Genomic DNA, 247,731 nt, shown 5'->3' with positions numbered 1-247,731 from the left:
CCAAGCCGCACTGCTTCTGGACACATGCTTTGCTTAACCAGGAAGCCATCCGCACCAATGTGTCGGAGGAAACACCATACAGCTGGCGACCGAAGTCAGCTTGCGACCGAAGTCAGCTTGCAGGCACATGGCCAGTCACAAGGAGTAGCTGGAGCGCGATGGGACAAGGAAATCCTGACCGGCCCAACCCTACTCTAACCTGGTCGACACTGGGCCAATTGTGCACCGCCTCATGGGTCTCCCGGTCGCAGCTGGCTGTGACACAGCCTGGGATTGAACCGAGGGGTGTGGTGCCGCCTCAAGCACCGCCTTAGACCTCTGCGCCACTCAGGAGACCCCACACATAACTTTATTTCTGTTCTCATCCTGACCTCGTTGTCTCTGCATCAGGACAGTCTATTATACCACTGCTGTTCTCTTCCCTGATCTCGTTGTCTCTGCATGATGACAGTCTCTTATGCCACTGCTGCTTTTGTCCTGATCTCGTTGTCTCTGCATCAGGACAGTCTCTTATGCCACTGCTGTTCTCTACGTGATCATGTTGTCTTTGCATCAGAACAGTCTATTATACCACTGCTGTTCTCTTCCCTGATCTTGTTATCTCTGCATCAGGACAGTCTCTTATACCACTGCTGTTCTCTTCCTGATCTTGTTGTCTCTGCATCAGGACAGTCTATTATACCACTGCTGTTCTCTTCCTGATCTTGTTGTCTCTGCATCATGACAGTCTCTTATGCCACTGCTGTTTTCGTTCTGATCTCGTTGTCAGTCTTCTTCCTTACCGACCCACGGTACTCTACACAAGGCATACTGGGCAGATGGACAAATCCTCTCTGGGGTGGGGCATAGATAGATGGGGTGTGACTGCACGGTGCACACTTGACGAACATGTGTTGTGCAAGCAGATGGACTGGACTGAGTCCAGATGTTTTAGACTCTCTATTAACGTTGTTCAGGATTCGTAATCACCAAGAACGTGAGACACCACTGTCGTAACATATTAATGGAGAGAGCTACTTATTCCCTCACAAGCCAATGTGAGGGACCTCCCGCTGTTCCCTTCTTGATCTTGTTGTCTCTGCATCAGGACAGTCTCTTATGCCACTGCTGTTCCCTTCCTGATCTTGTTGTCTCTGCATCATGACAGTCTCTTATGCCGCTGCTGTTCTCTTCTTGATCTCGTTGTCTCTGCATCAGGACAGTCTCTTATGCCACTGCTGTTCCCTTCTTGATCTCGTTGTCTCTGCATCAGGACAGTCTCTTATGCCACTGCTGTTCCCTTCCTGATCTCGTTGTCTCTGCATCAGGACAGTCTCTTATGCCACTGCTGTTCTCTTCCTAATCTCGTTGTCTCTCCATACGAACAGTCTCTTATGCCACTGCTGTTCTCCTCCTGATCTTGTTGTCTCTGCATCAGGACAGTATCTTGATATATGGCCAATATACCGCGGCTAAGGGCTGTGTCCAGTCACTCTGCGTTGCGTTGTGCATATGAACAGCCTTTAGCCGTGGTATATTGCCCATATACCACACCCCCTTGGGCCTTATTGCTTAATTAACCTCTTTTTTTAAATTAGGGACTCATACTGAGACCAATGTCCTTTTTACAGATGAATTATTTCTGAATTACAAAAATTACAGAAATATACATATCAGAATACAAATGCTAAATGCAAGCAGAAAGTAAACATGGTCATAAAAACCAAACACATTCATCAACAATAAGGTCTCAATCAGCTTTCTGAATTACACTAGAGGCACCAAAACATCAAACATTACGATTTTGAATAAAATAAAACAATATAACAGCCTTTTCGTCTGCGATACTTTATGCTAGAAACAAACTGTTAAATACCTGGGAAAGACCTGACTCCAATGCATATGGGGATATCATTGTTTCATTTCTTTGACAGTCAGAGGCTGAGCTCCAACCTTCTATACCCGAGGAGACAAAAAAATAGAGCTGGGATTTAATCTAATTCTGTCTTGATCAATTGATTAAGCTATTCACTTTCTGCAAAATAGAATTTGTTTAAACCCAAACAGCTTTTAGGGAAACCTCGTTGGGTTTAGCCATGGAAGAAGAGTTGCCATCAGTTAAAGCTGCATCGGTAGGCCAAATATAGTGCATTCGGAAAGTATTCAGACCCCTTGACTTTTTACACATTTTGTTACATTACAGCCTTATTCTAAAATAGATTTTTTTTTAAACATCCTCATCAATCTTCACACAATACCCCATAATGACAAAGCAAAAACCGCAAATGTATAAAATAAAAACGTTTTCAGACCCTTTACTCAGTACTTTCTTACAGCACCTCTAGCAGCGATGAAAGCCTTGAGTCTTCTTGGGTATGATACTACAAGCTTGGCACACCTGTATTTGGGGAGTTTCTCCCATTCTTCTCTACAGATCCTCTCAAGCTCTGTCAGGTTTGATGGGGAGTGTCACTGCACAGGAAATTGTGATTTAATACATTTTAGAACAAGGCTGTAACGTTAAAAAAATGGGAAGGGATCTGAACACTTTCCGAATGCACTGTATGTCTGGGGTGGAAAGGTAGGCCTAACTTTTGATAGTAAGCACCATGCTAATGACTTCTCAGATGTAATTATTTGCAAACAGGGACATTTTCAATGCAAACAAGACACACTGATTTGTCATTGGAGAAATATGATATGATGAACACATTGGTCTATCTGTCCATTCTAAGCCAGTCATTTCTGCATTTAGGTGGTATTAAAAAAACATTGCACGAAATGTTGATAAAAGGCAACAAGAAAAAAATTGTACAGGCAAATACAATGGTAGATTCATTCAATGATTTCACTATAAAGGATATCTTTCCACCTTTACTTTGGTTCACTGTGGTCTGAGAATCCACAACCTTCTGGCCATGTTGAAGAGAGGGCCATCCATTTTCATTTCAGAAATCCAGTATCCAAATCCATGTAACCCTTATTGTAAATAACATTCACTCCCTAAGGGTTAGTCATGATGTTAGTTACAGTGGGAGTTTTTTGTAAACAAGCTAAATAAATGAAAACATGTATCAACCTAAGTGACATCAAAGAGGGACAAATAACTTTCTGGTATAGAATGCAGGGATGAGTACTAAACCTGTCTCCCGTAAAAGAGCAGTGTGCTACGATATACTGCATCTAACAGCTTTAATGAGGTGGCAGCTGCGTTCATATAGATGATGTCGCCATAGTCTAGGACCGATAGGAACATCGACTGAATAATCTGCGTTCTACTACTTAGCGAGAGGAATGAACTGTTTCTATAGAAGAAGCACATTTTTATTCTCAGCTTCTTAACTAACCCATCAATATGCTTTTGAAAAGACGTCTTTTTATCTATCCAGATACCCAGATATTTGTAAGCAGGGACACGATCAATATGGACACCATCCAAAGTACCATATGCTTAAATCATTAGAGTTATTTTTATGTGCTCTAGAGAACAACATATACTTAGTTTTACCTGCATTCAATAATAAATTCAGGTCAATAAAGTTTTTCTGTAAAAAAATGAATGGAGACTGTAATTCAGATGGTCAACGGTGTAGCCTGGTCAACGGTGGGGCAATAGCATACACAACAGTATCATCGGCATACAAGTGCAGGCTACTATTTTTTAAAGACAAGTCAATATTGTTAATGTAAACAGTAATCAATACAGGACCCCGAATCGACCCCAGTGGGACACCTTTCGTTATGTCCAGAAAACCTGATTAAACATCATCAGTAGATACACATTGAGTTCTATCTGTCAAGTCATTTTAAACCAGTTAAATGCAGCCTAGTCTAGGCCAATTGAGGAAAGCCTCTGAATTAGCAGTGATCAACAGTATCAAAGCCTTTCACAGATCAATGAAGAGGGCAGCACAATGTTGCCTTTAATCCATACAGTTAACCACTTCATTTATAACTAGGGACGCAGCAGAGATAGTGCTGAGACTTGGTCTAAAACCCGATTGAAGTACATTTAGAATATGTTTCATAGTTAAGAAAGATCTTAGCTGAGAATAAATCAAGGATTCTAATATTAGCTAGACATTTTTTTTTTAAATAGGGCAAAAGTTCTTTAGCTCCCAAGGGTCACCTCCATTGTATAGAGGGAGTACATGAGCCGCCTTTCAAACCTTGGGGATAGTTGTTTAATATTTTTAATATTTTTATTTCACCTTTATTTATCCAGGTAGGCTAGTTGAGAACAAGTTCTCATTTACAACTGCGACCTGGCCAAGATAAAGCAAAGCAGTTCGACACATACAACAACACAGAGTTAAACATGGAATAAACAAACACACAGTCAATAATACAGTAGAAAAGTATATATACAGTGTGTGCAAATGAGGTAGGATAAGGAAGGTAAGGCAATAAATAGGCCATGGTGGCGAAGTAATTACAATATAGCAATTAAACACTGAAATGGTATATGTGCAGAAGATGAATGTGCAAGTAGAGATACAGGGGTGCAAAGGAGAAAGATAAATAAATAAATACAGTATGGGGATGAGGTAGTTGGATGCAGTGATCTGTGAGCTGCTCTGAGGGCTGGTGCTTAAAGCTAGTGAGGGAGATATGAGTCTCCAGCTTCAGTGATATTTGCAGTTCGTTCCAGTCATTGGCAGCAGAGAACGGGAAGGAAAGGCGGCCAAAGGAAGAATTGGCTTTGGGGGTGTCATGACGTTGGCCTGGGGGTAGTTTTATGACAGTCATAAATACCTCTTCCCCCCCTTTCCCTTTCTCTACCCTACTGATGTTACATTTGCAAACACCTTGGTTAACATAGAGATTCTGGGAACATCAGAAGATGGGGGGAAATGCACTATATTCTGGTAAACCGACCAATTGAACATATGTGGTGGTACTTAATGAATATGATGTCAGTTCGGTTGTCATCTGAGACATTCTTATCAATGATAAGATGACATAAACTCTACAGTGGAAAGTCTACACATCAGAGTTATCGGATTCACATGGAATTGTTGTTTGATTTAAATGTTTGAATATGAATTTATTCATGATAAGATGAAATGTAATTTTAGCTTCTAAAATGTGAGATTTGGGTTTTCATAAGGTTAGGGCGATACTCAATCAGTGGCCCGCCCCTGTGAAGGGACATGGGCTATAAAACTTTTCAAACACACCCTCCTCTCCCTTCCTATATAAAGCCTTGATGACAATGTAACCTCCTGTTCCGAGGATGTGAGGACGACGGTCCGATATCAGAATGGTTCAGATAATAACTACAGAACGAAGCCAACATCAGCGTGAGCTTTGGTTGCGAATGGTATGAACTTTGAACTCTTATTCACTACAGAAGTTATACCTCCTAGCCGTTGAGTTAGCAACAGCAGCTGCAAACGCAGGTTAGGAAGGAACAGACAGAGTATCCCGTCTACAACACAACGACATTACTACAACGTTTCCAATTTATCAGCAGAGACATTCTTCAAAGGACAAAGGACTCGGTTGGGCAATACGGCCTTCCATCTACCACCAACCTACCGAAGCGCAGCTCAGAGTAAATATTTATTGCATTTTCCTTTTCCAAATGGGCGGTAATTTAGAATGCATAAGATACTGTATTTACGATAGCACAGCTTTGCCCTTTTTTCCTCAGTCTTCCCGCTCTTTTACTCAAACCCAGACCCTTTTCTTTTGTGTAACCAGCTGTCATATATGTTCCGCCCACTAGGGACGTTTTCCTTTATGACGTAATTTGTAATCAAGTTATGATTAATTATGTGTATATGTAATTCTGTGTGATTAGTTAGGTATTTAGTAAATAAATAATTAAACACAATTTTGTATTGCTGATTCAACTTGTTAGCCAGTGTTCGTGCAGATGACCAAGAATTTACAACTTTCAGATGAGACTGAATTAAGTTGACGATTAATATTGACTGCTATTGATGTAAAAAATTACTAGGTCTTTAAGAGTTCATTCGGAAGATAACAGCTCTATAAATATTATTTTGTGGTGCCCCGACTCTCTAGTTAATTACATTTACATGATTAGCTCAATCAGGTAATATTAATTACGGATAAATGATTTTATAGAATAGCATGTCATATCACTTAATCCGGCATAGCCAAAGACACGACAGGGGTATATATACCTGCTGGAGCTCGTGCTATGGGTGGGTGCTGCTATGGTGACCAGTGAGCTGAGAAAAGCCGGAGCTTTACCTAGCAGAGACTTGTAGATGACCTGGAGCCAGTGTGTTTGGCAGTGAGTGTGGAGCGAGGGCCAGCCAGCGAGAGCGTACAGGTCGGAGTGGTGGGTAATATATGGGGCTTTGGTGACAAAACGGATGGCAATGTGATAGACTGCATCCAATTTGTTGAGTAGAGTGTTGGGGGCTATTTTGTAAATGACATCGCCAAAGTTGAGGATCGGTAGGATGGTCAGTTTTACGAGGGAATGTTTAGCAGCATGAGTGAAGGATGCTTTGTTGTGAAATAGGAAGCCGATTCTAGATTTAATTTTGGATTAGAGATGCTTAATGTGAGTCTGGAAGGAGAGTTTACAGTCTAACCAGACACCTAGGTATTTGTAGTTGTCCACATATTCTAAGTCAGAACCGTCTAGAGTAGTGATGCTGGACGGGCGGGCAGGTGCAGGCAGCGATTGGTTGAATAGCATGCATTTAGTTTTACTTGCATTTAAAAGCGGTTGGAGGCCACGGAAGGAGAGTTGTATGGCATTGAAGCTCATCTGGAGGTTAGTTAACACAGTGTCCAAAGAAGGGCCAGAGGTATACAGAATGGTGTCCTCTGTGTAGAGATGGATCAGAGAATCACCAGCAGCAAGAGCAACATCACTTGCATTTAAAAGCAGTTGGAGGCCACGGAAGGAGAGTTGTATGGAATTGAAGCTCATCTGGAGGTTAGTTAACACAGTGTCCAAAGAAGGGCCAGAGGTATACAGAATGTGTCCTCTGCGTAGAGGTGGATCAGAGAATCACCAGCAGCAAGAGCAACATCATTGATGTATACAGAGAAGAGAGTCGGCCCAAGAATTGAACCCTGTTGCACCCCCATAGAGACTGCCAGAGGTCCGGAAAACAGGCCCTCCAATTTGACACACTGCACTCTATTAGAGAAGTAGTTGGTGAACCAGGTGAGGCAATCATTTGAGAAACCAAGGCTGTTGAGTCTGCCGATAAGAATGTGGTGATTGACAGAGTCGAAAACCTTGGCCAGGTCGATGAATACGGCTGCACAGTAATGTCTCTTTTCGATAGCGGTTATGATATCGTTTCGGTAATCTGTTTGTTAACTTGGCTTTCGAAGATCTTAGAAAGGCAGGGTAGGATGGATATAGGTCTATAGCAGTTTGGGTCTAGAGTGTCTCCCCCTTTGAAGAGGGGGATTACCGTGGCAGCTTTCCAATCTTTGTGTCACGCCCTGGCCATAGAGAGGCTTTTTATTCTCTATTTTGGTTAGGCCAGGGTGTGACTAGGGTGGGCATTCTATGTTCTTTTTTGTATTTCTTTGTTTTTGGCCAGGTATGGTTCTCAATCAGGGACAGCTGTCTGTCGTTGTCTCTGATTGAGAACCATACTTAGGTAGCCTTTTCCCAGCTGTGTTTTGTGGGTAATTATTTTTCTGTGTGTGTTTGTGTGCAATTTGGTTGCGTCACGGTCTTTGCTGTTTACCTGTTTGTTTTTTGGTTGTTTCGATTTCACTTTCATTAAAAGATGTGGAACTACATGCACGTTGCGCCTTGGTCGATTTATGACAGGGAGTTTGAGGATAGCGAGCGTGACACTTTGGGAATCTCAGACGATACGACAGAGAGGTTGAACAGGCTAGTAATAGGGGTTGCAACAATTTCAGCAGATCATTTTAGAAGGAGAGGGTCCAGATTGTCTAGCACGGCTGATTTGTAGGGGTCCATATTTTGCAGCTCTTTCAGAACATCAGTTATATAGATTTGGGTGAAGGAGAAATGGGGGAGTTGCTGTGGGAGGTGCAGGGCTGTTGATTGGGTAAGGGGTAGCCAGGTGGAAAGCATGGCCAGCCGTAGAAAAATGTTTATTGAAATTCTCAATTATAGTGGATTTATCGGTGGTGACAGTGTTTTCTAGCCTCAGTGCAGTGGGCAGCTGGGAGGAGGTGCTCTTATTCTCCATGAACTTTACAGTGTCCCAGAACGTTTTTGAATTTGTGCAACAGGATGGAAAATTCTGCTTGAAAAAGCTAGCCTTAGCTTTCCTAACTGCCTGTGTATATTGGTTCCTAACTACCCTGAAAAGTTGCATATCACGGGGGCTATTCGATACTAATGCAGAACGCCACAGGATGTTTTTGTGCTGGTCAAGGGGAGTCAGGTCTGGAAAGAACCAAGGGCTATATTTGTTCCTGGTTCTACATTTTTTGAATGGGGCATGCTTATTGAAGATGGTGAGGAAGGTACTTAGAAAGAATAACCAGGCATCCTCTACTGATGGGATGAGGTCAATATCCTTTCAGGATACTGGGGCCAGGTTGATTAGAAAGGCCTGCTCGCTGAAGTGTTTTAGGGAGCGTTTGACAGTGATGGGGGGTGGTCGTTTGACCGCAGACCCTTTACGGATGCTGGTAATGAGGCAGTGATCGCTGAGATCTTGGTTGAAAACTGCAGAGGTATATTTGGAGGGCAAGTTGGTTCGGATGATATCTATGAGGGTGCCCGTGTTTACGGATTTGGGTTTGTACCTGGTGGGTTTGTTGATCATTTGTGTGAGATTGAGGGCATCTAGCTTAGATTGTAGGATGGCAAGGGTGTTAAGAATGTCTCAGTTTAAGTCACCTAGCAGCACGAGCTCTGAAGATAGATGGGGGGGCAATCAATTCACATATGGTGTCCAGGGCACAGCTGGGGGCAGAGGGTGGTCTATAACAAGCGGCAATGGTGAGAGACATGTTTCTGGAAAGGTGGATTTTTAAAAGTAGAAGCTCGAATTGTTTGGGTACAGACCTAGATAGTAAGACAGAACTCTGAAGGCTATCTCTGCTGTAGATTGCAACACCGCCCCCTTTGGCCGTTCTTACTTGTCGGAAGATGTTATAGTTAGGGGTGGAAATTCCAGGGTTTTTGGTGGTCTTCCTAAGCCAGGATTCAGACATGGCTAGGACATCCGGGTTGGCAGATTGTGCTAAAGCAGTGAATAAAACAAACTTAGGGAGGAGGCTTCTAATGTTAACATGCATGAAACCAAGGCTTTTACGATTACAGAAGTCGATATAATAGTACCAGACATAACCGAGATACCCTTAGACTGTTAAGATGTGAAACAATGAGATAAACCAGCAGAAGTCTGGATCAGGATAAAAGCTCTGAAGGGCTAAGAATCTAAAAACCTTAATCTGGACATATTATTCATCCCCCCAAATCAATTAATCCTCTTCTTGATATAATTATAATCCATGTTGGAAATAAATTAAATATGACATAGTTTGCTCAAGTGAGCAGCGGCTTATACGAGTTCACCCCATGCCAAACGCACGCACACACACACACACACACACACACTTTAGTAGATATTGGATGAGCACTAAACCTTAACACTGTTAAGCACAATTTTTATTATCATACAATCAAAACCGATGTTGACACTTTGTATACCCTTTGTAAATCTGCACTAGCTTAGCAATCATTGTAGATTAATCATTGTTTCATTATGATTTTACAGAAGATTATACTGTACTTGAATGGAAATGAATAAAAAATGGATTAAACAATTCATTTTGCACTCGATTAATGTGCACAGTAAGGGGATGGGAAGTGTGGGTGCGTGTGTGTGTGTGTGTGTGTGTGTGTGTGTGTGTGTGTGTGTGTGTGTGTGTGTGTGTGTGTGTGTGTGCGCGCTTGCATACATGCATGCATATGTGTGTTATGTGCAACCCAGTGTGCTTTAAGTGAGGTTGGTACAACTATAGCATCTGCTTCACCTTAAGATCCTGCTCTTATCATGTCCAGATTCTTAGTGGCCAAGTTTCCTGGAGATAAAGATTGCTGGAAGTGTAGTCTCGGGGACTACAAGATTGGCACACCTGTATTTGGGGAGTAGCTCTGTCAGGTTGGATGGGGAGTGTTGCAGCACAGCTATTATCAGGTATCTCCAGAGTTGTTCGATCAAGGACATTCAGAGACTTGTCCCAAAGCCACTCCTGCATTGTCTTGGCTGTGTGCTTAGGGTCGTTGTCCAATTGGAAGGTGAACCTTCGCCCCAAGTCTGAGGTCCTGAGCACTCTGGAGCAGGTTTTCATCAAGGATCTCTCTGTACTTTGCTCCGTTCATCTTTGCCTTGATCCTGACTAGTCTCCCAGTCCCTGCCACTGAAAAACATCCCCAAAGCATGATGCTGCCACTACCATGCCTCACCATAGGGATGGTGCCAGGTTTCCTCCAGACGTGATGCTTGGCATTCAGACCAAAGAGTTCAATCTTGGTTTCATCAGACCAGAAAATGTTGTTTCTCATTGTCTGAGAGTCTTTAGGTGCCTCTGGCATTCTCCAAGCAGACTGGCATGTGCCTTTTACCGAGGGGTGGCTTCTGTTTGGCCACTGTACCATAAAGGCTTGATTGGTGGAGTGCTGCAGAGATGGCTGTCCTTCTGGAAGGTTTGTCCATCTCCACAGAGGAACCCTGGAGCTCTGTCAGAGTGAACATTGGGTTCTTGGTCACCTCCCTGACCAAGGCCCTTCTCCCCTGATTGCTCAGTTTGGCCCAAGCGGCCAGGTCTAGTGGTTGCAAACTTCTTCCATTTAAGAATGATGGAGACCACTGTGTTCTTGGGGACCTTCAATGCTGCAGAAATGCTTTGGTACCCTTCCCCAGATCTGTGCCTCAACACAATCCCGTCTCGGAGCTCTACGGACAATTCCTTCAACCTCATGTCTTGGTTTTTGCTCTGACGTGCACTGTCAACTATGGGACCTTATAGAGAGGTGTGTGCCTTTCTCATAGCAAAGGTTCTGAATAATGAATACTCCCTCCCCCCATGTTGACTCCCATGTTTCCCACAGTTGTGTCATGTTGGCTGGATGTCCTTTGGGTGGTGGACCATTCTTGATACACACTGGAAACTGTTGAGTGTGAACAACCCAGCATTATTGTAGTTCTTGACACAAACTGGTGTGCCTGGCACCTACTACCATACCCCGTTCAAAGGCACTTACATTTTGTTCCTTGCCCATTCACCCTCTGAATGGCACACATACACAATCCATGTCTCAATTGTCTCAAGGCTTAAAAAGACTGTCATAAGAGACTGTCCTGATGCAGAGACAACAAGATCAGGAAGAGAACAGCAGTGGCATAAGATACTGTTTTTATGCAGAGACAACAAGATTGATAAGAGAACAGCAGTGGCATGAGAGACTGTTCTTATGCAGAGACAATGAGATCAGGAAGAGAACAGCATTGGCATAAGAGACTGTCCTGATGCAGACACAACGAGATCAGGAAGGGAACAGCAGTGGCATAAGAGACTGTTCGTATGCAGAGACAACGAGATCAGGAAGAGAACAGCAGTGGCATAAGAGACTGTCCTGATGCAGATACAACGAGATCAGGAAGGGAACAGCAGTGGCATAATAGATTGTCCTGGTGCAGAGACAACAAGATCAGGAAGGGATCAGCAGTGTCATAAGATAATGTCCTGTTGTAAAGACTATAAGATCAGGAAGAGAACAGCAGTGGCATAAAACACTGTCCTGTTGCAAGACAACGAAATCAGGAAGAGAACAGCAGGCATACAATACTGTCCTGCTGCAGAGACAACAAGATCAGGAAAGGAATAGCAGTGGCATAAGATACTGTCCTGATGCAGAGACAATGAGATCAAGAAGGGAACGGCAGGAGGTCCCTCACATTGGCTGATGAGGGAATAAGTAGCTCTCTCCATTAATATGTTACGACAGTGGTGTCTCACGTTCTTGGTGATTACGAATCCTGAAGAACGTTAATAGAGAGTCTAAAACATCTGGACTCAGTCCAGTCCATCTGCTTGCACAACACATGTTCGTCAAGTGTGCACCGTGCAGTCACACCCCATCTATCTATGCCCCACCCCAGAGAGGATTTGTCCATCTGCCCAGTATGCCTTGTGTAGAGTACCATGGGTCGGTAAGGAAGAAGACTGTTTGTGATCAAGAGTTTAACTCTGAGGAATCTCCGCTCCTATCTGATGACCTCATGTGAGAACATCCGCATACCATTTTCAAACTATGATGCTGACCTGAACCGTATTGTGCTGGCTTGGATATTTTCTTTTTACATTGTCCTTTCCAGCACAGTACGAGCAACTAGTGCTCAAATGTGTAACCAGATGCAGGGCACAGCACTGCTCAGTGTAGTAATAGTTACTCTGAACAATTGTTTTTTTTTCTTCCAATCTGGCCTTTTTTGGTGAAATGACATCATTTGTGTTATGGAAGGTCTCAGTTTTCAGATGGGCATCATTCATTTTATAGTATTACCTAGAATAGAGAAATTGAAGGATTTCCTTTTAAAATGTGCAGCCATCTTTAAACTTCACCTTGGCCTACCAATGAAAAATGGGTCTCAAGAACATTATACATTGATCTTACTGTTACATATCACACATAATATGATTTTTACATACTATCATATATTATATTATACGTATGATTTTACGCTGTAGGCGTTGCCCAACTTTATTAAAGTGGCAATTTGCAGTTTAATAAACAATAACAAAGTGGACACTGTCACTTTTTTGGTAAAACGCTGAGGGATAAGGGCTAGATAAATGTAGCAATTCTCATATTCATGACCAGAGCTATGGGTGCAATGACTGGCCATGCAGGATATAAAAATGATAGTTTGACCATGTTTTGAGGCTATATATTGTTTGTTTATGTTTACATTGCTTACAAACATTGGAGTCAAACAAGCTTATATTTTGGGTTCTGATGATTTACAACAGCTGAATTAAGAGCTTGAGACAATCAATGGGTAAAAATCATTAAGCCACGAATAAAATAAATCACATCAACCATAAAATCACTTGAGATTTAAAGTTTTTTTTTTCTTCCCATGTTTAGTGAGCATTTGGTTGGGGCATGGATGGGGCATTAACATGACACCTGTCAACACTTCAGAGTGCTCTCACAGAGTTTCTCAACTAAATGCATACGAAACCATCTTTGGTGCTCGGATTCCCTAGTGGCTGGATCCTATTCAGATGTAGGGCACGTGGCCCATCTATTAGTCAAACAACCACCATGTTCCAGGGTTAGACAGAGAAAATTAGAGCAAAAAGAGATTTTTTGATGTGCTCTTTAAGAGATTAATAATCTTGGAGGTGGAGAATCGCCCTGAAATATTCTCTGGAAAATAATGAGCAGAGAAACATTTACTATGATTATTATTAATTTAAAAAAATATTTAACCTTTATTTTAATCCCAGATAATCCCATTTGATTACACCATGAAACCTAGCCTTGTAATCTGGCCCTTAAAGTAATGTTTTTTCCTCCCTCCACTCAATTCACTGCAAGCACTCGTTTAAGAATAAAAGGGGTGTTTTTTCTGCCTATTTTAAGGGAATTATTTCCATCAAATTAGAGAGGATGTTGTGTTTATCTCATTTCCCTCAATTTACCCACACATTAACTCATTAAATATCCTGCTATATGGGTTTAGAAACGGGTGAAACAAATTGAATACCACGCCTGGTAGCCTACTAATGCTGGCGCTGGTGTATGAGTCTGGGTAAACGGGCCTGTATAGAGTCCTAGTTATTGTCAATGCTGTAAGCCTAATAATTGTTACTGCATGCCCTCTCGTCTAATGCATTGACTCGTTGAGGAGATTAATGATGGTAATGGTGATGATTTATTCAATTTATATTTTATTTTAAGGGATGAGGGATAATTCATGTTACTTACCTCTTATAATTGACATTGAAAACACTTATCTGATGTTAACTGTGGATTATCCTGAATAATCTTTTACTATTTTATATCATTTTAAATTCGGATAGTTCAATGTAGGGATGGTCCACTTATTATGTCCAATAACTGAGCCTATCATGTTAGAATCCCACGATTTCCCATAAACTATTAGCTATTTACGACCATATCGCTCTAAACCCGTGTGAAAAACACACCACATGCTCTTTGATGGATATGTGTCCTAAAAGCATATTTCACATGGCTTTGTATTCAAGTGATAGATTAAACTAATTTAATGCATTTGGTTAAGAAGATTTCTCTAATTTATTTTTAAATCAGAGACCGACTCCATACCACCTCCTTAAATGAAAAGTCACAGGGCAGAGGGGGATGATCTAACTTTATTAAACGAGCACCATTTGCCAGAGTAACCTGTTGTCGTTATTCCCTTAACATGCACTTTTCTCTCTATGAGTATTCTGACCTTGAATTCAAGCAGGGCCAGTGCCAGCAATGTATGCGTTTGGGGTGGAGATAAAATAAATGGAGGTGTGTCTACAGATATGAAATATTCTAACCTTGACTTAATCCCCTAATATGTCCACCACCTTTACATAACAGGAAACTATGAATAAGGTCGAGCGAACCGGCCGGTTCCAAATGGAAAAAGCATCTACTGTATTTTCTCCTATAGAAATAACAGCATTCTCCATGCGATGTTATTTATAAATTGATAAGAGCTATTGATAAGAGTTAGGTAACTGAGTAATCCGTTTGGATAAGGGGATTGTAAATATAGGTTATTGTTTTATATATATTTTACCTGATGATGGCTGGAGATGAATGTGAACGAGTCATATGGCAGGAGAACGACCCTAAGTAATAACCACATATATTTAACTGCCAATTTAGTGTTCATTCCTTTCCCTACATTCATTGCATTCCATTAAGACTATATACTTGGACTTAGCTACCTTTATTTATTTACTTTGTAAATGCTGTCACATCCATGTGGTTGCTCAAACCGTTACATTGAATGTGACTAGCACGAGCCATCACACAGTTCCACGATCAGTATGGGCAATTAGGGTATATTTGTATTATATCATACTATTATATACTATTCTCCATATTATAATTATATTGTAGTCTACACTACTTCCAACCTTACCATTGATGACCAGAATGTGACAACATTCAGAATGAATCAAACCACTTTTTTTCCGATTGTGAGTAAAGGCTCTATTAGGATAGGATTCACGATTGTTCCCTAAACATAAATAATGACTAAAATCTTTATTTATTTATTTTTATTTAACTAGGCCAGTCAGGTAAGAACAAATTATTATTTACAATGGACGGCCTACCCCGGCCAAACCCTGAACGACGCTGGGCCAATTGTCCGCCGCCCTACGGAACTCCCAATCACAGCCGAATGTGATGCATCATGGATTCGAACCAGTGATTACAGTGACACTTCTTGCTCTGAGATGCAGATGCCTTTGACCGCTCCGCCATACGTGAGTGTTCTTTTTTAAATCTACCCATGGGTTCTGAAACAGAGAAGAATATGAACATGTTTTCATGGCTATCTTTGTATATTCTGAGTGCATTCTATATAGTCTACATTCAAGTATTGTGCGGATCAATTTCAAATGAAAGGTACACCATTTTAAAAGGGTTGCTTGAGAGAAATTAATAGTAAAACGAATTGAACAAAAACTCCCTGATCAAATTGGTAGGCGACCCAGTGGGTGTTTTCTGTGGTTTGATTGCATGTATTCAGTGTATACAAAGGAACCACACTAAACCTCATTGTTCGCCTCCATAAGGTAAATCTGAATACAAACTACTGAGAAGTGTGTAGGAATGGCGTTTGTATGGCGTCAATTTCCTTCTTCGTTATTGCCCCTAGGAGTAGAGCAGATGCATATGTAGAGAATCCCGCACATGCGCAGAAGCGTCGGGATCTTAAGAGGTCATGAATAAAGGTCCATGAAAAGTGGCATCCGCTGCCACTCCGTTTTTTTTTTACAAAGTACCTGCAGGCAGCCACATACCCCCTCCGCTCAATCCCTTGGGATTACCATCATTTGGTTTTAATGTCCAGATTTACTTTTACACAAGGAGCTCCATTTTCTCCCGAGACCTCGTTATTAACTTGATCTAGCCTACAAAATAAAGCTGATTCTGCGTCTACGTCAAACCAATTACGGGTTTATCCTAATATCTGTACAGACAGGAAATTTGGTGAAGGGCCGGATTACGAACTCTAATTACACCGGGAGATTTTCTCCACGTTAGTTTGCTGTGGTCTTGTGAAAGTGCATTTAGAGGGACATGTGTCATCCACGTCATCATGATGAATATGAAATACTATTAAAGATTGGCGCCTCGTTTGCTGCTGGCAATAGGACAACCACACACACACATTTCTGACAATGTATGGGCTAGGTCAATAAAGACCCTGAGAGCAAAATGTTTTAGGCTATACTGCAAGGGACAAATACAGTTGCGGACCAATAGACACCCTTGTACTTTTCGTAAATAATTCCCTACTTCTAAAATAAATTTAAATAAAGAAAAACGTTGGTCTTCAGACCTTGTGTTGAATTTTCAACCCTGTAATTCAAAGGCCAATTACCCAAATGACAAATATGCTTTGTTAATCCAGATAACATGTTGTCAGGGAGATTTTGACCTTTCTTGAATATGAAATGAATGCCTTTCCTTTTTATTCATCAGGAGTGTCTAATAGACTAGAGTGGAAAGAGTCGAAATCAGTTGTAAATATTGAATCAGATGTGGTAAACTGTCGTTTGTAAAAGTAATTTGAATGCAAGATGTGATGTGCATGCATATGATGGACTTTCTTTGTTCATATTTTTCAGTTAGCCATGGGCCTAGCCTAAAAAAAACTTTGTAGTGCAAAGAACATTAGAAAACAATATTTATATCTTGGGAAACATAAAAAGTATCGTGATTATGCATTGACAACTGACATCGCCAGGCCACGTTTCAAGGCTATTTAAATGGCTATTTAAATGTTCTCTATTCTGCAGGTTGCATCATTAGTTTGCTATAGCCTATTATATAATATTATTTGCCAAAATGAATTTAACATGCAATTTATTAAATCCAAGAGCGATTATAATAAACCAACGATTTAAACTTATTTTCAAATGTTAATCTTTTTGCGTTTTAAACCTATTTCCAGTTTGGCTATAGGCTGTCACGCTAAATAGGCTAGTCCCAAATCAACAAGCTATTCTCTCATTTTCACTACATGGGCAAACAAAGATTTTCGTTGGGATATAATATGTTTTGTCATTTACAAATAATACAACAATGACATTGAAGCATCACTGAGCAATGGCCAGAGCCCAACAACATCAGATTGAGATACAATTAATAAACGTTTGATTGCTAAAAAACTCTTTCAGTTTTGGTTGATAATTGCAAAATGTCACATGGCATGTATTCCTTCAAAATATTATTTTGAAAGTTGTAAAGCATTCATTATTGTTTGGCCTGCAGCCCTGGCTATATAAGTGACATTTGCCATCAGAGAAAAACACTTAGGACCAATTCGGATAGAGGGGACAGAGGAGAAAATCCTTATCGGATTTGATGGGAAATTGGTGGCAATTAATCCTTTGGGATTGAAAAAGGGAAACGCCTCCTTTCGGTTTGACGGGTGCCTTTTGCTCTGATTGGTCACTAGAGGTTATCCCTGGATATGACACAGGGATAAATTGTCCTGCCGTTTGTCATCTCCCGCCTCATCACCCCGAGCTACAGGAGAAAGAGAAAGTAGCGCTTTACAATGACAACCATGACAGGAAGAGATGATGGCTCGGATGAAAAGCCCAAAGTCAAGATGCTGGCTCCATCATTTGGGATCGATAAGTCACGACTTCATGGATCTGGGTTTAGGTCTAAAGGCTTTGCCATCACGGACCTACTGGGTCTTGAAACGGATCTCCAGCCTCGCCCATCCGGACCTCATGGAGTAGGAGGTAACGGGGATATTCAGAGCACTGGGATGGGATTCCCTTTCGCTGGAGGATCCTTGCCGCTTGGTCTAGGGTTTCTGTGCAGTTTGGCGGCTCAGCAACCTGCGGGAGCCCCCTGCTTCCTACCGAGTCACATACCCCTCCTTCAGTCCAGGACCGAGAGTCATTTCATGCAGAACTTGGAGCAACAAAGAGACCCCTACTCTGGTACAGCTCACTTCAAATAGTTGACTTTAAAGTTAGTGCTTTAGGGAAGCGGTCCACTTTGCATTTATTCTCAGGGGGTCCTGAAACAGACACTTCTTCATCTAGCTCAATTTATTTCAAATTTGATTGCGTTCAAGGTTGATTTAGCGCGAGACTAATATGGGAGCTGTTATTTTGGATAACATTCCAACGTGTAACTTTTGATACATATAATTATATTCAATTAGTCTATATAGCATGTATAAGCTCTCAATGTATAAAAAATGTTCAGCACAATTTTCATTTAACGTTTATCCGTTTGATTTTGGATAGATTATTTTGTGTCTAATATATGTTTTCCTTTTTCTTTTCAGATGATGAATGTCTCTCTGGTGATCGAAACGATTCGAAAAACTCAGGGAACTCACAGAAGAGAAAGAAAAGGAGGCACAGGTTGGTACATAATGGTGACAGTTTTATTGCTCCAGAGCAAAAAAATAGAGACATTGAGTAGACTAGTACAATGAATGCCTTTGGGAAGCCTGCTTTATCAATGCTTCCAACTTGTTTTAAAAATAATTTACAGAACCGTGTTCACATCGCATCAACTGGAGGAGCTCGAAAAGGCATTCCATGAAGCACATTACCCAGACGTATATGCCAGGGAAATGTTAGCAATGAAGACAGAGTTGCCTGAGGACAGAATACAGGTAGGCCGATATAAACATGTAGGCCTACAATGGCCATATTGATGGTTTAATACCGGAAAGTTATCCAAAGATCTAACATTTTGTGCCTATTTTTTTCCAGGTATGGTTCCAGAATCGTCGGGCCAAGTGGAGAAAACGTGAGAAGTGCTGGGGACGCAGCAGTGTGATGGCAGAGTATGGGCTCTACGGTGCCATGGTCCGCCACTCCATCCCTCTGCCAGAATCAATCATCAACTCCGCCAAGAGCGGGATGATGGGCTCCTGTGCTCCCTGGCTTCTAGGTGAGCCAGCAGGTTGTTTGCTTTATTCATCATATAAGACTCAAATATGTATTTAATCCATTGAATACATAGCTGAGATGTGTTTTGTATCTGTACAATGTTTGATATAGGCCTAGATGTAGCCTACAACATAACATAGACATAATAACGTGGAAGTAGGCCTAAATGTGACATTTTCGTTTACCAATAGGGCTAACCTCTACTTATATGGATTTATTTTGCTATAGACTATGTGTACGCCGAGACTAATTGCTTGTTTTTTTTTCTTCATTTTTATCACTTTACGCAGGAATGCACAAGAAGTCCATGGAGATAGTAAAGAAATCCCCAGGTACGCCAGAGTCTTCCCACTCGGAAATTTTCTCGGAGGAAACTAAAGGGAAAGACAGCGACATGTCCTGGCCCAGCCGCGCTAGTGCTGTAGACGACAACGAGGACATGGCAATAGACCTATCCAGCACCTCCAAGCAGGACAGCAACAAGAGCACTTTCAAATCATTGTCGCCGCAGAGGGAACTCGTTCCCAACAGTGATTCAGACGATGAGAGCTAAATTGACGTCAATCCCCGTTGCAGACAGTGAGCTCGGACATTTGCGTGGAAATGACGCTCACCTCGAAGACAATTCCCACTGGGCACAGACGTCAAGGCAACGTCTATTCCACCTTGGTTCAACGTAATTTCACTGAATGACGTGGAAACAACGTTGATTCAACCAGCGTGCGCCTTGTGTGTTATTTTCCAAAGATGTGCAACGGTTCCATCAATTTAGGAGTGTACAGTGTACTTGTCTTATTTCTTAATACTTGTATTTGAACATATGTTTTATAACCTTGTTTGGTTTTAAATAAGATACTATTTAATGTTTTATTCCTTTCTATACTTTTGTTACATTTTTTGTGGTATTGAAATAACATTTCAAGAAAGAAGAGAAAGGACCACCAGAAATACACATACACAAACACATTTCTCTGAAAACAATTACTGAAAATTACCAACCTTACATCTTATTTCATATTTTTGAATGTTGATGGTTAGGGTGTAAGCCCCACCGCCTGCATTTTGTATAAAACATCAACTAAAATACACATATCATCGTTATCAATGGGCGAAATTAAGCACTTTAGTTGTGTTGATACTGAATGTCATGCTGCATTCAGAGGTCAACTCCACTGTAATGACAGCGAAAACAAGAACAGCAATATCATGAAAACAGTCAAATAAATACATTTTTTTTTAAATTCTGTCTTTCTTTGAGTTGTTCGTATACTTTCATTCACTTGATGTACCATTTAATTGGGTTAAAAAAAGACGCCGATGCAATAAGGTACTAACTATAGCGTACACTGATATAACTAACTTCTATGAAATAAATACTTTCCAAAAGGTAGACTTTGCGTATGCACTTAAAATGTTTTCTAGCACACATATTTGACACCTGCTATCGTTGCTATGTTGGTACACTTACCACTAACACACAGTTCCACATTGTTGCTTTTTTCCCATTTATTATTTATAGTAAAAAATAAATATTGAATGTTGGGAAATTCTGACAGAAGAGGACAACCAACAGAATCATTGTATCGATGAGGCTGTATAGTGGAGCGGGTCGATCACTTCAAGTTCCTCGGAGTCCACATCACTAAGGAATTAACATGGTCCACACAAACACACACACACAGACAGCGCATCTTTCCCCTCAGGAGATGAGATTTCCTGTTTACCTAAAAACATATTTTTTAGAAGAAAACAGAGATGGAGATAGGCCTACACAGTTGGTTCTCTCACCGCCTTATTCGCCCCAAAAATGTTAGACTACATTAAATATTTAACAGAAATCAAAATGACTCTAAAAAAACAACTAATTAGTTCACGACATGGGTATCAAAACACAATGTTTTGTCAATGTTGAAAATGTAGGCTATTTATCTTTTTTTGGGAATACAAGAAAAGTATTAAAAACATTCCAAAAACAAAATAGCACCCTGACCAATTTTGAAGATTGAAAGGCACATGATATTTCCTGTACATTAAACGTGTAACCTCAAACAACCTCTAACAAGCAAACAAGACGGCGGTTGTTCAGTTGAAGCGCCGTAACAGCCCTGGATGCCTCATTGTATATGTATGCGCATAAGAGTAGCAGAAGACGATGATGATTGAAAGAGTTATGATGGTAATGGGAGCATCCGTGCAGTGGCTCTATTTAACGCACCCTGTCCCAGGTTGAGCAGGTCACGGTCATTCCCAATAAGCACGGACCGACGCCTGGTCCTGTCCAGACATCTTTTGGGGGGTGGGGTCCGGGCGATGAAATCTGAATCATAGGCGTTTATGTTTGGTTCAAATTGGGTCGGGTCTGGATGGGCCATGATTTCAACATCCACAGCAACACAACCTCACATTTAATTCGTGCAAATATGTACAAAAAGTATTTCAGCAGATATGGGATATGGTCAGTTTTGTGTTTTTTTGAGTGTGGCTAATTCATGTGAATATATATATATTTTATAGTACAGTATAATCTACTGTACTATACCCTCCTTTACTCTCATGCACTCTACTCTACTGAACAAAACTGTACTGTACTGAATTAAATTATACTGTATTGTAATCAAATCAAAATCCAATCAAAGTTTATCTGTCTTGTATACAGTTTAGCAGATGTTATAGCGGGTGCAGAGAAATGTTTATGTTACTAGCTCCTAACAATGCAGGAAAATGTTCAGCAAGTACACAAATAATACATATATTTTTCTTAGTAATTTTTATTGTAACAACAAATATTGGAATGTCGGAACAATTCCAATTAACCCAAATAGCACTGTAACAGTAATAGAAATGCAATCTATAGTATACATACAGTGTGGCAAAAAAGTATTTAGTCAGCCACCAATTGTGCAAGTTCTCCCACTTAAAAAGATGAGAGAGCCTGTAATTTTCATCATAGGTACACTTCAACTATGACAGACAAAATTATTTTTAAAAATCCAGAAAATCACATTGTATCATTTTAAATTAATTTATTTGCAAATTATGGTGGAAAATAAGTATTTGGTCAATAACAAAAGTTTATCTCAATACTTTGTTATATACCCTTTGTTGGCAATGGCAGAGGTCAAACGTTTTCTGTAAGTCTTCACAAGTTTTTCACACACTGTTGCTGGTATTTTGGCCCATTCCTCCATGCATATCTCCTCTAGAACAGTGATGTTTTGGGGCTGTTGCTGGGCAACACAGACTTTCAACTCTCTCCAAAGATTTTCTGTGGGGTTGAGATCTGGAGACTGGCTAGGCCACTTCAGGACCTTGAAATGCTTCTTACGAAGCCACTCCTTCGTTGCCCGGGCGGTGTGTTTGGGATCATTGTCATGCTGAAAGACCCAGCCACGTTTCATCTTCAATGCTCTTGCTGATGGTAGGCTTTGTTACTTTGGTCCCAGCTCTCTGCATGTCATTCACTAGGTCCCCCTGTGTGGTTCTGGGATTTTTGCGCACCGTTCTTGTGATCATTTTGACCCCACGGGGTGAGATCTTGCGTGGAGCCCCAGATCGAGGGAGATTATCAGTGGTCTTGTATGTCTTCCATTTCCTAATAATTGCTCCCACAGTTGATTTCTTCAAACCAAGCTGCTTACCTATTACAGATTCAGTCTTCCCAGCCTGGTGCAGGTCTACAATTTTGTTTCTGGTGTCCTTTGACAGCTCTTTGGTCTTGGCCATAGTGGAGTTTGGAGTGTGAATGTTTGAGGTTGTGGACAGGTGTCTTTTATACTGATAACAAGTTCAAACAGGTGTCATTAATACAGGTAACGAGTGGAGGACAGAGGAGCCTCTTAAAGAAGAAAGAAGGTCTTTGAGAGAGAGCCAGAAATCTTGCTTGTTTGTAGGTGACCAAATACTTATTTTCCACCATAATTTGCAAATTAAATTCATTAAAAATCCTACAATGTGATTTTCTGGAATTTTTTTTCTCATTTTGTCATTTTGTCTGTCATAGTTGAAGTGTACCTATGATGAAAATTAGAGGCCTCTCTCATCTTTTTAAGTGGGAGAACTTGCACAATTGGTGGCTGACTAAATACTTTTTTGCCCCACTGTATATACACCGGAATTGACACAAGATATACTAAGTATGATATGTATATATATATATATATATATATTAGAGTGAGCTACGTCAAGAATCCAGTATATAAAGAAATATGCAGTGCGTATAAACAGTGTAACTAAAAGGCAATGTACAGTAGTAGAAAAAATAGAATGAGCGAGAATACATTATTTAAACACACAGTACAAAACCCAATGGGAAAATGGATAGAATTGCAGGAATTTAGCTTCCAGACCAGAGTCCGGAATATAAATATACTGTATACAGTCAGGTCCATAAGTTTTTGAACAGTGACACAATTTGCATCATTTTGGCTCTGTACGCCACCACAATGAATTGGAAAGGAAACAATAAAGACGTGCTTTAAGTGTAGACTTGCATCTTTAATTCAAGGGTTTAGTCAATATTATGTAATTTGACAAACTAACATAATCATCAATTAAATTGCTAGTTTTAATAATTTGTTGCAAATTCTTTGCGGTCAATGACTGCCTGAAGTCTGAAACTGATAGACATCACAAGATGCTGGGTTTCTTCCCTGGTGATGCTCTGCCAGGCCTTTACTGCAGCTGTCTTCAGTTCCTGCTTGTTCTTGGACCGTTTTGCTTTCAGTTTTGCCTTCAGCAAGTAAAATCCATGCTCAATTGGATTCAGGTCAGGTGATTGACTTGGTCATTGCAGAACATTTCACTTCTTTGCTTAATAAAAGAAGTATTGGGTTGCTTTCGCAGTATGCTTCGGGTCATTGTCCAGCTGCACTGTGAAGCACCGTCCAATGGGTTTTGAAGCATTTGGCTGAATCTGAGCAGATAAATAGTATTAAACACTTCAGAATTAAAAAAAAACATCTGATCTTCCTGCTTTTGAGGCTTGCCAATGGTTTAGATCTTGTGGTAAACCCTCTGTATTTGCCCTAGTGAAGTCTTCTCTTGATAGTTGACTTTGACACAGATACGCCTACCTCCTGGAGGGTGTTCTTGATCTGGCCAATGTGCAGTTGTAAACCGTAGTCCGTCTTTTTTATGGCGGTTTTGGAGCAGTGGCTTCTTCCTTGATGAGCTGCCTTTCAGGTTATGTCGATATAGGACTCGTTTTACTGTGGATATAAATACTTTTGTACCTGTTTCGTCCAGCATCTTCACAAGGTCCTTTGCTGTTGTTCTGGGATTGACTTGCACTTTTCGCACCAAAGTTCATTCATCTCTAGGAGACAGAACGCATCTCCTTCCTGAGCGGTATGACAGCTGCGTGGTCCCATGGTGTTTATACTTGCGTACTATTGTTTGTGCAGATGAACGTGGTACCTTCAAGTGTTTGGAAATTGCTCCCAAGGATGAACCAGACTTGTAGAGGTCTACAATTTTCGTTCTGAGGTCTTGGCTGATTTCTTTTGATTTTCACATGATGTCAAGCAAAGAGGCACTGAGTTTGAAACAATTGTTGGAAAAAGTACTTGTGTCAGGCACAAAGTAGATGTCCTAACTGAATTGCCAAAACTATAGTTTGTTAACAATAAATGTTTTGGAGTGGTTGAAAAACAAGTTTTAATGACTCCAATCTAAGTGTATGTAAACTTCCAACTTCAACTGTACATTTTCCACACTATGAGGTTGGAATAATTCTGTGAAATTGTGAAAATGCCCCTTTAGTTGAAGAGCTATTTGAAAAGACCACCTGAAATGTCAGCCTGTTTTGGTGGGATGGAGCTTTGACATCACCATTTGGTATATTAGTTAATAGACCAATAAGAAAGAGAGTTCCAAACCACTCTGCCAATAAAAGCTAGTTTTCAGTCCCCCCCCCAGACCACTCCCAGACAGTCGTAGTGAAATTCCTGCTTGAGAAATTGCTCTTTGCTAAAAAGCTACTTCTGTTCCTTTTTGATCATTTTAATTGAAAACAATCACAGTAAGGTGCTTAATTCTTTGCCAGAAATGATTTGATATTGAGATAAAACATATGCATTGGATCTTTCAAGTGACCAGTGTTCAATGACTCTATGTACATAGGGCTGCACTCTAAGGTGCATGGTAGAGTATCGGATTGTAGCCGGCTAGTGACAGTGCCTAAGTTTCAGGGCAAGGTACTGGGCGGAGGCCAGCTAGTGAATTAAACTCTCCTGTACTGTACTCTACTTGACTACACTGAATGACATTATATGACACTCTACACTCTATTGTACCATACTCTACTGCAGTGGTTTTCAAAGTGGGGTCTGCATTAATCTGTTGTTGCACCTTAAATTAAATGCATTTTGGACAAGGGATCCGTGGAAGGTGAGTGTGCAGTACAATACAGTATATGCTTTGGACACTTACAAGAAAGCCCGCTACTGTCAGGATTTGGCCAGGGTTGTTCCGGTTGTTGGTCACTAGATGCCCCCATTGTGCTTTTTGTCTTTATGTTTTTCCCTTGATCCCCATTATTATTTGCACCTGTGCCTCGTTTCCCTCATTGTATTTAAACCCTTTGTTTCCCTCAGTTCTGTGCTCTGTGTTTGTATGTTAGCACCCAGCCCTAGTGTTCTGTGTGCTCTTGTCGATTCCGGGTGACGCTCTTGTGGAATTCTGTTTTTTGTTTTTGTTTATTTTTTGTGAGTTTCTTTTGAGGACTTTTTGCGCTTTTCCTACCACCTTTTGGATTTGCCATTTTTTGTATTGGAGTTTTTTACTTTATTAAATACATCGTCTTAAGTACTGCTGTGTCTGCCTCATCTTCTGGGTTCTGCTGACTATTCGTGGCTCAGTTGGTTAAGTGACTGTTTCTCACTCCGGAGACCCAGGTTCGAAACCGGGTCCTGACAGAAACACAGAGCCAAAAATGAACCCAGAGGCAGCCAGTTCCCAGTACCTTTTTGCCACGCTGTCCCACCACCAGGAGACTGTCCAACGCCACAAAGCCGCCCTGGTTCAGCAAGAGGCCTTAATGGCTAGACATTCTCATCTTCTGTCGGAGATGCTGACTTCCATTAAGCAAATATCTGATCGACTTACCCCGGCAACAGTTCCCGTCCCAGTACCTCAGATTCACGTACCCATGGCAGTTAACCCCCTGGCTGAACCTCGTCTTCCACCTCCCCAACGGTTCTCAGGTGATCCAAGTGCTTGTAAAGGGTTTCTCACTCAATGTTCTCTCTCCTTTGAGCTGCAACCCTCGTCGTTTCCCACCGACCGGTCTAAGATCGCATATATCATCACCCTGCTGTCGGAAAAAGCCCTGGCCTGGGCTACTGCTGTGTGGGATGCCCATAGTTCCTGCTGTGCCAGCTACTCTGCCTTTGCTGAGGAATTCAAACGAGTGTTTCAAGGCCCAAGCAGTGGTTCTGACTCAGCCAAACAGCTCCTGACTCTCCATCAAGGTTGGCGCAGCGTGACGGACTATGCCATCCAGTTCCGCACGGTGGCAGCAGCGAGTGGCTGGAACAACGAGGCGCTCACGGTGTGCTTTCTGAAAGGCCTTTCCGACACTATCCAAGATGAACTGGCCACTCGGGAACCACCGGACAATCTCGAGTCCCTGATCAAGTTGGCCTCACGCATTGACCAGCGTCTGAGAGAGAGAGAACTCAACCGTAGACCTCTAGCCCCTATCAGTCCCAGCTCCGAGTCCCCACCTTTATCATCGCTGGCTCCACCGGAACCCATGCAGATTGGACGCATCTCCCAGGCTGAGAGAGACCGCCGGATGAGGGAGCGACGCTGTCTATATTGCGGCAAACCGGGCCATTTCCGTTCCACGTGTCCCGGGCTCCAGGGAAACGCTCTGTCCCGTACAGACCGGGGGGAACTGTAACGGGAAACATAACCTCCTCCCATGCGTCCAACTCCCGTCTGCTCATTCCAGTCACCCTCTCCTGGGACAACCACAAGCTTCACCTTCAAGCCTTGGTAGACTCTGGAGCCGCAGGTAACTTCATGGATGGTGTCTGGGCGAAGGAGAATGGCGTTCCCTCTGAACCTCTAAGTGAACCCATGAGGGTCACTACATTGGATGGAAGCCCTTTGGGATCTGGACTTGTCACTCATGTCACTACCTCCTTGCGGCTTTCAGTTTCACAACACCAGGAATTGATTAACTTTCATTTGATCTCCTGTTCCGAGTTCCCTCTCGTCCTTGGATACCCCTGGCTTCACAGCCATAACCCTCACATCGACTGGTCTGTGGGCACTATCAAGCAGTGGGGTCCTACGTGCCAAGCTACTTGTATTTTCCAGAATTCCCCGAGTTCTACTCCCGAGTCTTTAGAATCCATCGACCTGACCCGAGTTCCCGAGTGTTACCATGACCTCAAACTGGTGTTTAGCAAACAGAGGGCCACCATGCTACCACCCCATAGACCTTACGATTGCCCCATCGACCTGTTTCTGGGCACTTGCCCCCCCAGGGGTCGGATCTTTTCCCTATCTCCACCCGAACGAGCTGCTATGGATACCTACATCAAGGACGCTCTGGAAGCAGGCCTCATGCGTCCATCCACCTCCCGGGCGGGGGTTTTTTTCTTTGTGGCCAAGAAAGACGGTGGATTACGTCCTTGCATCGACTACCGGGGACTCAATGCCATAACCGTCCGTAACCGTTACCCGCTACCCCTTATGGCCACAGCCTTCGAGCTGCTCCAGGAAGCAGTTGTTTTCACTAAGCTTGACCTGCGGAACGCATACCATCTTGTGCGGATCAGACCTGGTGACGAGTGGAAGACCGCTTTCAACACGCCTACTGGTCACTATGAATACTTGGTGATGCCCTTCGGCCTGACCAACGCCCCAGCGGTGTTCCAAGCGCTCATAAACGATGTGCTTAGGGATATGCTTAACATATTTGTGTTCGTTTACTTGGATGACATCCTCATCTTTTCGAGCTCTCTTCAAGAACACACTAAGCATGTCAGACAAGTACTCAAACGCCTCCTGGACAGCCATCTGTACGTTAAGCCGGAAAAATGTGAATTCCATTCATCCCGAGTACAATTCCTGGGATTTGTAGTGGAACCCGGTCGAGTCCAAATGTACCCCAGGAAGGTAGGGGCGGGAGCAGACTGGCCCACCCCCAAATCCGTTAAGGAAGTTCAGCGTTTCCTGGGCTTCACAAACTTCTACCGCAAGTTCATCAAGAACTTCAGCTTGGTGGCAGCCCCTCTCTCAGCTTTAACCAAGGGTGGCAATGCAAGGTTTTTGTGGGGAAGAGAAGCTGAGACGGCCTTCCAAGGACTCAAGCAGCGCGTTCTCTCTGCTCCCATCCTGATACTACCGACTACGGATGAACCATTTGTGGTGGAGGTAGACGCATCAGAGGTTGGTGTTGGAGCTGTCCTGTCTCAGAGGGTGAAGACAAGAAGCTTCATCCGTGCGCTTTCTTCTCACACCGGCTTACCCCGACTGAGAGGAACTACGATGTGGGGGATCGTGAACTCCTAGCGGTTAAGATGGCATTGAAGGAATGGAGACACTGGCTCGAGGGGGCTTCTCACCCGTTTCAAGTGCTTACGGACCACAAAAATCTGGAGTATATCCAGCAGGCGAAGCGGTTGAACTCTAGACAAGCTAGATGGTCTCTTTTCTTCAATCGATTCCAGTTTATCCTCACCTATCGGCCCGGGTCGAAGAATCTCAAACCGGATGCCCTGTCCCGAGTCTACGCTCCTGCCATTCGAGATGACACGGACATGCCTGTCCTTCCTGCTGCTAAGATTGTGGCTCCGATCTCGTGGCAAGTTGAGGATACCGTGAGACGTGCTCAAGCTAGCGAACCGGACCCGAAAGGAGGTCCTGCCAATCGGTTGTTTGTCCCCAAGGCAGTGAGGACTCAGGTCCTTCTGTGGGGGCACTCCTCTCGCCTAACCTGTCATCCGGGCGTAGGTCGCACCTTGGAGTTCATCCAGCGTAAGTTCTGGTGGCCTACCATAAGAGAAGACGTTGCCACTTTCGTCAATGCCTGCCACGTGTGCTGCCAGGGCAAATCTTCTCACCTCCGCCCTCAAGGACTCCTTCACCCTTTACCTGTTCCCCACAGACCCTGGTCCCATATCTCATTGGACTTTATTACTGGACTTCCTCCATCCCATGGCAATACTACTATCCTAGTCATAATCGACAGGTTTTCAAAGGCGGCCAGGTTCGTCCCTCTGACTAAGTTACCTTCTGCCAAGGAGACGGCTGAGTTGGTAATTAATCATGTGTTCCGAGTCTTCGGCATTCCTCAAGATGTGGTTTCTGACAGAGGTCCCCAGTTCGCCTCAAGGTTTTGGAAGGCCTTCTGCCAACTCATGGGGGCTTCTGCCAGTCTATCTTCAGGGTACCATCCGGAGTCCAACGGCCAAACAGAGAGGATGAATCAAGAGCTGGAAGCCACCCTCCGATGTATGACTCGTGACAACCCGTCCACATGGTCATCCTTTATTGTTTGGGCCGAATACGCGCACAACACCTTGCGCTCCTCCTCCACTGGTATGTCCCCGCACGAGTGTCAGTTTGGCTATGCTCCTCCACTGTTCCCGGACCAGGAGGCAGAAGTCAGAGTGCCTTCAGCCTTGAAGTTCGTCAGACGCTGTCGGCTTATGTGGAGGAAGACCCGTCTTAATCTTATGCGTTCCTCACAGAGGTACCAACAACAAGCCAACAGACGTCGCCGTCCCGGGCCTACCCTGCGCCCCGGCCAGAGAGTCTGGCTCTCCACAAGAGACTTACCACTACGGGTGGAGTCTCGCAAGCTGTCCCAAAAATACATCGGTTCCTTTAAGGTTGCCAGGAGAGTTAACCCAGTTTCTTATCGCCTACACTTACCCAGATCCCTTAAGATTAATCCCACATTTCACATTTCCTTGTTAAAACCTGTTGTTTTTTCCCCTTGTCCCGGAAGACAGACCTCCCCCTCCGCCTCGTGTCATTGGAGGCCAGCCGGCTTATACCGTCCATCGGATACTGGACTCCCGCCGGGTGCAGCGGTCCTGGCAGTATCTGGTGGACTGGGAAGGCTACGGTCCTGAGGAGCGCTCCTGGGTTCCTGCCAAAGACATACTGGACCCTGACCTCATTCGTCAGTTCAGGGCCCTCCACCCTGAGAGAACTGGTAGGAATGTCAGGAGCCGTTCCTAGGGGGGGGATTCTGTCAGGATTTGGCCAGGGTTGTTCCGATTGTTGGTCACTAGATGCCCCCATTGTGCTTTTTGTCCTTATGTTTTTCCCTTGATCCCCATTATTATTTGCACCTGTGCCTCGTTTCCCTCATTGTATTTAAACCCTTTGTTTCCCTCAGTTCTGTGCTCTGTGTTTGTATGTTAGCACCCAGCCCTAGTGTTCTGTGTGCTCTTGTCGATTCCGGGTGACGCTCTTGTGGAATTCTGTTTTTTGTTTTTGTTTATTTTTTGTGAGTTTCTTTTGAGGACTTTTTGTGCTTTTCCTACCACCTTTTGGATTTGCCATTTTTTGTATTGGAGTTTTTTACTTTATTAAATACACCGTCTTAAGTACTGCTGTGTCTGCCTCATCTTCTGGGTTCTGCTGACTATTTGTGGCTCAGTTGGTTAAGTGACTGTTTCTCACTCCGGAGACCCAGGTTCGAAACCGGGTCCTGACAGCTACAACCTCCGACGAGCCATCAAAAATGGAAAATGTCAATATAGGACAAAGACAGAATCATAATACATCGGCTTCGACACTCATCAGATGTGAAAGGGTTTGCAGACTATTACGGAATAGAAAGGGAAACCTAGCCGTGAGTTGCCCAGTGACGCAAACCTCCCAGCCAAGCCGAATGTCTTCTATGCTCGTTTCGAGGCAAACAACACTGAGCCAGGCATGAGAGCCCCTGCTGTTCCGGGCGAATGTGTGATCTCGCTCTCTGTGGCCGATGTAAGACTTCTAAATACAATAACACTCGCAAGGCGACTGGGCTAGACGGAATCCCAGGGCACATTCTCAGTTCATATGCAGACCAGCTGACAAATGTCTTCATGGACATTTTCAACATTTCCTTGTCCCAGTCTTTAATCCCAACATGTTTCAAGCAGACCACCATTGTCCCTGTTCATAAGAACTCAAATGTAACCTATTGTCCCGTAGCACTCACATCTGGAACCATGAAATGCTTTGAAAGGCTGACCATGGCACATATCAACACCATCATCCCAGACACCCTGGACCCACTCCAATTCGCATACTGCCCCAACAGATCCACAGACAACGCTATCTCTATTGCACTGCACACTGCTCTCTCCCACCTGGACAAGAGGACTACCTATGTGAAATTGCAGTTCATTGACTACAGCTCAGCATTCAACACCATAGTCCCCTCCCTTTGTAACTAGATCCTGGACTTTCTGACGGGCCTCCCCCAGGTGGTGAGGGTAGGTAACAACACATCTGCTACACTGACCTTCAACACGGGGGTCCCTCAGGGGTATGTGGTTGGTCCCCTACTGTACTCCCTGTTCACCCACTGTGTGGTCACGCACGACTCCAAAACCATCATCATGTTTGCTGACGACACGACAATGGTAGACCTGATCACCGACGACGATGAAAGGAAGGAAGGAGGTCAGAGAGCTGGCAGTGTGGTGCCAGATCAACAACCTCTCCCTCAGCGTCAGCAAGACAAAGGAGCTGATCGTGGGCTACAGGAAATCGAGGGGCGAGCACGCCCCCATCCACATTGACTGGGCTGTAGTGGAGTGGGTTGAGAGCTTCAATTTCCTCGGTGTCCACATCACCAAGGACTTAACATGGTCCTCACACCAGCATAGTTGTGAAGAAGCCGAGACAGCACTTCTTCCCCCTTAAGAGTTTGAAGGACGGCCCAGTACATCACTGAGGCGTGAGTTCCCCGTCATCCAGGAACTCTATACCAGGAGGTGTCTGAGGAAGGCCCGGAAAATTGTCAATGACCCCAGCCACTCAAGCCATAGACTGTACACTCTGCTACCACGCAGCAAGCAATACTGGAGTGCCAAGTCTGGAACTAAAAGGCACCTGGACAACTTAGAAATGCCTCTTGAGCTTAGTTCAACTGGTTTACCCCATCAGAACCCAAACTACAAGCTTGTTTTACGGCAATGTTTCTATACAAACATTATATAGCCTCAAACCATGGTTAAAATTCTAATTTTGATATCATGGATGGTCAGTCCTTGCATCCATAGCTCTGTTTATGAATTTGAGAGTGGCTACATTTCTACAGCCCCATCCCTCAGCTTTCTAGTGAAACAGTGGCAGGGAAAATGCTTTGTTATGTTTTAACTGCTGATTTCTGCTTTAAAACTGCAAACATTTCTCTTTGATGCCAAAAGGGGGGATTTTAAAAAGTTTTTTCCCAGGGCCCGAGACTTGGTTAGTCCAGCCATGCACTGCAGAAGTCATTGTAAAACTTATTGTATTCAATTTAATCTCACTTTAAAGTAGAATTTGTTTTCTGATACACTATATATACAAACGTATGTGGACATACCTTCAAATTAGTGGATTCGACTATTTCAGCCAGTTGCTGACAGGTGTCATAGACAAACATTGTCAGTAGAATGGCCTTACTGAAGAGTTAATTAACTTTGAACTTGGCACCATCAAAGGATGCAAACTTTCCAACAATTCAGTTTGTGAAATTTCTGCCCTGCTAGAGCTGCTCTGAAGCAACAACGGCTCGGACCACTGAGTACGGAAGCGTGTAGCGTGTAGAAATCGTCTGTCCTCGGTTTCAACACTCACAAGACCATCAGTCCGACGGACAAATCTGAGTTTGGCGGATGCCAGGAGAACGCTACCTAACATTCTAGACGATTCTGTGCTTCCAATATGAAAATGCTCCCATGAACAAAGCGAGGTCCATACAGAAATGGTTTGCTGAGATTGGTGTGGAAGAACTTGACTGTTCTGCACAGAGCCCTGACCTCAACCCCATCTAACACCTTTAGGATGAATTGGAACTCCGACTGCGAGCCAGGCATAATCGCCCTACATCAGTGCCCGACTTCACTAATGCTCTTTGGCTGAATGGATGTAAGTCCCCACAGCAATGTTCCGACATCTAGTGGAAAGCTTTCCCATAAGAGTGTAGGCTGTTGTAGCAGCAAAGGGGGAGTGGAGGCTTTTATAGCAGCAAAGGGGGGACCAACTCCATATTAATGCCATGATTTTGTAATGAGATGTTCGACAAGCAGATGTCCACATACTTTTGGTCATGTAATGTATTATGAGGGGGTCCCTGATGAATGTGCTATCACAAAATGGGTCCCCGATGCCAAAAAAGTTTGTGAACCACTGCTCTACTGTGCTCTACTGTACTGAACTGTGCCGAACTGTGCTGTGCTGTTCAAACTTGTGAAACCAAATTTAGACGTCTATGATTTGTTCAGATTTGGTCTGGTCCAGACTGACCACATTTTCACTTGTTTGGGGGAAGAGCTCATTACAATAATACCTAGCATGCTTTGCAAGTGTTTGTTTTTACATTTTCATTTTGGTCATTCAGCATACGCTCTTATCCAGAGCGACTTGCAGTCACTGTATTAAACTAAAGTAGATAAACAACAACATATCACAGTCATAGCAAGAAAAAAATATTTCTGTAATCATTATTGAGAATGTTATTCTAGTTGAAGTGGTCTGTTGGTTTATTCTATGACAGGGGTATGTAACTAAATTCATCCACCTAATGATGTTGTTTGTTGGAGTAAATGGTTGGTGGGGGGCTTGATAATAACTATAATAATTTTTCCAAAAAGAGATTGTGTTTGAAATGAACAATGATTTCATACCTTGATTACGCTGAGCTACAAATCGCATAGGTCTCTTCATTTGATTTGTGTGAATACTTGGGAACAGGCTTCCTAAATTAAATTGACTGGTGATTTTACAGTCTTGTCTGACCAAAAATTAAAATGCCCCAAAAATCCATTCTTATAATGTTTTTAATTACTTGACGACCCCCGTGGACCCCCTGTTGCTGACCCCTGTTCTATAGGTTGGACTACTTTGAACATAATCTCTGCCAGTTTTAAAGCTTTCGACAAGCTAACATAAGTGCATGTGACAGATGGGAGCTATAATAATTATTCTATGTTGGAATCTTCAGGTGGCTCCTCTTTCCCATATTAAATTGATTTAATAATTATTATTGTGATATAATGCTTACTCAAAAAGAGGTATTTTCAACGTCTGTAAATTATGTCTTTTCAACTTTCATTTAGAACCAAAAATGAACCTGATGTGCATTGCACCATCCCCCAAAAATCCCAGTACATTTGGGCAGAAATTAATAGGACTACAGCACAGAGAAGGCTATAACAAAGCTTTGTAAAAGACCACAGACCACAGAAACAATGTGTAGGACGGCTACCAATGGGTAGGTGGCTGTTCACCAGCAAAGTCAACAGCAAAAAAAATGACAAGAATAAAAAAGAGAAATGTTCTCCCTGAAGGAATTTGCCAGAATGATCAAGGTCTTGAACAGTTTTCTTGTTGAGCTGGGTGAGATGGAAAAAGAGCACATGGTACTGGTGGCCTTTGTTGAAACCATAGTGTAAGACTGACTGAACACATGTTGTAGTCCTTGGATCTTGGAGGGACTGCTCAGTGCATCTGCTCTATCTATTCTAGACCACAGACTCATCAGATGTTGGCCTATCTTTCTGATGTGCCTCATACTCAAAATGTAAGTGGTTGTTTTAATGTAAGGATAGCACATTGCGGAGATGTCTAACAAACACAACTGGCCTAATGGATCTCAAGTAATCCCCTCCATATTTTCCACATTTGTTGTGTTATGGTCTGAAAAGTGACCACATTTTATTTGTATATATATTTTTTTTTACCTATCTACACAACTTACTCCACAGTTATAAAGTGAAAAAAACATGAGTGTTGTGTGAATAAGTAGGCCTATGTAAACCCCCGAGTGAGTATTTGATGAAAGCACCATTAGCAGCAATTAAGTATTTTCAAACAAATCTCTACCACCTTTGCCCACGAGATTCGGGAAATATTCACCCATTATTCTTGATAAATGACTCAAATTTTGTGAAATTGATGGACAATGATCTTCAAGTCTTGACCCAGTTTTAAGTCAGAACTGAGACCACTCAGGAAGATTCAACAACTTGTAACACTCCAGTGTAGCCTAGCCTTCTATTTTGGGTTATTGTTATGCTAAAAGGTGACAATTATATCCCAGCATTAGGCTGAGGCAAAATGATTGGGCGATGCGTTGTGGTAGGTTGGCCCCGGATTAAAAGCTTTATATTGAGAACAAATAAATATTTCAGTATTACTAAAATGTTGAATTGTAACAAAAAATGTTAGCTACTCAGTGGTAGTAGACAGTGGTCAACCATGGTTATTGGACCTAGGCCTTCAGTGGGAGAAAAATAACACTGTACCAAACTCAAATATCAAGAAAAAGAACATAAACATACTGTAGCTAATGTGCCCAACTGAATCAAACGGGCCTGAGGCATGCTTCAGGGTGCCACTCACACATAGACAGCACCAGCACGGATAATGCTACCAGCAACAACAAACACACTGCTTACACAACTTATCACCATCACACCATCACAAAAAAACAAAGAAGAAATGGCTGCTGAGGTGTTCATTTCACAACCTGATCATATTCAAGGTCAAGAGCAGAACTTTCAAGGTCAAAGGCAAAAAGTTGCTCATGGAGATATGCCAGAAGCAAGAGCACAAAAAGAACATCAAGCAGAGCTGTGACCAGCTCGTGAAAGAAGAATACCTGCTAGACTCCATGACTTTATCTTGACTTAGGGTCTTAGTTAAAGAAGGGGGAAATGTAGGACTGACTACATAGTTCATAGTTTAGTTATAGGACCACAATTACCAATGTTCATATTAACAGAAGTAACTGTTAACATCCGAACTGAGACGAATAAGCTAGCTAAGGGATAGCTTAGCTGACAGCTATGAGCACTAACCATGTAACTTTCTAATACTTATTAAACCTTGTTATGATACTACAAGTTGTAATCATTAGCCTGAGAAATACTCCTACATCTGCCTTTTCAATATGTTTTGCCAGTAGTGTATATTCGACTGGCAGGAAATGAATGGCGGGGGATGGCTTATCGCTAACCCATTTTATTTTGTTATGCCTTTCCCTAATCCTAACCTTAATCACTGAAACTTTACCTGACAACTTAAACCTAACCCTCATTCTTAAACCTAACCTTAATAAATGTTGACCCTATGCCGAAATGTAATGTTCCTGCTGCCAGTTGACTATACACTTCCATACTATTTTTTATTTATTTTTTTACTAGGCAAGTCAGTTAAGAACAAATTCTTATTTTCAATGACGGCCTAGGAACAGTGGGTTAACTGCCTGTTCAGGGGCAGAACGACAGATTTTGTACCTTGTCAGCTCAGGGATTTGAACTTGCAACCTTTCGGTTACTAGCCCAATGCTCTAACCACTAGGCTACAATGCCGCCCCTCTTAACAATAAGAGATTTTTCTACAGGCGAATCCTAGCTTTTACTGGTTTTCATTCAATCCATCTCTCCCTCTGTTTCAGTTAAGGAACAAAATATTTGGAGCCGTGGAGAGGACTACCAGACTTTCATTCTGATTAGTGGGGTCAGTTCATGCACGAGCTACTCATTAGAATATGTTATTTGCAAGACCGAAAGTTTTGAAGTGACTGAAATGATCATAACATGTTTTCTGGGAGTGCAGTCATAAATGAGGACTGGTGTGGATCTCTGGTCAATGTGGAGAATCCTGATGATGGAGAAGGACTTATGAATACAGATTTATTAGAAATATTGTCTTTCATACCAAAGAAAAGTCAAACATTTTGAACAGTGAATTGCTATTACGTTATGATTGCTCATGTTTTTGCTCCTCTAACCTCACAGGGGGAGCTGAGTCCAGTTCGTATGGAGGAGAGAAGGTGAATGAGCCTCAGCACAATGAAAAGGGATCAACATCTCAGCTCGCCCCTACAGAGAGCCTGGAAAAACCAGACACACTGCAGCTCTCCCCAGGCCCAACCTCAGACACCAAAGACAAGGATAGTGATACCGTAGAGCAGAGCAAAAAGTGCAGAAGCAAGACGACAGTCAACACAAAAAAAACGGCACTCATGCCAACTTTGTGGAATGCATTTTTTTGGCCCAGGCTGATCTCAGGAATCTTCAGTGAATAGTACACCTATTTAAGACCAAATCATTTGTCTGTGGTTACTGTGGTACAGGTTTTGTCTAAAGCGCCATCGCGCCAGATACGATATCAATCACACAAGAGAGACTGTGTGCCAATGTAATACACAGTTGAAGTCAGAAGTTTACATACACCTTAGCCAAATACATTTAAACTCAGTTTTCACAATTCCTGACGCTTAATCCAAGTAAACATTCCCTGTCTTAGGTCAGTTAGGATCACCACTTTATTTTAAGAATGTGAAATGTCAGAATAATAGTAGAGAGAATTATTTATTTCAGCTTTTATTTCTTTCATCACATTCTCAGTGTGTCAGAAGTTTACATACACTCAATTATTATTTGGTAGCATTGCCTTTAAATTGTTTAACTTGGGTCAAACATTTCAGGTAGCCTTTCACAAGCCTCCCACAATAAATTGGGGGGATTTTGGCCCATTCCTCCTGACAGAGCTGGTGTAACCGAGTCAGGTTTGTAGGCCTCCTTGCTCGCACACACTTTTTCAGTTCTGCCCACACATTTTCTATAGGATTGAGGTCAGGGCTTTGTGATGGCCACTCCAATAACATGACTTTGTTTTCCTTAAGCCATTTTGCCACAACTTTGGAAGTATTCTTGGGGTCACTGTCCATTTGGAAGACCCATTTTCGACCAAGCTTTAACTTCCTGACTGAAGTCTTGAGATGTTGCTTCAATATATCCACATATTTTATTTCCTCATGATGCCATCTATTTTGTGAAGTGCACCAGGCCCTCCTGCCGCAAAGCACACCCACAACATGAAGCTGCCAACCCCGTGCTTCACGGGGTAATGATGGTCATTATGGCCAAACAGTTCTATTTTTGTTTCATCAGACACGAGGAAGTTTCTCCAAAAAGTACGATCTTTGTCCCCATGTGCAGTTGCAAACCGTAGTCTGGCTTTTTTATGGTGGTTTGGGAGCGGTGGCTTCTTCCTTGCTGAGTGACCTTTCAGGTTATGTTGATGTGGGACTCGTTTTACTGTGGATATAGATAAATTTGTACCTGTTTCCTCCAGCATCTTCACGAGGTCCTTTTCTGTTGTTCTGGGGTTGATTTGCACTTTTCGCACCAAAGTATGTTCATCTCTAGGAGACAGAACACGTCTCCTTCCTGAGCGGTATAACGGCTGCATGGTCCCATGCTGTTTGAGTACTATTGTTTGTACAGATTAACGTGGTACCTTCAGGTGTTTGGAAATTGCTGCCAAGGATGAACCAGACTTGTGGAGGTCTACAATTTTTTTCCTGAGGTCTTGGCTGATTTCTTTTGATTTCCCCATGACATCAAGCAATGATGCACTGAGTTTGAAGGTAGGTCTTGAAATACATCCACAGGTACACCTCCAATTGACTCAAATTATATCAATTAGCCGATCAGAAGCTTCTAAAGCCATGACATCATTTTCTGGAATTTTTCCAAGCTGTTTAAAGGCACAGTCAACTTAGTGTATGTAAACTTCTGATCCACTGGAATTGTGATACAGTGAATTATAAGTGAAATAATCTGTCTGTAAAAAAATGACTTGTGTCATGCACAAAGTAGATGTCCTAACTGACTTGCCAAAACTATAGTTTGTTAGCAAGAAATTTGTGGAGTGGTTGAAAAACTAGTTTTAATGACTCCAACCTAAGTGTATGTAAACTTCTGACTTCAACTGTATGTGTAAAACGTTATGCCAAAGTCCATTCCCTCAAATAACACCAGCACACTCACCGCAGCATAAAAACTTTGATTTTGGTTATGCTGCCCATCTGAACCGACATCTAGATACACACAAGGAGGAGACCGCATTCGGCTATGAGACTTGTGGGAAGAGATTCTGTATGTGGATAGCATTTCCACCAACCTTCTGAACTCAAGTTACACATGATTGTAAAACATGCAGAGGGTCCCAGAAAGACACTGACCTGCGCAGTGGAAAGATATTCTATCATGCCTTTAGCCTCAAGCGACACATGTTTTCTCACACAGGGGAAAAGCCACACCCTTGGGATGTTTGTGGTAAGCAATTCAGTCTCTGTTGGAATCTCAAGGAGCACCATAATGTCCACCCAGCTGAGAACCCATACAAATGTGCCACCTGTGGGAAGGATTTTGGTTCACGGATGTCAATCTCCAGGCACAGCAGTATTCACACAGGTGAAATTCCCTTGTGGAAATAGATTACGTCTCTGCCAGTTATGAAGACTCATCATGAGACACACAAAACAGAAGATGAGGACTGCTCACACTGATGAAGAAGCTTGAAGAAAACCCACAGGCAGGTCCACAGTTTGAGTAGAATTGTTTTAGCTTTCAGGTGAAGATATGTACAGTATGCCTCCTATGGTTACTGAATGTTAAATTAGTAAATACTTTACATTACTAAAACATTACTACTACATTACTAAAAATAAAATAAAGTGAATTGTTTATTAAATTCAACCTATTAATATTTTATAGGACCTAAGTGCATGTCAATAAACATTTTAATTAATTATTATTACTGTCACGACTTCCGCCGAAGTCGGCTCCTCTCCTTGTTCGCACGGCGTACGGCTGTCGACGTCACCGGTTTTCGAGCCATCGCGGCTCCATTTTTCATTTGATCCATTTTGTTTTTGTCTTGTTTTGCACACTTGGTTTGCATTTCCCAATCGCACTTCATGTGTTTATTCCTCTGTTCCCCCTCATGTCTGTGTGTGATATTGTTTGTGTTACGTGTCATTTTTTGACGCGCCAGACTGGTGTTTGTAGATTCCGTATCTTGTCACGAGGTATGTTTATTTGTTTGAACATAATTATTGTGACTGTTTGCGCGTTTTGCTCCTTTGCCAATCGGCTGGAGGTTTTGACACAGTGGCGTCCGTCTGTTGGTTTCTCCTGTCTCAATAAAGTGTGCGCCTGTTCAACAACCCTCTGCTCTCCTGCAGCTGACTCCGCTACCAGTACGCACACCATTGGCAATTACACATATTTAAATATTTCAAACAGTCTTTTTATTTCAATATCCTACTTTTAGATACCTTTTTCTGTGAGAAAACAGCAATACAATTAGTCAAACAGGTATCTTGTTGACATTGCTTTGCTTAGCCTATATGCATCATCGTGATGGTTTGAGTGGGTATTGGAAATGCAAAACACCATCACAGTTGCCCTATTTGGTTAATGGTTCTTAAGATTCATATTAATATCTAGTTGTGTATTTCATGTCTAGTTTAAGCCTTAAAACCCTGCTTAATCACATATAATTCCCACTTAATGGTTCACAAACCATATAATTGCTCTACTGCCTTATCCTTCTTTTCCACATTATAGTCTAATGGCCCACTGCCTTTAATCTGATATTGTTTTGAGATTACAATGTTTTTGAATAGCAAATAGGGTAGTAGATTTCCAATTGAAATTGTATTTTGGTTTGGGCTCAATAATGGTTTATTTATCCTGTAATATTAATCCCATGATTAACAGTATCAACAACAACAGCTTTAATATGATAAATAACACACATTTCCAAACAATAGTTATAAACAAATACTACTCAGATTGATTATAACATGATAAGGTGGGTGTCAAAAAATCCTGCATGTGAGTAATGGAGAGAGTTCATCAAACAATGTAGTTGTTCTGTTTCTGTCTGCAATCCAACAAGCAGAATACTTACGTTTACATGTTAGTTATTTAGCAGACACTCTTATCCAGAGCGACTTACAGATACTGCATTCACCTTAAGATAGCCAGGTGAGATAGCCACATATCTCAGTCATAGTAAGTACATTTTTCCTCAATAAAGTAGCTATCAGCAAAATCAGTAAAGTCAAGTCGGAAAAGGTCAAGTGTGAGTTCATGAAAGGCAAGGGTGTTAGTATATATCTTTTTTAAATGTCATTATGTTATGTTTATCTCCACAGCCTCAACAATATAGAATACCTCTGAATTTTAGCAAACGTACAAAAACAATACAGCTAGGCTACACAGGCTGACTAACTCAGAATAATATTATTCAGTACAATTACAACCATTGTATTAGTATTAGACCATTGATCATGTTCAGTGAACCAATCAGTGGTCACATTATGTGAGTGATTGCTTTTCCAAAGGATTGAACAAACAGATTAGCAGTAGGGAGAAAAACAAAGCACAAAGAGATTAGAGACACCTCATTGTTAAGAATGAGGGGTATTAAATCTATTAAAATGTCATCAATCAGAATTTATCCCACAAGTCACGTTCATACCTTTACATCCCCTCGCCCAAACTAAACTACAATTATATGATGGTACTATGTTAGAACATTATAGAAAACAGGGCAAATAATCTGGCCTTTTGTTGGAATTGTCTGCTAATGGAAAACAGTGTTTGTTTATAGAACAGAATTTAATAATAATATCTGTTGTTTTGTCAAGCAGGAACCGCCTGTCAAATGTTTGTTTTACTCCGTTCACAAGCATTCATCTTTTATGGTGTGTTTTTATATCACATACATCCTTTATAAAGAGATTATGGGCCTAAAGCGTATTTAGTAGATAGACCTATGCAGTGTGTTGATGAAAAGTTTGTTTCTGTCTAAATTGGAAAAGTTTTTTTTTTAAACAAATGAACTATTCACTTTGGTTTAATTAGAATTCATACTATTAATGCAAGATCTGGAAATGATTGTCCATAGCATAATATATTAGTGCATTTTAGACAATATGACTATTGTCAAACCCAATACAGTTTCATATTTCAACTGGGGATTTGAGTAAAAAGTCTAATATTATCACACACTGAAGAGAGAAGTGTTGTTGAACAATGTGTTGGAGTTTGTTTGCAGGTTACATTGAAACTATTGCATTTGTTTTCCCCTAATCCAGATGATGGGATTGAGATTTCATTCAGGATGAAATAAAAATATAATTTCACCCTTCTGTATGGTCCTCTAGGAGGCAGCATCATTCTTGAAATTGAGAATACATGTAATATATAATAACAGAGTAGCGGCCAATATGAAAATGTTTTAAGAGTTTAAATTGAAAAGTAGTTATTTTTTAATTATAGAGGACTACAAGAGATGGTGATGAAAAATTCAAAGGAAAATGTACTATCACACATATGCAGAAATTCAATAGGCTAATCATGATTTGTTTCACACATATTGTTTTTCATATGATGAGTTTTGAGTCTTGTACCACAATCTAATAGGACATATCAATACATGAAATAGAAACATTTAAAAACACATACACGGACCAAAGAATAAGTAAAACCTGTCTTGGCAGCAGAGAGAATGTTTAGCAGTTTTAAAGCACATCTCCTGCAATTCTATAGGTCCCTTATCATTTCTATATACTTTCTATTTGGTTTTAGTGGTTTAAGTTTACACACTGAAAGCGTTTTTCCATCCCAATTTGAACTATTCTTTTTTTTTTTTTTTTTTTTTTTTTTTACTTTTTGGGGTTGCAATGCACAAAAAATGTCCCGACTCCCGACCCACAGTTTGGAAAACAGTGGGCTAGGCTACACTTTAGTGATAGTGAGTGCTGAAACTAACTGTCCTCTGTCATGAACACTGACCTTTAGATAATAAATTTTCATCAACGACTTGTTCCCACCCTTTCTGTACCACTCAAGGAAGCTTGAAAGAAAAGGATCCTGCTCTGGTCAAGTTCTGCGTGCAGCAGGGGAGCAGAAAATGGCTGCACATAACAACGGGAGTTTGATACATATAATAAATAGAGCCTGTGTATTCTTCAAAAACGGCAGCTACCGAAAGAGAATTTTATTGACCTCTCTGAAACCTGTTCAGTGTCAGAGGCGAACAGTCTCCAGTATCGGCGATAGGAACACGAACTTGACACCGCACTTGAGCTCAAATCTCGCTGGATGGTCATACAACGAGTTATACGAATTGTCTGTGAAAGATCCGGAAACCTTTTGGGGATCAATTGCTAAAGAGAGGCTTACATGGAATAAGCCATTCGATCAAGTGAGGGACTGCGAAATTACTAGTGGGAAAATCAATTGGTTTCTTGGGGGACAGTTGAACGTTTCTGGTAAGAATTGCCATCCCCTTTTATTATTATTATTGGCAAAACTAAATATTTACTACCCCATTGCATTACAGCCTTTCTATATAGACTGGAAGTGCGTGCTCAAGCCTTATTTTCTTCTAGGATTAAGTTATTGTATTGATTTTGTTTGTGTGGATCTTGTTAAGGTTTGCTAACTATGTTTAATGTACATTATGCTTACTGGACAGCCCCCCAAATACTGGACAGTAAGTTACATTAGTTCATCCATTTAATTGGCAGTGAATTGTTTGGATGTGCATGTTGCCAAGCATCCTGACAGAGTCGCCCTGGTCTGGGAGAGGGATGAACCTGGGACGGAGGTAAAGGTCACCTATAGGTAAGTTCATGCCTATGCAAGGACCTTCGATAGGGTGGGGGACTATTATAAAGTAATGCTTATCTTGGAAAGCTAGAGATATGATATAGATTAGAGTCATCTGAATGAATTAATCCACATCATTATGCAGAGGAGCTGGAATTTATACTGATCTGTGCAACAGAGTAGGAGGTATCAAACCAAAAATACTTCACATTCCACACTGATGTTTAACCAGAGATGATTGCCTTCAGATGTAGGATCTTCATTTCAGCCAGTTTGCTACAGCATGAAAATAATCCTGCGGCAACAGGAATTGTGAATTATTAACCTCAAATAAACTACAAGTTTAAAATGTCCTGCATAGGACGTTTTCCTGCAACAGGGTAATCAAATTAAGATCCTACATCTGTATCCTGTAAAAAGATAATCTTGTCCTCTGTCAAGTATCCATGTTAGGTTCTGTTTTTTTTAAAGTTTATGCTATAAAGGGTAGGAGGAAACATGGCAGAGATTCAGCAGTAATATCTAAATATTTACAATATTCCAAATAGTTCTCTAGATATGCACAGTGAGATGTTCAGCTGTGCCAAAGAAGAACTGGATAAGAACCATGTTCTGGATCTGCATGGATATATTTTTAACTTTAATATTGTATAGTACATAAATAGCATGACATTAAACCTTTATTGATACAGGGAATACCAATTTATACCAGGGTCTCTTTTTCAATGATATCCTGTGTTACAACAATCAGCAAATCATGAAGGCTTCAATACTCCCATTACAATTTGCATTATGAATGAGACACCATATGTACTTTATTGTTGATGAGATTAAATAATAAGGAAGTGCTGTTGAAATTGCAAAATTATTGTTGGCTGGGTGTCACAGTTATTGTGTAAGGTGGTAGTGAGAGATTTCAAAATGAGGCCTTTCTGCAATAACGACTAAAGCTGCTTCCTGGATCAGAATGTAAACAGGAAGCTGTGGGGTGTCCAACTGAACGTTCACTAGACATGCAACTGAAAGTGTACTGGAAGGTCATTTCAGTGCTCCCAAAAATTATTAATCATAGTTATCCATTGTTCAGTGCCTCAAAGGAGCCTCAAAGTCACTAATATACATCTTCCTATATGGCTTGCAAGAAGTAGGGTTTTAAAGTAGTTCTCAAAGACTCTCATTTTACAACAAAATACTTATTTGGATTGTTACCATAGGAGAACCCTTTTAAGTTCCACGTAGAACCCCTTTGGTCCCTAGGTAGAACCCTTTTGGCTTCCATGTAGAACCCTCTGTGGAAAGGCTTCTAAATAGAACCCCAAAAAGTTCTACCTGGAACCAAATAAGTTCTACCCGGAACCAAAAATGGTTCTTCAAATGCTTCTCCTATGGAGACAGCCGAAGAACCCTTTTAGGTTCTTGATAGCACCTTTTTTTCCTAAGAGTGTACACTTCAGATAGTGTTTGATGGAATCAATACAGAATACATAACTTACATACCCAACAATAGTTGAGGTAACTATTGCTCCAAGTAATAACTTCTGTCTGAACTTTATACAACTTTTCTACAGGGAGCTACTTGAGACTACCTGCCGCCTAGCCAACACCCTGAAGAGGCATGGGGTCAACAAAGGTGACCGGGTGGCCATTTATATGCCAGTGTCGCCCATCGCTGTGGCTGCCATGCTTGCGTGTGCTCGTATCGGTGCTGTGCACACGGTGGTGTTTGCTGGGTTCAGCTCAGAGGCCCTGGCTGGGAGGATTCAGGATGGTGAGTGATACTGGGCCTGGACTCATGTTCGACTGAGATTAACTCTTTAGAAATGTTAGTTGCTGCAGGGGGTGCTGAGATGTTGGCCAGGGTAGGGGTAGCCAGGTGGAAAGCATGGCTAGCCGTGGAAATATGCTTATTGAAATGATCGATTATCGTAGATTTATTGGTGGTGACAGTGTTTCCTATCCTCAGTGCAGTGGGCAGCTGGGAGGAGGTGCTCTTATTCTCCATGGACTTTACATTGTCCCAAAACTTTTGGAAATTAGTGCTGCCGGAAGAAAATGTCTGCTTGAAAAAGCTAGCCTTAGCTTTCCTAATCTCATGGTCCAGTTGGTAACCCAAGAATGTATTTCAAGGACGTTTGTGTTTTGTATACAGATGCTCCCTTTAAAGCCCAAACTTGACATTTGAATGGTTGACTGAACACAAGGGAAGGGCTCAAGGGCATTTCAATTGTGCATGCATGTAGCTATTCAAGTTCAAATAAAAAACGAGAGATTTTCGAGGTTGTTATCTGTAATCATACAAAGCTGACATAATACTTAAGCTTTGCGCCTTTAAATAAAGCGTAATCATAGAGTTTACAGGAATTTCAGCTTTTCTATTCAAAGGCACAGGATAAATGTCTGATAGTTAAACAGGATACAGCTCCAATGGCCATGACCCCTAAAATGTCTGCCAAGTTCTCAGCACTCCCAAGTGAGTCATTATGCATAGAGCAATGTCAGATTTTTTTAATTGAACATGCTCTTGGCCATTGTGTCTGGGATACACCGGTCATCAAGTTTCCTCCCCTTTTTCCCAACTTAACTCCAGTGAGAAACTAACCTGTTTTACTCAAATGCTACTAACATCATGAGACTAGGCAAGGGCTGTTTAATTTCAAGCTGCATTTTGCGGTCAGACAGAAACCAGGCCAATTTAGAAAGATCAAACACAGGGCCAGCAGTTTAGGACACACACTGAAGGATGAGACAGAAAGCGAGGAGCAACATGTCATCTCAAACCTTTATAACATGTGCAGTACAGTACTGAGTGTACAAAACATTAGGAACTGAAGACTCATCTCTTCAGTGGGTCATATGATTGAGTGTAGTCTGGCCCAGGAGTGGGAAGGTGAACGGAAAGGCTCTGGAGCAACGAACCACCCTTGCTGTCTCTGCCTGGCCGGTTCCCCTCTTTCCACTGGGATTCTCTGCCTCTAACCCTATTACAGGGGCTGAGTCACTGGCTTGCTGGGGCTCTCTCATGCCGTCCCTGAGGGGGTGCGTCACCTGAGTGGGTTGATTCACTGATGTGGTCATCCTGTCTGGGTTGGCGCCCCCCCCCCCTTGGGTTGTGCCGTGGCGGAGATCTTTGCGGGCTATACTCAGCTTTGTCTCAGGATGGTAAGTTGGTGGTTGAAGATATCCCTCCAGTGGTGTGGGGGCTGTGCTTTGGCATAGTGGGTGGGGTTATATCCTTCCTGTTTGGCCCTGTCCGGGGGTGTCCTCGGGTGGGGCCACAGTGTCTCCTGACCCCTCCTGTCTCAGCCTTCAGTATTTATGCTGCAGTAGTTTATGTGTCGGGGGGCTGGGGTCAGTTTGTTATATCTGGAGTACTTCTCCTGTCCAATTCGGTGTCCTGTGTGAATCTAAGTGTGCGTTCTCTAATTCTCTCCTTCTCTCTCTCGGAGGACCTGAGCCCTAGGACCATGCCCCAGGACTACCTGACATGATGACTCCTTGCTGTCCCCAGTCCACCTGGCCGTGCTGCTGCTCCAGTTTCAACTGAACCGCGGCCCTAGGACCATGCCCCAGGACTACTTGACATGATGACTCCTTGCTGTCCCCAGTCCACCTGGCCGTGCTGCTGCTCCAGTTTCAACTGTTCTGCCTTATTATTATTCGACCATGCTGGTCATTTATGAACATTTGAACATCTTGGCCATGTTCTGTTATAATCTCTACCCGGCACAGCCAGAAGAGGACTGGCCACCCCACATAGCCTGGTTCCTCTCTAGGTTTCTTCCTAGGTTTTGGCTTTTCTAGGGAGTTTTTCCTAGCCACCGTGCTTCTACACCTGCATTGCTTGCTGTTTGGGGTTTTAGGCTGGGTTTCTGTACAGCACTTTGAGATATCAGCTGATGTACGAAGGGCTATATAAATAAATTTGATTTGATTTGATTTGATTAGGAACACCAGCTCTTTCCATGACATAAACTGACCAGGTGAATCCATTATTGATGTCACTTGTTAAATCCACTTCTTGAAGGGGAGGAGACATGTTAAATAAGGACTTTTAAGCCTTGAGACATGCATCATGTATGTGTGCCATTCAGAGGGTGAATGGGCAAGGCAAAATATTTACAGTGCCTTGCGAAAGTATTCGGCCCCCTTGAACTTTGCGACCTTTTGCCACATTTCAGGCTTCAAACATAAAGATATAAAACTGTATTTTTTTTGTGAAGAATCAACAACAAGGGGGACACAATCATGAAGTGGAACGACATTTATTGGATATTTCTAACTTTTTTAACAAATCAAAAACTGAAAAATTGGGCGTGCAAAATTATTCAGCCCCTTTACTTTCAGTGCAGCAAACTCTCTCCAGAAGTTCAGTGAGGATCTATGAATGATCCAATGTTGACCTAAATGACTAATGATGATAAATACAATCCACCTGTGTGTAATCAAGTCTCCGTATAAATGCACCTGCACTGTGATAGTCACAGAGGTCCGTTAAAAGCGCAGAGAGCATCATGAAGAACAAGGAACACACCAGGCAGGTCCGAGATACTGTTGTGAAGAAGTTTAAAGCCGGATTTGGATACAAAAAGATTTCCCAAGCTTTAAACATCCCAAGGAGCACTGTGCAAGCGATAATATTGAAATGGAAGGAGTATCAGACCACTGCAAATCTACCAAAACCTGGCCGTCCCTCTAAACTTTCAGCTCATACAAGGAGAAGACTGATCAGAGATGCAGCCAAGAGGCCCATGATCACTCTGGATGAACTGCAGAGATCTACAGCTGAGGTGGGAGACTCTGTCCATAGGACAACAATCAGTCGTATATTGCACAAATCTGGCCTTTATGGAAGAGTGGCAAGAATAAAGCCATTTCTTAAAGATATCCATAAAAAGTGTTGTTTAAAGTTTGCCACAAGCCACCTGGGAGACACACCAAACATGTGGAAAAAGGTGCTCTGGTCAGATGAAACCAAAATTGAACTTTTTGGCAACAATGCAAAACGTTATGTTTGGCGTAAAAGCAACACAGCTCATCACCCTGACCACACCATCCCCACTGTCAAACATGGTGGTGGCAGCATCATGGTTTGGGCCTGCTTTTCTTCAGCAGGGACAGGGAAGATGGTTAAAATTGATGGGAAGATGGATGGAGCCAAATACAGGACCATTCTGGAAGAAAACCTGATGGAGTCTGCAAAAGACCTGAGACTGGGACGGAGATTTGTCTTCCAACAAGACAATGATCCAAAACATAAAGCAAAATCTACAATGGAATGGTTCAAAAATAAACATATCCAGGTGTTAGAATGGCCAAGTCAAAGTCCAGACCTGAATCCAATCGAGAATCTGTGGAAAGAACTGAAAACTGCTGTTCACAAATGCTCTCCATCCAACCTCACTGAGCTTGAGCTGTTTTGCAAGGAGGAATGGGAAAAAATGTCAGTCTCTCGATGTGCAAAACTGATAGAGACATACCCCAAGCGACTTACAGCTGTAATCGCAGCAAAAGGTGGCGCTACAAAGTATTAACTTAAGGGGGCTGAATAATTTTGCACGCCCAATTTTTCAGTTTTTGATTTGTTAAAAAAGTTTGAAATATCCAATAAATGTTGTTCCACTTCATGATTGTGTGCCACTTGTTGTTGATTCTTCACAAAAAATACAGTTTTATATCTTTATGTTTGAAGCCTGAAATGTGGCAAAAGGTCGCAAAGTTCAAGGGGGCCGAATACTTTCGCAAGGCACTGTAAGTGCCTTTGAATGGGGTATGGTGGTAGGTGCTATACGCACCGGTTTGAGTGTGTCAAGAACTGCAGCTCTGCTGTGTTTTTTACCCTCAACAGTTTCCTGTCTATATCAAGAATGGTCCATCACCCAAAGGACATCCAGCCAACTTGACACAGCTGTGGGAAGCATTGGAGTCAACGTGGGCCAGCATCCCTGAAGAACGCTTGTAGAGTCCATGTCCTGACGAATTGAGGCTGTTCTGAGGGAAAAACGGGGTGGAACTCAATATTTGGAAGGTGTTCCGAATGTCTTGTACACTCAGTGTATACCTCAAAGAGAACCAACATATAGCAATTAGGCCTATTGACATCTTGCAATTGTTAGAAGCTGCTTGCATTTTCTCAAAGTACTTCATATTCTCAATCAGACTGTGTAGTGATGTGTCCGCATGATCTCAGATCTCTCAGACTGTGATCCCCATCTCCCTGCAGCCCAGTGTAAAGCTGTGATCACGTGTAACCAAGGTGTGAGGGGAGGCCGGTTCATAGACCTGAAACCTACAGTAGATGCTGCAGTGAAGAACTGCCCCACTGTCCAGCATGTGTTTGTGGCCCAGAGGACCACTAACCCAACTCCCATGGGCAAACTAGACATCCCATTGGAGGAGGTAATACTTGTTCTTCATACTTCTTATTGTGCCATGGAGGAGGTAATACTGAGTCTGAGTAGCGGGACAAGCCAGTGGCAGTCCTGTAACGGGATCAGATTGCATTTACAGCCGAGCTCTGCTCACAGATGAAGTGGTGAACTGAAAGAACCGTTTTGCGATGTTATCTGTCATGTTAATATCTGTTATGAAAGATCTCTTTATTTGTCTGTCATTTCATCTGCCATTGTCACTGACAAGATTAAACACCTTGAGGTGTTTTGTTTTTAAGAACAACCTGTGTACAGTACCGTTGAACAAAGCACATAGACAGACCTACTATCATGAGAGTAGCATGATGACATAACACACATTTAACTTGAAGCAAATCAAGTGTAATCCCACTGCATTTAGTAATTCCACTGCAAGAAACATTCATATCGCCAAACCATACCTCCAGTCCCCCACTCTTTTCCTCTCTGTCTCAGGCGATGGCCAGTGAGTCGGCACAGTGTGCTCCAGAGCCTATGGGCAGTGAGGAGATGCTTTTTATGCTCCACACGTCAGGCAGTACAGGCAAGCCCAAGGGCATTGTCCACACACAGGCTGGCTATCTGCTCTATGCTGCACTGACTCATCAGGTATGTCTTCAGTTAACCTCTCTACGGAATACTTCTTAGTTTAGATAAGCAAATGCAGGTATGGTGCCTTCCTTAAAATGGTGATGTGGCAGAAAATATGCATATGTTTAGCTGATAAATAGAACCAACTATAAAAGGAGGAGGAAGGCCCAATTACTGTGTTGTCTGAGAATGTTTTGATGAGGGCTACAGAAAGGGGCTACAGACAGGGCAGTTTGAACAATATAAATATTCTGCCACATGGTTTGGCATAGCTTAGATCAGAACAATGAATTCAGTGTTCCCCTTTCGTGAGAGAAGCCCCATTCCATATTCTGGGTCAAAATTAGCCCCCTTTGACTGACAAATAAAAACATCTGTTTTCTCCCTGCTTTTCGATGCTGGTGAGCATGTTGTGCTAGGTGGGATTGATAGACACAAAGCTTACATGCTGTTAGTGATAATAATAGAATGAAAACACAGCTATGAATCTGCACGAGATGTGCTGCTAATTTCTAAGTAGCTTACCAGCTCAGACCCAAACAGACGTTTGGCAATTGCTCACACTGTCTCTTTTTGGCATGTTGGCTGTTTAGATTCAAATAACAGACAAAGCTGCTTTTTATCTGTAGCCCCCTGAAACAGACTGGGCCTCTTGGGACCATGCCAAAGAGAGACCTGTTGCTGTTGCCAGGCTGTTAAGCAGTTCTGCTCAGACAAATATCAATGTGGCAGCCATGTTGTGTGGGAAAGCCTGTATACGTTAGCCAGAATTAGTCAGAATTTCGCAATCTTGTAATTTTGATGATTTCATTGTCTGGAAAAGTACAGCATTGCTCAATGGACCTGGTCTCTAACCTTACGTGTTCTTGTTCTTGCAGTATGTCTTTGACTACCATCCAGGCGATGTGTTTGGCTGTGTGGCAGACATTGGCTGGGTGACTGGTCATAGCTATGTGGTGTATGGTCCTCTGTGTAATGGTGCCACCACGGTCCTCTTTGAGAGCACTCCCGTGTACCCAGACCCCGGTGAGCTATAACAGTACAAGTACAAGGGCTGCACCCTGACAATATCTGATTGACATAATCGTCCACTATTAATCATTAAGATGTGTCTACAACTGTTACATTGAGACAGAGGATACTTTGGCAGGAGACTTTGACATACAGCATCAAAGTTTGTCCTTTCTTTTCTGTTGCTTTTTACTCACTTGTCCTCTTTACAAGAGGTCATAGAGTTTTACAGGTCGTATCCACAGAGAGATAGCCAGGTGACTTGTTACCAGCTGGGTGGGTGTCACAGCTTTTGGCAGTATTGGAATACTTATTCACTGGGCTAGGGGCAATAAGGGACAAAATTCATTATTGTTTTTGATTCTATTTTTATAGACAAGTTAGAAGTTCTATATTATTTATGCATGTGTTAAGACATTCTGTTGCTATGTGTGCTAGAACTAATGTATAACTATTACCGCAATAAGCAATATTTTTCTTTCTATAACCCGCGGATAACTTGTATATGTAGTGTTTGGGACAACAAGAAAACCTTAGAAATGTGAATAAAGTGGATCACTGTAGTTGTAACTGGCTTCGCTGGCATTTCTCCAGTGTTGCGTGACTCATTAACTGTCTTGATGACAATTTTGTTCTTTGTTTATTACCATGGCTTGTCGACTGAAGGAGTGCTTCAAAGTGTTATAAGTTCATTGTTAAGGTTTGCTGTCAACATTGTAGTGATATGACATTGGCCAATGCCCTCTATAGCCTTGGCATAATAGGACATTTCCTGTTATTGTTTCTGTGTCACTATTTAGTGGATTATGGAAACAGGAAGGATATATTTTGCTAATATTTGCGTGCGTGTGTATTCCTTTACCATAATGACCATGTGTCTTTGTCCCCTCAGGGCGATACTGGGAAACAGTGCAGCGTCTGGGCATTAACCAGTTCTACGGTGCTCCCACTGCCATCAGGCTGCTGCTAAAATATGAGGAGAGCTGGGTCAAAAAGTACGACAGGTCCTCCCTCAAGACCCTCGGCTCTGGTGAGACACTAGATCAGTGCCCCCTGCATAATAATTTGCCAATGAGCACACAGTTGATCCTACTAGATGAATGAAATAACTGATCAACTGCTCTTGCATTGTTGCAACTCAATTACAAATTCAAAGTCAGTGGCTTTGCGCATTATGGAAACTTGACTTGGTTCCAGTGATTCCGGTCAGTGTTACAATGACCTTAATAAGCAATTCATCTCAGAGTTCTTGGCTATAGCTATCATCACATTCATAGGCCAACATGATCATAAGTCATATCAGCTCAAAGCATTTCATATCTTTATTATTATTGTCTTATTACTGAAATACTCTACCAGTAAAAAGGTAGCCCATTATCTAAATAATACAGAATGTTTATGCCTGGAGTACATTTCACAATATCTTAAACTAGCTCTGAGTGTGCCCAGAGCTGGGTGTACTGTATTGAATGTACCTGTCTTCTTGCAGTGGGGGAGCCTATCAATCACGAGGCATGGGAGTGGTTCTACAACGTGGTGGGAGATGGAAGATGCCCCCTAGTGGATACATGGTGGCAGACAGGTAACATCAGGGCTGCTGAATGTCTTGGCCAAGGTTGTCTGATGTGGTAAATGCTTCAACTTTAATTGCCTTAGAGATTTTATAATGCACAATTAAGCTAACATTTTTTATTGCACTACCATGTAGGACATCATAATACGCTACATTACATGACATGGAACAAAGGGTTTATCAAAGGCATATAAAAATCAGGTCAAGTTACATTTGTAAGAAGGAGACAATCATGACTTGAAAAGCAAGCTTATTTTGTGCATCAAATGAATGCCAACGCCTGTGCTCTGATGTTGCCTGCTGGTGGAGGAGAAAGCTCTGCCTCTAAGGCGCATCTTGATTTGTTATGGTGGTTTCTGTGCTGATCTAGACAATAAGTCTGTCTGATACTCTGTTTACTGGTGGCTTAACCCTAATTTGCGATTAGCACAAGGTACATCTGCACTGAAAATGAATTAAAATAATCCCCCCCTCACCCCCAACACACTTACCCCCTTCTCCGCGACTCTCCCAACCGCCAGCGGGTGGAGGCTCTCCAGTGAGGACTGGCAGGAGTGAAGTGGGGAGGGTCATGACCTAATTCCTCAAAAATCACTTTCTGGGGTTTCTCCATGGGCGTATGTGCTAAGTCTTTTAAGGGGGGCTGGAGAGTGGGGTTCTTCCAAAGGCTTAATATCAAAATGAAGTGTAATTTTCTAGTACAGTACTGCAATTCCTTTTTTATTAAGGTGATTATCACTTATTACTAATTTACCATAGCCACAGGGCTTCAACCCTCACCCTCTTCCCCATCAGCAAAACATAGACAATCTGTAGTACAGCCAGACTTAGGTCAAATTCAGTACATATCAAGTACTCTCCAATATGTCAGCTGCACATCCCTTTAACCCCCCTTATTGCACTTCTCCATGCATCTCCTCTCTCTCTCTGTGTCCCCAGAGACGGGAGGTGTGTGTATTGCTCCAAGGCCAGCTGAAAAGGGTGCTGAAATTGTTCCGGCCATGGCCATGAGGCCCTTCTTTGGCATTCAGCCTGTTCTCATGGAGGAGAAGGTGACCTGTCTGTGCTGAATTCAAATCAATTCAACTGTCTTTCTTTTTCTGAATGAAATGGTCAATTTGTATTATTTTTTAAACAGATTTTACTTAAGAGAAAAATATCAAATGTATTTGTTCTATATTCATCATTAAGACACAACCTTAAATGTTTTACCTTCCATTTTTGTGAATCAAGTCCTTGTGAAATGTAGTCAGTGGTATTACCACATTCTCCTCTGACGGCATTCTGGGACTTTGGACTCTCATTCTTCAGAAGCCATAAAAAGTATAACAATTCAAGCTGAACCATGTCCAACTGCTCCAAGGAAATTCCACTCTTCCCCTCCTCAACTGTGTGACCTCGTTCGTCGTTCAAAAGTTGAAAACAGGTTAACAATCAATCACAAGGCCACCAGGCGGAATTCCAGGGTACATTCTCAAAGCATGCACATACCAGCTGGCTAGTGTCTTCACAGACATTTTCAATCGCTCCTTGTCCCAGTCTGTAATCCCAACATGTTTCAAGCTGACCACCCTCGTCCCGGTTCCCAAGAGCTCCAAGGTAACCTGCCTAAATTACTACCACCCTGTAGCACTCAGATGTGTAATTATGAAGTGCTTTGAAGGCTGGTCATGACACACATCAACACCATCATCCCAGACCCACTCCAATTTGCATACCGCCCCATCAGATCCATAGATGACACAATCTCAATTGCACTTCAACACTGCCCTCTCCCACCTGGACAAGAGGGGAAATAACAATGGGAGAATGCTGTTCATAGACTACAGCTCAGAGTTCAATACCATAGTTCCCTCCAAGCTCATCACCAAGCTAGGGACCCTGGGACTGAACCCCTCCCTCTGCTACTGGATCCTATACTTCCTGGTGGCTCGGCCCCAGGTGATGAAGGTAGGCATCAACACCATCGCCACGCTGACCGTAAAGACGGGGGCCCCTCAGGGGTGTGTGCTTAGTTCCATCTTGTACTCCCTGTTCACCCATGACTGCATGGCCACGCATGACTCCAACACCATTATCAAGTTTGCTGATGACATGACGGTGGAGTCCTGATCACCAAAGGCGATGAGTCAGCCTACAGGGAGGAGGTCAGAGACTTAGCAGTGTGGTGCGAGGACGACAACCTCTCCCTCAATGTCAGTAAGACCAAGGAGCTGACCGTGGACTACAGTGCAAAGAGGGGAGAGCACGCCCCCATCCATTTTGACGGAGCTGTTGTGGAGCAGGTCGAGAGCTTCAAGTTCATTGGTGTACACTTCACATGGTCCACACACACACACACAGTTGTGAAAAGGGCATGGCAAAGCCTCTTCCCCCTCAAGAGGCTGAAAATATTTGGCATGGGTCCTCGAATCCTCCAAAAGTTCTACAGCTGCACCATCGAGAGCATTTTGACTGTCTGCATCACTGCTTGGTATGGCAAATGCACCGCACTTGAGTGCCACAGAGGGTGGTATGGACATCCCAGTACATCACCAGGACCAAGCTCCATGACATCGAGGACCCCTATAACAGGTGGTGTCAGAGGAAACCCTGAAAAATTGCCAAAGACTCCAGCCACCCAAGTCATAGACTATTCATTCTGGTACCGCTTCTACCCCCAAGCCATAAGACTGCTATAGCCAGACTTCTAAATAGTAAATTAAATGGTACCAGCACTATCTGCCCTGACTCTACGCACACCCACTAGACTATATACAGTATACACACCATATATACACTCACTCACACACACACACACACTATCTTGACACTCCCACACATTCACTACATACGCACACAACACAAACACACGTACACATTACACACACACTCACACACTTTTACACTCATCATTTGCTGCTGCTGCTCTGTTATGTATTTTACTCTTATTATTATTATTATTATTATTATCTATTGTGATGCCTAGTCACTTTACCCTGCCTTCATGTACATATTTACCTCATACCTTTTCACATTGACCTGGTATTGGTACTCCCTGTATATAGCTCCACATTGATCTGGTATTGGTACTCCCTGTATATAGCTCCACATTGATCTATCCCTGTATATAGCTCCACATTGATACTCCCTGTATATAGCTCCACATTGATCTGGTATTGGTACTCCCTGTATATAGCTCTTCATTGACCTGGTATTGTTACTTCCTGTATATAGCTCTACATTGATGTAACGGTTTTCTTGCGGTGAAGGAGAGGCGGACCAAAATGCAGCGTGGTTTCTATTCATGGTTCTTTAATGAAGAAAACTATACATGAATAGACTAACAAAACAATAAACATGAGAAAACCTAAACAGCCCTATCTGGTGCAAACACAGAGACAGGAACAATCACCCACAAACACACAGTGAAACCCAGGCTACCTAAGTATGATTCTCAATCAGAGACAACTAATGACACCTGCCTCTGATTGAGAACCATACTAGGCCGAAACATAGAAATACCCAAATCATAGAAAAACAAACATAGACTGCCCACCCCAACTTACGCCCTGACCATACTAAATAATGACAAAACAAAGGAAATAAAGGTCAGAACATGACAATTGACCTGGTATTGGTACTCCCTATATATAGCTCTACATTGATCTGGTATTGGTACTCCCTGTATATAGCTCTACATTGATCTGGTATTGGTACTCCCTGTATGTAGCTCCACATTGATCTGGTATTGTTACTCCCTGTATATAGCTCCACATTGATCTGTTATTGGTACTCCCTGTATATAGCTCCACATTGACCTGGTATTGGTACTCCCTGTATATAGCTCCACATTGATCTGGTATTGATACTCCCTATATATAGCGCCACATTGATCTATCCCTGTATATAGCTCCACATTGATCTGGTATTGGTACTCCCTGTATGTAGCTCCACATTGATCTGGTATTGTTACTCCCTGTATATAGCTCCACATTGATCTGTTATTGGTACTCCCTGTATATAGCTCTACATTGACCTGGTATTGGTACTCCCTGTATATAGCTCTACATTGATCTGATTGACCTGGTATTGGTACTCCCTGTATATAGCTCCACATTGACCTGGTATTGGTACTCCCTGTATAGAGCTCCATTCTAGTGCATTTTATTACTATTTAATTTATATCATTATTTTAAAACTCTGCCTTGTTGGGAAGGGCTCGTTAGCTAGCATTTCACGGTAAACACCAGTTGTGTTCGGCACATGTGACAAATAAAATAAGATTTGGATTTGAACTGGTATTTTAAAGCACTAAGTACTGTACGTTAGACGCTAATTGTGGGACAGTGGTAGATGGGTCACACCCGCCTTACCACCTTTCACATTGCAATTAAAACTAGCCAGCATATGCTTCCCTTTCCTTGATTAACATATTTACAGGGCTTTGTTGGAGTGGTAACGTGACCTTGAAACTTAATTTCCCCTCTCCGTGTCTTTTACTAGTAATTTCAGTAAACAGTAAAACTACACGCAGTACTGTATAGCCTTCATGCACTGAATTTCTATGTATTGTTGTGAGCTATGTGTTTTACTGTAGAGGTTGATCTTTATGAACAGACACATTCTTATTGTTATTATTGTTGTTGTGACATGCTTGCTGCATGATTTTTTTTAACGCACTTGTAATGTTTGTTTACATTCTATACTGATTTGTTTTATTAATTCAAATGTTTTATTGTGTGAGAACCTAATAAGTTATTCAAATGTTTGATTCATTTTCCTTTTATCACCAACAGGGTAAGCCTATATCAGGAAATGATGTCAGTGGAGCCCTTTGTATTGGCCAACCATGGCCTGGAATGGCCCGGACCATCTTTGGGGACCACAAGAGATTTGTGGATGCATACTTCAAACCATATCCTGGTTAGTTGGCCTAATTACATTTCCCTGTGGGCTCCTCTCTTTTTTTAATGTATTTTATATCACCTTTATATATCCAGGTAGGCCAGTTGAGAACAAGTTCTCATTTACAACTGCAACCTGGCCAAGATAAAGCAAAGCAGAAATGTAGAAGAGTAGGGAGGTAGGCAATAAATTGGCCCTATAGAAGAAAATAATTACAATTTAGCATTAATACTGGAGTGATAGATGTGCAGATGATGATGTGCAAGTAGAGATACTGGGGCGCAAAAGAGCAAGAGTGTAAGTAATAATATGGGGATGAGGTAGTTGGGTGTGCTATTTACAGATTGGCTGTGTACAGGTACAGTGATCAGTAAGCTACTCAGACAGCTGATGCTTAAAGTTAGAGAGGGAGATATAAGACGCCAGCTTCAGAGATGTTTGCCATTCGTTCCAGTCATTGGCAGCAGAGAACTGGAAGGAAAGACGGCCAAAGTAAGTGTTGGCTTTGGGGATGACCAGCGCAATATACCTGCTGGAGCGTGTGCTATGGGTGGGTGTTGCTATGGTGACCAGTGAGCTGAGATAAGGCGGGGATTTACCTAGCAAAGACTTATAGATGACCTGGAGCCAGTGGGTTTGGCGACGGATATGTAGTGAGGGCCAGCCAACGAGAGCATACAGGTTGCAGTGGTGGGTATTATATGGGGCTTTGGTGATAAAATGGATGACACTGTGATAGACTACATCCAGTTTGCTGAGTAGAGTGTTGGGGGCTATTTTGTAAATGAAACCACCGAAGTCAAGGATTGGTAGGATAGTCAGTTTTACGAGGGTATGTTGGCGGCATGAGTGAAGGAGGCTTTGTTCAGAAATAGGAAGCCAATTCTAGATTTAATTTGGGAATGGGGATGCTTAATGTGAGTCTGGAAGGAGAGTTTACAGTCTAACCAGACACCTAGGTATTTGTAGTTGTCCACATGTTCTAGGTCAGAACCGTCCAGAGTAGTGATGCTAATCGGGCGGGAGGGTGCAGGCAGCAATCGGTTGAGTGTGCACTTAGTTTTACTAGCATTTAAAAGCAGTTGGAGGCCACGGAAGGAGTGTTGTATGGCGTTGAAGCTCGTTTGGAGGTTTGTTAGCACAGTGTCCAAAGAAGGGCCAGATGTATACAGAATGGTGTTGTCTGCGTAGAGGTGGATCAGAGAATCACCAGCAGCAAGAGCGACATCATTGATATATATAGAGAAAAGAGTCGGCCCGATTCAGTCATTTGAGAAGCCAAAGCTATTGAGTCTGCCGATAAGAATGCGGTGATTCACAGAGTCGAAAGCCTTGGCCAGGTCAATGAAGACGGCTACACAGTACTGCCTTTTATCGATGGAGGATAGGATATCGATTAGAACCTTGAGCGTGGCTGAGGTGCACCCATGACCAGCTCGGAAACCAGATTGCATAGTGGAGAAGGTACGGTGGGATACGAAATGGTCGGTGATCTGTTTATTAACTTGGCTTTCGAAGATTTTAGAAAGGCAGGGCAGGATGGATATAAGTCTATAACACTTTGGGTCTAGAGCGTCTCCCCCTTTGAAGAGGGGGACGCCCGAGGTAGCTTTCCAATCTTTGGGGATCTCAGACGATACTAAAGAGAGGTGGATTAGGCTAGTAATAGGGGTTGCAACAATTTCGGTGGATAATTTTAGAAGGAAAGGGTCCAGATTGTCTAGTCCAGCTGATTTGTAGGGATACAGATTTTGCAGTTCTTTCAGAACATCAGCTGTTGGATTTGGGTGAAGGAGAAGCGGGGGTTGGGGGTTAGGCAAGTTGCTGCAGGGGGTGCTGAGATGTTGGCCAGGGTAGGGGTAGCCAGGTGGAAAGCATGGCCAGCCATGGAAAAATGCTTATTGAAATGATCGATTATCAAAGATTTATCGGTGGTGACAGTGTTTCCTATCCTCAGTTCAGTGGACAGCTGGGAGGAGGTGCTCTTATTCTCCATGGACTTTAGTGTCCTAAAACTTTGGGAAATTAGAGCTACAGGAAGCAAATTTCTGCTTGAAAAAGCTAGCCTTAGCTTTCATAACTGACTGAGTATTGGTTCATGACTTCCCTGGAAAGTTGCATATCGCGGAGGCTACTCGATGCTAATGTAGAACGCCACAGGATGTTTTTGTGCTGGTCAAGGGCAGGCAAGTCTTGGGTGAATCAAGGGCTATATCTGTTCTTAGTTCTACATTTTTTGAATGGGGCATGCTTATTTAAGATGGAGAGGAAAGCACTTTTGAAGAGCAACCAGGCATCCTCTACTGACGGGATGAGGTCAATATCCTTCCAGGATACCCGGGCCAGGTCAATTAGAAAGGCCTGCTCGCTGAAGTATTTTAGGGAGCGTTTGACAGTGATGAGGGGTGGTCGTTTGACCGCGGACCCAGTACACACACAGGCAATGAGGCAGTGATCGCTGAGATCCTGGTTGAAGCCAGCAGAGGTGTATTTAGAGGGCAGGTTGGTCAGGATGATATCGAAGAGGGTGCCCATGGTTACTGATTTAGGGTTGTACCTGGTAGGTTCCTTGATGATTTGTGTGAGGTTGAGGGCATCTAGCTTAGATTATAGGACGGCCAGGGTGTTAAGCATGTCCCAGTTTAGGTCACCTAACAGTTCGAACTCTGAAGATAGACGGAGGGCGATCAATTCACATATGGTGTCCAAGGCACAACTGGGGGCCGAGGGGGGGTCTATAACAAGCAGCAACGGTGAGAGACTTGTTGTTTCTGGAAAGGTGGATTTTTAAAAGTAGATGCTCGAATCGTTTGGGCACAGACCTGGATGGTATGACAGAACTCTGGATGCTATCTCTGTAGTAGATTGCAACTCCGCCCCCCTTGGCAGTTCTATCTTCTCAGAAAAAGTTATAGTTAGGGATGGAAATTTCAGGATTTTTGGTGACCTTCCTAAGCCAGGATTCAGACACGGCTAGGACATCCGGGTTTGCGGATTGTGCTAAAGCAGTGAATAAAACAAACTTAGGGAGTGTCACTGTTTATTACCCAAGTGTGAGCTTTGGAGTTGATTCTATTCCAGGTCATTACTTCACTGGGGATGGAGCATATCGGTCTAAAGAAGGCTACTATCAGATAACTGGGCGTATGGATGACGTAATCAACATTAGTGGCCACCGATTGGGTACTGCTGAAATTGAGGATGCCCTGGTAAGAACTAACACACCTAGACTATTTGTTACATGAATGGCAGCTGTATGTTCAGTTGACTCACTAATAAAATCAATATCATGATTATGTGAAAGAGTCACTGTACTGAAGTTGTCAATGGGGATTTCTTATACATTTCTTGAATGGTTGTCTTCTGTCTTTTAGGATGAACACCCAGCAGTTCCTGAGACTGCGGTGATTGGTGTTTCCCATGATATCAAAGGGGAGGGTAAGAATAAAAATATAGATATACAGTGCAAAACCTCTATCATCCCACATTAACACATTAATACACATTATGACGATCAAGTGCATTGAAGCTTATTTACAACTTGCAATTCATAGTTATTGGCACATTCTATCGACGCTTTGATGCATGTTTTCCTTCCCTTGTACAACAGTTCCCTTTGCCTTTGTGGTTTTGAAAGAAGACCCTTCCCTGAACCACACAGCAGTTGTTAAAGAGCTGAGAGACCTGGTGGCCACGAAGATAGCAAAGTATGCTGTCCCTGACCACTTTCTGGTGAGGATATTCATGCTGTTTGTGGTTACTAAACTGTGCATTTATGATAGTATGTAAAACTGCTGTTGTTGAAGATCCTAGTATATGCCCTGAACCAGACAGCAGTTGTTAAAGATCTGAGAGGCCTGGGGCCACTAAGATAACAAACAAAGTATGCTGTCCCTGACCACTTTCTGGTGAGGACATTCATGCTGTTTGTGGTTACTAAACTGTGCATTTATGATAGTATGTAAAACTGCTGTTGTTGAAGATCCTAGTATATGCCCTGAACCAGACAGCAGTCGTTAAAGATCTGAGAGGCCTGGGGCCACTAAGATAACAAACAAAGTATGCTGTCCCTGACCACTTTCTGGGGAGGACATTCACGCTGTTTGTGGTTACTAAACTGTGCATTCCTGTTATTCAAGGCAGTATGTAAAATTGCTGTTGTTGAAGATCCTATTATATGGAAATGGCATTTGTTTTAAACTAATAATAGATGGTTTCTTTCATCTATCTGTCGTTTGTCCTCTTTCAGGTAGTGAAGAGACTTCCCAAGACACGCTCTGGGAAGATCATGAGGAGAATCCTGCGGAAGGTGGCTATGGAGCAGACAGGAGACCTGGGCGATGTGTCCACTCTGGATGACCCATCTGTTGTCACAGAGATCATCAAGGCCCATGCCCAGTACAAGAGCCTGACATCTCAGAATAAATAATGAATTAGGCTTTATCACTGCTAAGACGTTGTGCTGGCAACTTGGCACTGGTCACTTGAGTAACAGCTCACTTCACTCACTCCATTCTGAATTTTATACTGTGCTGAAGCTGAGTTAGTTTTATGACCACAGTCCTTCAGTTGTTCACTATGTATGGCTCATTTATATAAGACACACGACACTCAAGATACACAGTACACCCCTTTATTTCCCTTTAAGAATCATTATCATAAAGCTAATCTCTCATGAGAGATTAAGATTATCAAACGCACAGTATTTTTTTACTTTGTTTTTTAAAGAGCCACGCCAATTGGCACGGGCGTTTTTCTGTTGCTCATTAGAAAAACAAGATTTCAGTCTGGGATGTACGTTTCCTGACCGTTGTTCAACCCATGTTAGTAGGCCAATGGACGTTTTAAAATCAAAACACAACCTTCATTTATTTACATGTTGTGATGCACCGATGTTCCAAACTCTGTTTTAGAAGAGACTGACTTTATGAACAAAATGATCAGATTTACACTTTGTAGTCAATTTTGACACTAGAATATCTGTTTCTTACTCATATAGATGTCACATATGCAGTTTTCAAATGGATTCTTGCTTTTTAAAGGCAGTTCTCTTTAAAGCTGCAATATGTAAGTCTAAGAAGTGGTATTTTTTTCTTTGTGCGCTATTTCTATGCTTCCCCTTCTTAAGTTTCGTTTTTGGGTCTTTTAATTTTCAGTTTTGTTCACCAGCTTCAAACAGCTGAAAATACAATATATTTTTATGGAAAATATATTTCACAGGGGTTTAGATGGTAAAATTACTTTACCTGCTTGTTTTGTCACATCAACTGAAATTAGGCGAACAATTAGACTTTTAGCAACCAGGAAATGGCGATTTCTGCATAGTACATATTTTAAATAAGAAAAGGCGCTGTAATAAATTATGAATAATTCATCCAGAATAATGGTGTTTTATACATGTTATCTTTATAAAGGTCCTATTTTAACAAATGTTATGAAATAAAAATAAATTGCTCAAGGACGTATTCACTTGATTGAAACACTTACTTAAGAATGAACTTTTTTCCCCCAGATTCATTCTTTATAATATCAATGCCATATTTAAATTATAACAGAATGAATTGACTTTACGTTGTAAATTCTTACAAAAAATAAAGCAAGTAACAAACATGAGCACTGTTTTTTTGCATATATACGGAATAACATATCGAATAACTATTTTGCCGTTCTTATTAGTGATTATATTAATTGGCATAAACGATCATTTTTGTTCAGCAATTCCATGACATTAAATGTTTTACAGTTACACATATGCAGTGGAGGAAACGACTTCTCCGCAACAATAACAAAAAACAACTCCAGTCCTTGCTGGTATAAATAAATATCTGCATCTGCATGCCAACCATTTGATCTCAATCAGTTTCATGAAAATATACACTTATATATTCTTATTTAGTTATATACAGTGTTACGCGAATATTTGAGCAGATAATGTAAACAAACTCTAGCATACTGGTGCTTTGTTTCAATCAATGCACACATTTTGCCGAGTGGTGCGCGCTGTTGAGTTGTGGCCCCAGAGAAAATGTGACCATTTGCACAATCATCATAAAACAGCCTTTCTTAAAGTAAAGTATGGGTCGCGACGTGTCAGTGTGAATGTATAATTGTGTCATTAATTACAGGAATTGATTTGGCCAAGTGCATCTGCGCTCTCTGTTCAGTGCGCTTTCTGCTGAAGCAGCGGTCTCTGCTCAGTTTGGCAGCTGCGCGAGAGTGAGAGGGAGGTGACCGTGTGCTTCGCGGTTTACCGGATCTTTTTCTCTGCAATTTTCTTGAAGATTGCTCCGCGACACACACGATGCAGCGCTGTCGTTCAGGCGGCAGATTATGCGCTGTCAACCACTGATTTATCATTCCCACACCGCCGTCATCAAATGGACTATGATGTCAAATGGACATCAAATGGATAATAAAAATATTTAGAATAAATAAATAAATAAAAAATTAAATGGACTCAAATGGATGGTAGCCACAAGTTCTGACTGAGCTCAATTGTCATGAAACGCGTACACAGCTACGAGTTTCTCTCTCTTTCATACACACTTATAACGAGGAGCGTCCACAGTGTGTTTTGTGTGTGGAAGTGCTTGGTAATGAGTCTCGTATTACGAACAAATTAATAAAACGACACGTCCTGACCAAACATCCACAGCATGATGGTAAACCCAGGGAGTTCTTTCAGAACAGTTAAGAATGCTTCAGGAAACAGTGCCTCGACAGTGGAAAAGTATGTCCGCTAGCAAGGCATTGTTATTCTATAGCAGAACTAAGGGAGTACTAACTAACTCTCATAGTAGTAAATTTGAGTTTCTCTTTCAAACAATCCCCTGGCTTTGTACACAGCTGACAGCTAACATTCGCCAAAGCAAGCTAGCTACTAATAGTGCAACCGCAAGTAAAAGTACAGATGAAGATGAAAAATGATCAGGCCTACTAGTGTACATCTTATTGTAGAAATGATTGTTGAAAACTAGTCTAGGTTGGAACTGTTGCTGTTAAAATACAATAATAATAACTGTAATAAACTGTGGCAAACACACACACACACACACAGTTCTGGGTTGCTCATCTACAACAGGAAGCGGTCTTCTGCCTGACTGAGAAAGCAGTAGACGTTCTGGTCCAGTTTGGCACCACATACCTATGTGAGTCAGGGTTCTCAACTCTGACATACTTAAAAACAAGTACATAAATAGTTTCAAGGCTGCGCATGACGTCTGTGTTGCACTGTCAAAAACAGAGCCCAGAATAGGCATGTTGCTGTTAAAATACAATACATTTTTTAAATTCTGAACTGGAATAAACTGATTGATCACATCACACAGATATAGACCAGAAAAGGACTGTGTGTGTGATGTGATCAATCAGTTTATTCCAGTTCAGAATCAAAAATATGTATTGTATTTTAACAGCAACACTTCCAAACTAGACTTTCTTTCAACAATCATTTCTACAGTAGGCGTAATCACTTTTCATCTATACTGTTACTTAGGGTTGCTCTATTAAAGAGACTCTGTGTGTGTTCTGTTATTCATCTGTGTGATGTGATCAATCTGTTTATTCCAGTTCAGAATTAAAATTATTTGTATTTAAACAGCAACAGTTCCAACCGAGACAGATTTTTAATTGGGGAAAATAAACATTAATAGATATTTATATGGATATTTAATTCCATTGTTATTTGTTTTTGTTTACAGTCGTGGCCAAAAGTTTTGAGAATGACACAAATATTAATTTCCACAATGTTTGCTACTTCAGTGTCTTTAGATATTTTTGTCAGATGTTACTATGGAATACTGAAGTATAATTACAAGGATTTCATAAGTGTCAAAGGCTTTTATTGACAATTACATGAAGTTGATGCAAAGAGTCAATATTTGCAGTGTTGACCCTTCTTTTTCAAGACCTCTGCAATCCGCCCTGGCATGCTGTCAATTAACTTCTGGGCCACATCCTGACTGATGGCAGCCCATTCTTGAATAATCAATGCTTGGAGTTTGTCGGAATTTGTGTTTGTAGGTTTTTGCTTGTCCACCCGCCTCTTGAGGATTGACCATAAATTCTCAATTGGATTAAGGCTGGTGAGTTTCCTGGCCATGGACACAAAATTTCGATGTTTTGTTCCCCGAACCACTTAGTGAACACTTTTGCCAAATGACAAGGTGCTCCATCATGCTGGAAAAGGCATTGTTCATCACCAAACTGTTCCTGGATGGTTGGGAGAAGTTGCTCTTGGAGGATGTGTTGGTACCATTCTTTATTCATGGCTGTATTCTTAGGCAAAATTGTGAGTGAGCCCACTCCCTTGGCTGTGAAGCAACCCCACACATGAATGGTCTCAGGATGCTTTACTGTTGGCATGACACAGGACTGATGGTAGCGCTCACCTTGTCTTCTCCGGACAAGCTTTTTTTCCGGATGCTACAAACAATCAGAAGGGGGATTCATCAGAGAAAATGACTTTACCCCAGTCCTCAGCAGTCCAATTCAAGCTCTGCTTGAAGTTCTTGATGATCTGATAAATGGTTGATTTAGGTGCAATCTTACTGGCAGCAATATCCTTGCCTGTGAAGCCCTTTTGTGCAAAGCAATGATGACGGCACGTGTTCCTTGCAGGTAACCATGGTTGACAGAGGAAGAACAATGATTCCAAGCACCACCCTCCTTTTGAAGCTTCCAGTCTGTTATTCAAACTCAATCAGCATGACAGAGTGATCTCCAGCCTTGTCATTGTCAACACTCACACCTGTGTTAATGAGAGAATCACTGACATGATGTCAGCTGGTCCGTTTGTGGCAGGGCTGAAATGCAGTGGAATTTTTTGGGGGGGGATTCAGTTCATTTGCATGGCAAAGAGGGACTGTAATTAATTGCAATTCATCTAATCACTCTTCAAAACATTCTGTCAAAATTAATATTTGTGTCATTCTCAAAACTTTTGGACATAACTGTATATTGCATTTGTTTTAGGCATAAGGGCAATGAAATGTACAAATATTTATGTATAGTTGCATATTTTCCTAAGCTTGGCCCCCAGGAAAAACACAGAATTTCTCATTTGGGTCCAGGCTGAAAAAGTTTAAGAACCCCTGTCATAAAATATAAGGTGCTGTTTTTTGTCTCTTACAGTAATGTTATACTATGCAATTATATACGGTTGGTTATATGTACAATACTATCCTAATGTGATCTTGAAGACATTGATTCAGCTTTGATCTAACTTTATTTAACAACCATCATTCGCCAGAGTAGCCTGTTCTTTAAATCTTCTACAATCTGCATTTCTTGCTGTTTTAGGCTGGGTTTCTGTTTAGGCACTTTGTGACATCTGCTGATGTAAAAAGTGCTTTATGAATACCTTTGATTGATTGACGCTCTATGAGTAGAGTAGACTGCGTAAATAGAGAATTCCTAAGTAGAGAATTTCGCAAATGCGCATAGGCGGAGAGGAAAGGCGAAGCGAGAGGAATAACTGGCAGAGATACTTTTGAGGAGATGGGACACTGAATGGTACTGAAGCCATTGTGTGTGTTGCCAATGCCACGTCAATGGACCGCGCGGTTCATTCTGGGCTATTCTGGCACAAGGAGAGCTCTCCTTCGTGGAGTAAATGGGAGTCAATTGGGAGCTAGCTCAAAAACGCAACATTAGCATGTATTTTGTCAACAAGAACTGCAACATTACAAATAATTTCCTAGATATAAAACAATTAACTGGTTCTCTGTAATATGTTATAGCTTTTGAATCGTGACATTACGTACTTTCGAAGAAAATAGGCAGGTTTCTCGACTCATTCACTGACTTTGTGGGGATTGCATGACGATTGTTTAAGCAACCGTGTGACGCAGCATGATAACGTGAACGTGATTAGTCAAGAGTGCTGGATGAGGCGTTATACGTTCCTCAAGTCCTTATCCAATGGGATTCCTATCTTCTCCTTTTTCTAATATCTCTTATTTGTGTACCTGGGATTCCTATCTTCTCCTTTCTCTAATATCTCTGATTTGAGTACCCGGCCCCGAAATCTTCTTCTCCAGCAGGTGGCGTTGCTTGCGCTCATCAAGCGATTGGTTTATGTATGGAGGTCAAATGAGTGTCGAATTTGGTTTACAAAAAAATGTAATGGCTTATTTTCTAAGTGTGGCTTATTTGATCAAATATAAGATTCGTAATGCTTAGGTTGTTGTGAGAGTACAGATATAAGTACGACACGTGACATCACGGTAAACTTAGAGAAAATAAACTTTATATCAGAGTTGTGCCTGTTGTTCCACACCCTTTCATTGGCTAGAATGGTCCCACCTGTTATTACCTCTGCCCGACTGCATTCCATTTTTTAAGACACTTATTTTCATTGTTAGAGCGGCCACTAAATATCTAGTCAATATAATTAAATAATCTGTGGCAGAAGCTTCGGGAGGAAAGGTCCAGTAAATCAGTGGAACTCAGCTTTAAACTTACTCTTGATTTGTAATAGTTGTAATAGTAGAATGCACAAGGTGCAATTTCTAAATGTGGAAGTGCATCATCAGTTCCTCTTGTCATGTTAGTCGTTGCATACCTTAGAGAGCTATTTATAACTTGTCAGAAATGTCAGAAAGGTCCAGATCAACTAGCCGAATTAGCGTTTATCGTCGAACGAATGAGCGTTACACTGAGGCCTGTACTCTGGAGCGGGATCGATTTGGAGGTGGAGGGTCCATCAGGGTCTGGGGCGGTGTGTCACAACATCATCGGACTGAGCTTGTTGTCATTGCAGGCAATCTCAACACTATGCGTTACAGGGAAGACATCCTCCTCCCTCATGTGGTACCCTTCCTGCAGGCTCATCCTGACATGACCCTCCAGCATGACAATGCCACCAGCCAAACTGCTCGTTCTGTGTGTGATTTCCTGCAAGACAGGAATGTCAGTGTTCTGCCATTGCCAGCGAAGAGTCCGGATCTCAATCCCATTGAGCACTTCTGGGACCTGTTCAATCGGAGGGTGAGGGCTAGGGCCATTCCCCCCAGAAATGTCCGGGAACTTGCAGGTGCCTTGGTGGAAGAGTGGGGTAACATCTCACAGCAAGAACTGGCAAATCTCTGTGCAATCCACGACGAGGAGATGCACTGCAGTACCTAATGCAGCTGGTGGCCACACCAGATACTGACTGTTACTTTTGATTTTGAACCCCCCTTTGTTCAGGGACACATTATTCAATTTCTGTTAGTCACATGTCTGTGGAACTTGTTCAGTTTATGTCTCAGTTGTTGAATCTTGTTATGTTCATACAAATATTTACACATGTTAAGTTTGCTGAAAATAAACGCAGTTGACAGTGAGAGGAGAGTTTAGTTTACTATAATAGTTAGCTAGTAAACAGGATCAATTGCATAATCCTAACGTATTATTTGTGTAAATGTTGACTTTTATATCTCACGGAAAATGTCACGTTTAAAGGATCAACTGGTCACCGTCATGGGGCTTTTAGTATATGCAGTAGTGATGGAAATAAGTCAATTGTTTGACAAGTGCACAAGTCAAAATGTTGACACCTATTCACAGAGCAGAGCATTTCCCCCGGGACTGAGGTTGGTGCTATATGGTCTACTATGCGTTAGTGGGTTACAAGTAGTGTTTACATTTGTCTAGCTAGCCAGCTAGCTTTGTGTTGGCACAGAGGTGTGTGTAACATGGAAGACATTGTATGGGTAATTGTTACATCTCATATTCAGAACTTTGTTGAAATTAAACGCTGAACCTGCAGCACAACAGCAGTGATATTCATCTTTAACCTTCTGCTGCCCAGATGGAGAATCCAGGACAGTGGCTGGGGAGAATGCTACTATTCACCACAACTTGAAGGCGGAAATCACTACACCACTCTCACCAGCAGACACCAAAGACGACCAAGACTTACAGCCTAATGCACCTACAGACATATCCAGTGATGCTAAGATAGTGGTTCTCACCGTAAGACAAAGGAGACTGCGTGTGGTGAGACGCACAAAGTGCCAGAAATTTGTAACAAGAGACAATCATTTAAGCTCTGTACAGTGCGGGAAGGCTTTTAGTAAACTATGTAACCTGAAAGCCCACCAGGTTGTCCACATGGGTGAGAGGCCATTTAAGTGCACACAGTGCAGGAAGGGCTTCACAGCAAAGTGCAGTCTCAAAGTACACCGCATTATAGTGCACAAAAGGGAGAAAGAATTCAAGTGCATGTACTGCGGGAAGATATTTGGCACCCAGAGCCAGGTTAAAGAACACCAGGTGGTTTTCAAAAGACATAAAGAGAAGGTGTTAAAATGTACTTTGTGTGCTCAGGTTTTCCAAGCCAAATGTAGCCTCGAAGCTCACATAATAGCTGTACACAGAGGAGAGAAGAGATTCAAGTGCTCTCAGTGTGGGAAGGTTGTTGCCAGGCAGAGAGACCTGATAATACAATGTGTACACACAGGAGAAAGACCATTTAAAATGTACAACATGTGGGAAGTCTTTTACAGCTGGACGCAGTTTAAATGTACATGTGCTGACTGTACACAAAGGAGAGAGACCTTTCAGCTGTGACATATGTGGCAACAGATTCACTCAGAATAGTGGCCTCAAGGCTCAAAGGACCCATACAGGAGAGGAGCCCTACATATGTGATCAATACGGAAAAGGCTTCAGCCTGAAAAGTGCACTTTAATTCCCACCACAGAGTTCACACCGGTGAGAAAGGATTTCACTGTGAGATCTGCGGCAGATGTTTCAGTTTAGCACCCAACCTCCACAGACACTAACAGACTCACTCTGGCCTCAAATCATAGTCTCATGGAGGAAGACACAGCTTCTCTGTACCACTCTTAGACCGCTGCACCACTCGGGAGCCCTAAGGCACTGCATGACAGTGCTAGAGGTGTCACTACAGACCCTGGTTCAATCCTGGGCTGTATCACATTCGGCCGTGATCGGGAGTCCAATAGGGCAGCACACAATTGGCCCAGCGCTGTTGGGTTTAGGGGAGGGTTTGGCCGGGGGTGCTTTACTTGGCTCTTCGCGCTCTAGCGACTACTTGTGGCGGGGCTGGCGCCTGTGGGCGCATTGGTGGTTTGAGCAGGTGTTCAGCGTGGTTTTGGGGGGGTCATGTTTCGGAGGACACATTGGGGAGCTGCAGCAATGAGACAAGATTGAAATTGGGGAGAAAAAGGACTGGCTGATCTACAAATAATGATGTGTAGTTATTTATGGTGATTTGTAGATCAGTCAGTCGGCAGTTGCCTGCAATGTCAAGCGTGTATAAAAGTTGTATTTTATAATGTCGAAATAAACATGCCTCCAACCCCTATCTATATCACATACTCACAAACTAAAATCAAATATGTGTACATTTTACACTAAATTAGTGAGTCTCATATCACATTCATTTATACACTGAGTGTAAATAAATAATAGGAACACGTTCCTAATATTGAGTTGCACTGCCTTTTGCCCTCAGAACAGCCTCAATTTGTCAGGGCATGGACTCTACAAGGGATGCTGGCCCATGTTGACTCCAGTTGTGTCAAGTTGGCTGGATGTTCATTGGGTGGTGGACCATTCTTAATACCTACAGGAAACTGTTGAGGTTGAAAAACCCAGCAGTGTTGCAGTTCTTGACACGCTCGAACAGGTACGCCTGGCACCTACTTACCTACCCTCCGTTCAAAGCCACCTAAATATTATGTCTTGCACAGTTACTCTTTGAATGCCACACACAATCCATGCCTCAGTTATCTCAAGGCTTAACAATTCTTCTTCAACCTGTCTCCACTTCAGCTACACTGGTTGAAGTGGATTTAATTAAGAAATTAAATCAATAAAATATCATAGCTTTCACCTGGATTCACCTGGTCAGTCTGTCATGGAAAAAGCAGATGTTCATAATGTTTTGTACACTCAGTGTAGATGCCACTGTTTTTTTAATTTTACCTTTATTTAACCAGGCAAGTCAGTTAAGAACACATTCTTATTTTCAATGACGGCCTGCGAACAGTGGGTTAACTGCCTGTTCAGGGGCAGGGGCGTTAAAGCCTGTAATTTGTCTTGTCTGTAACATTGTTGTCAAACAAATTCAACTATTGTTGATTGTCTTAAGTGTGAATAAAATGTAAAACATTTATACACATGGGTTATTGTAGGGGATTTCTACACTGCCAATTTTAGAGTGAAGAGGTTTATATCGTAAAATTGTATCCTACAGCTAAATGTTAAATAAAATAAAATGTTGTTTCACTTGAATGGATAAAATGTCATGCAGATAAGACATTAAGGGCCAGTTTCCCGAACACAGATTAAGTCCTTAAGAGTCTATAAGTAACATATTTAAAAAATGCCCATCAAACTCTTCAATGCATCTCAATCCACCGCATCCGCCTAGGCCGGCCTTCCGCATCTGCAGTGGAAGGTGACTAAGCTACAGCAGTCAGTTTGTCAGACCATGAGACATCTGGAAAATCAGTCTTCTCAGGAGTGCATGTCTGTAGCGTCCGAACGGTTTGGCCTACAAACTATTATGACCACTCTTTGGAAAGGGGAGACTCTCATGAACACAAAGTTCTCCGATGGTGTTCTCTGTCACGGGACTGTCTGAAGGTAACCCATACAAACAAATGAAGGTAGTTTTATGCCAACAAAAATAAGGGGTTAAATGTGTGTACAAAAATACAAATATAAATTCAGCAAATTAAGAAACATTCCTTTTTCATGACCCAGTCTTTCAAAGATAATCCGTAAAAATACAAATAACTTCATAGGTCTTCATTGTAAAGGGTTTAAATAATGTTTTCCATGCTTGTTCAATGAACCATAAAAAAATGTATGAACATGCACCTGTGGAACAGTTGTTAAGACACTAACAGCTTACAGATGGTAGGCAATTAAGGTCACAGTTATGAAAACTTAGGACCCTAAAGAGGCCTTTCCACTGACTCTGAAAAACACCTAAAGAAAGATGCCCAGGGTCCCTGATTATCTGCATGAACGTGCCTTAGGCATGCTGCAAGGAGGCATGAGGACTGCAGATGTGGCCAGGGAAATAAATTGCTATGTCCATACTGTGAGACGCCTAAGACAGTGCTACAGGGAGACAGGACGGACAGCTGATCATCCTCGCAGTGGCAGACCACGTGTAACAACACCTGCACAGGATCGGTACATCCGAACATCACACCTGCGGGACGGGTACAGGATGGCAACAACAACTGCCCGAGTTACACCAGGAACGCACAATCCCTCCATCAGTGCTCAGACTGTCCGCAATAGGCTGAGAAAGGCTGGACTGAGGGCTTGCAGGCCTGTTGTAAGGCAGGTCCTCACCAGACATCACCGGAAACAACGTCGCCTATGGGCACAAACCCACCATCGCTGGACCAGACAGGACTGTCAAAAAGTGCGCTTCACTGACGAGTCGCAGTTTTGTCTCACCAGGGGTGATGGTTGAATTAGAGTTTATCGTCGAAGGAATGAGCGTTACACCGAGGCCTGTACTCTGGAGCAGGATCGATTTGGAGGTGGAGGGTCCGTCATGGTGTGTCACAGCATCATCGGACTGAGCTTGTTGTCATTGCAGGCAATCTCAACACTGTGCGTTACAGGAAAGACATCCTCCTCCCTCATGTGGTACCCTTCCTGCAGGCTCATCCTGACATGACCCTCCAGCATGACAATGCCACCAACCATACTGCTCGTTCTGTGCGTGATTTTCTGCAAGACAGGAATGTCAGTGTTCTGCCATGGCCAGCGAAGAGCCCGGATCTCAATCCCATTGAGCATGTCTGGGATCTGTTCAATCGGAGGGTGAGGGCTAGGGCCATTTCCCACCAGAAATGTCTGGGAAATTGCAGGTGCCTTGGTGGAAGAGTGGGGTAACATCTCACAGCAAGAACTGGCAAATTTGGTGCAGTCCATGAGTAGGAGATGCACTGCAGTACTTAATGCAGCTAGTGGCCACACCAGATACTGACTGATACTTTTGATCTTGAACCCCCCTTTGTTCAGGGACACATTATTCCATTTCTGTTAGTCACATGCCTGTGGAACTTGTTCAGTTTATGCCTCAGTTGTTGAATCTTTGTATGTTCATACAAATATTTACACATGTTATGTTTCCTGAAAATAACCGCAGTTGACAGTGAGAGGATGTTTCTTTTTTTGCTGAGTTTATTTCCTGAGCTTTCTTATATCTACTAGATGTAGGACAGACACTTCAAAACCATATTCCTTATGATATATTTTGTGACTGCATTTCTTGCCATTTATGAATGTGTTATTCAAAGCATCTCCATAGTAGTAATGGCCAAATTCAGTATTTTACCAAATATTTTTGGATTTTTGGGGGAGACCTAAAGGGGTCCTAAAATTAGAAATCAAATAGCTGAATAAAACAATTCCATATGTAATCTTAGTTTAGCTTAGCTTACACTAAACACGGCCATTATTTGAAGTGTTTCTACAATCACATATGGGAAAAAGAATTTGTGAAAAAACGATAGGAACAATTTCCTTGTTTGAATGCTTGGTTTTGGGGGTATTATGACTCGTACTGTGGTACTCTATCGACCACGCTTATCCCTGTGTTCTCCTTTGACCAATTTAGACCTTCCTCAGATCATATGACCAGAGACGGTGGCTAAATTAAGATCGTTAACTCAGGTGGTAAACCATTTGAAAAAAATGCGGTGGCTCTCCATAGACTCCAATGCGATAGTAGCAGGGTCTGGACTTCCGTTAAAATAGAAACAATGAGGGAGTGGGATGTCTCGCTTCCTCTTTCGTGTTTGATATGACCTTTAAAAAGGGTCTGTAGCGCACACTCCACAACAGCAGGTGGCGTTGAATATCAACGATTAGAGACGGCACCTGTCGTCTGACGTAGAATAAAAAAAATGCGTATTGCGTAAAAACTGTCCACGGCCGGGAAAGACCGTCGTTGAATGCTGTAGCTATCACTACGATGTCCTGCAATGTGTCTGTCTTTACAAGCAATCGAATTATCAACCTTCTCATGTAGCAAGCTGCTTACCTGAAACCTCATTTTTGGATAGAGTGATAGTAGAAGTCTCATTTCAGTATGAATGAGCCAGAGGGACTGCGGTTCAGGAGGCTGAACAGACCACAGATTATCACAGACGAATTACAGGAACCCCAATACAAGGGCACCAGGTAAACTAGCCTATTCTAAATAATACACTATTCATATTAACATCAGATACTGCTTTCCTTGCTATGTAGTATGTATTGCCTTACGCACAGATGCAGTCAACCACTGTGTTTCAGACTGCATGATTCGCATTTCCACTTGCTAACACAATCCATTTCTAGGTCAGTTTTCCACTCACTGACAGGTAACAGTGGTTGAATTACTTTGCATTATGCGTGGTGGTATGAACCAAACCAGTCAGCGGAGAGAGCATTGGCCAGCATGCGCTGAGTGACGTTAAGGCTTATTCAGGTTTGTCGTAGATGCATTCTCTCTGGAAAAAAAATATATGCATTTGCATTCTGTACAATGCTGTTCGTGTACTGCATTATCTGTTGCACTGTTGACCTGAGTTGACCTCATGGATCTCTTCAAACACCCAATAACATATTGATATTATTAAAACTACAGTTTGAGATCTGGAAATCTGTTCAAAATACCCATTGATTCTTGAAGAATCTCACTTAGGCCTATGATTCAGGAGTTTAACACAGCAATCAAACCTGTATTTAACCAACAACATACAGGTTATAAGCCTACTCCATTGTTTACAAACAACAAGAACATAAACTATGTACAGTACCACTCAAAAGTTTGGACACACCTACTCATTCCAGGGTTTTTCTTTATTTTTGCTATTTTCTACATTGTAGAATAACAGTGAAGACATCAAAACTATGAAATAACACATGAACTCATGTAGTAACCAAAAAAGTGTTAAACAAATCCAAATGTATTTTATATTTGAGATTCTTCAAAGTAGCCTCCCTTTGCATTGATGACAGCTTTGCACACTCTTGGCAATCTCTCGAAGAATCTAAAATATTTAGATTTGTTTTAACACTTTTTTTTGTGGTTAATACATGATTCCATATGGGTTATTTCATTGTTTTGATGTCTTCACCATTATTCTACAATTTAGAAAATAGTAGAAAAGAAAGAAAACCATTGAATGAGTAGGTGTGCCCAAACTTTTGGCTGGTACTGTAAAGCATCCTAATATGTATCATGCGGATGTCAGTCCTTGCATCTAGAATTCTCTATGAATTTGAGAGGTTACATTTCCTCAGCCTCATCCCTCAGCTCTATAGAAATGTGTAGGGTGGGTTTGATTTATCTATGTTTTGTTTTTCCCAGTACCTACAGTGGAAAGGTATTCCGTGTGACCCTGGTGACCCTGGGAGGATGCCTGATCCTTCCATTGCTTGTAGTCTTTTTTCTGCTCGAGTCTCCTATTCACCCTGAGCTGCTCAGGTGAGATGTCAAGAATTTAAATCCTTCTCTCTTTTTTTTCTCCTGGTCTTTAGAATCATGTTAACTCTATTAGCTCAGAAATGTATGGACTTCAAGGATATTTAGACTAATCAGCTTTACTGCAAAATACTTTCAACATTTCTGCTTACTTTTCAGCTTTTGGAAATAGTTTTGTGGAAACTGTTCTGTACATTTCTACCACAAGTCCCTCTCACAAGATGTTACGCCACCGAATGACTAGGCTTATACTACTTGTATAACATAGATTATGTATAAGATACATTGTATAACATGCATACGTTAGTGTGTAGAATGCTTTCAATCGTCCCTAAGCAATATAGTTCATCATGTAGTGTTCTGATGCAAATACAAAATGCTTAGCCAAACATGATCTTATATCAATGATTGATTAATTTTTTGATTGAGGAAAGATTGATAAGGCATTCTGCTCATAGTCTGAATGCACGGGTGCGATTTCCTTTTAGGCGCCTCCAGTCAGTTCAGACCAGTCAGTTCCGAATCCCCCTTGTCCACTCCTCTGCCACAACCCTGATTTCTCCACAACTGCATAGCCGTATTTCTCTGTACTGCATTCTCTTCTAATGCTATTAGATTGAGTGATTTGCTGCCCCAACTTGCACAGTGGCTGATCTCATTTGTCACCAGTGTCTGCCCCTCAGAACAAATAGCATGCGACTCCCTGTCCTCATTAGAATTCATTTCTAAATTCTGCATCCACAGTTAATGATCCATTCTGAGGTGTTGGGGCCAAGGATTTCCTCTCTCCCTTTTCTCCACAGCACTAGGCTTCAGGGTACAGGCTAGTCTAGGGCAAGGGTGTTGATCAGTGATTCATACTGATTCTGTTTCCTAATTTGTTTTCTCTTGTTTTGTTTTTTAGCCTCAATGAGCCTCCCCTTATGTCTGGGTGTTACGAGCCCAACTTTAAGCTGAGAGAAGCACAGCGGCTGTTTGAGGACCAGCTTGTTGGCCCAGAGTCCATTGCCAACTTCGGAGGTCAGTATGGGGGTAAAGCATTCCAGCTGGAGTCTCGCCACATGACAATGTCCTTCACCCAGTTTGTTTGGGCTTGTGTAATGTATGGTGTGACCACAGTAACGCAGCCTGATATATCAAAAGTGATAGGGCGATGCAGTCTGGATTGCAGACACACTGTTGACCAATAATAGCAGATGTTTAGGTTTTCCAAATGAGCTATGATAAGCGTGGTCTTATCACTGGCCACTTTAATAATGGAACACTGAGTCACTTTAATAATGTTTACATATTTGGCATTACTCATCTCATATGTATATGTTCTATTCTACTGTATCTTAGTCTATGCCGCTCTGACATTGCTCTTCCATATATTTATATATTCTTAATTCCATTCCTATACTTAGATTTGTGTGTATTGTTGTGAAATTGCTAGATATTACTTGTTAGATATAATATCTGCTAAACATGTGTCTGTGACCAATAACATTTTATTTTATTTCTTAGTGACAGACAGATATTTGAGATGACACATATTCACACATGACATGACTTGTGCTTGACTGGTATTCCTCTGCAACTGTTTTGCTTTTCTGAGGTCATAATGGTGGACCGTGTCCAACATATTGCCCTGGCATTTTTTTCCAGTTTCTAAATGCTAATTGTTATGGTCTATTTCCTTTCTCTAGACGTCATTTACACAGGTACGGCTGACGGGAAGATAGTGAAGATTGAAGGCAAGAGCATCACTGTTATAGCCAGACTTGGCAAGCCACCGTGTGGTAAGTGAGCAAGGACTAGAGCTGTGATTGATTCCTCACTCATTGCGTTAGACCTGATTTCACAAGCTTTAATTTCACAATGTTGTCTCAACTTGACATGATTTAGACAGAAATGACCCAACAGTTCAGTCATAAGCAACTCTTAGCAGTTACATTTCACACATGCCTTTTTATGGATTGTTTTTATACTTGCACAACAAGGATGGCTTAATGCACAACAAGGATGGCTTAATGCACAACAGGCCTAGCAGTGTGGCTCAAAACTGAAATGACATGTCAAGAAAAGGCCGAGCTCGAACTCGAGTATTTGCTGATATTAATCAGATTAGCCTGTTCAAAATGATTGAAATAATAAATAGCACCCAATAAATAAGGAATGACTTCAGATACCTCATATCCACTGGGATTGTGTGGTATGTTTTAGATGGATCCCGTGAGCAGGAGCCTAGCTGTGGACGACCCCTGGGTATCAGAGTGGGTCCTAACGGTACCCTTTTTGTAGCTGACGCCTATCTGGGGCTGTTCGAGATCAACCCTGTCACAGGTCAGCAGCACACACAGCCAAGGGCAAGCTTCTACATAGCAATGGCTCTATTTCCTTTACAGGATATATTTTCATATCAGTAATGTGACATAGACCGTTTTTTTTTTTTTTTTTTTTTTGCGAGGAATTAAATATTTGTTTTTGAATTTCCCAACAATTTCACCTTTTACTCAGTATAATCAATTTCGTTGCATATAATATCTTCCAAATAAAAGTGTGGTATTATGCAATACATTTTAGTGATGTAACTCTCACTCCATGACTCATTGTAAAGGTGAGGTGACCAACCTGGTGTCGGCTGGGCAGATGGTTGGGGGCCGGAGGCTCTCCTTCGTCAATGACCTGGATGTAACACGGGATGGGAGAAAAGTGTACTTCACAGACTCTAGCAGCAGGTGGCAGCGCAGAGACTACCTTCATCTCATCATGGAGGCCACAGCAGATGGACGGTAACTGTTACCACATACCTTAGGGAGAGCTTTGAGCACATTCTAATAACAAGGTCTTGTCTCCTTTTGTAAATAGTTTCTATTGATAGTTGATTATAGATTTTAGATCAGTATGGGGCCTTAAAAGCATGTGTGTTCATACATGATGTGGGTACTTTTTTCATTTTTAAGAAAAGGAACAGTTTATAAAGACAACAACCTGAAGTCTGAGAAAAGCTGTCCATATGTAACCCTCTGTCTTTCAGTGTGTTAGAGTACGACACAGAGACCAAGGAGGTAACCGTGTTGATGGAGAACCTTCGTTTTGCCAACGGGATCCAGCTTTTCCCTGATGAGGAGTCTGTGCTGGTGACTGAGACTACCATGGCTAGGATTCGCAGGTACTGTAGTTGATCTTCCTGAGCAACACAACCAGCCTTATTTAACTAATTCACTGAGTGAAGAAATGCTCCCCCTCCCCCCCCGTATCTCTCTCTCTCTCTTCCTCCTTTGGAACGATCTCATGTTTCATCAGATGCTAAGTTGTTGTGGTGGCCGCTTTTTGAACGTACTCAAAGTGCGCCCACAAGGTTTTTTTTTCTTCTTCTCTGGTTTTCGTTATTTTCCTTCCACCGTAACAATATTTCATGGGTATATTTCACCTTTGTAATATCACACTTTTTAAAACCTGCAGGGAACACAGTCAATTCTCCCAAGCCTCACCTGGATAAATGATGCAAGCAGACTGTTGCCTCTGTAACGGAGCCCCTTCACCAAGCTGCCTGAGTAGAAAGACAAAATTAGCTTGTCCTTTCTCTTGTAGTAATGCTAGTGTGGGTAGAGGGGGGAGAAAGGGGGAGGCAGCTCCTTCCTGCTGAATTTGTTTTGGGGGTGAGGGGGAATGAGTGGGAGGGAGGTGATAACTTTTTGTTCATTTCAGCCTGTATGGTAATACAGACTGTTTGGGGACGTTTTCTATTTGCTGACCGTGCAGAATGGAAATCAGTAAATTGATTGATGAAAAACGGGGCATTATTTTGTATTTATTTGAAATGTTCTTTTTGGTTTTCTCAGCAAGTAGATTCTTTCCCCCCTCCCATAACTAGTTTATAATAGTCATAAGTCATACATTTTTCTTTTGCTTTATCAATGCAGACAGAAATACCCTGGTGCTGCTGAAAACTCTGAATCTGGGTGGTCTTTCCATAACACAGACTTCAAAATATTGTGAAGACTTCGTACAAGTTTTTTTTTTTTTTTTGGTCAAATGTTTTGAATTGTTTTCCATAATACCTCTGTCTGTCACACATACCGCAAGCATGAGGCAATGGACTTTCTTTCCCTCATCTCCTGAATTTCCATTCAATTGACTGTGTGTCTGTGTCCCTCCTAGGGTCCATGTGTCAGGTCTAAATAAAGGAGGAATGGACACATTTGTTGACAACCTGCCTGGTTTCCCTGACAATATCCGTCGCAGCTCTTCTGGAGGGTACTGGGTGGCCATGTCAGCGGTGCGGCCCAACCCTGGCTTCTCCATGCTGGACTTCCTGTCCCAGAAGCCCTGGATCAAGAAGCTCATCTTTAAGGTAGATGATATGACAAGACGTGATATCATATGCTGTTATATTATATAAAACCAATAGCTTTGTCCATTTACATGGAAGTAAACAAAATACTACAGGGAGAACAATTTGCATGTCCAATTTACTGTGACTGAGTCTGGTATTCATTCCTGTTAGTCTGATTCTTTTCGGTGTTTTTGCATACAAGGGTTTACAGAGTGCCTTGCAAAAGTATTCATCCCCTTTGGCGTTTTTCCTACTTTGTTGCATTACAGCCTGTAATTTAAATAGATTTTTATTTGGATTTCATATAATGGACATACACAAAATAGTCCAAATTTGTGAAGTGAAATTAAAAAAGTTCCATGTTTCAAAAAATTCTAAACAGAAAAGTGGTGCGTGCATATGTATTCACCCCCTATGCTATGAAGCCCCTAAATAAGATCTGGTGCAACCACTTACCTTCAAAGTGGCATAATTAATTAGATTTCACACAGGTGGACTTTAAGTGTCACATGATCTGTCACATGATCTCAGTATATATACACCTGTTCTGAAAGGCCCCAGTGTCTGCAACACCACCAAGCAACTGACACCATGAAGACCAAGGAGCTCTCCAAACAGGTCAGGGATAAAGTTGTGGAGAAGTACAGATTAGGGTTGGGTTATAAAAAATTAAAAATATCTGAAACTTTGAACATCCCACGGAGCACCATTAAATCCATTATTAAAAAATTGAAAGAATATGGCACCACAACAAACCTGCCAAGAGAGGGCCGCCCACCAAAACTCACTGACCAGGCAAGGAGGGCATTAATCAGAGAGGCAACAAAGAGACCAAAGATAACCCTGAAGGAGCTGCAAAGCTTCACAGCAGAGATTGGAGTCCATAGGACTACTTTAAGCCGTACTCTCCACAGAGATTGGATTCATGGAAGTGGCCAGAAAAAAAGCCATTGCTTAAAGTAAAAAATAAGAAAATATGTTTGGTGTTCGCCAAAAGGCATGTGGGAAACTCCCCAAACATATTGAAGAAGGTACTCTGGTCAGATGGGACTAAAATGGAGCTTTTTGACCATCAAGGATAATGCTATGTCTGGTACAAACTCAACATCTCTCATCACCCCGAGAATACCATCCCCACAGTGAAGCATGGTGGTGACAGCATCATGCTGTGGGGATGTTTTTCATCGGCAGGGTCTGGGACACTGGTCAGAATTGAAGGAGTGATGGATGGCGCTAAATACAAGGAAATTCTTGTTGGAAACCTGCTTGTCTTCCAGAAAACCCATCCAACTTGAAGGAGCTGGAGCAGTTTTGCCTTGAAGAATGGGCAAAAATCCCACTGGCTAGATGTGCCAAGCTTATAGAGACATACCCCAAGAGACTTGCAGCTTTAAACACTGCAAAAGATGGCTGTACAAAGTATTGACTTTGGGAGGGTGAATAGTTATCATTTTTTGTTTTTTTGTCTTGTTTCACAATAAAATATATTTTGCGTCTTTAAAGTAGTAGGCATGTTGTGTAAATTAAATGATACAAACCCCCAAAAAATCTATTTAAAAAAAAAAAATGCCAAGGGGGATGAATACTTTCGCAAGCCACTGTAGGATCTTGCCAGCTGGAAACCTGACTAACAAATATTAAAGGGATACACACACCTCATTCATTGTGACCATGAGACCAGTTTGTTAGACTGTTTGTTTATGTGTGATGTTGTCTATTTCAGTCGTGTTTTGGTGCTATGACTTATTCCTTTCTCCCTCCCTCTCCCTGCAGCTCTTCAGCCAAGACATGCTGATGAAGTTTGTGCCTCGCTACAGCCTGGTGATAGAGCTGCAGGAGAGCGGGACGTGCGTGCGTAGCTTCCATGACCCCCATGGCATGGTGGCGGCCTACGTCAGTGAGGCACACGAGCACGACGGCCACCTCTACTTAGGATCTTTCCGCTCCCCTTACCTCTGCAAGCTGGATCTCCGCAAGGTGTGAGCTGAGCACAACCACTTTCTCAGACACGACCCATATATGAGACTGCTGTCTGCCTACCTAACACCTCACTACCTAGTCTGTTTTCCAATAACAGCAAATACATCAGAATTGAAAAGAATGGCTTCATGCTTGATATGCTGCATTTGCATTGCTTTTCACCAGCTTCAGGAAAAAATGGACTAGTCTTCATTAAGTATCTGCACTATTAAGGCGCATTTGACTGGAATGCATATCCATCCTTTCTAGTCTTATCAGCCTACAATTAACGATTAACCCTTTAATTTCTGTTGACAGTGCATCTCAGTAGTTTCTCAAGGAATGTTTTTTTATTTAACCAAATAGTCTTTGGGCCAAATAGTTTGCCCAAAAATCCCCATGTAAGTACATTGTCTTTCAGGTCTGTGTTTTAGGTTGTTGAAATGTGCCAAATTTGTTCTTATTTTTGTTTTGCTTGTTTAAACCGTTCAGTATCTCAACTTTTAATTTCATTTTTGCACTAAGCTCTCATCTCACCCTTAAATATAACTGACAATGTTATTATTGTACTTGGAGAATTTCAAAGACTTAATTTTATCAGTTGAAATACACACCGACTCAGTATTATTTTAGGAATGCCACTTTGAACTGATTTATTTTGTGTATATTTAGAAATCCAAGATCTTGTTCATCATAATAAAGGTGATGCAAAAAAGATTCCAAACTAAGTATGAATCATTTCCCCTTGTTGTGATACATTTCATCTGCTTTTGTATATTGCTCTGTCAACTACCTTACGTAATGTAAATGTTTTGCTCGATGTTGGATGCTGCCGTCCTGAGTTTCCTTTGAATTAAAACAGTAATGTTTTAAAACTGGCTTTTGTCTAATATGAAAAACATGGTGCCACATTTCTACAGTTTGTTTAGCCACTTACCAGTGTTTACATGCTACTGCCATAAAAGATTAGCCGGTTACTGACCGACTACATGTCTAAAATGAGAGAAACCAGTGTCGGTGTACGCCTCAGCAATGTATAGTACAGGAGACATCTACATGAGAGCAGATCGAAACCCGCCCCTGCCTTAGAGCCAGTGAAGCTCATTAAAAGAGGGTGCTCAGAGCGCTGCATCAAAGAGGGTGCTGGGAGCTCTGAGAGGAGAGTGCCGACCCCAAGAGCCGCCAGCTGCTACAGTTGTCAGCCTCTTCTCTCTACTCGCTCCTCAAGATCAGATGCTGCTGCACTGATTTCATAAGAGCCTTTGAATAATTAAGGTGTATCACAGACTATTAGACACAAGGTCAGGGTTCAGGTCACTGAGTGCTGAGGAAGAATGATAACCCTAGCTGTTAAACCAGCCCGGTGGAGCAAGCCTTCAGATGGACACTGTAGAAGGTTTATGTTTACATGGGCTTATATAATCGTGCTTGGTTGTCAAATCCTTGTTCATAAGTTTTTTTTATTTTTATCAGAGCTTGTTGATTAGAGTCTGCAGACCCTAACTCAGGCCAAAACGTGATTATTTAAAATTCGGTATATAAATTGCAAGGGTCAAAGCAGTCTACAATATTATTATAGGATAAAATACAAGGTTACGTGCCTATCAGTTGTTGTAGCTGTGTAAGTTAGACTTGAAAGGCCTGAAAATCACATTGCTACTCAAGACATGGAAATTGCCATTGTTTGACTATATGTTAAAGTTCACTATTTTACAACTTGATGTTAGATGGTTCCTCACCCTGAAAGTAGTCTATGGGACAAGAGAAACTGTAATCCATGGTTCCGTTTTCTTTAAACAGCCATTACAAACTTCAGCTAACCTTAACCAACCCCAAGCTAACAATCAATTGAAGTGATGGAAGATTTTTTAAATGTCCAAATTCAAATCAACTCCATATTTGTTCTGATGTTACTTAAAGGTGATTTGGCCAGTTCAACAAACAAAAAAACATGCTCACATGACCCCATCACTTCCATTGATTGTTATCTTGTAGTGGATAAACTTAGCTGAAGTTTGTAGTGGCTGTTTAAAGAAAACTGAACCATGGATGACAGTTTATCTTGGCCCGTAGACTACTTTCAGGGTGAGGAACCATCTAACATCAAGTTGTAAAATAGTGAACTACTCCTTTAACGTATAGTCAAACAATGGCAATTTCCATGTCTTGAGTAGCAATATGATTTTCAGGCCTTTCAAGTCTAATTTACACAGCTACATACAATAACCGAAAGGCACCTAACCAGTTTAGTAATTTCCTCAGAATATTGAAATGAGGAAGGATTGGGTTTCATGAAGAAGTGGAAGGTCAGTCAGATGGACTGCAAACAAAATAGGTTGTCTTCATGAAGCGGAGCCAAGGCATAGTCCAAACCTCAAAGTCACAGTGGAATGTCTGAAAGACAAACATGCCCTCTATTAAAAATAATCATCTACAATGTTATGACTTTTAGCCATGATCCATTCCACTTGTCAGCCAAAATGAGTGCTGGTTTTTACCCAATTGCTATACATACAACTTTGACATACTGTATCATATTTAAATTCAATCCACACTGCGGTTCTTCCAACTTTTGTTAATTCTGCACTAAAAACATAATTACCTGCTGCAACAAACCATCTGGTTGGAACTTGCAGTTGGCCAGGTCTGCTTCTTTGTGCCCCTTTTTGAGGCACACAGTCCGTGAGAGGTCTACTTCCAGAATGTATTTGAACCCCTTCACAAGCTGTAACAGAAACAGAAAGCTTTGTTGAACTGAAAACGTTTATGCCTCGCTGGTAAAGTCCAACTACAGTATATTGTGAACCATACCATATGCCACACATTTTATATATGATCACTAACAGGTTTTTAGCCAAAGAGGTTCAGCATGAAGGTCAATGTTATTGTCTGCCCCCCATACCTGTCTTTCTGCTTTCTCAATTACAGATGGCTTGAAGAGAAAAGCATCATTGGTCTGGTTGTTAAATGAATAGGCCCCGTGAAGCACCGCCTTTAGGACCCCCTTGTTATCCGTGCTGATGTTATAGGGAGAGCCAGGCACAGACGTATACCTTTGGCAACTGACTAGAAACAAATAAAAGTGCTTACTCAACACCATTCACAAATGTTTGTTAAATTAACAGTCTGTTTACACTCCTACAAACAGTAAATCATTTTTATATATATATTATATTTTTGTATTTAATGCTTTTAGATCACAACAAAATCACAACAAAATAAATATACAATTTCCCCCCTGCCCCACCCCAAAACTAGTATAATAATTAGCCTGAAAAACAAAACATAATAAACAAAAATATATTTTTTAAATACGCAAAACATAAGTAAACAGGCCAACAATCAGCATATTGAAAGGCAATATAATTAGTAACATGAGACAGATAATTGTTGACCCTAAGAACTAATACGAAAAAAAAAGACTAATACTAATGAAAAATTAAAATAAACAAGGTATCCATTGTTTGGTGTTGGCTCGGGCAGTGGACATGTACTGTACCTGACATGTTATTGTTTTCATGTATATAGACCTACTTGTTTTTTTGTTGGTTGTAACTCATCTACGTGGTGTTGACATCCCTATCTGAAATGCATTTTCACAGTCTTTGCGCGAGAAACACGCACACACGCACACACACACACACACTAGACTGTGTGCTACTACTGACAGTCAGAACTGCAGCCAAAGACAAGTGGCACACAATGTATTTTTCTCATACTGATAAATAGTCAGTCAACATGAGCAGAGAAATCTGACTCCTCATAAACAAACTGAAGCCAAGCCATAAGGGCCTAACCCGAACACGATCACAGAAATCAAGCAGGATATAAATCCATTACATTGCATATGAATGATCATTAACTGTCATGCATTGCTACTGATCAAATAGGCACTTCATTATTTAAATGTTTCGTAATAACAGATATTGGTGTAGTTATGTTATGGTAAAGTAATCAGAACTGTTAAACTGACGAAGTTGACAAAATCCTCAGATCCTCAGAAAAGCAAGACAACCAATTGGCTTCACAAACATGACACGCAAAACTTCCAACTTCAATTGAACACACACAATTTCATCCTGTTAATTAAAAGAGCTTACCAATTGAGCACAGGCACAAGCCAGAGAAGAGCAGAAGCATGTTGCCATACCTGTTGGAGCTTTCTCAACACTGTTCTGTTTATTTTACTTCCTGTAAGGCAACACATTCACCACACATTGCAGCCTAGCAAAACTTACCATGCCCCCCCCCACACACACACACACACACACAGGACATGACCTCAACCAATTACAACTAGCAGGTACAGTCAATAGTGAAAACTGAACAAGATAGTTGGATTATTTCATTATCTTTTGATTGACATTCTCTAATCTTTTTGCAACAGAACATTATTTTAATTAATTGTGCTTACTTGGAAAGGTGGTGCGTACAGTAAGTACATAAGAGAAGAAACCCACTTGGCACAGATGTCAATTCAACGTCTATTCCAAGTTGGTTCAACAGAATTTAATTGAAGTGACGTGGAAACAACGTTGATTCAACCCGTGTACACCCAGTGGGAAAGCACCACAAGCAATTTTGAATTGTCTTTAAATTGGTTTAAAGCTGTCTTTTAACAGAGTCCTGTGTGATAGCATCATTATGAAGACAGCAGAAGACAGCAGAAAGGCAGAGCCTGGGTTGGTTGACATCACTTCCTGTGTTAGTTGAACTGAAAGCCACAGAAGTACTACCAACAGTCCAATAGGAGACTTTAATCTGAAATGACCCAGCCAGCACATAACGTTCTGAAAATCATATGTTTCTAGAGTTTGGTAAGAGTGGGGTTCTCCTATGGCGATTTTGCATACAACCGTCCCACAACTTTCTAGGAATGGTAGAGAATTGTTGCTTGTCTTTGGAGCATTCTTCACAAATTTAAGGAACTTGACAAAATAAACATTATTTTCTTGGTATTTCATTACTTTAACAAAACGTTTCCTAAGAGTTCAAACTTGGTTATATTTAATTACATTTTTGGTAATGTTCTAGAAACTTTTCCCAAATGGTTTGACATTGGGAATTTTCTCAAATAGTTCAGAGAACGTTAAGAAACAGTGTTCTTCTGCAGGAATTTCAGGACTTAAGCATAACATTTCCTACAAGTTTCCTCATGGTTCTATTTAAAGTCATGTTCTCAAATGAAAGTCATGTTCTCAAACAGAAACACTGTTATTTTTGTTCTCCCCAATTTCATGGTATCCAATTGTTAGTAGCTACTATCTTGTCTCATCGCTACAACTCCCGTACGGGCTCGGGAGAGATGAAGGTCATGCGTCCTCCGAAACACAACCCAACCAAGCCGGGAGGGATATCCTTGTCTCATCGCACACCAGTGACTCCTGTGGCGGGCCAGGCGCAATGCAAGCTAACCAAGGTCGCCAAGTGCGCAGCGGTCATGCATCCTCTGAAACACAACCCAACCAAGCCGCACTGCTTCTTAACACAGCAACCATCCAACCCGGAAGCCAGCCAATGTGTCGGAGGAAACACCGTGCACCTGGCGACCTTGGTTAGCGTGCACTGCGTCCGGCCCGCCACTGGTGCGTGATGAGACAAGGATATCCCTACCAGCCAAACCCTCCCTAACCCGGACGATGCTAGGCCAGCGCAAACCCAGACTCTCTGGTGGCACAGCTAGTGCTGCAGTGGCAGTGCCCTGAATAGTCTTCAGTTCTCAGAACAAGAATAGACTGATGAGTTTCAGAAGAAAGATCTTTGTTTCTGGCCATTTTGAGCCTGTAATCAAACCCACAAATGCTGATGCTCCAGATACTCCACTAGTCTAAAGAATGCCAGTATTATTTCTTCTTTAATGAACAGTTTTCAGCTGTGCTTAACATAATTGCAAAAGCGTTTTCTAATGATCAATTAGCCTTTTGAAATTATAAACTTGGATCAGCTAACACAACGTGCCATTGGAACACAGGAGTGATGGTTGCTGATAATGGGCCTCTGTTCGCCTATGTAGATATTCCATAAAAAATCTGCCGTTTCCAGTCACAATAGTCATTTACAACATTAACAATGTCTACACTGTATTTATGATCAATTTTATGTTATTTTAATGGACGAAAAATGTGCTTTTCTTTAAAAAATAAGGACATTTCTAAGTGACCCCAAACCTTTGAACGGTAGTGCATGTACATTTCTAAAAACCTGTCTTTGCTTTGTCATTTTGGGGTATTGTGTGTAGATTGATGAAGGGAAAAAAACTATTTAATACATTTTAGAATAAGGCTGTAACGTAACAAAATGTAGAAAATGTCAAGGGGTCTGAATACTTTCCGAATGTACATTATTTGTTGTACAAATTACCACCAGCAGGTGGTATATGTAGCTCGCTTTTGCATTCAACTGACAAAAATAATGCATTCTTTTCCACAAGGAGGTAGGATTCAGATGTTGTTAATTAGAAATACATGTTGGGAAATGGCACAGAGTTGTAGAGAAGCTCAACTTTAGCACTTTGACGATTACACTGATTGGGGGAATCAGGGTAGGCCATGTCAGAGTGACTTAAATTGAGACCTTTCTGTTAACTATACCCTGTAGATAAATCTTTGCATGGAAACGGAACATTTGCTGTCTTCAGGATACAGCCCAGTTTTGAGTGACCAAGCTGCACTCCTCAAAATGTGTGATAACTTTTTATTAGGCTATTTCCACAGGCTTGTCTATAAAGAAGTGCACTGCACATTCAGTATGTAGAAGTAAAATCAAGTTAATTATAACGTTAATACTCAACTCATAATACTTTCAGTCAACTGGTGATCTGATCCCATACATTGGATATAGCATGGGAACCTCTACGCATTTTGTTATGTCTGCCATATTTGGTCTTCATTGTCTGTATCATCATTGTCTCTTCATTCCCTGTCACATCACTTGACCATGAATTGCATTCTGTTTTTGACAACTTAGTCATTGTGCGGCAAAAGAATCAGCTCTCTAGACGTTCTACTGCAGAGAAGAGAGATGCTGATGCACTCGAGTTGAACCTCTGTCATCAAAGTCCCTCCCCGTCTGTTGTTGCTCACACACTTGACAGAGAACTTCGTCTTGTTTTTCACAGCTGCCCCCTTCAGGGAAAATCCTGATTTTCACTCTTCATTTTGGAAATTGGTCTAAATTCACCGTGCTACTGTACAACACTCCATTTCTCCTACGCTTCAGTGGCTTTGGATGTCAAACATTACTTAAGCCTTGTTCACACTGCATGCCTTAATGCTAATATACTATAATATATATATATATATCAGTATACTGACTGTCCAAACAGAATACTGACTGTCCAAACAGCAAGTTACAAGGAGAGTTGCCAGGTCTAGCTATAATTTCAAGCCCATTGACCACTAAACTAGCCCAAAAGGCCTGAAAACTAGGCCAACAGCAAGAGAGGAGTTGCCATTTTTATACAATAAACCATTTTTCCATAACGTTGTTGAGGCAAATAAAAAGGAATATCGTAGTAACTTGTAATGACGATAGAAGCAGGTTTTCCTCAAAATATTAATAATTACGAGCTATGACATGATGTAATAAAGGCATTTGAATATGTCGTAAGAGAAAAGACAAATCGCCCTTATTAAACTCGTCAGATCGTTTTCCATCATTGGATGTTAATTTAACTTAACTCATTTTGCGGCTATGATGAAGCAATACGGCACAAAGGGTTATGATATATGGACAATATTCCACGGCTAAGGGCTGTTCTTAAGAATGGCCATATATCACAAACCCTCGGGGTGCCTTATTCATATTATAAACTGGTTACCAACATAATTAAAACAGTAAAACTTTTTTTTTTGTCATACCCGTGGTATATGGTTTTATATACCACAGCTTTCAGCCAATCAGCATTCAGGCCTCGAACCAGGTTTCTAGTTGTAAATAAATCCCCTTTGCGGATGTGCATAACTATAGATCAATCTGACAGGAGAGTTTGAAGTTATGAAAGTTGGACAGAAGATCTCGAAATCTCTGAGCAAAAAACCTTGGAAAAACATAAAAAATGAATGTTTGTCAGGACCCGGTTACGAACCTGGGTCTCCGGAGTGAGAAACAGTCACTTAACCAACTGAGCCACGAATAGTCAGTAGAACCCAGAAGATGAGGCAGACACAGCAGTACTTAAGACGGTGTATTTAATAAAGTAAAAAGGAGAAGACCTTCAATACAAAAATGGCAAATCCAAAAGGTGGTAGGAATAGCACAAAAAAGCCTCAAGAGATCCTCAAAAACAAAATTCCACAAGAGCATCCACCGGAATCGACAAGAATACACAGAACACTAGGGCTGGGTGCTAACATACAAACACAGAGCACAGAACTGAGGGAAACTAAGGGTTTAAATACAATCAGGGGAAACGAGGCACAGGTGCAAATAATAATGGGGAACAAGGGAAAAACATAAGGTCAAAAAGCACAATGGGGGCATCTAGTGACCAAAACCCGGAACAACCCTGGCCAAATCCTGACAGAATCCCCCTAGGAACGGCTCCTGACGTTCCTACCAGCTCTCTCAGGGTGGAGGGCCCTGAACTGACGAATGAGGTCAGGGTCCAGGATGTCTTTGGCAGGAACCCAGGAGCGCTCCTCGGGACCGTAGCCTTCCCAGTCCACCAGATACTGCCAGGACCGCTGCACCCGGCGGGAATCCAGTATCCGATGGACGGTATAAGCCGGCTGGCCTCCAATGACACGAGGCGGAGGGGGAGGTCTGTCTGCCGGGACAAGGGGAGAAAAAACAACAGGTTTTAACAATGAAATGTGAAATGTGGGATTAATCTTAAGGGATCTGGGTAAGTGTAGGCGATAAGAAACTGGGTTAACTCTCCTGGCAACCTTGAAGGGACCGATGTATTTTTGGGACAGCTTGCGAGACTCCACCCGTAGAGGTAAGTCTCTTGTGGAGAGCCAGACTCTCTGGCCGGGGCGCAGGGTAGGCCCGGGACGGCGACGTCTGTTGGCTTGTTGTTGGTACCTCTGTGAGGAACGCATAAGATTAAGACGGGTCTTCCTCCACATAAGCCGACAGCGTCTGACGAACTTCAAGGCTGAAGGCACTCTGACTTCTGCCTCCTGGTCCGGGAACAATGGAGGAGCATAGCCAAACTGACACTCGTGCGGGGACATACCAGTGGAGGAGGAGCGCAAGGTGTTGTGCGCGTATTCGGCCCAAACAATAAAGGATGACCATGTGGACGGGTTGTCACGAGTCATACATCGGAGGGTGGTTTCCAGCTCTTGATTCATCCTCTCTGTTTGGCCGTTGGACTCCGGATGGTAGCCTGAAGATAGACTGGCAGAAGCCCCCATGAGTTGGCAGAAGGCCTTCCAAAACCTTGAGGCGAACTGGGGACCTCTGTCAGAAACCATATCTTGAGGAATGCCGAAGACTCGGAACACATGATTAATTACCAACTCAGCCGTTTCCTTGGCAGAAGGTAACTTAGTCAGAGGGACGAACCTGGCCGCCTTTGAAAACCTGTCGATTATGACTAGGATAGTAGTATTGCCATGGGATGGAGGAAGTCCAGTAATAAAGTCCAATGAGATATGGGACCAGGGTCTGTGGGGAACAGGTAAAGGGTGAAGGAGTCCTTGAGGGCGGAGGTGAGAAGATTTGCCCTGGCAGCACACGGGACAGGCATTGACGAAAGTGGCAACGTCTTCTCTTATGGTAGGCCACCAGAACTTACGCTGGATGAACTCCAAGGTGCGACCTACGCCCGGATGACAGGTGAGGCGAGAGGAGTGCCCCCACAGAAGGACCTGAGTCCTCACTGCCTTGGGGACAAACAACCGATTGGCAGGACCTCCTTTCGGGTCCGGTTCGCTAGCTTGAGCACGTCTCACGGTATCCTCAACTTGCCACGAGATCGGAGCCACAATCGTAGCAGCAGGAAGGACAGGCATGTCCGTGTCATCTCGAATGGCAGGAGCGTAGACTCGGGACAGGGCATCCGGTTTGAGATTCTTCGACCCGGGCCGATAGGTGAGGATAAACTGGAATCGATTGAAGAAAAGAGACCATCTAGCTTGTCTAGAGTTCAACCGCTTCGCCTGCTGGATATACTCCAGATTTTTGTGGTCCGTAAGCACTTGAAACGGGTGAGAAGCCCCCTCGAGCCAGTGTCTCCATTCCTTCAATGCCATCTTAACCGCTAGGAGTTCACGATCCCCCACATCGTAGTTCCTCTCAGTCGGGGTAAGCCGGTGTGAGAAGAAAGCGCACGGATGAAGCTTCTTGTCTTCACCCCTCTGAGACAGGACAGCTCCAACACCAACCTCTGATGCGTCTACCTCCACCACAAATGGTTCATCCGTAGTCGGTAGTATCAGGATGGGAGCAGAGAGAACGCGCTGCTTGAGTCCTTGGAAGGCCGTCTCAGCTTCTCTTCCCCACAAAAACCTTGCATTGCCACCCTTGGTTAAAGCTGAGAGAGGGGCTGCCACCAAGCTGAAGTTCTTGATGAACTTGCGGTAAAAGTTTGTGAAGCCCAGGAAACGCTGAACTTCCTTAACGGATTTGGGGGTGGGCCAATCCGCTACCGCCCCTACCTTCCTGGGGTCCATTTGGACTCGACCGGGTTCCACTACAAATCCCAGGAATTGTACTCGGGATGAATGGAATTCACATTTTTCCGGCTTAACGTACAGAAGGCGTTTGAGTATTTGTCTGACATGCTTAGTGTGTTCTTGAAGGGAGCTCGAAAAGATGAGGATGTCATCCAAGTAAACGAACACAAATATGTTAAGCATATCCCTAAGCACATCGTTTATGAGCGCTTGGAACACCGCTGGGGCGTTGGTCAGGCCGAAGGGCATCACCAAGTATTCATAGTGACCAGTAGGCGTGTTGAAAGCGGTCTTCCACTCGTCACCAGGTCTGATCCGCACAAGATGGTATGCGTTCCGCAGGTCAAGCTTAGTGAAAACTGCTTCCTGGAGCAGCTCGAAGGCTGTGGCCATAAGGGGTAGCGGGTAACGGTTACGGACGGTTATGGCATTGAGTCCCCGGTAGTCGATGCAAGGACGTAATCCACCGTCTTTCTTGGCCACAAAGAAAAACCCTGCTCCCGCCGGGGAGGTGGATGGATGCATGAGGCCTGCTTCCAGAGCGTCCTTGATGTAGGTATCCATAGCAGCTCGTTCGGGTGGAGATAGGGAAAAGATCCGACCCCTGGGGGGGCAAGTGCCCGGAAACAGGTCGATGGGGCAATCGTAAGGTCTATGGGGTGGTAGCATGGTGGCCCTCTGTTTGCTAAACACCAGTTTGAGGTCATGGTAACACTCGGGAACTCGGGTCAGGTCGATGGATTCTAAAGACTCGGGAGTAGAACTCGGGAATTCTGGAAAATACAAGTAGCTTGGCACGTAGGACCCCACTGCTTGATAGTGCCCACAGACCAGTCGATGTGAGGGTTATGGCTGTGAAGCCAGGGGTATCCAAGGACGAGAGGGAACTCGGAACAGGAGATCAAATGAAAGTTCATCAATTCCTGGTGTTGTGAAACTGAAAGTCGCAAGGAGGTAGTGACATGAGTGACAAGTCCAGATCCCAAAGGGCTTCCATCCAATGTAGTGACCCTCATGGGTTCACTTAGAGGTTCAGAGGAACGCCATTCTCCTTCGCCCAGACACCATCCATGAAGTTACCTGCGGCTCCAGAGTCTACCAAGGCTTGAAGGTGAAGCTTGTGGTTGTCCCAGGAGAGGGTGACTGGAATGAGCAGACGGGAGTTGGACGGATGGGAGGAGGTTATGTTTCCCGTTACAGTTCCCCCGGTCTGTACGGGACAGAGCGTTTCCCTGGAGCCCGGGACACGTGGAACGGAAATGGCCCGGTTTGCCGCAATATAGACAGCGTCGCTCCCTCATCCGGCGGTCTCTCTCAGCCTGGGAGATGCGTCCAATCTGCATGGGTTCCGATGGAGCCAGCGAGGATAAAGGTGGGGACTCGGAGCTGGGACTGATAGGGGCTAGAGGTCTACGGTTGAGTTCTCTCTCTCTCAGACGCTGGTCAATGCGTGAGGCCAACTTGATCAGGGACTCGAGATTGTCCGGTGGTTCCCGAGTGGCCAGTTCATCTTGGATAGTGTCGGAAAGGCCTTTCAGAAAGCACACCGTGAGCGCCTCGTTGTTCCAGCCACTTGCTGCTGCCACCGTGCGGAACTGGATGGCATAGTCCGTCACGCTGCGCCAACCTTGGTGGAGAGTCAGGAGCTGTTTGGCTGAGTCAGAACCACTGCTTGGGCCTTGAAACACTCGTTTGAATTCCTCAGCAAAGGCAGAGTAGCTGGCACAGCAGGAACTATGGGCATCCCACACAGCAGTAGCCCAGGCCAGGGCTTTTTCCGACAGCAGGGTGATGATATAAGCGATCTTAGACCGGTCGGTGGGAAACGACGAGGGTTGTAGCTCAAAGGAGAGAGAACATTGGGTGAGAAACCCTTTACAAGCACTTGGATCACCTGAAAACCGTTGGGGAGGTGGAAGACGAGGTTCAGCCAGGGGGTTAACTGCCATGGGTACGTGAATCTGAGGTACTGGGACGGGAACTGTTGCCGGGGTAAGACGATCAGATATTTGCTTAATGGAAGTCAGCATCTCCGACAGAAGATGAGAATGTCTAGCCATTAAGGCCTCTTGCTGAACCAGGGCGGCTTCGTGGCGTTGGACAGTCTCCTGGTGGTGGAACAGCATGGCAAAAAGGTCCTGGGAACTGGCTGCCTCTGGGTTCATTTTTGGCTCTGTGTTTCTGTCAGGACCCGGTTGCGAACCTGGGTCTCCGGAGTGAGAAACAGTCACTTAACCAACTGAGCCACGAATAGTCAGCAGAACCCAGAAGATGAGGCAGACACAGCAGTACTTAAGACGGTGTATTTAATAAAGTAAAAAGGAGAAGACCTTCAATACAAAAATGGCAAATCCAAAAGGTGGTAGGAATAGCACAAAAAAGCCTCAAGAGATCCTCAAAAACAAAAACAGAATTCCACAAGAGCATCCACCGGAATCGACAAGAATACACAGAACACTAGGGCTGGGTGCTAACATACAAACACAGAGCACAGAACTGAGGGAAACTAAGGGTTTAAATACAATCAGGGGAAACGAGGCACAGGTGCAAATAATAATGGGGAACAAGGGAAAAAACATAAGGTCAAAAAGCACAATGGGGGCATCTAGTGACCAAAACCCGGAACAACCCTGGCCAAATCCTGACAATGTTAGGCTGTTTTCTGGCAATTGTGCTGTTATTATGTGCCAGATGTTAAGACTTTAAACAGTTATAAATGGCCCATTTGCGAGATTGACTTGTCATTTCAATAGGCATAGACTACAGACTAAAATCTGAGTTTATGATTGTAATTCAACTTTGCCATGGTTTGCTTCGATAAAGGCAGATAGTTTATAGCCCCTGATAGGCCTACATCTCATTTCACTAATTTCAGAAAGTCTGCAGTAGGCTAGGCAAGATGTAGGCAAGATGTGAACTCAACGACTTAGCAGCTTGCTTAGTTCAAATTAACAGACACATGTATTCAACATGATTAGCAAGGTGATTACAAGGTAAGAAGTGATTGTGTTTCCCAGTAGCCTGCTGGAATAGGCTACTGAGGATGGGGTCGTAATTTTGCTCCTGTAGCCTTCTGTCTACTGTTACAGTCAATCTAATGCTTTCTAATAACTGATCGGCAATTGCGATAGATCTTTGATAACTTCCAATTTAATTAACAAAACATGTCCATTATAATTGCATAATAACATAAGGCTACAACAACAATAAACTGGGCTATAGGCTATTTATTAAATTGGTTTGCCAGCTCCAGGTAGGCTTCACAAGTGGCAGAGTTGATTTGCAATGACTCCAGTGATATTGCATTTGCATATACAGTAAATTAATAGGCTACTTGATGGACAACAGATGCAAATGTGTCATTCTCCACATTTAATGTCAGTTTCATTGCAGAATTTTCCCCATAAAAAAAACCCCAAGGGGGATGTTCCTTAACTTCCAATTCCAATTTCCACTCGATCAGCCCCCAGACCCAAAAACTGAGCATGCATGAAACACTTTGCTTGATACTGTTTTCCTTATGCATAAAACGCTTGATACTGTTTTCCTTATGCATAAAACGCTTGATACGGTTTTCTTTATGCATAAAACGCTTGATACAGTTTTCCTTATGCATAAAACGCTTGATGCTGTTTTCTTTATGCATAAAACGCTTTGCTTGATATCGTTTTCTTTAAGCGAAGTCAACATTAGAATGCAGTTTAAACCACCTCCGAGCGAATTTATGTAATGCGCGCTAGTGCGCCAATTGATGAACAGTGCATTTAGAAAGTATTCAGACCCCTTGACTTGTTCCACATTTTGTTACGTTACAGCCTTATTCTAAAATGGATTAAACACAAAAAATCCTCAGCAATCTACACATAATACCCCATAATCACAAAGCAAAAACAGGTTTTTAGAAAATTTTGCAAATGTATTAAAAAAAAACAGGAATATCTTATTTACATAAGTATTCAGTCCCTTTGCTATGAGACTTGAAATTGAGCTCAGGTGCATCCTGTTTCCATTGATCATCCTTGAGACGTTTCTACAACGTGATTGGAGTCTACCTGTGGTAAATTCAGTTGACAGTGCATGTCAGAGCAAAAATCAAGCCATGAGGTCAAAGGCATTTTCCGTAGAGCCCTGAGACAGGATTGTGTCGAGGCACAGATCTGGGAAAAGGTACCCAAAGATGTATGCAGCATTGAAGGTCCCCAAGAACACAGTTGTTTCCACCATTCTTAAATGTAATTTTGGAACCACCAAGACTCATCCTAGTGCTGGCCGCCCGACCAAACTGAGCAATCGGGGGAGAAGGGCCTTGGTCAGGGAGGTGACCAAGAACCTGATGGTCACTCTGACAGAGCTCTAGATGTCCTCTGTGGAGATGGGAGAACCTTCCAGAAGGACAACCATCTCTGCAGCACTCCACCAATCAGGCCTTTATGGTAGAGTGGCCAGACGGAAGCCACTCCTCAGTAAAAGGAACATGAAAGCCCACTTGGAGTTTGCCAAAAGACACCTAAAGAATCTCAGACCATGACAAACATTCTCTGGTCCGATGAAACCAAGATTGAACTCTTTGGCCTGAATGCCAAGCGTCACATCTGGAGGAAACCTGGAACCATCCCTACTGTGATGCATGGTGGTGGCAGCATTATGCTGTGGGGACTGGGAGCGCTCAGGACGTCAGACTAGGGGCAAAGGCTCACCTTCCAACAGGACAACGACCCTAAGCACACAGCCAAGACAACGTAGGAGTGGCTTCGGGACAAGTCTCTGAATGTCCTTGAGTGGCCCAGCCAGAGCCCACACTTGAACCCGATCAAACATCTCTGGAGAGACCTTAAAATAGTTGTGCAGCAACGCTATCCATCCAACCTGACAGAGCTTGATAGGATCTACTATTGCTTTGTCATTATGGGGTATTGTGTGTAGATTGATGAGTAAAATGTTGTATTTCATCCATTTTAGAATATGGCTGTAAAGTAACAAAATGTGAAAAAAGAGAAGGGGTCTGAATACTTACCGAATGCACTATATACTGTAGTATAAACCACCAGCAGGTGGTACATGTAGCTTGCTTTTCCAGGCGCTTTGTCTGCATGTATTAAGGTGTCTGTAATAGAATACATACGTCAAAAAACGAATGTAGACATTAATAGATGCACTTCTATAGCTTCCAAACTAATTTTTACAATGGTGGAGGAGTGAAAATATGGAGGCACGGTGGCTTCAACACAGCGTCCCTCCCAGTCATTTAGTGTATATATTAATCCTTGGTTCAGACAACAGTAATTTCCTGACGTGTCTACGCTAGTTGTCATAGAAACGAGGGTGTGTGCTCAGCAGTGTAGGCTGATTGGTGGTGTTCGTATGTCCTATCACTCAGTTATGCAGCGAGCTACGGTGGCAATGCCTGCAATGAACGTTTCCCCGTTGAATGTTCAAAATCATAGTGTAAGAACACTTAAAACCTCAAAGGATAAGACAATCCAACTTTCAAAGTAGTCCTTTTTGGCAAGCCACAGCAGTCAACTAACTAGGTAGCTGATACCTTTCTAGTACATTTACTAATTTGTTTGTAAACAATTAACAAGCTACCACATGTTTGTGTCAAATTGAGTAGATAGCAAGCAACAAGACAAATAATTGCCTAAAACACCTTGAGGGAAAGTAAATCAGATTTGACCGTTTAGACAAGTCGCATGGCCAGAAATCAGGTCAGTTCTGCTAGTATGGATGTCTGATGTGCACTGACTGCAATCTCACTTCCCTGTCCTAGAATAGGGTGACATTTTGTCAGAAATTCCCTGCAATAGTGACCTTGGGTTGCATAATGTGGAAATGTTACAAAACTCCCGTAGCCTGCTTCACATCGAACATGTCGGAAAGTTGACAAAACTTAAAGGAGAACAGACGAGGTAATAGAAAATTAGAGGCAGAAGATACGATTTTCTCTTTCGTTTTGAGCCCACGAGAAGGCACCATAGCCTGCAGCGCTAACTAGATAACACAGCTACAAAGTCAAAGACAAGCACACTGAATGGTCGCCCCTGCCACGTCTGCTTCTTGTTCAGATCACACTTCCTGTGATTGGTGGATTGTAAGCTCACCACCGCAAACACTTGGTCTGAAATATAATTACATGCTAGTGTGGCTAGTGGCTAACGTTAGCCAGCTTGAGCTAGCTACCGAACTAGTATACAAACCACCGATAAGAACTCGGTAGCGCCAGAGAGGAAAAGGTGAAGCGAGGGACAACTGGGCCAAAAATCTGTCTTTTCCATCAGGTGGTTGTTGCTTGTTGCATGGAGGTCAATGAGAGTGTCGAATTCAACCCACAAAAAAACATGAATGGGTTATTTTCTAAGTGGTTTCGTAATGGCTAGGTTGTTACGAGCTGCTGATATAAGTAGGAAATGTGACATCCCGGCAACTTTGTGAAAAAACACTTTATATCGGAGATGGCTAGTAGCATAGTATCTTTATTTTTTAGTAGCATAGTATCTCTATCAATTGAATACAGGCGACTGATGTCAACACCCCTCATCGAATATTCAAAAAAGTATTAAAATATCCACCAATCCAAAGAGAGGAATAGGCGGGAGCTTGACAACCCGCTGATTCCCTCTGTGGACAACATATCCCAGTGTTAGGGTGGAGACAAGTGTCTGTCATTATATCCAAATATCTGGTAGCACTGAGGAGATCCTCCATATGACGTTGACAAAAATAGTGCATTGTGGGTAGTTTAGAAGATATCCGTAAATTTGTGAATAAATATGTAATAACCCAATGGTAATAACCCAAAAACATAACTATGTTTGTAACCAGATCAAGACAACTAAGTTACTAAGTCTTTGACTACACTGTGTTGTTACATTTGTGAGTAAAAACTCATGCTTCATACCCTTAATTTGTTCCCAAGATCAAAGATGCATTTATTCTAACTACTTGTTATGTGAGATGAGATTTGTCTTCAACATGAAATAGCTTTTTGCCATACTGATCTGTAAAAAAAAAATTAAAAAATCTTATTGCTCTAGGTCAAGGTGAGAAACCATGATAGATTTGAAATATTGACTTTGATGTGTAATTGAATATACATTGACTTTGATGTGGGACTTCTCCTGCATTACAAAGAGACATACTCACATGGTCCAGAATCTTTATTTCTGGATAAACAAAATGCCCATCAGATCAAAATCAGCGTTTATGAACACTCTGTGTAGCCAAAACTGCTACAGTAACGTGATGCAAATGGGTTTGTCAAAAAATACTGTATTGATTTGTGGACCTTTTGCAGGCCAACCTTGTTGGAAGAGGTAAACGATCAAATAGACTGAGTGGTTCCCGCCATTTTGATGGAGTTCTCTAAATTGGTTTCAGCCCAACAATGTGAGCGTTCGTTCTGAGCTCATGTTGCTTTTGCAGGAGGATTCCGTTTGAAAAGGAGAGGTTGTTTTTATATTACAAAGTGGCTGTAGTTTAAATATGACTTGATTTGGCAGCCGGGGTGCCATGTGCAGCTTGGGGGTGTAAAGTTTTATACTGTGCACATACAGCTGGTATACTGCAGGCATTGCTCTGTGTGTGCATGTTGTCATCAGTGGATTTGAGTTCTGAATGTGACCCTGCCATTGGCTGCCAGATGATGAGAGAGGCAGCAGAGCAATACGCAGTAAGAAAATATGGTTGTTTAGTGCCAAGGTCATAGGCCTGAAGACCTGTCATAATACTGTACCACAAAAAGCTATCAGTCGGAAGTTCAAATTGAGCAGCATACTGATACGAGATGCATCCTCATATTTTGCCAACTTCTTATGAACTCTTGAACTCACTGGAGTGTTGTATTTGGTCTAGATATATATTTCTCTCCACTAGCAATGTGGCTTTTATCAGTATCTATTTGAGCATGTTGTTGATAATCAACCTTAGTGCCTTCAGAACTGGGTGGAAACATTTAGAGGATGGGTCTGTTTTAGTTTCCTTGGTTACCCTCAATTAGATGCAACATAATGCCTCATCCTCTTGTATTTAATCCATCAAGTAGATGTGAAAAGCTTGAAACAATAAACACAATTAACACACAAGCATACTGCATTAGTGATGTGTAATACAGAGCACTATTCAGATTGCATTCACAAACCACCTTGTGTTTGTTCATCCAGACACTGGTTAGTTAACGCCTCCAGTCACAGAGCGTCTGCCTCATATCCTGTAAACAAACATCAGACAACATTAATATTATTTTCCTGCTGCATTTCCCTCATCTTTGTTTCCTCACCTGTTTTCCTTGTGGATCCTCATGATCCTCCCTGTAGGGCTTTTGACATTTAGATTCCTGGTAAGACGCCTTTTTAATAAGCCAGAGGTATTGAACCATGCAACCCCCACTCCCTTGTCTACAATTAATGGACTCCTTTCAGCCCTTTTGGAGAGCATTTTTTATATTAATGTGCACAATGTGCATGTGGTGAATCAAATTACTCAGGAAATTAAGGCTTTGGCATTTTCTAAACTCTGTCTTCAGGGGTTTTGCAAACCACACTGCCTGTCGACATGAAAAGTCATTATAAATGAATGTTTTTCTCTTTAGAGGAAGTGATAAGGTGTTCTATGTTGTTATATCCTGCAGCTCTTTAATTTTGTACACACTTTTTGAGACTTGCTTTCAACACCTTTGAATAGTTAGAATGCCATATTATGTTCATTGTTGTAGATGGAAACAGGACCGCAGATTATGAATTTGACATCTGGGGTCTATTCATTGTTAACTCTGTATGACTGTATGATTCTGTATGTCTCATACAGAATACCGGTGCTGTCTAGGGACAGCACCGCCTCTGCCCCCTCCCCTATCCCCCCAGCCCAGCATCAATGTCAAACGGTTCGTCCTTCACATCACCATTGACAATGTGTGCCGAAGTGCATTGTGCCAGTCATCAGCCAGCTCCATCTATCTCACACCGCCGCTGACCCTTCCAGGAGGATACATTCTATAATTGCTGCTGTCAATAGGCAGATGGAAATCTCTGTCACTTGATTTCTCTGTGTTTATTTATCGATTGCAAGATAAAGCCCAATGACTCAGTCAGTACTGTTCCAATTTTTGTAGCGATTGTACTTCTAACCACAGAAGCATAGCTTATTATATTGCTTTCACTTCTGTTCAGCTCATCTTTTAAACATAGTAATAATTTGTTCACATTGCAGAAATTAGTAAATAATAAAGTACAGTGGAGGTTAAAATAGAGCTGAGTCTTCCTGCAATGATCCTCCCACATTGCAATATTAATACCATGCTTTAACTCCAGCATAGGCAGACTCTGAGCCCTCCCATGAGACAGCAACAGCAGTATTATAGGCTATGTGTACAATATGGAGTTGTGCATAAATAACACACACCTCAATGCAATGTGTGGAGACAGGGTGTGCAAAATCCATTGATGAACACATGTCAACTGACTTAATCAGATGGATTAATCAGATCGGACGATTGGATGAATCATATTGGATAATTGGATTAATCAGATGTTCTATCAGCTGTGTCATGGTTGAGTCCTGTGGGAATATCTTCAGGTAAATAGACGATCAGTCAGTTCATAAAGTAGATATGAAAGATTTTGTAAATTCCAAATGTTTGAACTGTCTGTCCCAAACATTCCTCTATTAAAGCTGCCAGACGATTGCATGCAATAGAAAGATTTCAATGCTATTTCCACCCTAGACATTTGAAGATATGTCATCACCTCCCTGCCAGTTGAAGAAGAACCATTTCCATTTAGACTGCTTTATTTGTACATCAGTCAGGGACATCAATAGTTTTTGTTTCAAATCATGGCCCTAACCATGTGACCACAGTGTGCAATGTGAGGAACATCACAGTAGATGAGAATTTAGGGATGGGTTGGCATTCAGATCAAAGCCTGACTCCCTAGTGAGGGGATTATGTAATATAGGCTATGCATAGCCTAATACCCTTTTCAATACACAGGATAGAAAATAGGATTACTTTACTGAGAGCTGTAGACAACATGAAATAACTTAACTGATCTCAAATTGAGATAATAGATTTTCTCCCTCATATAAGTCTAATATCAAATATCATGATTTCTATTCCTAAAAGTATGGCAATAGACAGATTATTAGTTTCTTCTCAATTTCTTTCCATGTATTGAGACCTGAAGTGTCAACATGAAACATTTGTTCACCTCGTAGACATCAGCAGTGAAAGTGCTTCTCTTTTGTGTATCAAGTGGATGGGATGTAATGTAGGTTCATTTGCCTATTTATTCAGTCTTGGCGTGAATGTCTCAAGTTATTTTACAAATGTTTGACTTACAGTGACTAAAATAGCCTAATTATTAACATTTTTAAAAGGACTTGTTTAACCCTTCTGTGGTGCAGTGTGTTGTATGATGACTCACAAAAGGCTTGTGCTAAACAGCAACTATCTGGTTGACTATTTTAAGAGTAATAAAGTGTGCTTTTCCAACTACAAATGAGCATTACACAATACAGCTAGTCATGCAGTCCGGAGGCGTAAAACAGGCCAACATTTTGTTATTTATTTACTCTCGCTTCTATCCTTCTTTTCCAAGGTCATCTGTCCAAAGGTGTAATGTGATGTTCAGAGATAAAGGGATGCTCTTTAAATCAAATCAAATCAAATGTTATTGGTCACATACACATGGTTTGCGGATGTTAATGCGAGTGTAGCGAAATGCTTGTGCTTCTCGTTCTGACAATGCAGTAATTAAGTAACGTTTTTGCTGTCATCTCCCATCATTCGATGTGCTTGATGGCAGATACCCATGCAGCCACAAATCAAAACCAGGCTTTAGCCTAACTAATGTTATGTTTATACCCATTAAAACGTATAGCATCTGTCACACTTTGTCCTGTCCACTTTGTCCTGTCCGGTCTGTCTTTGTTTTGCCTTGCAATGCGACAGCTTGGAGGAGGCGAGGAAAACATACAAATTCCTGTCTTTCGTGCAGTCTTTTGTGGATATCTATCTGTTACATCATTGGTATATGCCACATCTTCAAAACTTTTAAAAATAGAAATAGTAGAGGCATATTTCTCAACAGTTTAAACCAGGACGGATCATTATTCTGTTAAACTGAATGTAACCTAGCAACGGCTCCCAAAGTGGATTCATTTTTATTCCCCGGGTCTAGGTCCCCTAAACTCCAACCTGTTCATCACCACACCACCAACGATAGCAGTGCTGTTTTACATTACTATTTTGTCTGTGTGATTGTTAATTGTATACTAATTGAACCAGATTTAGTTCAGTATAAGCATATATATATAGTATACATATAAGTAACAGGTAAGGTAGAGAGGCATTGGGGCAAACTGATTGAGAATGGAATCCCTGTGTTGCTCATCCAGTTGACTACGGTTTGTGATTGATGACTCCCAGGCATAGAGTGGTGCAGTCACCCTCCCTCCCCTGTCCCTTGCCTTCCCTATTTGAGAACACAGATAGGCTGTTGCACTATACATATAAATGAGCCCCCTGCCACACACAACTCCACAACTTGCTTCAAGCTGCTTTTGATGCAGAAAAAAATTAAAACAATTGCAGTAAATTACAGTAGGTTGTGAGTGCATTGCGGGAGGTAGGAGGAAAAAGCCAACCAACCATGCATTGTTTTCTCTTTGCTTTGAAAATACTGTACCTGTAGAGATAATTGCATCCAAAGCCTCCTGTTACTGTGGAACAACAGACCTGGTTGGTTAAAATGACTGAGCGGGAACTTTGTGGCTTGTCAAGCTGGTGATAAAATCAGCAAATGTCATTCTGTGACGGTTTTCATTATAGATCTGTGATCACATTGCATGTTTTGCAAAGCAGAAACATGTCTTTCGTTGAGGTTGACATTTGATAACATCACAGGTTATCCCTCTAGGAGTAGGAACACAAGAAATGTGTGTGATTTGATCGTGACATGACCCTAACATCAATGATTTGGACCTAATGTGCATCAGTTTGGACTTTGTACCCTGCTGCTATCAAAGGGAAGATATCCTGAAAATATATAATTTTATAATGTGGAGAAATTCAAGTCAATGAACATAGCCTGTAGCTAGCAGTCTTCTAAAACGCAGTTGGTACCAATCAAGTCTTGACTGCTCTCTATAACTTGATTTTTTTACAATAGAGATGAAAGGGAACAATTAAAGGTGAATGATGACTGAAAATTATAAAGAGGTAAGTTCGATTGTTTTTCAGTAAAGAAACTAGCTAACCATCTAGCTAGCTTATCAACTATGATATATACTATTGAAATGGAAGTAGGTAGTTATTTGGTCTTATTTTATTAAAGCAGGCTAGGAAGCTAACTAGCTAACGTTAGCTAGCTAACATTTAACCATGTGGTTTAACCAAAGCCAAGCTGGTTTAACTAAGTGTCACTCCCTGACCTTAGTTATCTTTGTTTTCTTTATTATTTTGGTTAGGTCAGGGTGTGGCGAGGGTGGTATGTGTGTTTCGTCTTGTCTAGGGTTTTTGTATATCTATGGGGTTTTGGTATGTCTAGGTATATGTAGGTCTATGGTGGCCTGAATTGGTTCCCAATCAGAGGCAGCTGTTTATCGTTGTCTCTGATTGGGGATCCTATTTAGGTTGCCATTTTCCATTTTGGTTTGGTGGGTTATTGTCTATGTGTAGTTGCATGTCAGCACTAGTTGTTTATGGCGTCACGTTTGTTTAAGTGTTCTTCGTTTTAATAAAAGAAGAATGTATTCCAATCACGCTGCGCCTCCTCCTCAATATGACGAACGTGACTGGGTGGCAGAAGAGGGAGGAGGCAGGGTGAGAAAAGCTAGGGCAGATCCTCACTGGGGAAGAGGTCAGTGATTGAGGAGGGGGAGCCAGTCAGCCTCTGAACCAAATAATAGCCAATATTGTAAACCGTTAACCACATACATCGAGATAGAATCTGACTGAAATAAAGATTTGATCACTTTTACTTTATCAGTTGTTGTGCAGTTACAATAAATAAGAATGACGTCAAACCAATTTTATCTCCAACCCTGTTTCCATGCAGGTCCACTGTCACTAATATGTGGCAGTGAAGTTGTTCTCTGCTCAGATGACAGAGACAGGAGATACAGGAGTCCATGCTGTTCCAAGTCGGTTACCTTGGCTCTCCTCTATGCACCGCAGTCTGGGGACTTCTTGCAGGTAACCGTGACATCCACCAATCACCCCCGTAACTTAATCATGAGTGGTACTGAGAGTTCCTCTAATTTCTTGGACACTGTATGGAGGCATTGTGCATAGGACATTTGTCACGTAGAGAGGATAATGACCAGCTGCTGTCTATTGGTTAAAAAGATGGTTCTATACAGAGGATGGTTCTATACTGAATGTGCTGTATATGATAGTCATTGCCAAACAATATGAGTAGTGTAGGTAAGGGATGAAGTGAAAACCTATAGGAAGATAGCTCTCCACGAGGTGGGTTGGGCATAAAATGACAGCAGGCTGTTCAATACTAAGTAATTCTGAATTACATTTGGCATGGATTGGTACAGGACAATTCCACATTGCTTGGGACACGGAAGAACAGCCAGAGGGTGGTCAAGACATCTTCTGCAACTTCATCGTCAGTGTGTCAGCTCTGCTGCACCTGGGAGCTAAAGGTTTGGCACCGCACTCCTATTAGTTAATGTGTAATTAAACATAGATGTATGCTCATGTATGTGTTTCTTAAAGTGGCAATCAGCAGCCGCTGTTTTGGTAAAACACTGAGGGATGGGGCCAGAGAAATGTAAGCACTCTCAAATTCATACACAGAGTTATTGATGCAAGGATTGACCATCGCACCTCCTTCTAAGACCCCATTGGAGGAGATGACCCAAGGTTCCTCGCCTCAGACCTCCTCCAATGGGTTTTGGGAAGGGTGCGTGTTGAGAGGAAGTGAGGAGTTGAGCAGAGAATCATTGGGACAGAGCTCATGCCATTGTTTTAGGTGGATTCTATGTTGAATGATACATTTATTATCTGTTTGCACTTATATCTTTGTTTTACTTGTGCTCTTCCCACAGATGGCTCTGGCTTGCTGATAACACCTGATCCGATTATACTCTCGATTGCGATTTGACTCCTGTATTACTGACTGTATACAATAAAACCTCCAGTGCCAAATTGAAATCATTTGAGATTGTGTAATTAATAGACAATGGTAGTTCCCAATGAGACAATTACTATAAAATCCATCCTCACCTCCTCAATCACTGCAATGGATTGTGCAGGTCTGCTGAGAGGGTCATTGGCTGCCACCTGTCCTCCATCGAGGCACTACACGCTCCTCACCAACTGGCCACCTGGTCCACGATGATCCTCTCATCCATGGACGTTGCACTCTGCACTACTAATCCCAGAACTGCACATGTCTCTTTGCACATCTCTTACATTCATAATTTAGCTTATAGTGTTCATATAGTGTACATACAGTATGTGGATCTGTGGAAATTCTGCATCTATATATATTTTTTGGTCTGTATAGTCTGTTTATTGTGGCAGCACCATTTCACAGAGTTAAATTCCTGTACATGCAAATATCTTTGGTGAATAAAGCTGTTTCTGACATGTTAACCTGAGTTAAGCTGGTTTATCATATGACAGTTTATTTGGAACTGGTTATGTTCTACTCTGTATGAACTGTAGCAGGTAGCAGATTCTCCCATTTGTGTCTTGATATAATTAAAAATCCCCATGTGTTGTGTGTCTGTGTGTGTCCTTGGGCTTAATAACCTAAATATTGGCTCCTGCCTGCAATTAGTGGATTCGTTTTATGGTGTTTGCTAGAGCTGGCTGTCTGCTTTTTGTTTTACAGACGAACGCTGCTGGCTGACAAGTAATTATACTGAACAAAAATAGAAACGCAAAACGCAACAATTTCAAAGATTTTATCGAGTTACAGGTCATATAAGGAAATCAGTCAATTTAAATAAATTCATTAGGCTCTAGTCTATGGATTTCACATGACTGGAAACAATATGCATCTGCTGGTCACAGATACCTTTAATAAAAGGTAGGGGCATGGATCAGAAAATGGTGTGACCACCATTTACCTCATGACACATCTCTTTCGCATAGAGTTGATCAGGCTTTTGATTGTGGCCTGTGGAATGTTGTCCAACTTCTCAATGGCTGTGCGAAGTTGCTGGATATTGGGGGAACTGGAACATGCTGTCATACACGTCGAACCAGAGCATCCAAAATATGCTCAATGGGTGACATGTCTAGTGAGTATGCAAGCCATGGAAGAACTGGGACATTTTCCAGGAATTGTGTACAGATCCTTGTGACATGGGGTCGTGCATTATCATGCTGGAACATGAAGCTATGGTGGCAGATGAATGGCACGACAATGGGCCTCAGGATCTGGTCATGGTATCTCTGCCATCAAAATGCCATTGATAAAATGCAATTGCGTTTGTTGTTCCTGGTAGGGCTACAGTAACTTACAATGGCTTAGAAATGAATAGCCTACGTGATGGCCAACAGATGCAAATGTAGCCTTTCATTCTCCACATTTAATGTCAGAAGAATGGGAGGGAGTTAAATAACTTCCATTTCAAATTTCCACTCGCTCAGTGCTCCAGACCCTAGAAATGAGCATGATTAAATCCCTTCGCTTGATACGGTTATCCATAAGAAAAGTCGACATTAGAATGCAGTTTACTTTAAACCACCTAGGAGTTATCTAAAGAGTTATCTAAAGGGCTCTAGTGCGTCTAAAGTCCTTTTCCAATGCTTCATCGCTGTTACATCAGTTCTAGCGTGTTAATATCTTTTTTTGGAAAAAGGGTGTCTCCATAATGACCAATCTAAATAGCCTACTTACAACTGGTAAAAAGTTATTAGGACCTAAGTGCGTGCTGCTCTGTCTCCGTGTCTCAGCTGCCTCTGCTGCAGCACTCTCTCAACCAATGCTCTCAGTGCACACACCCCTCTGGCCCTCCCATCACCATTCAATTTCAATTACACTTAAGGGCTTTATTGGCATGGGAAACTACACTACTAAACTACACTATACACTACCGTTCAAAAGTTTGGGATCACATAGAAATGTCCTTGTTTTTGAAAGAAAATCTTCTTTTTTTTGTCCATTAAAATAACATCAAATTTATCAGAAGTACAGTTTAGACATTGTTAATGTTGTAAAGCCCAGCATCCTGGAGTCGGACCTAGTGTGAATCTATCTGAATTACCATATCTGATCTCTGATGAAATGATAGCAGCTTAAGTCTAGAGGGTGTATTGCATGTGTTAACTTCATATGCAGGAGAGATGCAGCCATGATATTTTATACCTTGATTACAATGAGACACGATCCCATTCAAATTAATCCAACTCAATTTCCCTGAATTACTGATGATTTTACATTCTTTATTGACCCAAAAATATTTAACAAAATACTTTGGGGGGCCCCAAAAGAATCACTCACTGGACGGTTTTGGCCCGCTTTCCCCCCTGCAATACGGTATGTAGAGCAGCAGTAGTAACAACCTAACAAAGGGGAAGTGAAAAAAAATACTAAGATTTAGCCATTTACTTGAGTAAATGGCTAAAATAATGTCCAGCAAACACATTTGGTAACAAGCTTGACATTAGAAATGCTAGGGATTGTACGTGCACATTTGGATATAATTATGTGATTGCATTTAATTTTCCTACCCTTTTCTGTGTGCCTTTTCCACTTCTTCCTCTTCTCTATTAAGGTCCCGTGTAGGGCAGCTATAACCTGGGAGATGGATTTTCTGTCAGCTGACCTCACTGATACAGAACATCACTTCCTGGTCTTGACTGCTTATTGCTGCTAACTTGATGGATGGCTGCCAATACATGCACAAAATGGTAACTACTTCCTCAAAAAACAATAGATATGAGATCTGCTAACTGCATTACCACTGCTCAATGAAGTTATATGGCCTTTTATTGGCCTTTTTCATTGTTTTAAAATGCTCTTAAAGAGGAATTTGTCGCTGTATTGTACAGTGTCTCTTATGGGCAAGGAATGATCGGATATCTGACCGTGTTGTTGGCATAGAGTCATAAATATTAGCAATTTATATCACTGTAAATAGCTTTTCCACCAGCTGCTCAAAAGGTCTTACATTGTATGGGGAAACTCACAACATCCACTATCAATGTGTAGCACCCACCAGAGTGGTACCACGGCAGACAGTTTATCAACACACATTAGCTATCACAGTGGGGAGGTGAGGAGTGATGCATACCAATTAATCAGGGGATGATTAGGTGGCCATGATAGGAGCGACAGATTGGTAAGGACGGGAACAGTGGAAATTATGAAGCCAATGTGTTAGAGACACCAGTAATAGTACACAGTTGTTAAAGGAGGGAGAGGGTGTCTGCTCTACTGTGGTGGGATTGCAGCAGTGGGAACCAGGGCCCACATATGGAGCCTCAGGAGGCTTAGCCAGCATTTGCATAGCAATTAAAACGCAATTTCTAGGTGATTTTCTTTTGACTGCATTAAATGTAATTTTTAAAGGTTGATTTATTCTACAGTACTGTCTGCTTTATTGAGCCTTCATCATCCCGCCTCTTTCCTTCTCAACTTGCTATTGTCCCACTATTGTTCTGTTATCTGCGCCACTTCTCGATCTGAAGTCCATTATGGTTGCGGTTGCTCCTGTCTGGTCTCTCCTCAGGCTCCAGTTTCTAATGGCAGTGTGTGACTAGCAGAGCACTGCTGTGGTCTCCTTCTTAACCAGGTGGTATTTTCTGCATCACTGAAAACAAATCCTCATTATTGTCTCTGAAGTCTCCATCTAACCTGTGGTCAATTGCATTCATATTGCTGATTAATAATCAGTGCATTATAATTGAATTCAAACACCCAAGTGAAATGATTACCTCATTACACACAAATAACTGCATTACCACCAAAGATTTGTTAAATTTCTCAGTCAGGCATTGTTCAGAAGTAGACTTCCGCTCACTGAAGGGTCAATGTAGAATTTGCTAAATATGTAGCTACAACGATGGTGCGGTATGCTGAGTGGCTCAAGCATGATCTTCAATGTACAGACACGCTTGATTCAACCCCCCCAGAGGCAGGGCTTCATAGGAGCGCCATCTCACAGTGTTTGGGTCTGCTGCGCCGATCCTGTGAGACCAGGCTGGGATTGCCTTCTTCCTTTATTTTTCTCTACTGTATGACGGAACAGCTTGGAGTCTGTGTGATCGCACAAGAACTCTCTATGGCATAAGCCGGGCGAACACAACAGTGGAGGAGAGACAGTAACACTCTGTCTATGTGAGGTGACCCAACTCTGATTGTTCATTACAGGCTAACATCTGATTAGCCACAGTCCCTGTATTCTTTATTAGATAATATGACACTATCCATGATGTCTCAGTTGGAACACAAGAGTCGGTTTCTGTATCAGAGTACGCAACAACCTCCTGTTGACCTGCCTTGCTCCCCAACCACTTCTCCCCACTACTGGCCCGTCGAGAGAGAGCTGTTGGCCTCGGAGAAGGCTGGATGAATAAATCATTCAGAGATGAGAGTGGGTTGAGTCATCACTGCTACGTGTCACAGAAGGTGGGCTCTAAATTAACTTGCACATTAATTAACATTTTCAGCTTTCATGGAAACCCGAGAGCGAACCCTTTAGAGTTAATCGAATAGAGTAAGACCAGGGCCCTTTTCATTCCTTTTTGTGTTGTATTATGACCAGCTTAATCTCAGCAATCTTCAATTTACCCATATAATGATCATATTGAATTTTGGATGAAACATCTGAGTGGAGGGTTGAGATGCAAACCTGGCTCAGTATTATACAGACAATCTATTTCTTCTGTGAAATGATTTATGTGCTGTCCTATGCAGGTAGTGTATAGCATGTCACAATGTGTGTGTGCGTGCCTGCCTGCGTGCATGCGTGCACGTGTGTACATGCGTGGCCATTATTCATACCTTATTCACGTGGCAGATATTCTGCGATGTGACTCTAACATGGATCTTAGGGACAAGATGTCTACAGTATTTCGTCACAATTAACCTTTTGGCTCAGGGGAGAGGATGTAACACTCTACAGATCTCGGTTGACGTTTCTTCTTATTTACCTGCAGCCCAAACCACTGTGGTGCATCAATAGAAAAGATCATTAAAGAAGATCTCATACCTCCCGTAATGTACATTATTAAGGGCAGTGTATAACGATATAAACACTGTATGTTTTCAGTTACCCACAGCAATTGGTTTTCTTGTTTGCATACATTTTGCATGACCAAATATCATAATGTATAATACATAAAAAACATCTATATATATATATATATATATATATATATATATATATATATATATATATATATATATATATATATATATATATATATATATATATATTCCTTTCCTGCCTTATTCCTGCTTGAACATAACAGGTGTAAATGTCTCACTGCTGCAAAATCTCAGTAAGCTTGTCTGTCCCTCTGTGTCTCCTCCTCATCATAGCCCAGTTCAGCCCGGCCCAGTGTTTCTGTGGAAGAAAACTCAATCACTATTAATTTCTGATTAATGGGCCTTGGAGGGAAAGCGGCTGCTGCGATTCATCGACTAGATTCCTTCTCGCCTCAAGAACACTGACGTAGCAGTCTTGAGCAGGTTGGGCCCACAAGCTTTCAATATTATTCCGGCTCTATGCCTGGAAATGCCTTTGTCTGTAGCAAAAGATCCCAATTTCAAACTCTCCAAAAAACATTCTAAAAACGGGCAATAATTTATATTAACTGAAAAATGATCTTATGTAGTTTTTTGCAATAGCCTCTGTGAGTTTAAATAGTATTTACTGCTCTATGCTCTAACTAATATTTACTGCTCTATGTTCTAACTAATATTTACTGCTCTATGTTCTAACTAATATTTACTGCTCTATGCTCTAACTAATATTTACTGCTCTATGTTCAAACTAATATTTACTGCTCTATGCTCTAACTAATATTTACTGCTCTATGTTCTAACTAATATTTACTGCTCTATGTTCTAACTAATATTTACTGCTCTATGTTCTAACTAATATTTACTGCTCTATGCTCCAGCTAATATTTACTGCTCTAACTTCTCTATGCCACTGCACAAGAACCACACCCACATGAATGGTAGCATCTTCCCATGTCATTCACTTTGTGTTGCTGGTTCAGACCAGCAATGATTTTTGCTTGTGCTATGTAATGTGTCTGACCTATCAAAACTCTGGAGCCGAACACGCTCTATTTGACTCAATGATTGACATTGAGAGTTAAGTGTCAAATGGGGGGGTGTTGTGCTAATCAACATTTGAATTACAATGTATCACCTTTTATATTTTACCCTGCCAACTGATAAGCTAAACGACAATGATGTGATACTCGGCTACAAATGACAGCATTACAAATTTGGGGAAGTCGATGCTGCCTCAAAGTGCAGTCTTACACAACCATAATCAATGCCCTTCACTTGTTTAGGAGGATACGGACGACAGCAATGCATATGAATAGACTGCACTATCATCATCCCTGCTTTCCAGATCAGATGTCCTGCCAGTTAACATAAACATGGTGGAAGCCACCGTGCATTAAGCTAATAACCCATCTTCCCCCACTCCCTCAGTCCCCCGCTCTCCAAATCCTTATTAGATAGAGTTGTGGGCTCACTGGCCTGCTCCTAGCACACAGCTGTTTACAGCATGCTAGGTTTGCTTTGTCACTAATGGCAGCTCTTTGCCTGGGAGTTGCTAGTTTGAGGTTTCTGGTGATAAGGTGTCTTCTGCTTAACAATGAGAGTTCTAATTCATTGTTCCAGTGCTTTCAATTCATGCTGTCGATACATTTATAACGGCCAAACGCAAAAGACTGTCTCTGCTTCTTTATTGTATTGTAACACATGTTGGAGGTCTAGACTAAAAAATGTGCTGCTAATGTAAAAAAAAAATGTTTTTTGTAATCAGATTACATGTAAATAGTTACTCCCCAACCCTGTCTATAGCCATAAACGTTGGGTGGTAGATATCTTCATTACCATCAAAATCCTTGCATTTACAGCTTAGCTGTTGTTTTTGCCTCTGCTGGGTTTCCAGCCCCTGTGACTCAGGGTCTTATAGCCTATTGGTATGAATCAGCCTGGCCCCCGGGATTCACTGAGCAGGTGTGTCTATTCTCCCAGTGGTTAGCCCAGGACACACAGTGTAAAGCACCTGGATCAGACCCACTGAGGATTCATAGAAAAGGCATGAAAGGCATTCAGCACTTAAAAGCCTACAGTACAATACGCTTTTATCACCGAGTCTCTCTCATGTCACATATAGATATGATACAACTAAATCCCACCCTCTCCCAACCCACCTCTCTGACATGGAAGTCTTGGCATGCACTTAGAGCCGCGCTAACTACTACGGCGCCCTCAATGTCATGTAAAATGGATGAATCGTCTGGCAAGCTAATATTTGACAGGCAGCGAGAGGTTTCTGCTGCCATGAAATATGCAGTGCGTGCAGGTCATTAGTCATTCTTGGGGAAAGGCTGAATGTAGTTGTACTAGTATGTGCAGTGGAGGTGAGCTGAGGAAATCAGGGGAGTGAGTAGGGAAACCTGATGCTTGAGCAGTGTCCATACTTTAGATCTGTGCGGACTTTAATAAACACTCAAACATTTTTTGTGTGTCTAATAATATTTGTTTTTTTAGAAGCCTTTATGTTGTGCATATTATAATTTATTTTTTAAAACATATTTTATAATGGACAGCATATGCAACAAAATAGCCTAACCTGTAAAACATTTTAACCAGATTATTTCATGTGGTAATACTGTATATGTTGTAATAAGCAAAGCTATTGTGCATGAAGAAAAAATACAATCATTTTAAGAAAGTTGCAGCTGAACCAACCAAAGTCAGATTGTGAAACCACAGGCACGTCAGACATAACACTACATTTAATTTGCAAGCACTTTTATGTCAAACACTGACTCTCCCAATGAGTCTCCAAAACATAGACAGTTGACATAGTAGCAGTATACAGCAGGAGAAGAAAAAAAAAATATTGAAAAAAAAAAAATGATGTATCACATCTATTCCAGTATGTTTATAAACAAAAAGCATAGAGGTATTTACAGCATGGCTTATGCCTCCAAGGACCCGTCTGCTTTCCCCCCCCCCCCCCTTATTTGTGCCTATCAACATTGAGGTACTATATCTCTGTGTATGCTGGTTCTGTTGGGGAGCTGCAGACTGTGCTCTTCCTATACCTGACGGAACATAAAAGCATGTCGTCGTAGGGCTACAACAAAAGCTTCACATTTCAGGTGTGAAACATGTGTTAAAAAATATTGTGCTGCGAGGAAACATCAGTTCTTCCTTGAGATAATAGCGCCACCAGGATACTGTATTGGAGTGTGGTGGCACTTTAATGTACAGTGCCTTCAGAAAGTATTTATGCCCCTCGGCTTATTCCACATTTCGTTGCTACACGGCCTGAATACCACTCAGGTTAGTATTGTGGAGTAACTATAATGTTGTTGATCCATCCTCAGTTGTCTCCTATCACAGCCATTATAACTGTTTTGAAGTCACCATTGGCCTCATGGTGAAATCCCTGAGAGGTTTTCTTCCTCTCTGTCAACTGAGTTAGGAAGGAGGCCTGTATCTTTGTAGTGACTGGGTGTATTGACACACCATCCAGAGTGTAATTAGTAACTTCAGCATGCTCAAAGGGATATTCAATGTCTGCCCCCCCAGATAATTTTACGTGTGGTGTACAGAGATGATGTAGTCATTCAAAAATCATGCTAAACACTATTATTGAACACAGAGTCCATGAAACTTATTATGGGAGCATAATTTTTACTCAACTTATTTAGGCTTGCCATAACAAAAGGGGTAGAATGCTTATTGACTGAAGATATTTCAGCTTGTAATTTTTTTAATGAATTTGTAAAAATGTCTACAAACATAATTCCACTTTGACATTATGGGTTATTGTGTGTAGTCCAGTGACAATGAAAACCTCAATTTAATGCAAATTCAGGCTGTAATCAAGTGGTGTGAATACTTTCTGTAGGCACTGTATATAAACCATCACATTACTTTATAGAATTTGTAATATTCAACCGAGAAATGATCCAGTTGAGCTGCACTATGTGACATCCACAGATCAATTCAATGTGACGTAGAATAAATGTATACAGGTTGAATGTTTGGATGAGTGACATCTTTTATCCATGACAGGAGCTGCCAAATGTGACTGTTAGTGTGGTAAATGTAGCTGGACATCCATAACTCACCGTTAACGGAGCATTGAACATGCCCTGTAAACGTACAATATGCTCTTGGTACAGGTAATATTTAGTGCATGTTGGTTTGACCTCTCACAGGCTGTGTTATGCCTTGGTAAAACTCAAACCAATTTTAAACATCTAAAAAATAAAATCAGTTGTGTATGGAACGACAAACAGTCTCCGTTTTTTCTTGGTGAAAATGCGAGAATAACTTGACCGTTAAAATACCATTATCCATATCAAGAACCTCATGTTAGAGCTCACGAATTGTGTCAACCATATGGCCAGGTTCTGTCCATCCTGATAGTCCCATAGTTTGCAGGTCCATATTCCATTGTTTAATTGCCCCCAAGTGAACCATACCCCCAGCGCAGTCAGTACAGTGCAGTGGGGGCAGGGCAAGGCTACAAGTGGTGGTTCTTGGAGAGGTATGCGATGAGCGCTACAGCCACGCCCACATATATGCCTGTGCCGATGGTGATTGACAGCACAGCCAGGAAGAGGGCACGTCTGGAGCTGGAGCTGGCCAAGTGTAAGTCCCCCTTAGACACCGCCTTGTTCGTCTGAGAGAGAGAGAGAGAGAGAGACACCGAGGGCAAAGGAGAGAGAGAGACAGAATTACCCAATTAATAGGAGGAAATTAAACAGTAAATTAGCCCTTTCCAGTGAAATGTATGGGGGAACTTGGAGGCGCTCAGCAAAACATGGCAACCCACAGCGGATAAATAACAAAATCCACTGTGACTCAACTCTCCAACTGGGCCTGTATCCTTCTGAAGTCCACAAGACATTATCAAGACTAAAGAGGGATATTCTGATTAATATAGCTCAATACCCTAGAAGTATTCCTTATTATGTCATCTATATACCGCCCTGACCTCCCCTATTACCTTGCTGAGGACCATTCTTGGTTTGTTAGCAAGCAGTCCTTTTAACTTCAGCATTATGGGTAGCAATCAAAAGGCTGCCTATAGACAGGCCCCCTCTAACATTGTTAATTGTGCAAGTTTGAATACCAAAACATTTAATAATGAACCCAATCCTCAATTAAAGATTCCAGACAAAGTTCATCACGAGGTGGGTAGCGGCTGAAAGCTGATAACCTTACTGGTGCTTGGCCCAAGGTTGAAAAAAAACTGTCCTTTGGGTAAATGGAGGGTGCAGACAGGAGATGAAGGGATTGTGATGTTTTTATCTTGTTATTTTCTATGTTCAGACAGGAGCATAACATGGACTCATGTGGAGGGCTCCCTGGGGCAAGAAAACTTTATTTCACATTTTAATGTAGAGTGAACACAATGTTACAGCAAAACAACTGATGCAGAGGGAGGAAGGGCGTCAGAGGAGATGGAGTCCTGCGGGCTACTGATGATTTTTTTTTCTTCTAAAATGATTGGAATTTGATGCCATGTTTTTTTCTGCGTGAATGTGGCCAATGACAGGGTAGCTGAAATATTAATGCATGTAGCCGACCCCAGAGTCCCACGGGAGCCCCGCTGAGACGTTAGCTTTACACCATCACTCAGACACAGTACGTCAGCGATAGAGAGGACAAAGAAAGAGGGAGAGTGAGGAAAGGGTAGTCGTAACAAGGAATGACTAAAGCGGTGCTGTGGTAGTCAATTAAACCATAGTACTTATAGCATACAAGAGGTACTCATGGTCTGTTCGTTTTAGCTCACGTTCTTCTCAAGGTAGCTACGAATGTGTTTTCATTTAGAGGAACCGATGATTATTTAATATGCAAATTGCAATTGTGAAGGTTATGCCTCACGGCCATGCAGTACTACTGCAGGCCACACATAATAGAGTTGTAACCGTACGACCAAGAATGGCGCTGGAGGGGGTGCCTTGTGAAAATTCGGCAGCGAGTGGCTAACCCGCCTCTACCATCAGTTCTATTGGCCAACGTGTAATCACTGGAGAATAAAATGGATGAGCACCGTTCGAGACTATTAACAAGTGTAATATCTTATGTATCACGAGTACAGTGGCTTGCAAAAGTATTCACCCCCCTTGGCATTTTTCCTATTTTGTTGCTTTACACCCTGGAGTTAACATAGATTTGTGGGGGGTTTGTATCATTTGATTTACACAACATGCTTACCACTTTGAAGAAGCAATTTTTTTTTAAATTGTGAAACAAACAAGAAATAAGACCAAAAAAACAGAAAACTTGAATGTGCATAACTACTCCGCCCCCCAAAGTCAATATCACCTTTTGCAGAAATTACAGCTGCAAGTGTCACGCCCTGACCTTAGAGATCCTTTTTATGTCTCTATTTAGGTTTGGTCAAGGTGTGCATTCTATGTTTTGTGTTTCTCAATCAGGAACAGCTGGCTATCGTTGTCTCTGATTGGGAACCATACTTAGGTACCCTTTTCCCACCTGTGTTTGTGGGAAGTTAACTTTGTTTGATGACACATAGCCTTAAGCTTCACGGTTTGTTTGGTTTATTGTTTTGTCAGCGTCATTTCTTAAATAAAGTCAAATGTATGCTGCACCTTGCTCCTCGTCCTTCAACAGCCGTGACAACAAGTCTCTTGGGGTATGTCTCTATAAGCTTGGCACAATTAGCCACTGGGATTTTTGCCCATTCTTCAAGGCAAAACTGCTCCAACTCTTTCAAGTTGGATGGGTTCTGCTGGTGTACAGCAATCATTAAGGCATACCACAGATTCTCAATTGGATTGAGGTCTTTGACTAGGCCATTCCAAGACATTTAAATGTTTCCCCTTAAACCACTCACGTGTTGCTTTAGCAGTAAGCTTAGAGTCATTGTCGTGCTGGAAGGTGAACCTCCGTCCCAGTCTCAAATCTCTGGAAGACTGAAACAGGTTTCCCTCAAGAATTTCCCTGTAGTTAGCGCCATCCATCATTCCTTCAATTCCGACCAGTTTCCCAGACCCTGCGATTGAAAAACATCCCCACAGCATGATGCTGTCACCACCATGGGTGTGAGAGGTGTTGGGTTTGTGCCAGACAGAGTTTTCCTTGATGGACAAAAAGCTAAATTTTAGTCTCATCTGACCAGTGTACCTTCTTCCATATGTTTCGGGAGACTCCCACATGCCTTTTGGCAAATACCAAACGTGTTTGCTTATTCTTTTTCTTATGCAAATGGCTTTTTTCTGGCCACTCTTCAAAGCCCAGCTCTGTGGAGTATACGGCTTAAAGTGGTCCTTTGGACAGATACTCTAATCTCCGCTGTGGAGCTTTGCAGCCCCATCAGGATTTATCTTTGGTCACTTTGTTGCCTCTTTGATTAATGTCCTCCTTGCCTTGTCCGTGAGTTTTGGTGGGCGGTCCTCTCTTGGCAGGTTTGTTGTGGTGCCATATACTTTACTTTTAATAATGGATTTAATGGTGCTCCATGGGATGCTCAAAGTTTTGGATATTTTTTTATAATCCAACCCTGATCTGTACTTCTCCACAACTTTGTCACTGACCTGTTTAGAGAGCTCCTTGGTATTCATGGTGTCGCTTGCTTGGTGGTGCCCCTTGCTTAGTGGTGTTTCAGACTCTGGGGCCTTTCAGAACAGGTGTATATATACTGAGATCATGATCATTTTTTAAACAAGTAATTTTTTTTCATTTCACTTCACCATTTGGACTATTTTGTGTATGTCCATTACATGAAATCCAAATAAAAATAAATTTTAAATTACAGGTTGTAATGCAACAAAATAGGAAAAACGCCAAGGGGGATGATTACTTTTGAATGAAGACACGGATAATATACAGTTGGCTGGGGTTTTCCGTGCTTCGGCAGGACAGAACAGCTATGTATGGTAAGACGAGGGGTGGTGCTATGTGTCCATTTGTCAATAACAGCTGGTGCGCAATGTCTAATATTAAGGAAGTCTCGAGGTATTGCTCGCCTGAGGTAGAGTACCTCATGATAAGCTTTAGACCACACTATCTACCAAGAGTTTCCATCTATATATTTTTCGTGGCCATCTATTTACCAACACTAATCGACGCTGGCACTAAGACCGCACTCAATGATCTGTATAAAGCCATAAGTAAACAAGAAAATGCTCATCCAGAAGCAGGGCGCTCCTAGTGGCCGGGGACTTTAATGCAGGCAAACGTAAATCAATTTTACCTAATTTCTACCAGCATGTCACATGTGCAAACAGAGAGAAAGAAATTAAACTCTAGACCACCTTTACTCCAAACACAGACACATATAAAGCTCTCCCTTGCCCTCCATTTGGCAAATCTGACCATAATTCAACCCTCCTTATTCCTGCTTACAAGCAAAAACTAAAGCTGGAAGTACCAGTGACCGTACGTACATATCCCAACCAGAAGCCATGGATTACAGGCAACATCCGCACTGAGCTAAAGGCTAGAGCTGCCGCTTTCAAGGAGCGGGACACTAAGACGCTTATAAGAAATCCTGCTATGCCCTTAGACGAACCATCAAAACAGGCCAAGCATCAATACAGGACAAAGATAGAATCCTACTACATCGGCCCTGATGATCATCGGATGTGGAAGGGCTTGCAAACTATTACGGACTACAAAGGGAAACCCAGCCACAAGCTGCACTGATGACGCAATTTCAAATCGCACTCCACACTACCCTTCCCCACCTGGAAAAAATTAAGAACTATGTGAGAATGTGGTTAATTGACTACATCGCAGCGTTCTACACCCCCCTCTGCAACACCATATCTGTCACGATGATCCTCAACATGGGGGCCCACAGTGGTGCGTGCTTAGGCCCTTCTTGTATTCCTTGTTTACCAAAAACTGCATGGCCAACCACGACTCCAACACCATCATTAAGTTTGCTGACAACATATAGTCATTACAAGCAGTGTAGTTAAGCCAAAAATAAATGTTGAGTGGAGTACAGCACAGAGTAGCAGCAGATCGTCAACCCAGTTATGAAGCGGGACTAGACCATTTATCCAGTATCGGCTGCCATATTTTGTAAACCATTGGACTTCTATTGGAGGTATTGTATCGAATCTTTTCCATATGTATTACATTCCCTAAATCCCGTAACCACATTTCAAAGGTAGGTACAGTCTCCAGTTTCCAAAATTGCAATATGAGCCTTTTGGCTAATAGAGTACAAAGAGAGACCGCTTTCCCTTCGTGGTTATTCCCATCAACTGTACCAAACAGAGCGGTCAATGGGTCTGGGGCTATAAATAATCAAAAATGAGAGCCCAGTGAACATGTAACTTAGGACATGTCCAGAATAAGTGGGTCAACGTCCCCTCATCCTGCTTGCACCTCTCACACAGTGGTGAGGTGTCCAGGAATATTTTATGCAGTTTTACTTTGAGTAATGTAACCTGTGTATCACCTTAAACTGTACAAGGTTGTGTCTGGCATTCACTGAACTGTGGTTTATATTCCTGAGAGCTTCTACCCAGTCCTCATCTGAGATTTCTGACCCAAGTTCTTGTTCCCAAGCCCTTTTAATGGTGTCTGTGGATACCTCTATGTGGGCCTGTAGCACATCATACAGTCTAGAGACCGACCCTTTTGAATGGGGTTTGACAAGGATCAAGCTATCTAATGTAGGACTATTTGGCTTCATGCCATACTGTGGGATATGTGTCCTTACAAAATTCCTGATTTGGAGGTATCTGAAAAAATGTGTTGTTGGCATGTTGAACTTTCCCTGTAATTGTTGAAATGAAGCTAACTGACCATCTATGTATAGATTACCAATTGTTGTGAGCCCCTTCTCCCTCCACTGTAAAAACACCACATCATCCAATGCGGGGTGGAAAGCATATAATGACTATATGCTGTCTTCATATCCATATACCACCTAATGTGATTTTGTTTTATTTTGTGTATGTGTGAGTTAAGTTTTGTTTTGTCCTCTAAATTGGCCATCCCATTCAACAGTACAATGAATGTCATTGTTAGTATCGCTGTCTTTTTTATTTGATTTTTATTGTAAAATAATAAACATATAAAAAAAAAAAAGTTTGCTGACGACACAACAGTGGTAGGCTTGATCAGCGACAATGATTAGACAGCCTATAGGAAGGAGGTCAGAGACCTGGCAGTGTGGTGCCAGGACAACAACCTCTCTCAATGTGAGCAAGACAAAGGAGCTGATCGTGGACTACAGGGAAAAAGGGGCCAAACAACCCCCATTCACATCGACGAGGCTATAGTGGAGCGGGTCGAGAATTTCAAGTTTCTTGGTGTCTACATCACCAACAAACTAATATGGTCCAAAACACACCATGAAGAGGGCAAGACAACTCCTTTTTGTCCTCAGGAGACTGAAAAGATTTGGCATGGGTCCCCAGATCCTCAAAAAGGTCTAAAGCTGCAACATCGAGAGTATCCTGACTGGTTGCATCACCGCCTGGTATGGCAACTGCTCGGCATCCGACCGTAAGGCACTATAGAGGGTAGTGAGTACAGCCCAGTACATTCACTGGCGCCAAGCTTCCTGCCATCCAGGACCTATAAACTAGGCGGTGTCAGACGAAGGCCCCAAAAAATTGTCAGACACTCCAGTCATTCAAGTCAGACTGTCCTCTCTACTACCATAAGGCAAGCGGTACCGGATCGCCAAAAGGCTCCTTAAAAAACATCTTTGGGATCGGTGTCCCTTCCACGGGTCGGTTGAGCTAACGTGGGCTAATGCGATTAGCATGAGGTTGTAAGTAACAAGAACATTTCCCAGGACATAGACATATCTGATATTGGCAGAAAGCTTAAATCCTTGTTAATCTAACTGCACTGTCCAATTTACAGTAGCTATTACAGTGAAATAATACCATGCTATTGTTTGAGGAGAGTGCATAATTTTGAACATGAAAAGTTATTAATAAACAAATTAAGCACACTTGGCCAGTCTTGATACAGAATTTTGAACAGAAATGCAATGGTTCATTGGAAATGCAATGGTTCAGGTCTAAAACTTTGCACATGCACCAGTGCCATCTAGTGGCCAGAAACTAAATTGCACCTGTGCTGGAATAATACATCATGGCCTTTCGCTTGCACTTCAAAGATGGTACAAAAACAATACAAAAGTACAGTTTTTTTGTTGTATCATCTTTTACCAGATCTATTGTGTTATAGTCTACTACATTCCTTTCATATTTCCACAAACTTCAAAGTGTTTCCTTTCAAATGGTACCAAGAATATGCATACCCTTGCTTCGGGGCCTGAACTACATGCAGTTAGATTGGGGTATGTCATTTTAGGGGAAAATTGAAAAAAAGGGGCTAATACTTAAGAGGTAACAAATTCTACCCCGAAGCCATAAGACTGCTGAACAATTAATCAAAGGCCACCCTGACTATTTACATTGACAGTCACTTTACCTCTAACTACATATACAAATTACCTCAACTAACCTGTACACCTGCACATTGACTCGATTTTGGTACCCCCTGTATATAGCTTCGGTATTGTTATTTTATTGTGGTACTTTTTATTTTATTTAGTAAATATTTTCTTAACTCTTTCTTGAATTGCGTTGTTGGTTAAGGGCTTGTAAGTAAGCATTTCATGTTGTATTCGGCGCATGTGACAAATACAATTTGATTTGATTTAAGGCTGTGTTTTTCAAGTCAGCCCAATTCTGATATTTTTTTCACTAATTGGTATTTTTTCATATCATATCAGCTCTTTTGTCAATAATTGGTAAAAAAAAAGATCAGAATTGGGCTGCCTGTGTAACAGCCTATGCTGTTCAAGGTTACAGAGTCGGGGCTAATTGATAATTGTGAACACCAGGCTGGCAGCGGAGATGTCATTCAGTGGAACCGGTCCGTCCTGTCATGACAATTTCATTTTCACACCAAACAGTGCCAAAGAACAGAGGTGTTGGAATAATTGACACATAGTTCAATTCAAATGTGTTACCAGTGTGAAAAGACCATAACCAATCATGTGGAATCACAGGGAGGGATAACACCACCTTTGTGTTAGGATCTGTGTAACTTGTGACCCAAGTTGTGGGATCGTTCATAAATTCCAGCCTTTTATGTTCAAAAGAACCAGGATTCTTCTCTTACTCCATCATATAAACTAGATAAACCTAATAGGTTAAGTGAACATGCATTTTCTCTCATAGTTCTCATGATGCCGAGAATGATTAAATATGCACATGCCATGCCAAAACATAAATATTGTCACGAGGACAAATGTTTTCCATTACAATGATCAATACAATATCCGTTTTAATGTAGTCTGGAGGAGAGACACAGCTGTCATTCAGTCCACTGCTTTCTGTAATACAGAAAAATCGAATTCAGTCAATGTGATCGAATATCTTTCCACTGACACATGATCGTGGAGTGTCATTGTTAACCAAGCAAACACATCCACGGTGTGTACCGATGCCTCCTTAGTCTATGTAAGGTTCCTCTGTACATTTACCCCTGTGGCCCTGCAATGCAAACTCAAGTCAAATAGATGTATGTAATGGTTCCTGTCAGGACATACATTTCAGTCCTTGAGCGCAGGGAGTTCTGTGCTCTATTTATATTACTGGCATATGTATAGGCCTGAGGAACAGAGAATTCGGTTTTTGGATTCAGTCCGGTCTGCAGCCTCAGTTAGAAGCTTTCGTGGAAGGCTATTATCTTGTTTTTCATTTGACTCACCGCGGATAAAATGTGCTTGAATCAATTAGGATATTACCTAATGACTTACTATGTCAACAAGACTAACCCTAGCTCTGAAGAACTTAAATGGTACTCCAAACTGTAAAAAGTTTTTTATTTAAGATGTGATTTCACCCTCTTGCCTACGTCCCTCAATGACAAATATATTAATGACGTATTTACAAGAGAGAAGAAGGCCAATAATATATTACGCAATAATCCATTCATTTTCAGATCGACTAAAATTCCTCCTACTTGAAAATTGGTAATATACACTTAAACCTAGTACTCATTAGAGACAAGGATATATATAAAACAAGGTAATCATCTTTTAAAAAAGGAAGCATAATGATTTCTCCAATCAAAAAGCTTAATTCTTGGAAGCCAAGGTAATCAAGGTAATTCAAACAATTTATTTCAGTTTTTGCTGCTGCTTCGCATTGAGGTCAAATATACTCTCTTATGTATATAATAGATTACATTTACTGTGTTTGGGTGGACAACCCACCCCTAACACACACACACACACACAGTCACTGTCCAACTCCAAACAATGCTACCATGAGGAGCAAAGGCTGATTATCATCCCCTGCGTGGGGATCCCTGTTCCATGGTTAATCTGGGCTTGATTGTATTATTTCATTTGAAGAGATCAAACTCCCACCCACTGCCTCCAACATACAGAGCCATGACTGCATGGAACTCCCATCTCCAATTACTCAAGCAAACAGCAAAATTACCTTTGGAAAAATAGACGAAACAACATTTTATGGGACGGCTGGGACTGTGGGGACACACAAACACACATTTTAGTTGCATCGTTTGTACCATGATTTTTGTATATCGTTGTATTTTACATCTGTGTGACATTCCTTGTCTGTCACTGTATCAGAGTTTTGTTGCTTGCCATGTTTAGTGTTTTTTTTGTGGTCGCCAGGAAGAATAGCTGCTGCTTTGGCAAAAGCTAAATGGAGATTCTAATAAACCAAAAAATAAACCAAACCGAAAAACAACATAGTTATAGTGGAAGTCTGAGAAAGATTTCACTGCGTCACCCGGAGCACAACGTATGTTTGCTGTTGTTGAACGCAGAAGACTGAACTAAAGAACTCAAATCTGAAGCTTTTTTTATTACTGTAGTCTCTGTATTTGATGTAACACACATATACGCAGGGAGGAGGGGGAGTCGGGCATGACACAAACAATGACCTTCACTATCTCCAAGTTGTGAGTACACATGCACAGTATAATCATTCACAGAGTTATGCGAAGGTAATATAGGCCTTTGTTAACATGACAATGAACCATAATAGATCTGTGTTGTCTATCACATTACATACAGTGTACAAAACAGAATGAGTAATTTCTGCATACTTGAAAAGGTCAGCGGACATGGTTGTTTAGGCTGCCTGCAGAATTGTAAATGAGGACAATGAAACATGCAGGTGGACATGAAAATGACTGATGAATGTGTACAAAACATTAGGAACACCTTCCTAATATTTTGCCCTCAAAACAGCCTCAATTTTTTGGGACATGGACTCTACAAGTTGTCGAAAGCATTCCACATGCTGGCCCCTGCTTCCCACAGTGTCGAGTTGGCTGGATGTCCTTTGGGTGGTGGCCCATTCTTGACACACACAAGAAACTGTTGAGTTTGAAAAAGCCAGCAGTGTTGCAGTTCTTGACACACTCAAACTGGTGTGCCTGGCACCTACTACCATACCCCATTCAAAAGGGTACTTAGTTTTTATTTAACCTTTATTTAACTAGGCAAGTCAAATTCTAATTTACAATGACGGTCTACCCCGGCCATTCCCGGACGACACTGGGCCAATTGTGCGCCGGGCCTGTGTGACTCCCAATCACAGCCGGATGTGATACAGCCTAGATTTGAACCAGGGACTGTAGTGATGCCTAATGTACTGAGGTGCAGTGCCTTAGACTGCTGCGCCACTTGGGAATCCTTAAATCTATTGACTTGCCTATTCAGCCTCTGAATGGTAAACACAATCCATGCCTCAATTGTCTCAACGCTTAAAAATCCTTCTTTAACCTGTCTCCTCCCCTTCATCTACACTGATTGTAGTGGATTTAACAAGTGACATCAAAAAGGATCATAGCTTTCACCTGGAGTCACCTGGTCAGTCTGTGTCATGGAAAGAGCAGGTGTTCCTAATGTTTTGTGCACTCAGTGTATGAGAGATATCTCTATAGAATGGCTTCGAAGTTATTATTTAAAGGATAAGAGGATAACATACTGAGATCAAGATTTATTAGTAACTCTCATGAGCCCTTTAAAAATACAGATGGTTTGTTTCAGATGACTGACAAATGTAACAAAATGCCACATTGCTCCCAGTCTGTCTCGTTATTCTAACTATCCTCAGTTTTAACTACAGGATGCCACAAAGGGTGTTGTTGAGTCTTACAGACACTACCATTTTCCACCTAGCCCACCCCAGCAGTTAAATGAGCATACTAAGTATGTAAATATGATTAACAACCCTATTGTTCTGCACAGGCGAGAAACAGTTCTTTGTAATTACTGGTTCAATTTAAGTTGGCTTAATGAATTACAATCAAATCAAAACCAAACCGAATTAACCGCGGAGCAACCACAGTTCCTCAGATGCAGTAAGGAGAAAGAGAAAACAACCATTTTCAGAATGAAAAACGTGTTTTACAAACACATTAGACAATTATCTTCTACCCTTGAGATCTGAGGGCGTTGACTGAAAATAAATCTTTCACATTTCAACAAAACACTTAGTGCTCCTACACTATCATCCACAGGGACATACATGTACTGTATACACCACATGAAACTATAGGTCATTGTGGATATACAGTGACAAGAAAAAATATGTATGTGAACCCTTTGGAAATACCATAAAATGTGATCTGATCTTCATCTAGGTCACAAGACAAAACACAGTCTGCTTAAACTAATAACACACAAACGATCATAGGTTTTCGTGTCTTTATTGAACACACCGCGTAAACATACACAGTGCAGGATGGGGAAATTATGTGAACCCTTGGATTTAATAACTGGTTGACCCTCCTTTGGCAGCAATAACAACCAAACATTTTCTGTACTTGCGGATCAGACCTGCACAACGGTCAGGAGGAATTTTGGGCCATTCCTCTTTACAAAACTGTTTTAGTTCAGCAATATTCTTGGTATGTCTGGTGTGAACTGCTGTCGAGGTCATGCCACAGCATCTCTTTTTTACCCCCTTTTTTCTCCCCAATTTCGTGGTATCCAATTGGTAGTAGTTACGGTCTTGTCTCATCTCTGCAACTCCCGTACGGACTCGGGAGAGGCGAAGGTCGAGAGCCATGCGTCCTCCGAAGCCGCAATGCTTCTTGACACAACGCTCATCCAACCCGGAAGCCAGCCGCACCAATGTGTCGGAGGAAACACCGTACACCTGGCAACCTGGTCAGCGTGCACTGAGCCCGGCCCGCCACAGGAGTCTCTAGTGCGCGATGAGACAAGGACATCCCTGCCGGTCAAGCCCTCCCTAACCCAGAGTCTCTGGTGGCACAGCTAGCACTGCGATGCAGCGCCTTAGACCTCTGCGCCACCCAGGAGGCCCTATGACACAGCATCCCAATCAGGTTGAGGTCAGAACTCTGACTGGGCCACTTCAGAAGGCGTATTTTCTTCTGTTGAAGCCATTCGGTTGTTGATTTACTTCTATGTTTTGGGTCATTGTCCTGTTGCAGACCTTCTGTTGAGCTTCAATTGGTGGACAGATGGCCTAATATTCTCTTGCAAAATGTCTTGATAAACTTGGGAATTCATTTTTCCGTCGATGATGGCAAGCTGTCCAGGCACTGAGGAAGCAAAGCAGCCCAGAACCATGTTGCTCCCTCCACCATACTTTACAGTTGGGATGAGGTTTTGATGTTGGAGTACTGTGCCTTTTTTTCTCCACACATAGTGTTGTCTGTTCCTTCCAAACAACTCAACTGTAGTTTCATCTGTCTACAGAATATTTTGCCAGTAGCGCTGTGGAACATCCAGGTGCACTTTTGCAAACTTCAGATGTGCAGAAATTGTTTTGTTTTTTGGACAGCAGTGGCTTCTTCCGTGGTGTCCTCCCATGAACACCATTCTTGTTTAGTGTTTTACGTATTGTAGACTCGTCAACAGAGATGTCAGCATGTTCCAGAGATTTCTGTATGTCTTTAGCTGACACTCTAGGATTCTTCTTAACCTCATTGAGCATTCTGCACTGTGCTCTTGCAGACATCTTTGCAGGACAGCCACTCCTAGGGAGAGTAGCAACAGTGATGAACTTTCTCCATTTATAGACAATTTGTTTTACAGTGGACTGATGAACATCAAGGCTTTTAGAGATACTTTTGTAACCCTTTCCAGCTTTATGTAGGTCAACTATTTCTTAATCTAAGGTCTTCTGAGATCTCTTTTGTCTGAGGCATGGTTCACATCAGGCATTGCTTCTTGTGAATAGAAAACTCTATTTTTGTGAGTGTTTTTAATAGGGCAAGGCAGCTCTAACCAACATCTCCAATCTCATCTCATTGATTGGACTCCAGGTTAGTTGACTCCTGACTCCAATTGGCTTTTGGAGAAGTCATTAGCCTAGGGGTTCACATACTTTTTCTGACCTACACTGTGAATGTTTAAATTATGTACTCAATATAGACAAGAAAAATACAACAAGTTGTGTGTTATTAGTTTAAGCACACTGTGTTTGTCTATTGTTGTGACTTAGATGAAGATCAGATCAAATTTGATGACCAATTTATGCAGAAATCCAGGCAATTCCAAAGGGTTCACATACTTTTTCTTGCCACTGTATCTATGAGTGAAACATTTTTATACATGGTAAAAACCTTTGCTTTGTGGAATATGTCTGCCATCGCTCAAGGAGGATTTTCGTTCCTAGCTTATTCCATACAAGGCCCACTCTCACACAATCGTGCCAAAATATTATGTAAAAAGCTTAGCCAATTTGTGTGGAACATGTTCTAAAAGCAGTGAATCAGATTATACACACTGGCGTAGCAAAAACAGATTGTTGCAGTTTGGTATCGTAACATTGAGACCTCACTTTAGGGTGTCGGGACCTATTCAACTTTGCCCATGTGATATGACGGAGATTGATTTAAATAAGATCGACAGTAATAATAATCATCTTGTGACAAAAAAAAGGTCATTATTAAGCTGCACATATAATCCTGTGTTTTTCCATCTCACCATTTGTATACACCACTACCTTATTTAAAGAATAACAACTACATGGCAAATATTATGCCCAGGAGGGTAGTTATAACAATCCCAATACAATCCTCCTTGACGACACCAATGAATCAAAAGAATTCAGCCAATGACAGAAGAAACGGTTGAGTGTTACAGGTGATAGTAAACATGCCAGGTAAACAACCTCTCCCTCAACATTAACAGCAAAACAAAGGAGCCGATCGTGGACTTCAGGAAGAACCAGGCTGGACACGCCCCCATCAACATGGCCGCCGTACATATCTCAGAGAAGATGAAATGGTCTAACCACACGGACAACGTAGTGAAGTCACGACAGCGACTCTCCAACCTCAGGAGGCTGAAGAAATGTGGCCTGTCCCAGAGGGGCCCGCACAGTGTTCTACAGGAGAACCACCTGTTCCTGTTACTCCCCCTAAGGACATTTTCCCCTCACACCCTCAACGTTCACTTACCTTACCTGCTGCTCCACCTATGGACAGTCTTTCTCATGCAGCTCTTCCCCCTGCTACATATGTGTCCCCCGAAGGACAGTCCTACCCCACAGACTTTTGCCCCCACCCCAACGAGTCACTGTTGCGGTTGTTAATATGTATATTATAATTTTTTTCATTAAAATTGCTATAGATTTTTTTTCACTTGATTCCCACACCCCCTCAATGGTCAGGCTTCTCCCCTTATGGTCATTCCCCCACACCCCCTAAACAGTCTTTATTCTGCCTCTACCTCAATGGACATATATTTATTCATCACTGCCACAGTTGTTATTGTGTATATAGTTCTATTTCCATTGTTGTTTTTTATGACCATATTCTTTATTTTGCCTGGTCCTGCATGTTGGAGCTCAAAGCCTAAGATTTTCACTGCACCCTGCAATCACACCTGCAACCCTGTACATGTGACTATTAAATACTGAAACGGAATCCTAGAATACTATTCTTGTTTATCCATGCATCTGTGGCTTTGATAATGGAAATCCTGTGGAAACACACTATACCGGTCTCAACCTAAACTAAATGAGGTGTTACCTACAGTATTCTTACACAGCAGTTAAATGACCAGTCAGGCCGTTTAAATCTCCAGCAGATCCTGTGTTTAGCTGTTCAATCTGTTTGGACGGTGCGCTCCCAGTTTAATCAATCTTTGGGCCAGTAAATGGAACCCATGCACTTCTGCATTACATGTGGATGCTACCATGATTACGGATAATCCTGAATGAATCGTGAATAATGCTTTTGAAATTTAGACACACATATCCCCCCTAAAAAAATGGCGAGGGGGGTATGGTATTTGCGTGTCTAACTTTCTCACTCATCATTATTCATGATTCATTCAGGATTATTCGTAATCACGGTAGCCTCCACGTTAATGTAGAAGTGTTTAGAAACATATGCTATTGTTATTTGTCTCAATATTTTTGGTCCCCTAGAATAGGGGAACTACATACAAAAAGTGCTGTAATTTCTAAACTGTTCACCCGATATACACTACCGTTCAAAAGTTTGGGGTCACTTAGAAATGTCCTCATTTTTGAAAGAAAAGCACATTTCTTGTCCATTAAAATACATAAAATTGATCAGAAATACAGTGTAGACATGGTTAATTTGGAAAATGACTATTGTAGCTCTAAACTGCTGATATTTAATGGAATATCTACATAGTGTACAGAAGACCATTATCAGCAACTGTCACTGTGTTCCAATGGCACATTGTGTTAGCTAATCCAAGTTTATCATTTCAAAAGGCTAATTGATCATTAGAAAACCCCTTTGCAATTATGTTAGCACAGCTGAAAACTGTTGTTTTGATTAAAGAAGCAATAAAACCGTCCTTCTTAGACTAGTTGAGTATCGGGACATTTGTGGGTTTGATTACAGGCTCAAAATGCCCAGAAACAAAGACCTTTCTTCTGAAATTTGTCAGTTTATTCTTGTTCTGAGAAATGAATTTTTATTTCACCTTTATTTAACCAGGTAGGCTAGTTGAGAACAAGTTCTCATTTGCAACTGCGACCTGGCCAAGATAAAGCTTAGCAGTGTGAACAGACAACACAGAGTTACACATGTAGTAAACAATTAACAAGTCAATAACACAGTACAAAAAAGGGGAGTCTATATACATTGTGTGCAAAAGGCATGAGGAGGTAGGCGAATAATTACAATTTTGCAGATTAGCACTGGAGTGATAAATGATCAGATGGTCATTGAAGGCTATTCCATGCGAGAAATTGCCAAGAAACTGAAGATCTTGTACAACGGTGTGTACTACCAATAATTGAAACTGCTTTTTGTTGTTGTTGCAATAAATCACTGTCCGTCTATGAAAATGCCCATTTTGTTATAGATTTAGCTAGAACAATGCATAATGCACATTCACTAATAATAACAAACTTCCTGTAGCAGGTATTATAGGTCTCATAAACAATCTCTCAAGCACAAGCCCACCTGCTAGTGAGTGGCCAGCAATTGCTTATATTTAAAGTCTAGCTAACTTGGATCTATTTGCCAGCTAACAAGATAGAACAGTTGAATTGTTATGAACACATCCAGTGTTGCCATGTTCGCTGTTTTCCCACAATTGGGCTACTTTGAAAACTATGTCGCGGGTGAAAATGTATTGGTCGCACGTGGCGGGCTTTTGGGCTATTTCTAAGTTGCACCGCGGACACTATGGCATCTCTTAAAAACATAAATATTTCACTGTGATCTGCTGCTGACTGTTAGGCAGTGAGTCAGGCTGTTGCTGAGTGAGTGGTGGGGAGGGCCGGAGGGGGGTGTGTGTGTGTGTTGAGAGAGCACTACAGCTATTGAGTCACGTGCGTGAGAGGAGAGGGAGCAACATGCCCGAACGTGGTATTTACATTTTTATTACGTAGGCATCTATTTCCAACACTTTTTCAGTAAAACATATTAATTAGCAAGAACTGATGAATATAATAAAATAATGGAAATAATGACTTCGGGCACACTAGAGCACATTACATGCATTCGCTCGGAGGGAGTCTAAACTGCATTCCAAAACCTCTTAAAGATCACTCTTTTTTTCAATTTGACCTAAAATTATATACCCAACCCATCTAACTGCCTGTAGCTCAGGACCTGAAGCAAAGATATGCATATTCTTGATACCATTTGAAAGGAAACGTGAAATGAATGAAGGAGAATGTAACACATTAAGATCTGGTAAAAGATAATACAAAAAAAAGAAGAATTAAATGCATGTTTTTAAAAAAATCATCTTTGAAATGTAAGCGAAAAGCTATACATTAAGATAGGATTCTAGGTGTAATTTAGATGCTGTCCACAATAGGGCAGCAGTGTGTGTGAAAAGTTCCTGTGAAGAATTACATTACTACACAACAGTCTGCCAGAAGTTTGCCTAAATGTGCGCAATTGGTCAATTTATACATTTCCAAGTACATAACTATAGGGAGCATACAAAAATGCTATGATAAAAAAAGCACATTTACAAACTCCCAGGAATGTCATATATCATTAGAGGATAAGGAAAACTGTATCTAGCAAAGTGTTTAATGCATGCTCAATTCTTGGATCTCTAGGCTGCCGAGTGGAAATTTGAAACTGAATTTATGGAACGCCCTTGCGTGGTTCTTTTTATGGGGGGGGAATGAAACTGACATTACATGTGGAGAATGTTACATTTGCATCTGTTGGTCATCAAGTAGCCTATTAATTTATAGGCTACCATTTGATACGATAAATGTTGACATGGCGATATCACTGGAGTCATTTCAAATAAATTTGTGCCACTTGTGTTGCCTACCTGGAGCAGGCAAACCAATTGAATAAATCGCCTATAACTTCCGTTTATTGTTGTTGTAGCCTTATGTTATGCAATTACTGTTATGCAATTATTAATGGACATGTTTCGTTCATTCAATTGGAACTTATCAAACTCTATCGCAATTTCAGATCAGTTGTTAGAAAGAATTAGATTGATGGTAACAGATTTAGACTACAGGTTAAAAAGAAATCTAAAAAATAAACATTGGTTGTTGTTGACCAGCATATTCAGTTCATATACATATTATTAACATTTAATTGAGTGATTGAAATGATGTCCCCCATCCTCAGTAGCCTATTCCAGCAGGCTATTGGGAAACACAAGCACTTCTTACCTCGAAATCTATTAATGTTGGATACATTTGTCTGTTAATTTGAACTAAGCAAGCTGCTAAATCGTTCAGTTCACATCTTGCCTACATATTGTCTAGGCTACAATAGGCCTATCAGGGGCTATAAACTACCCGCCTTTATCTTAGCAAACCCATGTCAAAATTAAATTACAATCCTAAAGCCAGATTTTAGTTTGTAGCCTATTGAAATGTCAATCTCACAAATGGGCCATTTATAACGGTGTATAGTCTTAACATCTGGCACATAATAACATCCCAATTGTCAGAAAATAGCCAAAAAGTTTTTTTATGTTCTTCCTCTCAAACTCTCCTGTCCGATTTCTCTACAGTTATGCACATCCGCAAAGGGGATTTATTTACAATTATAAAACTGGATCAAGCCTTAAATGCTAATTGGTTGGAAGTCCTGGTATATCAGACCATGAAAAATAATATTTTTTACTCTTTTAATTACATTACAAGTTACTACGATATTCCTTCTTAATTGGCTCGATAACATTATGGGGAAAAAATGATTTATTATATAAACACATCAACTCCTCTCTTGCTGTGAAAAAGAATGGGGCTAGTTTTCAGGCCTTTTGGCCAGGTTGAGTGGTCCTTGGGCTCAATTTTAGCTTGACCCGGCAACCCTGAACACATCCTTCTGTCCGTCTCCAACTGTTTGAACAGCATGCTAGCCTGTCTACTTTGTTCAGGATGTTGAAATCATGTGGCCTACCTTGTTTTTCAGAATGAGAACAAGTTCCCAATTCCTTATATAACAGTATTTTATGCTTATGCACGTTTATAAAGACCAAACTAGACAGTATAATAGTCTGTGGCTAAAATGCTGCCAGCAGGACACACGTGCAGATTGATTCTGGAAATGAATGAATGCACAGTTTCTATGTTCATTGATACTACCGTTATAGTAGGGTGTGCTCTTTGCAAAATTTAAGGAGTTGAAACAGAAAAAGGGTATTTGTTAGAAAGGTTACATTGTCGTCTACTACAGTAAAATATTGTCTCAATGTGTTTCGGTGTCCATATAACCAATTCTGTTGGACCAACCCAAATGCAAATAGCGAGTGGAATCCGCTTGTTGTCAAGAGAGGAAGAGGTGATCTTTCATCTTTGTTGTTATGAGTGGCAGGGGGAGGGGCTTGGTGTGTGTGTGTGTGTGTGTGTGTGTGTGTGTGTGTGTGTGTAAATGGGAAGGTGCACAGCATAGGTGCACAGTCACAGCAGAAGGAGCGAAGGAGACGAGACCAAAAAGACAACATGAGAACAAGCAGACATAAGGTTTCATAAAAACTAAAAGATAACATAAATAAACTTGATTCTTACCATACAGGCATTTGGAATATCGAGCTAAAACATAAACTCAAATTAATTCGATATATAGCCCGGCACTAAAATGAAATACTAAATGGCATATTCAAACCAGGGAAATACCCCCATAGAAATGCACTTTAAAATGTTGAAAGTGTTATGCATGTTCCCCAAATAGCATCCCCAGAGATAAATGGAAGGATTTCATTCCAAACTGGCCGGTTCTCCCCCAGGTTTCCCTTGGGTTGGTGCCTAACGAGAGATGAGATCAACCCCTGCTTGAATATGTATTTCACAATTTACTCGCTCTGATAGTTCCCTCTAAGTCCCAGAAGAGATGGGAAGTAGTGTGGTGGTGGTGGTTGCAATATGCATGATCAACGGAGCTCTCCACTCTGCCAGATGAGTCAGACGGACATAGTCATCCTCAACTGTTTCACTGCAGGTAACAGTAATGAAACTGGACCCAAACACTTTTCAGTCCAGCTTGAACAAAAAAAGAGAGAATCAGGCAACTGAGGGACTTGAAAATCCCCAAAACATTCCTTACCCCAGGAAACGTCCAGGAAAAGAAAAACAGAAACTGTGTCTGCAATGATCTGAGTATTTATTGACAGGACATACGCAGAGAAACTCATCCACGCCTTCTTCTTCTCTCGGATCGACTACGACAAAGCACTGTTTGTAGTGAATTGGCTGGGAGACCCCCAGAGGCTCCAACCGATCCAGAACAGTGCTGTCAGTGTCCTGACCAGGACCAAGAAGTCAGACCGCATCACCCCAATCCTGGCCCAACTCCACTGGCTACTGGTCAACTACCGGATCAACTTCAAAAGTCTCATGCTTGTATTTAAAGCCTTGAATGGATGGAGTCCCACCTACATCAGCGACCTCATCTCAATCAGCAAGCCACCTCACATTCTCCGCTCCAGCCACTCCTCACTGCTTCATGTCCCCAAGACACGTCTATGGGGGGCCGAGCCTTCTGCTCCCTTGCCCATGGAATGGTCTCCCTGACCATCTGAGAGCCACTCCATCACTCTGAACTTTTAAAACGGGCCTTAAAATCCATTACTACAGACTATATATTTCTGAGACCTAGTCTGAGTCTGAGTCCTAAAATGTATTGAGCACCTAGCACACTATTGCCATTTTACCTGCTTTCATTCTAAATGTATGTTATATATATATAGGTAGCAGGTAAAATGGCAATAGTGTGCTAGGTGCTCAATACATTTTAGGACTCAGACTCAGACTAGGTCTCAGAAATATATAGTCTGTAGTAATGGATTTTAAGGCCCGTTTTAAAAGTTCAGAGTGATGGAGTGGCTCTCAGATGGTCAGGGAGACCATATATATATATATATATATATAAATAAATAAATAAACTCCTCAGTAGAGCTTTGAGATAACTAATATAAAGCGCTATACAAATGAAAATGTATTATTAATATTATTATACAAAACAGGCTTAAGTTTCAGCCTAATTGCCATCAATTCTATTAGAGTCAGTCTGGGAGTTTTGCGTTGATGAAAGCCAATTCATGCTTCTCCTTTGAGTTTGAGACAGTAACAGTAGAAAGTAAGGATCCCCCTGGGCACAGACGTCAGTTCAACGTCTATTTTTTTATTACATTTGGTTGACTTGTCAACTAACATGAAATAAAAAAATTATGTCATTATGGCATTGGATTTATGTTCAAAGTTGGGTGAACAAAAGACAAAATTCTCTTAAACTGATTGGCTTTCCAAAAAGTCTCACATTGATACGTCGTCACAACAGAATAGGAGGAAAAAAAATACTAATGAGCAAAAACTGCAGCAGAAATCCAAGTCATTCTGACAGATTAATTTACCTTTTAACAAACAACCCAGTAGCTATACAGTTGCCTATCTAATAGAGGGGGTGGGGGTTGGGTCTCCTGCAATCTCACCCATGAAATCTAGATTGGTTGTGATTAAAGCTTTTTCCCCCTACACCACGTCGCCCCAAAGAGCTGTGTATTGATTGCTTCGTTCCTCCTCAAAAGGAGGAAATTAATTGGAGTGTTGAGCTGAACAAAAGGTAACGGGAACCAATTAAAATGGGGCAACGGCCTTTAGTTGCTCTTGAGATGCAGAAACCAAGTGCACCACTCAAAACACAGCTCTTATTAACGTTCTACCAATCGACACAGAAGCTGCTTTCCGCTCTGCTTTGAGCGTGAGACTGAGGCACATCTTCACAGAGAGAGCCCATAAGCAATAACCTGATCTTGATTAAAGTGCACTCAAGGTGATTGATATTTGAAACAAACTCCCGAGGGAGGTGTTGAAAGGAAATCTACGCTATGGCACACACTCTGTATGTGTGGGCTGTAGACAACATGGATTATCTTTATATTACACAAATACAGGCTGGAGAAGAAAAATGTTGAGCCTTACTGAAGCAATTCCTTTGTCAATCTATGCATGGTTTCCCATCCAATTATCACATTACCCAATTTACATAAATGTAAATACCAATAATGTTCTTAATTATGTTCTGGCTTCTACCTCTTGATCCAATAAACACATGTCAGTGCCGATCCATTCTGCACAAACAGGAAGTTGTGTCTATACATTTTTTGAAGAGATGATTTCAACAGCTTTTGTGTGTACGTCGGTGGCTTTCTCAAGACTGCATTTTCCTTGATTTCATTATGTTTTGCAGACCACCTTCGATTTCTAAAACGCCAACGTGGACAACTCATAGGAAGAAGATGATCCGCAGATATTTAATTCATGAGATTCCTCCGGTAATTTTGTATACTTTTTAGACAATAGTTCTGATAGTAGTCAATCATGAGCCAAAAGTGGACCCAGAAAATGACGTACTACGCCACATATGCGCATTGCGCTCTCTTTCCCTCTGCTCTGTGTGCATCTTGCTAACTGGAACTCAAATGGCGAGGGGCTGAAACTCATTGGCTGAAACTCGAATTGCTAGGGGGGGCGGGCCCAAGTGTGGGAAAATTTAGGGAAAATGGCGCTGCACCGCTTCCAGAAAACAGTCACTTCGTGGCTAATTGAGGAAAGACAGTCATTCTGCTCATAGATTATGCAGATACGGGGCGGCAGGTAGCCTAGTGGTTAGAGCATTGGGCCAGTAACTGAAAGGTTGCTAGATCGAATCCCTGAGCTGACAAGGTAAAAAAAAAGGTCTTTCTGCCCCTGAACAAGGCTGTTCCTAGGCAGTCATTGTAAATAAGAAATTGTTCTCAACTGACTTGCCTGGTTAAATAAATAAAATATGAACTGTAGAATCAACACATCCAGCCCAAAGTGGGAGGTTTCAAAAAAGAGACTTACTAGTTGCCAAAGTTCTGGAGCATGTCTAATATGCTTGTGGATGGGTTTTCAATTCACTGAGACTCAAAACGTTTTCCTGTTCCTTTCAGGAACTTATAATGGTTGCTTTGAATAGCTTATCTTTGATGATACCCTAAACCAGGGGTGTCAATTTCATTCCATGGAAGGCCTAGTGTCTGTGGGGTTTTCCTGTCAACTAAGACAACCAGATGGGGAGAGTTCTTTACTAATTAGTGACCTTAATTAATCAATCAAGTACAAGTGAGGAGCAAAAGCCAGCAGACAATCCCTCCGTGGATTGAGTTTGAAACGTGCCCTCAAGCTCTTCAAAACCTACCAACATGGCGATGTGGATTTCTGTTTTAATTTCAGCCTGCAACATTTTGTATCCTGTGCCTACAAGGCTTTGTAGTTGAATTTTAGGAAATTGATTTTAGCGTGGGCTGTGTTGCCCATGCCAACCGAGCAGACTTTATAAAAACCTGGAGCATAAGAGAGAGATGTAGGTGTTTGAGTCGTGACGTGCACTCAGACCAGAGTGATTCAGTGTGGGTTGCAGGCTGCTGCCAGAGGCTTCGAGCAGCTCACAGAGATATGAGATCATTACACACATACGGAAAACAACTGTCTAACATCTTCATCAAGCCCACTCTCATCTATCAACTGAATCAATGTCATTTTGCTCATTTTTCTGGTTCTAAGACGCCATCAAGATGGTAACACTATACAAAGTACAAGGTTACATGTTTTTATAGAGGATTTATGTTGTACATGGTCTGAAACAACAGGGACTTTTCACTAAAGGCATGTTTTTGTGTGTTATACTGTTATTACAGCTAAGCCCTTCCTGCAAATAGCAAGGATTCAATCTCATGGTGTCCTTAGTGGTCCCCATGGTGCCATAACAAACCCATGGTTTACATTACAGAGAAAATAACATTGTCTAGGCGCATGCTTTGGCTGTAAACAAATTGTCCTATTTTTCCAACATTAGATGGACTGAAAAAAAGGTTAAATCAGGTCCCTGATTTATTTTATATGAAAATAAAGCATCTTCATCTGTTCTTCTAACTGCCATTGGTGACCTGTGAGTTGAAAAAAAGCAACAGCTAATGCAGAGATTTCATCACGCTCTCTACCTACTCGGCAGCCCCCTGGGATCGTAGCTCTGCTGTCCTATATTACAAAATGTTATACTGAAACACACAGGAATATTGAATACTGATATTGAATACATGATGCATCCAACTAAAAAACAGGCACACAGGCAGCAGATCCACTGTCTGGCACATTGGAAAGGAAAAATAATATTATTGAGCTACTTTATTTCCATTTTAACAATGAATACCTTCCTGCCAGTAGATCTTGACAAAACAAGAGCCCAGTGAATGTCTACACACCCCCTGCAGTCGTCACATTCTGCTGCTTTAAAAAAAAAATCTAAACATTTATGAAAATTTGTTTCCCCCCCCCCCCTAACTGATATTCACATCATACTCCACATTTTCAAAGTGAAAGATTTTTTGAATGTTCCAAATCAAAGCAGCCATATGTCACTTTTTGGACAACCCAACCAAATTTGTTTTCAGTTTTTTTGTTATCAGTTTTATTGAAAGCAAGTCCAAGAAGCGGTAGATCTGTTCTATGTGCACTATTTCTATGCTTGCGTTTTTCAGTTTTATTTTTGCATCTTTTACTTTCAGTTTTGCACACTAGCTTCAAACAGCTGAAAATATAATATTTGTGGTTATTGAAAAGGAATTTCACCACTGTTTAAAATTGAACAATGATTCTCTACACTACGCATTGCTTGTTTTGTCACAAATTGAAATTAGGCAAACTATTTGAATTTTAGTAACCAGGAAATGGCGGAGCGTTTTCTGCATATTGCACCTTCAAATACATAAAAAAAAAGATTTCTTGATTGTGTACGTCTTCACACCCCTGGGTTAATACTTGGTGGAAGCACCTTTGGCAGCCATTACAGCTGGGAAAAATGTTGAATTAAGAGTCTATCAACTTTACACTACTCTTAGGACAACAAACATGGTAGGGCAATATGGCCAAATAATCTCAGCAAAAAAAATGTCCTCTCACTGTCAACTGCGTTTATTTTCAGCAAACTTAGCATGTGTAAATATTTGTATGAACATAACAAGATTCAACAACTGAGACAAACTGAACAAGTTCCACAGACATGTTACTAACATAACTTTAATAATGTGACCCTGAACAAAGGGGGGAGGGGGTCAAAATCAAAAGTAACAGCCAGTATCTGGTGTGGCCACCAGCTGCATTAAGTACTGCAGTGCATCTCCTCCTCATGGACTACACCAAATTTGCCAGTTCTGCTGTGAGATCTTACCCCACTCTTCCACCAAGGCATCTGCAAGTTCTCAGACATTTCTGCAGGGAATGGCCCTAGCCCTCACCCTCCGATCCAACAGGTCCCAGACGTGCTCAATGGGATTGAGATCCGGGCTCTTTGCTGGCCATGGCAGAACGCTGACATCCCTGTCTTACAGGAAATCATGCACATAACGAGCAGTATGGCAGGTGGCATTGTCATGTGGGAGGGTCATGTCAGGATGAGCCTGCAGAAAGGGTACCACATGAGGGAGGAGGATGTCTTCCCTGTAACGCACAGCATTGAGATTGCCTGCAATGACAACAAGCTCAGTCCGATGATGCAGTGACACACCGCCCCAGACCATGACAGACCCTCCACCTCTAAATCGATCCCGCTCCAGAGTAGAGGTCGACCGATTATGATTTGTCAACGCCGATACCGATTATTGGAGGACCAAAAAAAGCCAATACAGATTAAATCGGCCGATTTTTATATGTTTGTAATAATGACAATTACAACAATACGGAATGAACAATGAACACTTAATATAATACATCAAATCTATTTAGTCTCAAATAAATAATGAAACATGTTCAGTTTGGTTTAAATAATGCAAAAACACAGTGTTGGCGAAGAAAGTAAAAGTGCAATATGTGCCATGTAGAAAAGCTAATGTTTAAGTTCCTTGCTCAAAACATGAGAACATATGAAAGCTGGTGGTTCAATATTCCCAGTTAAGAAGTTTTAGGTTGTAGTTATTATAGGAATTCTGACGCGTCGACTATCTCTCTATACCATTTGTATTTCATATACCTTTGCCTATTGGATGTTCTTATAGGCTCTTTAGTATTGCCAGTCTAATTTCAGGAGGTGAAAGGCTGTAACTCAAACAGCGCTGTGCATCAACCATTCCTAAGAGTGCTATTTGAATAAATGCTTACGACCCTTCTGCTGCCTACCACCACTCAGACGGCTCTATCAAATCAAAGACTTAACTATAATATAATAAAACACAGAAATAGGAGCCTTTGGTAATTAATATGGTTCAATACGGAAACTATCATTTCAAAAACAAAACTTTTATTCTTTCAGTGAAATACGGAACGTTCCGTATTTTATCAAACGGGTGGCAACCATAAGTCTAAATATTGCTGTTACATTGCACAACCTTAAAATGTTGTCATAATTATGTACAATTCTGGCAAATTAGTTCACAGTTCACAACGAGCCAGGCGTCCCAAACTGTTGCATATACCCTGACTCTGCTTGCACTGAACGCAAGAGAAGTGACACAATTTCCCTAGTTAATATTGCCTGCAAACATGAATTTCTTTTAACTAAATATGCATGTTTAAAAATATATATACTTCTGTGTATTGATTTTAAGAAAGGCATTGATGTTTATGGTTTGGTACATTTGGTAAGGACCTGCCTTACAACCGGCCTACAAGCCCTCAGTCTGGCCTCTCTCAGCCTATTGCGGACAGTCTGAGCACTGATGGAGGGATGGTGTATTCCTGGTGTAACTCGGGCAGTTGTTGTTGCCATCCTGTACCTGTGCCACAGGTCTGATGCTCAGATGTACCGATCCTGTGCAGGTGTTGTTACACGTGGTCTGCCACTGTGAGGACGATCAGCTGTCCGTCCTGTCTCCCTGTAGCGCTGTCCTAGGCGTCTCACAGTACAGACATTGCAATTTATTTCCCTGGCCACATCTGCCTCCTTGCAGCATGCCTAAGGCACGTTCACGCAGATGAGCAGGGACCCTGGGCATCTTTCTTTTGGTGTTTTTCAGGCTCAGTAGAAAGGCCTTTTTTGTGTCCTACGTTTTTCTAACTGTGACCTTAATTGTGGCAGGTCGCCAAGTGGTTAGAGAATTGGACAAGTAACTGAAAGGTTGCTAGATCAAACCCCCGAGCTGACAAGGTAAAAATCTGTCGTTCTGCCCCTGAACAAGGCAGTTAACCCACTCTTCCTAGGCCGTCATTGTAAATAAGAATTTGTTCTCAACTGACTTGCCTCGTTAAATAAAAAGGTAAAATAAAAAAAATTGCCTACCGTCTGTAAGCTGTTAGTGTCTTAACGACCGTTCCACAGGTGCATGTTCATTAATTGTATATGGCTCATTGAACAAGCATGTGAAACAGTGGTTAAACCCTTTACAATGAAGATCTGTGAAATTATTTGGATTTTTACGAATTATCTTTGAAGGACAGGGTCCTGAAAAAGGGACGTTTCTTTTTTTGCTGAGATTATATCACGGTATGACTGACTGTATTTTATATTTTTGAATAATAAAAGTTCTACATTTGCTTTATGAGTAGTGAGTGACTCTAGGGTGGCAACACATCCATTGAAATCACTTAGAATGTGTTCTTCTCCATTCTGATTGTTTTTTTACTGTTCAATTTAACCAAAAATCATTTTCGGCATTTACTACACTCATTTGAGGTAATGTCCACACTGCCACATAGGTCTGCACAATGGCAAACAATCTAGGCCTTATTTTTAACCAAATGTTGCAATTGCGATTTGACTTGCAATTTAGAGCAAAACAATTTGGTGAACTGTTGGAATCATGAAAATAGAATGATTGTTCCAATTCTATAGTTAGAATATAATAGTGGGCACTTTGAATACAGTGTTGTTTGACATGACAACGAATGAAAATGTCAGGAGGAGTTATTGTGACAGGGTAGGAAGCAAAGTGTTAATAAGTGTTTCCTAAGTGACCCTATAATAATTGGCTATAATATTTCATGTAACTAATATATTCATGCTTTGCATATTCCTCTTCGATTTAGAAGATACTGTCGCACAAACAACATACTGATTTAGGTCTATCCCATCACTGGTATTATCAGGCTGTATAGCCAGTTACGCTTGTTCTGTCTCAGTACATTAATTAGCAAGCTAGCCAGTTGACTAGCGATTAGCATTAACGGCTAACACGATTTAGGCCCAACCTGCTAAGAAAAGACAAACTAGCTGTTTGCAGATGTAAGAAACACAAACTAAGTGTAATTATAGAACGCTTGGGGGAAAAAAATGGACGTTACACATGGTGTATCACATATAACAAACCAAACATTCAAACACTGTTATAGAAGGTAACATAAAAACCAAAACTGGTCCTTGCCTCAATACCAGTATTTCGTAAAATACGGTATACTGCCCAGCCTTACAACATGGTAAAGAAATGTACTTTTTGGCCTAAATTCAAAAACACACACACATCTGGGTCAAATCTAATACAACACAGAGTGAAACAGATCCTCGACTTTGGCGATGTCATTTACAAAATAGCCCCCAACACTCTACTCAACAAATTGGATGCAGTCTATCACAGTGCCATCCGTTTTGTCACCAAAGCCCCATATACTACCCACCACTGCGACCTGTACAGCCTCGTTGGCTGGCGCTCACTTCATACTCGTCGCCAAACCCACTGGCTTCAGGTCATCTACAAGTCTCTGATAGGTAAGGCACCGCCTTATCTCAGCTCACTGGTCACCATAGCGGCACCCACCCGTAGCACGCGCTCCAGCAGGTATATCTCTCTAGTCACCCCCAAAGACAATTCCTCCTTGGCCGCCTCTCCTTCCAGTTCTCTGCTGCCAATGACTGGAATGAATTGCAAAAAAATAAAAAAATAAAAAAAATAAAAATCACTGAAGCTGGAGACTCTTACCTCCCTCACTAGCTTTAAGCACCAGCTGTCTGAGCAGCTCACAGATCACTGCACCTGTACATAGCACATCTGTAAATAGCCCATCCAACTACCTCATTTCCATACTGTATTTATTTATTTATTTTGCTCCTTTGCAACCCTGTATCTCTATTTGCACATTCATTTTCTGCACATCAATCACTCGTGTCTAATTGGTAAATTGTAATTACTTCGTCACCATGGCCTATTTATTGCCTTACCTCCCTTTTCTCACCTCATTTGCACACACTGTATATAGATTTTCTTCAACTGCATTATTGACTGTATGTTTTTGTTCATTCCATGTGTAACTCTGTGTTGTTGTATGTGTCGAACTGCTTTGCTTTATTCTTGGCCAGGTCGCAGTTGTAAATGAGAACTTGTTCTCAACTTGCCTACCTGGCTAAATAAAGGTGAAATAAATAAAACACTTAAAAAACTCTGTATTTTCAAATATTGTGTTGGCAGCGTCATGTTAAGGGTATGCTTGTAACCGGCAAGGACTGGGGAGTTTGTCAGCATCAAAAGAAATAGGGAGCAAAGCCCAGGTAACAGGTTAAAGGAAAACCCTCCTCACTCTACCCCCAGATAGTTTAATTTTTAATTGTGAAAATGACACAAATGTTCATGCCCAAGACACACCAGCATGGCTTTCTACAAGGGGTTGAGTGTTCAGTTTCAGTCCTGACTAAATTGTCCTATAAAATCTGAGATGTTTGAACATTGCTGTCCATCATTGCTTCGCAACCAAATTTACTGAGCTTGAGCAAGGCACTGTGCCTTCAGAAAGTATTCATACCCCTTGACTTATTCTACATTTTGTTGTGTTATGGCCAAATTATTTATTTTAAAAATATTCTTATTTTATCACCCATCTACACACACAATACCCCATAATGACAAAGTGAAAACATATTTTTAGAAATATTTGCACATTTATTGAATATTAAATACAGAAATATCTAATTTGCTATTACACTTTAAATTGAGCTCAGGTGCATCCAATTTCCTTTGATCATCCATGAGATGTCACTACAACTTGATTGGAGTCCACCTGTGGCCAATTCAATTGTTTGTACATGATAGTTTGGAAACACTGCCTATATAACGTCCCATAGTTGACAGTACATGTCAAAGCAGAACCTATACCATAAAGTCCAAGGAACTGTCTGTAGATCTCTGAGATTGAATTGTGATGAGGCATACAAGGTATAAAACAATTTCCAAAAGTGTTGAAAGTTTCCAAGAGCACAGTGGTCTCCATCAAAGAGGAAACTGAAAAGAATACGGAACTACCCAGACTGCCAAGAGCTGGCTATCCGCCCAAACTGAGCAACAAGGCAGGAAGGACCTTGGTCAGGGAGGTGACTAAGAACCCAATGACCACTGACAGAACTATAGAGTTCCTTGTTTGAGATGGTAGAACCTGCCAGAAGGACAACAGTCACTACAGCACTTTACCATAAAGTTCAAATTGGTGGCCAGACAGAAGCCACACCTGAGAAAAAAGCACGACAGCAAACCTGAAGTTTGCAAAAAAGGATTGTGAAAGACTGAGAGCATAAGGAAAAAGATTCTGTGGTCTGATGAGACGAAAATATTATTATTTTGCCTGAATGCAAAGCGCTATGTCTGGAGAAAACCAATCACAGTTCATCAACCGTCCAACACCATCACTACCATGGAACAGTGTTGTGTTCGAGACGACCTAAAGTGAGACAGATTCAAGACCAAGGCCAGGGCAAATCGAATCCAAGTCAAGACCAAGACCAGAGGAGGGGCGAGACAGAGACCAGAAGAATGCGAGCCCAATTCAAGACCATGATTGTAATTGTGTCAAATCACCACCAAAAGAGTTCAAAATGTCCAGTATTTCTATATTCCTATTTCAGAACATATGTATTCTTTAGAAATTCAGAATAGTGAAAAAAATGCATGCTGAGGGAAAATAGAGCCACTCTACATATTATTGCTAACCCCAAACACAGTGGGGAACAATGGGCTTTCTACGCCTTCAGAGAAGGGCGAAGGATTTATAGAATAATGCCTATAATAATGATAATGATATTTTCAATGCTGTTCTGATTTAATCTCAAGTTTTTACTAAAACGTATGGAAACTTCTGCCTTCTTGAAGGCCAACAAGTCACTGTGCAATAGGGAGCAGTAGTTTTCCCACGGTCCAGCTAGCTAGCTTTTGTTGTCGGCTAGTTTGCAGCGGCTGTAGCAGGTGTTATTAAAGAGGATGTTGTTGCTAATTTGTTATCTTCTCCCTTTTCAAGAAGAACTTTCAACAAGAAGTTAAGTTTCAAATGATCATCACCTGGTGAGTGGAACTTTGTTTTATTGCAACGCCCTTGCTGTTACAATTTATTTTCAAAGAAATGGCTGTGTGTGAAACACTGTTGCATTTAAAGTGGAACTGACAGCATTTTATCAACATAAAATCTTATTGAAATATGTTCATATACAACCTCAGAAATCAAATAAAAACATCTGTCTCCTCCAGTACCGGAGTCTACACAGACCGGTGTGCTATAGCCAATCAGATCTACAATAGACCTTTATACAAATAAGTAATTTGCAACATGGGTCTGCCATCATTCACTTTGAACTAGACTGCGTTTACAGGCAGTTGCAACAGCACAACATTAGATCATTAGAACGCATTTGCCAAAAGACACAAAATACACCTGAATGGATTTCTACAAATATGTAAACACCACGGGAGTCCTCTTAAATTTGGGAACTTTACAGTCCTATTGATCAAACAACCATGAAAAGGTAGACTCTCGCTCTCCCTCAGTTATGCATATCAACAAGATCAACTACTAATGCTAGCCAGAGCAAGATGAGCTCAAATCTAACAAAGGAACATTAGACAAACACTCTGAAATTTCAGCTAATTGGCCGTCACAATTGCACTGATAAACGATGGGGAATTATAGCCTACTCGTCCTTCTGCAAGCTTGTCAGCCAATGCATGCTTGTCCCAACCAAATCACTCAAGCTGACTGGCTAAAGTTGGCTAGCTAGCTACTTCCAGACACAAATGAAAGAACATCTCAGTCTGACCTTTTCACCCGCTGTAGCAGAGCTGGTTAAGTTGTGTTTTTGTATTCTTTTAATTTGGACCTACTGGCTTTATTATTATTATGTCCAAGTGTATGGACTGCTTATCCTTTAACATCATGTTGTGTGTGACTGCTGTCTTTCCATCGGCCCTATGCAGTGGTGCCTGGAGAAGTGGGTATACTCCAATTTTGCCAAAAAGTCCCCCCCCTCCCTTAAACCACATCAATCTGATTTGGGGGGGGGGGGCTGTCAGGGCCTGGCTCCCCAAGCCACCCAGGCCCAATCCATAACTAGGTCCCTGACGCAAACAGCACATGAGTTGCACATCGCAAATAGCCTACTAACCAACACTTCGGACTTAACTTTCTCCATACCAGGTTTGCATACCCATTGTTGCCTTAGTTAGCATTTACTGGTAGATATAAGTTCAAACATCTTTGCTACCGTACCAGCTACCGATGTCATTCTTCGGTGAGCTGCTCCATGCCAAAACCAGTTGAGAGATGCACACTTGCTGCCTGCAGATGATATTTGGCTGAAACTAGGCTATGTGAATATATTTCACATGCTTTGCGATTGTGTAGGTTACTTTGTGCATGATTTCCCTGTTTTTCTACATAAGTGATAAATCGTATACCTCCACTTCACTATTTTGATATGCATCAGTAGGGAATAGGAAGTGAGTATGCCCTACTGATGCAATGCCCACTGAAAGTGGATATACGGCTTATACCTGCGTATACCCTCCATTGGCCCTTTGTGTTTAACAGAAAGTGCACTCTCCTACATGAGTCGGCTGGTATTACGGTTGCTGTCCTTTCAGAATCACCAACCTGTCACACACTGAAGGACTATGTCTATAATAGATATAAAGGCTGTTAATATTGTATACATTTGGCCTGGTGAGGCAGTTTTATGCGCTGACTGAATGGAAGCTGATAATTATGAGTTGAGAAAATCTGCAAGGAAGAATGGGAGAAAATCCCCAAATCCAAAGGTGCAAAGCTGATATAGACATACCCAAGAAGGGTCAAAGCTGTAGTCACCGTGCTTCTACAAAGTAATAACTCAGTTGTGTTAAATTAGATATTTCTTTGATTTTATTTTCAATAAATCTGCAAACAATTAAAAACAAATACATATATATACACATATACATACACATATACATACACATACACATATACATATATATTCAGGCTGTAACAACTAAATGTATGAAAACTTTCTGCAGGCACTGTCTGTTGTAATGGCTGCCAAACAGTGCTTCCACCGAGTATTAACTCAGGGGTGTGAGGACATACACAATCAAGACATTAATTAATCACGACAAATAAAAATGTAATCCTTTTTAGATTAAATTTTAAGGCAGCAAAATATGAAGATGTGTGTCAAGGGTGTGTAGACTTTCACTAGGCACTGTACTTTTGAGTCTTGCACCTAATACTATGATGACCTAAATCTATAAATGATTTACTTCTTTAGGTTATTTATTGTGTGAAAGTATACACATTCTCCTAAGACTGCCTTGATATTTACTGTAACTACTAGTGGTGACGCAACCGTGGTGTGTGTAGTGTCATTGACAGTGTAGTAGTCCTTACCTCATGGGACAGGTAGAAGGCAGCGATCCCCAAGGGCCAGAAGCAACACAGCATGGAAAAGACGCTCAGGCCCAAGTGGTCCCTCGGTGGCATCATGAGAAAGTTGTCTTCACTCTCTGAGTCGCTCGAGTACTCGCTCTGTGAAATCACAAAGAGTGACTACTTTAGATGCAGGTCAAGAAAAGGTCAGAGGTTTACAGAAGACTGCACTATATCGCAGCATATGGTGGTCTTGCTGATGTGTTGTTGAAATAAATGTTCATTATCTTTTACTTCAGATGGCTCTGGTTTTCCTCACCTCAACACATTTGCTCAGGCACTGAGCTTGCACCGCTGTGCTCTCCAGCAGTCGATTTGCACTGAGAGGGCACTGTACATACGTTCAACCAGACTGGGGCACGACCAGTCATGCCAATTGGACTATGACGGGAAAACTCAAACCCGGGTCCAACGACTGCCAAGCCAATACAGGGTATCTCAAACCGGTCTGGGCTACCCCCAAATTCACAACATTATACTTCCATGGTTGGTTTCATTGACTCTCCCAAATTGCTCCTAAATTTACCTATTTTTTTTTAGCTACAATCAGCTTGAGCAAACCTAGTGGATCATGCTTGAAATACCTGTAAAAGCAAAATGCCCACAAAAAAGCTTGGCCCTAATTATGAGGTCATTCTTGCCCTGGGGGGTGGATTAGTAAGACACTACAAATCATTGCACCTCCTCAGACTTGCTGATTAACTTCAGATGGGTACTGAACAAGATGCCAAAAATGTATAATTCACTAATCTCATTCCACACACAGTGCCTAAATCTGACACTAATAAAAAAAGGTCAGACGGCACAGTAAATGATAAGATATTGAAAGGACTTAGATAGTTAACCTAGACAGCCTATGTAAATTTGGAAGGTTTAGACATCTTTTACTTCACAAGTACTGTAAGAACATAATCTATAAGCAGAATTCCTGTCTTACCTCAATTAGCCACAAAATCCCTAGTTGGAAAGTGACTGTTTACTGGAGGCTGTGCTGCACCATTTTCCCAAAAATTTCCCCCAAGTGGGCCAGCCCCCAAGCAATTTGAGTTCCAGCCAATGAGCTTTAGCTCCTTGCTATTTGAGTGACAGCTAGCAAACTGCACACACAGCAGAGTGAAAGAGAGAGCAATAACGGTGTGCACATATCTACACGTGACGTAGTATGCAATTTTCGGGGAACACTTTTGGCTTGTGAAGGCCGGCTACTGGCTAAGTATAGAAAACTATGAGGTACAGTATGTGCAATACATTTTAAGGATGGTCGTCATCTACAAATATTCTGTGGGAACCTCACATCTGATTAAATTGCTGTGTATTTCAAACAACCCACATTGAGAATCCAAGGAGCTACTTTTGTAGTGAATAAAAGGCCAAATGAATCAGGGGAGGTATTTTTTGCTTTCTCTAGAATTTTACAACATACTGTAACAAAGATCATATTAATTAAGAATGAGCTATAAAAATGTTGTATACCTTGACTGCTCCAGTGACAACCACCAGAAACCATGGCAACACCAGAAACCAACAATTTAGTGTGGACTCAAATGTTTCCTGCAAACATTTAGTATTAAAATAACTAGTCCTTGAAGGTCACATAGACCCAGGGATAGGGAAACAATATATCCACAAGACAGCCACATGAGCCCACATAATGTACATGTAAAAACATATATTGTTTTCCTGCCTGGTCTGTCCTGAGGCCTATTGAGCAGGGAAATGCCTGCTGAATCAGAGGTGGTGAGACATCTTAAAGAACCCAAGAGATCCTTCTCCTTCAAACAAAAACCTCAGAAATCCATCTGGTCCATTATTATTTGGCTCTAAATGCAATAACACAAACGTATAACCATACAGCAATATATTCATGCGTTTCTTACATTTCTTACAGTGTAATGTGTTATGATAAAAGACAGAGCCCCAAGCCTTACCTCCAGGTCCTGGAACTCATCATCATCATAGGACAGGGTCTGGATCTTTGCATCCTCCACAGACATGTCCAGGAACTTGCCATCGGCAAACATCAGCGTATCCTTGGAGGCGGCCGAGGAACCGGATGCCAAGTCCTCTATGAAGGTGGTCTCACAGCAATCCCCGACTCCTCCATCCCCCCAGGCCCGCAGTGCGTTCTCAGAGTACAGGATCAGGTCGGGCCTGAAGCATGTGCCCATGCCCTGGGGCAGAGCGCTAGGGTTGAGCAGCTGTGGGTGTCCCCCTCCTCCACCCACTCCCTGGCCATTCTGCTCCTGCTGGGGGGATAGGTTGACCACCATATGACCCTGGTATTGTGACCCCGAGTACACTGACACCAGCCCTTCCTTAGTCTCCACCATCAAGCTGTGGGTATTGATCAGTCCATTGTGCTTGCAAGAGCCCAGCCCTGCATCCCCTCCTCCCCTGGCTGAAGAAGTTGTCCCCTGGGCGGGGTACTCAGCCTCCTCAGCCTGGCTGGAGCACGACCCTGCTCCCTGTCCACCCTCCATCCCGACTTACAGAGCTGGATTGTTTGGTCAAATCCCCTCCTCTTTAAAGGCCTCTCTCATAGGGGCCTTGGGTTGGGGAAGGCATGGGATGGTAGGCTGCACTCTCCTGTGGGAGGTCAGATTAAAATGGTTTATCAGATAAAAAAGGGCTTTTGTATTCGATTTACATTGTTGTTTTTTCCTCCATCAAAAGCAGTATAAAACACAGACAGAGCTTAAAGCCTGTACATGCTTCCTCTATTCATGTTACTGAATTGGTAATTCAGATGAGAAAAACAGAGTTATTTGAGGGGGTTTAATCAGTGATTGGCTTTCTGCCTATTTTCGTGTAATCTTGCACTCAGTTGTAAATGTATTTAATTGTGCGGAGTTATTTTGGTAAATCCAGCTCAGTCAGAAACATGGTCAGGTAAAGGGGTTATCAAAAAGTGAAGAGTGTTTTGTCAATTAACATCTACCATCTCTATGAAGATTTAATTGCACAGCTGCCAGTTACAAAACATCAACCCTGCCAAGCATTAAATCCTGAGAGGTTTGGTGCTGCCTAAGGCACTAACTCCCAGGCCTACATCACTTTGCATTTCATCTGGTGGGGTGTGTACCAACAAATGCATTTTGTTGGCAAACACATACATGACTGCATGTGCACATGCACACACCTCACCCCCCTCATTCCCTCTCAGCCCTGCAAGCTTTTGGTCCTCAACCATGCCAAAATAGTCCCCGCATAAGCAGTAACATTGCATGTCAGAGCCATAGTTTCCACCATTGCATTATCTATCTGCATGCTATATCTTGCCAAGGCCTGGAACAGAAAGGCTCTTTTTGCTAGGTTCAGCAGTAAACTGTGTGCAGGATGAGGCTTTAATGGACGCCATGTCCAAGTCAGCTTTTAACTGTATTGCCACAGTTTGTGAGAGCAGCTTCTTGTGCAGCATCCTGTGACTAATTAGACACCTCGCTGAATGTGGGAGGTATTGGGACTACCTTGGCTCGAGTTCCATCCTTTATTTGTTTGCTTTTTTTGTATTTTACAAAAGAGTTCAACGTGCTGCTTTGTATTCAATGCCTCAGGGACAGTAAACCAACAGCCACATATCAAAACATTAGCAAATTAATAGTTCATTAGCAAATTAAAGGCTCCAGTGGAATTAAAATGGACTGCCACTATTCCATTTCTATCCCCTTCAAAAAAATCAAAGCTAAGGTCAAAGCTAAAGCCTATAGAAGGGACAACTGTTCAACATTACAAAATCTCTATTTACATTATGAGAATATCTAGCTGGTCACATTTTGGCTCAATGACATAGTGCTATCTCTGAGCATATGAACATAAGTGGCCATTACAAGAACAAGCTTTTACCGGATTAACTCACAACTGAGCCTAATTGCAATAAGGACAATAACAGCACAGTACTTTTCCTGAAGATATATTACACTGAACAAAAAATATAAAAACGCAACATGTAAACTGTTGGTCACACAGTTATTAATGAGCCGAAATAAAAGATCCCAGAAATATCCCATACGCACAAAAAACTTCTCTCAAGTTTTGTGCACAAATTTGTTTACACCCCTGTTAGTGAGCATTTCTCATTTCCCAAGATAATCAATCCACCTTACTGGTGTGGCATAGCAACAAGCTGATTAAACAACATGATCATTACAGGTGCACCTTGTGCTGGGGACAATAGAAGGCCACTAGAATGCTTGTCACTCAACACAATGCCACAGATGTCTCAAGTTGAGCGTGCAATTGGTATGCTGATGCCGGACTGTCCACCAGAGCTGTTGCCAGAGAACTGAATGTTAATTTCTCATACCACAAGCTACCTCCTAAGTCATTTTAGAGAATTTGTCAGTACGTCCAACCGGCCTAACAACAACAGACCACAAGTAGGGCTGGGCGATATGGACAAAATCTCATATCCCGATATAGCACATTTTCTGTAAATTCAATGAAAAAATAATTTACATAAAATGACCACATGTAAATGCCTATTTCTTATTACATTTTGAATTATACTCAACAAATAAAAAAAGGTACGTACTCATATTTAATTTCCTTTTATTTAGAACCTGTGCACATTTTCAATTAAGCATGTAACGATATAAAATATGAACGTAAAAAAACTAAAAAGGTAAATAGAAAACACTTCAACTATAGTTGCAAACAAAATAAATATAGGCCTAATATATACATACAGTTGAAGTCAGAAGTTTACATACACCTTAGCCAAATACATTTAAACTCAGGATTAAATGTCAGGAATTGTGAAAAACTAGTAAAAATTCCCTTAGGTCAGTTAGGATCACCACTTTATTTTAAGAATGTGAAATGTCAGAATAATAGTAGAGGGAATGATTTATTTCAGCTTATATCTCTTTCGTCACATTCCCAATGGGTCAGAAGTTTACATACACTCAATTAGTATTTGGAAGCATTGACTTTAAATTGTTTAACTTGGTTCAAACGTTTTGGGTAGCCTTTCACAAGCTTCCCACAATAAGTTGGATGAATTTTGGCTCATTCCTCCTGACAGAGCTGGTGTAACTGAGTCAGGTTTGTAGGCCTCCTTGCTCGAACATGCTTTTCAGTTCTGCCCACAAATTCTCTATGGGATTGAGGTCAGGGCTTTGTGATGGCCACTCCAATACCTTGATGTTGTTGTCCTTAAGCCATTTTGCCACAACTTTGGAAGAATGCTTGGGTTCATTGTCCATTTGGAAGATCAATTTGCGACCAAGCTTTAACTTCCTGACCGATGTCTTGAGATTTTGCTTCAATATATCCACATAATTTTCTTTCCTCATGATGCCATCTATTTTGTGAAGTGCACCAGTCCCTCCTGCAGCAATGCACCCCCACAACATGATGCTGCCACCCCCGTGCTTCACGGTTGGGATGGTATTCTTCAGCTTGTAAGCATCCCCCCTTTTCCTCCAAACATAACAATGGTCATTATGGCCAAACAGTTATTTTTGTTTCATCAGACTAGAGGACATTTCTCCGAAAAGTACAATCTTCCTCCCCATGTGCAGTTGCAAACCGTAGTCTGGCTTTTTATGGCGGTTTTGGAGCAGTGGCGTCTTCCTTGCTGAGCAGCCCTTCAGGATATGTCGACATAGGACTCGTTTTACTGTGGATATAGATACTTTTGTACCCGTTTCCTCCCGCATCCTCACAAGGTCCTTTGCTGTTGTTCTGAGATTGATTTGCACTTTTCGCACCAAAGTGCATTCATCTCTAGGACACAGAATGCATCTCCTTCCTGAGCGGTATAACAGCTGCGTGGTCCCATGGTGTTTATACCTGCGTACTATTGTTTGTACAGATGAACGTGGTACCTTCAGGCATTTGGAAATTGCTCCCAAGGATGGACCAGACTTATTTTTGATGTCTTGGCTGATTTTTTGGGATTTTCCCATGATGCTAAGCAAAGAGGCACTGAGTTCGAAGGTAGGCCTTGAAATACATCCACAGGTACACCTCCAATTGACTCAAATTATGTGAATTAGCCAAACAGAAGCTTCTAAAGCCATGACATCATTTTGGGGAATTTTACAAGATGTTTAAAAGGCACAGTCAACAGTATGTAAACATCTGACCCACGAATTGTGATACAGTGAATTATGGTATGGTATTGACCAAATACTTATTTTCCACTATAATTTGCAAATAAATTCATAAAAAAATCCTACAATGTGATTTTCTGGGGTTTGTTCTCTCATTTTGTCTGTCATAGTTGAAGTGTACCTATGATGAAAATTACAGGCCTCTCATCTTTTTAAAGTGGGAGAACTTGCACAATTGATGGCTGACCAAATACTTTTTTGCCCCACTGTATGTATTTCCAGTCAGGTGAAATCCATAGATTAGGGCATAATGAATTTATTTGAGTTATATTTTTGTTCAGTGTAGATGGACCACTTTGAAAGTGACTAAAGCTCCATCTTGACAAGAAGCTAAATCAATGAAGTGAGAATGTGAAGTGACAAATCAGTCCCACCTCTCAACACTAAAATACAATGTAAACGGTTATTCTTTTTAAATATTATTTTTCCCTAAAGTCCAATGACAGTTTTGTTGGAGGTCGGATTCCATGTAAAGAAGATTAAGTTGTAAAATATGAATTTCAGTAGGTTTGATAGAAATCATTATTGTCAGTTGTTAGGCTATAGTCCTACCATGTCATGCTAATCACATTTTCACATGGCTTTTTCACAGGTGTTGTGTCTGCCAGCGCTTACTGCACTTTTCAGACCCTGATTAAAGAGGAACAATGGGAAAAAAATGCATTGGGACCTGGGGACTATAGCCTATAAATCTGAACGGTTACAACATCACCTACCACAACGGTATCACATATTGGTTACAAGCGATGACAATGGGAAGGAAGTAATCAATCAGGCCAGATAACGTTTACATTTTAAAATTAGTGTTAAGTTATCGACTGGTAGGCTATCCTAACTTCCCATGAAAGCAATATACAGTGCATTCGGGAAAGTATTCAGACCCCTTGACTTTTTCCACATTTTGTTAGGTTACAGCCTTATTCTAAAATGTATTAAAATTGTCCCCACAATCAATCTACACACAATAACAGGTTTAGAAATGTTTGCTAAATTATAAAACACAAAAATGAAATTACATTTACATAAAATTATTCAGACCCTTTACTCAGTACTTTGTTGAAGCCCCTTTTGCAGCGATTACAGCATTGAGTCTTCTTGGGTATGACGCTACAAGCTTGGCACACCTGTATTTGCTGACCCTCTCAAGCTGTCAGGTAGGATGGGAATTGCAGGCATGATATAATTAAGCTCCCAGGTGAGGACTTGAGGCTTCTGTTTCTCAAACTAGACACTTCAATGTACTTGTCCACTTGCTCAGTTGTGCACCGGGGCCTCCCCCCCCTTTTTTCTATTCTGGTTCGAGACAGTTTGCGCTGTACTGTGAAGGGAGTAGTACACAGCGTTGTAAGAGACCTTCAGTTTCTTGGCAATTTCTCACATGGAAAAGCCTTCATTTCTCAGAACAAGAATAGACTGATGAGTTTCAGAAGAAAGTTCTTTGTTTCTGGACATTTTGGGCCTGTAATCGAACCCACAAACGCTGATGCTCCAGATACTCAACTAGTTTTAAGGCCAGTATTATTTCTTCTTTAATGAGCACAACAGTTTTCAGTTGTGCTAACATAATTACAAAAGGTTTTTCTAATGATCAATTAGCCTTTTAAAATGATAAACTTGGGATCAGCTCACACAACGTGCCATTGGAACACAGGAGTGATGGTTGCTGATAATGGGCCTCTGTACACCTATGTAGATACTCCATTAAAAAAATCTGCAGTGTCCAGCCACAATAATAATTTACATTATTAATAATGTCTACACAGTATTTCTTATCAATTTGATGTTATTATAATGGACAAAAAAAGTGTGCGTTTTCTTTCAAAAACAAGGAAATATCGAAGTGACCCCAAACTTTTGAACGGTAGTGTAAGTATTCAGACCCTTTACTCAGAACTTTATTGAAGCACCTTTTGCAACGATTACAGCCTTGACTCTTCTTGGGTATGACACTACAAGCTTTGCACACCCATATTTGGGAAGTTTCTCCCATTCTACTCTGCAGATCCACTCAAGCTCTGTCAGGTTGGATGGAGAGCATCGCTGCACAGCTATTTTCAGGTCTCTGTAGTTTGCTCCATTCATCTTTCCCTCAATCCTGACTAGTCTCCCAGTCCCTGCCACCGAAGAACATCCCCACAGCATGATGCTGTCACCACCACACTTCACTGTAGGGATGGTGCCAGGTTTCCTCCAGACGTGACACCTGACATTCAGGCCTAATAGCTTCATCTTGGTTTCATCAGACCAGAGAATTAGATGCCTTTTGGCAAACACCAAGCGGGCTGGCCACTCTACCATAAAGGCCTGATTGTTGGGAGTGCTGCAGAGATCGTTGTCCGTCTGGAAAGTTCTCATCTCCACAGAGGAACTCTGGAGCTCTGTATGAGTCACCATTGGGTTCTTAGTAACCTCCCTGACCAAGGCCCTTCTCCCTCGATTGCTCAGCTTGGCCCGGCTGCCAGCTCTAGGAAGATGGTTCCAAACTTCTTCCATTTAAGAATTATGGGGATACTGTGTTCTTGGGGACTTTCAATGCTGCAGAAATGTTTTGGTACCCTTCCCATTCCCATGATCTGTGCCTCGACACAATCCTGTCTTGGAGCTCTACGGACAATTCCTTCAACCTCATGGTTTAGTTTTTGCTCTGACATGCACTGTCAACAGTGGGACCTTATATAGACACATGTGTGCCTTTCCAAAACATGTCCAATCAATTGAAATTACCACAGGTGGACTCCAATCAAGTTGTAGACACGTTTAAAGGATTATCAGTGTAAAAAGGATGCACCTGAGCTCAATTTCCAGTCTCATTGCAATGGTCTGAATACTCACGTAAATAAGGTATTCAAAATAAAAACAAATACATTTGCTAAAATTTCTAAAAAAAACTGTATTCACTGTCGTTATGGGGTATTGTGTGTAGATTGAGGGAAGAAAATAATTGAATCGATTTTGAATAAGGCTGTAACGTTAAACAAAAATAAAAGGAATGCGGTCTGAACACTTCCCGAATGCACTCTAACTTTGTGGTTTGTGTGCAGCGGGTAACATAATGCGCCTACGGGTTGCCCGATTTCCTAGAATTTTAATTCCAAAAATCGTGCATGCACTGGATTGCAATTCTGGTAAAGTAAAGGAACCCAGTTGAATGAATTACAGTGTAGGGCAGGGCTCTCCATCCCTGTCCCTGAAGAGTTACCCTCCTGTAGGTTTTCAATCCAACCCCAGATTTAACTAACCCAACGTTTCCCAAACTCGATGCGCATTTTGTTTTGCCGTAGCACTACTAAGCTGATTCAAATAATCATCAAGCTTTTATTTGAATCAACTGTGTAGTACTTGGGCAAACCCCCAAACGTGCACCCCTTGGGGTCTCCAGCACAGAGTTTGGAAAACGCTTAACTAACCTGATTCAAGTGTGCTCGATTCGGGTTGGAGCCAAAACCTACAGGACGGTAGCTCTCCGGGAACAGGGTCGAAGAGCCCAAGTGTAGGCGATGACACAATGTAAACAGAGAAGTAGGCTAAAACGTGGTCAGCGGCGGATCAAAATAGTTGCAATAAGTCTCCGGGTGAACCGAGGAGTTGTCCATGGAGCTGTCATTCAAGGTCCTTTATTACCGTGTTTGTAACGAGCACTGAACGGTTCCAAAACAGCTCACTCCAGAAATATATATTTTTTTAAACATAGCCTTATAGGCTATGGCCCACGCGGAGAAACGGCAATGTTTGTAAGTGAAACATTGACACACAAATATATATATACATACATTTTTTAAAAACTAGTAGCCTACATGCACACCCTTTAACGTTTTATAATTCACCAGAATCACCCAAAACGAATCAATGAAAATAACATTTATTAGCTTGCTTGTGTTCTCCGCAGTCTCTTCTATTGTTGCTGTAACCTGCAAATTCGTGATCTGACTGGCAAGGCATTCACACAAACTTACCTTCCGACGTGAAAGCGCGTTCTGCAGCGAGTAGACTAGATCCCGTCGGAAACATAAGTGGACCGAGGGTTTAACAATCCGTCAGCGATCCTTCCCTTTCAGTAGGAATTCTCTACAGGCTATCCCATATAAATCTATCCAGGACTCCGTCTCCACCTAATCTAACAAAAAGTGTTAAACCAAAGCCTCAATAGTCTGATGTCCAACCTGAAGAAAAACATCAATGACATTTGTATTTTGTGTGCCTGCAATGGGGGAGTTGCATTTTGTATTCTGCTCAGATGGGAAAAAATACAGCGGGGACCACGTGCAGCATACAGACAGACACACACCACCGGCTATAGCCACCACAGTTCTTACTTGTGAAGTGAAGGCAGTTACACTGTGCTTTGTATGTAAAAGTGTCAAATAGCAGCATTTCAGACCTTACCGGCTATCAATCTAGTGCTGGGTGAGTGTGAAGGTACCAATCAAATGGAACAGTTCACCCCATGGTCCTAAAGAATGCCTGTTATTTCAACATATTTTTGTGCTGAAATAGGGATTTTATGCCATATTTCAAGGGGATTGCAATATCAAAAGTTTACAATAAACTATGGTTTAGTAACCCATCTGGTACTATAGGTAAATCCTATACTGAATTGTATATTGACTCACAAATATGACAATTTAATGCCGTGATTGACCTCGGTCTCTACCTCGCTGTTGTTTGTCCTATCAAATAATCCAATGCTGCCCCCAGGTGTAGGCTATCGACGGGACAGCAGTGGAGAAGGTAGAAAGATAAGTTCCTCGTCATACATATCACTGTCAAACTGAAATTGTCCACCCACACAGACAGTGTGTTGAAGAAGGCTTGTGTCCCCCCCCCACACACACACACACACACATCCGCAGGGCTCTCCAGAGGGTGGTGCGGTCTGCACAAAGCATTACCGGGGGTAAACTACCTGCCCTCCAGGACACCTACAGCATCCAATGTCACAGGAAGGCCGAAAAATCAAGGACAACAACCACCCGAGCCACTGCCTGTTCACCCCGCTACCATCCAGGAGGAGAGGTCAGTACAGGTGCAGCTGGGACCGAGAGACTGAAAAACAGCTTCTATCTCAAGGCCATCAGACTGTTAAACAACCATCACTAGCACAGAGAGGCTGCAGCCTACATACAGACTTGAAATAAATGTAACGCTAGTTACTTTAATAATTCCACTTCAATAATGTTTACATATCTTGCATAACTCATCTCATATGTATATGCTGTCTTCTATACTATCTATTGCATCTTAGCCTATGCCGCTCTGACATTGCTCATCCATATATTTATATTTATATATTCTTATTCCATTCCTTTACTTAGATTTGTGAATATGATGTACTTGTTGTGGAATTGTTAGACATTGCTTATTAGATGTTGATGCACTTTCGGCTCTAGAAGCACAATCATTTCGCTAAACTTGCAATAACATCTGCTAACCATGTGTAGGTGACCAATAAAATTTGATTTGAAGTGGATTTAACAAGTTACATTAATAAGGGATCATAGCGTTCACCTGGATTCACCTGGTCAGTCTGTCATGGAAAAAGCAGCTGTTCTTAATGTTTTGTATACTCAGTGTATAGCCCTGGTCTATGATGTGCTTCTCTATATATATTAACTTGAAGGTTATGGAGGATGACATCTAAAAAATATATAATTGCCCAAAGGGGTGAAATAAACAATGCCACGCAGAATTAGGACATGGCTATTATGTTTTATGTGACGATGGCTTACCCAGTACCTTCACCAACCCTGAACAAAATGTTATAAGCACATTGTTTAGAAATGTCCTTGCTTTGTCTATTTTGGTTGGCCTTCCAGCCCTCCACTGGCACCCTGGGGTGATGCAGGAGAAGACAAGGGAGCTTTAGGGGGGCCCTACTGATGGGCGACTTCTCATACAGGAGGAGGAGTGATATGGGGATGAGGGAGTTCCGGGGTACATGGACATCAGCGTTGGGATGTAGCTGTCTGACCTACTGCAGTTGGCTGGGGATATGGTCATGTTCATGTTGCTGTTAACTATAGGCTGATCTGCTTCTACTTATACTGTATGTATTCTTTTATATATGATATCTGTAAATTGTTCACTAAAGTTTTCTGAGTACCCAGAGTTACCAGCCTTAATGCTTACTTACAAGCCTTTAACCAACAAAGCAGTTTTCAGAAAAATACAAAAAAAGTAACAAATAAAAGTAATAAACTATGAAGGAGCAGCAGTAAAATAACAATAGCGAGGTTATATACAGGGGGTACCGGTACAGAGTCAATGTGCGGGGGCACCGGTTAGTCAAGGTAATTGAGGTAATATGTACATGTAGATAGAGTTATTAAAGTGACTATGCATAGATAACAGAGTAGCAGCAGCGTAAAAGGGGGAGTGGGGGGGGGGGGGGAGCAAAGCAAATAGTCTGGGTAGCCATTTGATTAGGTGTTCAGGAGTCTTATGGCTTGGGGGTAGAAGCTGTTTAGAAGCCTCTTGGACCTAGACTTGGCACTCCGGTACTGTTTGCTGTGCGGCAGCAGAGAGAACAGTCTATGACTAGGGTGGCTGTAGTTTTTGACAATTTTTGGGGCCTTCCTCTGACACCGCCTGGTATAGAGGTCCTGGATGGCAGGAAGCTTGACCCCAGTGATGTACTGGGCCGTACGCACTACCCTCTGTAGTGCCTTGCGGTCAGAGGCCGAGCAGTTGCTATACCAGGCAGTGATGCAACCCATCAGGATGCTCTCGATTGTGCAGCTGTAGACCCTTTAGAGGATCTGAGGACCCATGCCAAATCTTTTCAGTCTCTTGAGGGGGAATAGGTTTTGTCGTGCCCTCTTCACGACTGTCTTGTTGTGCTTGGACCATGTTAGTTTGTTGGTGATGTGGACGCCAAGGAACTTGAAGCGCTCAACCTGCTCCACTACAGCCTCGTCGATAAGATTGGGGCCAGGCTCGGTCCTACTTTTCCTGTAGTCCACAATCATCTCCTTTGTCCTGATCACGTTGAGGGAGAGGTTGTTGTCCTTACACCACACGGTCAGGTCTTTGACCCCCTCCCTATAGGCTGTCTCGTCATTATCGGTGATCAGGCCTACCACTGTTGTGTCATTGGCAACCTTAATTATGGTGTTGGAGTCATGCCTGGCTGTGCAATCATGAGTGAAGAGGGAGTACAGGAGGGGACTGAGCACCCACCCCTGAGGGTCCCCCGTGTTGAGGATCAGCATGGCGGATGTGTTGTTACCTACCCTTACCACCTGGGGCGGCCCGTCAGGAAGTCCAGGATCCAGTTGCAGAGGGAGGTGTTTAGTCCCAGGGTCCATAGCTTAGTGATGAGCTTTGAGGACACTATGGTGTTAAACGCTGAGCTGTAGTCAATGAATAGCACTCTCACATAGGTGTTCCTTTTGTTCATGTGTGAAAGGCCAGTGTGGAGTGCAATAGTGATTGCATCATCTGTGGATCTGTTGAGGCAGTATGCAAATTGGAGTGTGTCTAGGGTTTCTGGGATAATGGTGTTGATGTGAGCCATGACCAGCCTTTCAAACACTTCATGGCTACAGACGTAAGTGCTACGGGTCGATAGTCATTTAGGCTGGTTACCTTAGTGTTCTTGGGCACAGGGACTATGGTGGTATGCTTGAAACATGTTGGTATTCCAAACTCAGACAGGGAGAGGTTGAAAATGTCAGTGAAGACACTTGCCAGTTGGTCAGCGCATGCTCGGAGTACACGTTCTGGTAATCCGTCTGGCCCTGCAGCCTTGTGAATGTTGACCTGTTTAAAGGACTTACTCACATCGGCTGTGGAAAGCGTGATCACACAGTTGTCCGGAACAGCTGATGCTCTCATGCATGTTTCAGTGTTACTTGCCTCGAAGCCACCATATAAGTAATTTAGCTTGTCTGGTAGGCTTGTGTCACTGGGAAGCTCTTGGCTGTGCCTCCCTTTGTAGTCTGTAATAGTTTGAAAACCCTGCGACATCCGACGAGCGTCGGAGCCGGTGTAATACGATTTGATCTTAGTATGATATTGACGCGTTGTCTGTTTGATGGTTCGTTGGAGGGCATAGCGGGATTTCTTATAAGCTTCTGGGTTTGAGTCCCGCTCCTTGAAAGCAGCTCTACCCTTTAGCCAAGTCCCTCTCCCTTCTGCAGGACTGCTTACTGTATGGATCCTGGTGTGACTGTCACAGCTGCAACATAACATTTCAACATGACATAGTGAGTAGTTATTGGACATTAAGTGCAAATTGAACTATGAACTATGAGTACTGCTCCAGGGTTAATGTTATTGTGTGGCAATGGGTGTGCTGTGTTTTGGTAGTTTTCGTTATTGTAAGGGATTTCCTCCTCTTCTTCCGAAGAGGAGAGGCGAAAAGGATCGGAGGACCAAAATGCAGCGTGGTTACTATTCATGGTTCTTTAATAAAGCAACTCCACATGAACAAACTAACAAAACAAGAAATGTGAAAACCTAAATAGCCCTATCTGGTGCAAACACAGAGACTGGAACAATCACCCACAAAACCCAACACCAAACAGGCTACCTAAATATGGTTCCCAATCAGAGACAATGACTAACACCTGCCTCTGATTGAGAACCATATCAGGCCAAACATAGAAATAGACAAACTAGACATGTAACATAGAATGCCCACTCAGATCACACCCTGACCAGCCAAAACATAGAAACATACAAAGCAAACTATGGTCAGGGTGTGACAGTACCCCCCCCCCCCAAGGTGCGGACTCCGGCTGCAAAACCTGAACCTATTGGGGAGGGTCTGGGTGGGCATCTGTCCGCGGTGGCGGCTCTGGTGCTGGACGTGGCCCTCACTTCACCATAGTCTTAGTCCACCATCTTGTCCGCTTCTGTGGCTTCCTAACCACGGCGACCCTACTAAATGACCCCACTGGACAGAGGGGCGGCAGCTCGGGGCAGAGGGGCGTCAGCTCGGGACAGAGGGGCGGCAGATCGGGACAGAGGGGCAGCTCGGGACAGAGGGGCGGAAGCTCTGGCTGCTCGAGACAGAGGGGCGGAAGCTCTGGCTGCTCGGGACAGAGGGGCGGAAGCTCTGGCGCCTCTGGGCTGAGGGGCTCTGGCGCCTCTGGGCTGGCGGGAGACTCCGGCAGCGCTGGAGAGGAGGAAGGCTCTAGCAGCACCGGAGAGGCGGGAGACTCCGGCAGCGCTGGAGAGGAGGAAGGCTCCGGCAGCACTGGACAGGCAGGAGCACCTGTAAGGATGAGACGGAGAGACAGCCTGGTGCGGAGGGCTGCCACCGGAGGGCTGGTGCGTGGAGGTGGTACCGGATAGACCGGACCGTGCAGGCGCACTGGAGCTCTTGAGCACCGAGCCTGCCCAACCTTACCCGGTTGAATGGTCCCGGTCGCCCTGCCAGTGTGGCGAGGTGGAAAAGCCCGCACTGGGCTATGCAGGCGAACCGGGGACACCATGCGCAAGGCTGGTGCCATGTAAGCCGGCCCAAGGAGACGCACTGGAGACCAGATGCGTAGAGCCGGCTTCATGGCACTTGGCTCGATGCCCACTCTAGCCCGGCCGATACGCGGTGCTGGTATGTACTGCACCGGGCTATGCACCTGCACTGGGGACACCGTGCGCTTCACAGCATAACATGGTGCCTGCCCGGTCTCTCTCGCCCCCCGGTAAGCACAGGAAGTTGGCGCAGGTCTCTTACCTGGCTTCGCCACACTTCCTGTGTGCCCCCTCCCAATACATTTTTGACTGACTTCCATACACGCCACCGTGCTGCCTCCTCATACCAGCGCTTCTCCGCCTTCTCCACCTCCAGCTCTTCTTTGGGGCGGCGATATTCTCCTGGCTGTGCCCAGGGTCCTTTTCCGGCCAATTTGTCCTCCCATGTCCATTCCTCCTCGCGCTGCTCCTGCTGCCGCTTCTCCTGCTGCACCTTGGGGCGGCGACACTCTCCTGGCTTTGCCCAGGGTCCTCTCCCGTCGAGGATTTCTTCCCATGTCCAGAAGTCTTTATTTCGCTGCTCCTGCTGCTGCCCGTTACCACGCCGCTTGGTCCTGTTGTGGTGGGTGATTCTGTATGTTGATTGCTTGTTTCAGCACAGTTCGCATTAGCTTCACGGTTGTTATTTCGTTTATTGTTTTTTGTATAGTGTTTCAGTGTTCAGTGTTTTCTTTATTTAAATTAATGATGAACACATACCACGCCGCATTTTGGTCCTCCGATCCTTCTCGCCTCGCCTCTTCAGATGAAGAGGAGGACGACCGTGACAGTTATATTCAGGTGACCTGATTCGGACGCAGTGTGGCAGCCCTACCCACATGGTGGCATGTAATAACACAAAATAAACAGTCAGGCATAAATTGTGCCCCCCCTTTCATGGGAGAAATTACATGGAATTGTTCACTATGGTGATAGCCCCCAGAATTAAACTCCTCCTGAAATGTTCAGTGCACCACAGAATCAACCGGTTTCTTTGACCTAATGGGAGGAGATCAAAGCACAGGTGATGATCAAGGCAATGGTGATGTGGGTGGTCCGGGCTGGAGATTATGTGGCAGGCTTTTGCGATGGAAAGGGCGATTATTCAGAAGGGAGAGTTGAGGACTTGGGGAGGCCAATCAGTTTAAATTCTTCAGTTTGTTGAGTTGTAAGACTATGAGCGTATTGTGATAACAGATGCTGCCGTAGTTGAGTAGTGGTTCAATTATGCTCCGGTATAGTAGCAGAAGGAGTTTGAGTTTGACGAACAGGTTGCACATACATCTGATGACAGACAGACATTGCTGTGATTTCTTAGTTATTTCAGTGGTGTGTTATTCGAAGGTGAGTTTGTGGTCTATTGTTATTCCGAGATATTTGAATGAAGGAACCATTTCGATGGCCTCTCAGGTGATGAGGAAAGGGTTGTCATGTTTTTTTTTGCAGAAGTTGGTTGGTATTTATTTTGTTTTGGAGATGTTGAGATCCAGGTAGTTATTGCATCACCATTCACTGAATTGGGTAACGGATGATTGATATTGCTGGAAGGAGAGGGGGTGGCGTTCAGGAGGGACAGGATGTCTGTGTCATCAGGGTACTTGAAAAGGAGTGTATTGTGGCCCATGCTTTGGCAGTCATTGGTATTCAGGGTGTAGATTAACGGACTAAGAACCCAACCCTGTGGCTCGCCGGTGTTGGTGATGCGCACAGAGGACAGGGTGTCATCTATCCTCACGGCCTGAGGTCGATGGTGGGAGATATGTCCAGGTTATTGAGCTTCTGGATTATAGTGTGGCGTTGGATGGTAATGAAGACAGAGCTGAAATCCATGAACAAGATGTGTGCGCAATTCCCTGTTCCCTACAAGTATTCCAGGAGCCTGTGCAGCATGCAGACCACCACGTCATCCGATCCTCTCCCCGCTTTGTAAGCGAACTGGTAGGGATCAAGGGAGGAGTGAATGGTGGGCAGTAGGATGTTAAGAACCAGTCTTTCCAAGCATTTCATGATCAGTGAAGCGAGGACAACAGGTCGGTAATGGTTGAACTCAGTCTGAGGAGACTTTTTGGGAATGGGGACAATGGTAGATGTTTTTGTGCTAATGGATAGTGATAGGTCAAACAGTCTGTGTAGGATGGGGCTGAGCTCAGCAGTGCAGGCTTTTAGGACTCGACCCGGTGTCCCGTGTGGCCCCGCTGCCTTGCACTAAGCTTTGTGTCATCATGAGCCTGTGGAGATGGTTTATCGGAGTAGCCTGCACACTTCCTGACTTTTTGAAAGGCATGCTTAGCATTCATGTTGCTGAATTCCTCCTCCATCTTGTTCTTGTACCCTAGTTTGGCTTGTTGAATGGCATGTTCAGTTGGTGTAGGGACTGCATATCTCAATGGGAGAATGCAATCTTCATACGTAATGCGTTTTTGATCTTGTCATTTATCCATGGTTGTTCTCGTGGGGATCACACAGTGTATACAGAACTTGATATAGTCCGTTATTGTGGTAACCATTTGATCAATATTGTTGTTGGAACCAGACACGAGTGCATCCCAGTTCATACAGGTGAGGGACCCCTGGAGCTGGGCAGTGGTGTCATGGTTAAAATATATAGATTCAATGGTTGTAAAGATGTGGAGAGGTCTGTCTGATATAAAGAGATGGTCTGCTTTTTAGACACCACACTCCAAAAAGCAAGTTCTGCAGGCTCTAGTTTGGTCTAATCTTGATTATTGTCCAATCGTGTGGTTGAGTGCTGCAAGGAAAGACCTAGTTAAACTGCAGCTGGTCCAGAACAGAGCGGCACATCTTGCTGTTCATTGTAATCAGAGGGATGATATAAATACTATGCATGCCAGTCTCTCTCTTGGCTAAGAGTTGAGGAAAGACTGACTGCATCACTTATTTTTATAAGAACACACAGCTCTGACACACACACTTACCCCACCAGACATGCCACTAGGGGTCTTTTCACAGTCCCCAAATTCAAGAAAGCGTACAGTTTTATATAGAGCCATTATTGCATGGAACGCCGTTCCATCTCATATTGCTCAAATAAACAGTATACCTGGTTTAAAAAAACAGATAAAGCAACACCTCACGGCACAACGCCTCTCCCTTATTTGACCTAGATAGTTTGTGTGTATCTATTGATATGTATGCTACGTGTGCCTTTGCAACAGCTAATGGGGATCCTAATAAAATACCAAATACCAAACTGACAGTGCTCTGATTGTAAACCCCCTTTTTCCTCCCCAATTTTGATCTTGTCACATCGCTGCAACTCCCCAACCAGCTCCCCAACCGGTCGAGTCATGCATCCTCCAAAACATGAACCGCCAAACCGCGCTTTTTAACACCTGCCCCCTTAACCTGGAAGCCAGCCGGCGCCAATGTGTCAGAGGAAACACCCCTAACCTGACTGCAGAGGTCAATCTCCAGGCACCCGGCCCGCCACTAGGAGTCACTAGAGCGCGATGAGCCAAGTAACCCCCTCCCCACCAAACCCTCCCCTAACACTGGGCCAATTGTGCGCCACCCCATGGGAGTCCCGATCACGGCCGGTTGTGATACAGCCTGGGATCGAGCCTGGGTCTGTTGTGACGCCTCTAGCACTGCAATGCAGTACCTTAGTCCGCAGCGCCACTCGGGAGGCCCAACAACACAATTTCTTAAAACTTTGGCAAAGGGTCAAGTCTACCAAACTTAGTTCACTCTGTTTGGAACAGAACTGTATTGAGATCAAATGTCTCATTGATGAGTAAATTAACAGAATCCATCTCGTTTCATCATCTCCCACTGCCAGCCACTGGGGTTCCTCCCACTACGATATTAAGTAGTGAGTGGGAACGCCAACCGGATACTTCACATTTATACATCCGGAGAAATATCTGTCTCGTTGTTCTATCTGTGAATCTAGCCAATGAGAGGGCACATACGCGTTTGAACAATAGTCCATAGAGATGGATAGAGGGCTCATTTTTGTATCTGTGCCATTATAGCGTCTGTAACTGCATGGACAACATCATTGAGGCCATCTCAATTTAAAACTAGTAAATTATCTTCTTATTAATTTGCTGATTGCTTCCAACTCATAGGAATCCCCACCCAGTTGCCTACTTAAAAATGGTGGAAGCCCTCACTGGCAATGGGCATGCTAAAACGGGTCATATCCATGATGAATCCTCTATGTTTATGAAAACAGTCAAAACTCTGATATAAAGTCTTTTTTTTTCAATGTTATCAAAATTACACGAGAGGCCACTATATCAGTGTATTGGTAACAACCTAGCCATTACGACATTTCTATTCAATTAAATATTAGAAAATTACCAACTACATTTTTGTTGACCAAATTCGACACTCCCTCATTGGCCTCCATACAAAAATGACTCACTTCGTGGGCTTATTTTGGTGGACATATTTTTGGTTGGAGTAAAACCTCTCGCTTCTCCGCTTCCTCTTTGACATTAAGGGACATGATATGAAAGTTAAGCGGAAGTGAAGCGGTTTCATTCGGTCGTCACTAGTTATTACAGCCACAAAGTTATAAACCCCGCCCATTTCTAAAATGTTTTTTAATAACATCTGGTTTTAAACCGAACCACACTACTAACCTTATGCCTAGCCATAACCTTAAATTAAGACCAAAATTATTTTTTTGTTTTTGTTTCACGATATAGCCAATTTTTACTTTGTGGCTGTGGTAACTAGTAACAACCGGTCGTTTCACAGGGAAATTCCTACCCGTCACCTCAGTTTCTAAACCATACGTTGCTGTCACCGTGCGGTGTGCCCCGTAGTATCAAACGCTGCCTACAAACTTTTTCCAGGCTGGGAAACGATACATTAAAACGGAGAAGAAAGCTCCATCGACAGAAGAGCGGGGAAGAAGTGAAGGGGAAACCCTGTAACACTGGAGGTAAACGAGTTATCGATCCCCTGCTATGTTGGTGTTATTAGGCCGCTCTAGTTCAGTTATTACCCGCAAATCACACATACAAAAAAGTGTAGCCAATGTTAGTTACTGGTAGCTAGTAAAATCTTCTTGCTAACGTTAGAAACAGAGTCAGGCGTTAGCAAGCTAGCTAGGTAATGTAGCTTCTTTAATAATTTGAGGCAGTGTTGTCTTGTCAAAAAGGGCCCCCGCTGATGAGGCAGTCTGTAGTGTAAACTTGTTGGAGTTATTCAGCGACATTGGCAGCCACACCTTTTTCATAGTAAATAGGACGATAACGTTCGCTAGTGTTTAAAAGGTGGAGCTGACTAACGTTAACGTCCCAGCTGATACAATCAGTTGTTTGAAGAGGGCTTTGATAGTCAAAATGGATAAAATGTAATTACATTAACGTTACTAGCTAACAAAAGCTAGGCGTTTACTGACCGTCGTTAGAATTTGCAACTGCTGTTTAATAGTTTAGCCAACTGCTACTCAATCTCTTATGCAAATTACTGCCGTTATTTAGTTAACTATAGTAGCTAGCTACATATGTGTTGATATGTACCTTTTCTTCTCGAAAAATGTATATTCAAATAGGTCATAATGAAAACGAAACTAAAGTTTCTGGAAATGTATTGCAAACTAGCGAACGTTAGCTATACTTGCCATTCACCAATAGCTTTATTATATGTCAACAGCCAAGCCAAGTCTTCATTCATTGGCTGATTTGCCCATCCAGTAGTTTTTTGTTATACCTCACTGATCCAGTATCTCACTTTAATTTCCATAGAGGTGCACAAGCTAACAAGATACAGCCTGGCTACAAGTTGTCCAACAGTGTTATTTTAATTTGATCTTATATGGTCAAAGTATCACCACCTCAAGTATTGATATTAGTCATTCATTCTTAATTTTTTTCCTTACAGCGATCATGTTAGGTGAACGCCGCAATGGAAACCTGCTTGTCCAGCTGGGCCCGAAGCTACAGGCCTACCCAGAGGAGTTGATCCGGCAGCGGCGGACTCATGATGGCCAGACAGAGTACCTGATCCGCTGGTGCCTGCTGGCCATAGACGACGGTAGTGGCTCAGGTGGAGGGAGCAATGAGACAGGAGGAGAAGGGGGAAGCAGTTCAGGGGTGGGCGGTTCAACCTCAGGCGAGAGCAAGACGGAGAACATCCTGATGTGGATGTCAATGGAGGACGTCTACGCCAACTGCCCCACGCTGCTGGGCAAGCGCAAGGCAGATGCCCAGCGGCCCCTCCAGGAGGCAGAGGAGAGGCACGGCGGAGATTTCCCTAATGAAGTCACCTTTGATGAGGTGGAGCTCTCTGACATGAAGGACGATGTCAAGAACTTGGTCAGGAGGGCCCGCAAGCAGATGACCAAGAAGAGCGACTTTGCCATAAGCATCACACACACCATCCATGTGCTGAGTGCCTACGCCAGCATCGGCTCACTGGTGGGTGTCTTCAAGGAGACCGGTGCCCTGGACCTGCTCATGGAGCTGCTCTGCAACAAGGAGCAACAAACCCGTAGAAGTGCTGGGAAGATGCTCCGGGCTCTGGCCTCTCATGACGCAGGTATGGTGGGGCTTTGATAATTTCTTTCTTATACTGTTCCAGTGTCAGCCATATTGGAAATGAGAGACTGAGACATGGTGGTAATACATTCTATACTTATCACCTTCCTTTCTATATAGACCACTGATCTTAACTGACAAGACAGAAAAAGCAGGCTTACTAGTAGGCTAGGCAGTGTTTCTGCCCTCTTGCTTTCACCTAGACGGTCCTTTACCACTATTAATATTTCTTTATCACTGATGAGCTGTGAAAAGTAAGGGGGAATGTTTTGTGTAGTCTACTTAATATGTGAGGACTTGGCCCCTGTCTGTTTTACATCTGCACACTGGTTCTGTAGTCTGTTTATTAGTTAGGCTATGATACCTGATGTTTTTGGTGTGTTGGTGTGAAACATGACCCATCTGCCTGGAGTTCCTCTCCCCTTACTATCCAAAACACGCTTATAGTTCAGGACACAGTTTATTTTCGGTTACGCAGTTTGTTAAGTGTGGTTGTTTATTGGATGACTGAGCATGTGCTGCAATGTAAAACACAGACCCCTATTAGGTAAATCAGTCACTACGTATGTGTAATACTCGTCTGTAAGCATCATTGACCTGAATAATGGTATTTCTGCATGACTTGTAGCTTTATTTGCCAAAAAAGGGCTTAAATTCTTGATTTAGCCACTAGTTAATCTCTCCTTTAGCTTTAGTTTTCCTAGCATTTTCTATTTTCATTGACTGACAACACTTCCTATTTAAATTTTGAAATTGAGAGTCTGTGGGCAATGGTAAGCCTAATTAGCAGGTTGGCATTTATTGTCATTAATCTTGCACTGAATGCAGCTCTGCAGGAAGGTCACTAGCTGGCACAGCCACTATGTCATAAAATCTTATTTTAAAGCTAAACTTAACCCTAACCACACTGCTAACCCGAATGCCTAACCTTAAATTCAGACCAAAAAGCTTGTTTTGGTTTTCCTGAATTTTTACAATATAGCCACATTTGACTCTGCAGCTTGCCCATCTAGCGGAAATTGCTCAGTTCTGCCTCCAAGGGCAAGATTTATGACGACACACATCATCCTGCACCTAACTATGGGAACCTGTGCAGTGAGTAGAAGTTGACCGATTAATCGGAATGACCGATTTTAATTAGGGCCAATTTCAAGTTTTCATAACAATCGGAAATCTGTATTTTTGGATACCGATTTGGCCGGGAAAAAAAGAAATAATAGTAATAATTTAGAAAAAGCATGTATATATATTTTTTTACACTTTTATTTAACTAGGCAAGTCAGTTAAGAACACATTCTTATTGTCAATGACGGCCTAGGAACAGTGTGTTAACTGCCTTGTTCAGGGGCAGAATGACAGATTTGTACCTTGTCAACTCGGGGATTCAATCTTGCAACCTTACAGTTAACTAGTCCAACGCTCGAACCACCTGCCTCTCATTGCACTCCACGAGGAGCCTGCCTGTTAAGCGAATGCAGTAAGAAGCCAAGGTAAGTTATAAAAAAAAACAATCAATCATAATCACTAGTTAACTACACATGGCTGATGATATTACTAGTTTATCTAGCGTGTCCTGCGTTGCATATAATCGATGAGGTGCGCTTTTGCGAGAATTTGACTTAATTATGACATATCATTGAAGGTTGTACAATGTAACAGCAATATTTAGACTTAGGGATGCCACCCGTTAGTTAAAATATGGGAAGGTTCCGTATTTTACTGAAAGAATAAACGTTTTGTTTTCGAAATGATAGTTTCCGCATTTGACCATATTAATGACCTAAGTCTCATATTTCTGTTTTATTATGTTATAATTAAGTCTATGATTTGAAATTTGATCGAGCAGTCTGACTGAGCGGTGGTAGGCAGCAGAAGGCTCGTAAGTATTCATTCAAACAGCACTTTTGTACGTTTTTCCAGCAGCTATTCGCTGTGCTTCAAGCATTGAGCTGTTTATGACTTCAAGCCTATCAACTCCCGAGATTAGGCTGGTGAAACCGATGTGAAATGACTAGCTAGTTAGCGGGGTGCGTGCTAATAGCGTTTCAAACGTCCCTCGCTCTGAGACTTGGAGTAGTTGTTCCCCTTGCAGAGGGCTGTGGATTTTGTGGAGCGATGGGTAACACTGCTTCGAGGGTGGCTGTTGTCGATGTGTTCCTGGTTCGAGCCCAGGTTGGGGCGAGGAGAGGGACGGAAGCTATACTGTTACACTGGCAATACTAAAGTGCCTATAAGAACATCCAATAGTCATACAAATGGTATAGAGAGAGAGTCCTATAAATACTATATTAACTACAACCTAAAACCTCTTACCTTGGAATATTTAAGTCTCATGTTAAAAGTAACCACCAGCTTTCATATGTTCTCATGTTCTGAGCAAGGAACTGAAACGTTAGCTTTCTTACATAGCACATATTGCACTTTTACTTTCTTCTCCAACACTTTGTTTTTGCATTATTTAAACCAAATTGAATATGTTTCATTATTTAGTTGAGGCTAAATAGATTTTTTTGTTGATGTATTATATTAAGTAAAAACAAGTGTTCATTCAGTATTGTTGTAATTGTCATTGGAGAAGAAAGTAAAAGTGAAATATGTGCTAATTAAGAAAGCTAACGTTTCAGTTCCTTGCTCAGAACATGAGAACATATGAAAGCTGGTGGTTCCTTTTAGCATGAGTCTTCAATATTCCCAGGTAAGAAGTTTTAGGTTGTAGTTATTATAGGAATTATAGGACTATTTCTCTCTATACCATTTGTATTTCATTAACCTTTGACTATTGGATGTTCTTATAGGCACTTTAGTATTGCCAGTGTAACAGTATGGCTTCCGTCCCCCTCATCGCTCCTCCCTGGGCTCGAACCAGCAACACAACGACAACAGCCACCATCGAAGCAGCGTTACCCATGTAGAGCAAGGGGAACAACTACTAGAAGGCTCAGAGCGAGTGATGTTTGAAACGCTATTAGCGCGCACTAACTAGCTAGCCATTTCACTTCGGTTACACCAGCCTCATCTCGGGAGTTGATAGGCTTGAAGTCATAAACAGCGTAATGCTTGATGCACAATGAAGAGCTGCTGGGAAAACGCACAAAAGTGCTGTTAGAATGAATGTTTACGCGCCTGCTTCTGCCTACCACCGCTCAGTCAGATACTTAGATACTTGTGTGCTTGTATGCTCAGTCAGATTATATGCAACGCAGGACCAGCTAGATAATATCTAGTAATATCATCAACCATGTGTAGTTAACTAGTGATTATGATTGATTGTTTTTTATAAGATAAGTTTAATGCTAGCTAGAAACTTACCTTGGTTTACTGCATTCGCGTAACAGGCAGTCTCCTTGTGGAGTGCAACGAGAGAAAGGCAGGTCGTTATTGCGTTAGGCTAGTTAACTGTAAGGTTTCAAGATTGGATCCCCCGAGCTGACAAGGTACAAATCTGTCGTTCTGCCCCTGAACGAGGCAGTTAACCCACCATTCCTAGGCCGTCATTGAAAATAAGAATGTGTTCTTAACTGACTTGCCTAGTTAAATAAAGGTATGAATATATATATATTTTTAAACCGGCAAATGGGTGCCCAAAAATACAGATTTCCGATTGTTATGAACACTTGAAATCGGCCCTCATGAATCGGCCATTCCGATTAATCGGTCGACCTCTCATCTCTATCGCTCCTGCTGTCTCTAGAGAGTTGAAAACAGCAGGCCTGGGACAAGTAGCACGTCCGGTGAACAGGTCAGGGTTCCATAGCAGCAGGCAGAACAGTTGAAACTGGAGCATCTCTCACATGGGTAGGCAGACCATTCCATAAAAATGGAGCTCTATAGGAGAAAGCCCTGCCTCTTGCTGCTTAGAAATTCTAGGGACCGTTCGGAGGCCTGCGTCTTGTGACTGTAGCGTACGTGTATGTATGTACGGCAGGACCAAATCGGAAAGATGGGTAGGAGCAAGCCCATGTAATGCTTTGTAGGTTAGCTGTAAAACTTTGAAATCATCCTTTGCCTTAACAGGAAGCCAGTGTAGCGAGGTTAGCACTGGAGTAATATGATCATTTTTTTTGGTTCAAGTCAAGATTCTAGAAAAACATTCAGATTTAAGGAGGAGTCTGTTATTTGCTTTCTAATGATCATGATCTTTTCCTCAAAGAAGTTCATGAGTTTATCACTGCTGAAGTGAAAGCCATCTTCTATTGAGGAATGCTGCTTTTTAGATAGTTTTGCGACAGTATCAAAAATACATTTTGGCTTGTTCTTATATTCCTCACTTAAGTTGGAGAAATAGGATGATCGAGCAGCAGTGTGGGCTCTTCGATACTGCATGGTACTGTCTTTCCAAGCTAGTTGGAAGACTTCCGTTTGGTGTGACGCCATTTCCGTTCCAATTTTGTAGAAGCTTGCTTCAGAGCTCGGGTATTTTCTGTGTACTAGGGAGCTAGTTTCTTATGACATGTATTTTTGTTTTTAGGGATGCATCTGCATCTAGGATATTGCACAAGGTTAAATTGAGTTCCTCAATTAGGTGGTTAACTGATTTTTGTGCTCTGCCGTCCTTGGGTAGGCGGAGGGATTCTGGAAGGGCATCTAGGAATCTTTGGGTTGTTTGATAATTTATACCACGTCTTTTGATGATCCTTGGTTGGGGTCTGAGCAGATTATTTGTTGTGATTGCAAACGTAATAAAATTGTGGTCCGATAGTCCAGGATTATGAGGAAAAACATTAAGATCCACAACATTTATTCCACGGGACAAAACTAGGTCCAGAGTATGACTGTGGCAGTGAGTAGGTCTGGAGACATGTTGGACAAAACCCACTGAGTCGATGATAGCTCCGAAAGCCTTTTGGAGTGGGTCTGTGGACTTTTCCCATGTGAATATTAAAGTGACCAAAAATTGGAATATTATCTGCCATGACTACAAGGTCCAATAGGAATTCAGGGAACTCAGTGAGGAACGATGTATATGGTCCAGGAGGCCTGTAAACAGTAGCTATTAAAAGTGATTGAGTAGGTTGCATAGATTTCATGACTCGAAGCTCAAAATACGAAAATGTTTTGTTTTTTTTGTAAATTGAAATTTGCTATCATAAATGTTAGCAACACCTCCGCCTTTGCGGGACACGCGAGGGATATGGTCACTAGTGTAACCAGGAGGTGAGGCCTCATTTAACACAGTAAATTCATCAAGCTTAAGCCATGTTTCAGTCAGGCCAATCACATCAAGATTATGATAAGTGATTAGTTCATTGACTATAACTGCCTTGGAGGTGAGAGATCTAACATTAAGTAGCCCTATTTTGAGATGTGAGGAATCATAATCTCTTTCAATAATGGCAGGAAGTCTTTATTCCAGTGAGATTTCTAAAGCGAACACCGACATGTTTAGTTTTGCCCATCCTAGGTCGAAGCACAGACACGGTCTCAATGGGGATAGCTGAACTGACTACACTGACTGCTAGTGGCAGATGCTACTTAGCTGGCAGGCTGGCTAACAAAAAAATAGAAAGAATTTAAGCAAAAAATATATTTATTTTTGCAAAAAAAGCAACATTAATTTCAACATACATCATCCTATTTCCTATGTGGTCAACACAATCCTTTGCTATGCTGTCAAACCATGTCCAGATAAAGTGTCTGGAGTGAAGAAGTTCACTGAAAAAAAAGTAGAGCAAGGGAAAAACTAAAAATTATAAACAGTAATTAAAAAGTAAAAACTGTCAGGTAGCAAAGTAAGGTTAGCAACAAAACGCACAGCAGCACATAAACAAGTCTACAAGTTGTGACTGGAATGGGCTTTATTACATACATAAATACTCCTCAGTTTCATCAGTTGTCTGGGTGGTTTGTTCTCAGTCGATCCCGCAGGTGAAGAAGCCGGATGTGGAGGTCGTGTGCTGGCGTGGTTACACGTTGGAGGCGGCTTATGGTAATTTTAATGTTAATTTATCTGGCAACAGCTCTGGTGGACATTCCTGACGTCAGCATACCAATTGCACACTACCTCAACTTGAGACATCTGTGGCATTATGTTGTGACAAAACTGCACATTTTAGTGTCCTTTTATTGTCACTAGCACAGGGTGCACCTGTGTAATGATCATGCTGTTTCATCAGCTTCTTGATATGTCACACCTGTCAGGTGGATGGATTATATTGGCAAAAATAAATAATCTTTTTAACTGTACTGCCACTTTTTAAGCTTTCTTAGCAACTTTCTGCTGGAGAGGAAATGTAGAAATATATGACCTTTTTAAATTTCTTCCCCAATTTCATGGTATCCAATTGGTAGTTAGTCTTGTCTCATCGCTGCAACTCCCATACGGACTCGGGAGAGGTGAAGGTCGAGAGCCGTACGTCCTCCGAAACCCAACCAAGCCGCCCTGCTTCTTGACACAATGCCCACTTAACCCAGAAGTCAGGCCCACCAATGTGTCAGAGGAAACACCGTACACCTGCGACCGTGTCAGTGTGCACTGCGCCTGGCATGCCACAGGCGTCGCTAGTGCGCGATGGGACAAGGACATCCCTGCTGACCAAACCCTCCCCTAACCTGGACGATGCTGGGCCAATTGTATGCCGTCCCTTAGGTCTCCCGGTCGCGGCCGGCTGCGACAGAGCCTGGACTCGAACCCAGAATCTCTAGTGGCACAGCTAGGAGGCCTGAAATTTATATTTTCTAACATGCTTTATGAAAACAGTAGAACATTCATTGAATTTGGCTGTTTTATTTTTATTGTAGGCTACTTTTTCTTTATTAAGCCACTCACAATGTTTTTACTCTAACAAAAACAAGTTGAACCCCTTTTTTCTCTGCAATTTTCGATCTTGACTCATCGCTGCAACTCCCCAACGAGCTCGGGAGAGGCGAAGGTGGAGCCATGCGTCCTCCAAAACATGACCTGCCTAACCGCGCTCCTTAACACCTGCCAGCTTAACCCGGAAGCCAGCCGCACCAATGTGTTGGAGGAAACACCGTCCAACTGGCGCCATCGGCAGGCTGCAGGCACCGGCCCACCACAAGGAGTCGCTAGAGTGCAATGAGCTAAATAAAGCCCCATCTGCCAAACCCTCCCCGAACACGGACGATGCTGGGCCAATTGTGCACAATCCTTTGGGGCCATGGCCGGTTGTGGAACAACCTGGGAATGAACCCAGGTCTGTAGTAACGACTATATCACTGCGATGCAGTGCCTTTAGACCGCTGCGCCACTAGGGAGGCCAAAAAAAACAAATGAAGATCTGAATGTGTGTGCTCTGCTGTCTTGTATAGAATTGCCTCTTGGTTTCTGTACATTTTTAATTCCCTCCTTAGGCTATGAGGCTCACAATCTTGTGGAATTTTATTCGATGTAACTTCTATCAGGAAGGGCTGAGACATTTGACATGACGCTAAGGGCAGCTCTGCATTCCCGTCAGTGTCTGTCACTAACTGACTGTTTGTTTTCATTGCTGAGCCCTGTTGAGGAAATACGCGAGTACACAGGAGATCTCTTGAACCCTGTCTGTGTTTACACTTTTGACATATTCTGAGGTGATATGAGCTGATATGGTTGTAAAGGCCTTTGCTTTGTCACAAAGGTTGCGTTTTCACTAATTGGTCTTTTGACCAATAAGGTCAGCTCTGAAAAATATTTGATGTGAAAAGATCTGATGTGATTGGGTAAAAGACCAATTAGTGGAAAACATAATTGGGCTGCCTGTAATCTTAGTCACACACTTCTGCACTTAAATATATTTGTTCACATGGATTTCTTGGTGCAAGTGCAAAAACAAAGCACATCATTTTAAGTACTATTACCATGCCAGGATTTTAGGTTGTCTTGTAAGTGCAAATTGAGTGAAACTGAAATGTATTGTTAATCAGGTGATTAAGATGATTAAGCTCTGGTATATCTCAACTCTCCTGGGACAGTGGTAACCACCTCATTAGACACTAGATGACAATTTTGCTTAATGTTTAAACACCCATTTTTTTAATTTTTTTTTTTAAATCATAAAGTTCCACTTCAATTCATAATGCAGAATAATGGTTCTATTACGTATGTATGACCGCTAGAGCCGGGTGAATAAGTTTTATCTACTTGAAAGTCTAGCGGAAACTACAGCTTTTTAAATGCCGACACGAAACCTTCTCTGGAGATGGTTTTGAAGCGCCACTGAATGGGCATTTTACTTGTTTGTAAAATAAGGCCGCTTCAGAAGCGGGGCCGACGTCCATCACTAGGTGACCAGAACTGTCAATCAAATAATCTTGAGCTACCTACGCGTAGCCTGCCGGCAGACCAGACCTAAAAAAGTACTTTGAAGGTCGTGAGATAATATTTAGTTGAAAGAAAACACATCTTCTGTTAGGAATCGGCTCCTACGATTCCGTATTTTTGGAATGGAGGAGACTGATTTAGTTCTGTACTTCTGAGAACACAAACACTCACATCTTTCATAGCAAGTTAGCAAAGGACTGAGGGAGGGGGGAGGGGCACAGTAGAAGCAGGCCGGCCACCAGGCAGACAGTTAGAACCGTGCACTAGGGCTGTCTATCGGCAATCAAAAGCTGTATCTCTTAATGGAATGCTGTATTTTGCAATTAATTGGCTTGCAATGTCTCGCAACTGTCACAAACCGGCTCGAAGTCTGTAACAAAAAGGGAGACAACGTGGAGATTAGGAATAACAAAAATATATTTATTAACTGAGGTAACGTAAATACAATTAGCAATGGTATGTGTAATCAGTGTACGTGAGTGGTTGCGTGCATAAATGTGTTTAAAGGTGCCAAAGCAAACAAACAAAACGGCCACACAAATGCCATAACCAAAATCTAACAGTGTGTCTGCATGGAGAGGGTCTCCTCAATGAATGGGGAAGAGGTGTAATTATCCCGGGACAAACCCGGGCCCAGGTGTGTCCCTCCCAGCTCCTCCCGCCGAACATCCTAATAAGAGAAACGAGCAAAGAGAAAGAATACGGCAGACCGAGTGGGAGGGCCGTCACACAACTTCAGTAAAGCAGAGCCAATCATCATTGAATAGGCTAGGATATTCTACATGCAACATTCTGCATCATTAGCGTCGAAAAAGTGCAGGCGAGCAAGCTGCACTGTGATTTTAAATTGTGTGTGGGGAGAGAGGGTGAGAGAGCACGAGGGAGAGTGTGTCCACCTAAAATAACAATGGAGCTTCTGTCTTCCCCCAGGGAGCCGTGCCTATGTGCTCCTGTCACTCAGCCAGCAGGATGGTATTGAGCAGCACATGGACTTTGACAATCGCTACACCCTCCTGGAGCTGTTTGCAGAGACCACCTCCTCTGAGGAGCATGGCATCTCTTTTGAGGGAATCCACCTCCCTCAGGTAGCTACCAAATCACATTCTATGTCTATGTACACTACTTTTACTCATCAATGTGTTCCAACATGTACCTCTAGATCAGGGCACGCCAACCCTGTTCCTGGAGAGCTACTGCCCTGTAGGTTTTCACTCCAACCCTGTTCCTGGAGAGCCACTGCCCTGTAGGTTTTCACTCCAACCCTGTTACTGGAGAGCTACTGCCCTGTAGGTTTTCACTCCGACCCTGTTCCTGGAGAGCTACTGCCCTGTAGGTTTTCACTCCAACACTGTTCCTGGAGAGCTACTGCCCTGTAGGTTTTCACTCCAACCTGAATCTAATGCACTTGATTTAAATAATTAGCTGGTTGATAAGCTGAATCAGCTTATTTACAACTGGAGTTGGAGTGAAAACCAACTGGAGGGTAGCTGTCCAGGAACTGGGTTGGAGAACCCTGTCGTAGATTAAACCAGTAAATTACCTATTGCTAAGATGGAATGTGACGTTTCCTGTGTGCTCCAGATCCCAGGGAAGCTACTGTTCTCCCTGGTGAAGCGGTACCTGTGTGTGACGTCCCTGATGGACAAGCTCAACACGGCAGGGGTGGAGTCAAGCTCTGAGCGGCAAGACGCACTAGGCTCCTCCTCAGGGGCAGGCCACCAGCCAGAGAACCTACGTGTCCAGCGAGAGTTTGAGTTCACCATGGCCATGGCTAACCTCATCTCTGAGCTGGTTCACGTCATGGGTTGGGACCACAACCGGCAACCGCCACAGTCCAGCAGCCTGGCCCAGGGCAGGGCCTGCGGGGAGGACCAGGAGGACGTGCCGCCCCGCCGCATGCTACGCTCCATATTCCAGCCCCGCTTCTCTGCCTCTGCCTTTCCTGTCTTTACCACCTCAAGCATGGCAGCCACAACACCACCCAAGAAGAAGACCGGCAGCGGCTTCAGGACACGCACAGACTTTGCCAGCCGGTCTGCTTACGTGGAATACGTGCAGGACAACCTGAAGAGCGGCATGTTGGTCCGTATGCTGGAGGACTATGAGGAAGTCAGCGCTGGTGATGAGGGGGACTTCCGCTACAGTAACGACGGCTCGCCACCAGTGCAGGTACAAAACATCACACCTGGTATCAGCACACAGCTGGCTCCTGAGATCTGATTAAGGGTTTAGAGTGATGACGGAGTTACAAAAACTTTTATTAACAATATAAGCTCACATTTGCTTCAATGTGATTGTCTTATTGCGGTTTGCTTCTTTTTGTGGCCACAGGTGTACTGGAACTCCCTATCTCGGACCTACTGGGTGCACTGGCACATGGTTGAGATCATGGCCGCGGGCACCAGTGGACAGGGTGAGAAAGACGTCCAGGAGAAGGCCTCCTCCCTGACTGAGACCATCAAGCTAACGGCTGGTAAGAGGGGGTCACCTGCACCCATAGACTCACACTTAAGTAAGTGACTTTCAACAATAGCGTGGCTCCGAAAGCATCAAGGCACATGAACTTTGAGCCCTAATGCACTTGCAGGTTATTCTGTAAACTCAACAAAATGCCCAAATATTGTTTTATTAGTAACTGTCTAATATTGTTGGTGTTGTGCTCCCTTATATGTAGTGAGTCAGACATTCTTCTCCAAGCCTCCTGGTGGGCTGTACTCGTTGCCTTACCTGGCTGAGGGGTTGCATGCTGATGGCGCCACCCTGAGCCGGGCTGAGTGGTGGGAAGTGCTCTTCTTCATCAAGAAGCTAGAACCAAAGCAACAGCAGGAGATCAACAACATCCTACGTCAGAGCCTCGATGAACAGGCAAGTGTCCATCACTCCATCCTCCCATCTGGCTTCAAATCCCTCACTCTCTAATCTAATCATTCTTCCTGTTCTTTTCATGACTCTCAGCCCCCATGCAAGTTGACCGTAGATTTAATGTTTTTTGACTTGCTTCTCTCTGCTTTGTCAGATGTCAGACGCAGATGAGGCCACTCTTATCCGGCTGTCGGTGCCAGGCGAGGTGGCCCGTAAGTTGCTCCACTACCTGAAGCAGACCCTGCAGAACTCGTGTCTGTGGGACCTGCTCTGCTCCCACTCCTTCTCTAAACACTACATGCGGCGCGGTGGGGGAGGCCTGGAGGATGACGAGCTGCTGCCCGACGGCTGCCCGGGCTCTTCTGGCCTGGGAGGAGGACAGGGCACCTCTTCATCTGCTGGCACTGCTTCCTCCTCCTCTGTCATGGGCTCATTTTCTAAGAAGCCTAAGAAGGAGAGTCCTACAAACTATATCTCTGACACCGAGTCTGAATTGCCCATGGAAGAGTCTAACTACTCAGAAGACCTGGAGGAGAAGATGAAAGGTGTGGCAGTCAGTGTGTTTGAGCGTTGTTTGTTTTTTTCAGTTGGAAAACTACCTCTAGCTGTAGCCAACACCTTTTTTCCATTGAAAGACAAGTGAAACCATTTTTGTTGTTGTAGCAAAACATTTTGCAATGTGAAAATGAAAACGAGTGTTAATTTGACAAATTCAGGTAGATCCCTCCCAATTTCAGTCCATTTGCTTCCGTTGGTTCCCAGTGAATACACCCCAGGATACAGGATGATTTACTTGATGACAGCCATTCTTACTCTAACATGCTTTGCCTTGTGTTTTCCCCACCAGTGTTCAACAACTCCAAGGTGCAGGGCAAGAAGACGGCCCTGGAGAAGCTTGGGGAGGTGGTGGACATCATGAAGAAGAGTGGCTCAGATCCAGTCCAGCAGCTGGCTGGGATCAAGTTTATCACCAAGGTCCTAGAGGACGAGGGGCCTCAGGAAAGGAGCACCCTCAGGACAGATGCTGTCCAGACCATCCGGTAAGGCTGCTGCCTGCACATTTCCTCTCTTATAGGGTCACATTTGACATTTGTGTCCTCCCAACACGATCTTTGACTTTTCTCTGACCCCCCCCCTCCCCACAGGGATAAAGTCCTGAAGCTTGTGGTCGACATGCTGTGTGGGCAGCCCAAGGAGAATGTGGTCAGCACCCTGCGTTTCACCCGCACCCTCATGGTCAAGTACGAGTGGAGGGTCTCCTTTGCCACGGAGGGGGGCGTCAAAGCCATCCTCTCTTGTATGCAGGAATACCCCACTGTTCCACAGATCCAGCAAGTTGCCCTGGCGGTGAGTTCCCAATCACTTTGTTGTGAGTTGTTTTTACTCCCGCCAGTTATGTAATCTAGCTAGATTTCTTATGCAGTTTTAGGGGATGACAAGTAATGAGAACTCTATAGCTGTAAAGTAGAAGCTTTCTATCATGTTTCTGTCCACGATTGATTTCTTCCCTCCGCTCTAGACTCTGATGGTCGTCACAGGCGCCAGTAAGTATAACCTTAGCAGCATGAGCAGTTGCTGTCTTCCTCTTTCTGAGTCGGCCACACCCATGATGCTCGGAGTCTTTGCCAGTATTGGCTCTGCCACCCCCGAGGGCTCCAAGGGACTGCTGGCTGCCATCCCTGCTGCCATTGAACTGATGCTCAACACACCTGGGTATGTCATTTGCTCCTCGACCGGCTCTCAAAGTGAATGTTAACATGCCCAACCCCTATAATGAGACTGCTTTTGTTACAGTAGAGGCTAAGGGATATCTGCTCTCTCTCTCCTACCAGGTGTATGTTGTCGGTAAGGAACGGTCTGTTGGTGATCATCATGCTGATCTCTAGTAGTAAGAGCCTGGCGGAGCAGCTGGTGGCCTGTGATGTCAGCACCGTGCTCAAGAAGTGCCTCGCGGCGTCACGGCCAGAGAAATGGCTGGCCATCATCGCCCTCAACCACATCTCCATGGACCACAAGCTGGAGAAAAAAGGTGCGATTTCACTGCTCATCTGAACAGACTCATCAATAAGTGCTGAGTTACGGTTATGTATTGGCGTTCCTAGCTGGCTAGTTGCACATGAGCTTTTTCTGCCACGCCTCTTGTATTACTATGATAGTTCCTTCTAACAATAAATAAACAAAGAAAATATGACATCCCTTTCTTATGGGCTTATGTCCCAATGTGGACAACGGTTTTTTCGGGATCAAAATTGGGTTTAGGTGTTAGTTGTGGTGGGGGCATGGCCATTTTAGAGGCTCTCCTGTTGGCCACAGTAATACAATTTTGCTTTTTTTAAAGCCAATTTCATGCAATTCTACACATTTTTCCATGAGACAGAGAAATTCGCTGTAAAATACAATTTCCTGCAATTTTACACCTTGCCATGAGGCTGAGAGGAAAATGTGCAGTTTTAAAGCAAATTTCCTGCAATTCTACACTTTTTGCCACGGCTATCAGAGTGACTCAAACATTAAAGCAAAATCAAAGGGGCCCCATGCCATGACAAAAATACTACAATTTGGGATTCTCCCTGACTGTCTAAGTTTCGTTTTGGTGATTTTCCTGGAGAGAAGTGGCTTCTTTGCTTCCCTTCTTGACACCAGACCATCCTCCAAAAGTCTTTGCCTCACTGTGCGTGCAGATTAGAGGTCAACCGATTAATCGGAATGGCCGATTTAATTAGGGCCGATTTCAAGTTCTCATAACAATCGGAAATCGGTATTTTTGGGCGCGGATTTCCGATTATTATTTTTTGTATACCTTTTATTTAACTAGGCAAGTCAGTTAAGAACACATTCTTATTTTCAATGACGGCCTAGGAACTGTGGGTTAACTGCCTTGTTCAGGGGCAGAACGACAGATTTTCAACTTGTCAGCTCAGGGGTCCAATCTTGCAACCGCACAGTTAACTAGTCCAACGCTCTAACCATTGCACTCCACGAGTAGGCTACCTGTTATGTGAATGCAGTAGAAGCCAAGGTAAATAGCTAGCTAGCATTAAACTTATATTATAAAAAACAATAAATCATAATACCTAGTTATAACTACTAATCCAGTTTAGTAGGCAATATTAACCAGGTGAAATTGTCATTTCTCTTGTGTTCATCGCATCGCTCATTGCGAACTAATTTGCCAGAATTTTACGTAATTATGACATACATTGAAGGTTGTGCAATGTAACAAGAATATTTAGACTTAGGAATGCCACCCGTTAGATAACATACCGAACGGTTCCGTATTTCACTGAAATAATAAACGTTTTGTTTTTGAAATGATAGTTTCCGGATTTGATCATATTAATGACCAAAGGCTCTTATTTCTGTGTGTTATTATGTTATAATTAAGTCTGATTTGACAGAGCAGTCTGACTGAGCAGCAGCAGGCCCATAATCATTAATTCAAACAGCACTTTCGTGCGTTTCGCCAGCAGCTCTTCGCAAGCACAGCGCTGGTTATGACTTCATGCCTATCAGCCTAATGGCTGGTGTAACAGATGTGAAATGGCTAGCTAGTCAGCTGGGTGTGCGCTAATACTGTTTCAAACTTCACTCGCTTTTAGATTTGGAGTAGTTATTCCCCGCGGCTTTTGTGACGCGATGGGTAACGATGCTTCGATGGTGGCTGTTGTCGATGTGTTCCTGGTTCGAGCCCAGGTAGGGGCAAGGACGGGGACGGAAGCTATACTGTTACACCAGCAATACTATAGTGCCTATAAGAACATCCAATAGTCAAAGGTATATGAAATACAAATGGTATAGAGAGAAATAGTCCTATAAATACTATATTAACTACAACCTAAAACCTCTTACCTTGGAATATTAAAGTCTCATGTTAAAAGGAACCACCAACTTTCATATGTTCTCATGTTCTGAGCAAGGAACTGAAACGTTAGCTTTCTTACATGGCACATATTGCACTTTTACTTTCTTCTCCAACACTTTGTTTTTGCATTATTTAAACCAAATTGAACATTTTTCATTATTTATTTGAGGCTAAATAGATTTTATTGATGTTTTATATTAAGTTAAAATTATTGTTGTAATTGTCATTATTACAAACAAAAAAAAGGCAGATTTTTAATCGGCATCGGCATTGAAAAATCATAATCGGTTGACCTCTAGTGCAGATGCACTCACCTGCCTGCCTGCTGCCATTCCTGAGCAAGCTCTGTACTGGTGGTGTCTCGATCCCACAGCTGAATCAACTTTAGGAGAAGGTCCTGGAGCTTGCTGGACTTTCTTAGGTGCCCTTAATCCTTCTTCACAACAATTGAACCGCTCTCCTTGAAGTTCTTGATGATCCGATAAATGGTTGATTAAGGTGCAAACTTACTGGCAGCAATATCCTTGCCTGTGAAGCCCTTTTTGTGCAAAGCAATGATGACTGCACGTGTTTCCTTGCAGGTAACCATGGTTGACAGAGGAAGAACAATGATTCCAAGCACCACCCTACTTTTGAAGCTTCCAGTCTGTTATTCAAACTCAATCAGCATGACAGAGTGATCTCCAGCCTTGTCCTTGTCAACACTCACACCTGTGTTAACGAGAGAATCACTGACATGATGTCAGCTGGTCCTTTTGTGGCAGGGCTGAAATTAAGTGGAAACGTTTTTGGGTGATTCAGTTCATTTGCATGGCAAAGAGGGACTTTGCAATAAATTTCAATTCAGCTGATCACTCTTCATAACATTCTGGAATATATGCAAATTGCCATCATACAAACTGAGGCAGCAGACTTTGCGGAAATTAATATTTGTGTCATTCTCAAGGCCACGACTGTACATACTTTAAGTTTACACTGAATGTTTTTCCATTATTTTCTATTTTCATAAGTTATGTGGCCCATAAAAACACTTAGGTGGGCCGCCCAGTACTTTTCTATGCACAACCCTGGACAAAGAGGATTAAGTAAGTTCTGTTCTGAATATGTCCCCTCAGAGTTGATGGAGGAGTTGGACTTCAAGGATGCGGAGCTAAAGATGCTGGTGGTGAGTCTGAAAGAGATGACAGCCAACAAGGAGGTGATCCTGACCCTGGAGCAGCTGCTCTGTGACAACTCCTCCCAGCTAGAGGAGGAGTGCAACCAGGTGACCCGTAGCCGAGAGACCTACCAGGACCTGGTGCGCCTCATGGACCAGCACCGGGCTGACCGGGCCACACAGCTCTCCATCCTCAGGTGAGACGGCGCTTTTTCGAAACTGTAACATGAAAAATGGTTCGGTACTAGAATTTGTTACTTTCGGTACATCTGTAAAGTGTGTCTCACATCATATACGGATTGAGTCTATCTAGTAATTTGTCTGAATCTTCTTAAGGGAGCAGAATAAGCTAGCCAGGATGCTTGCGCATGCAGAAGACTCGGCTATGAGACTCGGTTTGCTCTAATATGCACTGTCAACTGTGGGACATTTTTATAGACCGGTGTGTGCTTTTCCAAATCATGTCCAGTCAATTGAATTTACCACAGGTGGACTCCAATCTAGTTGTAGAAACATCTGAAGGATGATCAATGGAAACAGGATACACCTGAGCTCAATTTAGAGTCTCATAGCAAAGGGGCTGAATACTTATGTAAATAAGCAAAAAATTACATTAGCAAAAATGTCAACCTGTTTTTGCTTTGTTATTGTGTGTAGATTGCTGAGGAAATTATTTTATTTAATCAAATTTAGAATAATGCTGTAACATAACAAAATGTGGAAAAACTAAAGTGGTCTGAATACTTTCCGAATGGCACTGTATATATGCAATGCATGTATTGTGTCAGGTGGTTACAGTTGTGACTGTTTTTATATTATCTCCTGTAGAATATTGAACAAGGTCTTGGACAATTACCAGGAGGATCTGCTTCCATGGCATGAGAACATAGAACCATGCTTGTCTTCTATGACCACATTCATCAATGACCGTGAGGTAAGAAAGATCTTCCCACATGTGGCTGATGGCACCTTAATTGGGGAGGACTGGCTCATAGTAATGACTCAAATGGAATGGTATCAAACATATGGTTTCAATGTATTTGATTTCAATCCATTCCAGCCATTATTTTGACCTGTCCTCACCAGCATCCTGTGGATCCTCCATGATTATAAATGCATAGCTATAATCCTGTGTTTCTATTTTAGCTAATGGTCATGACACAAGTTTTTCTCTTTTTTTTCCCCCTAGGTTGTCCAGCAGCTCATCCGCTTCCTGTATCGCCTGGCCTCTCTGAACAAAGACTATGCCGTGGTGATGTGTCGTCTGGGCACAAAGGAAGCCCTGGTCAAGGCGCTGGACAAGCACAGTGTCAACTTGCTTATGGTCACAGAGCTGCGGGACTTAATCACAGACTGTGATAAGTACGCCAATCTCTACAAGAAAATGACCACCAGTGTTCTGGCTGGTTGCATACAGGTTTAGTACAAGTGCTACTATCTAACTATTCAGCAGTTATATTTTAACTCCACATTGTTTTGTTTTTCCACAGCTAAATCTATTGTTCTTTAATTAAAAATAAAATAATAATTACCTCGACATGGTCAAATAACTCAAGCATAGATTGGTAACTTTTGAGTAACTTTGTTAAAAAGAATGGCATCGATTCACTATAGGTGGCGCTGTCATGATCATTCACTTAAATCGTCATATCCGCCACCCCGTTTGACCTAGTGACTTGAAACATTGTTTAGTTGTCAAATTTGCCTCAAGGACCCATAAGGTCCATTAGTATAGATTTCCCTCCATCTTTGACATTTGCAAGACGTGATAGCATGCTAACATGTGCAAAAAAAGACTTTAAAAATCTTATGAACCATATAACCAAAAAACACAATTTGTGATGTAGGCCCATGGTACAGTTGATGTTGGAAGTTTACATACACTTAGGTTGGAGTCAATAAACTTGTTTTTTAACCACTCCACAAATTTCTTGTTGACAAACTATAGTTTTGGCAAGTCGTTAGGACATCTACTTTGTGCATGACACAAGTAATTTTTCCAACAATTGTTTACAGACAGGTTATTTCACTTATAACTCACTGTATCACAATTTCAGTGGGTCAGAAGTTTACATACACTTAATTGACTGTGCCTTTTTAAACAGCTTGGAAAATGTCATAAAATTGTCATGGCTTTAGAAGCTTCTGTTAGGCCAATTGACATAATTTGAGTCAATTAGATGTGTACCTGTGGATGTATTTCAAGGCCTACCTTCAAACTCACCGCCTCTTTGCTTGATCTCATGGGAAGATCAAAAGAAATCAGCCAAGACTTCAGAAAAACAATTGTAGACCTCCACAAGTCAATTTCATCTTTGGGAGTAGTTTCCTTTCGCCTGAAGGTACCACGCTCATCTGTACAAAAAATGGGACCACGTAGCTGTCATACCGCTCAGGAAGGAGACGTGTTCTGTCTCCTAGAGATGAACGTACTTTGGTGCGAAAATGCCAGAACGACAGCAAAGGACCGTGTGAAGATGTTGGAGGAAATGGGTACAAAAGTATCTATATCCACAGTAAAACGAGTCCTAAATCGACATAACCTGAAAGGCCGCTCAGCAAGGAATTAATTTTATTTATTTCACCTTTATTTAACCAGGTAGGCAAGTTGAGAACAAGTTCTCATTTACAATTGCGACCTGGCCAAGATAAAAAAAAAAACAGTTCGACACTTACAACAACACAGAGTTACACATGGAGTAAAACAAGCATAGTCAATAATACAGTAGAAAAATAAGTCTATATACAATGTGAGCAAATGAGGTGAGATAAGGGAGGTAAAAGGCAAAAAAAGGCCATGGTGGTGAAGTAAATACAATATAGCAAGTGAAACACTGGAATGGTAGATTTGCAGTGGAAGAATGTGCAAAATAGAAATAATGGGGTGCAAAGGAGCAAAATAAATAAATACAGTAGGGGGAGAGGTAGTTGTTTGGGCTAAATTATAGATGTGCTATGTACCGGTGCAGTAATCTGTGAGCTGCTTTGACAGCTGGTGCTTAAAGCTAGTGAGGGAGATAAGTGTTTCCAGTTTGAGATTTTTGTAGTTTGTTCCAGTCATTGGCAGCAGAGAACTGGAAGGAGAGGCAGCCAAAGGAAGAATTGGTTTTGGGGGTGACCAGAGAGATATACCTGCTGGAGCGCGTGCTACAGGTGGGTGCTGTTATGGTGACCAGCGAGCTGAGATAATGGGAGACTTTACCTAGTAGGGTCTTGTAGATGACCTGGAGCCAGTGGGTTTGGCGACGAGTATGAAGCGAGGGCCAGCCAACGAGAGCATACAGGTCACAGTGGTGGGTAGTATATGGGGCTTTGGTGACAAAACGGATGGCACTGTGATAGACTGCATCCAATTTATTGAGTAGGGTATTGGAGGCTATTTTGTAAATGACCGCCGAAGTCGAGGATCAGTCGGATGGTCAGTTTTACGACGGTATGTTTGGCAGCACGAGTGAAGGATGCTTTGTTGCGAAATAGGAAGCCAATTCTAGATTTAACTTTGGATTGGAGATATTTGATATGGGTCTGGAAGGAGAGTTTACAGTTGAACCAGACACCTAAGTATTTGTAGTTGTCTACATATTCTAAGTCAGAACCGTCCTGAGTAGTGATGTTGGGCGGGCGGGCAGGTGCAGGCAGCGATCGGTTGACGAGCATGCATTTAGTTTTACTTTTATTTAAGAGCAATTGGAGGCCACGGAAAGAGAGTTGTATGGCATTGGTGTCGTCTGCGTAGAGGTGGATCAGAGACTCACCAGCAGCAAGAGCGACATCATTGATCTATACAGAGAAGAGAGTCGGTCCAAGAATTGAACCCTGTGGCACCCCCACAGAGACTGCCAGAGGCCCGGACAACAGGCCCTCCGATTTGACACACTGAAATCAAATCAGAGAAGTAGTTGGTGAACCAGGCGAGGCAATCATTTAAGAAACCAAGGCTGTCAAGTCTGCCGATGTGGAGATTGACAGAGTCGAAAGCCTTGGCCAGATCAATGAATACGACTGCACAGTAATGTTTCTTATCGATGGCTGTTAAGATATCCTTTAGGACCTTGAGCGTGGCTGAGGTGCACCCATGACCAGCTCTGAAACCAGATTGCATAGCGGAGAAGGTATGGTGGGATTCGAAATGGTCGGTAATCTGTTTGTTGACTTGGCTTTCAAGGTCCTTAGAAGGGCAGGGTAGGATAGATATAGGTAGAGTGCCCCCCCCCCCCCTTGAAGAGGGGCATGACCGCAACTGCTTTCCAATCTTTGGGACCTCAGACGACACGAAAGAGAGTTGAACAGGCTAGTAATAGGGGTGGCAACAATTTCGGCAGATCATTTTTAGAAAGAGAGGGTCCAGATTGTCTAGCCCGGCTGATTTGTAGGGGTCCAGATTTTGCAGCTTTTTCAGAACATCAGCTGACTGGATTTGGAAGAAGGAGAAATGGGGAAGGCTTGTGCGAGTTGCTGTGTGGTGTGCAGTGCTTTTGACCGGGGTAGGGGTAGCCAGGTGGAAAGCATGGCCAGCTGTAGAAAAATGCTTATTGAAATTCTCAATTATATAGTGGATTTATCATTGGCGACAGCGTTTCCTATCCTCAGTGCAGTGGGCAGCTGGGAGGAGGTGTATTTATTCTCCATAGACTTTAGTGTCCCAGAACCTTTTTGAGTTTGTGTTGCAGGAAGCAAATTTCTGCTTAAAAAAGCTAGTCTTGGCTTTTCTAACTGCCTGCGTATATTGGTTTCTAGCTTCCCTGAAAAGTTGCATATCATAGGGGCTGTTCAATGCTAATGCAGAATGCCATAGGATGTTTTTGTGTTGGTTAAGGGCATTCAGGTCTGGAGAGAACCAAGGGCTATATCTGTTCCTGGTTCTACATTTCTTGAATGGGGCATTCTTATTTAAGATGGTGAGGAAGGAATAAAAAATAAAAAAACCCAGGCATCCTCTACTGACGGGATGAGGTCAATATCCTTCCAGGATACCCCGGCCAGGTCGATTAGAAAGGCCTGCTCGCTGAAGTGTTTCAGGGAGCGTTTGACAGTGATGAGTGGAGGTCTTTTGGTCGCTGACCCATTACGGATGCAGGCAATGTGGCAGTGATCGCTGAGATCTTGGTTGAAAACATCAGAGGTGTATTTAGAGGGCAAGTTGGTTAGGATGATGTCTATGAGGGTGCCAGTGTTTACGGCTTTGGGGTGTACCTGGCAGGTTCATTGATAATTTGTTTGAGATTGAGGGCATCAAGCTTAGATTGTAGGATGGCTGGGTTGTTAAGCATGTTCCAGTTTAGGTCACCTAGCAGCACGAGCTCTGAAGATAGATGGGAGGCAATCAGTTCATATATGGTGTCCAGAGCACAGCTGGAGGCAGAGGGTGGTCTATAGCAGGCGGCAACGGTGAGAGACTTGTTTTTAGAGTGGTGATTTTTAAAAGTAGAAGTTCAAATTGTTTGGGTACAGACCTGGATAGTAGGAGAGAACTCTTCCAGGGTTTTTGGTGGTCTTCCTAAGCCAGGATTCTGACACTGCTAGAACATCCGGGTTGGCAGAGTGTGCTAAAGCAGTGAATAAAACAAACTTAGGGAGGAGGCTTCTAATATTAACATGCATGAAACCAAGGCTATTACGGTTCCATAATAGCCTTGTCATCGAAAGAGAGCGCCTGGGGAATAGGAGTGGAGCTAGGCACTGCAGGGCCTGGATTCACCTCTACATCACCAGAGGAACAGAGTAGGATAAGGGTACGGCTAAAAGCTACGAGAATTGTTCGTCTAGAACGTCCGGAACAGAGAGTAAAAGGAGGATTCTGGGGGGCGATAAAATAGCTTCAAGATATAATGTACACACAAAGGTATGGTAGGGTGTGAATACAGTGAAGGTCAACCTAGGTATTGAGTGATGAGAGAGATATTGTCTCTAGAAACATCATTGAAACCAGGTGATGTCATCGCATGTGTGGGTGGTGGAACTGAAAGGTTGGATAAGGTATAATGAGCAGGGATAGTGGCTCTACAGTGAAATAAGCCACTAAACACTAACCAGAACAGCAATGGACAAGGCATATTAACATTAAGGAGAGGCATGCTTAGTCGAGTGATCATAAGGGTCCAGTGGGTAGTGAGGTTGGTTGGGGTAACGGCGATTCACACAACTAGCCAGGCCATCGGTAGCAAGATAGCATAGGATGGAGGTCTGTTTTTAGCCACCTTGTGCGTTTCCATCGGTAGATTAGTGGGGTTCCGTGTGGTAGAAGGGATCAATCCAATTGGCAAAATAGTTATAGTGACCCAAGAAAAATTGTCCGATAGACCTATTCAGATAGCAGCCGATAAGACGGCTAACGATTAGTGGGCCGCAGATGGGCGTTCAGGTAACGTTGCGAGGGAGGGGCCAGTTGGATAACTCCCCCGGGCAGATAACGTTGGTAGTCCAGTCGGGAAGGCCTGGTGGGGCTCCGCATCGGCAGTAAAACGGGTCCGGATAGGTGATTGTAGTCCAGGAGTGGCTGATGGAACTCTTCAGCTGGTTAGCTCCGGAATAATTGATGTTTGCTCCGGGATCGGAGCAGGAAGAAGCCACTGCTCCAAAACCGCCATAAAAAGCCAGACTATGGTTTGCAACTGCACATGAGGACAAAGATTGTACTTTTTGTAGAAATGTCCTCTGGTCTGATGAAACAAAAATAGAATTGTTTGGCCATAATGACCATCGTTATGTTTGGAGTTAAAAGGGGGATCCTTGCAAGCCGAAGAACGCCATCCCAATCTTGAAGCAAGGGGGTAGCAGCATCATGTTGTTGGTTGCTTTGCTGCAAGAGGGACTGGTGCACTTCACAAAATATATGGCAAAATGAGAAAGTAAAATGATGTGCATATATTGAAGCAACATCTCAAGACATCAGTCAGGAAGTTAAAGCTCAGTCGCATATGGGTGTACCAAATGGACAATGACCCCAAGCATACTTCCAAAGTTATGGCAAAATGGCTTAAAGACAACAAAGTCAAGGTATTGGAGTGGCCGTCACAAAGCTCTGACCTCAATTCTATAGAACATTTGTGGGCAGAACTGAAAAAGCGTGTGCGAGCAAGGAGGCCTACAAACCTGACTCAGTTACACATGTTCTGTCAGGAGGAATGGGCTAAAATTCACCCAACTTATTGTGGGAAGCTTGTGGAAGGCTATCCAAAACGTTTGACCCAAGTTAAACAATTTTAAAGGCAATGCTACCAAATACTATTTGAGTGTACTGGGAATGTGATGAAAGAAATAAAAGCTGAAATAAATAATTATCTCTGTCAGGAGTTGTGAAAAACTGAGCTTAAATGTATTTGACTAAGGTGTATGTAACCTTCTGACTTCAACTGTATGTTTTAACTTAGTTTGAGAAAAGCTAATGGATTGGTCAAAATATGGCTGGCAGATTATAGACAAATCAAAAATCTGGTTTTACTTGTACATTTAAATCACTGTAAATCCACTTCACGGTGGATTTACTTCAATCGCTATCATGGACGTCTCTAAGATTAACCACACTGAATCTGGAAGAAAACTATTAACTCAATCATCTGCAAACATCTTCATGAACCATATCAGATTCACTCCAGATGTTGTATTTAGACTCATGAATGAACATAAAGGATGATAGTTCGTACATGATAGTGCTTGCTTTGTTATCCAAATGATCTTGTGTCCTTTGTCATCCTGTGAACCCAGTTCATTGCTGCTCGCTGCTATATTTTTACTTGTTGTTTTTAGAAGTGTGACTTCAGTAGGGATGTCACATTTTGGCTTGCAAGTGTCATGCCACTCTGTTGCTAATAGCTCATTTGTAACCCGTGCTGTCCTTTCTAACCAAATACAGATGGTTTTGGGCCAAATAGAGGAGCATCGGCGAAGCCACCAGCCAATCAACATCCCCTTCTTTGACGTCTTTCTTCACAATCTGTGCCAAGGTATATTTAATTTTAGCTGACTCAAAGCACAGCTAATACCAGACACGCAAAGAAATGGTGCCAAAATCAGGGCTCCAAACTAACATTTCCCCTAACTTTTTCAGTTGGTGGCACCATCCCATGATTTGATCGCACCCCAAAAAAATAGTATAATTTCAGTGCCACAAAAAAGTAGTTATATTTTAAAGTAATTCTAACGTAAATCACAATGCTTTATTAAGAAGTGTAATACACCTGCATTGCTTGCTGTTTAGGGTTTTAGGCTGGGTTTCTGTACAGCACTTTGATATACCAGCTGATGTAAGAAGGGCTATATAAATACATTTGATTTGATTAATAGACCACTGAGATGGTATTCAATAAATAAATTAATCCAGTGATTATCAAATCAAAATCGAATAATTTTATTGGTCGCTTACACATTTTGCAGATGTTATTGCAGGTGCAGCGATATGCTTATGTTTCTATTTATGTTTGGGGCGGCAGTTAGCCTAGTGGTTAGAGCTTTGGGCCAGTAACTGAAAGGTTGCTAGATTGACAGATTTTTACCTTGTCAACTCTGTGATTTATTCTGCCCCTGAACAAGTCAGCTAACCCACTGTTCCTAAGCTGTCATTGTAAATAAGAATGTATTCTTAACTGACTTGCTTAGTTAAATAAAGATTAAATCAAAATTTCAAAGATTCTAGCTACAGCAGTGCACTAAGACAGAACAATTCAAACAAATTCGGGGCTCCTGAGTCGCGCAGCGGTCTAAGGCACTGCATCTCAGTGCAAGAGGCGTCATTACATTCCCTTGTTCGAATCCAGGCTGTATCACATCCAGCCGTGATTGGGAGTCCCATAGGGACATATAGGCACACAATTTGTTAAATAAAGGTTAATAATATTAAAATAAATATACAGTGGGGCAAAAAAGTATTTAGTTCTCCCACTTAAAAAGATGAGAGAGGCCTGTCATTTTCATCATAGGTACACTTCAACTATGAGAGACAAAATGAGAAGAAAAAAATCCAGAAAATCACATTGTAGGATTTTTAATGAATTTATTTGCAAATTATGGTGGAAAATAAGTATTTGGTAAATGACAAAAGTTTATCTCAATACTTTGTTATATACCCTTTGTTGGCAATGACAGAGGTCAAACGTTTTCTGTAAGTCTTCACAAGGTTTTCACACACTGTTGCTGGTATTTTGGCCCATTCCTCCAGCCTGGAAAGGACAAGATAGCTACAAACCAACAGGCTTGGCTTCAACCCCGCAACACACACACCAATTGATTTAATGGAGTGCTGAATGTATATATTTTTTTCTCTTGCTTTGTTTGCTCTTTTCCATATTATGTCGATCTCTGGTAAGCTACCCAGGAAAGGGCTGAAAATAGCCCATATTGGCCTCCTGGGTGGTGCAGTGGTTAAGGGCGCTGTACTGCTGTGCCACCAGAGACTCTGGGTTTGCGCCAGGCTCTGTCGGAACCGGCCGCGACCGGGAGGTCCGTGGGGCGACGCACAATTGGCCTAGCGTCGTCCGGGTTAGGGAGGGTTTGGCCGGTAGGGGATATCCTTGTCTCATCGCGACTCCTGTGGCGGGCCGGGCGCATTTCGCGTTAACCAAGGTTGCCGGGTGCACAGTGTTTCCTCCGACACATTGGTGCGGCTGGCTTCCGGGTTGGATGCGCGCTGTGTTAAGAAGCAGTGCGGCTTGGTTGGGTTGTGTATCGGAGGAAGCATGACTTTCAACCTTTGTCTCCTACCCGAGCCCGTACGAGAGTTGTAGCGATGAGACAAGATAGTAGCTACTACAACAATTGGATACCACGAAATTGGGGAGAAAAAGGGGTAAAAAAAAAATAAAGTAATAAAGAAAATTGCCCATATTAACACATGTAGCCTTAGAAATAAGGTTAATGAAATCAATAACAGGAAGGTTGCAAGTTCGAATCCTTGAGCTGACAAGGTAAAAATCTGTCGTTCTGCCCCTGAACAAGGGGCCCACTGTTCCTAGGCCGTCATTGAAAATAAGAATTTGTTCTTAACTGACTTGCCTGGTAAAATTGAAAAAATAACATAAGATAATATTCAAATGTTAACCATTTCTGAGACTCATTTAGATCATTCATTTGATGATACAGCAGTAGCAATACAAGAATATAACATCTATATAAGAGACAAACGCTTATGCGGGAGGTGTTGCTGTATATATTCAGAGCTATTTCCTTGTAATGCTTAGAGAAGATCTTATCTGAAGTGTTGTGCCAAGTGAACCAGCAACAACATCTGAAGCCTTTTCTTTTAGGGTGTTTCTATAAGCCACCAAGTGCTAACAGTCAGTATTTCAATAATATGTGTGAAATGTTTGATAGTGTATGTGATGGAAATAGACCTGCATATTGACTGGTTTTCATCAAGCTTGTCCGCTCAATAGGAAGCTTCTCACTGTAACCAGTGCAATCTGCCTGCAATCTGGTTCAGGTTATTAATCAAACTACTGTACCAGGGTGTTTACAAATACTACAGGGTCAAGATTATCCAAATGTATCGATCACATTTTTACTAATACTGTAGAACTTTGATCTAAAGCTCTATCTGTACCCATTGGATGCAGTGATCACAATATTATGGCTATATCCAGGAAAGCCAAAGTTCCAAAAGCTCGGCCTAAAATAGTATATAAGAGACCATTCAAAAGATTTTGCTCTGACTCTTATGTGGGTGATGTAAAACATATTTGTTGGTCTAATTTGATTAATAAGACATTTACATTTAAGTCATTTAGCAGACGCTCTTATCCAGAGCGACTTACAAATTGGTGAATTCACCTTCTGACATCCAGTGGAACAGCCACTTTACAATAGTGCATCTAAATCATTTAAGGGGGGGGGGTGAGAAGGATTACTTTATCCTAGGTATTCCTTGAAGAGGTGGGGTTTCAGGTGTCTCCGGAAGGTGGTGATTGACTCCGCTGTCCTGGCGTCGTGAGGGAGTTTGTTCCACCATTGGGGGCCAGAGCAGCGAACAGTTTTGACTGGGCTGAGCGGGAACTGTACTTCCTCAGTGGTAGGGAGGCGAGCAGGCCAGAGGTGGATGAACGCAGTGCCCTTGTTTGGGTGTAGGGCCTGATCAGAGCCTGGAGGTACTGCGGTGCCGTTCCCCTCACAGCTCCGTAGGCAAGCACCATGGTCTTGCAGCGGATGCGAGCTTCAACTGGAAGCCAGTGGAGAGAGCGGAGGAGCGGGGTGACGTGAGAGAACTTGGGAAGGTTGAACACCAGACGGGCTGCGGCGTTCTGGATGAGTTGTACGGGTTTAATGGCACAGGCAGGGAGCTCAGCCAACAGCGAGTTGCAGTAATCCAGACGGGAGATGACAAGTGCCTGGATTAGGACCTGCGCCGCTTCCTGTGTGAGGCAGGGTCGTACTCTGCGGATGTTGTAGAGCATGAACCTACAGGAACGGGCCACCGCCTTGATGTTAGTTGAGAACGACAGGGTGTTGTCCAGGATCACGCCAAGGTTCTTAGCGCTCTGGGAGGAGGACACAATGGAGTTGTCAACCGTGATGGCGAGATCATGGAACGGGCAGTCCTTCCCCGGGAGGAAGAGCAGCTCCGTCTTGCCGAGGTTCAGCTTGAGGTGGTGATCCGTCATCCACACTGATATGTCTGCCAGACATGCAGAGATGCGATTCGCCACCTGGTCATCAGAAGGGGGAAAGGAGAAGATTAATTGTGTGTCGTCTGCATAGCAATGATAGGAGAGACCATGTGAGGTTATGACAGAGCCAAGTGACTTGGTGTATAGCGAGAATAGGAGAGGTGCCTGGGGGACACCAGTGGTGAGAGCGCGTGGTGAGAAGACAGATTCTCGCCACGCCACCTGGTAGGAGCGACCTGTCAGGTAGGACGCAATCCAAGCGTGGGCCGCGCCGGAGATGCCCAACTCGGAGAGGGTGGAGAGGAGGATCTGATGGTTCACAGTATCGAAGGCAGCCGATAGGAGAATCAAGATGCTGCATTTGATGAATTTATGAAATTGCATCTTTCAATTATTGATAAACATGCACCTGTTAATTTAAGACTGTTAACTGTTAAGGCTCCATGGATTGAGGAATTGAAAAACTATGGTTGAAAGAGATCATGGAACAGAAGGTGTGGCTAATAAATAATAATTTCTCAATTTTCAGAAAGCCAGTGACTAAACTCATATCCTTTTTTTTTTCATGAAGCCAAGATCAATGATATAAAGAATGATTGAGATAAAAGTACTTTAAATTAAGTTATGGGCAGAAAGACAAATTCAACTCCATCTTTTATTGAATCAGATCACAAAACCATTTGATCTTGCCAATTTATTTTTATGATTACTTAATTGACAAAGTGGGCAAACTTAGGCAGGAAATGCCAACAACGAACAGTGAGCCATCTTATTCATGCATAAAAAAAACTATAATGAAAGAAAAGCGGTGCAAGTTTGAATTTTGTAAAGTGGAAAAATGTATCGATCAATAATGACAAACCTGGCATTGACAACTTAGATGGAAAGCTACTGAGGATGGTAGCTGACTCTATAGCCACCCCTATATCTTTAATCTGAGCCTAGAGGAAAATATTTGTCCTCATTCCTAGAGGGAAGCCAAAGTAATTCCGCTACCCAAGAGTGCTAAAGCAGCATTTTAGTGGTTATAACAGCAGACTTATAAGCTTGCTGCCAGCTCTTAGCAAACTGTTGGAAAAAAATAGTTTGACCAAATACAATGCTATTTCTCTGTAAACATATTAGCAACAGGCACTCAGCATGCTTATAGAGTAGGGCACTCAACATGTACTGCACTGACACAATTGACTGATTTGTTGAAAGAAAAGATTGGGAGCTGTACTGTTAGATTTCAGTGCAGACTTTTGATATTATTGACCATAACCTGTTGAAAAAAAACTTGTCATGGCTTTTCAACCTCTGCCATATCATGGATTCAGAACAATCTATCTAATAGAACTCAAAGGATTTTCTTTAATGGATTCTTCTCTAATGTCAAAGATGAAACGTGTGGTGTATTGCGGCAGCTCTCTAGGCCCTCTACCCTTTTCTATTTTTACCGATCACCTGCCACTGGCATTAAACAAAGCATATGTGTCCATGTATGCTGATGATTTAACCATGTACGCATCAGCAACCACAGCTAATGAAGTCACTGAAACCCTTAACGAAGCGTTGCAGTCTGTTTTGGAATGGGTGGCCAGTAATAAACTGGTCCTGAACATCTCTAAAACTAAGAGCATTGTATTTGGTACAAATCATTCCTTAAGTTCTAGACCTCAGCTGAATCTGGTAATGAATGGTGTGGCTGAACAAGTTGAGGAGACTAAATTACTTGGTGTTACGTTTTAGATTGTGAACTGTCATGGTCAACACATAGATTCAATGATTGTAAAGATTGGGAGAGGTCGGTCTGTAATAAAGAGATGCTCTGTTTTTTTGACACCACATACCAAACAGTAAATCCTGTAGGCTCTAGTTTTGTCTTATCTTGATAAGTCGAGTGCTGCAAGGAAAGACCTAGTTAAGCTGCATCTGAGAGTTGAAACATTTAATGTGTTGAAAATCCAAAATTGTTTACATAGTCAACTTACACACAGCTCTGACACACACACTAACCTCACCAGACATGCCACCAAGGGGTCTTTTCACATTTCGCAAATCCAGAACAAATTCAAGAAAGCATACAGTATTATTTAGAGCCATTATTGCGTGGAACTAAGTTCCATCTCATATTGCGCAATTAAACAGCAAACCTGGTTTCAAAAAACAGATAAAGGAACACCTCACGGCACAACGCCTCTCCCCTATTTGACCTAAATAGATTGTGTATGTATTGATATGTAGGCTACATGTGCCTTTTTTTAAATATATTTTTTTGTTATGTAGTTCTATCCTTGAGCTGTTCTTGTCTATTAATGTTCTGTATTACGTCATGTTTTGTGTGGACCCAGGAAGGGTAGCTGCTGCTTTTGCAACATCTAATGGGGATCCTAATAAAATACCTAATAGAAAAGATGTGTACAGCAGTAGTGATATTATCATCCTAGACTATATAATGTATGTGACGATTATTAAAGTGACCAGTGTTCAATTTATTATGTACATAGGCCAGCAGTGTCTAAGGTGCAGGGTACATTACTGGGTGGTAGCTGGCTAGTAACAGTGACTAAGTTCAGGGCAGGGTACTGGGCAGGCCGGCTCATGGTGACTGCATAGCAGTCTAATGGCCTGGAGATTTTTTTATTTTATTTTACCTTTATTTAACTAGGCAAGTCAGTTAAGAACAAATTCTTATTTTCAATGACGTCCTAGGAACAGTGGGTTAACTGCCTGTTCAGGGGCAGAACAACAGATTTGTACCTTGTCAGCTCGGAGGTTTGAACTTGCAACCTTCCAGTTACTAGTCCACAGCTCTAACCACTAGGCTACCCTGCCGCCCCAAGATGGAAGTCATAGGTTGACAATATGGCTATTTTTGTTATTTTACTTTCAAAATAGAGCTCCAGAATCCTGATTTTGTTTTTGTTCAATAGATATGAAGTTGCCTTCATCTTTATGTACAGTATTACATTTAGAGAAACATTTTAGAATAGTCTGATTCAGAACATACAGTTGTGACAAAATGGTTGCAGTCTGGAGCCCTGCAAAATGTATCAAATTATCATGTATCATAATATCATGTATCATAATTCCTTTTTTTATTCTGTTTTCATAAAATCAAGAAATACATTACCAGTACTGGTAGATTATTTACTTGACCTAATCAGCCCGTAAGATTTTATTTAGCTTCTGAAAGTTAAAGTTCAATTTGTCTTAAACTGTCCTGTTCATCTTGTGACTGTTAACAACAGGATCTAGTTTGGAACTCAAGGAGGACAAGTGCTGGGAGAAAGTGGAGGTTTCCTCTAATCACCATCGAGCGAACAAGCTCACTGACAAGAACCCTAAAACCTACTGGGAGTCCAATGGCTGCACAGGTTCCCATTTTATCAACATCTACATGCACAAGGGGGTGGCTATTAGGTATGTCCACACATCACTTTGGCCATACTGAGGGTTTATAATGTTGGAATATTTACTCTTGATATCTATGCACAATATGTAAAGACAATTGAAATTGAAGCACACCTGTGTTGCTAACTGTTCCCTTGCCTGTATACCGAAATGTTTGTCTTATTGCCTTGTTCTTGCAGCTGTGGATTATTATGCTAGACTGCATGCTGTATCTTAAATAACTGCTGTGTTTACTTCAATGGCATCCATAGTTGTTCTATTTCTTACTGTAACAATTGGGCACTTACTGTAAGCACATTTTCTCCTTTTCTTGTTAAACCAAGGCAATTGTCAGTTCTTGTGGCCAGTGAAGACTCCAGCTATATGCCTGCCCGCATTGTAGTACTTGGAGGAGACGACCCCACAAATATCAATACAGAGCTGAACACAGTAAGTAGCTGTATAGGCAGGCAGGAGTAGGAACATCTTTGGAAGTAGGTTATATGTATGATCTTGTCTTTTTAAGGTGTTAGCCTCTCCCCCAACTCTGTGATTTACAGGTCAATGTGCCTCCGTCAGCCAATCGCATTGTGTTACTGGAGAACATGACCCGCTTCTGGTCCATTGTGCAGATCAGGATCAAGAGGTGTCAGCAGGTGGGCTGTGGCATCATGAAAATTGGAATTTCAATTGAATTTTACTTCCTGAATTGAAATGGTATTGATCACAACCCTGGTCAGCAGGGAGTCTACTTTAAAATGTTGAACCTGCATTAACATCATTTTCTCCACACCAGGGTGGCATCGACACGAGGGTCCACGGTTTTGAGGTGTTGGGGCCCAAGCCCACCTTCTGGCCCGTTTTCAAGGAGCAGCTCTGCTGTCGCACCTACCTTTTCTACACCACCAAAGCCCACACCTGGTGCCAGGAGATCCTTGAGGACAAGGCCCAGCTGCTGCAGCTCTTCAACAAGTAAACCTTTCTCTACTACACACTACTGCTAACTGCACTCACCCCCAGACTGCTCTAACCTGGCCTGGTGTGTGTGTCTGCAGACTGAACAGTGCTCTGCGACATGAGCAGATGTTTGCTGACCGCTTCCTGCCCGATGCCGAGGCAGCGGAGGCTCTGGGACGCACTTGCTGGGAGGCCCTCATCACCCCCATCGTACAGATCATCACCATCTCTGGTAACTTCCTGAGTCTGGATGTTTCTCAATATGCATACTACCGTACGCCACACTCATGCGCCAAGTTTATTCTCTGAGGACGTTACCTGAGTACGTTTTTGTGAGGACGAGAGTGTGGAGAACGCATAAGACATTACATTTGAGAAGCACTCCCACTACTGTATTACCTCACACTGCACCTCCTCATTCACTGAACCTTCTTCCAGCCAGAACAATGCAACAATGGAGACGAAACCAGATATACACAAAGCAAACGTTTTACTTCATAATTATCAGCTAGCTGTATGGAAATCATAATAATCTAGCTAGCTAGCCAAACAGGCAAAAATGACCTAAATCTAATGTTATGCAAGGTGTAGATGTACACTTTTCGTGGGTAGCGAGCTACCAATTCTTCATGGCGATCTGGCTAGCTAGCTAACAGTAGTAGATTGCCAGTTAGCCCCATTGACTGTTCATGGGCTTAAAATCTATGCACACTACAGTGGGTTTTGTGGGCAGGTAAACATGCCAAAATTAACACAGCATCTATTTATTAACGTATTAAGATACAATATTGTAGTCAGGCAACGTATGAGATGTGGCTATGCAACATTTCATTTTCTCTCTCTACAGTTCAAATACTGACATTTTGTGTAATATTTCTGTGCATACTTAGTTGCATGCTTAAAAATATGTTCAAATGGAGTAAGCATGTGACAAGTGCCCTCCGTGCTCCGTTTCGCATACTTTGATTTGGAATCCTACTCCGACCATCCCATGTACCAATTTGCGTGCTCAGAGCACGGTAGTATGCATTTTGAGAAACACACTCTCTCTCACTTCCTGCAATTCAGCTACGTTCTGTCAGCCATACATTTTCATCAACTAAGATGATTCTCTGTCAGAGTTGTAGTATGCCAAACTTGCTTTTCTCCTCCACTCCTAACAGAAACCCAAGACCTCAGTCCCCTCTCTTGGTTACTCACTGAGTACCTGGACAACGCAGAGTCAGCCAGGCGCTGCAAGAGTCGGGCCGCCATCTTCAACTCCCGCGTCCGTCGCCTCACCCACCTACTGGTCCATGTGGATACCAGCCGAGTGAACACAGAGGAGCTCAAGCCGCCCATCAAATGCAGTGAGTAATCCTGTAACCCTATACCCTACCACTTCTTTACTTCTGATAAACACTGAAGTCTTTTCTCTGTCCAGCTGTGACTGATATTTCATTAGGCATAGTGGGACAAAATGTGGGCCTCTCAACCTTTTTGAATAGTATTTTGGCAATTATTGCCCCTAAAATTGGGTGTGGAAATCCTACAGGAATTGCTAATCAAAATGAGCTGCAAATAAATCTCAGTAGACGAAAGACTAGTTTTTGTATAATATTTGGAAATGCGAAGGTATTGATACTTTATTCACAATATTAGGTCGACAACCCATCACGTCTTCCGTATTTCTTTTGTTTTCAGAAGGTATCAACCGAAGCAAAGTTTTAAAGAGTAAGTAAGAGCTTAGAGGCTAATGTACTGCATTTCGTTATTCTTCCAGCATCTCCATTTTTATATTACTAATCACTGAGACGTTCCGCTTTCCCCCCACACGCAACCCTCCAGTTTGAATTGAAAATGATCAGGACGATGTGTTACTCCTTTGTTTCTTTCAGTTGTTTTTGGCTGCAGTTTCATCCGCTACATGACCAAAAGTATGTGGACACCTGCTTGTCAAACATCTAATTCCAAAATCATGAGAATTAATATGGAGTTGGTCCCCCCTTTGTTGCTATAACAGCCTCCACTCTTCTTGGAAAACTTTCCACTAGATGTAGGAACTTTGCTGCGGGGACTTGCTTCCATTCAGCCACAAAAGCATTAGTGAGGTCGGGCACTGATGTTAGGTGTGGAAGACTTGTCGCCCATCTCGACATTGTCATGGTGGAACAGGAAAGGCCCTTACACAAAGTTGGAAATACAGAATTGTCTAGATTGTCATTGTATGCTGTAGCGTTAAGATTTACTTTCACTAGAACTAAGAGGCCTAGCCCGAACCATGAAAAACAGCCTGAGACGACTATTCCTCCTCCACCACACTTTACAGTTGGCATTATGCATTGGGTCAGGTGGCGTTCTCCTGGCATCCTCTAAACCCAGATTTGTCCGTCAGACTGCCAGATGGTGAAGCGTGATTCATCACTCCAGAGAATGCGTTTCCGCTGCTCCAGAGTCCAATGCCGGTGAGCTTTACACCACTCAAGCTGACGTTTGGCATTGCGTATGGTGATCTTAGGCTTTTGTGCAGCTGCTCGGCCATGGAAACCCATTTCATTGAAGCTCCTTCTTCCAGTAGCAGTTTGGAACTTGGTAATGAGTGTTGCAACCGAGAACAGACCATTTTTACGCCCTACATGCTTCAGCACTCGGTGTTCCCATTTTGTGAGCTTGTGTGGCCTACTACTTTGCGGCTGAGCCGTTGTTGCTCCTAGATGTTTTCACTTCATAATAACAGCACTTACAGTTGACTGGGGCAGCTCTAACAGGGCAGAAATTTTACAATCTGACTTGTTGGAAAGGTGGCATCCTATGATGGTGCCATGTTGAAAGTCACTGAGCTCCTCAGTAAGGCCATTCTACTGCCGATGTTTGTCTATGGAGGTTGCATGGCTGTGTGCTCAATTTAATATACCTTACAGTAACAGGTGTGGCTGAAATAGCTGAATCCAGTCATTTGTCCACATACTTTAATATATGCAGTGTATTTATTTTTACCTTGAATTTCTCAAACCTTTTTCTTAGAAGATAACTGATTTTGTAATTTTCTTTCAGATGGCAAAGAGGGAAAGAACAAGGATGCAGCTGCTGTGTCCTCTTCGTCCTCCAACTTTGTCAAGGGGAAGAACATCAGCAGTATTGCAGGGATAGCACTATGTTGGCAGGGCGTGGTACAGAGACAGGTTAGCCACTCTTACTTCTCTAAAAACATTGAGGCCCATTATTAACATACTTTGATCTAATGTTCTTGAAGTAAGTAGGCGTAGTCATTCGGATCTAAAGTTTAAGTCAAGATGGCATCAGTAAATGAATCTCAGGCCGGATTTAAGTTTCTCAAAAATTTTTTTTTACTTGAGAGTGATTACTCAACCCATGTTTAACAGGTGAAGAAGTTCTTGGACTCGACGTGCAGTCTGCCAGACTTTGTGGAGCGTTACAGGAACATGTACCTCTGTCTGAAGAATGCCATGGAGGAGCTGTTTGGCCAACAGACAGCATTTGTGCTGGCTCTCCGCCACGGTTTCTCTGCTGCTCTCCTACAGCTCTCCATCCTCACCGCCATGCATGTGAGTTATACTGAATGACCTGTAATCAATACTACCTGGGTCATGTTCATTAGGGCAAGCAACGGAAAACGGCAATAGTCCAAATGAACGTGACCTGACAGTGTACCTGTAACATGTCTGTGTGGGTTACATTCGCTATCTCTGTGTTTGCAGATGAGTGAGCGGTTTGCCCAGTACATCGACATGATGATCCAGGAGAGTGGAGTGGACTCTGGCAACGTGGAGACTCTTAACCAGTTGCAGCAGTTTCTAGAACCTATGCTCTTCCTCTCCGGCCTGGAGCTTGCCAACACCTTTGAGCACTGTTACAGGTTAAGGCCACATTTCTTTATCTCTAGCAGATTCCTGCACGGGTCAGTTTTTTGGAACCGCACCTGCCCCATGCCGGCCAAATAAATTCCAAGCCCTACCCGATATCTACCTAGAATTGTTCCTGGAGCCGATCTGTGACCCGCCAAATAACATACATTTATTTCATTATTTTTATGACTCCAGATTAGTACACTATTAGAATTAGTCTGCATGTCTATTCAATATTTGGATAAAAGTAAACCATCTCATGAATTAAGAAGGAATGCCCGTCTTGTTATTTTCACAATGTAATGCTGCACAACTCAAATTGCTTTAAAAAAAATAGCCTTCTTATTAGCCGCCTCCTTCCCTGCTGAAGCTTATAGCCGACATAACAATACCCTTACATTCAGTATTTTTTTAAAAATCTGTTTAATTTAAATAAACAATTCCCAGAATTGAATATGCTGTAGATTATTGGCTACTCAAACTTTTACCAGCCTCATAGGTTTAAACTTTATATGGGCTGCGTATTGATCTAAATGAACAAAAACTTGAATTCATGTAATAATTAACCAAAATATCGTAAACTAATAACTACTTGCAATTTTGCCAGTTGGGTATCCATCTACCGTGTTGTTCTCGTCCACAATGACTGGAAAAATGATTTGTGCAGCACCTGTTTCCACGATGGTGTATTCAACCATCATAACGTTTTTATTTCTCCTGTTACGTTAGCCATTTTCATGTGAGCTAGGAGTCAGGGAAAATAAACTTGGAAATGTATTGTCAAGAGGTGGAAGGTAACATAAGCTCTGCACGTGGACAATTTAGGAATGTTTCAACACCACACACATAATGGACAGTTCCCTGCTCCACTCTCTCCCTGTGTGGTTAGTAGCCTAGGCTATGTCTGTCTCACTGCTCACATAATAGAATTTGCAACACAATTCAACATAACAAGCTAATTTGTTCAAATAATATTATCTCGATTTAAAACGTTACCGACCTGCAATATAATTGTTCTGTACCGTGAGTCGACCCTAAGACCATTTATCATTCATAAAAGGACCATATTGTAGCATTGTCTAGAGTCTCAATCCATCTCTTTTCTCCATCCCCCTCCTCCACAGGTACTACCTCGGTGACAGGCTGCTGGGCCAAAGCAAGGTGTGGCTGGAGACTGCTGTCATAATGCAGATAGGCACCTGCTTCCCAAACCGCTTCCCCCAGCAGATGCTGAAGAATCTCAGTGAGTCTGAGGAGCTGCAGCAGGAGTTCCACCTCTACCGCCTCCAGCAGCTGGACAAGACCCTGCAGGATGTCAACGAGGAGGTGAGCAGAGAATAAAAACCACCACTGCAATGTTATTATATATGCATGCATGCATACATTTTTCCACATTTTGTTACATTACAGGATTATTCTAAAATTGATTTTTTTTAAAGACCCCCATCAAGCTACACACAATACCCTGTAATGACAAAGCAAAAACAGGTTTTTAGACATTTTTGCAGAAAATACCAAAAATAATATCTGAAATGTCACATTTACGTAAGTATTCCTATCATTTACTCAGTGCTTTGTTGAGGCACCTTTGGCAGTGATTACAACCTCGAGTCTTCTTGGGTATGACGCTACAAGCTTGGCACACCTGTATTTGGGGAGTTTCTCCCATTCTTCTCTCCTCTCAAGCTCTGTCAGGTTGGATGGGGAGCATCGCTGCACAGCTATTTTCAGTTATCTCCAGAGACGTTAGATCGGGTTCAAGTCTGGGCTCTGGCTGGGCCACTCAAGAACATTGAGACTTGTCCTGAAGCCACTCCTGGGTTGTCTTAGCTGTGTGCTTAGGGTCATCGTCCTGTTGAAAGGCCCCAGTCTGAGGTCCTGAGCGCTCTCTGGAGCAGGTTTTCATCAAGAATCTCTGTACTTTGCTCCGTTTATCTTTCCCTTGATCCTGACTAGTCTCCCAGTCCTTGCCGTTTTGATAAACATCCCAATAACAGGATGCTGCCACCACCATGCTTCACCATAGTGTCATGACTCTCCCGACAGTGGATCAAAAGACCCATTAGCTAGGCATATGTTTGAAGATAGCCAGACCTCCTCTCTCCACAGAATAGGGGAAGGGGGATTTGCCGGTCTTGACACCTTGACAATGGGTCGTACATTTTCTGAGAAAGAAATCCGTTTTCCAACAAAAACTCTTAACGGACAAAGAATGAATGTTGGCACAATATTCATAAGATTGGTGTGTGGGGATCTAAAGAATAATCCTGTCATTGTTTTATTATTTTGTGATGTCATTAAGGATGGTATAACCTAGTAACTGTAATTCTTAGTGTACGCATTCTATGTATCAAGTTTACATCTAAATGTTGTATAAAATATATTAATAAATAGGAAAATACTTTGGTGAAGATAGCAATGTAATTTTAGCCTTCTAAATGAGGTAATTGCGTTTCATATAAACTTGTGCACAGTCAGTAACCATGCCCAAGTGAGCATATCCATGTAGGCGTGATTGAACACCCCTTTTGGCCTGAGTGCTTAAAAGACTTCTCAAGGATCGGTGTCTCTCTAACGGGACAACTTCCGGTGAAACAGGAGGGCGCAATTCAAATAAATAATCATACATGTTATGGATTTTAAACATTTAGGTACATATGTGTCATATCGGCTGAAAGCTTAAATTCTTGTTAATCTAACTGCACTGTCTGATTTACAGTAACTATTACAGCGAAAACATGCCATGCGATTGTTTGAGGACGGCGCCCCACGTCAAAATATTTTTCCACCGGCACAGGTTTCATACATTCACATATAATGATTAAATATTTGCTGACTTTTATAAAATCTTCCTCTGATTTGTCATCCAAAGGGTCCCAGCTATAACATGTAGTGTAGTTTTGTTCAATAAAATCTTTCTTTATATCCCAAAAGGTCAGTTTCGTTGCGCCATCGATTTGAGTAATCCACTCGTTCAACTTGCAGAGAAAGGAATCTGAAAATCTACCCCTAAACTTTGTTTCAATAAGTCAAAATAAGTTTATTTTTACTCCTCAGATACCCTAAAATGTAATCAAACTATAATATTTATTTCGGAAAGAAGTATGTTCAATAGGAAACCGATTTTAGCAGGTGCGTAATGTCTTCATGGTGCACACAAACACAAATTTCCAAGACTGTCCTTCTGCTAAAACTGTTATTTCGTATTTGTTTTTGAAGTTACAAGCCTTAGACCTTGAACATAGACTGCTAACACCCTATGGAAGCCATAGGAATTGCATCCAGTGAGTTAATTTTCAATATGATCTTTCTCTTGCATTTCTAAGACGATGGTCCCTCTCAAAAAAAACTGGTTTGGTTTTTCTTTGGATTTTCTAATACCCTATCTATTGTGTTATATTCTCCTACATTATTTAACATTTTTACAAACTTCAAAGTGTTCTCTTTCCAATGCTACCAATTATATGCATATCCTGGCTTCAGGGCCTGAGCTACAGGCAGTTCACTTTGGGCACGTCATTCAGGCAGGAAGTGGAGAAAAAGGGGCCCAGCCCTAAGAGGTTTTTAAAAGGAACCGCTAACGAAATTTACATTAGACCAGCCTGACAGCATGAACTGAATGTTACGAAATGGTTTAAAACTATGAGACCAAATCATGCCGGATTGCTGCTGGCGTGTAAAGTGGTCGGGAGCCTGAACCTGAAGAATCAACCTTGAGACCACTACCAGACCAGCCGATGTACAGCGCGAGCTGAACGTTACAAATGGTTTAAACTCTGAGATCACTGCAAGACCAAAAGACGTGAGACCATGTTCTACACGTTGAAATGGTTAGAAACTTGGAAGCTCTCAACCTCAACACGAATGTGAAGATCACCTAGGAAACCAGAAACATTGTCTACAGCTGTGCATGTAAAAGTGGTCCTAGAACTTTTTACTAAAGACAAGGTGGGAAGGAGAATCCCAACAGACAATCATTGGTACATCTGAAGTATTTGTTCTAACAAACACTCCACTACCAGAGAAGCTCTATAAATAAGGACAACCAGAGCCTAACATCGAGCGACGACCCAGAGACGGATCAATTGGTTTCAACAAATGGATGACGATCAGGTACAATTACGCGTAAATGTGACTCACCACCGAGATTCGGTCTTATGTAGCAAAATGTGAAATTGTTTTTTTTATATTGGATAAAAGTAGAGACTCCGAGCTACAAATGGTATATCATACACTGCATTTGAGGAACAATGAGAAAGTAATTTTGCTTTGAAAGTTGATCAACTTGTATAGTCTTGAGAAAATCACCTTTGAATGTTTTGGTATGGAGTGATGAGCTCTTATTTGTCTACACCCATTCAGCATCATTCACACCTTCTTAAGCTCTAGCCCCACCCATCTCGTTTCACTCACGGAGCGCACACTTGACGCTCTGGCCGATGATTTGTTTACCTCTGGATAACATGACGAAAGCCTAACCAGCTCTGCTGGCAACAATTTCATTATGCTTTTTTGCAGATGTTTACTGACACTGGCCATATTCAACGGGTGTTGTACACACGTTTGCTAACGAGCCAGCCAGCTAACGTTAACTAGTTAAACAACAATGAAAAAAGTACCGTCAATGCCTAACATTAGGCTCTAACTAGAAAAACGAACAGCTCTGGGAAACAAATAATAATGTCCGCAAGGGAGCTAGCCAGCTAACTCTAGCTAGCTAGCTAGCTAGCTAACAGTTCACTTTAGCTTAAGACATATAGCTAGCTAGCTAGCTAGGTAGGTAAACAATTAACCTAGCTAGGTAAACAACGTTTAATATCACACACGTAATGTTAGCTAACGAGTCAGCCAGCTAACATTAGCTAGTTAAACAATAATGAACAACATGCCAACAGTGCCACAGTGCTGGGAGCTAAACAACCAGGTCCAATGTTAGCTAGCTAACATTAGGCTCTAACGAGAAAAGCAAATGGCTCTGGGAAACAAGTAACATCAGTCACCTAACATTCGCTAGCTAGCTTGCTAGCAGTACACTTTAGCTTGAAATGAAACCACTTTGTCAAAATTACAAACGTGTAATATCTCAATGAAGCTAGCTATCTTACCTGTATACATCATACATGATGGACGTGTCTCCCTGTCAGGAATGCCATACCACGGTTGCCCTTAGTTTGAAGATGTCATCCAGACACAGGTGTTTTGTCCATGTGTTAAGCTATCATACTCTAATTCCACTGATTTCAAAATGTGATCCTCCAGAAAGTGGAGAGCAACACTTATGCAGCTCCACTACACAATACATTTTTCAAAAAGCCGCTTTCGCACAGGATTACCAACAGACTGACGAGCTCAGAAGGTTGCCAGCTTTTTTTTTTTCTGGGAAGGTTGCCAGCTTTTTCTGTGTTTAACCAACAAGGCTCGTAATTAAACCATTTTATTCGTATTTACAGATGGCATACAAGTTCAAGGCATTTCTGACAAAAAACGCATTTTGATAAAAATATTTTTTATGATCAATCGGCTCTCCTGTGAAGTTGTGACTTGCGACATACGTCTAGTTTCCTGAATCGGATCACAAATATATATTGCATTTCTAATCCGTTTGAGAGGTTAGGGTGTTAAGTATTAATATTTCCATGAGCGTAGATTCCAAATGTTTCCAAGTGTTTTCTCACTCTAATTTATTTTATTTTAATATTTATTTAACTAGACAAGTCAGTTAAGAACAAATTCTTATTTACAATGATGGCCTACACTGGCCAAACCCGGACAAACCGGGTTCCGATTGTGCGCCACCCTATGGGACTCCCAATCACAGCCGGTTGTGATACAACCTGGATTCGAACCAGGGTGTCTGTAGTGACTTCTCAAGCACTGAGATGCATTGCCTTAGATCGCTGCCCCACTCTTCCCTCTCCATATTTGTAACAATCCGTCATATCTTGCAAGTATGTATGTGTATTCTGTGTTGTTTATTTAGTTAGTAAATAAATTAAATCAATTTGTGTTGTACTGAATATTCAGATGGTCTAGGGTTCTTGCGGATCTAAGGATTATGCGACATTCAGAATGAAACGGAGGTAATAATGATTCATTGACTGTTATTGATGAAATAAACTCTAAAGATATATAGATATCTAAGTCGGGAGAAAGTAATTCGTTAAACTACTTTTCCTGTGGTGCCCCAAATTCCTAATGAGTTAATTGTTACATGATTCATTTAATTGAGTAATAATTAAGTTAGTTAGTTGGTAAAATAGCAGTCATCAGAGTAATGATACTCTAAGTCACGCAGTAGGGATGGTGCCAGGTTTCCTCCAGACATGACGTTTGGCATTCAGGCCAAAGAGTTCAATCTTGGTTTCATCAGACAGAAAATCTTTAATTAGCCTTTTACTGAGGAGTGGCTTCCGTCTGGCCACTATACCATAAATGCGTAATTGGTGGAGTGCTGCAGAGATGGTTGTGGAGTGGCCAACCACTCTCTGGAGCTCTGTCAGAGTGACCATTGGGTTCCTGGTCACCTCCCTGACCAAGGCCCTTCTCCCCCGATTGCTCAGTTTGGCTGGGTGGTTCCAAACTTCTTCCATTTAAGAATGATGGAGGCCACTGGTTTTGGGGACCTTCAATGCTGCAGACATTTTTCGGTACCCTTCCCCTGATCTGTGCCTCAACACAATCCTGTCTGGGAGCTCCACAGACAATTCTTTCGACCTCATGGCTTGGTTTTTGATCTGACATGCACTGTCAACTGTGGGACCTTTCTAAATCATGTCCAATCAGTTGAATTTACCACAGGTGGACTCCAATCAAGTTGTAGAAACACCTCAAGGATGATCAATGGAATCAGGATGCAACCTGAGCTCAATTTTATGTCTCATAGGAAAGAGTCCGAATACTTATATAAATAAGGTATTTCTGTTTTCATTTTTAATGAATGTGCAAACATTTCTAAACAGTTCTCTCTTTGTCTTTATGGGGCATTGTGTGGAGATTGAGTAAAATGTTAAAAAATATATATATTTTAGAATAAGGCTGTAACATAACAAAATGTTGAAAAAGTAAAGGGCTTAATGGTAAGTAGTGTAGTGTCATTTTGGAGTAACTTTTAATGTAAATAAGAATATAATAGTAGTGATGAGTAATGATGAGTGAGAAAGTTACAGACGACATTAATATCATACCCCTCAGAAAATGCTAACCTCCCCTTCTATTGTAATGGTGAGAGGTTAGCATGTCTTGGGGGTATGATATTTGTGCGTCTAACTTTCTCACTCATTATTATTCACGATTCATTCAGGATTATCCGTAATCATGATAGCATTCAAATGAATGTAGAAGTGTTTTAGAAAACATTTTCTAATCTTATTTACAATAAAAGCAATTCCAAACGATACTACATTGTTTACCATGTATTTCTATTGGGCACAAAATAATCTGAAACAACCAAAACGAACAGCAAATGACTCCCAACTTTGTAGAGTCACAAGCTTGATGTAGTCATTGATTGCTAGGAATATGGGAACTAATACTAAAAACATTTGACTACTTTAATAGACATACAGTTGAAGTTGGAGGTTTGCATACACCTTAGCCAAATACATTTAAAGTCAGTTTTTCCACAATTCCTGACATTTTAATTCTAATAAAAATTCCCTGTTTTAGGTCAGTTAGGATCACTACTTTATTTTAAGAATGTGAAATGTCAGAATAATAGGAGAGAATGATTTATTTCAGCTTTTAATTCTTTCATCGCATTCCCAGTGGGTCAGAAGTTTACATACACTCAATTAGTATTTGGTAGCATTGCCTTTAAATTGTTTAACTTGGGTCAAACGTTTTGGGTAGCCTTCCACAAGCTTCCCACAATAAGTTGGGTGAATTTTGTCCCATTCCTCCTGACAGAGCGTGTGTAACTGAGTCAGGTTTGTAGGCCTCCTTGCTCGCACACACTTTTTCAGTTCTGCCCACACATTTTTTCTATAGGATTGAGGTCCGGGCTTTGTAATGGCCACTCCAATACCTTGACTTTGTTGTCCTTGAGCCATTTTGCCACAAATTTGGAAGTATGCTTGGGGTCACCGTCCATTTGGAAGACCCATTTGCAACCAAGCTTTAACTTCCTGACTGATGTCTTGAGATGTTGCACAATATATCCACATAATTTTACTTTCTCATGATGCCATCTATTTTGTGAAGTGCACCAGTCCCTCTTGCAGCAAAGCACCCCACAACATGATTCTGCCACCCCCGTGCTTCACGGTTGGGATGGTGTTCTTCGGCTTGCAAGCATACCCCTTTTTCCACCAAACATAACGATGGTCATTATGGCCAAACAGTTCTATTTTTGTTTCATCAGACCAGAGGACATTTCTCCAAAAAGTATGATCTTTGTCCCCATGTGCAGTTGCAAACCGTAGTCTGGCTTTTTTATGGTGGTTTTGGAGCAGTGGCTTCTTCCTTGCTGAACGGCCTTTCAGGTTATGTCGATATAGAACTCATTTTACTGTGGATATAGATACTTTTGTACCTGTTTCCTCCAACATCTTCACAAGGTCCTTTGCTGTTGTTCTGGGATTGATTTGCACTCTTTGAACCAAGATACGACAATCTCTAGGAGACAGGCTGACAGTCTGAACTTTAACCTCACGGTCATTGTATCATTTCAAAGTGTTGGAGTACAGAATGTACTCTGTGCCACTGTCACAATACTTTTGGAGCTCACTGTATATAACATATGATCGACTCCAAAGCAGCATACACATTGTCGTGACGTGACTATCATTGTGATACCTGCTATTTATCAAATAGTTATTTCTCAATTTAAATTAATCATGTAACAACTAACTCATTAGGAATTTGGGGCACCACGGGAAATGTATGTTTAATCTCCCGAATTACTCCAGAGTATATAGACATCGTACCAGTCACCAATTAATAATTTCCTCATATCAGTCTCATTCTGAACGTCGTTGACTTCGTAAATCTGCACAAACCTGAGTCTTACTAATCATTCTGTACTATACAATACATTGATTTGATTATTTACTAAGAAGCTAAATTATAAGATATGATAGATGCGGGTAGGTTATTGATAAGAAACTTAACACGATGACAAGTCCCCAGCGGACTAATACAATATGACACTGGCTACACAAGATGGAGATTTAAAGAGAGAGAAAGCGACAAAGAGAAGCAACACTTAGATACATTTGGAAACTATACTTATAATAGCCCTAATACCTTTCCCTGAACTGCCGCTCTTATGGGTAATAAGTAATGCATGTATTTACGTGTTGAAGGTCTTCGTCGGGTGTCTCTGTTCGGCCCAGTCCTCTGTGGGCAGAGTTCCGCTCGGTGAGAAGGGGTCTGTTCCTCGGTGTAAGTCTCTGATTGTCCACGAGATGTCACATTGTCCTTTCTCTTAGTTGTCTGTTTACTTGTACTCGTTCTGGAAGAGGGGTCTTCTGAGCCGTGTAGATGATCCCAGAGTGGGGATAAGAGCAATGTAGAGAAACTATGATTTGAAGAGAATTACCAGATGGTCCTGCTTAAATTCACTTTCTTAGATACAGTACTTAACCATAGCAATGATTAAGAGGTTCCTTTGTCTTCAACCTAATGTTGCATTTCGGGGTCGTGACTAATCGTAGACCTCAGCTGCAGCTTGTGGCGCTTCTAGTCTGATATGTTAATTCTTCACTCAAATGCTTTATACCTTTTTGAAAAATTGAGGTGTTTACATCAGGCTGGCACGCTCTCTGGGTTCCCTGGGGCGTGGCTAGTTAGGAGTCAAGGTATCACAATATGATCTTGTTAGAGAACTAAAATCACAATCTTATCGTCATAAAAACATTCTTTATCCTGGATATTTTCCACACAATGTAAAGTATGTAAACATGAAATACACATATGAAAGCTCTTCAAGTTACAATGTTTTCGTTATAACGTCTTCATGCAACTTTTAATGACATCACAACATAGACAGTAATTTTCCATATTCCATCATTCCCAATATTCGGATATTGAAATATATTGTCCATGGTTTAATGTTGAAGTTCTTGGTTGGCAAACTCTTCTGTAACACAGATGCATTCCATTTGCCCAAATTAGGCCCCAAAAGGAATCGTCTGCTGCCTATTGTTAACGATCTATGTGAGATGTCATAAAACGCCCACATCATTCCTCTCCCCGGAGCCACTGTAATCTGATCCTTTGGATCCTCACAGGAGAGTCATGACAACATCTTACTATGTTATATGGCCTATTGGGAATCCAACCCATAACCTCCCAAAAATGTTGTATTTTTCTGTGCTGCAGATGATGGATGATCAGCCGTCCGAGCCTGATGAGGAGAGTGAGGTGAAGGTGCTGGTCCTGTCTCCTCGCTGCTGGGCAGTCTCCTCACCCTGCTACCTGGACAACTCCAGCAGATACTTCCCCAAGCAGCTCTCCACCTACCTGGCCGAGTACACAGATTTCTACTCTAACAGTCAGTCCCATTCTGTCATCTGTCTTTTCACAAAGTTTTGGCTGTATGTTTCTCTCCTCATATGATTATACACTGAACAAATATATAAACGCAACATGTCAAGTGTTGGTCCCATGTTTCTTTAGTTGAAATAGATATTCCCAGAAATGTTCCATATGCACACAAAAAACCTGATGTGTACATCCCTGTTGGTGAGCATTTCTTCTTTGTCAAGATCATCCATCTGACAGGTGTGGCATTCCAATAAGCTGATTAAACAGCATGACCATTATACAGGTCCACCTTGTGCTGGGGACAACACAAGGCCACTCTAAAAGGTGCAGTTTTGTCACACAACGCCACAGATGTCTCAAGTTTTGAAGGAGCGTGCAATTGACATGCTGACTGCAGGAATATCCACCAGAGCTGTTGCCAGAGAATTGAATGTTCATTTCTCATACCATAAGCCGCCTCGAACATCGTTTTAGGGAATTTGGTAATATGTGCAACCGGCCTCACAACTGCAGACCACGTGTAACCACACCAGCCCAAGAACTCATCTGGCTTCTTCACCTGCGGGATTGTCTGAGACCAGCCACCCAAACAGTTGATGAAACTGAGTATTTCTGTATGTAAGCCCTTTGTGGGGAAATCTCTTTGATTGGCTGAGCCTGCCCACCCACCCTGCCCAGTCATGTGAAATTCATAGATTAAGGCCTAATGAATTTATTTCTATTGACTGATTTACTTATATGAACTGTAAAATCTTTGAAAGTATTGCATGTTGCATTTTATTTTTGTTTTAGTATATTTTAGGTCTTTCTCATAAGCCAAAATCCCGCAAAGTTCCATCAGAGCCAGTCCATTATAATGTCATCTTTGAAAACAAAGTGCTAGAGGCTGATTGGTGTGTGGTGTGTGTTTTGTCTGCAGGCCAGTGCATGTACAATCTGACCCACAGTAAGCCCCGCCGTCTACAGTGGACCTGGCTGGGCCATGCAGAGCTGCACTATGGCTCCTGCACTCTCTACGTCTCCACCCTGCAGATGTACATCCTCCTACAGTTCAACCACCAACCGGTAACTAGATGGGGGAAGCGCAGTGCGATGGGGAAATTGAGTTTAAGAATTACATTTTTTAAATGAACACTAAACTACCTCCTGTTGTTATTTTCAGGATGTATCTGTGGAGGCTCTTCAGCAGGCTACAGGCCTTTCTCCGACAGTGCTGGCCCATGCACTGTCTCCCCTCACTGCAGAGAAGGGCATTCTCACCACAGACAGCCCTGACACCAATCTTGTGAATGGTGAGCTCCCGCTCTGTCTTTCCCTGGCTAGTTCTTTCTCTGAGCCTTTCACAAATGCATTCTATGGAGCTACTGTGGATCCCTCCAATCCAGCAATTTTTTTACAAAAACAAGATTCCATCCCCTGAATTGTTCCCCAGTTAGATGTTATTTTCATGACAGCTTTGAATTTACTGTTGGCGTTTGTGGAGTTGGATTGAATGTAAGGTTTTGTCCTGCTCTACACATAGGAGTCCTGAGGTTGAACATAAAAGCTCTGTCTCAGAGTTTGGAAAACCACAGCTACTGCTACCTGCTGCCAAAGCAGACCTACCTGAATGTGGACGAGGACGCTGCCTGCTCGCTGGAGAGGAAGAGGAACTTCATCTACTGCCTCGTCATCCAGATCATGAAGGCTGAGAAAGAGATGAACATAGACAACCTGGTGTTCAGAGTAAGGCCTTGTTCCCTCGTGTGACCAATGGAGATGATCAACTCATCCTATGTTTTATTTTATTTAACTTTTATTTAACTAGATAAGTCAGTTAAGAACAAATTCTTGTTCAGCGGAGAACGACAGCAAGCAGTGGGTGTCTTTTATGTCCCTTATTTTATCCCTTGTCCTCCCTCAGGTGTTGGAGACGTGTCAGAAGCGGGAGGTGACTCGTTCCCCAGGCTCGGTGCGTTTCAGCTGCAGCACTACAGACGTGCTGTCCTGTGTCATGCACGTCATCAGCAAGGGCTACATCAGGCGCAACGAGGACAGCCCCCACATCGTGGAGTTCCTGCCTGAAGACCCCTCCACTCCCCAGAAGGGCCAGGCGCATTTCTCCTTCACCAAGGCAGAGCTGAAGAATAACCCCAGCAGCAGCAACACCGACATCAGGTGTGCGGATGACCCTTGACCTAGTGGGGGAAGGGTTTTTAATGTAGATTGCTGGTGTGGCCTCTCGGTTGATTCTGTATCTCAGGGCAAGTTCTTTGTTTTTGAATTGTAGGGAAGGAGAGTATAATAATTACTAACAAGCTTTCTTTTCCATGTATATGTCTGTCTGCTATAGCCATTGCATAAATGCTTTAATAGCTAACCAATTGGGTTGAGGTCTTCAGCCCTGACGTTACAGCACTTATTTGTGCCATATGTACTTGTTCTTTGTCCTAGTTGAGCTTTTAAATACACATTGACCTAAACTGTGGCTGCATGGCAATGTCAGTCATTTCACATACAGGATGACCATTGACTACTGATGCTGTTTATCTAAACCTTCAAAGAAACCCATGGCTCTAATAGTCTAATACATGCAACACAAAAAAATATCTAGGCTGTTATGCCATATGTTGAGAAACAGTCAAAAGATGCTAGTGCATGTTCTATTAATATAAATAAAAAAGAACATTTGAACTTTGAACCATGTTTGTTGCTTTCTTATTTTAATTTTATTTTTGTACCCCTTTTTCTCCCCAATTTCGTGGTTTCCAATTGTTTAGTGGCTACTATCTTGTCTCATCGCTACAACTCATGTACGGGCTCGGGAGAGACGAAGGTTGAAAGTCATGCGTCCTCCGATACACAGCCCAACCAAGCTGTACTGTTTCTTAACACAGCGCCCTCCAACCCGGAAGCCAGCCGCACCAATGTGTCGGAGGAAACACCGCGCATCTGGCAACCTTGGTTAGCGCGCACTGCGCCCGGCCCGCCACAAGAGTTGCTGGTGTGCTCCCTAACCCGGACGACGCTAGGCCACGGACCTGCCGGTCACGGCTGGTTACGACAGAGCCTGGGCGCGAACCCAGAGTCTCTGGTGGTGCAGCTGGTGCTGCAGTACAGCGCCCTTAACCACTGCGCCACCCGGGAGGCGTTGCTTTCTTATTTTGTGTGGGTATAATACAGTAGTCTAGAAATGCTGTGTGGGGTGATCGTTTTTAATAAAGATACCACAATTTGTCTCTACAACGTTTTGCAGTTAAAATCACACGAATTACTAACCTGATAATTACAAGCTCTGCTTTCCATAAGGATGTTATTCTGCCGCACTGTTTTTAATGACACATGCTTGTTCTCTGAAATGAGAGTATTTCCAACGTAATTATACTAAGCTGTGACCCTCTTCACATTTAGAGTTTAAGATTTCCATAGATGTAACTTACCTCTTGTGACCCGCTGTGTCTTCTCCTCCAGCCTGGAAGGCATCTTTGCAGCCCCTCAGAGTGTGGAAGACGGGGTCCTGGAGGCTGTCCTGTTGTCCATGGGCCGGACTATGAACCAGGAGGAGGTCCGGCAGCTGATGCAGAGCACAGTGCAGCAGGTCTCTGGCACCCTGACTCTGGACCTGGACCGGGCTGAGCACCTGCTGGTCCACTGCAAGTGGAACATGGACGTGCTAATCCAGCGCTACACAGACGACCCAGACTCCCTGGTCATGGCTGCTGGGCTGAGGGGCTGGAACCCCCAGCCACCCCCCAGCCCTGTGTCCAGCTGCCCTGTGTGCCTCATCTCTCAAACAGGGGAGGCAGAGCCCGTTCCCACCCTCTGCTGCATGCACTACTGCTGCCGGGTCTGTCACTTTACCAATTTTTCTAATCCTTTTCTAACTTTAAATGAGTTTAATCTTGTATAGATGCTTTAAAGGGACATTTTGAAGTTGCTATATAATTTTTTTAACTTAGAAATTAATATGTACCCATTGATTCTTGCCTTCACAAAGTATTCATACATTTTGTTACAGCCTCAAATCAAAATGGATTTAATATATATTTTCCCATCCCATCTATACACAATACCCCATAATGACAAAGTGAAAACATGGTTTAGATTTTTTCCCCCCCCACATTATTTGAAGTGAGATAGAGAAATACACAACAAAGTATGTGGACACCTGATTGTCAAACATCTCATTCTAATTATTAATATGGAGTTGTTCTCCCCGCTTTGCTGCTAAATCAGCATCCACTCTTCTGGGAAGGATTTCCACTAGCTGTTGGAACATTGATGCATGGACTTGCTTCCATTCAGCTAAAAGAGCATTAGTGAGGTCGGGCACTGATATTGGGCGATATTAGCTCGCAGTCTGCGTTCCAATTCATCCCAAAGGTGTTCAATGGGGTTGAGGTCAGGGCTATATGCAGGCCAGTCAAATTCTTCCACACCGATCTCAAAAACCCATTTCTGCATGGACATCGCTATGTGCACGGGGCAATTGTCATTCTGAAACAGCAAAGGGCCTTCCCAAACTGTTGCCACAAAGTTGGAAGCACAGAATCGTCTAGAATGTCATTGTATGCTGTCGGATTAAGATCTACTTTCACTGGAACTAAGAGGCCTAGACCGAACCATGAAAAACAGCCCCAGACCATTATTGCTCCTCCACCAAACTTAGTTGGCACTATGCATTGGGGTAGGTAGCGTTCTCCTGGCGTCGGTCGGACTACAGATGGTGAACTTGATTCATCACTCCAGAGAACGCCTTTCCACTGCTCCAGAGTCCAATGGTGGCGAGTTTTACACCACGCCAACCAACACTTGGAATTGCGCATGTTGATCTTAGGCGTGTGTGGCTGCTTGGCTATGGAAAGCCATTTCATGAGACTCCCGACAAACCGTTCTTGTGCTGACGTTGCTTCCAGAGGCAGTTTGGAACTTGGTATGGAGTTTTGCCACCCGAGAACAGACAATGTTTATGTGCTTCAGCATTTTGAGTTCCCGTTCTGTGAGCTTGTGTAGCCTACCACTTCGCGGCTGAGCCATTGTTGCTCCTAGGCGTTTCCACTTCACAATAACGGCACTTACACCTGACTGGGGCAGCTCTAGCAGGGCAGAAATTTGACGAGCTGACTTGTTGGAAAGGTGGCATCCCATGACGGTGCCATGTTGAAAGTCACTGAGCTATTCAGTACGGCCCATTCTACTGCCTATGTTTGTCTATGGAGATTGACGTCCACAGGTGGGGTTTGTGCTTACAGCCCAACACCGTGCAGGACGTTTGGCATTTCGCCACAGGCGCCCTGTGCTCTTCACAGATGAAAGCAGGTTCACACTGAGCACATGTGACAGACGTGACAGAGTCTGGAGACGCCGTGGAGAACGTTCTGCTGCCTGCAACATCCTCCAGCATGACCGGTTTGGCGGTGGGTGAGTCATGGTGTGGGGTGGTATTTCTTTGGGGGGCCGCACAGCCCTCCATGTGCTCACCAGAGGTAGCCTAACTACCATTAGGTACCGAGATGAGATCCTCAGACCCTTTGTGAGACCATATGCTGGTGCGGTTGGCCCTGGGTTCCTCCTAATGCAAGACAATGCTAGACCTCATGTGGCTGGAGTGTGTCAGCAGTTCCTGCAAGAGGAAGGCATTGATGCTATGGACTGGCACGCCCGTTCCCCAGACCTGAATCCAATTTAGCACATCAGGGACATCATGTCTCGCTCCATCCACCAACGCCACGTTGCACCACAGACTGTCCAGGAGTTGGCGGATGCTTTAGTCCAGGTCTGGGAGGAGATCCCTCTTCCCGCCACCTCATCAGTAGCATGCCCAGGCGTTGTAGGGAGGTCATACAGGCACGTGGAGGCCACACACACTACTGAGCCTCATTTTGACTTGTTTTAAGGACATTACTTCAAAGTTGGATCAGTCTGTAGTGTGGTTTTCCACTTTAATTTTGAGTGTGACTCCAAATCCAGACCTCCATGGGTTGATAAATTTGATTTCCATTGATAATGTGATTTTGTTGTCAGCACTTTCAACTATGTAAAGAAAAAAGTATTTAATAAGAATATTTCATTCATTCAGATCTAGGATGTGTTATTTTAGTGTTCCCTTTTATTTTTTTGAGCAGTGTATAAGATAGTTTTACAATGTTTGTAAACAAACACTACAGCCTTAAAGCATGGTTTAAACTACACATTTGATATCATGGATGGTCAGTCCCTTCATGGATAGCTCGGTCTATAAATTTGAGCGGTTAGATTTCTCCAACCCCATCCCTCAGCTTTTTACCTGAAACCAGGGTGAGGGAGCTTTGTTATTATTTCAACTGCTGATTGCTGCTTTAAGGATGAATTAGCCTGTTCATGTTGAGTCGGAACATCTGCTCCTAATTTATGTGTGAACAGTTTGTCACAGGACTCCCATTTCATGATTTATTTTTTCTTCCTAGTCTTGCTGGCAGGAGTACCTCACGGCCAGAATTGAGCAGAACCTGGTGATGAACTGCAACTGTCCAATAACAGACTGCCGAGCACAACCTACTTCCCAGTTCTTCTTCAACATCCTGACCAACAAGGACACCATCACCAAGGTCTGCACCCCCCCCCCCCCACACACACACACACACACACACACACACACACACACACACACACACACACACACACACACAAGGGCATCACACTTGAAGTGAATTTGGAAAGTATTCAGGGAGTTTCTCCCATTCTTATCTGCATATCCTCTTAAGATCTGTCAGGTTGGATGGGGAGCATCTTGCACAGCTATTTTCAGGTCTCTCCAGAGATGTTTGATTGGGTTCAAGTCCGGGCCCTGGCTGGGCCACTCAAGGACATTGAGACTTGTCCCGAAGTCACTCCTGCGTTGTCTTGGCTGTTTGCTTAGGGTCGTTGTCCTGTTGGAATTTGAACCTTTTCCACATTCTCATTTCCTAAGCGCTCTGGAGCATGTTTTCATCAAGGATCTTGCTATAGTTAACTCTGTTAATCTTTCCCTTGATCCTGAGAAGTCTTCCAGTCCCTGCCGTTGAAAAACATCCCTACATCATGATGCTGACACCACCATGCTTCACCGTAAGGATGGTGCCAGGTTTCTTCCAAATGTGACACTTGGTATTCAGGCCAAAGAGTTGCATATGGGTTTCATCAGACCAAAGAATCTTGTTTCTCATGTTCTGAGAGTCTAGGTGCCTTTTGGAAAACTCCAAGTCGGCTGTCGTGCCTTTACTGAGGAGTGGCTTTTGTCTGGCCACTCTACCATAAAGGCCTGATTGGTGGAGTGCTGCAGAGATGTTGGTCCTTCTTGGAAGGTTCTCCCATCTCCACAGAGGAACTCTGGAGCTCTGTCAGAGTGACCATTGGGTCTTGGTCACCTCCCTGACCAAGGCCCTTATCCCCGATTGCTCAGTTTGGCCGGGCGGCCAGCTCTAGGAAGAGTCTTGGTGGTTGCAAACTTCCATTTAAGAATGACGGAGGACCGTCAATGCTGCAGAATTCTTTTGGTACCCTTCCCCAGATCTGTGTCTCGTCACAATCCTGTCTCGGAGCTCTGAGGACAGTTCCTTCGACCTCATGGCTTGGTTTTTGCTCTGACGTGCACTGGATGATCCATGGACACAGGATGCAGCTGAGCTCAATTTCGAGTATCATAGCAGAAGGTCTATCTAAGTAAGGTATTTCTGTTTTTGATTTTTAGAAATTTGCAAATATTTCTAAACCTGTTTTTGTTTTGTCATTATGGGGTATTGTGTGTAGATTGAGCGTTTTTACTTATATAATCCATTTTAGAATAAGGCTCTAACGTAACAAAAAATACTTAATGTACTGTATATAAACCCATAAAGTTATGTCTGTCCAGTTGTACATGTTTGCTGATCGTGAGTTTAAAACAGTAGCGCCTATCCATCCTCTGAGGCTCCTGTCCTCTGTTTCTCCTCAGTATGAGAACGCTCTCCTCCGAGGTTATGTGGAGTGCTGCTCCAACCTGACCTGGTGCACCAACCCCGTGGGCTGTGACCAGATCCTGTGCAGGGAGAACATTGGCAGCATGGGCACCTGCTCAAAGTGCTGCTGGTCCTCCTGCTTCAGCTGCAACTTCCCAGAGGTTAGCACTGAGCTGTTATACACGTCTCCTGTCCTCATTCATGTGGTTTATTTGTCTCTTTTTTTAATTTTATTTTTATTTCAATGGCATTGAATCAGAAATCCATATTTGTACAGATACCCATCAGACTTGGTGTAGTGTAAATCTATCTAGTACATACAGTATTTTGTTCATAGAGACAAGTAAGCATAGAGTATAGATTTATGCTGATTTCTTAACCTCCACTATCTCCCCAGGCTCACTACCCAGCCAGCTGCAGTCACATGTCCCAGTGGATAGACGATGGTGGCTACTACGAGGGTATGACCATGGAAGCTCAGAGTAAGCACCTTGCCAAACTCATCTCCAAACGCTGCCCCAGCTGCCAGGCCCAGATAGAGAAGAACGAAGGGTGCCTACAGTAAGTATAAAGCCACTGGACCCGTTTCAATCCTCAGACCTGTTTGTTCTCTGTCGATTTCCATCAAACTATTTCATGATTTACCTGAAGTATGTTGTAGGGATTTCTAGGCATCACTGTTACTGCCACTCAGTGTCAAAACATTTTTTTCAGTATGACTTGTGCCAAATGTAATCATGGATTTTGCTGGAGGTGTCTCAAGCCATGGAAACCAACCCACAAAGATTACTTCAACTGCTCAGCTATGGTAATTCCAATTGACTTGATTTAAGTTAAGTTTGTGCTTCATACGATTTTGTATAAATGCAAAGGGTTTCCCCTCCATATGTATTTGGACAGTGAATTTTTTATTTGGCTCTGTACCCCACCATTTTGGATTTGGTCAAATGTTTCATGAGGCCACTTTACAGAATGTCACCTTTTATTTGAGGGTGTGTTCATACATATCTCTTTTACCGTTTAGAAATGAAAGCACTTTATGTACAGTGCCTTCGGAAAGTATTCAGACCCCTTGACTTTTTCCACATTTTGTTACGTTACAGCCTTTCTCTGAAATTGATTAAATAAATAAAACATCCTTCGCAGTCTATACATAATACCCCATAATGACAAAGGGAAAACTTCTTTTTAGAAATGTAAAACAAAATAATTAACAGATACCTTATTTACATAAGAATTCAGACCCTTTGCTATGAGACTCAAAATGGAGCTCAGAGGCATCCTGTTTCCATTGATCATCCTTGAGATGTTTCTTCAACTTGATTGGAGTCCACCTGGTGGTAAATTCAATTGATTGGACATGATTTGGAAAGGCACACACCTGTCTATATAAGGTCCCACAGTTGACTGTGCATGTCAAAGCAAAAACAAGGCCTTGAGGTCGAAGGAATTGTCCGTAGAGCGCCGGGACAGGATTGTGTTGAGGCACAGATCAGGGGAAGGGTACAAAAACAATTCTGCCACATTGAAGGTCCCCAAGAACACAGTGCCTCCATCCTTAATTGGAAGACGTTTGGAACAACCAAGACTCTTCCTAGAGCTGGCCACACGGCCAAATTGAGCAATGAGGGGGGAAGGGCCTTGGTCAGGGAGGTGACCAAGAACCCAATGGTCACTCTGATAGAGCTCCAGAGTTCCTCTGTGGAGATGGGAGAACCTTCCAAGAAGGACCAACATCTCTGCAGTACTCCACCTAACAGGCCTCTATGGTAGAGTGGCCCGACGTAAGCCACTCCTCAGTAAAAGGCACAACAGCCCTAAAGATTCTCTGGTCTGTTGAAACCAAGATTGGAATCTTTGGCCTGAATGCCAAGCGTCAGGTCTGGAGGAAATCTGGCACCATCCCTACAGTGAAGCATGATGGTGGAAGCATCATGCTGTGGGGATGTTTTTTAGCAGCAGGGACTGGGAGACTCGTCAGGATCGGGGCAAAGATGAACAGAGCAAAGTACAGAGATCCTTGATGAAAACCTGCTCCAGTGTGCTCAGGACCTCAGATTGGGACGAAGGTTCACCTTCCAACAGGACAGCGACCCTAAGCTCACAGCCAAGACAGCGCAGGAGTGGCTTCGGGACAAGTCTCAATGTCCTTGAGTTGCCCAGCCAGAGTCAGAACTTTAACCGATCTAACATCTCTGGAGAAACCTGAAAATAGCTGTGCAGTGACGCTCCCCATCCAACCTGATGGAACTTTAGAGGATCTGCAGAGAAGAATGGGAGAAACTTCCCAAATACAGGTGTGTCAAGCTTGTAGCATCATACCCAAGAAGACTCGATGCTGTAATCGCTGCCAATGTGCTTCAACAAAGTACTGAGTAAAGGGTCTGAATACTTATGTAAATGTGGTATTTTATTTTTTATTATAAATGAGCAAACATTTCTAACAACCTGTTTTTGCTTTGTCATTAATGGGGTATTGTGTGTAGATTGAGGAAAAGGGGTCTGAATACTTTTCGAAGGCACTATCTAGTCCCCCCCATTTGAGGAAGTCAAGTATTTGGACAAATTTGCTTACTGTATTAAAGGAGTCAAAGGTTTAGTATTTTGTCTTTTCACTCAATGACTACATCAAGCTTGTACAAACTTGTTGGATGCATTTGCAGTTTTTGGTTGCGTTTTGATTATATTTTGCCCAATGGGAACTGAATGGTGAATAATGTATTTTCTCATTTTGGAGTCACTTTTATTGTGACTAAGAATAGAATGTGTGATCCAATGCAGTGATCCACCTTTTTTCTGACTGCAGGTGAGTAAAGCAGCAAGGCAGGAAAAGAAGTTCCAAGACTACAACGAGAGATGCACTTTCCACAACCAAGCCAAGGACTTCGCCATCAATCTAGAGAGCAAAGTCTCCTCCATCAATGAAGCCTTGCAAATGAAGTCGTTGACGTTTGTTATTGATGCCTGCAAAGTCCTCGCTCAAGCGCGCAAGGTAAGAGGAAGTAAACTAATTAGAAAATAACTGTCCAATCGGTAGAGACATTTAAGCAAATACCACGCAATCACCAATCACCATGCACGCTTTTGGAACATTGACATTTAAAAAAGTCTAATAAATCAATTTAATATACACCATCACAATATATCCTTTATTTTAGGCAGGTGTAAAGAAACATGATATGAAGAACATGTATTTTAGAATAACAGAATAGGAGTTGGCCTAGTATATGTTATCTATGCACCATGCCATAGGCTGTATGTAGGCTTGTTCATTAAGCAGACAAGATATGCTTTAGTCGGATGCTGTTGTTTTATAATCTATGATTTTATAGTAAGAAGAATATAATTGAACTTATCTGAATAAAATATAAACAGTATTTGTCCCATTCTGGTGTTAGTGCACATATGAGCATAAAAGTGATCATTTGAAACCGGTCCTATACACTAGATTAAGTTTGCCACTTTAGTTGCTGAACAAACATATAAATGCAACAATTTCAAAGATTTTACTGAGTTACAGTTCATACAATTTAGATCATTCATTAGACCCTAATCTATGGATTTCACATGACTGGGAATATAGATATGCATCCGTTGGTCACAGATACTTCAAAACACGTAGGGGCATGGATCAGAGAACCAGTCAGTATCTGGTATGACCACCATTTGCCTCATTCAGTGTGACACGTCTCCTTCGCTCAGGCTGTTGATTGTGGCATGTGGAATGTTGTCCCACTCCTCGTCAATGGCTGTGTGAAGTTGCTGGATATTGGCGGGAACTGGCACATGCTGTCGTAAACGTTGATCCAGAGCATCCCAAACATGTTCAATGGATGACATGTGGTGAGTATGCAGGCCATGGAAGAATTGGGACATTTTCAGCTTCCAGCAATTGTGTATAGATTCTTGCGACATGGGGCCGTGCATTATCATGCTGAAACATGAGGTGATGGCGGTGGATGAATAGCACGATCTTGTCACAGTATCTCTGTGAATTCAAATTGCCATCGATAAAATGCAATTGTTTATTGTCCGTAGCTTATGCCTGCCCATACCATAAACCCACTGGCCACCATGGGGCACTCGCTGATAGCAAAGTTTGCTGTCTACCATCTGCCTGGTACAGTTGAAACCGGGATTAATCTGTGAAGAGCACACTTCTCCAGCGTGCTAGTGGCCATCGACGGTTAGCATTTGCCCACTGAAGCCAGTTATGATGCCAAACTACAGTCAGGTCAAGACCCTGGTAAGATCGATGAGCACGCAGATGAGCTTCTATGAGACGATTTCTGACAGTTGTGTGGAAATTCTTTGGTTGTGCAAACCCACAGTTTCATCAGCTGTCCGGGTGGCTGGTCTCAGACGACCCTGCAGGTGATGAAGCCGGATGTGGAGGTCCTGGGCTGGTGTGGTTGTGATGCCGGTTAGACATACTGCCAAATTTTCTAAAATAACTTTGGAGTTGGATTATGGAAGAGAAATCAACGTTCAATTGTCTGGCAACAGCTCTGGTGGACATTCCTGAAGTCAGCATGCCAATTGCATGCTCCCTCAGCTTGAGACATCTGTGGCATTGTGTTGGATGACAAAACTGTACATTTTAGAGTGGCCTTTTGTCCCCACCACAAGGTGCATACTGTGTAATGATCATGCTTGTTTAATCAGCTTATTGATATGCCACACCTGTCAGGTGGATGGATTATTTTGGCAAAGGAGAAATGCTCACTAACAGGGAATGTAAACAAATTTGTGCATATATGACATGAATAATATTTTTGTGCATATGGAACATTTCTGGGATTGTTTATTTCAGCTCATGAAACATGGGACCAACACTTTACAAGTTGCATGTATATTTTTGTTGAGAATAAATCTTAGACTGTCTTAGAAATCAAAATGTATATGGGCTGCATGGTGACACTATAGGCTATTGATGTTTTGGGAAAGTCACAAAAAAAGCTTGCGCTCTGTTCCTTGCCTCAGGCTGCACATGTGGTTCTCAATTTAATCCCATCTTTACTAATATGCTAAATGTGTTTATATTTAGTATGGCCCATTCATGGACAGGGGAAGTGAGATGTCGTCACTCGAATAGCGAATGGCCCATTTAATGGACAGGGGAAGTGAGATGTCGTCACTCGAATAGCGAATGGCCCATTAATGGACAGGGGAGGTGAGATGTTGTCACTCGAATAGCGAATGGCCCATTAATGGACAGGGGAAGTGAGATGTCGTCACTCGAATAGCGAATGGCCCTTAATGGACAGGGGAAGTGAGATGTCGTCACTCGAATAGCGAATGGCCCTTAATGGACAGGGGAAGTGAGATGTCGTCACTCGAATAGCGAATGGCCATTAATGGACAGGGGAAGTGAGATGTCGTCACTCGAATAGCGAATGGCCCATTAATGGACAGGGGAAGTGAGATGTCGTCACTCGAATAGCGAATGGAGGCCGCTTTCCCACCGGTTCGTTTTTCAATCATGACGGGTTATTTCACTTCATGCATCAACTTCTGTTTTTGTGGAGCATGCAGCCTCTTGCTGCACGACAGGTGATGTTCTGCCCAAACTCTGTATACCATGGGCTCTAAAACCCTGTTCCTGCAGCATCCCAGTGCTTCATTTGGGAAACCAAGTCAAATCTTTTCATGAACATTGATAGTAAATAAAGAAAAAAATCACAACGAAAAACAGGCTATTTCATTGAACTGTTGCCAGCCCCTCTCTCTGCATGTTCGAGAAAGGAATGAAGGATACAGAGATAGAAACGGAGGGCGGTGAGATTCTGTAGCTAAAGCCTATTACTAGGCTATTCAAATACAAATTCACTATAATTGTGGGCTAACTCTAAGTCACACTGCACAATTGATGAATCAATAGCATCTCCTAGGCCTATACGTTCTCTCCCAGACTCATGGATAGAAAGTTTGGAGCGTAGAATAAGGTAACCAGTCCATCCAGTATGCAAAACAATACAGTCCACACTCAAAGGCAATTGCTAGAATTTTAATTTTGGCGTATTGCCCAGACCAATTTTGAAACAAACATCTTAAGTCAGTTTAAAATATTTTTCTGCCATGTGTAATATGCGGTACGCTCTGTATTGTATAATGAAACAATCATTATTTTAATTCAATGTTTTTTCAGGCTTGGGCACATATTATAGGTCTGTGTAAGCTCGAGTATGCATATGTTTTTTTTATTTTTATGAATCATCACATTAGAAATCGTCTTTGAAACAACATCCACAACGACCATGTTTTCCACTGCTTCAGCCAATCAGCCAAGTGTAGAAAAAAAAGAAAGCACAATAAAGTTTTGATGAGTGTTTGATGGCATTTTCATTGATGTTAGAGGGACAATTGAGCACTGAGTACCAGGCCATTAGTGACCTTCTGGTCTTTAGTTTGTTGGGTACTACCAATGCATGTCCACAGTGCATAAAAGGAGATTACCTTGACTCAACGGTCACATGGCGTTTTACTGCGGTCATGACTGCCAGTGTGGCGGTAATACGGTCACCTCAAGAGCCCTATTCATGATGAACCTTTTCAGCATTTAAAAGATATGACTAATATGGATCCCTTGCCTGACTCTGCCATGTAGGTGCTGGCCTACTCGTGTGTGTACAGCTACTACAACCAGGACACAGAGAAGATGGATGTGATGGAGCAGCAAATGGAAGCCCTGGAGCTTCACACCAATACACTACAGATCCTGCTGGGTAAGACCTGCAGGAATTACAGTGCCTAGAGAAAGTATTCACACCCCTTCTTAACCTATCCACATTTTGTTGTTCCAGCCTGAATTTAAAATGGATTAAATTTAGATTTTGTGTCACTGGCCTAAACATAATACCCCACAATGTCAAGGTGGAATGATGTTTTTACAAATGAATACAAAATGAAAAGCTGAAATGTCTCGAGTATTAATAACCCCTTTGTTATGACGAGCCTAAATACAGTGCATTCGGAAAGTATTCAGATCCCTTCCATTTTATTTTTTGTTACGTCACAGCCTTGTTCTAAAATTGCTTAAATAAATAAATATCTTCAGTCTACACACAGTGCCCCATAATAACAAAACAAAAACTGTTTTTTACATATTTTCTTTGCAGATGTATCAAAAATCTCAAACGGATACCTTAAGTATTCAGACCTTTAGCTATTAGACTTGAAATTTAGCTCAGGTGCATCCTGTTTCCATTGATCATCCTTGAGATATTTCTACAACTTGATTGGAGTCCACCTATGGTAAATTCAATTGATTGGACATCTCTGCAGCACTCTACCAATCAGGCCTTTTAAGGTAGTGGCCAGATGGAATCCACTCCTCAGGGCAGATGACAAAAGGCACCTATGGACTCTCAGACAATGAGAAACAAGATTCTCTGTTCTGATGAAACCAAGATTGAAGTATTTGGCCTGAATGCCAAGCGTCACGTCTGGAGGAAACCTGGCACCATCCCAACGGTGAAGCATGGTGGTGGCAGCATCATGCTGTGAGGTGTTTTTCAGCGGCAGGGACTGGAAGACTAGTCCGAATAGAGGGAAAGATGAATGGAGCAAAGAACAGAGGTCCTTGATGAAAACATTGTAGTTACTCCACAATACTAACCTAATTGACAGTGAGAAGTAGGAATCCTGTACAAAACATGCATCTTGTTTGCAATAAGGCATTAAAGTAAAACTGCAAAAAATGTGGGAAAGAAATGTATGACCTAAATACAAAGCGTTGTGTTTGGGGCAAACACAACACATCACTGAGTACCACGCTTCATATTTTCATGCATGGTGGTGGCTACATCTTGTTATGGGAATGCTTGTCATTGGCAAGGACTAGGTAGTTTAGAATAAAAAATAATCCTAGAGGAAAATCTGGTTGTCTGCTTTCCAACAGACACAAATTCACCTTTCAGTAGGACAATAACTTAAAACACAAGGCCAAATATGCTTACCAAATCAATTTGTATTGGTCACATACACATGGTTAGCAGATGTTATTGTGAGTGTAGCGAAATGCTTGTGCTTCTAGTTCCCGACAGTGCAGCAATATCTAACAAGTAATATCTAACAATTTCACAACAAATAACTAATACACAACCATCTAAGTAAAGGAATGTATCGAGAATATGGATGAGCAATGACAGAGCAGCATAGGCTAAGATGCAATATAGAATGTAGTATATACAGTGCCTTGCGAAAGTATTCGCCCCCCTTGAACTTTGCGACCTTTTGCCACATTTCAGGCTTCAAACATAAAGATATAAAACTATATCTTTTTGTGAAGAATCAGCAACAAGTGGGACACAATCATGAAGTGGAACGACATTTATTGGATATTTCAAACTTTTTTTAACAATTCAAAAACTGAAAAATTGGGCGTGCAAAATTATTCAGCCCCTTTACTTTCAGTGCAGCAAACTCTCTCCAGAAGTTCAGTGAGGATCTCTGAATGATCCAATGTTGACCTAAATGACTAATGATGATAAATACAATCCACCTGTGTGTAATCAAGTCTCCGTATAAATGCACCTGCACTGTGATAGTCTCAGAGGTCCGTTAAAAGCGCAGAGAGCATCATGAAGAACAAGGAACACACCAGGCAGGTCCGAGATACTGTTGTGAAGAAGTTTAAAGCCGGATTTGGATACAGCTTTAAACATCCCAAGGAGCACTGTGCAAGCGATAATATTGAAATGGAAGGTGTATCAGACCACTGCAAATCTACCAAGACCTGGTCGTCCCTCTAAACTTTCAGCTCATACATGGAGAAGACTGATCAGAGATGCAGCCAAGAGGCCCATGATCACTCTGGATGAACTGCAGAGTTCTACAGCTGAGGTGGGAGACTCTGTCCATAGGACAACAATCAGTTGTATATTGCACACATCTGGCCTTTATGGAAGAGTGGCAAGAAGAAAGCCATTTCTTAAAGATATCCAAAAAAGTGTTGTTTAAAGTTTGCCACAAGCCACCTGGGAGACACACCAAACATGTGGAAGAAGGTGCTCTGGTCAGATGAAACCAAAATTGAACTTTTTGGCAACGATGCAAAACGTTATGTTTGGCATAAAAGCAAATCACCCTGAACACACCATACCCACTGTCAAACATGGTGGTGGCAGCATCATGGTTTGGGCCTGCTTTTCTTCAGCAGGGACAGGGAAGATGGTTAAAATTGATGGGAAGATGGATGGAGCCAAATACAGGACCATTCTGGAAGAAAACCTGATGGAGTCTGCAAAAGACCTGAGACGGAGATTTGTCTTCCAACAAGACAATGATCCAAAACATAAAGCAACATCTACAATGGAATGGTTCAAAAATAAACATATCCAGGTGTTAGAATGGCCAAGTCAAAGTCCAGACCTGAATCCAATCGAGAATCTGTGGAAAGAACTGAAAACTGCTGTTCACAAATGCTCTCCATCCATCCAACCTCACTGAGCTCGAGCTGTTTTGCAAGGAGGAATGGGAAAAAATTTCAGTCTCTCGATGTGCAAAACTGATAGAGACATACCCCAAGCGACTTACAGCTGTAATCGCAGCAAAAGGTGGAGCTACAAAGTATTAACTTAAGGGGGCTGAATCATTTTGCACGCCCAATGTTTCAGTTTTTGAATTGTTAAAGAAGTTTGAAATATCCAATAAATGTTGTTCCACTTCATGATTGTGTCCCACTTGTTGTTGATTCTTCACAAAAAAAATACAGTTTTATATCTTTGTTTGAAGCCTGAAATGTGGCAAAAGGTCGCAAAGTTCAAGAGGGCCGAATACTTTCGCAAGGCACTGTACATATGAGATGAGTAATGCAAAATATGTAAACATTATTAAAGTGGCATTTGTGACTAGCGTTCCATTTAAGTGGCCAACGATTTCACGTCTGTATGTATGCAGCAACCTCTCTGTGCTGGTAATGTTTGTTTAACAGTCGTCTGGTCTTGAGATGGAAGCTGTTTTTCAGACTCTCTGTCCCAGCTTTGATGCATCTGTAGACTGACCTCACCTTCTGGATGGTAGCGGGTTGAAAAGGCAGTGGCTCGGGTGGTTGTTGTCTTTGATCTTTTTGACCTTCCTGTGACATCAGGTGCTGTAGGTGTCCTAAAGGGCAGGTAGTTTGCCCCCGGTGATGTGTTGTGCAGACCACAACACCCTCTGGAGAGCCCTGCGATTGTGGGCGGTGCAGTTGCGGTGATACAGCTCGACAGGATGCTCTCAATTGTGCATCTGTACAAATTTGTGAGGGTTTTAGGTGACAAGCCTTCACCACACTCTGTGTGGATGGACCATTTCAGTTTGTCAGTGATGTGTACACCGAGGTACTTAACTTTCCACCATCTACACTGCTGTTCTGTCGGTGGATGGGGGGGTGCTCCCTCTGCTGTTTCCTGAGGTCCACTATCATCTCGTTTTTGTTGACATTGAGTAAGAGGTTATTTTCCTGACACCATATCCTGAGAGCTCTCACCTCCTCCCTGTAGGCTACCACAGTGTTCCTGAGTGGCCTAGTTAGTTTTGACTTAAATAGTCTTGAAATTGGCTGTCTAGCAATGATCAACAACCAACTTGACAGAGCTTGAAGAATTTAGAAAAGAATAATGTGCAAATATTGTACAGTCCAGTTGTACAAAACTCTTAGACCCACCCAAAAAGACTGCTGTAATGGCTGCCAAAGGTGATTCTAACATTTATGTACATTTGATTTCTGTATTTCATTTTCAATCAATAAAAAATACATGTGAAACATATTTTCACTTTGTCATTATGGGGAATAGTGTGTCGATGGGTGAGGATTTTTTTATTTTATTTAATCCATTTTGAATTCAGGCTGTAACACAACAAAATGTGGAATGATTCAAGGGGTATGAATAAAAGGATCATTGTAAGATTGTCAAGGCAAATTTCTATTACGTACATATTGGCATTTGAAAGGATTTCACTATTAGAGAGATGTTTTTACTTCAATGGAGACTTGCTCGCGTGACTCGAGGGATAGCCAGTGCGATGCACTCTGCTTGTTTAAGTAGAAGGTTAGAAGAGTTCTTACAGGTGTAAATTCAAACCATATAAAATAATGACAGATCTGATGGAAACAGGAAGTTTCTGTAAAAAATAACTGTTGCGCCACTTTGATTGACCGACAATAAGCTACACATGTGTAATGCGTTTTGGCTACCAGTGTGTCTTTTATGGGGCACACTCATAACTCAAACTCTTGCTTTATTAAAACTTTGTATGCAATGGTCTATTCTTGTAGGCTATTTAGCAATGTCACATAGGATAATTTTAGACACAGCCTTAAAAAAATGTTTTTATTCCTCAAATACTCTCCCAAGTAATCGAATACTAACATCTGTTTTGGATATTTGAACATCCCTACTTTTTGAGGATGTTTCATACACCATGGATGAGTTCTCATTGTCTGTGTCTTTCCCCTCCAGAGGAGACCCTGTTGCAGTGTACGGATCTAGCGTCCTGCATCCGTCTACTGAAGCCTGAGCACCTCAACACTGGCCTGGAACTCATTTGCCGCATTCAGGAGCGTCTGGTGGCCATTCTACAACACTCGACCCAGGTAGGGACTAGGGAGGGATTTACACACTGAAGAGCACAGCACAAAGTGTGGCGGTAATACTTATTGGGTGCTTTGTGGTCCAATCAACAGCAAGTCATGAGGGTTTCCTCCTGTCTGGTCTCTCCAAACACAGGACTTCCGAGTGGGATACAACTCCAAAACAGGACAGGAACTGGAATCTGCTCAAGCTTCAAATCTTTCTAAGACCACAGACGCCAACAAAGTGTGAGTACAGGAGATTTGGGAAGTGGATCTCTACATTGGTTCCTGGATCTAGTAGCTTATTACTGAGAAAATATTCTTCCTGATTTGCTGTGCTCACGGGTCTTCTCTCTCTGCAGGGCTGGGGGCTCTGAGTCTGACAACCATAACAACGAGGGTGGAGATGAGGCAGAGGAGGATGAATGGTATGACGATGAATATGTTCCCGAATGGCATGAAGATGACGAGGATGACTTCTTTTCTGATGATGACGAGTCCGAAAACCTAGAGAGGGATTTCAGTCCTTTTGACTAAACATCTGAAAATAGGAACAAAAAAATGTCAGTCTCAATCTGTGCAGGCACTGCAAGCACCACATAAATATATTTTGGGAAAAAAACAGTACTTAATAAACAAACAAAAATCCATCAGAGAGAGCGATGGGGACAGAGAAAAGCCATGGTCTGTTTTGAAGTGAGGCTGTGTGTGATCCTTCATTTTTCCAGTCAGCCTCTTTGCGCTTAGCCTTCACAATTTCAGTCCCATGCCACAACTGCAATTGTTAGATGGGCACACTTACATGTTCCACTTATTGTTCATCACATAGGTTTGAATTCCTAGAGCCTCATTCTTTTTCACATGACGCTGTTTTGAAGCCGATGAGGGTACCATGACTGTCAGACATAATGAAGGATCCCTGTAAGAAAATATTTGAGGTGTGACGATATACTTGAGAAAAAGCCCATACTTTGTGTAATACAAATGCTACTTTTTCATTTACCAGCGTGACTGAAAAGGGATTTTATAATCCAGCGCTAGGAAGGCTGTTAAATTGGCAGAATGTTGTTCATTGCCAAATGGCTTGCCTTGATATATTTTTGTAATACATGGATATATGCCTTCATTCATAACGATAAAGTACTCATTCAGAAAATGTATATTTCCATAATGAAACTTAAAACACTGAATTATTGTACGTTAATTTAGAAGGCTATTAAAAGCTCAAGACTGCGGTTAATACAATGTTTGTGCGACCTTTTCATGGGTTATTAAAGGGCTGCAAGGGAGAGAAGATTGGGAGGAAAAGGATGTAAGGTATTGGGTGTGCCTGACAACAGTAGCTGACGACTCGAAACATTCTTGCGCTGCATTGTAGTTCGCTACATACTTCTTCAGCGATTGGATCGTCTCTGACCAATCAGTGTCAAAACCAGTGACACATTTTCAAACCGCTGCTTTACCCATCGGTTTCTGGACCAATCAGACGGCCTTGAATGTGTTCGCAAGTCGGTGAAGGGTCAGGGAGGTACTCCAATCAATCAAATGTATTTTATAAATCCCTTTTTACATCAGCAGTTGTCACAAAATGCTTACACAGTTACCCATCCTTAAACCCCAATGCGCAAGCAATGCAGATGTAGAAGCACAGAGCCACTCATTGCAGAGATTAAACTAACGTCCGTGGGTGTAGCATTTGGCCGGAGCAAGGAGTCTGGGTAGTCAGGCAATGAGGGAGTTCTATTAACCTGAGCTGTGGTGCACCGTTCTATTGTCCACAACGTGAACTTGCAAAAGCGGTGAGGGGGGAGCGCCCTCACAAATGGAACAGTAATCTGCGCCGCTTTCATGTCAACAAGGCACAATGGTGCATAGTCTAAAACCTACATCTCTTTTCCATTAAATGTTTTAATTTTCAAACTAGTTTTCATTGGGAAGGCACAGAAAGCGTCTTTATCAAAAGCAATAACTTTTGCATATATGGGGCGGCAGGGTAGCCTAGTGGTTAGAGCATTGGACTAGTAACCGGAAGGTTGCAAGTTCAAAACACCCGAGCTGACAAGGTACAAATCTGTCGTTCTGCCCCTGAACAGGCAGTTAACCCACTGTTCCTAGGCCGTCATTGAAAATAAGAATTTGTTCTTAACTGACTTGCCTGGTTAAATAAAGGTAAAATAAAATTTAAAAAAATAAAAACATAATCCTACTCATTACTCCACGTGCTTAATCTAGCCTAGGCTATATCATGCTTTTGAAATTTACAATTTTTTTGTTGTTGATATTTTGTCAATGTTTATCTGTATATGGGTTGGGGTATTTGATATCTCAACATGCCATTTTGCTGTTGAGAGATCCTTATATTCACCATGTGCATCTTCAAAAAATGTATATTTCTGATCTCAATGTTGAATTTGTGCAATGTCAGCGGACGAAATAAATGCGCTTTCTGCAATCATGCTGGAGTGATTTCACTGTCTATGTATTATTTCATAACTACATTACCTGATTTAAACAAGACATTAACGTCATAAATATCATCATATGCTGCTAGAGAATACTTCTGTGTAGTGTGGGGGGAAATAGTTTGTTATTCCCTGGCTTTTCCCAAAGAATATCTATTATATTGACAACGGAAATACATGTCCTTAAAAGTGGAAGGAGAACAGGTGGGACCATTTTAGCCAATAAGAGTGCAGATACCAGTGGCGTAGTACATTTCCTGAGTGTTGTCGTGTGTTGCTGCCTTGCTATGTTGTCGTATTAGGTCTCTCTTTATGTAGTGTTATCTCTTTTGATGTGTGTTTTGTCCTATATTTCTATTGTATTTATAAAAAAAATAATCCCAGCCGTGTCCCCGCAGAAGGCCTTTTGGTAGGCCGTCATTGTAAATAAGAATTTGTTCTTAACTGACTTTCCTAGTTAAATAAATGTGAAATAAAATTGTGTGTACCGACAGATGTAGCCAATTGAATAGTCTATCCTTATAGAATATGCATAAAATGCATCCTCCAATTGCAACATCTGCCTATGCCCACACACATCTATTTAACCTCAAACACCAAGTTAGGCAACCCAATTTCAAAATAGGCCATAATCACTATCAATCGTGAATGATAAATCTTTGTTTTACTGGTGTCCAAACTGCATCTCCATCCCAGTTTCATGAGAATATGCATTTATATCTTCCTGAATTACTATTTCATGAGCAAATTAAATCAGATGGCGTTAAGCTATTAGCCTTGTAATTTGTTTCAGTCAAAGCATATGTCCTGCCTTGTGGTACGCTCTGACTTTTGGCGCATGTTTTTTTTTTTTTTTTTTACTATTCCGCTTCAGCTAACCATCATAAAATCAAATTAGAAATTAGGTATTTCTGGTGTGACGTTTTTGGCCTACTTTGCTATGGTATTATATTCGGTTCTGTTATGTAAAATGCAAATGAATCATTGTGATCTTGCGAGACGTTTATTTACCTTTTATCTAACTTTATTAAACGAGCACCATTGTGTTAATCTTCTATTTGTTATAATAGAGAATGACTATTGGGCCTCCACAGCGCACACACGTAACCTGTAGTTCATAATTCTCGCCACCGCCAGAGAGAAGACAGGGAAGAAACCCCCATTTACCGGCCTCTAGGTTGCCATACATGTTTATGTTTTATTGCCCTCGCTAGAAGCATGTGTTTCAGACATAAGGAAGTGGATGGCAGCAAACTTTCTACTTTTAAACTCGGATAAAACAGAGATGCTTGTTCTAGGTCCCAAGAAACAAAGAGATCTTCTGTTGAATCTGACAATTAATCTTAATGGTTGTACAGTCATCTCAAATAAAACTGTGAAGGACCTCGGCGTTACTCTGGACCCTGATCTCTCTTTTGAAGAACATATCAAGACCATTTCAAGGACAGCTTTTTTCCATCTACGTAACATTGCAAAAATCAGAAACTTTCTGTCCAAAAATGATGCAGAAAAATTAATCCATGCTTTTGTCACTTCTAGGTTAGACTACTGCAATGCTCTACTTTCCGGCTACCCGGATAAAGCACTAAATAAACTTCAGTTAGTGCTAAATACGGCTGCTAGAATCCTGACTAGAACCAAAAAATTTGATCATATTACTCCAGTGCTAGCCTCCCTACACTGGCTTCCTGTCAAAGCAAGGGCTGATTTCAAGGTTTTACTGCTAACCTACAAAGCATTGCATGGGCTTGCTCCTACCTATCTCTCTGATTTGGTCCTGCCGTACATACCTACACGTACGCTACGGTCACAAGACGCAGGCCTCCTAATTGTCCCTAGAATTTCTAAGCAAACAGCTGGAGGCAGGGCTTTCTCCTATAGAGCTCCATTTTTATGGAACGGTCTGCCTACCCATGTCAGAGACGCAAACTCGGTCTCAACCTTTAAGTCTTTACTGAAGACTCATCTCTTCAGTGGGTCATATGATTGAGTGTAGTCTGGCCCAGGAGTGGGAAGGTGAACGGAAAGGCTCTGGAGCAACGAACCACCCTTGCTGTCTCTGCCTGGCCGGTTCCCCTCTTTCCACTGGGATTCTCTGCCTCTAACCCTATTACAGGGGCTGAGTCACTGGCTTGCTGGGGCTCTCTCATGCCGTCCCTGAGGGGGTGCGTCACCTGAGTGGGTTGATTCACTGATGTGGTCATCCTGTCTGGGTTGGCGCCCCCCCCTTGGGTTGTGCCGTGGCGGAGATCTTTGCGGGCTATACTCAGCTTTGTCTCAGGATGGTAAGTTGGTGGTTGAAGATATCCCTCCAGTGGTGTGGGGGCTGTGCTTTGGCATAGTGGGTGGGGTTATATCCTTCCTGTTTGGCCCTGTCCGGGGGTGTCCTCGGGTGGGGCCACAGTGTCTCCTGACCCCTCCTGTCTCAGCCTTCAGTATTTATGCTGCAGTAGTTTATGTGTCGGGGGCTGGGGTCAGTTTGTTATATCTGGAGTACTTCTCCTGTCCAATTCGGTGTCCTGTGTGAATCTAAGTGTGCGTTCTCTAATTCTCTCCTTCTCTCTCTCGGAGGACCTGAGCCCTAGGACCATGCCCCAGGACTACCTGACATGATGACTCCTTGCTGTCCCCAGTCCACCTGGCCGTGCTGCTGCTCCAGTTTCAACTGAACCGCGGCCCTAGGACCATGCCCCAGGACTACTTGACATGATGACTCCTTGCTGTCCCCAGTCCACCTGGCCGTGCTGCTGCTCCAGTTTCAACTGTTCTGCCTTATTATTATTCGACCATGCTGGTCATTTATGAACATTTGAACATCTTGGCCATGTTCTGTTATAATCTCTACCCGGCACAGCCAGAAGAGGACTGGCCACCCCACATAGCCTGGTTCCTCTCTAGGTTTCTTCCTAGGTTTTGGCTTTTCTAGGGAGTTTTTCCTAGCCACCGTGCTTCTACACCTGCATTGCTTGCTGTTTGGGGTTTTAGGCTGGGTTTCTGTACAGCACTTTGAGATATCAGCTGATGTACGAAGGGCTATATAAATAAATTTGATTTGATTTGATTTATTTGGTTTGTTATTCTATTGTTTTTTCATTTAATTCATGTAATTAAATAATTTATTTTCAATTTATCAGTATGAATTTTCCAGAAATAGTTTAACCAGCTCTGTGTATTCTCAAATTGAAAAAAAATTAAGGGGGCACCACTCCTCTCCTCCGGCAGCACTACACCCCTGCAGATACATGTGAACAAGCACAACTGTAATATTAAAGGTTGACTCAGCGATATTACGTAGATGTAAAGAGCAGAGTAGGCCAATAAGATCACTGAAGCCCGAGACTTAACTTCTCCACAGTTTTGGTTCACTGGCTACCACGCTTTGAACAGCGTGAAGCGATACTGTGGATGACTGAGAGTGACATTTCTGGCATCTGTTGTGGAAATTTCCTGTATTACCAAATCATGAGAGAGCAAACCACACACAAGTCAGAGTTATCATAAATGCCATCTTTAATTGTATGAGCTTCACCATAGCCCTGTGACTCTCAGATCAATTCAGTGTCTTTAAATTAATTCTCTGAGAGTGCTTACAAAACAGTCCTTCGTATCATTTATAGCCAAGACACACCCATCAAAACTCACATGACGAATAACAGATATTAGGAACATTTTTCAAAGAACCTTTTACCAGAAAAAAAAGTATTCCATAATTTATAGCATTAGCTATAAATTATCGTTCAGTTTGGTCTCCTAAACCAAAGTTCTTGTCTCGTTCTTGGTACAACATAGTACCAAGACATTACCTCATCCAATGGTATATATCAATTGTCAATTTCTAGATGCTCCCATAAAAAATACAACCCCTCCTGGACAAGCTTACAGAGAGAAGTGACTGGCATACAGACATTGTGGAGCCACCTAACTGGTTCCCCATTAATCACACCATCCCTTCACATGGTTTAGGAATAGTTAGAAACATTCACAGATTCGACTAACCCGACCTCTCCCCTCTCTGGGCCCAAGTAACTTTTGCCACATAAGCATGCTATAAAATGAATAAAACATCTTATTTATCAATGTTACCTAAAGAATTCTGATTCTGCTACCACATTCCCCTCTCAGGGACATTGTCCCTTCTAAAGAATCAGAACAATAATTACATATCAATATTTAAAAGAAAATTTAAAAAATCAAATCCCCTCAATGTCAAATACCTTAGCTTATGTAAGCTTTCTCCCTTCTGAAAGTTTACCACCTTTATTCTACAAGACAAACTTGCACAAGTTTAATAACACAGAATAATCCATTTGAGGAAAATAAAAACATAACATAGAAATGCTCCCTAAGTTACATGAGAACCAGTATCTAAACACAGGCCTCATCACAACATATAGGACAAACATCCCTCTAAGTCCTCATGCTCAGAGATGTAGTCAGGAATAGAGAATAGGTCAGGGAAATCATTCATATTCCAAATCATAATTAACAACTCAACTATTTATCCAACCAAAATTTAGAATGACATTCCTCAGTGATTCAAATCGGTCTTATCACTCAAAGTAAAAACCTCAATTTAACACACATCAATATTAGCATATTTTTCATTCTTTCAGTATAATTATCCCATAATTCTACCATTAACTTTTTTAATCATGATTATAATACAGATCAGTATCTCAATGCATACATAATCTAATTACTCTAATTTTACATGGTGTAGACCTCTCTAATCAACCTGATACCACAAAAGTATAAAACAATTTTATTGGCACAGTTGACCAACCCCCCCTCTCAGGCACTGATTCTTCTGGCGTCTTTTTCGTTCTTCTTCAGATAGCTTTACAGTTCAAAGTGGATGGCCCATGATAATGTCCCAATTTTAATGTCTCATCTTTACCACTCATGTCTTGTCCATTCGTCAACCAATATACCAGCATCATAAGAAAAAGTTAGAAGAGATCTCTCTCCATGCTCACTCCAAGTGGACTCACACTCCTGAGAGAAACATGAAAGAAAACCAGTTGACAGCTTATATCGGATACTGTACACCGATTTCTGGCTTGGTTCCTTTCTCTCGGTAGAAGTGGTTCGGAAGGCCTTCAACATCTTTGTCACTCTTCTTCAGCCAGTTAGAGGGGGTTTTGAGGTACACACACTATTCGGTCCAATTATCTCTTCCATACCATTATTAAGATACCGCCTGATGTCACTTTTCATGGTAAACTCGAAAGAACAGATCAGAACAACAGTTTAGTTCAGTTCATTAACTACATGATAAATTATTATTTTTTACCAATTATTCTTAATACACATATCTAAACATATTTCAAAGAAAATATCAACACATTCTATTGAAACTAATCTTTCAAATTGGCTTATACTCCCCATCTCACTGTCAACTCCATCGTAGAGCCAAGGATCAAGAAGTTAGACCTATACCCCTCGGGAATAGAACAAAACAAACACAACAATACAATACACTCCTTCACATATCACTCAAGGTGTATAAACTTCAATTCAAAACCTCAAAAAACTGAATCCTCCCCCATGTTTTACACATATATCTCCATGAGAGTAATGTAAAAACCAAAACTACTACTGGGGGAAAAAAAGAAAAAAAAAGTAAAATAACCTAATCAAATTAAAATCACTAAACTGAAAAAATTCCACAAAGAAAAATTATTCAACCCATGTAGTCATAGGAAAATAGACTTAAAGCAGCATACCCTTAGTTAAAAGCAATGCCCTCTACTTCTTCACAGTAGAAAGTGTGGAATTTTTATATGGGGGGTCAATGTGTGTGTCGAATGTGGTCGATAAAGTTACTGCTGATTTGGTACGTGAGGCTTATTTGAACGAATATAAATGGGAAATATTTAAACAATGCTATGTAATTTAATGTCTAGAATTAGAACAATATTCAAAATTCTAAAAGTTGGCCCAACTCTCTAAATACAGGATATGGTCTGACTACAACCAGTTTACAGGTCAGAAATTTCAACTAGCATGTGAAGGTGGAATTATTTTCGTGGACAGATTACAATTTGATGATTTTTAATTTAATTTAACCTTTATTTAACCAGGCAAGTCAGTTAAGAACAAATTCTTATTTTCAATGACGGCCTGGGAACAGTGGGTTAACTGCCTGTTCAGGGGCAGAATGACAGATTTGTACCTTGTCAGCTCGGTTACTAGTCCAACGCTCTAACCACTAGGCTACCCTGCCGCCCCAAGATGAGAGAAGTGGAAAAGGTAATTTAACATTCCAAACCTCCAGTGCCACTGAAGCTTGTGGTGAAGCAACAGGTAGGCCTATCCATGGGTAGAGTCTCTGCCTCCGAGGTTGTCTCCTACCTTACACTTTCCTTTAACATAAAAATACAAGGAAACACTAGTTACTGAAATACTTCATTACTTTTGTACACAGAGGGAAACGCTATTTCTTTTTAAATCCATTCATTACCTCTGGCATTTATCACATGACATAAAGCTCAATCTACCTCCCTCTCCCTAACACACAAACTATCAAATACCTTAAATATTAAATACAGGCAGGACAGACCTCCTTAGCCCAGCTGATTTGATTGTAGCTGGACACATGCCATCCAGCTGCAGGGGAACCAACCTCCTCCTCCTGTCTGTCTTAAATGCCTCTCCATTTGGATGAATCTGGGGGAATGTTTCAGACAGGTCAAAAGGTTATAAAAGTTACAATAATGACACACCGCATAATCTAATTCGCCCATTCTCGTGCACCCCACCGTGGCTGCTGCTATCGTTGCTAGCTAGTTCAGTCAAGTCCAATGCAGGGCTGCCAACTTTTGAAGAAAGCTTGGAGTGAGATTTGCTATGTGAATTCATTGCCCCCTTGCACAACCCCTAGATTCCCAGGAAAATGTTTCTGTTTTAAAGCTAATTTCCTGCAATTCTACATATTGTAACGACCCTGTGT

The 247,731-nt window shown here is 42.2% G+C and overlaps 6 protein-coding genes across 10 annotated transcripts; 4 read left to right on the top strand and 2 right to left on the bottom strand.

Annotated features, from left to right (window-relative positions):
* The first annotated feature begins 17,759 nt into the window (after window positions 1–17,759).
* Window positions 17,760–19,688, top strand: LOC135509997 (visual system homeobox 1-like). Its single transcript, XM_064930807.1, has 5 exons — window positions 17,760–18,147; window positions 18,501–18,579; window positions 18,713–18,836; window positions 18,937–19,117; window positions 19,407–19,688. Exons 1-5 carry the CDS (start codon window positions 17,760–17,762, stop codon window positions 19,667–19,669), a joined length of 1,035 nt encoding a protein of 344 aa, XP_064786879.1. The 3' UTR covers window positions 19,670–19,688.
* A 23,197-nt stretch (window positions 19,689–42,885) lies between these two features.
* On the top strand, window positions 42,886–63,848 carry acss1 (acyl-CoA synthetase short chain family member 1). 2 transcript variants are annotated; one of them, XM_064932249.1, is made up of 14 exons: window positions 42,887–43,426; window positions 43,685–43,781; window positions 45,335–45,534; window positions 49,987–50,162; window positions 50,630–50,782; window positions 51,643–51,790; window positions 52,668–52,805; window positions 53,265–53,357; window positions 54,288–54,400; window positions 58,127–58,253; window positions 61,317–61,444; window positions 61,610–61,673; window positions 61,846–61,967; window positions 62,485–63,848. In XM_064932249.1, exons 1-14 carry the CDS (start codon window positions 43,066–43,068, stop codon window positions 62,662–62,664), a joined length of 2,100 nt encoding a protein of 699 aa, XP_064788321.1. In that variant the 5' UTR covers window positions 42,887–43,065; the 3' UTR covers window positions 62,665–63,848. The 2 variants fall into 2 exon arrangements, with proteins under 2 accessions (XP_064788322.1, XP_064788321.1); XM_064932250.1 differs by lacking the exons at window positions 43,685–43,781; window positions 45,335–45,534 and having other exon boundaries at window positions 42,886–43,426.
* An 11,291-nt stretch (window positions 63,849–75,139) lies between these two features.
* Window positions 75,140–83,689, top strand: apmap (adipocyte plasma membrane associated protein). Its single transcript, XM_064932247.1, has 9 exons — window positions 75,140–75,404; window positions 76,579–76,695; window positions 77,597–77,712; window positions 78,381–78,473; window positions 78,898–79,017; window positions 79,292–79,466; window positions 79,712–79,846; window positions 80,839–81,031; window positions 82,787–83,689. Exons 1-9 carry the CDS (start codon window positions 75,313–75,315, stop codon window positions 82,994–82,996), a joined length of 1,251 nt encoding a protein of 416 aa, XP_064788319.1. The 5' UTR covers window positions 75,140–75,312; the 3' UTR covers window positions 82,997–83,689.
* A 723-nt stretch (window positions 83,690–84,412) lies between these two features.
* Window positions 84,413–87,178, bottom strand: LOC135510917 (cystatin-F-like). The gene is made up of 4 exons (XM_064932248.1): window positions 87,073–87,178; window positions 85,875–86,038; window positions 85,575–85,697; window positions 84,413–85,366 (listed from the first exon to the last, which is right to left on the bottom strand). Exons 1-4 carry the CDS (start codon window positions 87,110–87,112, stop codon window positions 85,280–85,282), a joined length of 414 nt encoding a protein of 137 aa, XP_064788320.1. The 5' UTR covers window positions 87,113–87,178; the 3' UTR covers window positions 84,413–85,279.
* Window positions 87,179–115,540: 28,362 nt separating this feature from the next.
* LOC135509996 (synapse differentiation-inducing gene protein 1-like) lies at window positions 115,541–160,782 on the bottom strand. The gene is made up of 4 exons (XM_064930806.1): window positions 160,413–160,782; window positions 152,272–152,929; window positions 150,305–150,442; window positions 115,541–117,462 (listed from the first exon to the last, which is right to left on the bottom strand). The coding sequence occupies exons 2-4, from the start codon at window positions 152,821–152,823 to the stop codon at window positions 117,304–117,306; spliced, it is 849 nt and encodes a 282-aa protein (XP_064786878.1). The 5' UTR covers window positions 152,824–152,929; window positions 160,413–160,782; the 3' UTR covers window positions 115,541–117,303.
* Window positions 160,783–170,535: 9,753 nt separating this feature from the next.
* On the top strand, window positions 170,536–240,783 carry LOC135510915 (cullin-9-like). 4 transcript variants are annotated; one of them, XM_064932245.1, is made up of 41 exons: window positions 170,536–170,830; window positions 171,775–172,431; window positions 181,621–181,775; window positions 182,272–182,859; window positions 183,022–183,202; window positions 183,365–183,555; window positions 183,707–184,097; window positions 184,400–184,592; window positions 184,698–184,899; window positions 185,072–185,265; window positions 185,385–185,581; window positions 188,530–188,767; window positions 189,399–189,504; window positions 189,760–189,987; window positions 196,423–196,513; window positions 203,398–203,569; window positions 203,884–203,989; window positions 204,100–204,195; window positions 204,336–204,511; window positions 204,595–204,728; window positions 205,660–205,845; window positions 206,180–206,209; window positions 207,530–207,657; window positions 207,859–208,041; window positions 208,195–208,352; window positions 209,466–209,667; window positions 218,662–218,833; window positions 219,746–219,891; window positions 219,989–220,118; window positions 220,349–220,551; window positions 220,730–220,983; window positions 222,277–222,652; window positions 225,252–225,392; window positions 226,757–226,921; window positions 227,158–227,321; window positions 227,475–227,568; window positions 229,567–229,752; window positions 233,368–233,485; window positions 238,205–238,338; window positions 238,429–238,563; window positions 238,680–238,770. In XM_064932245.1, the coding sequence occupies exons 2-40, from the start codon at window positions 171,780–171,782 to the stop codon at window positions 238,540–238,542; spliced, it is 7,575 nt and encodes a 2,524-aa protein (XP_064788317.1). In that variant the 5' UTR covers window positions 170,536–170,830; window positions 171,775–171,779; the 3' UTR covers window positions 238,543–238,563; window positions 238,680–238,770. The 4 variants fall into 4 exon arrangements, with proteins under 4 accessions (XP_064788317.1, XP_064788314.1, XP_064788315.1 ...); XM_064932242.1 differs by having other exon boundaries at window positions 170,543–170,830; window positions 238,472–238,563; window positions 238,680–240,783; XM_064932244.1 differs by having other exon boundaries at window positions 170,545–170,830; window positions 183,022–183,163; window positions 238,472–238,563; window positions 238,680–240,783.
* Window positions 240,784–247,731: the final 6,948 nt, after the last annotated feature.

The sequence above is a fragment of the Oncorhynchus masou genome, chromosome 23, assembly GCF_036934945.1.
Source record: "Oncorhynchus masou masou isolate Uvic2021 chromosome 23, UVic_Omas_1.1, whole genome shotgun sequence".
NCBI lineage: Eukaryota > Metazoa > Chordata > Actinopteri > Salmoniformes > Salmonidae > Oncorhynchus > Oncorhynchus masou.
Note: the sequence above shows the minus strand (reverse complement) of the source record. Positions and strands in the feature narration are given on the sequence as shown.

Coding starts and splice junctions, on each gene's coding strand:
- LOC135510917 (XM_064932248.1), bottom strand. CDS start 87,112: ATGCTTCTGCTCTTCTCTGGCTTGTGCCTGTGCTCAATTG. Junction 86,039..87,072: donor CTTGTGCCTGTGCTCAATTG/GTAAGCTCTTTT, acceptor ATTTGTTTCTAG/TCAGTTGCCAAAGGTATACG. Junction 85,698..85,874: donor TTGAGAAAGCAGAAAGACAG/GTATGGGGGGCA, acceptor TTTCTGTTACAG/CTTGTGAAGGGGTTCAAATA.
- acss1 (XM_064932249.1), top strand. CDS start 43,066: ATGGCTGCACATAACAACGGGAGTTTGATACATATAATAAATAGAGCC. Junction 50,783..51,642: donor ATGCTGCACTGACTCATCAG/GTATGTCTTCAG, acceptor TTGTTCTTGCAG/TATGTCTTTGACTACCATCC. Junction 61,674..61,845: donor CCATGATATCAAAGGGGAGG/GTAAGAATAAAA, acceptor CTTGTACAACAG/TTCCCTTTGCCTTTGTGGTT.
- LOC135509996 (XM_064930806.1), bottom strand. CDS start 152,823: ATGGAGGGTGGACAGGGAGCAGGGTCGTGCTCCAGCCAGGCTGAGGAG. Junction 150,443..152,271: donor ATGAGTTCCAGGACCTGGAG/GTAAGGCTTGGG, acceptor GTGATTTCACAG/AGCGAGTACTCGAGCGACTC. Junction 117,463..150,304: donor CCTTCTACCTGTCCCATGAG/GTAAGGACTACT, acceptor TCTCTCTCTCAG/ACGAACAAGGCGGTGTCTAA.
- LOC135509997 (XM_064930807.1), top strand. CDS start 17,760: ATGACAGGAAGAGATGATGGCTCGGATGAAAAGCCCAAAGTCAAGATG. Junction 18,837..18,936: donor TGCCTGAGGACAGAATACAG/GTAGGCCGATAT, acceptor ATTTTTTTCCAG/GTATGGTTCCAGAATCGTCG. Junction 19,118..19,406: donor CTGTGCTCCCTGGCTTCTAG/GTGAGCCAGCAG, acceptor CACTTTACGCAG/GAATGCACAAGAAGTCCATG.
- apmap (XM_064932247.1), top strand. CDS start 75,313: ATGAATGAGCCAGAGGGACTGCGGTTCAGGAGGCTGAACAGACCACAG. Junction 78,474..78,897: donor ACTTGGCAAGCCACCGTGTG/GTAAGTGAGCAA, acceptor GGTATGTTTTAG/ATGGATCCCGTGAGCAGGAG. Junction 79,467..79,711: donor GAGGCCACAGCAGATGGACG/GTAACTGTTACC, acceptor TCTGTCTTTCAG/TGTGTTAGAGTACGACACAG.
- LOC135510915 (XM_064932242.1), top strand. CDS start 171,780: ATGTTAGGTGAACGCCGCAATGGAAACCTGCTTGTCCAGCTGGGCCCG. Junction 204,729..205,659: donor ACAGATCATCACCATCTCTG/GTAACTTCCTGA, acceptor CACTCCTAACAG/AAACCCAAGACCTCAGTCCC. Junction 206,210..207,529: donor CCGAAGCAAAGTTTTAAAGA/GTAAGTAAGAGC, acceptor ATTTTCTTTCAG/ATGGCAAAGAGGGAAAGAAC.